Raw genomic sequence first — 288,358 nt, forward strand, 5'->3', positions numbered from 1 at the left:
AGAGACCATCCAGGGGTTATCCAGAGGATGTTTAATATCCTCTAAATATTCTCTGGATATCCTCCAGAGAAGGTGTGTTGTTAGGGTTATATTCATACATGTAGTTTTTTAAATGCAATTTTTTTTATTGCAGATTATCTTAATTTTAAAATAATTCTTAGCGTAACAAATGTATAACATCCTTAATTTAATAATATATATAGCATATTATAAAATAAATAATAATTTCTATGTAAAATAAAAAAGAGAGTGAACTTTTATAAGAGCTGTCTTATAAATTTTTAGAATAACTTGTTAAAAGAAGTTGAAAGCAAGATAACAATAACAAGTAAAATAAAAATAAGAACAATGATTTTTAGCATCGGTTTCAATCAGTCAATCAGATAATTAGGCTAAGTTTGAAACGTACTTGCTTGAAGATGGGGATATAACTCATTGTTATAAAATAAAGCAAAAATTTTTTGTATGTATAAAATATTGTATATTGTTATAACTTAGCAAAATTTTATGTATAATTATATCTTTAAAATATACATAATGTAATCAATAAAAGGATTAAAAATATCAAAAAGTATGTCTCAATAACTATACTCACCCTTTCCAATGCTTATTCTGTCATGTTTTTCCTTAAACAATTTAAGTGTTATGTAGTTACTTCAATAAATATATTGTAGATATTGTAAACTTGGTTTTAATGAGTGGGGAGATTATCAGACACCTTATATATGAGTATACGAAACAGAGAGAAAATTGATATTGCAGTAATACAAAGGAATTAAAAAGCACACATAAAGAAAAATGCTAACTTTTTAAACATTTAAAATAAAAACAATATATAAGTTTATGATAATAATTAAGTAATAATATCAAAAAGATAAAGTACCTTGCTAACGTACTATATATAGGCTATACATAGGCTCTTTGTTTGTTAGTGTCTCTAGTTGTAGTAAAATATTTCCTACTGACATTTAGTGTAATTCATTCTGAATTTCTAAATCTTCTTAATTAATTATGACTACGTATCTTGTTTATCTGCATAAAATTTCCTCCACTTGAAACATATAGAATATATCTCTGTAAAAAAAAATTGGATTTATTATTTAATAATTTATGTCTATCTGTGTATATATGAAGATGTGAAAATGATGTCAAATATTTTAAAATAAACATACATAATATATATCTGCTACAAAAAGAAGGTCTGGCACATATTTGTATTATAAATAACTTAAGTTAGTATATATAAAATCTTAATAACAAAAAAATAATGAAATAAATAACCATTTTGCCTAATTAGCTTGATATCATCAATTTCTCTACCTTGCAATGTAAAAATTCTTTTTATGGTTATTTCAAATTTTGCACCAGCTGCTAATAATTTATCTAATCAGTCTAATGAACGAATCACCGTAGATCGTAGATACCTATTATAAACAAATTACATACAGTGAAATACATAATATATCTACGTTATTTCTAGTAAACAACTATATCATTTTTAAGTATGTACAAAGCAAGATCTATTTATTTTTATGTAATTTGGAATAATCAAAAATACTAAGTTAAATGTTCAACTTATAAAAAATAAACAAAGAGAAAGAGAAAAGAAATGAAAAATAAATTATTATTTACTAACTAAAATTTAATAAACGAAATATGATATTACATTGCTATTAACATCAGTTCCATTAACGAAAATTATTACTTCTCATAATTGAATCGTAATAAAGACTATACTCAATTAACAGCATCTATATAAATATTTCGAGGATAATGTCAATAAATATAAAGCCTCACGGTACGGTTTTTCGTACTGATTTTGTTAATTAATTCATTGCGTGCTGTTTAGTGAAGTATTCTACATGTTCCAATCATAAGAGTGTTACTAGTTTTGGCTTCACGCGTGCTGCGTGCAGATTATCTTAAGGTGGGTATACACTTAGCGAACGAACACCGAACGAACAGCGAATGCAAACGTTCGTTATTATTATTCAGCAGATATATACGCCAAAGCGAATGCGAACAGAACGTTCGATTCGCATTCGGCTCGATTCCCTCATGAAGCGGTACATCAAAGACAATTCGTGCGAGAAAAACGTTCAAAACGTTTCGCATTCGCTGTTCGTTTGGTGTTCGTTCGCTAAGTGTATACCCACCTTTACGTATTAGATTAATATTTTAGTTATAAGATTTCTAGTGATTTCAACAAAATTCTTCGAGATTCTAAAAATCCTCTAGATAATAGCCAATGATTGCTTATCTAGTCAAGATACGATTCAGGATATTTATTGTGGTTATTTATTAGGTTAGGAAATCTGTTATTTTTAATTAATTTTATACATATTCAATTAATATTATCATAATTATAAATAAAATACATAATTGCTTATGTGTATATATATATATATATATATATATATATATATATATATATATACATATAACTTTTGTCTTTATATTTATTATTATTTTTATTTTTTGCGTTTTTGTGGTAATATCGTCTGCAGCTAGCAACAAAATCATAGTGAAATATAGCACCGAACCTATTACCAAAAATTAGCATGCTAGCACGCACAGCCACACGCAGCACATAATATTTCAAGTTGCATAGCCATTATAATTGCTAGCAAAATGTCTCGCATGCGATCTAGTACGCAAAATCGTACCGTATGCCACAGACTTAACTGTTAAAAAGCAAATCCGAATCTAGCAATAAGGTTGGTATAACAGTATAATACAGTGGCTGCGGTCGAGAAAATGCTAGAGATGCTTCAAAGCATTGCATTAACCAATTAGAATAAAGAAATCTTTACTCTCTTTGCCCTGATTGGTCAATCAAACGCTTTGAAGCATTTCTAGTGTCTTTTCGACCGAAGCCTATATACCATACTGCAACGCACACGGCTATGCCCCCATCACTACTACCGCTGCCACTAAAAGATAGCTGCAGCTTTTCAGAACTGTCTCTTTTTACCGTAAACTAGGACTGAAAACCACTGCACAATTTCCTTATGCATAAGGAAATGGACCAATCAAATTCCTTATGCTTATAATTATGCATTTATGCAAAAGTGTGTGCTCCTCACTTTACACCTGTTCTTCAATAAGTCGTATATCGTTAGTCGTAAGCAAATTGACCAACCACAATCAATTATTCCGAAAATATTCGACTGTGATTGGTTAATTTGCTTACTACTAACGACATACGACTTATTGTAGAATGGGCCTTAGTGGCCGCGGTAGTAGTGGTGGGGGCATAGCCGTGCGCATCCAGTATGGTATATAGTTCAGTGCTGAAAACATCGTCCTGCCATGCAGTCGCACCAAGTCACACGCGATCTTTAATACCACGCAAATATTTATTTCTGTGCTAGATGGTTGAAAATGTTAAGGAGCAGAGAATTAAAATAAATATGAAAAATAGTAAAGTGTATCTTAAAAAACTGTACATCAAACTATGATAATGGTTTTAGAATGGATAGTACATCTGTCACGTAGTCGATGTAGTTAGATAGACAAGGGCTGCGGTCGGGAAGACACTATAAATGCTTCGAAGCGTTTGATTGACCAATCAGGACCAAAAGAGTGAAGATTTATTTATTTTGATTGGTTGATTTAATGCTTCGAAGCATGTCTAGCGTCTTCCCGACCATAGCCAAGAAAAGGCCTGAGGAGTCGATAACTCTCGCAGTCCCATATTTCTGGCCGCCAATCAGCAGAGCCGTGCGCGTTCCGGTATGGTATATAGTTTAGTGGACTTGGGTCATGTCATAGTCCTTAAAGCCCGTACACACAAATTGACATAGCTGCATATGCATAGCATAAGGTCATCTAGACCAATGAGCATGCTAAATAAATCAATATGGCGATTTTATGTTCGATGCTCATTGGTCCAGACGATCTTATGCTATGCATATGCAGCTATGTCAATTTATGTGTGAGGGCCTTTAAAGTAATACGGTGTAAACTAAGATCATGACTACGTTTACATGTCACCCTTAATCGGATTTAATAACATCTTTTTCTAAAACTGGCCAATCACAGTCATTCCATTCTCAGAGGAATAATCGTGATTGGTCAGTTTTAAAACGACGGATGTTATTAAACCCGATTAAGGGTGACGTGTAAATGTAGTCATTGATTTATTGGCTCTAAAAATAAGAACCAATCACATTTGATTGCTACTAAGCGATTTATCCTGCTGAACGTGCCCATTAATTCCGTTTCAATTCCGTTCCTTTTTTTTCGTAGCCATATGAAAGAAAAGTATGGGGCATGCCAGGTTTATCTTCTTGCACATATAACTTTATCACTATATTGTAAATAGTTTTTTTACAAGACGTACATTTTAGGAAGAACAAATTTTCTTTTTTTTTACAATTTTTGAATAATGGTTATTCTTTCTCTCTATCATTTAAAATTGTATAACTTTATTGACTCGATGCACCCCACACCTATACACACGACACACATCACATACGGTGACCAATGATCGATCCGCGCGGACGGCGATGGCCAATCAATGACGCTCTATCGGACCACGTGGATGTGCGTCCGCCTATAAGATAAGCGCGTATCACGTGCACTCGATTTCGCTCCGGTTTTTTCTTTTCTTCGTTACGGGCGGTAACATAATTTCCAGAAACACGCTAACCAATGCGCCGTCTTCGTTGTCGCTATATCCGCAGCAACATTGCACCGCGTTGTAGACGGCTGCACCGGCGGCTACGAAACAAGTGTCTGTATACAAGATGGCGGCACCCGGAGCTTTCACTGTCACGGAGATCGCCAGGAAGCAGCAGCGGGCATCAGATGTGGTGCGGCTGCAACGACGAGTGTGAAGCGAGCGGAGAGAAGCCCTCTCGGTGGTATCTACGGCAACGTGCGCTGTTAGTTACGACGACCTGACAGCGAACTGACCAGTGTGGTGCGGTACATTGTGGTGCGGCAGAGTGCGACGCGTTGTGGTGCGGTGCGGTGCGGTGCAGTGCGGTGCGGTGCGGTGCGGTGCGGTGCGGTGTGGTGCGGTACGGTACGGTACGGTACGGTACACTGTGGTATGGTACAGTGTGGTGCAGCGCACTGTCCGTCCCGGGTAGAGCGATATCGCAGCGAGCCGTGCATCACGGGCGGCGACAGCGGTGGCGTCACGAAAGATGCGGTCCGAGGAGCGGAAGAATAAGCTCGATGCGTAGCCTAGGCCAACAGTGGTTGGTGAGGCAGGCAGGCAGGTAGTCGAGCGAACGTAGGTACGTAGGTAGGTAGCTAGACGAAGACGAAGGGGCAACGAGGTGTGGGCCTTATCGGTGGGAGAGAGAGAGAGAGAAAGAGAGCGAGCGAGCGAGCGAGTGAGCGAGCGAGCTCGGAGTCTGCCAGTTCGTCCCGGGCAGCGGTACGACCGCGAGATTACGTTGTCGTTGTCGTCCATCATACTTTCCATCCATCCGTCCTGCTGGGAGGATAGTGAAACATTGCAACGTTGTGGCGCGTCACTCCCCGTAGTCTCGCCATCGACGCCGACGGCGACACTGTTACAACGGAAACAGGGAGCGTGAAGGAGAAAGAAAGAGACAGCGAGGGACGCGAATTTTGTCGAGAGTGGCGGAATTACGATGGCGACGATATCGACAACGACGACGCCGACATCGACGTCGACATCAACGTTGGCGGCTACAACGAAGGACACGATGGCGATGCCGATAGAGCGAAGAAAATCTTATCATGATCTCTGTCGCCTGTGTGCCTCTTACGACAACGTTAGCATGCACATATTCGGCCAGGAAGGCAGAAACCGGCAGCTCGTTGACAAAATTCAGACATGCCTGCCGTTCAAGGTGAGTATCTTTGTTCGCGATGTTATCCCGTTCCTCATAGAACTCGCTTTTGCTCTACTTTTTTCTCTCTTCTACCTCTCTTGATCTCTTTGTCTCTCGTAGCGTCCCTCATTCTCTCTCTCTCTCTCTCTCTCTCTCTCTCTCGATTTCATTTATGTTTCTGAGTCACTTCCCTCAGCGTTTCGTGGCCCTGCACGACTCGTCCTCGATCTCATTGTTCCGAGACGAAAGAGAGAAAGAGAGAGAGAGAGAAACGAATGGAGAAAAAGAGAGAGATTCACGGACGACTTGTTCGGCATCAACGGGGCGTTACTGGGTGAAGGTTTCCTTCCCACCGCCGCCGTCATCGCCGTCGGCCATCGCATTCCCTCGCTCGCCGAGTAGTGTCCTCGGTGATGAATTCCACCCAGTGGCCATTGCTTATCGAGGACGACGAGGTCGATCCGACGCAAGGAGGGACGCCTCGTCGCACGACGCACCGGCGACATTTTGTTTGTCGCCACGGCAAACATCGTTTACTTGACTCTTCCTCCACGAGACTCCGGCCATAGTCGCAACGTTATCGCTGTCACTGGGTCAACTCATCTCGTAAATTGACTCGCTAACGTATAACGTACGACGCACGTTCCGGTGGATATTCTCGTGCCCTTTGATATTTCCATGATCACGTGTACTATCCCTGTTGCCCGAAAGAGATGCTATCCTCTCTCTAAAGGTTTAATAAAATATCCATCCCTATGCCGTACTGATTTATCGTTTTATTAATTTCATAAGGAACGTTTATTTAAACCCACGTGTCGATAGATGAGAAACTAAAAAGATAAAAGATACTTTATTACGAAACGTGCAATCTTTAAGATGTATTGCTATTATTTTGTGAAATATATAATACATGTGACAAAATACGCAATCTTCTCAAAGATACGTTACTATTATTCTATGAAATATATGACATTAATATATGAATTACCAATTATTTATATTTTCTGTGCAAAGTTTAAATATGCATGCAATATAATTAAAAAAAAGAAAAAAATTGCAAATATTATCGTTGAATCTCTTAGAGATTGATATTTTGTAATAAAAATTTTAATCTTTGCTAAACCAGTTGAGGATTAATAAAAAGCGTTTTGTTTCTCCGATTGACAAGTTTTCGGTAAATTTCTGAAGAGTCTGCTACTTACATCTTAGAATTGCAGATTGTATTCATTGAGATTGATTGTTACGAAATTCTCGTCTGTGACGAATGTAACATGCGACATGCATTTTAATAACGAGATGATAGAGGCGCGAATATTTTACGAGGGATTTACTAGTTTTTAACAACGTAAAAGATAATTGAAATGGCAGTAAATATAATATTAACATCTGTTTACAATAGATTTATTATGATAACGACTCATGATATAAATTAAAATTTTATTTTATTTTAATCCATAATATAGAGAGCCAGGATATATGTTGTAACAACAAAATAATAATATAAAAAGTAATATATAAAAGTAATAAATACAATTATATACAATTTTTTTCCATCATCTGAATATATAATATATTATTGAAGGCATTATTCTAGAATTAACTATGAATGACAAACGATTACGAAACGTTGGTTAAATCAATATGTTAATTAAAGTTAGTTAAATATCTAATTTAATTTTCACATTGTTATTATTGCTGCTATATTATCGAACTATCGATGAATTTAGCGATTATTTCTAATTAAGTATTTGCCAATATACATTGACGAAAGACAGAGGTAGAAATTATATTATTAATCGCGCTATACTAATGTAAAATCGTCGATACATTCTTTATGAAAGCGTCAAAATTTCATGTGTTTCAGATAGAGGAAGATGATCGTTTGCCGAAAGTCCTGTGTTATCGATGCATGTATAATTTGGAAAATTTTTACGACTTCAGAACCGCATGCGTGAACGCATCTGCTTGGTTGGAAAGAAATAGACCCAAGGAAGGCGTAAGTATCCGATGTTGAAACATTCTTAATCTTTGATTTATGCACTTGACAGAAAAATATCGAGTGAATTGAAACATACTCGCGCAATAATATTAAATAATACCAATCGCTATATTTTCTCTTCTCACGTCAGTAATATAATTGGATCTATATTTTAAAAACTTTTTCCAGTTTAAAAATTAGAGTATAAATGATATTTATGTAATCAAATAATCATATTTCTATAGACTGTTATTTTTAATGATTTTCTATACGAGAATTCGAGCAAAAAGTATAATTTCTAGGGATAATTTTCATATCGCACATATCGCTATATCCGATTCAAACGAGAGAGCGGGGAATGTGTCATTAAATATTGTAAATCAGAGATTCATTGTTTATATATATATATATATATATATATATATATATATGTGTGTGTGTGTGTGTGTGTGTGTGTGTGTGTGTGTGTGTGTGTGTGTGTGTGTGTGTGTGTGTGTGTGTAAAAAAAAATACATTGCGTGCATATGTGTCGTAGGTGAACGATGACGGTGCAAATGATAGCGCGCAGTGCAGCGAGATGCATACGGAGCTTCTCAAGGGAAAAGAAAATATGCCAATACTTATCCCGGAGGCACCCGTGGTCAATCCGAACGCCGCATTAGGTACACCACCGAGATTGAATTCAGACGGAGAGGCCGATCCAGAGATCGAAGAGATTCTCGATGCGAGCGAAGGTACGGACGAAGGTATGTGTCCTCCACACTCATCTCGAAAAAAAGTTTCTTTTTCCTTTTTATTTTGTAGTTGTCGTTTTATCTTTAAGTTGTCGCTTACGCATATGTTATTTCGATACAAAGTGCTCGATGATTCGACGGAGGATCGACGGTCGGAATACGAATACGAGATGGACATGGAGACGAATCCTAGCGACTTTTTAGAAATGACGCCGATGGTAACTGAAGAAAACGAGGAGGAATACGGTGCAAATAATACGAGTGCCGCGACTGGTCAACAAGAAGCCGCGACGGTCATTCCACCTACTTCGCAGCAGCACGAGGTCTATGTATGTTCTCTATGCAACAAGGCATTTAGCTCCAAGGGTCATCTATCGTTGCACGCGAGAATTCACGTCGGTGAGGGTGATGTGATCGGTGAAAGGGTTATTACTGACGATCATACTTCGTATCAGCGACCGTATCAATGCGATCTCTGTCATAAGTCGTATTCTACCGCGAAGCATCGCTGGGGACACGTTTCTACGACACATCGGTGAGCGGGAACTTCAACAAACTTATGTAGAGCTATATTTTACATATAAATTAGTCATTGTAATACAATATGAGTCTGCTGATAAGGTACCGTTAACGTTCTTGGTTAAAAATGCTCTACTTAAGGAAAATAAGATGAGTTGTTTTTTTAAGCTAATTTTTCTTTCTTTCTTTTTTCTTTTTTTTTTTTCTTTCAAAGCTAAGAATTTCTCAAGCACCAGATGATCCAGTGCCATTGCATAATTTCTAATAGTTTATTTATATTTCATCATTTTAGTAGCTTAATTTAGGTGGACGTTTTTAACATTCCTAAATTATTAATACTTGGCTCGTTTTGCTTTAGGGGACATCCTGCTGTAACATGTGCGTACTGCTCGCGCATATATTCGACGCGGTACAACCTCGACGAGCATATAAAATCGCGTCACGCCGGTCTACCACCACCCCCGGAATTATCAGTTTCCCTTTCCCGCGCGGAGACTCGTTATCAATGCCAAACGTGTCCGATGATTTATAAAGATTTGGCAGATTTCAACGCGCATCGTCAGATATGCATTGAGGAACAACGCACTGATCTATTGGGGCAAACCGACGCGCAGAACAATAAGAGTTTAGTCGATATGTCCGACATGTCGAGTATTATAGACTCTGACGACGAGAACAAAGACTTTAGGAGTGCCGAGGCTAAACTGGCCAAGAATCCGCAATTGACTATATTGAAACAAGCGTTGACTAAAGGTGACACTTTAAAAAGGATTTACGATGATGATGGTTCAACGTTGAGTTGCAAGGCGAGAAAAATGGTCAAGATAGGTAAAATTTTCAATGATTAAAATTACATATATAGAACGAATGAAAATTTCACATAGGATTACAAAACTACCTAATTTTGGATCGTTATATTTAGAAGGTGAGACGAATCCTGAGATAAAAAGGTGGTATTGCGAATATTGTCCGCAAAGTTTTACATCGGTGGACAATCTAAAGTTGCACGAAGTCAGGCATGATGCCGAGAAACCGTTTATCTGCATACTATGCAAGAAGGATTTCGTTTTGAAATCTTCATTGATAAGGCACATTACGACAATACACGGCATTGATCCTACTCCTATCATTGACAGTGACAAGTGTCTAAAGACATCTGTGATGCCTCAGAATTGGAATCGAATGGATGTCAGCGTTTACGAGCAGAACGATATAAAGGAACCACCAGAATTTTCGTCATCACCCGAGGTAAAATTAAATTTTTATTCCGTTTTTTTATTGTATTAAAGATATGTTACTGTATGATATGTTATATGTATTTGCGTTACGTTAAACAGACAAATTTGGACAATGATGAGAAAGATTTGAAAAACAACCACGAGAATATAGAAATCGAAACAGTATTTATATGTGAGATTTGTACGAGGGACTTTAATGATAGAGCGTCGTTATGGTTACATATGCGTGCAACACATAAGGAACTTGCTGCATATGCCTGTGGAGTATGCTTAAAGATTTGTTCCGATAATACACAACTCCAGAGTCATCTCTACATGTATCACGGAAAATCCAAGCTTTTAATATCGGAACAAAGAAGGTATAAGCTCTTGTATTGTCTACTTTGTTTTTATACAATTCTTATAAATTTGCTTAGATTATAATTTTTCATGCTTTTCTGTCTTATAATATATTAGCTCCAGGACTTTTGTAAAATACACATATATGTATTATATAAAATATAATAAATGTAAAATGCTGATGCAGGTACAGTTGCACAATATGTGGCAGGCAACACGATTCAAGAAAGAAGCTAATAGCTCATGTCTCTATACACAATATCGATTCTGGGTTTGATCCTGCAATTTTTGTACAGTTAAACAGTAATTATTACAACGAGAATTTAAACGGTACCGAAGTAAATGAACAAGTAATGGATTTTGATGGAGAAGACGGCGAGAAAGTCGATTGTTACATTTGTTACAAATCTTTTCCAAACGAGGATCATCTTATACGACATCAGAGAAATGCGCATAAGGTAAAATCAATCGTACAATTAATGTTTTAATGAACGAACTTATAACGGAGCAAATTTGGCGGAGATATTATAATGTTATATAACATAGAGATTAAACGATTTTCCTTGTTGCAGTCCGAACAAATAATTCCATTAGGAGACGCCGCCGGAAGTGGAAACGCTCCGAATATCAACGGCAACGGTAATAGGGCACAGTATCATTTGTTTTTTGTTTGTGAAATTTGCGGTAGTTCTCATTCGAGTAAATGGGAACGTTGGTTGCATATCAACAATATGCATAGTAACGAATCTTCCATCAAGGTGAGTTCGAAAGATAGATGGATTTTTATCGTGTGTTTTTCTGTCTTTATTATCCTTATTCAGATCTAATTATTTATCGTTTTAGTGCGAATGGGAAAACTGTGGAAAAATATTCGCCACAAAATCACTGCGCAATGATCATCTCCAGCATCATTTGATCCAAGGCCCGTCGCCGAATACGTGCGAGATATGCGGTAAATTATGGCCTACTCGTGTCGATTACTGGAAACACGTGATGGGTGTTCACGCGGACACGGTACCCCTGATCTGCGGCGTTTGTCTGAAAGTGTTTTCCGACGTGGTGCAGTTAAGTGCCCACGTAAAGGCGAAACATTGGCCACTGACCAATGGTGATTTCAGCTGTGATATTTGCGGTAGGCCATATTCCAATAAATCCAAGATGTCCCGGCATAGAAAGATCCACGGTTTGGAAATGACAGCGGCGGTGGCTGCGGATGTCTCATGTGATAATAGCAACCACAATGACACAACCAACGAATTGGTGAAACTCGAGCACGGCAATAACAGGGCCGTAGATTTCAAATTAAAATGCGAACAATGCCCCGAGCACAAGTTCACGACTCTGGATATTTTACGCAATCATCGTCGGGTAATGCACAATCTCTTTCCGTGCGACCTATGCGTTAAGTACTATGGTAGGACATCGCATTTATGGAAACACGTGAACAGAGTACACAAGGGTCACGCGGATGTGACTTGTCCATACTGCGCGAAAACGAGCGCGTCGAGGGATCATCTCGCGGCGCACATCGCGAAGATTCACAGATACGTGCCCACGATGGGTGGCAAGGATAATCAGAACTGTATTGTTTCCAAGTCCTTGAATATGGAAGATGGTGTCCTGCATTACTGCGAGAAGTGTAACAAGGGATTTCATAAGCGCTATCTACTCCGACGTCATATGAAGGGCTGTCAAAACTACCGTAAGGATCCTGGAGCACTATTGACCCGCTGCCGAGCCTGCGAGAGGATATTCAAGGATCGTGCAAGTCTACAAAAGCACATCGAAAATCACCACAGCACATATACCTGCCATTTGTGTAACGAGACCATTACGTCCAAACTGGGCATCATGACGCACAATCGCGTCAATCATATGGATCACCCAGATTTGACATGCGATCATCCGAGCTGTAAAAAGCTTTTTCGCACCAAGGAGGATCTCGAGTCTCATCGAAAGGATCACAAATATCACAGCAATCCGAATGTCTGCGATTTCTGCGGTGACACCGTGGAGAATAAATTAAAATTAAAGATGCACGTGCTATCGTTACATCGGAACGAGATCGGTGTGTCCTGCGGCGTTTGTCTCATTCCTATGAAGGATCCGAAAGATTTGAAGAAACACGTCGAAGCGGAACACAGTAGCGTTCTTTCCAATCCGAATACATGTCAGGTATGTGGCAAGCAGTATGCATCCAAGTGGAAGGCTTTTGACCACACGAAAAAGTGTCATGGAAAAGTTTTCCTCACGTGCAAACAATGTTTAGCAGTTTTCACGGATGAGAACGCTATACGCGATCACTACGAACATGTACATAACGTTCCAAAGGATCAATTAGCCGTTTTCGAATATAGAATGGACATCGGTGCGAAGAGGGAAGATTACGAGACGCCTGATATTATCGTGAAAGAAGAACCGGACGATCTTGAATTCGACGAGATGTGCGATGAAAGTTCGAGCGATTCCCGCAAACGCAGACGATCGCCGAACGATACGTACGATTGTGAAATGTGTCCCGAGATCTTTCTCAATTCGGATACACTTGCCAAACATTATCAGAACGTTCACAACACCGATCCCGTCCGTATGTTTAAAAAGTTTAAGAAGAACAACGGCGATGGTAAACGTAGAATGAGAAACAGAAACAATTACGAATGCAAGAATTGCAAAAAGCAGTTCTCCACTAAGACCTTATTTTGGAATCACATCAATGCGTGCACGCGACGAAACTCGGTATGCAGATTTGATGTCCCAAATAATATCTCGACATCGATTTTGGAGTCGCACTTGAAGAATAATAATCAGATTCAGCGAGAAGAACCAGTATCGCTAATGAACGAATCCAATTTGAACATTCCCGATTTTAATCTGTTCGAGGACATCAATTTACAATTGTCAGCCCAGAAACCGGTGCCGAATCTCATGCCGTTGTCGCAGGTAAAATCGACAGGTAATGGCAAATGCTCGCGCAAAGACTCGCGCAAGGTGTACGACGAATCGACCAATACTGAGTGCACATGCGAGGTCTGCGGCAAACAGTGGCCCGCTAAAAAGCACTTGTGGCAACACTTGATTCGCTTTCATCGTGCCGAAGCCGCCGTTACCTGTGGTGTATGCTTGAAACTATGCAAATCCTATCAAGACCTAGCCGATCACCTGAAGGCGGAGCACGCCCCTGTTTTATCGCCGGAGGGCAACAATTTCACGTGCAAGACATGCGGCAGATATCACAATGCGAGAAGTAAACTGCTGCTACATATGAGCATCCATATCGGATACTTTCGATGCGAGAAATGTCAGCAGGGTTTCGCGAGTGAAGAGAAACTCGGCGAGCACGCGACGAACTGCAACGGCAAGTCGGAATTTGAGAATCATGCAGTAACGGCGGATATCGAAGATAACGCGAAAAACGACAATGATGAAAAGGGCAGTTTAATCGCTGACGAAACGTCGGTCATCGAAGAGGAAGTTGAAGAAGCTGATTTCGAATCGGAAGGCGAGGGTAGTAGAGACATCCAAAATGAAGAAAACAATAGCGAAGAAGACAATTCGGATGGCGATGACTCGGATAGCGATAGCAATAGCAGTTCGAGTGAGAATGAAGGCCAAGAAGAAGAAGAAGAAGAAGAAGAAGAAGAAGAAGAAGAAGAAGGGGAGGAAGAGGAAGAGGAAGGGGAAGAGGAAGAGGAGAACGAAAACGAAAATGAGTCTGATACAAGGACTGAGCCGGACACAAGAACCTCGAGCAGGGCGAGCGGTGACAGTGAGTCGTGTAATTCCGAAAGCGATGAATCGGATGTGGACGAAGCAGGAATGCGCGCGATGCAGAAGAAAGCGCCGCGATTGAACGATATCAATAGGTTCAGGATACACGGCGAAGAGAATTCGCCGGTGACGGGAAAGTACATCGAGGATCAAAACGCCGCTTCCGTTATCGCAGCGACTGGTGGAGACCGAATTAAACAGAGTACCTTGAATAATCTATTGATTCCCAGTGCATCTGCGAACGTAGACAAATTTAAGGTATTGCGTCTCCAGGAATCCAGTGCAGCTACGGTGAGTGAGGTAGACTTCTCTAATGATAACGAAAATGATAATGAAGAAGATGAAAACGACGAACAAAAAGAGGGAGATGATGGTGAAGATGAAAGCGAAGTTCAAGGTCAAGGTCAGGGTGAGGGTGAGGGTGAGGGTGAGGGTGAGGGTGAAGGTGAGAGTGAGAGTGAGAGTGAGGGTGAAGATGAAGATGAAGATGAAGATGAAGATGAAAGTGAAGGTGAGGGTACCAGCGAAGCCGAGGCTGAGAGTGGAGGGACTGAAGGTGAAGACAACGCTGAAGGTGACGGGGATGAAGAGGAAGAGGAGGAAAATGATGAGGATGACGACGACGACGGACCGCCTGTGTTAAGTCCGATAATGCCTTTGTTACCTGAAAACGAATCCGAGGAACACAGCAATACGATGGATCGTACAAGGCATAAGCTTAGTCCGATGGTATCGCTGAATATGGACAAATTAATGGAGGAATGTGAAATAACGGAGATCAAAACTGATACAGAGAATACAGTGGTACTGTCGAACGCCTCCAATTTCTTCGCGGCTAATAACAACGATTTACCCGTGACATGGGACGAGGATGAGGAACGCGATTGTAATTCCGATATCGCAGATAGAGATGTGATGGTAATGAAGAACGAGGAGTTTGATAAGGAGTATACGAAGAGGAATATCAACGATTTGGAAGGCGACGACTATGAGGAGGATTCCACGAACGAAAATGTGATGGATGATAGAGGTGGTGGTGGTGGAGATCAAGTGCACGCGATACATAGTCTAGACGGGACAGTGTTAATGATGACTAATGATGCGGAAGGTAATCCGATTTTGATAGAGCATAACGTGTTAGATATCGATAACGAGGATTCTAACGCTGAGGTGGCGCAGTATATTTATCCAGATAATGCTTACGAGATCGAGCAAGAGGACGAGGAAGATTTTGCGACTCGAAACGAAACCGACGTCATGCAGGATGAGATACAAGGTATGTCCTACATTCAGGATATGTCAGAGAACGACAATAGCACGGTAGATGATGTAGAAGGGGACAGTAATGACGCCCAGAAATAGGATAGGACACGAGTGCCAAAACGAGGAGAGATATATATCTAGAATGTAATAATTATAATTCTGTAATAAAGTGTAAGATATAATTAATGCAACCTTGGGACTGATCGAGACACTTGAGAAAAATACGTCATATGTACCTTGAAAAACGAAATAATATTGTATAGTAGAGTAAGCGAAAAGTAGTTTGTAGCTTCGGAGGATTTTTGATAGAGTAAGCGTAAAAGAGATTACGATTTTCACAAAAATATGTTTCGTTTTTATCGATCTGCTAGAAGTGCACCGTGTAAAACGACTTGCGAAACGTTACAAGCTTCCGAAAAAAAAGAAAAAATATATATTGCTAATCGTTTCACAGAATACGATTTTGAATTATAAATAAATATATATCGCGTTACATATAGATTACTGAAAGCTACAATTTACAATATCTTTTTTTATGTTCCCGACATTATATACGTCAATAAAGCACTTTTTTGACAATAATGCATTGCGACTATGGCCCACGCGCGAAATGCCATTCGTTAGACAGTAGAATGCGAATTAACGAGTTTAACGAATCGTGTCACGTTTTTGAGAGACAAGATTAAAGCAAACCACGTGTCCATACAAATTCAAATCCTTTCCTTTCCTTTCTTATCGTGTCATAGTTTCTCTCATGCGGACGACTACTTTAATTGCCTAGAGCCCGTGTAGCAAGAATAAAAAATCATGACAATTATATTATTATGAGGAAATGTAATTGTTACACATCATTGTTATGCAAGGTACACGTCGAAAGACATTAGATAAAAACGCGTTAGTTTTTGACGCCGTCATTTGTACGCACTCGAGTAATTTCTTTCATTAAAATATTTTGAATTAGTTTTCTGTGTTTTTCAGCGTAAATTCGTTTTAGCACGAATGATCATGAAACTATACCGAAACACATAAAAACCATCGAACTATGTCCATAAATGAAGTCGAATATACTATAATGGAAGCAACAAGTATCATCCATATTTCGAAAGAGATATTTAAATATTTCCTATCAGAATTCTTTTTTTAGCATAAATATGAAAAGAAGCGAAAATCGTGCACCTTCGCTATATTTTTATGGAAAAGTGATATAGAAAGAAATAAAGGGGTTTATGTAAATAATAGCTTTAAACGATCAATCTGTATAGTTATGTAATGCGAGTGTGTTTGTACGTATGCATGGATGAGCGTATGCATGTACATCATATGAAAGAGATTCAAGACTCAAATATGTTAAAAAGAAGAAAGGGAGTGTACCTCAATTACAAATATCAACGATTAATCGAGATTTGAGCGAGAGAATTGTCGCTTTGTATTATATTAATTTAATCGTCTTGCAAATCTTCACTATTTAGTTAGAATGAAATTAGAGAGAAAGAGGAAAAGAACAGTAAAATATCGTTGTGTGTTACGTTTGGATTGAGTGAGAGATTGAAGATATTGCAGATTTTTATGGGTGCGCATAACGACGAAAAGTTAGAAACGAGCGTCATGTGGCAGACGACGGTTTTTTTTTTTTTTTTTTTTTTTTTTTTTTTTGGTCGTCCATTTCTCCAATAACATATATCAACGAGAGAGATCTCCTTTTTTTCTTATTATTTATTATATCCATTCCAAAGTAATTTTTAAGGTACGTTAGACTTCCACGAAAGAGATAATTATATTATAATTATTTTGCCGTGCGTATTACGCGATATACGATCGATTTGTTCGATGTTTTAAAGGAGAGGAATTGAAGTTGTAATGCCGATAGTTATTTAAAAAAGAGAACGGCTTTCACATATTGTAAAAATATAAAAATTTATTTTCTTATATTGTGAATTTTAAATATACAATGTCCCAGTCTTTTGTTCTCGAACGTTTAAAAAATCACGCTTTTTTTTATTTTTATTTATTGCTAAGATTTATAAGTTAAGGTACATTAAATGTGATGAATGTTGAAATTTAATTTCACATATATAGATCGATTATTGAAAACGTCATAAGAAACATAAAAATGTCTCGTCTTGTAAGTATGTTTTACACTCGATCAATCGTATTTGAACTTGTCTTATACAATCATGCACTGAAAATCGTTCTATCTGAATGGACCTTTAATTGCGACGAAAGAATTAACGAGGCGGAAATGAGATCGATGTTCTAAAAGCACACGTAAATTAGCCGAACATCATTGCCAAAATTTTTCCTCGCTCTGCAGCGAACTGATCACGAATCGTATGTGTGTATTGTGTAATACGGACATGCGAGAACAAATTACATGTATAATTTATCATAAATTATCATTCTTCTAGATTTGTTCATAACCTCTGATTACAATAATTATTCTTCACGTGTTTTTGCAGAATGACTTTCTTATTTTATCCCTTCCTGTAAGAGTATGTTACGTATATGTATGTATTGTAGAAAGTCATACACATGTCATACACAGATAGCTCTTATCACATTGTTCTTTGTAAGTAAGTGATAGAGATTAGAATTTATTTTTCTCTTCAAGATTGTTAAAAAAGAAAATATATAATTATTCAAAAAGATTTTTATAAATTATGCTTTCGATGTATAATAATAATAATAATAATAATAATAATAATAATAATGATAATGATAATAATAATATGTCGCTATGCCAATGTCGAATTAAGATTTATCCTGAAATTTTTTAATAGTCGTATTTCAAAATTTTTTCATCTGCAAAGACTTAAAAAAAATGGGATAAAAAATATTTATCCTATTAATACATCATTGCAAATTCACCAAAGCATTTGTTAGATTTAAAAAGACAATAAACAACCTGTTACAAGAAAAAAAAATTTTAACCTACATTACACGAAGGAATTACGCTTAATTTCTTATCTCTAGTGTTATAATTCAATATAGCTGCAACGAGAGACCTGGTTCAGAGGCCCTACAGGTCGGAAACATGCGTCTAATTCAACCGTTCTTGTAGCAGCGATATCAGAAGCGAGGAAATTATGAGGCATGCCTTTCAAACGAATTTCGTAGCTTACATCTACAAACGATTTTTCGTTGATGAAACTGCTACAATTTGATAAAGCAAGCCTACGAAGCGCGCGAGTAACTTTGCAATTTATTCGAGATATCTCTCAGATGCTTCTCGGTTGAGTAAGAAATCTCTTACTTATAGAAAGAACATATAAATATTTCCCCATTAGAGCTTTTTAATACTCTCGATATTTTTTAAAATACTTTTATTATTACAAGTATTTAAACTGTCTTCATGGAAGGATGTAATGAATAATGTTGCAATTCTAAAATCCAGTTAGCTTTATTTATTTCTGTCTGCCCTTTTCCGCAAAATATATTGAATCCTCTAAATACATTTCTCGAGATTCGATCCGCTTACGGAAGTATGAATTTTTTGCACGACCATCAAGATAACACTATATGTACATAATATTCACATTTTAATTCATATAGAGCTGTTTATACAATTGACACGTTACATAAAATTTCGTACACGAGAAATTGTTACGTGCTCATGTACGGGGGAAACAAGGGAGATTCTTTGGCCAATGTCACACAAAAAAATATCACTTCTGCCAACGACTCAAAAAAGTCCGAATATCCGAATCCCAAACATTGATCTTCAAGTACCTAAATTTCTCTTTCGAAATTGAATTAGATTCTTGAAATTTTTAAGACAATCGCCTTAGGTAAGTATTCTGCTTACAAGCGCCTTAAAGAATACTTTAAGGAATACTTTCCCTCTTTGCCATAAATTTGCAAATCCATCCTTGGAAAATTTGATTCGTTCTACTTGTGACTTTTACAGCTTTGCATTTTCTCTATTCTATGATATAGTTAAAAGACTAGTATCGTATCGACATTTATTTTACCTAAAGCTTTTAATGATTGCAGTTCTTCAATTATGATTGCGTCGCGAAAATGAGTATACAATTGATCGGTATATCTATTATATAATGTTTCGCATTAAAGTAAACATGCAAATAAATTGTTACTCGAACTTTAGGACGAAACGATTGGCAAGAAATGTTAATGCTAACTAATTGCTTTTATAAACATTGCGAACGAATAAGTAACAGTAAATTCTTGGCTATATTCGAGAGTATAAAAAACGACGATAAGTCATTACTGATATGATTTCTTCTTTTCATCCAAGTAGGGGCCTCACTTTTGTTCATTGTCACTTTACGCAAGATTTATTGCGCAGACAGGATTTACATGTATCGCAATTCCGCAGCGGTTCATGTTTTAATACACGCACACACACACACACACTAATATACATAAAGTAGACAAAAATCAAATCTCTCTGAAATTTGTGCTTATCACATTCCCACGCGAGTTCATTAATCTTTTTTTCAGAAACAAATCTTCGGTCTTTAGGCCTTCTTAGCAAACTCCGAAAGTTAAACTTCTCTTTCAAGGATAAAACATGCCTTTCTACATCTTCCCTTAGCTCTGGTATATTTGAACGGATAGAGATTAACGGAATAATGATGCGAGTCTCACATTTATATAAAATCTCGTTTTAAAAAAATACTTGGAGAAAAAATCCTGAAAATACTCGATGTGAACTCAATTGCCACTTTGTTATCCTATTTGTCTTTCTACAATTACCCCTCCCCTCCCCCCGCCCTCCCCCTTTCCTAATCTATCAAAGAGAGCCCAAGAGAATCCCGAGAAAAGCAGAGAATTTAAATGATTATATCATGCGCGCAAATAAATATAAAAATACGTCGTATATGTAATTTGCATAAAATTTAATATTAATATCTTTTTTTTTTTTTATGACTCGTATCACTATTCGCGAAACAACTCGGCAAAACAAATCGACGAGGCGACCGATCGCGTCAATTCTAGTCTTCATCGTCTCCTTGACGAAGAAGATCGGTTCGGGGAAGAGATTTTCTCTACGTGTGGTCCCGTACATGCGCATCGTTTACTTGTCTACTAGATTCGATCATCAACACTGCGTTTGATCGCATTCGTCGTGGGAAGAATCGCCGTCATCATCGCCGTCGCCACGTTTGATAAGCACCCGCGCGTGATTGTTGTTGCCGTGATTATCGGGGCGACCGCCCGCAGTAATCATCTGTATAGTCTGCTGCGGCTGCTGCAGCTGTTGAGCCTCGCCTGCCACCGGTCGCCTGCAATCGGCATCCCCTGGCACCATCGCCGACGCCGGTTGATAGTCACACCTTCTCCTCTCCCGCCATCGGACCTGCGGTCGAGCGGATAAACTGAAACAGTCAACGTTCCACAATGGACTCGACTCGGAGCACGCTGCTGTCACTGGCACGATACGGACGGATCATATATACGTGTAATCTCTTTTCTTTTCCTTTTTTTTTTTTTTTTTCGCGTTACGTCTATCCCTGACGTTTCTCTCGCCGTCGACGGCACAGTGATTAGTGATGCATCGCTGCGGCATCGTTAAAACGGTTCCACATCCTTACCCCGTAGGGATGTTAGTGCGCGGGTAGGTTAGTCGGAGAGGTATGTGCGTGTGTGGATATACGTTAGTCCGCATCGCGCCATTGACGAGTCGTGCATACAGGAATTTCAATTCAGGGGTGGGAATGTTACTCTCATGCATCGAGCGCAAATTCTCGTTAAAATCGCGAGGGTGCTTTCCATCCTAACCCGATGGGGAACGTCGTCGAGTACAGTTACTTTCTAGGATTTTATAGATTACCAGTGCGATAGAGCGCAGATCGACAAATACCGTCCCGTATTCGCGACCGTCCTGTGAAAAGCAGTAGGATTGAAAGGAATTGATGGAAATTCGTTCGATTTAATTGTAAATTCCGAATCTCCTTCAAATACCACAGCGATGTTCCCTCCTTAAAAAAATTCTTCATTTTTTTTCCGTTCCTATTATATCTAAAGTTTCTCAAAGTAGATAACTTTCGATCGAAATAAATTCTTAATCAATATTAACATATATTACGATGAATCTTTTTCTCTCTTTATATTTTCCACAAAGATAATATTATGCAAGTCTTGTTAGGTAGGACGTTTCCGTTTCGGTAATTCGGAATTTGAGAAATCAAATAAAAATATAATATTTTCGCGTAATCGTTACGTTATTTTTTTATCTATATCGTATATTTAAATAGGAGTAAGTAATTAGTTCAAACAATAATTAAACGTTCGAGCAAAATATATTAGTTAATAATGTGGTTGCAGCTCTTGTTGTTTGAAGAAAATTAAAAATATCATATTCCACTAATTTTGTTGCAGCGAGGAATGTACAATAATAAAATAATGATAAGTATGTTGAGAGCACAAGGAGAAATAGGAAGAACCTAAAGATTTAATTAAGTTAATCCGCGATTTCGGAGATAAGGAATTCAATTTCACGGAACTACGGAGTTTCTGTTACTTTCTTCTAATCCACTTGTTTCTTCGCGCTCGGGATATTATTTCTCGTTAGGTGAAAGTTAGGTGAAAAGTTTAGGAGGCGATTTAAAATCGATTTGATCGCAAAGACGGGCGCTCTGTTTATAGGCTTGGTCAATATTGCATACCGAGACGGTTGTGGCCGTGCAGGAGTTGGCTCGTTTTCGTAAAAGGGTGTTGCCATCCCACTTTCTCTTGAATTGCGCTATTACCTGGCAGCACCACAAGGGAAAATATCATTACACCGAAGGCAGAAAACGGGCCGTTTTCCATAGTCGTAGGAAACTTACCTCGCCGTTGCAAAAACAGAAAAGCACAGCCACACAGAGACCCTGGGAAAGAGAAATTACATTTTACCTCGTTGTATATATGGAGCTCGAAGAGAAGCGTTTCCAGAGAGAATTCCCAACTTGGGAATTTATTACAATTTCTTGCGCATGAGAGATACGGAAGTTTCTTCTCCTCGGTTAACTTTCAAATATTTACCGCCAATGACCTATGAAATTATAGCATATTTTGTTCATTTCACTGTACATTATACGGTATAGTATGCGAAATATTGAGAAATTTATATTAATCGACATCGCACAATTCCTTTTTCCTCCACATATCCTCCTTATCTCTCTTGAGAAGAATGAGGATATTTTTTAACAGTCATGAAATCATAAACGCAAGTTAAAGTGTTATAAATTAAGATTTATGGAAAGACGAGCAAATATTTTAAAAATAAATTATTCACATCTATGTTTTATAGATCTCCGTGCTTCTTTACGTATCTTTATTTTAGCTTAAATCGTTTCCGTGTTAATAGCGTTTCGAATATGTTCGAATGCAGCAAGTGACCGCGAGGATAATCGATAAATCGCTCGTTGCAACGTTCCTCGCTGTATGCGATGTTGTTAAGACGCGCGAATATAAGCGTTTTAACAATCATATTTTTCAGATATAAACGGTTATGCCGAGAGTTTTCAAATCTCAAGATAACTGGTTCATTCGATAGAATCGCTCAATTAGATTGCGACTCTATCGATACGACATAAAGTATTAATTATACAACGATGTAGCTACGTTGGCAATGTAGTGTATAAATAAAAGCGCAATTCTCTGGTATAAAATTTAATATTCGCTCAATACTCGTATTGCTTCGAATAAAAATTTCGAATGCTGCCTCTTCGTTCTGAAGCCACCATATACATATTATTCATTATGTCACGAGTATAAGAACAATAAACTGAGAAATAATCATATTTCATGACATTATCACACACACACACACACACACACACACGTCGTCGTCGTCTACGAAATTCATTGTATATCATAAAATACATCGACGGACTATCGTTTCTTCTTTGTTATCGTTTTCGTTCATATCTAAAAAATTATTAATATTTATTCGTTAGGAAAAAATGTATCAAAAGATTCGTTATTGATATTAAACAGTTCTTTCAAATATTCTGCAATATATATATATATATATATATATATATATATACACAAATATGCGTACAATTATATGTTTCGAAATGTGTATATAAATTAAAGATTTATTTTGATATGTAATCAAAATCTGACTTGGTATTTCTTCAAAATATATGCCGTATGAGCAATACACGTATAATATCTTGAACAAAGCACGACACGTGCTTTTTGCGATATAATTGCATATAATTAAATTGCTTATTTTAGTCTTATGTTAGTTATAAAATAATATGTGAAAAATATGTGTGAAAAATTTTTAAGTCACTAACCTGGAAAGAAGCTGTAATTGCGGAAAGAACCTCGTAAAAATGCTCCCAAGGGTGCTTCTTGGGTGGTCGAAATGGAATCACTAAATAGTGAAGACCCAAGAGAGGCACCAAAAGTAATGTAGCCCTAATAACAAGATATTAGATTTTGTCTATAAATGAAGATTAGTATCAGTAATAATTATTGTTATATATCTACGCTTAAAGATACCAGTATTTTTTTTATGTTTAATGACAAATAGTCGCCAATCAATTACAATTACCTGCGATTAAATTAATAAATTAACAATTTTTGTATTATGATAAATGATTGGTAATATTAGGAAACAAGAGTCGAAATAATATTAATAATTAATCATGATTAAAAAGAAAAATGTGCTGTAGATTTATTGTTTCTCTCTCGCTCTCTCTCTCTCTCTCTCTCTCTCCTTTTATATCTTCTTTTGCGTCATCGCGTTATAAGTACAACTTGACGTGAAAGAAACATTAAGGGTCCGAGTACAGACTTTTGCATAAACGTATATAACCATAAGCATAAGGAAATTGATTGGTCCATTTCCTTTTGCATATGCTTATGGACCAATCAATTTCCTTATGCTTATGGTTATGCGCTTATGCAAAAGTCTGTGCTCGGGCTCTATAAGTATAAAGAATCCAACTACCTGAAAGCTTGCAGCATGGATCTTGAAGGGCGTGTTCCGATGGCAGGACCGGCGCGTAGTTTCATGAGAAGAACTCGCACAATGTTGAATAAGAAGAGCAGATTCAACATAGTGGAGACGCATACGGGATAAACCAGCACGTTCATATAATTGCCCTCGTTGATCCAGCATCTGATTGTGACAGTAATCAAGATTGTATCAAATTTGCTTTTTATAAGTCGATTGATGCGATGTGGCAGCATCTTGCATACTATATATTGCGTTAATTATATAACGTACAATTTTATCTCTCTCACGATATATGCGTTTCTATTGCAAGAGAGCTACGTTAAGACAAATATAAAAATGATGATCTGATTTCTAACAAGGTACAATATACATATAATTAATTGTGTACTTTTGTTTATTAAATATATTATCGCAAGAAGATTGATGAAATGTTTGTTGGTTTATTAAAAGCGTTTTCCTTTATTGTTAGTTGCCGCATTTATCGAAGGGAGGGAGTTATTTTCGATCGATCAAAATATTGATCATGTATAGTTCCTTCGATACGATCATAATATATTTAGCGCTTTTATTAATAAAAAAACAGAAAATAAGAGAGAGAAAGAGAGAGAGAGAGAGATGGCTTCGTCTGTGCACCGAAGATCGATCGTAACAACTAACAGAGACTCTTGTGTATAATTGAACGTATCCGCGCCGGGTGGACACTCAATATCTATAAATTTCTGTCCTAACAAACCTGATAGGAAGAAAAATGTCAAGGAAGTATATCTCTCGCGTAGCGACGTTCCCGTAATAAATAATGCGGAGGATAAAGGAAGACATACACACGGAGAGATTGGAAACTTGCTGTTAGATATTGCGTCACTCTGACGATCGGTTATAAAACATTTACCATGAGATATAGAGAGCATGCTACAAAAATATATCGACGAAAATAGACGGATAAGCGAAGACTAGCGGATGCTGACGTTGGATCGCGAGAAGTTTCTCTCCTTTTCTCTCCCTCCTCCCGGCAATAAAAATAAAATCTTTTCTTCAGTAACAACATACGTGTAGCAATACGAGTCGCATTTATACATATGTATATCGAAACAAGGCGGATATAAATCAAATCTAATACGCGCAGTTGCCTTTTTGTTGAAATTTGAGATTTTCTTCAGAGGATAATTCGGAAATGATTCTCCGATCAATACCGATCTCTATCTAATATTATTTTTTATTTAATATACAACGGAATACGCGTACTTTTAAATAAAGAAACTCGACACCTCTCGTGTTATTTCGCGATAAGCGAGCGTTCCGCAAAATTTCCAAAACGATAACGATCGAATCGACATTTGTTTTCAATACGATATTGTTTACGTCAACTTGATGCTTCATAACGCAATGTCAATATGTGGCTCGTTATCGAATCGTTTATTCCATCAATGTTTCGATGTGTTTCAGTTTACGTCGCTCGTAAAGCTATTCGTATATATATTCGCGTGGCATGTTTCCGGTGCTGCCTCCTGATACAAAGATTGAGTGCCAGCCGTATCTCTCCTCATGTTATTATTTCATTTACTTATTGTTAGACACACGCCCTGCGTACAGACTATGGTCTTTGAACAATAATTTTAGTATCTCTTTTCCACAAACGATAAATTTCAAGTGGCCGGTAATAGCAGTAATTTATACAATTAGTATCGTGAATGGATAAATAGCCGTTTACCATAATGCGCACAGAGCAATAAGCGCAAAATCGGAATCGATCGGTTCCTTCTCGACTGTAGAAATTCATTGGATTTCATTTTCAAACTTCCGAATAAAAGTTAAAATAGCAATACGTAAAGCATGCGTAACAAGATTAATCCGATTAGATTATCAATGCGCATCTAAGATTTATGTGCAAGAAAGCTCGTTAGTTTCGATAATTTAAAATGATATAATTTACAAGTCACACACCCGCGGTCGAAACAAAGTTGCGTCAATTACTTATTGTTAAACATAATTATCCACTTAAAATTTCTCAGCGTGCCATGTCGCATTCAATCTTCAAACTCCCATTGGAAGTTTTGAAGCGGAGCGACAATGTACAGTCGCAATCCACGTGGCTTCATTCAACTGAACTAAAGCGTGATCGACCATGACGGACCTCGAAATTGCGCTACACGGCGCTTTCATCAGATCGCTTTCTAAAGCGATAAATTAATTTCACCAAATACGTGCCTCTAGTTTTCTACCACGCCTTTAAATTTATACACACACACGCGCGCGCGCGGGTAAAGTTGCCAACGAAGCAAAATTCATGGAATTATAATAAAAGGCCGAATGTACGAGACGCGTACTACTCTTGATGACTCTTGATATGTCCTCCATGCGAGAAAATTAAAGCAGCAAATCTTCCTTGTAGACAAGACCTCGCTTTCTAAAGTAACGATGGTATTCGAAAACGCTGATTCATTCCCGCGGATTTTCTCGCGGGAGAAAGCGGGAAAAAAAGGCAGCAAAATGTGAAACACCTCGCAAAGTAGCAATATGTTTTATCGATCTTTAGATTTCTAATTGTATATCAATTTAAAAATAAATGTGTAAAATTAGTTAATCTAAACATTATTCTTAATCTTATATCGCGATGCAAAAGACATGAGATGTAATATTTCGCGTAAAATATAAATATTAGACAAGATTCCATAAAAATACATCTCAAATCAAATTTTCGAAAAAACAGAGAAAAGAGCAGTTATTTCGTTGCTCCCGATAGATATGAAAATATATTTCTATCTTATATATTCATATTTCTATACCTTATAAGATTTCCTCTATTATTCTTATATCGGTCTCCTCTATATACAAATATAGAAACCTTATGTTTCAGAAGAACGGGACATTCGTATACCACTACACGAAAAAAGTTGCTTTTTTTACGGTAAGAAAGGTTTCTGCACGGTAAGTTATGTAAGGCGATCCCACTCTATCGTTGGCTATAAAGAGCATTTTTTCGCGCAAAAACGTTGAACGTGAGGTTTAGAAAGGTTTTAGATAAAAAAGAGTCTTCACAGAATCTCGCGTGAATCTGTTTTCCTATGTGTGATACCATCACGATTAAGAGTTACGATGTCTAATAAAAGTGAGGGAAAGTAAATAGGAAACTTTTCTAACACAGCTTTTCCCGCACAGCGACTTCCTATCTTTTGCTCGATGATTTTCTCGCGAACTTACGTAACTTTGTATTAACGGAGACAAATCGATGAGAGAGATCAATGAATTATATTATCAAGTGTAATTAACAAAGAAACGAAGTATAATAATTCATCCGACTTTGTTACCTTAACGCAATTATTTTAACCAACGATACCCTCCATACCAACGATCAATTTCGTTCGATATTGCATCGCTCCGAGTCAAGAAGATCGCTATTTTGTTCATATATCAAATTCAAAGCAAGCGTGCGATATATATCGACAGTTTTCGTCCGGCTGTCGTATACATATAATGGAGCGGTAATATGATTGTCGCATCGCGGTTTCGATCTTCTACCTCGGCGCAGTTTAGTTACGGCGGCGGCGGACATATCTAATTTTACCGTCGTTATTACGTACCGTCCACCGACCGCACGCTGTTCTTGCCGAGAAATTAATGTCGACCGGCAACCGGCAGCCTTTCCATGGTCGGCTGATGCCGCGGGTCAATAGTCTCCCCCAACGGCAATCCAAACACTTCAATTAGGAGGCTTGTTGAATCTTCCTCTCCTCTCCCACCCTCTCGTAAACTTTATCGTAAACGCGCCATCACGTTGAAGGAATCTGAGACGTCTTACCCTAATTCGGCACGATTAGTGCTTAGAAACCAAGTTCTTACACGCGCCATGTACTTAACCGTAATTGAAAAATTGTTTCTTTGTTTTTACAGATCTTGCTATTATACAATCGCGATTAAAACAATAACAAGAGCTAATCGTTGTCTTAATTCTAAGACAAAGAACGAAAGTTACTTTTGCGTATGTCGTTTAAAGTTCGTCTTTGGAATCGCTATGGAAATTTCTAACTGATACTTTTTCAGTATTAGAAAAAAAATTAACGCTACCCTTCCGCAGACATAACATTCAATAAAAAATATGTTAAAAATATGTTGGTCACTCAATTCATATATTGTACGCGTGTTTTATATTTATTTCTCTCTTGGACTGTGTTTCTCGATGGATTCGCCTTCGAATCCATCGAGAAACACCGAGTATGGAAAACTTATCTAACAATATGCAATAAATGTATTACAATCTTTCTATTAACATTAACAAATGGGACATCAAATGGAAAAATTTGACATCCGGCGTAACGTTATAAAATAATAATCATGCGAATAGTTTTTCTCTCGAATGGCTCAATGATATTAACGAATTTAATTTTAACTTTAAAAGCAATGAGTACAAAGGGTGTAATCCTATTTTTTTCCGCCTATTTTGTATGTGCGATAAAAGCTCTTTTCATCTTCTTTAAAACCCGATATTTTTTACCCAATTTTAATTTTTTTACATCTATATTTCAGGCAAAAGAATTTTTTTTTTATATTCGTAGTAACGCGGCATCCCTCCAAGGAATTATCGATTGATGAATTGCTACTTACTGCTCGGTGTCCGCGGGATCGTCGCTGGATGCGCGTAATGCCGTGTACAGGGTGACGATTACAGCTGGCACTGGCCAACCGAGTCCCATCAGCCAATTGACTAATTTGTGCTCGCTGGTAAATGCGCTCACCAGCAGCGTGTGCAGGTAGAAGCCTTCGCAGAGCATCCAGGCGTAGTTTGTTAATAGAAAGTAATGAAGGAACGTGTGCAGGACGCGACACGGTATCTGTAAAGTACGAGCCAGCTTATAAACGTCCCTTTCAAAGCGACTCAAACAAGCCGCGTCCATTCGCCAAGTCAATCGGTACAATTGTGCTCAAACCGAGTTCAAATGCAATATTTCCTCACATTTTTTAATGGCTACAAATAAATGTTTACCACTTTTAACGATTCTATGATCGTTATACCATGTATCGTTGAAGAATGTTTTACATTTATCGTTAGTTCAATATCGCATGACTATCCTGATTAATTTTACGCTCAAACTTGTTTTACGTAAACATTTATTTGTTCTTTATTTATTTTTTAAATTTTTGTAACCGCATTTTTTTTTTTTTTTATGAATGAATAATAATATAATATATGTTCAAAAGAAGAAGAAAATTATTTGTTTTAAGAATAACGACAGAGGGAGACATTATTCTCGTTATCTCAATAAATGTCGTAAGTTTCAATATTCCCAAATAGATTTTTATAAAATTTCATGTCTATCTTTATACATTTTCCCTCTTCCATATTATATATATATATATATATATTTTTTTTTTATACGTACGTCATTATTAAGTAACACATCCGTGTTTGCTACTATAAACCTATACCAAATCAACCACAAAGCATTGTTGATCGCGAACGAGGTGAATAGGTTCATATGTAGCGTAATCCGCGCGCATCTGAGAGATCTGCGTGCAAAAAAAAAAAAAAAAAGAGAGAGGTTTAATTTTACGTCTCCGAAAGCCCAATTTAATTATGTTATAGGATAGCAACAAAAGAACTGAGACTCCATCAAACGCGATTGTGCATATAAGAATAGGATATCGATCAACCGCTACCTAAACAAGTTCAATATTATCGAATAGAATCTATTAGTCTACGATTGTGTCGTATTTTCAACGACGGCAAATACTTGGATAAGCAATGTCTAAAACTTGCCTATAGTACAATATACATGTATATAATAATTAATACAAAATAATGCCTCTTAATGTATCTAGAAATATATTAAGAACTCTCTTTTAATATTTTTAAATAATGTCCTTTGTGTTGCGCACCCGTTATAGGATTTTTAATCTCTTTTTTTCCAATCTTTCAAATATATAGATTTTATTATGGCGAGTATCCTAATTTTCATTCAGTGATAAAATTCAAACATATTTCGAAAATTAAATTTCAGAATTCTTGCATTAACGCGCATAGAAACTTTAATATTCTGTCGACATAACGAAGATATATAACAACGTCAATAAATTTAAAACTTACCGGAAGTACGTGAGAATTCCTAGGGAAAGCAATAGCGCTACCAAAGATATTGCGTATCCCACCTCGTAAATCCCATTTATACTCTGCTGCCACTGTAATCGTATTATCAAAAAACTTTAAAACTTTTCTCTTGCCTTTTATAAGATAAGACTGATAAGATAAGACTGGTAACTTTTAAAGTGGCGTCTTAATGCTCATTAATTCTTTCTCCTATTATGCAGATGACGCGAGCCGCGATCATATTATTTCAGTCGGAAAATTGCGCAGTTTCGGTCGATTGAAGGTCGAAACTATGACATAATGAAAAGCGAGAACCTGATACCGATCGCTTCTCTCATTAATTATCGTTTCCGCGTTGCAACTCCTCGCGCATGCACTGCCAAAGGAACTGATACTATCGCGTCCAGATTTGTTACATAAAATTATCGAGGTAAAGAGTATCTCGAATCGCGTATCTCGTAATATATCGTCGTCATAATCCGGATTGAGCAAGATACCAAGATGAATAACAAGAAGAATAATAAGAAGAACAAGATAGCTAAAATGTATATCGGATATAAAATAACGTGAAAAATATTTTTCAATTATCCATAAAAAATGTAACATATTGTTAGAATAAGTTTTAAGCGTAAAGAGAGAGATATCAAATATTAGTTTTCGCAGAATTGTTTTTAGAAAATTTAAACAAAAGGTCGAGAATTTTCCTTAAAAAAACAAAGTAAAAGAATTGTATGGAGTAAAAAAATAACGCAACTGACGACGAAACTTGTTTCATATAATCAAGGTCTTAAAATAGTATAGCGACACAATTTCTCCCTTTCTTTTATCTCGGAACGGTAGTCTCCGAGGCCTACGAATGCGAAAATTTGTATCCGGTTACAATCACCGTCCGACTATTACTATCCCGGACTATTTTCAGCTGTCGTTAGAGCGTTCCCGTAGGAATACCTCGAAATTGATTTTCTTCGAGGAATTTTTTCGGTTGCCGAGAAGCAACGTTGATGAACTTCGAAACTCCGTTCGGAAGTAGTCAACGCGAAAAGGATCAGGAGCATCAAAAAAATTCATTCTCATATTTTTATCATTCACGAATGACGCGATCGTCCGTCAACGTTGTCGCTTTAAAATTCATTCGCTTACAAGATCCTCCGTGTCCCTCGGGTCGCCGCTCTCTTCCCCCCATTCCATCCATTCCCTTGGCAATCCCCGTACTTCCTTTACGCCGGCACATGCAAATTTTACCACATCTGCAAAGCAAAGTCGGCCAGTAATAAGGCTTTATAACGTTGTCCTACGTATGACAAATATCCGCCAGGCACGAAGTATATTTATGAGACCGATCGAAAACTTGTCTCATTGACTTGCGTCAAGGACAAGTTCGGATCTGAAAAATTGATCGACGCAAGCCAGGCTTGAGCTTCGGGACGAAAAGAGAGGCCAATCGGGATATTGTCCAAAAGCCCGACTGTATATAATTATGCTTATTCATTGAGCATGTAAAGCGAAATGACGCGGCTCGACGGCTCGTCGTGAATAGAAATCTATTTTCGTGTATTATCAGGACTGCTGCTATGTATGATGTCGAAGAGACATATCACGGGAAAAGCATCAAGCCCTCTGCTCGCAATGAGGTCGAAAAGCGGCATTATTCTTAACCGCCATCGTACAAACGTCGCGTTACTTATTAACGCCACGCTTGCACGAAAGCTCGTACAAATCTACGCTTTCATGTTCGCTACTTATGGATGAGGTACCGCGGCTTAAATCGCGCGCAAATGCGAAATTCATATTTCATCTTTTCGAAACATGCGAATATGCTGTATGAGATGCCGCATTAGCTGCGATACCAACTATCGTATAAATATTAAAAAAAGAGAAAAGAATTTACAAAACAAAAAAGAATAATCCATGTGTGCGCGAGTGTTGTTTCCTATGTATAAATGTTTACGATTAAATATTGATCGGTACTTCCCAGCAAAATTTGTCAAAGAATCGTAATTACCATATATTACAATTATTATATATACTATATTATCGGAATATACATTATGTAATATTATTATGCGTATTATGTAACACATTTATCGCAGTAATAAAATCTCAATCCGATTATATTTATTTCATGTAAGAAATAGAAAGATCACATTTCAATGTTAAATTTAATTATCGAGAGGACCAAAACAAATCGCAGATATAACGCCGCGTACACTTGAAAATGAAATTCGTTGAATTTGATTCGAATATTCTGAATGTGAATATTATAATTATGAAAATCAAGTCCATACGGCGGTTAAAGGGGGGAGGGGGGGGGGGGAGGGTCGCACACTAGGTCACATGTGTCTCACGTCGCGCTAAGGTGTGGTCGATGCTAAATAATTTATGAAGTTCGGGAGCGTACACAATCTCCAGATACACTGTCAGCTCTATCTTGAGATTACACGGCACTTGATAGAGTAGATAGTAGATAGAAGAGCCGAAGAGCCGCGGGTCTTTCTCTCTCACTCTCTCCCAATATCGCTTAATATTTAATTAACCACTGGTCCCAGAAATTATATCGTTGCTGCGTGCGGGAACATGATAATTTTATCAAACGCGAATAAACGTCATAATTGTATCGTATATCCTAGGTTGCCTTCACTCTCTTGACTTTATTATGTATCGATATAGATAGTATGTAAGGATAGTATATAGGGATTATCTCACACGCGCTACATTACAGCTCATTGTCATTTGCACGATCCGTTTAATATACGATATTAGGAGGTAAGATAAATCCTCAATTTCGCATACCTGTCGTATTGTCAAAGTGAAATCAGGCTATCGCTGTTTACCGACTGCGTTGAATTCCGCGTGAACGCGATGAATTCAGTCGGAACGTGATAATATCGCGCGCGCGATATCATCGATTCAATAATGAAAGAGAGCTGCGAATTTAATAAAACGATAAGAGTCAATGATAGCATATAATGAAGCGAACAAAAATTAATATTTAAATAAATATATAATCGAGTAAAAAAATATATTTTATTTTATAAAATATATATTTTTATTTTGATAGATTTTTTTCTAAATTATAGATCAAACCGTATCGTGTAATCAATCGATATTATAATAGTCAAATAAAATTATTCGCATTACAATTATCAATCTTTGAATTGTCAAAATACACACACACACACACACACACACACACACACACACACACACACACACACACACACAAAATTGACAGTCCCTCATTCAGTACGAAGCGCATCAATCAGCATCGCGGAAAAGAGGTAATGAAATTCGATTCGATTTTACATGCCTTTTTAAAGGGTACGGGAGAATGCTTTTAAAATAATTGTCAAACAAAAGTGATCCTGATGCGGATGATGAAAATTTTATTTCTATTTATATATATAATATTTTTGCGGGACGCAAAATTGCTTCTCGATAGAAAATTACTACTCGATGCAATTTAAGTGCATTTATTTGCATAAGCTGTGTTTTCTGTTTTCGCAATAATATTTATTTCGGAATCGAGATGTTGCTGATGTTAGAAATACATGTGGATCGCATGTAAACGTTCATTGTGTATGCGAAGGTGTGAATATAAAGGCTTTTGTCATAATGTACAAAGAATCGGCTTCATTTGAAAATGCAACGCAGTGCGTATGTACACAACAGCTCATTCCCGTCAGACATGTGTGAATATTAAAAAGTCCGGGATACCGTTACCTCCGTAAAAAGACGAAGTATGTATTATTTCATAATTTGAAAAAAAAAAGGAAGAAATTAGATAAAAAAAGCAGAGTATCAAGATAATTCGGTTAAAACGGCGTTTCACTAACGGAGTTTAATGAATTCTTTCGGTTTGACCTCGCGCTTTCCGTAGACAAAACGGAAGAATTAAGCCAACTGGAAGATACTGCATAAAGTAAAAATTACTCGGCTAGATTACCGACAAGAGTATGCGTATGCATGTAGAGAGACAGTATACAAATAAAAATATATATTTCCTTTCTTTCTCTCGAGCTTTTCTTCGGTCTAGTTTCTCTGAACCCGAAAGATAAGCGCGCGCCTTATCGTTATATAAAATAGGAGACCGCAGCGCGGTATTTTCCACCGTTTCATATTTCCTGCGTCAAGCTCTCTCGCGCGTTATACGAATGACCACGATCGAGCGAACTGATGGGGGGAGCAATCGCGTCTAATTAAGGAAAGGAGAAACTCATTGAGAGAAATTAATCTTGAATGTTCGACGTGACGATAAAAGAAACGTAAAACGCTTGTTAATGCTTTCGACTCGAAAAATTGGTCTTCCAAGATTGAGAAACTAGAATAAAATGGAAAAATTATACAGATTATTAAATATTCAAATCATATATCTTCCCAAACCGAATTTTTTGCGCAATTTTCTCGCTCTGTTATCACTGTTTCTGTCGATTGTATTTTGCTCGATTATTGATTTATTAATTTTATTAGAAAATTATTTCTAATATCTGTTTTATACAAGACACCTAAAATTTATCATCCGAATTGTATAACAAACTATTCGTACATTTCAAACTTTTTACACAACATTTTTCTCGCAAAATTCAAATCGCGTTACTCGCGATATGTCCCAGACAGACTTGTATCTCATCTCATAGCGTGACAATGAAGCTTCGCTATAAGAATTCGATTTAGAGAGGGTTTCCTGCTGTGGCCTCGACGCTGGAAATCTCATCGACCGATGTCTCGACGAAAAATAACGGCACAAACATCGACATTGATGTCAATGCGCGTTAGAAGTGAATGTCGACGCGGCGTTGATGGGTACGTGAGGAAAGCGGCTTTAACGTGCCATAGTTCCGTGCCTGTGTATCAAAATGAAGCCGGTCCTAATGAATAGCACGTTGCACGAGAAGGATGTTGACACGCGGATGTGACGTTACGTAAAAGCGGCTTCTCACAAGCGCTTCATCACATTATCGCACTGTCTCGCGCGCGTTAGAAGCGCTTGCTGTTCTCCGACCCTTCAATCCCGGATTTAATGAGTGGCGTCGAAAAAGCTCAACTAAATAAATCCCTTTATCCCCGGTCGGTCGGGCGGTCGAGAGAAAAAGAGAAAAGTCGCTAAAATGTCGACGCGCGTCGGAAATACCGCATAGCCCAGTGAAATTAGATGAAAAAATATCAAATCTGCGAAAAAATTCGCACCTAGCTAAATTTTTGCATGGACCTTTATTTCGTCGATATAAATAATGAAGTGAAAAGTCCCCATCGATGTGACCCCTACTAAAAATTTTACAGAGGGTCAAAGATTAAAAAAAAAAAAAAAGAAAAAGAAAAAAAAACAGTTTTTCGCGAATATCTCTTTATCCACTAGTCCTATGGCAAAAATATAGTTATTACAAAATTTGTAGCTTATAAATCCTAATTTCCTTAGACTATCGTGCAAGAGACATTAGACATTGTAAATTAAAGGGATCCGGCTTTTTTGGAAGGGGGAAGGAGAGAGGGGGGGGGGGAGTTAGGAAATTTAGCTTCGTAATTTCACGCTTGTCTCTTTTTTTTTAAATTTCGCGCGTTCTCTTTTTACTAATGTTACGCGGCGCGTCACAAATCCGGTCCATCGAGCCGCGACATATACAGAGCGACGACAGAGAAATCAATTCTTCGGATATGAAGGGAAAAAAAACCTTTCTTTCTTGCGCTCTATATCGGCGCAATATTGATATCATCATTCGAGATTGGCCCAGAAGGTATCGGGGATGCCCTCAAGCGAGTAATGTATAGCGTTTGCCGCGGAGATAGATTGCGAGTCGCGATCGCGTGATCGCTGAAATTGTTCTCTCTTCCTACGATGCAATATAATAGGACATTCCCTATCGTATGCACACGGAGGGTGCGCGTGTCTTTCGAATATTTCGACAAACGAGTCCCGCTCAAACGATATTAGCTCTAGGAGAGAATATATCGCGAGTCTCGCGTATGCTGATCGTGTACCTTCGGGCGGAATAATGCGAAATCGAACCCGTGTCAGGACGACGACGTGTCACGCACGAGACTTTGAGAAGGACAGATATAACTGGGACTCGCATATGTCGCGGACTTACATGTTATTTCCCAGACAGATAAACTACACGCGTCGTTCTTAAGCGTGGGGTTTTTGTCATCGAAAACCTTAAATATCGATCTTTTTCATTGCCGATTGCGCCAAATGTTCCTCGACATAGTCTGTCCCTTTGATGCCAAATCTTTGATGATCGATCTAATTTATTTATGCGATCGGAAAGAAAAGTTGATACCTTTAGAAGTTACTCACACTCAGATCCTGTAGATTCACGCAAGTCGTGTAATTGCTCCATATTTGATTGGATTCGGGATGCCGAAACCACGTACCGTTCAATTCGCAATACTTGTGTGCCATGACTGCAACAAAGATTACAGAAATTTTTCATTAAATTCATTTAACACGTGATGATGTCGAAAGATTGGAATTATATTTATCGATTTGATTAGTTTTATTCTACGTCTATTACTACTTAATATTGTACTACCATATTCCTAGTCGATCGTGTCGTAGTGTATGTAAAAACGCCTTAGAGAGAAAAATTCACGTCAGATTTATATCGCTTTGATGTAATGTATTCGCTTTGATGCTTAACAGAGATAAGAAGCGTAGAAATATTTCCTGACGCCGATTGCATAATCATTCAACAAAGTTGAGTCCGTTTCTTGTCGAAGCTCGTTCAAACTTGCATTCGTCCCAACGAGAAACAACAAGATAATTTAAAATTTCCCGATGAAAGATACTCATAGAAAATTGCGCCGGCGGCGTCGCCTGAAGAACCGAGAGTTGGCACCCACTCCATTCCTATTAGGCAGTGGAAGGGGAAAGGGAGAATATTATTCCTCCCCACAAATCCGCAGTTTAATAGTTCGCAAATAAAACTATAAGTGCAAATTGAACTTTAACGCCGCTCTCGATTAAACTTATCTTTGAAAAAAATAAACTTGGATTCGCATCGACCATTTAATGCTTCGCGCACTTTTCCCATCTTAATTAGCCAATGAGATCCGATGTAAATATTCGGCGTGTACGAGAGTAACTGACGGATTAGTCTGTGCATTTATGTTTCTGTTCGTGAAGCGTGATCTCTCCGAGTTTTACATAGTTTTGCGGGTAGCATAACGTCGTGCCGATCAATTCGAGTAGAGAGACACAAACAGTTTATCTTAATCTAATTGATTCCAATAAAAATACAGAAATTAGGAAAAAATAATAAAATTAAAGAAAAAAAGATATCTAGAAATGCTACGCATATTTGATATATTTTCAATGCAAAAAAAAAAAAAAGTCATCCTTTCTCTTTCCGAAGGAAAGTAAAAAAAAAAAAAGTAACATATCATCATTGTACGAGTGCTTCAATAATTTTATCCAGTCGTTTCGTTGCATCCATAAAGTTACAAGTATAATACGATTTTGATCTACTTCTATATGTACTATGTACCTATACTTATTTGCGCGCTCGTGGATAATGTTTATCAATGCGTTCCCTCCGTTAGAGTATGTAAAGCGCTTCGCAAAGTAGCGGTACAAACTAACAACCGTATCGGCAAGCGTAGTGTGGCGATTAAACACCATTCATCGTAAAGATAGTTTCTGGGGAAAGGCACATTTACGAAGATGCTACTATGCGAGAAACAACACGCGGTCGCGCGCAAGAGAGTGAGCGATGTGCGTGGTCTCGGAGTTATATTACCGGGGCGCGTAATTCGTCGTAAATGGCATGGAATGCTATAAGCGAAATAACGTCTCTCTTGCACACGAATACGTGTTACGTGGGTGAATAATACGGCAACAAGTTGTGTTACAATTACAACGACATTGTAGCGGGGAATATTAGAATACGCGCGAGTCGCGCTGTAATTTCACCCGGGTTTTTGGTCCAAAACTCCCTTCTACACATGTTCTCGAAATGGCAAGAGTTTAGAGTGTGCTACCGCGCGCCTTGGAAGAGGAAATTAATTTTCTCCCCTCTCGAAACATATCCGAATTACGTAATCGCATCGTGCGAAAGCAATTTGAATCATTAAAAAGCGCGCAATTGCGGTTACCGCAATTATCAATCATTTCGTAGTTTTAAACCTGCGCCTCTTTCTTTCTTCCACCATTCTGACATTCTAGGGCATCATCAAGAAATATCACCGCGAATGTGTCTGTGTGTGTGTGTGTGTGTGTGTGTGCTCTATGGAAGGGAACGTATCGATTTGTAGCGACCTATTAACCCGTCGTAAAATGCTGTAGTCTTACTAAAAAAAAAAAAAAACTTGCAAAGATCATTACAAAGGTCGATAAATTAAAATTTTTAAAATATCAGACGTAAGAGTTGTGCTAAATATATATTCTTGGAACATTTTTTTATCAGTCCATTTTATCATCCAATAGCATCTATGTATAACGCGTTATTCATATTTCTAGGGAACGATTTAAAACCTTTCCGATTTAAACTTTATTATCTATTAGACTATTAGACAATGAAATTTTAAATATCTTGGTTTGTTTCTTGTCGGGATTATAGTATTAGAGATACGATCGATGATCTTAACGTAAATGTTTGATCCCAAAGCGGGAATTGTACTATAATAGTAACACCACTGTAATTTTAGATATATATTTAGCATTCTTTTTATATTTTATTAAATCGCTGAGTGAAAATTTACCAAACCGCAAGCTTTAATAAAAACAAAAAAGGGATACGTTTCGTAATCGATTAAAAATCGTAAAATTGCAAAAAATCATCGGAATTGCACGCAATTTTCCATACTACCAACCGTATAATCGTTAAACTTGAAAATTCAAAGTAACAGTTTTGAACGGCATTAATCGGTATTGAACAGTCATTAGTGACAGATTTTAATGGCTTCGGATAATTCGGTTCTATCGGATGGATAATTTTTGAGTTTAATCGAGTAAAAAAACGCGCTTAGTTCGCGCATTTATTTCGAAAGAAAGAAAGAAAAAAGAGAGAGCGCAAGGAGAGAAAATTACGCGTGGAGCGATTATTTGCTCGCTCGTTTGGTCGCTCATTATTTCGTGATGAGGGTCGATCGATCGCGCGAGTTGGCAGACTCGCGTCTACAAAGCCGTCGGATGTTCGCCGAGCGTGGGGTATCGATGTCCGCCCTTAATTCGTCCATCACCCCTTTCTTGCATCTTTCCTTCCGACAGGCATCGTCATTACATCACATTTATCTTCTTCCCCGTCTCCGGATGGAGAACTAGATGCTCCACCCAGACTTTAAAAAGAGCTATATCTATACATGTGTGTGTGTGTGTGTGTGTGTGTGTGTGTGTGTGTGCATATATGTAGAATAATATACGAGCAAACACGCGCGCGTATACGAGAATCGGGCATCGGGCCGGGCCGGGCCGGGCCGGCCCGGCCCGCACATACAAGCGGTGGCCTTTTAACGCAAAACTCTTGCCGTGCAGGGTGACACCGGGCGCAGGGCAAGATTTATTCGCAAAATTAAAATGGCAAAACGCTCGTTAGAAAAAGAATATCCGACACGTTTAATTCCCAAATAATAGCTGCAACGCATCTGCGCGAGTACCGATTTCGAAAAAAAAAAAAAAAAAAAGAAAAAAGGATTCTCGATGCAGTGGAAGAGCATGTAGTGCTACGAGTGTAATAAGGAGATAACAAAACGCTATTAGAGATCGTCGTTTTCTGAAATACGACCTAGTTGAAAGATAACGTTTTCACTAGGAACCCATCCGCGTATACCATACATCTGCCCACGCGCATGTATACGCTATTTTGCATCTCGAAATCAGCATACCTCATTCTACTTTTGACCCATTCTAAACGGCACGGTCATTTTAATTAATGAGATTAACAATTAACGAGAGAATGAATGAAATATGGTTCTCTTTCCGGGAATCAGTAACGGATTAATTCTGTTGGATTAACAATTAAAAGGACGAGACGTATGTGCGATTTCATCAAGATACCTCCAAGATTTTCTTTTTATCGTAAAATAATATGAAAGAGGTATCCTCTGATCCTTCTCAGATTTTTCTAAAATATCCTTTAATAATAATTATAAGATTCGCCAAAGATACATTTATATTTCACATGGGATGTTATTTTTAGACAGTTCTTATCTCTTGGTATATTATTTGAGAGTCATTTAGATAGATCAATAAAGTAACACAAAATCCTTGCTTGCGTAACGTAAAAAGTAATATTCAGCTCGCAAAACTAACGCGTCACCTCGAAAAATTAAATAAAAATGAGTTTTGAGCGTCAAACTATCTACGAACTAACAATACGAAATTGTGATAAAATTCGAAAAATGTAAATTGCTTCTTACATATTTGTTATTCGCAGTATCAATATTATGTGGATAATACAAATATAAATCTATATAATTTAATTACCGGAAAGTCTTCCGTTACAAATCATTTATGCGATAAATTATATTGCAAGGAATTCGCGTCTCTCTCGCATGTACATAATTCTCTCGACTCTACTATTTATTAACATTGTATTTCCTTGTTGGAAATATAAAATGGTTCGGGGATCGTGTATATGTATAATACTTATATATAGTCTAACCCATGTATGTAATAATTTATATCACTCTCTATACATATACTATTACATAGAGATACATAGAGACATATATGCATATAAAATAAACTAGCTCGAATATTGTCTACACATATGTACTTCACTTGAGAAATTACTTTCTGGCGCATTTATGACTTTCTGTCTCAACTGACAACTTATTAGGGTGGTGGTAGTTGAAGGTGATGAATGTCAGTGGATTCTCTACAGCCCCAATAATAATACCACGAGTTCCCATAGATCATAGATCATAGAGATGACAAACCAAATGCAATTAAATGCGTGCCTGTTGTAAAACCTCTTCTTTTTCTTTTCTCGAGTTATCAAAAGTTTTCTTCTCAATAATGCTTGTAAAACGTTGATAAATAATTTTTGATAAAAAGTTTATGATTAAATAACGAAAAATTCCAATTTGTTGTAGTGCGTCGGAGATTAAATTAAATTAGCCATTAAATTCACGCACAAAAATACTTGAAAATATTTGAGAATTTTCAATAGTCCATGTGTCTAATTTTATATTATCTGAAAAAATTAAATAATATAAATAATAATTTTTAATATTTATTTATAGATTTGAGAGATTATTGTGATACATGTTTTAGACCATTTTATATGTACATATGGCTAACGATAAAATAAATACAAAGAGATGAAGAAAAATTGTCCAGAAGTTATCGATAGAAAATGTTGAGAAATAGTCGCATAGATTAGAAAATAAAATAAAACGATCAAAAAAATTGATTTTTTTATAATATTCTTGAACTATTATCTCGTCTCGGTATTGTAGAATGTATTCTTATTTTAATTTTAAGTTCCACATTTCACATTTCACTACTTTGAGCTCTTGTTCTTTGATCTCGTTTTAAATGAAATCTTTTTCCGGTTCTATGAGAATTTCCGTTAAATGAACGTAACTAAATTCTTCACTGATCTCGTTGCAGCGACTGGTGATGCGTTTCGCGAGATTATCAACAGAAACGGAATACTATGGATTGTCGAAGAGAGTAGAGATTGTATCGGAGTATTTTTTTTCCCGCGAAAAGGCATCTCTCCCCCCGTTTAGGATCGCGCAATCAGGCAACTATTTGTGCACAGTCAAAAAAGAATAATTGTACATATTGTTCGTAGAAAGATTGGATCGGAATAAGATAAAAAAAAAAACTCGTCTGTCGGAGCGATCGGTTCGTTCGTTCGTTCGTAAAATTTACCCGATGCACGTACGAACAACGAGAAAGCGACGCGAGAGACCGTATCTTGAATATCTTGGAATACTCAACATGAGTCGAGAAGTCTTGTGGAACTTTATTAATATCGTCAGAGTGTTCGCGAAAGTTTCAATCAGCTTCGCCGATAACTGATATGTACATCGCGTTGCGTCTCGTTGAAGGATCGATAGCGCACTTGAGCGATTTCAAACGTGCGAGTATATCAACTTGCAGCATCCGTTGAGAGGGTCAAGTATTTAGCTTCGAATCTGACACAGATCACACGAATTAGGAAAGAAGAGATAAATTAGGAATTTGCAATTAATTCTCTCAGCAAAAGATACGATACGTTGTGTACAAATATTTTTGTCGTCAAACTCGCATCATCAAAAGTTTTTTCGCTGGAAATTTCATTTCGGAGATGCATACTTTCGCAAGAAACTTCTAAGGTATTCCGGATAAAAACAAATATAGAGAACAAACCTTTGTCCAAATTGCTTTCGCACATGTTCGCACCGAATTCAAATTTGCACTTGATATTGAACGTTTATCGAACGCTTTTTCGCCGCTTCTTATTGAGAATCGAGTCGAATTTAGAATGCTGCATTCGTTTCAGCGAGATTATGTTTTAGCGCAGAACTAATCGATATTCGTTACTCTTGATTTTTCCAACATTAACCTATCCACATAGAGACTGTCGCAAAGTTTATACTCGCCTATTATCGCATATTTGACATTATCCAAATCGCAAAAATTCAGATAAAAGAATCCACGGACATTTGCGTATTACAATAATTAAACTTTGACATAGATCTTTTAATGTGGCATATAAATCATACATACATAAAAGCAAAATCGGATATTATTCCCCCTTTTCTTTATCCTTTTTATACACATTCACGAAATAATAACGAGATACAATATGGATTACAATCACGGAAGAGGAGCGTTCATTTTTTCAGTATAGTCTTGTGTTTGTCAAACACATTAGTGTACCGTAAATATGCGCTTTCTGGCGATCATGTTGCTGGCTTTTATTTCTTTTTTCTTTTATTGTTTTTGTCTTTCTCGCTTTTCTAATAGAAGAAATATTTTATTTATTTGCAGCTGTGTGATTTTATACTCTTTATAAAAACTTAAAGATTTTTTTCTCTTCCGTGCATAAAGACAGAGAATGAGAATGAGAAGGAGAGAGAGAAGGAGAGAGAGAGAGAAAGAGAGAGAGAGAGAGAGAGAGAGAGAGAGAGAGAGAGAGAGAGAGAGAGAATTATATATATATGAGAAAAAAATTAAATATATAGCGATATATGTACTTGGGTAGAAAACACGTCTATATGCGAGAATCCGAGTAATCAGATTTTTTTCTTTTAATAGTCTGAAACTTTCTAACTCGATGTAACGCGATCCATTAAGCGCTCCGAAGTAGAGAAGCAGAATATATCAAAGAGGTTCCACTTTATCATATGCATATATAGAGAAAGAGGAATGCAAGACATTTGACATTTGACTGTAACTGTTACGAGCTACATAATCGTGTCAGTTTTATTTTCCTTCGAGAAAATAAAGTCAATGAAAGAGGAACTTAAAGAAAAAATTTAATATATTGTACATAATCTTTGTTAATTTATTCAATCTTTTCAAATAACGATTTCACTTCAGTCTTATAACCTTTCGAAGCTTATGAATTTATACAACAAGCTTTATACGCAATTTTTATATAGGCCTTTTAATATTACTAATGTCAAAAATGTGATAAATTTACATGGTTGATAAAACGTAAATGGCTATCTCGATACGCTTACTTAAAAAGAAAAACTTGTTCATAAATCAACTTTTCATCGGTACAAACTTTATGGATCATTTTTTCTACGGAAATGACTTTGTCGTTTTATATTTGACTTTAAGAAAAAGCTTTATCATCGTTTTAGCTTATATCACTAATAGCTCCTGTGTACATTGTAGCTATCATAATTTATTTGTTCCTAAATTTGCATAGTAATATTGCATATTTATGTTGTTATTTTGTTTTATGATGTGTTTGATCTTATCCAGAAGATCTCAGAAGATTTGAGTCGTAGAGACTAGAATAGTATTATGATAAATTAGGATGCAATAATATACTCGCCGAATATCTTCCAACAAGTTCGGGAACAATAATACACATTCTTAATAATATAAATACATATATCTGTAGGAAATTTTTAAACAAAGAGAAAATAACAAATTTTATTAAACAAAATACAATACAAATACACTTTAATATAAATCGATGTCAGATACACGGTATCCGGTGTAATTGACGTTCTACAAAGTAGCAGAGACGTAAGCAGAGACTTTCTATGATCCCATTTCACGTTTATCGATCGCGAGTGTGCGATCTCGCAACGACGCAACGGTAGTAGTTTTGACGGATAATAAAAACGCTCGGTCGTTTATGCTCGGTCTTTGTAACGTGATGCATGCAAAGACCGACCCCATAAATCATATTCGATTCGCGGTCGTAACCATGTAATCATCATCATAATCGACACGTGAAAAATGCTTTTGCAGTACACTCAATCTTCGTGAAAACAAACAAGGCGGATAGAAAGGACAAAGGGTTCTTTTATATTGCATGATTTATAGCAGCAATGTTTATATGTGTTGAAAAGCCTACAGAAATTCGAATCAAATAATCAAAATAGACTCCGAACAAAGATATAAAGATTATAATTCTTTCAAAATACGAAATTATAAATGGAGTTTCCGATAGTTTTTATATAGCAGTCTATACTGTGTCATGAGATCAGCAGTATTTACATTTCTTTTCCCGAAGCACTGAACCGTCTTACGCGTCCCGATCAATGAGCAATTTCCGACAACAGCTGATCAGAACAGTGATCTAGTACAGACTTGTGCACCATACTCTGGTGCGTGGATCATTATTTTTATTTGTTTCTGCAATTTCGCGTGTTGATTTGCATTTATAGTATGCATCGCAATATTCCTCAAATATCTCGAGGAACACAATGGCAAGACGCAATAGTAAGTTTTCATAACGCTATTCCAGCTTCGTGTATGCGACAACAAAGCCGATTAATTATATTTCACTGAATTAACATATACGGTACGCGGAAGATTGTATCGCCATCGTATCGTGTAGAATATGCGACTAGCGTGCGTTTCGGCCCGACATCTCCGTTTAATTCAACGAACATGACGCGATTATCACCGCCTTCGACATCATCGATCAAGAGCTAAATGCAGTTTGCGTATCGGGATGACAAGATCGACGAAACGACACAATGATGTTTCGAAAACACATTTGCACTGTCATGTTTCTTAATAGCATCCGTACAAAAGAAAATTACATGTCGCGTAGATAAGTTACGTAAATTTTACATATACTTGACAAAATTTTTCTATTATAACTAATTTGATAATATAGCAAAATCTGTTTTGTTGAATAGAATCTTTTTCTTTTGCTTAATAAAATTAGTAAACATATAACTAAAATTAATTATATGTTTAACAAATCTTTCCGCTGTCCGTATAGTAATCAACGAACTTTGTTATGCTAGCATAAAATATGCTATAGCGGCAAACTTTTTTCAGTATGCTATCATACAAGGGCTGTCCATAAAGAAACCGAACCATAAATCGTAAATTAAAAACGATAGCGTCATGCACGAAATGCAAGAAAATTGCTAAAGAATCCCACTACATAGTGTCACAAGGCAGATGGTCTCACTTCATCCTATGCGGACTTAAAATTACTCAATCTGCGATCCGTGATATTCTTATCCCGAGAGTGCGGCTATATTTCTATTGATATGATGACGTCCGATATATAACGCGTTGCAATCTTTATCTTTGCATGAAACCTTATATAACATATTGATGCGCTTTAACATATCGCGTGAAAGTTTACAATTGCACAAAATTAATGCACCAAGTTATCTAAATATTAAGTTTTATATCGTTAGCGACTTCTCGGCATAACAAGATAACCGTTAGAATCATGTCTGCTCACATATTTACTGTTTTTGTCGTTTGCCAATATAATATCTGCCAAGGACAAATACCGACACGCACTCTCACGCGATTGGATTCCTTTTGAATAGATTGATTGCATTTTGCTATCGTATATAAGCAGCCGCCGCGCGACGACGCACACATACCGTTTGCTAGAGCCGCGAGAGTCAAAATCAAAGTGACTTTAAAAACATTCTCTCTCTCTCTCTCTCTCTCTCTCTCTCTCATTTTGTATCCGCTAACAATATATAATATTGTAACAGTTGCTGATAGTTCAAGATCAAAGATTGGACCTACAAAATTGAACTATCATTCTTTTAGCATTATGAATAAAGTAGAAGTACGTGTGACTGAAGGGAAATTAATCGGCATCATCGAGGAAAGTATTCACGGCGATCGTTACATTGCCTTCCGTGGGATACCGTATGCTAAACCTCCGGTGGGTGAACTCAGATTTAAAGTAAGTGCAAAGCGTTTTTTTGACACTATTTTATTTTAAGATTTAGTTTAATTATCATTTTTAGAAATACAAATTAGAAAAAAAAAAACAAAGAGCCCCAGTTAAAGGATTTATAGTTAAAATAATAAAATTTAGTTATTGTTTATCCCGTGATTATTATCTTTGTTGACATTGACGAGTGATACAAATTGTCTATTGTATATACATACATTATATTGAATAGTTCTATAAAATCGTAAATTATAAAAAATGCAGTAATTTACCCAAATATTTGGGAGGGGGGGGGGAGGGGCGGAAATTAAAATCTAATTATATTGCAAATAATCAAAGATTATAATTATTGCTGATTTTATTAGTTTAAGCGCGATTTGACAGACAAATTTCTTGTATATCTTGTAAAAATTACAACGCGCAATAATAAATGCTCGCAGGTGCCAACATATCGAGAGATTAAACAATTTTTTTTAGCATAAATTAATTCTCTTGCTGCAGTGATCACGTAACTAAAGCACATAAAAAAACTTGAGTAATAGAACTTAAGCGGTAAATAAATCGATCAATCACTGTTGAAAGTAATCTTTTCGATATATAATCTATCATTCTTTAGAGGATTAATTGATTACTTATTAAGTTCTACCGCTTAAGTTTTTCTACCTGATATGGCTTTAGGGGAAAGAGCACGCATATTATGCGCCATACGATAAATTTGTGCGAGCAGACGTTTGTGTAACTATAATTCATACATATATTCGAAAGTTTCAAGGGACATTCAAAAAATTAGAAACATGAAAAATATTGTATAATAAATTTATTTAAATTTGAGCTTTATAGAAACGCTCTTCAAAAATAATAATTCACTTCTAGATACGCAAAACGAAAAGAATAATATTCAGTTCTGACTATGTTCAATATCTAAAAGATGTGAATATATAAATTGATAATTTTTATCCATAATTTATTTTTCTCAATAATTATGATATTACGATATCGTCAAGTTCGAGACAGATCACAATTGTATATATATATTTATTGCTAAAGATAAATATTGTAAAAAAATAAAGACAAATATCTAAAGTAATTCACTGACAAATTTTACGTATTTATTGTAGGATCCGGTACCACCAGAAGCATGGTCGGGCAACCGAGACGCTTCCAAATACGGAAACGTCGCTGTTCAAGTGGATATTTTAACGCATAAAGTAATAGGCGACGAAGATTGTCTCTATTTGAATGTGTTCACCACGGATACAGAGCCTTTAAAGAAGCGCGCAGTAATGGTGTGGATACATGGTGGTGGCTTTTATGTGGGCTCCGGCGATTCGTCTTTATATGGTCCCGATCATATCATTCGGAAGGACGTAGTACTTGTTACTCTGAATTATAGATTAGGTGTTCTAGGTACGTTATTTAATTCGAAATAATCATTGTATGTTATTTGGATTATTTTTTTCAGAATAAACATGTGTACACATTTATATCTCTTTTTCACATTCCAAATAATTTACATGTATATATGTATAAGTTTTTTTTTCCAAATAATCAGTTTTCATAACTTTTTTTTTTTTTTTTTTTTTTTTTTTTTTTTTTTTTTTTTTCAGAATTCGTAAAGAAAATTTCATTTATAAACCTGTTATACGCGTTTCGTTGTTGAGTTATAAATAATTAAAAGGCTTCAGGAAATACATACATATCAATAGGGTATTTATTTAGTCATGGAAATCTTTATGTATTGTATTTATATATTTCGAATAAATAAAGTTTACTAAAGGAAAATGTATTAACGATGTATCTCTCTCATTCTCTCTTCAGGTTTCCTCAATTTATATCATAAAATGGCAGCGGGAAATCAAGGCTTAAAAGATGTAATTATGGCGTTACAATGGATTCAAAAAAATATATCGCAATTCGGTGGAGATCCCAATAACATCACAATTTTTGGTGAAAGTGCAGGTGGAGCGATTGTTCACTATCTGACTATTTCGCCGTTAACTAAAGGTACGAACCAAAAAGAGATATGATATTGATGCATATATTAATAATATATTAAAGACAAAAATACAATATGTATATCCCAGAATTATCAGATTAGACTTTTTTTCCGTTTTAACTTAGATTTCAATTACAAACTATAAAATGGCGTCTTTTAAAAGCTATGTAAAGAATAACTCATAACCTTCGCGATATTTTTAGTAAAGAAAGATCGAGACTCCAATTTGGTCAGAAAATTGGTAATTAGAAACACGCTAGTTAATTCTAGCTCATGTATTATATTAAGTCGAAGAGAAGGAAAGCAAGATTTCATGTCGATAAGATCGTATTAAACTTGTTTGAGTGCCAATTTTATATGGAATAAATATGCTTTATAGGTTTATTTCATAAAGCGATATGTCAAAGCGGCGTCGTGAATAATCCTTGGAGTTTCACTGGACGGGACGCTTCTATCAATAATGGTCTGCAATTAGCCGAGAAACTTGGTAAGGCAACTTCAGATACGGAAGTCGCCTACAAATTTCTAAAAAAGATAGACGCAAGAAAATTAAGAGAAGCAGAAATAGAGCTTTTCTTGACAGAAGCAGTAAATATCACAACGCTCTGTTATGATTATTGCAATAATAGTCCAATGAAATTATACATGTGAAAATAAACCATCTTTTATTGGCAATATATGTTCTTATAGGTGCGCTTAAATCTTTCAATTGCATTTACGCCGACTATGGATTCCGAGTCATCGAATCCTTTATTACCGGTAGAATCATCGAAATTATTACGTAATGGAATTAAAATGCCACTTATATTTGGATACGTTAGTTGCGAAGGCAATTTTTTCTTACGAGGAAAATTTTTTGGCTGTAAATATATTATTATATTTGCTTTTATTTTTCATTATATACATACATACATACATACATGCATACATACATGCATACATACATGCATACATACATACATACATACATACATATCAATATGTGTGTGTGTGTGTGTATAGACACACACACACACACACACACACACACACACACACACACTGATCAAATACATACATATATTATGACGTTGTACATTAAAATAATTTTTATCATTGATGCACAAATTTTCATAAAAAACCGATCATCAATGATAAAAATTATTTTGATGTACAACGTCATAATATATGTATTTGATCAGTGTTAATAAATTTCTGAATCTCATCACTACGCAACATTTAAATGCGCATGTGGGAATCATAGTTATTTGTCAATGCAACTGTTTTGTTTCAAAGTAACAGTCACATGTTTATTTAAAATTGTTTCAGATATAAGCAAAGAGACTCTGAAGAAAGTCGATTCTGATTTCAAGAAAATTATACATCCTAGAATTTTGTGTCAATTACCACAGATACCGATCACGATCTCAGATTTGCGATCGTTATATTTTGGTGATAAAGAAGTGTCAGAGGAAACTCTAATGAATCACTCTGATTTTCTTAGCGATCAGTGTTTCTATAGAGGCATTATGGAAGCAGTTGATACTCAAATAAATTCTGGTACTAACAAGCCGATATACTTGTACAAGTTTTCATATGAAAGTAAAACTTCTCCCATGAAAAATATATTTGATATTCAACTTTCAGGTATTGCATTTTTAATTAATTTAGAACTATGTAAGAATTATTTATCTTATAGAGAAGAATACGTTCATAACTGTGAAGTTAAATGTCCTTAGATCTCTATATGTGACTGTAAAATAACAAAGAGAGAGATGTGGTTCCGAAATAATTTTATTAAAAAGAACTATAAATATACAATAGATATCAATAATTGGAAATCGGGCTGAGTGAGAGTCAGGCGCGGTAAATGAAGCGCAAATTCTTTCTTTTTAGTTTGTCTTTATTGATAGTTTCGTATGTTTCGATCTCTGATTTGGACTATCATCAGCAATTTAATATTCGGATCATTCGGTTGTACAATTGTAAATATTAGCGTGATATGTTAATTTAGGTTAAGAATCACATACGGTCTGTCTCGAACTCGGTGAACCGTGCGCAATTGTGCGATGTTGAAGAATTCGGCTGAATGTCACGCGAGTATTTCCATCGCCGCGAACGGTATATAAGGGCCGTCCATAAAGAAACTGAAGTTAAAAAAAAGCATCCGAATACGATGACGTGGAGCGCCATCCGCCTTGTGGCATTGTGTAGTAGGATTCTTTAACAACTTTCTCACACCACGAACATGACGTTATCGTTCTTAGTTTACGTTTTATGATGATTTGAATGAGGTTGTATTCGTTAGAAGCGATTTTCTAGACGTAATATTTTTCGCGACGTAATATTTTTTTTTCTTTTTTTTAGATTTTCTAAAAATGGCAGAGTTAGCTCTTATCCTTATTTTGAAAATTCGGTACTTTCACCCCCGTAGGGGTACAAACGAAACGGAAAGCGGTACAAACGGGTACAAACCGAGCGTAATCGAATGCATGTACGAAAAAATTTTTTTATTAAAGTCGGGTGCTAAGCTCACATAGATCGAACGACGAACCTCATTCAAACCATCATAAAACGTAAACTAAGAAAGATAGCGCCATGCTTATAATGCGAGAAAATTACATAGTGTCACAAGGCAGATGGTCTCACTTCATTCTATGCGGACTTAAGATTACTCAATCTGTGATCCGTGATAAGAGATTGCTGGCTGTATTACTATTGATTACGATTGATTGCGATATTCGGCTAATATTGTTTTTAATAATCCAGTTGTTTACTTCCGACATAATGATGCGTTGCAATCTTTGCATGAAATCTTATATATCACATTGATGCGCTTTAACATATCACGTGAGAGTTTACAATTGCACAAAATTAACGCAGCAAATTATCCAAATATTAAGTTTCATGTATAATATTGTAACAGTTGCTGATGATATTATAATTCAAGATCAAAAACCGGATCTACAAAATTGAACTATCAATAAAGATAAACTAAAAAGAAAGAATTTGCCCTTCATTTATCGCGCCTGGCTCTCACATAGCCCGATCCCTTATATATTGATATAATTATCTAATATTATACATTAGAGCTTTCAATTCAATTTGATGTAAATAGATATTTAGAAAAATATTAAAAGATTGTACTTGTGATATGTCGGAGATTATTATAATTTTTAAGTTTAATTTACCGCATAAGAATTTTTCACATCAGGTATAACTCACATAGAGGAGCTGGGTTACTTATTTTATCCTCATTTGATGAAAGATTTGGGCTTGTCACCAGCTGCACCTGATTCGGATGATTACAGAATAATAAATTGTTTAACGCAGATGTGGACAGATTTTGCTAAAACAGGGTATCACAGAAACTTGGCACTTCTTACGAATATTTCTTGTAATGTCATATAGTCGCGTACTAATAATCAATCAGCTATTTATTTCAGAAATCCAACACCTGCTAATAAAGATTTGACTTCAGCTAATTATAAATGGACACCATTAAAAAATGAAAATGCATATGATTATTTAAACATTAATATTAAACCTCAAATGGAGAGTCTTTGTAAAGAAAAACAACGATGGGATTGGAAGATTGGACATAAATTAGAATAATATTCCGTTAAAATACGCGCGCATTAAAATTTTTTTAAAGTATATTTTGTCGTCAATTAAATATAAATATATAAATGTATACATTGTTTCTAAATCTTTTGTATTTATAAAATTTATTCATAAGTAATGAATGCAATCGCTCGATTTGTGTTTCATTACTTAATTATACATGCATTGTCGAATGCAGCAACACTAAGAAAAAGAATAAATGTATTTTTGATCAAAAGGGTTTTACAATTCTTTGCCAAGGACACATCATATCATACATGTAAAAAGTATATTCTTTAAAAATATAGTTCTTTCTCCATGTATTTTTTTTTCTTTTTATATTTTGATATATTTTTGCATTCGCTGCTCTTGGGGAGGGGGGGGGGGGGGGAATGTTAAATCTCCCGAAAAATCACAATAGATACTACAATATATTTTTTATTAACACTATCAAATCATGTGATATACTGATCATTATATAACTCCAATTTTAACGAAAATGCACGAAATAATGAGAGAATTTTCAGAAAAAAGATATTGTTAAATTTAATTCATATTCTTTTCTAATGCATTATCTTTTTCTGCTTTAAACGTGGATTTATATTTGCTTGTTATGATACTATCTAATTATCAGCGGCATTACTGATAATGTATCATAAACAATGAGTCATTGAGAAATAGTGAATCATTCGCGAATCATTCAATCACTCGCAAGTCACTCGCGCCGTTCAACAATCATGCTTGGATGTTCGATTGCACGAGTGTAAATATGGTTGCATAATTTCGACAGAGACACGTCGACAGTCATGTTGCGTAGATCGGTCAGCTTATTAGCGCCGTTCCGTCGTCATTCTTCAGTGTCCATCATGAACAGCAACAGAGTGGTCGTAAACGTGCGTGAAGGAAAATTAATCGGTATCATCGACGAAAATATTCAGGGTGGCAATTACATAACTTTCCGAGGAATACCGTATGCAAAACCACCGGTTGGTAAACTCAGATTCAAGGTAAATATCTCACACTCCTTTATTTTTGTTATTTAACGTGTGATTCAAGCGACAGTTTATTCAGAATTCGATCCAGAGTTGGGATTCGAGAGATAGGAAAAGAGAGAGAGAGAGAGAGAGAGAGAGAGAGAGAGAGAGAGAGAGAGAAGTTGGTTATGTAAAGAAATTACAGTTAAATAAATATAATAATTAGGTAAATGACATGAAGTGAAAACTTTTTCTAGTTTTCTTAATATTTTGTCAGATAATCTTATATTAAACAATTGCAAACAATTTGGGAAATGATCAATCACCATTGAGTAATTTGCGAGCAATCCTAAAAAACAGTTTTAGAAAATTAAAAAAGAAGTAATCCTTATATAAGTTAATTTTTAAATTAAAACAATGACATTCTCAGATGTAATCGCTTGAAGAGTTTTTCTTTCAACAATTTATGTATAAATTAATTTTATCGCTATTAGAGATATAAGATTTGTGTAACTAAAGCACACATAAAAACGTAAGCGGTAGAACTTAAGTATACAATAGTAAACGAATCGATCAATTACAGTCGAGTATTCTTGCCAATTTAACTCTTGAGAATGCTCGACTGTGTCTCATCTGGTTTATTGCTTAAGTTAGGTATATTATTACTACTATAGGTATATTAGGTATATTATTACTATTATATATATATTGTTTAGAATTCTCGCGATAATCCTTAATCTTGGAAACACACAATGTACAGCAAAAAAAAAGTTATCTCTAAATATTATATTTCAACATTGCAAAATTGTTCTAATTCAAGTGTTTAAAAACAACGTTACATTCTATGCATCGTCAATAAAAATTTATCATAGTAAAACAAGAAAATCACACACACACACACACACACACACACACACACACACACACACACACACACACACACACACACACGCCAATATAACAAATTTTAAATATATGTAATTTAAGGATGTACACATAAACGCGCGCATGTTTTTTTATATTGTATATAATCATACTCTGCGTTTTCTTCACGAAAATAGACTTTTTTGTTCATTGACGACGATGGAAGGATTAATATTCAGTTTCGAATAAGCAAGACTTGTTCAATGAAGAACCGGCGTGTGCCGATTTCTATTACCACTTTGTCAATTTTCTGCAAATGTCGATTAAACAGAGGAAAAAAACTACAAAGTGGGACAAATTGCGGGAGTTATTCATTGCACGCGCGTATATTTCTTATTCAAGATAAAGATATTATATCAGAGAGAGATATATAATAATCACAGAGGCGATTTATATATATTTAGGATCCGGCACCGCCAGAACCATGGTCAGGCAGCAGAGATTCTTCAAAACACGGAAATGTCGCCGTTCAGAAGGATCTTACCACGCGCGAAATGATCGGCGACGAGGATTGCCTCTACTTAAACGTGTACACCGTAGACATCGAATCATGGAGAAAACGTCCGGTTATGGTGTGGATACACGGCGGCGGTTTTAGCATAGGTTCCGGTGATGCATTCATTTACGGTCCCGATTATATTGTCCGGAAGGACGTGGTATTGGTCACGTTAAATTATAGACTAGGCGTTCTCGGTACGTTAAATTGATACATTAATCCGTATCATAATAAAAAAATTATGTTGTAAAAAATTGGTTGTTTTTGGGGGAAAAAAAAAGTCAATTTTTAAATTTTTTATTAATGAAATTTTGTGAGAAAGAGAAGATGAAACTGCATAAAAGATAACACACCTCCGATTTTATCGCTAATTAAATATGTTGTAGGGGAGTAATCTTCTTCTGATATGAGTAATTCCCTGCAAGAGACATAAGTACCCTTTATAAGACGTTATAATTTCAGGTTTCTTAAATCTTAACGATGAAGTGGCAACGGGCAATCAAGGTATGAAGGATGTTGTCATGGCATTACGATGGGTTCAAAAGAATATATCGAAGTTCACCGGAGATCCAGAAAATGTCACCATCTTTGGCGAAAGCGCTGGCGGAGCCATCGTACATTATTTGACTCTGTCTCCATTAAGCGAAGGTATCAATTACAGGTTTATCGATGCACAGTGTCTCAGAATCAGTCATTTAATCATAGATTCATTGGCTAATACATTCCGAGACGGAAAATGTTAAAAAGATCTTCTCGAATCGATAAAATGGAATAAGACCATTTATTATAGTTTCAATTAAATTATATTTTCAAGGAATGTTGATTTAAATATTCTGAAATTCGAATTGCAAAATAAATATGTAAAAAAGTTTTAATAATAATTGATATATATATATATATATATATATATATATATATATATATATATATATATAACTTAACTCAATATTTTCGATAACAAAAGATTGGAAATATCGAGTTTGCAAACTGCTCAAGGAATCAATAATTAAAAAGATCGATTCTAAGATGGTATCCTGTATGTTATCGTAATTATACAGAAGAGAAAGAAAATCTTGCGAATGCGTTCTACAGGTTTATTTCACAAAGCGATTTCGCAAAGCGGCGTCGCCGCAAATCCTTGGGCTTTTAATGAATGGACAAATAAAGCGATGAACAAAGGTTTCCAATTAGCCGAGTACCTCGGTAGAGCGACCTCAGATCCGAAGGTCGCCTATGAATTTCTCAAAACGATCGACGCGAGGAAACTCAGAGAAGCCGAACAGAAGTTGCTGACAAAAACAGTAAATATTTTAACATTCTATTATAATGTAAAAGTGCTACGAATTAGATATTTATGGACTATTCGACTTAAATATTTTGTTCGGTGATATATTCTTACAGGAATGTCTACAACATGTAATAGCGTTTACGCCCAGTTTAGATCACGAATCGCCGAATCCATTTTTCTCGGAACATCCAAGCACGTTAATACGCCGTCAAGTTAAAGTGCCATATATTTTAGGTTGTAACAGTTGCGAAGGATCTTACTTTGCATGTAGCAACCTCATCAGACGTACGTTTATTTGAGTCTTACTAATTCTATCTCTATATACAAATTTTCGCGCAATGTGATCTGTGCTAACAATAAGAGTAATATTGTACAATACTAGTACTGAATAATCTAAGCACTTTCGATATTAAAATAATAATTAAAATAATATTTTTATGAATAATGTTATAGATATACATATGTAAATAGCGCTGATAAATTAGGATTTTTTTATTAATTCCAAATGCATAAAAATCATAATTATGCGTCAAAATAATCATTCAGTTCAAAATAGCATTATGCTCGTCGTATTTTTTACACCCTTATTAAGTTAGCCCCCACCCCCCTCACCCTCCCAATCAAAGCTAAATAAATTTGGAAGGCTAAGTTTAACGGGGGTATTTTTTACACTTTATTCAAATATACATGTATACGTATGCATACTGGATACTTTGAAAGAGATATACAGTATCTCATCTAATATCACATATATAGTATACAGTATACAGATATACGGTATCACATACATGTGCCGCATTATTCTTAGACTCTACAAATTGTGTGTATAAAAAATTTAATATAATATTTTGAAAATTGATTTTTCTTGGGCTATAATTTTTTACGAGATTGATCGTTTCTTGAAAAATTTTTTTCTGAAATATTATTCGTTTGAAACACGTAGCATCTTGTGATGATGATCATTATGCAGTAATCATACTCTTTAAATGATTCCAGGCTTAAACAAGGAGACTTTTAAAGAACTGGATTCCGATTTCAAGAAGACCATCTTACCTAGAGTTTTGTCTACACTACCACAGATACCGATCACAATCGAGGAATTACGATTTTTATACTTTGGTAATAAAACAGTGTCAGAAGAAGCTCTAATTAATTACGCTGATTTTTTAGGCGATGTACTTTTTTATCGCGGCATTATGGAGATAGCCGATACTCAAATGAGCTCTGATACTAATGAGCCGACCTATTTGTACATATTTTCATATGAAAGTGAAACTTCTCCCTGGAAGAAATTCTTAAACATTACGCTTCCAGGTACAACTTTGTTAATTTATTCAAGTTCATAAGAAGTTTATAAGAATCACTGATCCTTAACAGATACAAATATGCTTATATTATAAGCTTGAAACAAGAAATATATAAAAAACATATTCTAACAATAATTTATATGACTGCAAAAAAGAGAAAGCGAACGTAGTTCTGTTGTGAAATATTTTATTAGATAAGAATTTAAAAAATTTATTAATATTTTATTATGAGAAGAGGATATTTGAATCATATTCTCTCTCTCTCTCTCTCTCTCTCTCTCTCTCTCTCTCTCTCTCTCTCTCTCTCTCTCTCTCTCTTTTAGTTTCCAGAAATAGCAAAAATAAAATTTTAAAATAAAAATTATATTTTCTTTTAGTATTCATTTTTATTGCATATATCAATATTTTACACAGGTGTGACTCACTCTGAGGAACTTTTTTACTTATTTTATCCTTATATGATAAAATATTTGGGCTTTTCAACACTTGCATCTGATTCGAAAGATTACAAGATAATGAATCGTTTAACGCAGATGTGGACGGATTTTGCTAAAACAGGGTACTTGATAATTTTTACGTAATTTTACAATCGTGTATTAATAATTAATTCTTAATCCATTTCTAGGAATCCAACACCCGTGATTACGAACTTGACTCCAATTAAGTGGACGCCGTTGAAGCACGGCGGAAATGTATACGATTATTTAAACATTAATATTGAACCTGGAATGAAAACCTTTCGTAAAGGAGAACAGCGCTGGGACTGGAAGAATATGAAACATAAGCTGTGATCATTCTGTCCGCAAAATCTAATCGGCAATAGAAAATTGACTTTTTCTAGTATATTTTACATTTGTAATAATAATGTATTTTTTATTCATTCACTCTTTTTGTACTTTAAATTACAAATCAATTTTTGTTATCAGGAATGTCAAAAGATTAACAGTTAAGTCCATAGAAACAGAAAACTCTTTGCAAATGTTATTTGTTGTCAAAATTTGAAAAGTGATGGATGACCCATCTCGATTTTATCGCGTTAAACTGTAGATAATTTGAATTACGCAGATTTTTTTCTATTTCCTATCCAATAAAAAACTAATCTTAATATAATCTGTACGAGACCATGAAATTTCTGAGTACAATAAAGATTACCCGATTAAAAGAGTTAAAGAGAACCATAACATAAAACTTAAATAACGAAAAATAAAGAAAATATATAAATGTATTCAACAAAATAATACAAAATAATATAGCTATGGTAACTTCCCCCCCCCCCCCCGTATTGAACACGGTCATGGGAAGGAATTAATGTTTTCGTGAATGTCTGACAGGTAGTATACTTTTTTATTATAGTTTATTATTTAATATAAATAGTCCTGCGCCTTTTGAAGCTCCATTAAATCTATTTATTACAAGCCGGTAATATCACGCCTGCGAAATATTTTGATAGATGACAGAAATGTTTTTTTTCATAGTTTCGTTTGCAAGGTCTTTTATCTCCATTGTATAATGCGTGCAAAAATTAACCACTCTATAAATCACTTTCTATCTACGATTATATCTAACTAAACTTTTCACATATACGCGATGAGTTATTCTACAATTTTTTTACGCTGTGGCAAAAGTTTTGTTTATCTAAGAATAGATTTAGAGAAAAATAACGATACAAGCTCCGCACACTACCTGACAGTCGAGTGAACTAATCTTTCGCAGTACAGTCCTGAGAAGGCATTGTGATGGCATTGTTGCCTTCAACGTTGAACGATAGAACGCATCGAATCACGAGACGCATGCGCCTCTTCCATGGACGTTTACTCGTCTTCACTCGTGATTGTTCGGTTCTCTGGCAACTTGAAACACATATCGTTCACCGATCGTTGCGTGAATCATCTTGCGAGAGTAAATAAGGAAAAATGGAAAAGCTGCATACCGGTGCGGAGAAGACTAGGATTTACGAAACGTTGCGCAATCGCTTGTTCAACTTGAACTAATCTTAAACTGAGTACAAATTATACATGGAATGTATAAGATACTCTGTGTATATAAATATCGCGTTACAATGTTTCAGTGCGCGCGAGTGACGTTTAACTTTTATATTAGTTACATACGGGCGTGAGAAGAGAAGTTGCCTTCGCGCGTTGCCTTTGGCGACCATCCGTTTTTTGTCGCATACTTCGGCTCGCGTCACATACTTCCGTGCATCGTGCATTTCGGAAACGGCTCGCATCAAAATTTGCAGTAATCGCATCTTTCGAGTGAAAAAAATCTCGTTACCAGGGACACGTCAAAAGTATCGATCCCGGATCGATGTGATCTTCGACCGACACGAATGAAACAAACAAGATAATTATTTTGTATTTGCCCCCGGAGCGATGGTTTCGCCGGATAACGCGACAGAATAACAAACACACAGCGAGGGTTAACAAACATTATTTTGCGAAATATTTATATACCCGAGTATACTGAGATATCTTTCGTTCGCGCTCGTTGGTCGTCAAGTGGTACGGGATAATGCATGAAATGCAAAGTGATCTGCAGATACCGTATCTGCGCGCGATTCAAGCGGTGCCAGGCAATACCGCCAGCCAGAAGCTATGTTGGATTGGAAAATTAACTTCGTACCAGGCCAGCGGGGATCCCGAGCAACTTCCACAGGAATTGCTGCCTATATTGCGAGTGGAAATCGCGGTGAATAAAAAGAAATACGAGGATATAACGTCCGCCCTTAAATCCGAGGATTGGACGATAGTGAATCGTGCTCTTAAGGCCGCTTGGTTCTTCGATGGCAGCCACAAGAGTATTGTCAACGCCGAGTACTTTTGTGAACATGTCTTCCCTTACGTCTCTATGAAAACGAGGGTACGTATCGTGACCGCACTCGCAAATCGATTGACTGATCCGGAATTGGCGCAGCAATTGTTCACGAAAATAGCATCTATTTACGGTATTTATAACGCTTATCCGCTGATCGCGGCTTGCGACGAGGCTTTCGTTTATAAAACAGTCGAACAGCAAAAGCTCGTGCTATCAGTTGGGATTGTTAAAAAGATTTTCCGCAAGAATCCGGATCTTATCGTGCGCTATCTCAAATTGTTAAAACCCGTAAACGCGACCGAACGCGCTCCTTTCCCGGTCGATATCGATAAATACAAATTTTTACTGCCTAAATTAGTGAAAAAGCGAGCGGATGCTTTCGCAGAACTGCTCGAGATGCACGAAGCTAATCCGCCAAAAATTACTTTGAGTAACACATGCGCCGAGATATTCTTGAAGAAAGGACAGCGATACTTGAATAAAAAACCGCGTTTGTACATCAATATCTTACCGCTCAGAAAGATCAGCATAGAACTAATGGAAAGTATATTTATAGGTCTATTGCCCGCGAAGAGTTCTTGCTTCGACACAGATAGCATCCTCAAATACTTAGAATACTATCCACAAAATGAAAGATACAAACTGCTCCGTAAATCCTACATGACAAAATACGGTACTGAACTTCTCGACGAGGACAAAAATATAACGCCCGCGTTGTTGCGAGTATTACCTGCCGAAGAACGGATCGAGCAAGCTAGAATTAAGCTCGAGAAGGAGAAATTGGGAGAAGTCCAGTATAATAATATAATAAAGAAATACGAGAGAGCTTGGATCTGTTATTTACCCGTTAACGAAGGGATACCGGTTATTAAGGAAAAAATAAGTAAAGCTTCAATTGATGTAGATCGACTTGATCTCATTCTCCAAATGTTTTACGCTTGCAAGATCAATGAGAATGATGATGCGTTAACCGACAGTTTGAAATATTTCTTAAACAGGCATAAAAACGAGGAGTTTATGGTATTCCAACGAACAATGGATCATCTTTTACTATTATACGATATACCTCATTTAAACGAGAAACTCAACTCCCTTCTGTTCGACATTACAAAATTGTTTTATGTAAAATACGGATGTACGGTGGAAGGAATGATCGAAGCTATTATACATTTCAGACTTATTTACAATATGCCAATCGACGAGCTACTTTGCATGTTGATAGATGTAAAAAATCGATGGTACATAAAGTTTAATCTACTCAAAGAATATCCACAGTACGAGAGAAAATGTCTTGTAACTTTCGCAGAAATTATTCCAAAAAATCTCGATACATGGCTAAACCATGGAACCGATTATAAGAAACACATCTTGTGCCGCTTCACCGTGGCAATGTACGACTTTAACGACAGATGCAAAAAATCAGGTACGAAGATAGAGCGTATGACGATTAAAAGCTATGATTGGCTATTAAATGATATACGGGCAATAATATCATCCGACAGCATGTTCGTTTCGGATATGCGGAATATATTGAAGATATTGCAAAAACAAGAACCGGAATTGTATCGCACCTTGGACCACCGGAAGAAGATCGCGGACATGATAAAGTCAGGCGAGGCGCTCGCTCTATTGAAGAAAAATCCGCAAGATATACTTCATAATTGGGAATACTATTTGGTGAAATGCAAGGAGCAGCACTTGTGCAAGCAAGTGCAACGTTTCGTCAGAGCTACGCGCTGGTACGAGGACATACCCATCAGATTTGTCGAGAGTTGCATGAATTATTTGCACCAACATAAAGAATATAAAGATACGAACGATATGACTTCTACCTTGACTATCCTGGCAATACTACTTCACGGTGACACACTGACAAAACTGATAGAATCCCTCGTACCTACGGAAACAACGATTGATGCCGGTCATCCGGACGCCAGCAAAAATTACGAACTCGTGCGTCATTTACCATCGATCATGAGACTTTCCAATCCGCCAGTACCTCTCGAACTCGTAGCCAAATTATGCGAAGGAGATTACTTATCGATAGCGCTGATGACCCTAACAAATGTTAGTAGGCGATCTTGTTTGCCGAAAGTATTGTCATTCGCGCGCAAGTTGTATAAAATGCGTGTCGGCGCGCGGAAGCACGGGGTCAGGCTGATGTATCAAATAGCTCCCATGGACGAGCTTACCGAGTTTCTGCGAGAGATGTGGACTCTCGAGAGTCATCATTCCATACGACAAGTTATATTCGAGGCGGTACAGAAACTCTTGTCTATGGCACCAAACCCGGACAATTGGTCTCTATATTGCTTAATAACACACACGATGCATCTCAAAGATGAAGAACTACTTTCGCAAATGAAACTTCTTCCCAGCATTCCCAATGAATATGTCTCCAAATACTTTGAAATATGGCTCGAAGTAATAAATGATCTTGAATTGTTAGGATTGGACGCTCAGAAGACGAATAAATATATAATTAATTTCCTGGAAGAGATTACCGCACCCGTTTGCAATCTTCTGTCCGAAAATTTCACTCAAGATATAATGAAAAAATATTTATTTATCGTCGATGTTGATTTATCCATGGCTGCGAGACGTTTCTCGATGTTATATCTTTTCCCGGAAGATGAGACTAAATTTACAATACGTAGTAAGGAATTCATCAATATCTTTCGTTCCATACTGAAGGCGCATTGGAACACAACCCATCCTAAAAAATCACGTTTCTTTCCGTACAATAACGCTGTACATCTATTTGTGGAAGATTTCGTCGTTAGCTATGTCAACAGATTTTCCTCAAACAAGTCTACCGATATGCGATTCGTCGACGATATGCTCAAGATATTTTCATCCGTCTTGGTACCTACGCAGGACGTGAGGTCTTATTTGCTGTTAACCTATGCGAAAAAACTGCAAGAGTGCACGTCAACCGATAAATGTTTCGGCCTGCAATTCGGTCAACACCTGCCGGAATTAGTCAAGATTTTCTCGTCATCATTAGTGCATTTCATGGCCAAGATTCTCGATCATTTCCTGGATCGTGTATTTGAACGTCATACCAATTTAGAAGAATTCAAGCTTACTGTAATAGAAGGTCTTATTAAAGCTAATAACACGGATTCCTGTTTCATGGCTGTGACAATGTTATCGCCGGTGACTTTGAAGAATCTTGCGACAAGATACGATCAGATCATCGTAAAGTTTCAAGAAATGAGAAATCCTGCTATCACTAGCGTTTTATATGATCATTTGAATGTGTTGGACTTCAAAAGTATCATATTCGATTAAACCGATCGAACGAATGGAATATCAAATATGAATTTTATACGCAATTTGCTCCGCGATAATAATTTGCAAATATAAATAGTAATACTTTATTATATATATATAATTGCTAATTTCATTGCAAATATTTTCATATATGTTAAAAAGCTTTGTGCGCAAATTTCTCTTTAAGAAACACACACACACACACACACACACACACACACAGTGATCATAAATAAAGTTTAGAAGAAACCGTTTTTCTTTCCATTTTCGGAGGTTTAAAGTTTAAGATTTTTAATGGACAATTTTTTTAGAAATAGAAAACCTCGAATAAAATACAAGAATTGCTTGTTAATTTTATGTAAAACAGAAAAAATAAAAAGCACGATGTGCCAATATTATGTAATAAAGATTTTTTTTCATGGCATCGGTAAATGTAAATATGTCGTTACAGAGCATGCATTCGTCTTCTATCTTCATAATGTATAATGTACATGTACGTATATATGTTTTTATCAATACGCATTAACATGTTATATCAATTATTAAATTATGTAGTAAGCATTTAATCGAGCCAATAATAGATGCATTCTTTGCGACACACTTTCTTTTATAAATACTTATTAATCCCATTAGTATCTTTGCTCAAAAACTAGTATGTTTTATAAAATATAGAATATATAATCGAAATTTTGAAACGGTAACGATAAAAGATTTTATACTATTCTTAAAAGTACTTTTCAAATTTCAATATAAATTTTATAATTTTGAGTAGCTCAAACAATATTTGCATTTCTGTGTTAACATCAACGTAAATAATGCTATCGAGCCCCAAGACGCTAAACATATCCATTAATGTATCGACAGACATTATGTGAACGGAAATCTGTCGCAAATTCTCTCGCAAATTGCAGATTGTGCGAAACGAGTATTCAACAAGGTCAAATGGAAATAATTTAATATCGTTGGGTAAGTGAACTGATAATGTGTATTTTTCCGACGATAAAATTATCAAATTATTATGAAAATATCATATTTATCACATTTATAAAAAGTGTGATAAATTTTTAATATCATTAATATAATAGCGAGAAGAGAGAGTGGGGAGGTAAAAATATAAGATTTGAGATGCCAAAATGTGATTTAATCTTTTCAGGAAATTATAAGAATTATATGTGAGATATCTTTGTTTTTGATCTATGCAGAACGCGCAAAATTTCAAATGTATCTCGTTTAAATAACTCACATAAACGATTAATCATTCATTTTACGTTGGTAACCATGGGGAAAATAATAGCTATGAATTTGAAATCGTAATAGATATTAGCGTGTACTTACACGATGTGTCGAAACCGGTGATGAAATTCGGGCAGGGCGCATACACGGTCGATCCCGCTCGAGTGTTCGGCCAACAGGACCACCCATCGAATGTGAGTCGACAATACGGTTCTGAAATAGAAATTTGAGTATAAGTGATTATACAATACAAAGGGATGGAGGGTAGATCAATAATCTCGTAAAAGGCGTTTGTTACAATTCGTCGTGATTAAATTTCGATATATATATATATATATATATATATATATATATATATATATATATGAGAAATTGCGTGGGACGATATAACAGTATCGCGAGCAAAACATTGTAGTGTCGATTGGTTAGGACAAATTGAACAAATCTTCTCGTGGATTCTTTACGACGCTCGTAAAGACACGAAGCGCGCGATATATTACTCATTACCGATCACTAAAAATTTATTTATAGAAATATAATATATGTATATATTATCCCATAAAAGATGTGCTCTTTATATACGAAGAGTGATATATACAATCTTCCTACAGATGAGTAAAACAGATTTTACTTTACTTGTTTGCACGTTTATATTTGTAGTTTTACAGATTAATGCACGTTTATATGGACACATAAATTGTGAAATATTGTGATACATATTTTGTATGAAACACCGTAAAATAGACTGGTTACAATGATTCGCTAAGCGATAATCGATCTCAAATTCGCAAAAAAAAGAAAGGGGGGGGGTCGATAAATTATTGTAATTCCGGAATATTGTGTGCGTGCGTGCGTGTGCGTGTATGTAAAATCATAATTGAGATATTTCATAATTGACTTCTTTTTATTATCTACGTAGTGTCACAACATCATTTATATTATGGATAAATATGTAAATACATTTTTTTTTTATAAATATAAAAAGAAGTTATATAACACATTATGTATGAAAGATGAACCAACTTTCTTACTGCTTGTTGCATTAATAACAAAATCACGTTTAAGGGATACTATCGTGGTTACGGGCTTGGGGAAAGTTTGCATTTGCTCACAAGATTCAATTCTCGAAGAAACGCTGATAACACGGATTTCATTCGAGGTCTCTCGCAATTTTGCCATCTTTTATTGAAAATAAAATCATCCTCTTTCCTCCCTCGTGTAATTAGTCTGAGAGAGGAACATAATACTAATTCAGTGCGACCGCGCGTCACTGAAAGAACGAAAATGGAAAAGCCATATAGAAAATTTTCCCTTCGATTTGCAGAAATAACACAAGCAAATTTTCCGAAACTAACGTTTGTGTGTGTCCACCTCTGTTATAAAAATTTCATTCATCTATAATACTCGTCACATAAACGTTTATATATATATGGTATATGTCCGAGTAGAGCATTGTGCGTTTGCGTACATAAAATAGATGTTACTTAAATATTTTACATTAGAAACAATTTCAAAGTGCATACATTTTGAAAACCCCTGTGGCTAATAGAATCGCTTTTAGATACAATCAAAAAAAAACTGCCTTATGCGCATCAAACTCAGAAAAATTACTTTGAACAGAAAATCTTGAAAAGTTTGAAATATAAAAATATCTTTTTTAAATTATAAAATTTCGCACGATAAAGTAAATTTCAATAAGGCAAACGAATAATGAAATTTACCCTTCAAACTTACTCTGATTATGGATTTACTCTGATGGAATTTTAATTTAGAGTTTAATTATTTTTAAAACTGAAAACCAAAAGATTCCTGACAAATTCTGTTACTTAATTTTTGCTCAATCAAAGATTATCATGCAAAATTGTTAAAAAAATCTCGGAGAATATCATCGTAATTATATATACATATATATATATATATATATATATATATATATTTTTTATTATACTTGGGTATATTTGCGAACGCAAAAAGAAGAAAATTCTGAAAATTTGACTTTTATGTATTAGCCATAAAATGCGGGTAGCTTTAAACTGCACATTGAGATTCAACGAATTCTCGAGTTTATTTTACATCATATTTGTGCATCTACGTATGTTATGCGTAAAAAATACTTGCTTGGGAAAAAGCGGCGAAATTTTTTCCATGAATTTTTTCGTATGAAAATTCTGGCGGAAGATAAAAATATCGAAATCCATTTGGGTTCAAAGTAGAGCTTTTTAAGATTAATATAGAAAAAGTGCCAATATTTAATATTACAATATTTGATATGTAACATAACATTTCTTAACGAATATCGCAACAATTATATAAACGCATGATAACTATAAGAGAAAATCGGAGATAAACGAGTGATTACATTGAAAAAGTTATTCTTATTTAATGATAATATTCTTTTCTTATTATCATAAAAGAAACAAAATTAAAATCATAAATTAATATTTTGTGAAAAGACTATTTTAAAAAGATTTAAATTGCGATGATTCGGCGCAATTCGCTAATATAATCTGTTCTATTTATTTTGAAGATTGTGTCCAAATACGAATAAACCGTACTAGACGAAAATATGTATTATTGCAAAAGTTAGACAAAAAAAAATGAAGTGGAAACCATACTCTGGTATTTCTCGTAAAGGTTTTCAGATAGATTTCGACAAAAGATTCAAGTCCATCACGCATAAAACATAACATCGGAGACGTACCACCATTTTGCCACCACCACTCATCTCTTTCATTATCGTATATTATCTTTCCTCTGGCGAGAGAACGATCAGTGCTCTCACGATTGTCAGTACTGTACAGTTGTGAAATATATTCTCTTTGGACGATATGTGTGTTTAACAATGTTTAACAAACATCTCGAAACACATTAGAATTGTCTCTTTCGTCAACTAGTATAACTTGATAAGCAATCGTTGTATTATCGAACAGTGAGTGATTGGCAGTTTTTCTTATCTGATTGTAATATAGCGTCATATACGGTGACGCTCGAAATCGATAATAAAGAGATTTTTGAAGATAGAAAAAGGTAAGAAAAACACGCATACAGAAATTTAAGCACAAAATTTATATCATTGGGTTTTAAGAGTCTCTAATCTATTTATATCGACGATAGAAAAATTTACCTTCAAGAATTAATACAAGCAAGCTTATTTGCAAATTTCTATGATTATTTCGTGATAAGAAATTTCGCATTTAATATTGATACAGTAGCGATCTAAGAATACGAGACATAATAAATTGAAGGACAAAGTGATTGTTTTGGATATTATCGACTAGTGAACCGTTGATATTTATAAATATGAAACGTACATTTACACAAGGCATACAGTTCTGAAATACCAATAGGAGCTAGCGTATAATTCTTCTTAAATGGAAATTATACATAATACAAAGACAAATCTGACAAAAAAAAAAAAAAAAAAAAAAAAAAAAAAAAAAAAAATGTATCATCTTGTTTTTACAAGTGATTAATGCTTTTTCAGAGATAGTGCGATTCGTCATCGCACTTGACCAGCTACCACTTGTTACTCGTATCAGAGATTCTGTCAGGCACGTCGGTTAAATTGGATATAACGCGTATTAAACGTAGAATCGTGACGACTATCAAATCGGCATGGAGCTACTACGGATTGTTTTCGCGATACTAACCTACGATCAAGTTGTTAACGGTTACCGGATCCTCGGAGTGTTCCCGTTACAAGGCAAGAGTCACTGGGTCATGCAGGAAGAATTAATGAAGGGCTTGGCAAAACGCGGTCATCAGGTGGACGTGGTCACGCATTTCCCGCTGAAGAAGCCGATACCTAATTACACGGATATCAGCCTGGAAGGCAGTCTCCCGTATGCTACGAACAATATCACCGCGTCGGATATCAAAGGATTCAATTCCTTATCCGTGGCCTTTTTAACTTATATAGCCGGAACGGCGAATTGTAAACTGCTCGATCATCCGAAGATGCGAGAACTGATCGAGAATCCGCCGCAAGATCCTCCTTACGACGTCGTTATTATAGAGGTATTAAGATGCTTTCGAATATGCGTGCACGTTTATTCATTTTTATTTGCGTATGTGATAAAAAAATTTCTATTGTTTAACGTACGTATATTTATATAATGTTACCACTCTTGAACTGATCAAATCTGTATTAAAGTGCTTTGCCGATTTTCAAAGATTTTGTACAAATTTTTTCTTCAAATGTGCCAGATTATTTTACTCTCTTCGCAGTTTTAAAATTCTTAATATACCTTAGTGTCTTTGTAACTAAAATTTAAATTTCTCTGTCAGTAAAATTCGCTTGACATTAAATGAACAGAGTAAAATTCCATTAATAAATACGCGCTTTAGGAGCTTAATTCGCCAAAAGCAGCTTTTTTCTTGATTTTATAGAACGCAAAAATTGTTTCGTATCTCGACATTTTTATTAATAAATAATGAATTCCTCTACTTACTAAAAGAACTTTATTTAAATACAATATGATTCGGTAGAAGAAATACTTTATATACATATCGTGACAATGTTACCTCGTAACAATTCTATAAGTGTATATGTCGAATAATGGTTGTATATATATATATATATATATATATATATATTTTTTTTTTTTTTCAAAATCCGTATTTACTTTTTTTATTTAACTTTTGCGCTATAAATCTTCCATATAATATTTTCTAATTATAAAAGTTTGTAAAAAAGAGTTGCGCAGAAAACATTAATCGGCGGAAAAAAGATAAATATAATTTACAAAATCAATAAGTTATCAAAAAATTAGATTATATATATAACAAACAGTTTGACATTGTATGTAGTGTTTTTATCGCTCAAAAATGATAATGAAAAATGATGAAGAAAGAAAGAGAAGGCTAAATTTAATCAACTAATTGTTAATTCAAGACTTGATTTAATCCTCAACTAAATGACTATTTAATCAAAAATCGAATGATAAGTGCGCGCGCGCGCGTGTGTTGTGTGTGTATATATATAATTAATAAAGTTGAATAAAACGCGGTTAGAGAAATATTCGCTGAAAGCAAATATTATTTTATTAAACCGAAATTGTTACAGCTTTTAATGAAATATTAATTAACTGACTCGCGCTGCAGCCTGTAAGGTTTTCATTAATTATTAATTAATTATTAAATATTTATGATAAACTACAAAAACACAACACTATATTAGATTTCATTAAAGTCGCAATATTTTAGTGTAACAAGAGAAACAACTTTTAACAGAGAAAATCCAGTTCCATTATCTCTATAATAATATTATGACGATAAATAATAATAATAATAATAATAACAACAACAACAACAACAACAATATTAATAATAGTAATAATAATAATAATAATAATAATAATAATAATAATAGTAATAATAATAATAATAGTAATAGAAAGAGGCTGCATATAATTTATTGAAGGATGATTAATTAAATTAATTTCAACATTAATTTAATGTAATAAATAACAAAATAGAAATTATAATTACTTAATTTATATTACCGTTTAAAATTTATATATTTATATTTATTATATATTAATCTGATAAATCACAAGTTAGGAGTTACAATGACGAAAATAATATCGCGCTCTTATATGAAAAGTCTATTTGTTTCCCTTGTTGCATCGTCTTTCTTTCTTTCTTTCTATATTTAAAATATGATTATGCATTTGTGTAAAAGATTCAAGAACGAAATAAAGTAGAAAACGCAACTATAACGAGTTAGATGATGAGGTATGACATATAAAATTGCCGCGCTCGATATAATAAGACGAGAATGTTTGAATCTCGAAGCGAATTATATTGTATGATTATTGTTGCATCAATTCAATTTGCCTTATTCAACGAGCTATTATTTGTATTTTTGAATTTATATTCGCGTAATTGTATACGGAAATTCGCGATAATGTCTCTGTTGCAAAAATAAATCATGCGCTAATAAAACCAGTGCGACCGTGTTACAAGAATTTTTGGATTCCGATATAGCATTACATTTGTTAAGAATATAGGAATACGAGTATTTATTAATGTAAACGCGCCTCAAGTACAACATCTTTACTATGTGTATCAAGTTCTTCTCAGAGTATAATTAACATAAAACATGACGCTTGCCACTTCACAATGTTCCTTGTCACGTCTATTTTTCTCATTATCACGTGTAGTAATGTGCCATAATGGGACATTACGTTTCACCTCTCAACAATATCACTGCCACATCTCGTCATGTTGCGTCAGTTAACTACACACTTAACTACACACGATTATACTAACGCAGGGTAACTCACAATTATACGAGCTACAATACATATACAATGTATATGTATTACAATACATTGCTAAATGGTCATGATCCGTGTATAACCGCGCGTCTCCTCTGAAATGGCGGAACAGACGCGCGCGACTTTGCGCTTCGATGTCGCGAGTGTGATTACGAGATGTTGTGTTTGCGAATAATTAATCGATCGATAAATTGCAATGTGTTTCGATTCACAGCTGTTCATGGCGCCGTGCTACCTGGCCTTCGGTCGTCATCTCAAAGTCCCTATAGTCGGCACGGTGACCAGTATTTTTCACGACTGGCTCAATGAGGTGTCCGGCAATCCGATGAACCCCGCTTACATCCCGAGCTTATTCTCGACATACGGTCAACAGATGAATTTCAAGGAACGACTCGTGAACGTTCTGTTATCGAACTACCTCTCCACGCAAATACATTATTACACGAATTCACAATTGGAATTCGTAAAGAAGTACTTTGATATAGATGTGCCGCACATCAAGGACTTGTATTACGACTTGTCTTTGTATCTGGTCAATTCCCATTACTCGTTACATGGAATTAGGCCAATGACCACTAATGTGATCGAGGTCGGCGGTTTGCATCTCAAGGACGACGACGACCCGCCATCGTCGGTATGTTTAACCAAACTTGCTTTTCCCGTGAATTATTATTCATATAACGCATGTTAGTTCTTCCTGTGTATAATGAGATCTGACGTTACATAGATTCTTTACTATAAATACAATTTCTTTTTCCCCCAAAAGTCAGCAGGGAATAACTATAAATAAAATATAATTATTTGACGGAGAGAATATAAAAATTATTGTTCAAATAAATATAATGTAAAATTATTCAAAAATTTGGAGAAAGAAAACAGAATTTTATGTTTAAAGATAAAACGTTTTAAAAATAAAATATACATATATACTTTTTACTCTTTTTGTTAAATATAATATTTATATACGCATTTTGTGTGCGTGTGTGTGTGTGTGATAATGAATGAGCTATTTTGTATTTTCTCTGCCATAAAATTTTCATTAAAAACGCGCGCGAAATCTTTCTTTCAATAATCGTATATAAATATGCGCATAACAATTAAGATAAATATAAAAAGATGACTATATTGTTGTGTACCGCAAATTCCGTAATTTAATGTAATTTAATTATCCTCCTTTTCAAATCTATCTAATTTTTTGCAAGCAACAATCTTTAGATCTAAAGATTTACTTATTTCGTGATGTTATGCGTTTAAAATAATAATGTAGGAAGTGCAAAAATGGTTGGATGAAAGCAAGGATGGCTGCATTTACTTTACATTCGGTTCCATGGTGAGGATCGAAACATTCTCTAAAGAATTGATCGGACAGATCTACGCGTCGTTCGAGAAGATCGCTCCAGTTCGCGTGCTGATGAAAGTCGCGAAGAAAGAAGATCTGTTGCCAGGATTACCCAAGAATGTCATGACGCAATCTTGGTTCCCGCAAATCTCCATTCTAAGTACATAATTATTGCAAGTCGATTACACGTAATGATAGACTATGTTTGTTTCTTACAATTAATAATCTTCATTAGAATCATTATTTACAATGAAAATCCATGGTTTTTGCCCATTGTAATAGCATTTGCATAGAAATTGAGCGATCTCACTGTAAAAAAAAAAAAAGAAAGAAAAGAAAAGAAAAGAAAAAGAAAGTTATTTTTCGAACAAATTTTTTCGTAATGAAAATTCTATAATTTGTAATCTCTATTTTCTAATACGTATGTAGGAGTTTCAAGCAGAGAAAGAGAGAGATAAGGATTGCAAAATTTTAGCCAATCATATCAAACGATTACAAAAATACTATTCTCAGTTAAAAGAAAAATATTTTTATGACGTTTCAAAAAAAAGATTTTGTAAATTTAAGAGCTACTAGTGTTAAGTGAAATTTCGGAAATATTCAAGTATTCAAAATGATAAAACATATTTTTCGAAAAATAGAAATTTTTTTGTAAGTCGGTTTTTTATTTATTGATACAAAAAGATAGATCGGTTTTTAAATTAAAATTTACGTCGTTAGTTTCACGCTCTGTGTATTTGTTGGACGCATTCAATCTCGCAACGTAAAAGAGGAAAAACTAATGTACATATGTGAATTGCGCAGAACACAAAAATATACGCGCTTTCATTACGCACGGCGGCGGCATGGGAACGCAAGAAGCGGTCTATTGCGGAGTTCCTATGATAGGTATCCCCCTGTTCGGCGATCAGCGCATCAATATTCAAAATTACGTCAACAAGAAGATGGCTATCTCGCTCGGGTCAATAAACGATGTTACCGAGGAGAAATTAACTTTGGCATTAAATAACATCTTGAAGGATCCCTCCTATCGGTAAGTACTTAAATATACTTAATTATTAATATACTTAATACTTAAATACTATGAACGTCGAAGCTTTAAGGACAGTTGCCTATTAATCGTAACGTGTTCAATCGAAATTAATGAAATCATAACATTAATCGTGTGGAAACCTTGCAAGCACGGCGACTTAAAATTTCGTTAATTGGATAATGTTCTGTTATTTCAAAAGTTGCAAAATAATAATTAAATTTATATATGTGTATTAAATCTTTTAATTTTATTAAATTTTTCTTTTTTCATGTATCTAGTATATTTAACTTTATTTATTTATTATTAAAAATTTGTTTGATCAAGACTGTTTCAGCCCCTTTCCCCATTTTGCTTAATAATAATCTTACTACTGTTGGTTTATTTCTTTCAAAAATAAAATAATTTTGTTTAAAGAAAAGAACTTTACACTTATCGTTAGAGTTAACGTGGTAAAATTGTGCAAATAGCAGTTACATATCGGAAAGAATTTTGAAAAATCGAGATCCACTGCTTTAAATCTTATTAGCTCTTGCATATCGATCCGCGACCGATTGCATATAATACGGAACAAATAGAGCGTGCGCTGTCTATTGTGATCAAACTTTGCTCAACCTTGCAACGCATATCGCGAGTCAATTCTAGTCAATCGGTATGTGTCTTAAAATTCCATGTCCCTTCCATGTGCATGAATCCATATGAAACACGTCTTGCGCATAAAAATCGAAGGACAAACGCTTCGACTCAGCAGGACAAGAGGAGGAAAAATGAAAAATTTATATGAAAAATGGATCGTGCTTTTTTTTTTTTTTTTTTTTTTTTTTTTTTTTTTTTTTTTTTGAGATTAAAGCGGAATCATCGAATGAAAATCTTTGTAAAGCAACCGACAAACATACGATTATACGCTTTCGAGTTTTTTGCCGTAATTGCTTTTATTAGTAAACATCGATTTTGCTATATCGATATTTAGTAAATATCTTTCTCTTTCTCTCTCTTGCATGTTTCAGCGAGAATGCACAGAAACTATCAAAGTTGTTTCTCGATCGACCGATGAGTGCCCTGAACACGTCCATATTTTGGGTAGAGTACGTCGCAAAGTACGGAAACGTGCTTCAATCACCGGCCATTAATCTCTATTGGTGGCAAGAGAATCTATTGGACGTTTACGCCTTTATACTTGCCGTGATTATAGCAGCACTTTGTATCGTGCTGTTTATTATACGGAAATTGAAAAATCTCTTGTTTGGGTCACCCGTTTGTGCAAAGAAGAACAGCGCAGTGATTAAGTCAAAGAAGAACAAGTGAAGAAACTTGCGACACAAACTGTATAAGTACGTCATTTCGTTACATTTTTTATCTTTCTCTGGATTCGCGGAAACGATATATTCGGAAGACAATGCTGTTCTAAGAGCAGCATCACTCGTTTATTACTGTATCGCGAGGGTATTTTAATAAAATATATTTTTCTATAATTAATTACACGGGGCATGTTTCTGATATAATGCATAATGTAGCCGTTAGTGTTACATAATTATCGCTTGGGGCATAGCCTGACGCATACGCGTCCCACGCATGCATCGCGTGCACATGCACGCATGTGTAACGCTAATACTCTCTCATTTTTCTCTACTCGAACTAACAACGAAACGTCTAATTTCTAGACGAGAATCAGATACATTAGCGTGCAATCACGATTAATCGAGTATCAAGTCGAAGCAAATGAGGGAGGTCCCGATAAAATTTGCATACAATGTAGACGCGTACGTTTCTCGCTCGCAAATTCGCTTACAATCACGGGAGAGAGATTTCGCCTTTATTTTCAAATATAAAAAAATACTTTACCCGGTGGCAGCGTCGTATTTGCGTCTTTCAGCTTCATGCATTCTTGCTCGCGTTCTAGTAGAATCCGGCGAAGTTCCTCGTCGAGTAGTGTGCTACCCACCGTTGTGTTTCCCGCCATCTGTTTAGCAAACGATGCGTAGAATATTAATGAGTTACAATGGCAAAAGTAAGGCAAATAATAAATTACTATTACACGCTATGGCATAACTCTTTACTTATTCCATAAGGCTACTTAATATGCGTCACGATCTACAACAAAGGAGAGGAACCCAAGTAGAGCCTTACTTTAACGCTTTACGTTTAATTAAGCCATGTTTTACTGTACTAAAAAAAAAAGGTATGATAAAAAAATGTTAAGATAATTAATTAAAAATTATATAAACTATATGCCTTATTGTATAATTTATAAAAATAAAATTTTCCTTTGATATTAGAGATCAAATTTATATGATTTAAATGAAAAATAAAAGTAGAAATAGAATCACGTCGATCGCAAAACATAATTCTGTAGAAATGATATTTTACGGCGAGATTATAAAATCAATTGTGAAATTCCTGCGCCGTGTTGTTTTGATCTGTTATCACATTTTCATTACATTCTCTATATATTCTCTCTGCGTTCGCGTCCGATTGCACCAGCTCTCTGTCACGATATTCGTTATAACATTACGGCAAATTTGCCGATTATTCGTAAAGGTCGTCGGTCGCTTCAATTTTGCCGAGCGAGGCGTGATCGCTGCGAAACTTTGCAGAGATGGATAGATATAAATCGTCGCCGTTGGCGATGAATTTCAACCTATTATCGAGGAAATCCTTTCATTGAGCTCCGACACGGTCTGTGATAACTTTATTGCATAGAAATGAACGTTATTGCATCCGGTCAAAGCATCCGCGATATGAAATAATGAGGCGTTTTACGACAAATCCATTTACGCAATATTACGCGATGAAGCGCTCGATGCTCGGAGTCGGGATATATCTGAAAGTTTGTCGCACGAATATATAATCGTCACGTCGAATGTCTAATATTAATCATTCCCGATCGTTGGAATGCGTGTCACGCAATGGATTGTGACGAAAAAACACATATCTATACGCGACTTTTCGCAATATTGAAAAATTGATTAAAATGATAAAAAAATTTATTTAAATAAAATATTCTATCTTAATTATATCTTTCTTTTGTACTAAAATAAATTAAATGTAATAAATTACATATACATAATTATTGTATATACTGGCAAATGTCACCATAGCTGCAATCAATATACATAAAAATGTATTATTGGCACGCTTTATAACGTCATAAATAAGCATGCAGTGCCCAGCTGACAGATGTTATCGGCTTTGTAGCGCATACATTTATTACTCAGCCACAACATAGCATTTCACTTATTCATTAATTAATTAGTTCATACAATGATGTCGTGTGTCACCGTATTGGGATTACGTTGCAGATGTAAAGGTGCTGAACAAAAGGTGCTGCTTATTTACACAACGCATAATTTATTTCATCTAATTATACATATACCTACTATAACCATAAGTAGAATCTTAAATAAATGATATAATGGAAATGAATAATGGAAACCTGTAATATAGTAATATAAATAAAGCATACATTCATAAAAAAAAAAAAAAAGTTTCATATTAAAATTAATCATATCGTAAATCATATAATTTTACAAAGTATTTTTTAATAAACGCCAATCAACATTTTAATTAAAATAATTGATAAAAGTTATTAACAATACAAAGAAAGCGTACTTCATATAACAATTTATGCAAAACCAAATACAGTTTACTATAAAAATATTAATTGAATGGAGACAAAATACAGAATATTCGACGAGAACGAATGTTTTCGGTGTAATTTTCCTCTTACCGCTATATTTGATTGCATGCCATCCGTAAACCATTTCTAAACCACATTAGACAAACGCGAGCGACAAATATCGATGATTATTCGCGAAAAAAAAATCAATGTTCTCTACATCTCGTAAATACGACACGGCTTTCTAAATCAAACGACTCGGTAAATAGTGACCCGTTAATTTATGTTCAATTAAACGCATCCGATTGCCAGAGAATTCATGAATTTACATTTCGCTGAAATTTCACGCCGCGTCAAAAAAGCGTGCTTACGCCGCATACATCTACGTTACTGTAATACTTTACGGCAGTAACATCACACCACCTGAGTGAAACAAGATATTCGCGCAAAAAACGCCATTTGCTTTCAAATTGATGTACTATAAAATAATTGAGCACAAAAGTATTCTTGCAACAGTTACAAACACGTTTTATCAAAAATTTTCAAAAAGTCTATAAAGCGCCATTATCGATTTTTAAGAGTTCAAGCATTTTGTTGAATATTTTATTGAAATATCTTATTACATAAAAAGGAGAAAATATTTTACGCGCTACGTGTATGCTATAAGGGAACAAAAATTAAAAAGTAAAGGAAAACGAAAATAAAATTGGATGAGATCAAGACCGAAAATAACAAGATTTCGACGTTGAATTATGGAACGAGCTTCTTTATTTACTGGCTCAGCTACCTTGCGAACTCAATCCAAAGTTTTTTTTTTTTTTTTTTTTTTTTTTTTTTTTTTTTTTTTTTTTTTAATGAAAAATTGTTTACTCGATATATATATATATATATATATATATAATTGTTTACTCGATATTTATTTAAATAAAACTCAAAATGAATTAATTATACAATACAATATATAAAATACGTTTTCACCGTATATTTTTAAATATAATTAATTCATTTTGAGCTTTATTTAAATAAATATCGAGTAAACAATTGCGAATTTGCAAAAGCAATTTTAAATCTGTTCTTCATATTCTTATCGCATATTTAACGCGAAAAAGAAATACAATATTGATATCATTGCCGTATTTAGGCGAAAAATTTAAAAAAAAAAAAATTGAAAATGCCTATCATGATTGAATTTTCTATGAAAACTTTTCCTTTAGTATTCATTTGGAAAAAGTTTAGAAAAGTCGAAAGTTATTCGCATTTTGATAGGGATCGATAAATGCAATTCATTCTTATTCTTTGTAGTGAAAACCGAATAATTTGTGAATATATTTCTACGCAGAAAGAAAGCGAAAATAAAGGCGTGTACATACGTGCGTGCGCATCACGAAAAACTCAAATTCTATCATTTTCAAAATAACATTTAACAATAACGTCACAAACACGAGACATTTTATAGATATTGACTTACTAACCTCAGTTTGTATCTCCATGATTGGCGTTATTGGCAGATTGCAAAAATGAAATACCTTAGAATCCCACCAGACCTGGAACGACAAAAACGAATACATACAAAGATAATACGAAAAAAGCCTTATAATTATTATATGTTTAAAATAATTTCACGTTTAAGAAAAATTCTTTATACGCGTCAGAGATATTGTTCATAAGGCCGCAAATTATGAGAACATTTGTAAAATAAAGAAAAGAAATATGTAAAGAAAATATATTTTTTATCGATAAAAGGGAGGGGAAAAGAGAATATTACGAGTAACAAAAGAGAGAGAGAGAGAGAGAGAGAGAAACCCGCTAAATAGTCATTCCTTGCACTTTTGTATATTAGAAAATATTCTTTATTTTAATTCGAATTATATATCTGAATAGAGGAAACACGATAAAAACAACTTTGCGGCGAACGTGAAGCATCTAATGATGCCAGGCTGAAATGATAAATGTAGAGCGATATATGCGATCTACAATATATATACGGAAAAAGAGCGAACGCATTACGTAAGCGTCGTGTTCGTGGTCTGACCACGATTTATTTTGAGAGGGACGCGGACCGACTTGGAGTCACTTCTTTCGAATTCGATATGCCGTCTGTCCCAATTTTTACCCGAGTTGCGAAACCGAGCCGATATTTTCGCGTCCAATTTTACGCCCCCGCAACTATTCCCATCATTTATCTCAACCCTCTCGCATCTACGCGTCGGGACAAATCGATTGAACTCTCATTCTATTAAGATCAGCAGGTGGTAAAAGAGTGCTTTCCCGCTGAACGAAACTAATCGTAAGTCTTCGATGTGAAACCATTCTGCGCGATCAACCGCGAAGGTCGCGAACGCGATTGATAGCTCGTCGATCGATAGGAGACCGATCGTTCCTCGACAACTATCAACCGACGAGCTAATGGCCGAGGCTTATCGAGCTTGTGGACAACATAAGATTAATCGATCGTTGGTAGCATTTTTTCGTAACTTTAGAAAGTAACGGAAAAAAGATTTCATATACTAATCCGAAACGCACGCGATCTACTTGCTTTGCTATCAAATGAAATTCGTTATTGTGAGAGCGATCAAAAGTAAAATATGCACAAATATTATAACGCGATATAAATAATAAATAATGTAAATGTAACATATGATACATTTAATTATAGTAAAAATCAACGTAAAAATATAAATATAATATAATTTAAAGAGATAGCGTAAAGAAAAATATGGAGGAAAATTATTCGATGGTTTTAAAAGGAAATAAATGCAACGTTCAAAGAGCATACTTTTGTTATTTAGATTGCGCGCAGCTTAAAATACAGTGAACTTTTCGTAATGTATATTTTTTGTCGCAGTTATTTCTATTCGCGTTTTCAAACGCGTTCTGATGGTTTTGAATTCGACGTGTACCGAAATGCCCGAGGAATTGTGACTTTCCGCATGTTATCTGGCGCCTGGCCAGCTTTCCTACGCATTAACGATCGTCCACGGCTTTCCAACATATGAATCTATCTCTAACCGACGTATCAACATCCTGTATCCTGTAATACAATATATGGCGATCGCACGACATTTCCGAATAAGATCGTACGACAAGGATATGTAAATACGATACGCATCGAGTTTGCTCGCGCATTCGTTCACGCGAAACCCTAAAAATTCCTTCATTCAATCGTTATTAAATTATCAGCTGTTGAATTTCTCCGATCAATTGCGAATAATACGCGACGAACGATAAAACGCAGCGCAATTCCGCGTTTGGTTGTTGAAGCGTGTAAAATTTAAATTCTCCCGTCCTTCCCTCTCTTTCCCTCTCCACCGGATTATCAGAAGAGAAGAGTTTAAAGAGGCACGTGAACTGCCCGTTGTGTTTTTAATATATTAAATTAGATAATTTCGTTTATGTTTTGAGTAACGCGTTTCAGTGCATTTCAAAAATTTCATAAATTCAAATTATGTCGTTCCATTCATCGCACATTCAAAATTTTAATATTATTTCGAACAATATTAGTATCTCCAAGTTTCATCCTGTATGTGACATTTCTATCTCGATCCCTCCGCGAATATAAATAATATTTCACGCGTACGTGTCTCTTTTTGCGACTTGAAAAATTTGCAAGTCGGAATCAAGTCAACTGGCATATGCTGATGGCGAAAAAAATTCTTTTCGCGAGGAATTCGACGAGGAGTTCACCCAGGCATCTCTTTTCTCTTTCCGTATATATGGCAAGTCCAGCGTGGAAATCTCACGGTCAAGTCTCTCGCGGCCGCACCGTGTGTATCTCTATGAAAATAGAATTTACGACGATGGCGGTCAGCCAACAAATCATTCTAGTCTAAGTCTGCGGTCCATCGGTATCGATCTCCCTTCTCGCCTCGGCTAAATCGGCGGATTCGTAAACACGTGAATTAAATTAGACAGGCCGTTAGATTACTCGAAAGGATATAGCCGGATAGAGGGACGAGCCCTTATTTTCGCAGCCGGTATCGTCTTTTACTCGTCATCCGTCCCGATGTACCGTCTTCTCGTCATCGATGGTTCGCCATTCATGTATATACAAAGTGGATCGGTGCGTTCGCGCTCCGTCGTCGTGTTTATTCCGAGCCTTTGACGAGCGGTGTATAACCGACAGCCGACAGCTACACCTACGTCAAAATCCTCTCTTGGTACCGTTGCGTCGCCGGTGCCGTCGTAACGTTCCATTTCGTCGCGCGTTTGTTAAAAGTATCGCGCAGTTTATTTACAAAGTGCCTCGCGCACGCGTAACGGCTGCTCCTTTCAAAGGGAACCGAAGGGAAAAGGAACAAAGTGAGCAAAATCAACGGTCGTTTTACTATATAGAGTCGATACTTTCGATCCAAGAATTTCGAGATTTCCGTCTCTCGACTCGACTTTGTTTTATCAAAAGTTTAAATTGGTATTATAATTGATTAGAGATTGATATGAAAAAATTATTAAATCCAATTTATACACAATTCCCGTAGCTAAACCCCCGCGACATTTACGATGGAGGGTTGACGAAAAGCTGGCGAGCGCGAAACGCGATCTCCTATAAAGCGAGGAAGGTCAGCTCCGAGTTGGTCGTAGAATCTATGATCGCGACAATATCCGACGTGTGCGTGTATGCGCGCGCATCCAGAGGACTCTAACAATATGCTACACAAAAGCTAGACGTAGCGTGTCCGAACGTATATATATTTTAACTAACCGCACCCCGCGACAAGATACTTTGAATAACAATTACCAAGTCTCGAAACTCTTTAGCGTTTCGAGACAACAAGATACAGATATTTCTACGCTATGTTTTTATGCATTAGCTCCCGTTGCAATAGTCTCGTAGCAATTATTATCGCTTGTTTCAAGCAAAGACGTTTCTCGTTCACCGCTCGAACGGATGCTGCCGGAGCCGCAAAGGAAGAAACGGCGCCGGCGCGACATAGCGGTGTCGTTAATACAATACTTGGCGAATATAAGTGGCTTCTTATGAAATTACTCTTTGTACACTGCTATGTTATATAGAAACAATTACACAAATTATATCTTATATCGCGCAAATTGCTCGAATTACCTATAATAGGTTATTGAATAAACGTTCACGTTAATTAAAATGTTTCGCCATTAATAAAATATAAACGGCGCTTCTCTCTCTCTCTCTCTCTCTCTCTCTCTCTCTCTCTCTTTCTCTCTCGATAAAATGATCGCCAGGATACTAATTGTCGCATTGATCGCTCGCGGTAATTAAAAAACGGTAATTATATCGTTTAAAACATAAGATAATAAAGTAGTAGCGCTCTTTCCTCTCATACGAAAATCCTCTTGTCACAAAAAGGATAATGATATTAATCGCGTGGAATGATGAAAATATTTCAATATTTAATAAATATTATGTAAATAGAGCACAGGGATAGATCGGATTTCAGCTCTTCATGGCGATAAAATCAAATTAATCGCAGCAACAATGATAATTAGATGATGCACGCGATATTGTAAACGTCGTGATGATATTAAAATATGTAACCAAGTGAGAAAGCATAAGAATAGTGTGCATTTTCTCGTTCTCGGGCGACACTTTGCGTTATAAAGAAAATTCCGTTAAAACCATCCGACCGGATTGATACGATATTCACGCGAAAATATAGATATCTATGTATATATTGTATATATATATATATATTTGAAAAACAATATATCGTATCGCTGCACCTATGCTTGTACATGTATCGTACAACAATCGTATCGGAAGACAATTTGTGTGGGATGCTATTCCCTACATATTTACTCAACTCCATTCGGCAAAATCTAGCGAGATACGTATACCTAAATGTATACCATATGTCGCGTGCGGAATATAAAAGCCGCGACACACGAGAGAGATTATAAACATAAACTATCGTAATATTAAATATGTCCGTCCGTCGATCCGTCCATGTGTAATACGATTCCCGTTGTACGCGATATTAATTGCACATTTGTTACTGTTCTCGTGGGGAGATAGGACGCATTTAACTATGGATTAAGGAGAAAGAAAAGTAATTATGTATATAAAAGTGGTGCGTGGAACACGATTATCCGATTAATACGCGCTTCGATATTTCATTACGTATTATATCGAAATCGCTTGATGCGATTTAAAAAAAGCATTCGCGCAGATAATACCGAAATGAGTATTACCGTTCTTTACCGTTTAAAAGATGTATCAAGCTACGATACATTGTTCGCATAGGATGCATTAACGAGAAAAAAATATAATTCTTTCTCGCGGAAAATATTTTTGTTTGTGTATTTAATTCCATTTATACATGTAGATATATTCTCCTATGTACAAAGCAAGAAACAGTTTAGCATATCACGAATATGCTGCGGAGCTCTAAATAAGAAAATGCTAAACGCGAATGGGTAAATATGCAAATATTATGCGCGTGTGAAATATGTAAAATTATGCGCTTATAGGTAAAGTACGTAAAAAGATAAAAATTATCGTTCAACAGGGTTGCAAACGCGTAGCTCTTTTCTTATTAAATCCTTTATCGGGTAACGTAAAGTATAGAGGAAAAAAAAAATAATCTAAGTCTATTTAAAAATGTTAAAACTTGATAGAATATAGGTAAAAGTATTCGATATCGTATATCTGCTAATTAGTTTATTGCGATAGAGAGCGAGAAAATTTAATGTCTTATTGAAATATTTTAAATAAAGCGACATATACACGCGCGTACAAGCTTTATTTGTATTCATTTTTCTTCTTCTCCGTGTTATACTTATATCGTATAATTTTGCGTAGTAGATAGCTCGTTTTCGGTCTCGTACTATCCCGATCTATCGAACAGCGTTGAGTTTTTCGCTTTTATAACCCGCGCACGCGTGTATACCGTTCATTTATATGTGTATACGGCGAAGCTCGGACATAGAACGTACACTCGCGCAAAGAGCCAAAGACCAAGGAGGAAGCGAAGGAAGGTCACTCGATAATGCCTCTCGACGACGTGGCCATTAACCGTGCGAGGAGGCGAAGAGGATGCGAGAAGCAAATATAGCACGAGGTTCTCGGTTCCGTGTTCCTGTGTTCGCTCGGATGCACGCCCAGTAAGGCATCAGACGTCCTACATCGATCACATCATCGGCCCTTTCGATACACGCGATAGGCCTATCGATATAGTAAATGGATTCGAGCGAGTTGCGCGTACGACGGCGAGAGAATAGATGAGACAGGGGACCGGCGCTCTTAAAAGATCTTCTTGTGTGTCATTTTCATCCTCGTCATTCCCCTCAAAGGATGAAAGATACAACCATTCTCCCCCTCTCTCTCTCTCTCTCTCTCTCTCTCTCTCTCTCTCTCTCTCTCTCTCTCTTTCTCGCACGCGTGCAAAGATTTACTTACGCATATGCGTATGTCGTAGCACATAAAGCATCCCGATCGTAAAATAGGAAGGTGGGAGATGATATTTTACTCTTCTTGCGAAGATGTAATTAAAGATGCAATTGCGCGGAAATAGCACTTTTTGAGGCTTCGGAATATTTTATGAGTACAAGTACAATACATATCTATAGAATAGCGCTAAAATGTACGCGCGTGTATGCGTGTGGTTAAGGATTATCATTTAAGTTTAAAATAATAACAGACTGTCACATATAGATAAATGTTCTGACAAATATTTTAGGGACAGTGCGTGTGACATGGAAATTAATGGACGCGATCTATTGATTAATTCGCGAAAAAAAACTTTTGCAAAGAGAATCGTCGGAAGTGGAAAAGTCACGGTCGTTTTTGTAATATATGTAAACATATTCGACGCGACATGTACTTGTCAGAGATATTAAAGTGTTAAATGTCAAAATGGCAAAACCTGTACTACTATCTATTATACTACTTTTTATTTGTCACGTAACTATTTGGTTAGTCGATAATAATAATCGCGTATTCTCTGTAGCAAAAAAATGATTTTGCCTCTTTTATTACTTCGTTTATACGTAACACCGAACATATATACAAAGGGACCAAATATATATATATTTTCGGTCCCTTTTCCAACATTTTCCCAAAACTATATCGTTATCTAATTAGTCTATATTTGTTCGACTTGTTTTATCGCGCCACGCGCGATGCGCGGTCTCTCCATACATATGCATGCGATAAATTGACTTTCTGAATAGTCGTGACAAAAGATGCAGCTGTTGCGGAAGCAGCGAGGAGACTGTTCGTCGCACAATTATTATTTACATGTTATCTACGACTCAATAAGTGATTAATAACATTACAATTAAATTGAACATTGGGATTACAATACGTCTTATTATTGACGCATTTGTCAACGGTAAGATACCATAAACTGTAATATTCCTCATTCTCGATTCAATCGCGATGGCGTACATGGCCATGGATTGTGAATTTAAAAAAAAAAAAAACATTTATTCTGCGCCGACAGAGAACAGGGAAATATCAAAGTGAACGAAAATACGCTCGATTTTATTATTATTTCGGTAATCACGCGCGGCGCACTGTTTAACGGCTTTGATATAACTCTCGACGATGGTCCATCGTTAGACAAATTTATCGAGTTAAGACGCGGGGGCGTCGTATTTCTCGAGCACCTAACTACATCGTAAATTAGACGAAAATACTGCAAGCACTCTCGTGAACGTTCGCGATACGCACGTACATACGTGAGATGTGAGATACAGTTGTGTGGCCAAAGTGCAAACAGAATCGCCCGCGCGGGAATTTTCTTTCCGAGAAAGTTGCTTGAAATATAGTGGACGTGGACTTTCTTTAGCTGCACTTTCCAGCCAGACATGTCGCGTCTATAAAATGAGACAGTGTATACCCGAGGCCTTGGAGGAAGGGAGAAGGGAAAAGAGACGCTCTCTGAGGGAAGTTTGAAGAAAAAAAAAAGCGCAGGGAAAATACATACATATAGATATAGAGCGTGGAAAAAAAATGAAACGTCTAACAGATAATATTAAATACGTTATTCATTACGTTCGAATAATTCGGAATCCTTTCTTCGCTGCAATATGAGATGAAATTATCTATGTGTGTATAGTTAGCGTTCGGAATATATTTGCAAAAATCTTACCAGAGAGAGAATACTCTATTCCTCTATAAGATGGAGGATCCTGCGTATACATCTAGCAAACGTAATTAATTGGAATAGGAAACTCGCGAATAGAAATTCATTCCATGAAATATCGAATTCGAAATTGTCGAAATGATGAATTAAATTTAAAATGTTTGAGTTATTTTCTATCCGCTTCCGCTCACATCTAATATCACTTTATATATTCCACGCGAATGATTATCTCTCCTCTACTAATTTTTTGTCAAAAATAGAGTGCAAAATTATGTGAGAATGAAGCAATTTATTCCAAAGTAATACGTATTGCGATCGTTATTAAAGAGATTAACTCTAGAGTTTTAGAAAAATTTAAATAAATAGAAAGAGTTAGGGGGGGGGGGGGATCTTGAAATATATTAAAAAAAGAATTCAAAGAGTTTTAAATTAGTTTTTGGGTTTAAAAAATTAAGAGAGAATCCATTAAAGGATTGAAGTTTTTTTTCCACTTGAACCATCTCTCCCGAGAATTATTTGGTGAAAGAAGTATTCACCAGTATGAAGGTGTATTCGTTAGAAATATAATGCGGAATGTCGTAAAGTGCATTCTCGACAATTAAATCCACGTTTTTAACGGCGACATTTAGCATTTAGAAGTTGTCTCATTCGTATTTTACTAAAACGTGGATTTTACGCAAATGGTACTTTGAAATGTATGATCGCGTGAGCGTTAAATAAGCTGCTAATCAATGTGACAAAGTACGAATTATATTCATAATTCGCTAAAAATACGCGATTGTTTATAATTCGAAATTTTATTTATCTCGCATAAAGATCGCATCTCTCATCGCGCAATGTCCTTGAATCGAGAGAGCCCAAATTTAGTGCTAAATGGATTCGACTATCGTCTTAAGTCATGTTTCATATTTATAAGGCAAGCTTATTCTTACTATATAAAAATATGCGAATCGTATAAAAATATTCGGCTCAAAACCTTATAACAATCGACGTCGAGTAAAGTGAAAATGTAGAAAATCATCTACCTAGTCAAAAATATTTTCTATGAAAACATGAAATTTGAAGAAATTAATACCTATTTTGCAACATTTTAATTGATAATATTTTTGGAAAGAATACATTAAAAATCTTCAGCTTCTCTATCTATTTTTACGTATTTAAGATCATTTTCATTTAATTTTTTTAGTATTATAAACGCAATCTTTATATTTATTACGAATGAAATGCCGAATTAGATCACTACATTTAACGCGAAATGCTCGCGAAATGCATAGGTAAAAAAAATATGGGCGCTGAAATACTTTCAATCTCTTTGAAGATTATGATATATATATATATATATATATATATATATATTATCCCTGTTATATTTATATAATTATATCTTATTACAATTGCTAATGCTTTCATAGCTCACGTTATCGATTTCAAGAATCAATTGCTTTTTAGATCGAGTTGCCATCTTAAAGAAAATCTATATAGTAAAAACAGTTTACACAAAACACACACACACATACACATTGCGTATTATATAACTTAAGATGCAAGCTTTCCAAAAGAACTTGTATTAATTCTTAACTGATCTAGTTAAGAAAAAGTTAAGCAAAACTTCGATATCATTATTTCTCGTGGAATCTTCATTATACAAATTATTGGAAAAAAGATTTAAAATGTTTTCTTTCTTTATCAGAGATTGAAATCTTAGTAAATAATTCTCTGTACAATAATTGGCTTAGAAGACAATTCTTTACGAACTAATGCTGCGCACACTTTTACAAATGTATATTTCAAGAGTTTGACTCTCTAAAGAAGAAGATTATTAAGTTCTTATATGAGACGCATGGAAGAAGAATCCAGCAAATCTCATTAGCTTTACATGAACATTATACAAACATTGTGTATTTCAAGTATCGTGAAATATCATCCAGTTTCTCGGAGTGTGTGAGAAAAAGAGTTATTAAGATTACTCTCATAGAGCGCACGGAGGATCCAGCAGAATCATTAGTCTTACGTAAGCAAACGCGTTGCAAACGCGTTTTTCTCAAACACGCCATTTATTTTCGTTAGAGAAAAAAGAGAAGTCATATTGCGAGATTAGCACGCGCGTGATGCGTGATCCGATAAAAGCGTCGAGGGCCGAGGATTTAATTCACGAAGAAGAGACCGCGCGAATAATAACCTTTGGATTACCGTACGTACGTATAGTATTATTCGCACGGTAATTGTACACACAGCATATCCATTTGAATAATTTCATCTAGGCGACAAGGACGTGTACTCACCAGGGACGTACTTGTGCTCTAGGTGCAGCCGCGACAATCTCGTCCAATGACGGCTCGTCGATGACAGACGTCGGGACGTCGGGACGTCGGGGCGTCGGAGCGTCGGGGCGATCGGGGACAATTGAGGGGCGTATCTCTTATCGTTCTAACGTCCAGGGATCGTAAATATGACGATCGGCTTAACGGCCCGAAGAAGCCCTCGCGTGCCGCTCGCCATCTCGGCCCCCGCCCCAACCCGGATCGCGTTCGATCGCCGTCATCGGGACGGAGATCCCCGATTCCCGATTCTCGATTCCCGTGTTTCTCGATCGATCGATGGGTCGTCTCGTCCCTCGTACCTTCTTCGGTTATATTAGTTGACGCAACCACCGCGCGATGATTCTACGAGCTTCGCTATAAACTTCGCGAGGGAGTATACACGAGCCTAACGAAGCACTTTGCGAAACTTTTAATTATTGCCGGGAGACATTCGTGAGAGAAAGAGGGATATATAGATGATCCCTCTCAAGTGTAAACTTTCTAACCTCTCTAACCGTTTGACTAATTTGTATGTTTATTTTAGAACGCCTCTGTAAACGTAATATACCATACATATACACGGGGGACGGTCGGCTGTTTTATGAACGAAACACTTTGATTGTCTCGACGTTTCTCGACGCATCGATGAATCGATGCTGGTATTTAAATCCTATATATGTTAATTGCCGCTTCGCGGAGCGAAGATAGTACCGCGCGATAACTGACGAACTGACGGACTGACGGCTAACGGGTGACGGGAAGCCGCGAGTGGACGCATTTCGCGGCATAAAAATGATTCAGCGTTGCCAACACTTATTAACAAAACTTATTGATACCGTTAAAAGTGAAAATAAAAACTCTGCAATAATATATCGCGCTTATTGAGATAAATACCGATATCATTGAACGATAATAGAAATGCGATGATAAAAATTGACAAGATGTAAATCGCTAGAAGAATATATTTCGCACCGAATCCTGTAAGATTTTAACTTACATTCGAAAGCTATCTTTGAAGGAAAGGATCACCTCTCGACTAAACGGCGTTCCATCATGATCCGCGTATACGTATAGTAGGAGAAATCGAATCTTGTCACTCGCGAGAAATCTTATTATCCCGCGCTTTTCTACATACGTGCAATATATATATATATATATATATACAACGATGACCGGATTCGTAATCGTAATCGTTGACGGCCACGACACGAATACGTAGCGCTCTGCTTTCCTGAGACCAGCGTATCCTCACGCGTATCCTCGAAGCCACGTTATCGTAACACGAGACACGAGACGCGAGACCAGACTGTCCTCCCAACTCCCAACACCCAACACTCGGCACTCTTTTGGCGCGATTCGTTCCCCTCGCGGCCAAGTTCAGAGTTCAGAGGGCGCGCGTCCTTTCTCCTATCGTCGCGCTCCCTTTTTATCGCGCAGATATTACAAAGCGATACCGTCTTGGCGCAACTTGCGTACCGGCGGCAAACAACCGTTGACACAATAACAAGGACGGAAAAAAAGGACGAGCGCCATACCTGCTTGAAGAGTTCGACGAAACACGCGGACGCACAGCTGCCACTAAACTCCTGCTCGAGCGGACGCGAACCAAACGTCAATTCGAAGTGCGCGCGCCGCCGAGAAACTGATAGCGATGAATAGACAGCCCCTCGTCGATGATGACGACGACGATGTCCCCCACGATCGCCGAATAAAACAGTCCCGCAGACATGCTTTCCACCCCTCACCCCCATCCTTTCCTTTCTTCTCGTAAATTTCTCTCAATTATTTTCCTCGCAAGAAGACGATTGAATACTATACGCAAAATTTTATTGTTAAAAAATGCGCGAAAACTTTAATAATTAATTTGTACTCTGATTAATGGAGATGATGACTCGTTTAACATATGGTATGTTACCTTGTTTACATTTTTATTAGCGATGCAAAATGTACGAAATTGTCGGATTGCATAATAATATTGTATTATTAGAGAAATATCTGGGAGAAAAACGCAACGGTCACTTTCACGATAAATTAACTTTGCTAAAAAACTTATTTGCAGAAAAATCGAAAATGAAGATCGCTCTTTGAGAATTTCTTATACTTTATAGCTTCTTATGACGTTAGTATAGTTTCGGATACTAAAATAATTGACAATTTCTTTAATTGCAAGAATACTTATCCGATTAAAGATTTCTAAATTATAAACGCATGTCTTTTTAACATTGTATGTTAACAGGATATTTTTTTTCTCTTTATTTTACCGTTCAAATAGCGGGGAGAGGGGGGGGGGGGGGGTTTAAGGAAAGAATATTTTTTCAAAAAAAGTCAATACATTTACGCCTTATGAAGAAAAGAAGGTAGATAATGTACTTGAAAGAAACACACAAAATAGAATAGTTCAATATAAGAACTGTCAAAAGTACATTAAAAATTTTATTTTTTCTAGTCATATTTTCTCTCTTGAATTTTCTTGCGTTTATCTATTAAAAGCTTGTAATATATCAAGGTTCTTTTCAATAATCGCGAGTTCTAAACGTTCTAAAACAATTGCGACAATACGATGATTTTTAGCATAATACGAGGCAATAAAAGTATCGTTGCCAAACGCGTGACAATATATATAAAAGCGAATTCTATAAAACTATAGAAATACAGAGAGGATTAACTTTATGGAAATATAAAATAGCATAATTCATTTTTGTATGGGTAAAACAATGTAGCCAAAATTATTTACATTATTTTGTTCTCCGAACATGCGTCTACATGTGTACTCGCACTTGAGTACATATTGAGTATGTGTACTGAAAAAGTAATGCGTACAAGTAATAATTTAATGATCATCTATCACAGATCTTTTTTTTGTGTGTATATATATACATCACTATATATTTAATATCCGGAATAATCTCGAAATATCAGTATCATTAATACAAGATCAAATCACAAAATGAATAAACATTTTATCCGTATCTGTGATGTAAATTGGTCAATTAAACGAATTCGTGATCGCGATGAGTATATACATACACATATAATTAATTATAATAAATATATGATACATGCGATATTATACGCATGTGCATATTTGACTATATCGAGAATCTTTTACGAAGTATGCTACATTATCTATTGCTGTTAACATTATTAGCTGCTACTGACATTATCGACTGTTAATATAATGCAAGTTTAAACTTCGTCAACGAAAGTTCCTGAAACGAATTTAAAAACCGTAACGTGTTCTCATTTCCATGAATTATTAATTAATTACAAATTAATAGCCTTAATTCACTTATTACATAATTTATGGATATATGTGTATATAATATGCAATGAATTATATTAATAATTATTTTAATTAATTGCACTAGCAAAAAATTGAGCGAGAGTTATAAAATTATTAATGTATACATTACTCGCGTACACACTTAATAAGCTGTTGTTACACTTCAAAATTTTAATGAATATATATTTATATAGCAATGGCTCATATATTCATATTTACCATAGTTGTTTTTTAATACATTAAGGGTAAAAGTTGACAAAAAATTACACAGCTCGGATCATTTTGCTTTTAATATATAAGGAAATTTAGATCAAACTCTAACAGATTTTCCAGCTGACATCACACCGTCGATATCTTATCGGAGTAATGCGTTGACAACGCAAGATTTAGTACGTCTATAAAAAGATCTTACCACTCCTTTAACATCTTTAACATTCTCCATCTCCAACATCTTTACAAATATCGTCGTGAAAATATGAAACTCTAAATTTTAAAAAAAGTTCTAATTTCGCGTAAAACTATGCATCTTATATACGCATATATTATGCCATCGGAATTAATATTAACAAGTGTCATGTAGGATAACGCCGCATGTGCCTTTTCTGCAATAGTTTCCATCGGTCTTCGGCCTTTCCACGGGAGCCAATATTCTCATTGTCAATCTCTTTGAGATACTGTATTAACTATTTGTTCATCGTGATAAAATCTTATAAATATTGACGATTCTTATCAATCTCTCCGTCTCCTTTATTACGATTAAAAATATACAATAAAGCAGATAATTTTGCATGATTCTTTCAAAGACTTGTAGCTTCGTTACATTACTGCATCGTATATATGTATGTGTACAAAAACTTTTATCAGAAAATACTTTGATGGAAATATGTCGTGCTGCATGCATGCGACAACCTAAGTCAGTTAATAAATTTATAATTTGATGCATTGTTGACAAATATGACGGATATAAAGGCGAAGGCTCTGTCCTAGTCCCAGTTACTTCTATTCGACAGCATACGGTGATAATTTACGGGAGAAGGATGTCTAATACCATCGTACAGATAAAACCGTCTCTTGAAACAAAAACTATTACTGATGCTGTTATCGAGAGTAATAATAGCATTTACAAATTATTCTCGTTTGAAGAAGTGAAAGAAGTAACGAAACGCGTATTGAACGACGACATCGCTGTGATGGAATATGCTATTCGACCGTATTCCGACGGCAAGCTCGGATTTCTCGGCTCTCATTACCGTCTCGAGGTAATAGCTTCGACGAAGAAAGAGGAAACCGTCACTCTCTCGCTCTTTCTCAAGACTATACCTTACGAAATACCCGAGCAAGCCGATTACGTGATAAAGAAGGGCGTCTTCGAGAATGAGATCAATTTTTACGGTGTCATAATGCCGTTGCTCCGCGAGGGATACCGCGGAAAGCCATGGGCGCCAATGTGCTATAAGGCGACAAACAACTTGATGGTATTCGAAGAGTTGGGCCGTAAGAGTTACTCGACGCGAAACAAGCTTTTCGATGAGACGCTCGTGCGCGCGGGTTTAAGCGCTATTGCGCGACTGCACGCCGCCTCTTTGTTGGCGGAGGCGCGTCTCGACGTACCCCTCAATCGATTGCATCCCGATGCTTTCGCGGAGAAAGGTTTCACTCGTGACGAGATGACGCGAACGTGGTTGGAATCGGGCTTCGACATGGCCGCGGCCGTAGCCGAACGTCAAGGGCACGATCCCCATCTGATACGCACGGTTTGCGAACGGATATATGACATTACGGAGCCGTCGTGCACGAAGACGAACGTGGTCAGTCACGGAGATCTCTGGGCCAACAATCTTATGTTCAATGACGACGTGCCACCTAATTGTTTGCTAGTAGATTATCAACTGTCGAGATACTCTCCCTTGGCGCATGACATTGCGCAGTTTTTGTATTTATGCACGGACCGAAGTTTCCGAGAAGCGCGGGAGAACGCGATGCTGCGGCATTATTACGAGATATTATGCGAGACCCTAAACGCTCACGAAACGCCCCAAAAACCCGCCTGGTCAGAAGTGGTCGAGGGTATGGAAGAACAACGTTTAGGCGCCCTTATTACCGCGATACTCTACTTCCCTACGGTTTTGATGGATGAGAGTCTCGGCGCGCAAATCATGAACGATTCGGCGTCTTACGCCGAATACTATTTTCGAGATAGAAAGAAGTTTGTCTTGTCGAAAATGAAGAAAGACTCGGTCTACGAGAAAAGGATCAACGAAGCCGTCGTCGAAATAGCTGAGCTCGCCTCGCGACTAGATCAACTACCAAAACCGTCTTAAAATCAAACATGTAACATACATACAATTGATTGTTACGCGCATTCTAAATCCTTTCATTTCGTAGAAACGCTTCGTAATATTTCAATTAGCAAGTTAACAGGAAAAAACTCATTTGTCTCGAGAATTGATCAATTTATGGATCTCATCGTAACATGGCGATCTTTCTATGGATCAATGGACGATGTTGTCTTGATCGGGAAGAACAGTGGATAAAAAGGACCAGTCGTGATTGATAAGCTGTATGCTCAATTCGTCCGTATCCTCATCTTCGTTGGTTAGTGTGACCGCGGGTTTTGTCGACTGCGATATCTCATTATCGCTTAAATCTGACAAATCATCTCGAGCTGAATCGTCGTCACTGTCTCTGAAAAATTAGGAGAAGGTTAACATATGATGCTGCATGCAAGCGTTTAAGTACGATAACTTTAACGTAAGTAATTTGCAGTCAAGTTAATCGTATATATACCTAAAACATTCGGCGTTTCTTAAACGGTTTCTCGAGGATTGTTGCCCCGTCAACGACAAGACGAATGACGAGCATAGCAATTTCATCGGCGGCAAAGTGTGAGCCGATACGCTGAGCAACTGAAAAAAGAAAAAAGATAATAAACTTGCATAAGCAAAATAGAAACCGATTCGATTCAGAATTATCAGTTAAGAAAAAATTTTGTGCATAGATACTGATACATATTGATAAAGGTCGATAACCGTTCAAATAGACGATCGGCTGATTAGTTTTAAGGCTGACGCAACACATCTCCGAGTGAAAATTTGTGCAATTCCCGTAATCTTCTACTTCAGATCTTCAGATCTAGGTTGATCCGTCTCTGTTGCAACCCACACGAATATTCTCCGTAACGTATGTTTTAGCGACAAACGAATATGTATATATATATATATATATATATATATATATATTACTCGACAAAAAGTATCGATCAAAATGTAGTAAAATGGATCAAAACATATGAGAAAGAATGTGAAAAGAATTTATATGTATGCGTTAATTCAATGTTGAGAAAAAAAATCATAAAAATAAGTAGTTTTGCCATGATTTCGCAACTACGTCTCCTCTTTTAATCTTGTCGCAGCGTAAAAATAACATATCGAGGTTTATATTTACCATCAAAAATTTTCATTCGAATGAATAAATATCTTCAAAAAATATAAGACTCGCAAAATTACATATTGTAGAATTACCGTAATATAAATATCTCCTTCATCAGACCACACACAAGAATTATTCTACGTAAACATCTCTTATCTCATTTCTTATGACGCGACAACAATTACATTGTTGATGCGTCTGAATCATGTATTTTTGCGTTTCTCACTTTTAGGATGATGCGAATGCGATGTACAGACTTCAGTCAAATTTCAAGGAACCGTATGATGACAATCGCGAAATTGCGAAAAACGACCGAGACGGTCGGAGAGTATAGTTTATTATCGTTACAATTGAGACAATTACCAGAAGCACGCATAAAGTCTGGTCTTTCCTTACGCCTCTATTCTCGTAGTAACGCGATCATTAGTAGAATATTTGCGCGTTAACAATAGGTTAAACGTGGAAAAGAAGACATCCCACTCGCTATTTTAGCGCAATAGCGTTATTTTTAGCGCGCAAGAAAAAATTAAATCTCTCACAATCTCTATTTAATGCGAATGATACTTTAACGACTATAATTACTTGAATATTAAAATAATAATATGTCCTGTATATGAATGGAAAGAGAATAAGAAAATAAAATAAGAACTTTGTAATTTCAGTGAAAATATGTATCATAAGACACAAACATTGAAAAGTTTTAATAGTCGTTACAAGAATTAAAGAAATCTCGTAAAATATTGATAACACGATATCAGATCGAGACAGATCGATGTAAATTTTACATTCTATACTGCTGTGACATTTTATTAGCAGGTGTCAATGGCAACAGTCGAGACGGTTGTCGAAGAAGATAAGACATTGTTCCTGCTGGCCTGGTTTTACGTTTGCGACCAATCCGAGACAATTCTGCGGCATCGTTCGCTATGCGAAAGGTGTTTTATTGTGCAATCAACGTTGGCGAAATATTTCGAAAACCAGAAACGAGAATTTTATTTTTGTAATGTCATTTATCATCAGAGTGATATTTTTTTATGAGATTAACGTTTATCTGCATGGAGTCACTTGAGCGTTTATAAATTATTTCAATCCTTTTAATAATGTATCTTTTGCGTGATGTCAAAAAATTTTTAATCGTGTTGACCAATAAAAATGTTCAAATCTGAGTAATTACAAACAAGAAATTATTCAAGATTCACTTATATACTTATAAATGCTATATGAATACGTGCTATAATAAACACATTGTTTATTAAAAAAAAAAAAAAAAAAGAAAAGAAAAGAAAAGAAAAAGAAGACCTATACTTTTATCTAAATGAAATATCTAGATAAAATACTAATCTTGTTATACTAATCTTGTAATATTAATCTTGTTATGTGTGAGATATTTCCCCAATATTGAACGAAATGCTTTAATTAAAATAAAACATATCCTCTCTCTATAATCTCCTCATTATGAATGAATCGGAAATGGATTCAACGATCCAGTTCTTGCTCATCGTCAATCGTATTCAAGGATATGCACTTGAAATCAGGAAAATACCTTGTTTTCATCAGGAATGAATAGCGACAATGTTGCCTTTAAAACGCGTCCGCGTCTCTGATAGCAGTGGAATAACACGTTACGTCTCGCGTGTAACTAATTTCGATAAATTCCTCGGCATGAGATATTTCACAAGTTTATTTTCGAAACGGATTAATTATTCGACACGGACGCGATACATCCGTTACATCGAGCGACCGGCATTCGTCCTTATCTGCCTTTTCCAATATATTCCGAACCGCCTCACTCCGTTCAATTTGTTGGGCCACTTTCCGCCCACGCGAAGAAAAGGCAAGACGACTGATAACACTCATCGTCTCGCAAAATGTTAAAATCTATACATATAAGAATACACAATGAATAGGTACTCTATAGCGTGCCGAAGCTATAGATATAGTTTGCGATACAGCTGTGACGCGAGAGACATAGGATTTCCAGCGAAGTTTGCGAACTGTTGTTCAGTAGTCCTAAAGGGACGACAAATAGAACGCCGTGAGAGGGTGGGAGTTTCTATATTAAATCATGGCGAGACTTCTGTTGAAAGCCAGTCGTCCGCGGAGCGTTGGGACACACGTGAAAGATCTTTTCCGCTGTCTCTCGATTATTTCACCGAAAAAGATTACCCGACTATAATTTTCCGCTTACAATCTTCGTTGTTGTATTGTCTGAACGTGGTGGTTTATCGACCTCATCGTTCGTGTTGGATACAAAGGCTGGGTACTACCGTTAATACAGTTCTGTGAAAAATTATGACGAATAAATTTAAATTAAAATTGTTTGCTTATTGAAGGAGAAGGCTGTTCGAGAAGAATTTGATTGTGAAGAAAAAGCTGACTTGGGAAGATATCGAGAGAAATCCAGAATCGAGACTCCTTTAAGCGTCTCGCCAGAAGAATAGCCGGTTTCTTGAAGATGAAGCTGACTGGATTAAGATTGGTGGCGTTCCTGTTTACAACAATATTATTTGTAGCGGCTGTTTTCGGATATCCTGCTAGTAACAGCGAAGCAGTAAGTACTGTATCGCAATATCTCATCACATTAAACGGGAATTGATATTGAAAACGATACGGAGCCTGGAATTTATGCGGATTGAGCTTAACAATTTTCGATCATCGAAGGTTTCGCTGATGTAACGCGCACGAATGGCGCACGATTCCCTTTTCTCACACCGAATATCAATTATAAGAACTGCGACTCTCCATTGTTCTCCATTGTAGACACGTGGGATGTACATAATAATGTCAAAACTATAAGTGGACGTTGGTCGTTGAACGTTCCTCATTAAATCAATCTTTATTTGTCCGAGAGTACGACGATGTATCTAATCATATTAAGCCGTAGGTGATAATCTTGTAAACAGGAAGACTTTCGCCAAGACTCTTGATCTTTTCAGAAGCCGTTCGATCTTCGATTTCGATTAATGCAACTGGTTGTCATTATATCGGATAATTGTCCTTTTACGTCGGATAGTCTATTTTTTTCCTTCTTACATTAGCAATTATTTTCTTAAGTCACGATAACATTTTTTTTTTGTTTTTCTTTGTTAAATAATCCTAATAATTCTGTTTAAGCTATACAATTTGCAGGCGATCGAGAACATGAGGCAGATTCCACAATGGCATTGTCTCCGTTATAGAAAGTTCGATTTTGTTCGTCGCTGTCGGAATTATCGTTTAGGAAGAAGGCACTGACAAATGGACATTCAATATGACCCACGATTGACATCCGCGATGTTTTACGCCAAACTTCGTCGTCCTGTCGCGCAGAATATATCATTTCAAGTCCTTAAGCTAAATAAGCTTAATAAGCTAAATAAGCTTAAGTTTATTTAAATTATATATTTTTAGACTACAGATATGACACGTAAATGCATTCATGTTAGAAAACAGAAACAGCTGATATTATTTTTTTCAATTGAAAAAAGCTGTATTAAGTACAATTGACAATCATGACAAATAATATTCTTGGTTATTTAATTTTTATATTGATAAATCTTTATCTTTACTTATCTATAATTTCGAAGTTTTCATAGAGTATAAAAAAATTTATTTTTTCATCCATACATTCCAAACTATGCATGAATTATTAGAAATTGAAATAGTTTTTATATCATCTCTTTTAAGAATATGTATAAATAACTTATTTACACAAATTGTGTTATTTCATATACTTTGTCAAATATCATTTTTTTTTATATTTACATTAGATTATTTTAATCTGCAAAATTTATTTTGCAAATTATGTCCGTCTATTTACTTAATGTAAACTTGATCTCAATTATATTGAAATTTTCCTTTTATTATCAACAAACAACAAATAAATGCTATTTTTGTTGTATCATTGATAATATTGGCATATCACGCTGTGCAGGAATATCATATAATAGATAAACATAAGAAGAATAAGAATTCTACAAGTCGCGGATATATTTCAAATAAATCAGACAAAACAGATTATAATACTGTCTATTTGAACTAATGTTAACTGCTATCTGTTTCAAATAGAAATAATCTTTAACAAATATTTATTATTAAATAAAATTTTTAGATATCCCAAATTTAGAAAATTTCTACATGCAGTGCGCGACAATTGTAGGAATCTCTGTATAAAACAAATTTTTAAATTCAAAATTCCACTTACTTCTTTTACCATCCCTTTTGCCAATGTGCCAAGATGTTCGTGAACTTGTGCGATAGTCTGCTCTTTGCTCGAAGATATTTGAGTTGCTATAAAGTTGGAGAAAGCAGTCAGTGGTATGGTTCCCTTATTTGAAAGAATTTCTAAAGAAATAGCCGCTTCAGATTCTGGCTCCAATGTGAGCAATTCCTAAACAGAATGCAATATATTGTATAATAGAATACAGGACAGATATTATATTTTCAACTTAATGCAATTCGCATATACATACATACATACATACACACATATATATATATATATATATATATATAAATTTGACACATACTTGATTTGAATCCAAAAAGAATAGTTGCGATTTTCGTTGCCATTGACCAAATGAAGGATTGCGTTTTTCCTGTAGATGAGGTACAAAAGTAGCTGCCAATATGAAACTGGTACTCTCGATAAGACACGTTTTCTTATAAACAGGTGTCGCGCTTTGTGGCGTAAACACGTATACTAAAAAGACGTGAATTATGTTTATATTAGGAAAATGTATTATATATATGTATTATACAATAACACATGACGGATTACAAGATAGATTAAAAAAAAAAGTGTTTTCAAGATAATTATATCTTTAGTAATAAAACAAATAGTATATAAAAAAAGCTTATACAATTGAAACATACATGAATTATCAGATGTAAATGCTGCCATGTACGTCGATTTTGGATCGTATGTGAGACTAGCAACATTCAAGGGTACACTCCATGTTATAGCAAGAGTTAAAATATTCCAAACTGTTATATGTTGCTGAGATGCAACTACTACAAGATGACAAACCTCGTGTTTGCCAAATTCTATTCGTCTATTATAAACATTTTAAGATAATTATAATATTATTATATTTTGTATTTAGCTAAGAGTATATTAATCAATAATGTGACAATATTTTACTGTCTCTTGACTTACGTTATTGGATGATTATACTGAGAATGTGTAAGACTGGATTTTAATTCGCAACTTTCAGGTATCCATATAGTTAGAGTAGAATAAAAACCAATAGCTAATAAAGAACCATCCATTGAAAAACCAGCATCTGTAGTAGCTAGATTACGATAGTCTCCTACTCCGTAACAATACCAATGTTGTTCTACAATAAATGCAATTATATCAAATAGAAAAATACTTTGCTCAATTTTAAAGAAGTATTTGTATTTCGTCAAACAATTCAATATAAAATACTTTCTACAGTAGACGATTTTCCTAAATTCCATAATTTAAATTTGTTATCCTTCCCAGTTGTGACTGCTAGCCATTCTCCATCGTCAAATATCGTATTTGGCTGAAAATGTAATGCATTTACTCCATTTTCATGAGGTAATTCAATGGATGTATTTAATATAAATCTAAAATGTAAAAAAATTATATATTGATATCGCGATTATGCTAAATAAATGCGGCAACCGATTTATGAAAGGCATTCTTACATCTGTTCATTTACATCATATATCCAAAATTTTAATCTAACTTCTATAGATGAAACTTTATCATTTCGTTCTTCGACTGTTACCATCCACGTGCCATCATGATTAAGAGCTATTTTTGTAACTTCAGTATTTACAATAATTACATCGCGTTCTTGGGTAAGAAAATTTTGTGCAGTTATATTAATCTGGAAAGTTTATAAATATTTATTCTTTTCATTAATTCTCATTTTCTGTTTTTTTTTTTTTTTTTTTTTTTTTTATCACTTTACCTTCAACATGCGATAAATTTTACTTACATTATACAATAGATTTTTTGTATGAGTGTTGTAAAATTGAACGTGGCCGGTCCGGCTATTTAAAACAAGGCTACCTGTCCTCGGATCGACAATAAGTCCCGCGGGAAACAAATCTTTGGACGACGAAGCAACGCCCCACGTAAAGTTTTGTATCACTGATGTCAATTTTCTTTGAGGGTTTACGATAACAATGCCTATTAAAATCAAATTGAGTAACAAATTGTTATAAACCTGCTATTATTAGGACACTTATAGTGAAAAACAATAAAGCTTTACCATTGTCTAAAGTTGATACAGCTACATATAAATTGTCAGGCGCAATAGTGAGATGTTTAATAGGTGCTGGTAATCGTGGAAGAAAAGACTTATGTTGTGGATTTGCTAAAGTCCATTTTACTAATACACATTCACCGCCACCTGTATACATGTGGCCACCTATAAAATGAGCAAATGTAGTTTAACACTAACTTACTAGCATACAATATACGAAAAAAATCATACAAAATGTCAACATTGTAACAATATATATATATATATATATATATATATATATATATATTACCTGATTTACTAAATACTATTTCCGTAACTGGCAATGTATGCCAATGAAATACAGCTGTATATGGTCTAGTTTGGAATAAACTTCTCCATACTACTACACGACCAGTAGAATCTCCTGTGGCGACACATTCTTCTTCTGGATGTCCCGCTATACAAGTAGGTAATCTATTTGGGTTGCCGGTCTTGTGTCTATATATTATTATATATTTAACATATAAGTATCACTTTCCAATGTGTATTAATTTAATATATACAATAGCTCAAAAAATTCTTACAGTTTATCGACTAAATTCCTAGCTGGATTTAATATATGTAAATTTTCATCATGTAAAAGCGCTATTAAATTCTGTCCATGGTTTCCAATTATATCAACGTAATACTCTCGCGAGTTCGTGCTAAAAATATAGAAAATGAATTATAAATGTTGTATAAAGTAAGAAAATGTTTAAGTATGCAATTATTTGACAATTTATTTTTTATGAAAAATGAAGAAAATAAAAAATAATTAAGAAATTTCTCACAAGATGTATATTGATTTCATGCACGTTCCATTTTCTATATCAAATAAAAGTATATATATTTTCTTCCCACAGTTAGAAAGATAAGTTATTAGCACTTGACATATCTCATTTCCTTGAAACGTTTTATACTTTGTAATGTGAAAAGTTTTAATTTTTGCCTTGTTATCTGTTACAGATTTTAATTGCTGCAAAAGTATCAAAGATATAAATATATATTCGCAGTATTTCTACATAGAAGTTCATACAAATACAAACAAACTTATGTTTAATTCAAATCTTACTAGTTTCTTAGTGATAATGCCACTTTGACAATTCCAGAAATCCAACTCGCCGTTTTCTGTACAACCGATAATAACGTTGGCATTATCCGTATGTACTATTATTCCAGCAATTCTGTAATTCGATAGCTCAAACTCTCGCACAAAATCTCCCGTTTGCGTGCTGTATACCCTTATGACATTCTTCCACACTATGTATAAAATTCTGAAAAAATATCCTCGTGTTACCCAATACTAATATCTGATGTATTTAATGAATCAATTGAAACGCGAAGAAATGGATAAACTTACTCTCCGTCGCTGGAAAAAAGTGGACGTTGATCAATTATACTTCCACCACCTTTTCTTTTCACTATTAAATCCTCCACATCAGAGTGTACAAATTCCATTTTTCTTCTTTTTCTCTATATTTATCTATAAATTTTCATTTTATTCAGAATACAATTTGTATGTTCTCTTTTTTTTTGTTTATTGAATAGTGCTTCCAATTTATAGAAACTATCTTTTTTCTCTTCTCGCTACCTAACCCTTTTTTAGAGCCCCCTTTTTATGGTCCTCATACATTGGATGCAATAGGCACGTTCGGCAGAGAAAGTGCTCAGTTATCATCTTGTCAACACTCGACGTTGATTTGTTGGTTCTAAAAGTAAGAACCAATCATCGATTGCTACTGAATGGTTTTCTCTGCTGAACGCGCTCAATGAGCTCTCATTGGATATCGCTCATTGTTCATCGCGTCCAGTGTGCGAGGGCCATAATGCGGCGTCTACAATAGAGATTTTAGGTCCTAAACCTTAAGAAATTCACCAATCACAGTCGAGTATTCTTTTCATACTTGACTGTGATTGGTCAATTTCTTAAGACTTAGGGCTTAAAATCTCTATTGTAGACGCCGCATAAAAGTTGGCCAAGTTTCTACTTTCGTCGCTCGTTTTCGTTGAATGCTTGTCCAGAGTGTAATGAAAAGAAAAGTGAGATCCAATTGTCCATGTTGCCGATTGGCTAATTTAAAATAGAACTCTTTGATTGATCAATTGTTTCTGGTTATTCTAGGCACCAATTGATATGAGTGGCTGTGGTCATTTGCAAAGTGATCAAATAGGACACTCCCGAAAAGAGTCGTAAGTCGTAAGTAAATACGCGACCATGTAACATTCTTTCTGAATGAGCTCTGTTATGCGGCGTCTACAATAGAGATTTTAAGCCCTAAGCCTTAAGAAATTGACCAATCACAGTCAAGTATGAGAAGAATACTCGACTGTGATTAGTCAATTTCCTAAGACTTAGAACAACGGATGTTATTAAACCCGATTAGGAGTGACGTGTAAACGTAGTCAATGTTAGGAAGAATTCACACCTTGGCAGAAAAGCAGAAAGCAAAAAAACAGAAGCCAATCAGAACTCGTGCTAGAAAAGTAGAAGCCAATCAGAACTCGCGTTGAAAATAAGCAGTACATTCTGTTTTTTGTAGCGCGAGTTCTGATTAGCCTCTGCTTTTCTGTTTTCTGCTTTTCTGCCAAGGTATGAATCCGGTTTTATATTTCATAATTGAAACGTATGTTCCGCGTTCCATATTCCGTGTTCTATCCAGCTTCATCAGCTGCCCACGGTTTGCATAAATTTCTGATTTGTTTCGTTGAATGTCGCGAATATTAATCGATATATAAGGAGAAAAGTTAAACCCAACTTATATTCAGATTCGATGACGTGTAGTCCCCTGTAATGCGATACATCCCGCTTTTTATCCTATGTCTTTAGCTTGCTTTGCTGTACGAGTATACGAGCGGTAGATGATCGTTGTTATCGAAGAGAGAACGTCTTATTGATACAATGTCATTATTCAACAAACCGAAGCGAAATATACGCCGACGTCCTTTCAACGATGAGGATGAAGATAATGAAAACAGAATAGAGGTGGAGGATGCGCAACCTGTCAAAATTAAGACGAAGAAGAAGGATAAGCCAAAGCAGACGCGCCTCAGTTTCGGAGAGGAGCTGGAACAAGGTGTGTATATACACATACACATACACATACACACACACACACACACACACATACATATTGCTTTCGCATGCACAATTACTGTGCATATTAGTAAATCTGTTTTCGCTTTTAATAAAAATATAATAAAACATGTAAAATAAGATTTTACAGGGATATCTTCATAACTGCGATAACAGGAACAAAGACAATGCTTTAATATAGCTACGTTTTAATATATAGAGACAGAGTAGAGATGCTGTGCCTGTCAAATCTATTATTATTAAATGTTATACGATAGAATATATTTTGATTGAAATTGAAAATTGAAATAAATTGCAGGGGACGACGGAGAAGTTTTTATAGTCAAGAAATCGTCGAGGAGCAAAAAGCTGATGAAACAGCTAGATCACGAGAGGAAGAAAAAGAAAGGTGAAGAGAAAATGCAAATGGACACTGAGCAAGCGAATAAATCCATTAAGCAGGAAAAAGATTTAGAGATAAAGACAGATGATCTAGTAGTAAGCTATCTCTATGATGTTTTATTATTATTAGCATTTCTTCAATTTAAGTAACTTATCATTTAATATAAAAGGTGTTTTTTACATCTCTCTTCCTAATGTATTGACTAATGTTTCAAGATTTGGAACAACTGTGGGAGTACAACAAGAAGACATAGTTATAATTTAAATATTATTTTTCACACAATGTGTTTTATGTTTATAAATTAATGCCTATGTATATCAAAAGCATTTTACTCACAGATACAAAAGTGTTCTTCTTTTTTTTTAAATTATTAAAATTAGACAAATACAAATTTGTACGTTATGATCACTTGAAATATCATATTTTCTCTAATAATTTTCTATCTTATCGATTACATGTACAAGCAAAAGATATGTCTATGTTATAAAGATTTTGTTTTGAGTGCTCCTTGAATTATCTCTGATCTTAATTCTTTATTATCTATCTTGAGTGTTGATATATACACAATCTCTCATCTTGCAGTAAGCCGATTTTATTATAAATTAACACAATTTTTGGTGTAGATATTTTTGTATCTTAAATATTGTGTTAATGTGAATACATTTATATATTATGTTAGTGAGAGTAAATTTATATTAATTTTAGAATAATGTATATTAAATTGTACTTTTTGCAAATCTTTTCTTTTCGTAAAAAATTTCCAACATGTGATATATTTTCACATATTTTGTGAATTTTGTCACTTGTGTGACATTATGTATCTTTACTAAATGATGAATAATCTTTATTGCTAGGTTAAAATAAAAAATACAGGACCTCTGATTTTGAATGGACGTGCTGCGTTGGCAGCAGGAAAGGATGACTATACATCGGATGAAGAGGAAGATGAATCTTGCAGTCACAAATTTCGGAAAAATACAGATAAAGCTGAAACTGTTAAGATATTACTTGAAAGTATGTAAATTTTTTTTATTTATATAAGTTACAATATTCTAAATATGAATACTGTTACATATGTATTTCCAGCATTTTAATTAAATGAAACATTTTATGTGTTTATTTAACAATCCATATCTTTTAGATGAAGCTGAAATAGAAAGAAAAGCATTTTGCTCTGCATTTTATTTTCAGATATTAAAACTAAGTGGTATTATAAATCATGTATATGTTATAAAATTATTGGCATATTATTTTGATTTGATATAGTAAAATATTTCTATATTTCTTAAAATGTGATAATATTATAATTTTTAATATTATTTAGGTGGATGTATACCTGACGCAGCTATGATCCATGCAGCGAGAAAGCGTAGACAGAAAGCAAGAGAATTAGGAACTGATTTCATTCCTATTGAAGAGCAAAGGTCTATTTCTTTATTAAAATTTTTAAAAATTATTTAATAAATGGAAAATTTATATATACATCTTACAATATATTAGTCATATATTTATTATTAATACTTTCTTGTAACAAATTCATAACTTATTCAACAATTTACTTGTAACAATTCATTTGTAGTGATGACAAGGGCAAGTCCAGACTAATACGAGAAGAAGATCATGATCGAAGTGATGATGATGATTCTCAAGACCGACTTGATATGACTGTCAATACAGAAGCACGTGATAAAGAAAAGAGGAGAGAAGCATTTCTTGCTTCTCAAGTTCCAATAAAATGTGAGTTTTTAGTTATAATATTTATCTAAGCAATTATATCTTCCAGTTATAATATTGTAGTTAGAAAATGGAATTTAGAACGCATTTTAATTTAGTTTCAGATAATGAAAGTGAACACGAAAATGAAGAAGAAGAATGGGAAGCTCAACAGATACGAAAGGGTGTAACCGGCGCTCAGGTAAAAATAGTTCAACAAACACTAAGATGTAAAAAAATAAAAAATTTCCAAGCAAAAAAATCTTCTGATATGCAGATTGCAGCGGCACAGCAGGATTCTATGCTACAACAACAATATACAATGGGTGTGAATGTTAATCAAATGATAGGATCTGGTGTATCTTTAGAAATGGTATTAATGCCTGCACTGCCACCACCTCCATCCATTCAACCACCAGATCCGACAAAAATTGTACCCCTTACACCACAAGAAGTTGTGGACAGAATGCGCGCAAGGTTTTATATATTTTATATAAAGTTAATGTACATTTTAGGCTTTAAACTAAAAGAAAAAAATAGAGTTTATAAAATCAGTTTATATTTAGAGTGCATATTATTGTTGCTTAAAGGTTGGACAGTTTGAAAGAGGTACATAGACGGCATCAGCAAGATCAGGAGCGTTTAGAACAAGAATTACAGCAAACCGTGAAAGAATTGGACGAGGGCGAAGTCCGTACGCCGCATTACGCACAACGCTTCAGATATTACCAAGAGTTGCGTGGGTATGTCACTGACTTGGTAGAGTGTCTTGATGAGAAGGTGGGTTGATACGCTGTCACGTTTGATTTATGTGCACTGGGGTTTATCGTACAGTATGTGCGGCTGGCAGAGATTCTCCAGCTTCAGTAAAGTACCAGCAATTTTATATAATTAACCATTTAAAATTTCACTATTTGAATTTATTATGCAAAATCTCATTATATAAAACTTACTCATAATTATAAAAGCATTGGCCAAATCAGATTTGATTAGGAAAATTATGCTTTCAGTTATTATAACTATATGTATATATTTCATAAACAAAATATATGAAGTATAGGAAAAATTTATGATCTTTTGCTTTTTTGATATTGTAAACTAACTCAATTTGATTGCAACGAATCAAAAGATTCAAATTATACTACTTGAGAAAAATATTTATTTAGTTTGTTTTTATTTATTTATTTATTTATTTATTCAGATCTATTCTTTGAAACAGATTACAAGCATTATTGCAATTATCATTTTAATCTAACTTAAATTTGAAGTCAAAATTCTGCAAAATAAACTTGGTTGGCATAATTTTTCATGATTTGTTTTCGTGAGCATCTCAATAAAAAAATAAAGTAACTAATCTTTTCAAGTAGTTTTGTTGACGCTCCTTTAAGTGCTAAACTAAAGAGGATATGTATATGTAATACATGTCTCTCTATTGCCGGGGGTCATTATCTTCTCTGTATTATATATTACTTTCATACATACATACCTTAAAAAGATGAAATTTATTATATATATAAGAACAATTAATACAAATTAATTTGATCGTGGTAAGTAAATAAATGCCTATTTATCATTGTAATATATAAACAAAATTATCATAAACAAGTTTTTTAAATAATAAAATTTACCAATCAAGACAAAAAAAGAATTAATATTTTTCAAATTTATCATCTCTATCATTATATTACAAAATCATTAAATTAGATATGATCAATATTAAGTAATGGAATATATTTATATTGTGAATTTACTTAAATATATCATTTTTTTGTTAGCTTCCTCTGGTTATCGAATTGGAGCGACGCTGGTTAGATCTGTATGGCGAACGCTCGACCGAATTGATGGAACGGAGACGACAGGACACGAGGGATCAGGCAGAAGAAATAACTGCAGCAAGTCAGTAAATACATTTCTATACTAATCAATATACATACAATTGATAGAACTTGATATAATTGATGCAATTATTTTTATTTTGTCCATTTTTATTTATTCGATTTATTTAAGTCATCCTTCTAATCGAAAAATTGTATAGAAAAATTCTACAATCCTTTTCGTTTTATAGGAGGTCAGGCTATGAGAAGAGGACCGGAAGTAGAAGCTCATGTACGACGAGCTACAGAAAGGGAAGGTAGGAGAGCCCGTCGTAGAAGAGCGAGAGAATTAGCTTCAAATTTGCCAAAACATATCGATGGCATGTCTAGTGACGATGAAGTTACTGAGCAACAAAATCTCGCATTTAAACAAGCAAAAGGTGATAGATTTTTGATATTCTTCCCTTAAAGTTTCTTATTTACACTTTTAACATACAATTCTTATATTATACATTTTTTCATCATATTTCAGATGACGTTGATAATGATTGTAAAAATATATTTTCTGATGTCATGGAGGAATATTGTACAGTACGTGGTATACTTTCAAAGTTCGAATTGTGGAGAGAGACGGACATAGACGCGTATACAGAAGCTTATGTGTCGTTATGTATACCGAAAATTATTTCTCCCATTATCAGATTACAATTAGTTGGCTGGAATCCAATTATGGTAATTTATTTATTCTTCTCGACAAGATATAGCATTATTAATTCATAATTAATGTTTTGGACTGTTCTCGTAGGAAAGCGCTGACATAGAGAGGACAAAATGGTACAATATATTGCTTCTATATGCTTTAGATAGCAAAGAGACAGAGGAGTCGTTGAAACGAGATCCGGATGTTAAATTAATACCATTCACAATTGAAAAGATCGTAATTCCAAAATTGACATGTAAGGATTATTCTTTTTATAGTTTTTATAATGTTGTTTATTAATGTAATTTATAAAACTGCATGTGCTAAGAATAAAATAATATATTTATAAATCTATTTATAATATACTTAAAAATTTTAATTTATATTTAATATATAATATATTTAATATGTTATTTTTTAGCTATTATTGAAAAGATATGGGATCCAATGTCGACATCTCAAACTTTACGTCTTGTAGGGGCTATAAATCGTTTCATCAAGGAATACCCGAATTTAAATGATACGAGCAAACAATTGGAAATTCTATTTAATGTTATTTTAGATAAAATTAAGGCTGCTGTTGAGAATGATGTTTTCATACCCATCTTTCCAAAACAGTCAGTATATTCTATATATATAAATATATATAAAATTAAGTTATTGTAAATATTTTTCATAATTATATCTTTTCGCTAACTTTTATACACTTTGCCATTCTAGAGTTTTTGATACAAAACATCAATTTTTCCAAAGACAATTTGCAATGGCCGTCAAGTTACTGCGCAATTTATTAAGTTGGCAAGGTCTTCTTGGAGATATGCAGCTAAAAAACTTGGCATTAGGCTCACTTTTGAATCGTTATCTTCTGGCCGGATTACGAGTTTCTTGTCCAACTGATGCTTTATTTAAAGCAAATATGGTAATATATTTGACATATGTATGTTTAAAATATATTTAATATATATAAAATTACACGAATTATTATCGTGTTGAAAGAAAAGTTTAATGCTTTAAATGTCGGTTGTAATGAATAAAATATTTATCAATGTATATTAGATCATGAGTACGCTACCAAGAGCATGGCTACAAGGGGAAACTATAGAACATCTCAGAATGTTTGCCGCCCTTATTCAACAGCTTAGCGAACAGTTGGATCAAGCAAATCCTGCACATAAGTAAGTGTTTATTAACAATATTTTTCCGCAATTGATGACACATTTTTTCGTGTCATGAATCGTCCAGAGTCTAGAATATATATATTTACGCATCTAAAGCAAGGTTCACATGTTGCAGTGAAGCCTGGGAATACGCCAAGTCCATCTTGAAAATAATTAAGCCATTGTAATACGTTAATTATATTATGTATGTATCGATAATGTTTTATCAAATTTTTTGCTTTAGACCATATATATATATATATATATATATATATATATATATGCTTGTTAATAGTTTTATACATATAATACAGCAAGATCTTGTACATGATGCATTAAAGTAAATTTTTAAATGTATAGTGTATACAACGAGATACAATTTTGTATAGTAATAAATTAAATGAGAAATAACTTAATGACATGATACATTTCCCAGTTATGAGTGTACATAAGAGACAAATGGAAAATAAATACTATATTTAAGCATTCAAATCTTGCCTTTAAGAAATTATCTCGCATTTTTATCATCATTAGAATAAACTAGAATATGTGCAAAAGAATGTTTGCACATATTATTATTATAGAGATGACAATTTTGTATACATGTAAGCATGTATATGTATATATATATATATATATATATATATATATATATATATATACACATATATATTTTATTATAGACTATGTATATATATATATATATATATATATATATATATATATATATATATATATATATATTCTATAATAAAATTAGTTAAAACATGTATATTATTATTGTATAAAGTTTGTTATAAAGCAAATTTAATTTCGAAAGATATAATTTAAGCAAATTTATAATATACATCTATGTGTATAGAGATGACACATACACTATATATATATCATTTGAACGAGTTAATCAATTGGACGCGTATATTTTCAATTAATTATATTTTTCTGAACATAAAATATAGATAATAAAAATCTTTTATCTTCTAATGATAATAAAACTATTAAAAAATAAAATTAAAAAAATTATGCCAAATATTGGCTTATTTCCTCAGAAAAATTTATCTCTATATTTTTTGAACTCTTTTGTACTTGAATTAATTATATAAACTTTATATAAATTATAAATTACTAATCTTTACACATAATTTATAATTGTAGAATTGATTTATTGCATATATGCTTCAATCTATACAAAAAATATGCGTAAATTAAGATACTTTGTATGTTATTTGTGTTATGTGAGAGAAGGAAAGAAAAAGGATCGGCAATATATAACATTCGTGCGAGCCACACATACACATATGATTGAAGATAATATGCTGAGAGTAATTTATATTTATATACACACGAATAATCATGTATGTATTCGTAGGTCACAATGATAAGAAATGGTAAGGGTCATTCTTTTATTTGCATGAAAGTTTTCTTTCAACTCACTTTTGAACAACAACTACGAGATCAATTACATCATGCAATTCATGGGTATACGCTTATATTATTTTTTATTTTATATTTTATTGCATTTTTTTTCTTTGAAATAACAAAGAAATAATTGAAATTTGTATTATTGCAAGCAAGATATATTTATCATAATTTTAATAACTATTATATATATATATATATATATATATATATATATATATATATATGTATATAATACAGAAAAATATCTATTTATGCATTCTTCTCTATATTTCATATTCGGATTAATTTTTCTATTAACATACGTTCTTCATTAAAGAATAGAAAATGATATTTTTTGAAATTTATGTGAAAAAAAAGTCTTGTTTTACAGATTCTAATCGTATATCCAGATTAGAACAAGGAATAAGAAGAGCACTATTCATATTCTTACTTTTGAGCAATGGAAATGTTGCGCAGAATTTATTTAGGTCCGGCAAAGAATACATATATTTTTACAACGCTACGTCGAGTACTGGTGTGTTAGTGCCCTCCAATGCAGCTTCTTCATGGAACTTCAATGGCAAGATCGTGATTCAGGCGGAAGATGACTACGTCACAATACAGGTGTTTAAATAAATCATAAACATACAATTTTGTCTATATTTATATTTTTCCGTTACAAAAACTATATAATATATATATATATATATATATATATATATATATATATATATATATTAGTTCAGTCAAAAAGTTAAGGAATGAAAAAGAAACAAAAAAATCCCTTAACTTTTTGACTGACCTAATATATGCATATACTTTTTTTAAATTATTTTATTATATTGTATGTGTGTGATTTGATATAATATATCCTGAATGTTTTTTTCTTATTAGCTGCAATCGTTGAAGACAAAAATGTGGAATGGGAATGTAAAGGAGTCAAGCAAAAATATCGATATCTATGATAACGCTATAGAACTTTTGAGGCCTTTCCGAATGTCATACAATAAAGGGCTCATCGAGAACTTTAGCGTTGAAATAGAACCGGTATGGGCGACGAATATAAAACGTAGCATAGCTGGAATTTTACAGTTGGATCTTTCTAATTTGGAGAAGGAAGTCGCGTTTCATTCTAGCGAGGTAAGTAAAGAACATTTGTATAAATGTGCACGCAAAACATTGTATAATGACTGTGGACATTATTCTAAACACACACTCATGAGAGTTTAATATTATTATATATATATATTCAACAGAATCATGATTTACAGATTAATCATTATGGAAAATGTAATATTGATTATGTTATAAACGTGGAGGGAGATACTCGTTTGGTGAGGAAATCGCTAGATCCTCGGATATGTACTGGGCATCCGTGTCGTAATTGGTCCAATGTTCCTAAAGTACAGTGTACGGACGAGGATCAAGTATGTTATTGCGTTGAGATATTATATATCTTTATTTATTTGGTTGACATAGAACCATGTTATGTTGTATGTTATATAATATGTTCTCTAATACTAAAACTTTCAGAATCCTATCCTGAAAAGTAGCGAAAGAGTGTATAAATTGAAAATCGATGGATACATTCACGATATTCTTTTCGTTAACGCATCCGGGAGTATCTATGTGCAACCCTTTCAAAATATGGGAGAGGCGCATTATCATTTTGTTCAGTACGTTTTACAACTTTCTTATGTATACATAATTGTTTTATTGAATATTTCTTATTATAAATAAAAATATAAGAAATATCTTTATACTATATAGCTAGATATTTTTTTTTCTCTCTCTCTCTCTTCTCGATAATGTCAATGAAATAACATTGTTTTATATTATATATAGGCAAACTATTGAATTAGCTTCAGTGAAGGATATAACGAATAAGATAGTTACTAATAATTTACGAACTGCTATTCTTCAACATGAGCTACCTGAAGCAGATCTGACACAGGGCAGAGGTACTCTGGACAAAAGTTTTATTTTTAAATCTGTAAGTTTATATATATATATATATATATATATATATATTTTCTTTTTTTGCCTTTTAATTACTGTGAAATCTTTACTAATTTTATTACAGATAAGTCGATTATTGGACCGTTTGAGCCACAGGCTCGAAAATCCTGGTTTGGATACCGAAATCCATAATCTGCACAACACAACGATATCCGTGCTTCTCTATTATTTAGATATGTTAGATCATGTTGATCTAGGAAAAGCCTATAATCGTATCTCAGGAACTAGTTATAAAGAGGAAACGATACGGTATTTACATTGATTATTAATTATTTATTATTTATTATTCCATTTCTTTCTTTTCCTTCTTAATCTTTAGAATAAATTATTATATTATGCTTTATTGCAGGAATATGTTTCTCGAGGTACTGCCGCAAGTTGGGAGTAAAGAATCCGCTCTTTTCATACTGGATCTTATTCAGAGTAACAAGGTATCCGATATATCCGCGATTCAACTTCTCATGCGGCTACCACTTCACTTGAGAAGACCAGACGCTCAGTTGTTGGTCAGTTTGCAATCGCTTCTTACGCTGCCGAGCAAGATTTCCGCGGAAGTGCAAAACACCGCGATTCTCACATATGGAACGTTGATATATAAAACCTGTTTGGTGCATTGCCCGTATGAGATGTTGGACGATTACGTGCGTCTCTATCTGGATAAATTCACTGGTATATATAGAGTGTGTGCTAAAACGACCAAATATTCTTTTGATAGCAGATTGTATGACGATTTATATACCTTATATATTTGTATCTATTAACATATCTACGTTACAGTTTCCACATTGTTCAGAACTATACTATATTCAATTCGTATTACAGAAAGCACTCGATACGAACAGAAGATGGTTTGGCTGGAAGGCTTGGCGAACATACAGCTTGGTAGAGTAGTTGAGTTTTTAGAGCCAATAGCTAGCGGCAACAATGCTGAATCGCGGCATTTTCGGGCACTTGCAGCTTGGGCTTCTATTCCTACAGCACCGTTGAGACCAGACGTGGTGAGCGGTTTATAATTAAGCAATCTCTATTGCATGAATCTGTTTTATCATTCAAGTACGTTTTTGTTCGTCACTATGACATAATGTTTGATTATATATAATAATATATCCTATGCAGATGTATCCTGTGTATTGGCCAATTTTGATTAACAAAACCGAGCATTTAGAGATGAGAATTGCTGCGTTAACTTTGCTCGTCGTGTCTAGCCCTACACCTAATAGATTAATATCCCTGTATTGGTACATGCAAAGTGAGCCCAACCAGCACTTGTACAATTACTTTTATACAATGTTAAAATCTATGGAACGTACCACTTATCCTTGTTACAAGCGCATGTAAATATATACAAACTTATTAATCATAAGCAAAATAATAAGTAGCAGTGTTATCCGAAAAAATATTAATTTCTATATCAATTTATAATTTTATATTATTATAAAATATATAAATCAAATGCAAAAAATGCTCTTAATTTATATTATATTATATTATGTTATTTAAACAATATAATTTATATTGTTCAAATGTGTGACATTGTTGCTATTTTTTATTAATCTATTTAACATGGTATGCATTTATTTAAACATTTATATATCTGATTTTAATCATTAATTATCACTATCGGGTATTTACAGAGGCAGAATCGCGGCACAATTCAGCCGCGTACTTCGAAAACCGTTAAATAGCGAATATCTTATTACCGGTAACTATCTGATTGATTATCAAGATTCGTCGAGGAGATTTGGTGCTATATTGCAAGGCATTATCATAGCCAATCCTTCTACGAATATTCCTGAAGTAATTTATGTAACTCTAAATAATTATGGCAGTGGAACACATATTAACCACTTATCTGTAAGTACGCTTTTCAAAGCCAAGAAAGTTTATCTCGTATATTTCCGTAAGATGCAAATATTGATAAATTTAATTTTTTTTGGTACAAAACATTAAGTTGTACATCAAGGCGGAGGGTGTTTTCCACTCATTAGCAACCTCCTTTGACAATCCAACAAACATCAAAGATATTCTCAAAGAGTTCAAATTGGATGAACAAAAAAAAAATTCTGTGCATTTAGAAATAATTGCGCGTATTCAAGAAAAAACAGTGCTGTGCGTTCACTGGAATGAGACAAAGATAGTTGAGGGGTTGAAGTGTAAAAGAATTAAAATTTATAATAAGATGTATAGTTATAATATAATGTTACCGTCTCATTCATGTATCTATAATTTTTTAGATTTGTCTTCTTTATGGAATGATCTATATTATATGTATTATAATATGGAATTTCATGTTAATCAACAACGTATAAATGTGCCATTAATAATAGAATCGATCCAAGCGACCGATCTCGGTACTAACGTTAGACTCGTGATGACGGCAACGTCTTTGTTTTCAATGAGAGGAAATTTTACACGCGACTTTCCTATACGAAATAATCATGTTATTTTACGGTAAGGACATATATTTTATATATTTATCTCAAAATTTTGCTTTATATAATTATTTATATTTAATAGCGCCTTTGGTTTTTAAAATATTCTTTTTATGAATTTATGAATATATTTTTTAGCACATCTGTTCATGGCATTGAAACGATGGAGAATTACAATCCATTGATTGATTTATGGCATAGTGCTGAAAGGGTTCAGTCACTACATGGATATCTTCCTATTAACATTACAATCGGATTAGAAGAACGGCCATTTATTTCATACAATGCTCTAGGAGGTATAAATCCTATTTTATTAACAAACTAGTGATTTATGTAATTTTCATTATATTTAACATTCACAAAAAAAACTGATTTATATAAATCTTAATTCTTTTCTCCTTAAACAGTAAAAAAATCCTTATAGTTTTAAATCTCTCTTTCTCTCTGTCTCTTTGCCTCTCCTTGCCCTCCCTGCCCCCCCCCCCTTTCTCTCACTCTCTCTCTCTCTCTCTCTCAAAAGTACTTAAGATTTTATAAGTATCTTCTGGTTTATATTCTTTATATATTCTTTATACTCTTAAAATTAATGTATTACAGAACATCTTAAGACAGGAATTATAGCACATGTTAAAACGCTTACAAGCATTAGAGGTGCAAATGTTAAATCGAAGTTGGAGCGAGCTTGTCATTCGTGTCCTGTATCATATACAGTTTTAAAATCGTCTAGTTCTAATCTGCAAGTAAATATTACTTTGAATGTGGTATACTTTTTTTGTTATTTAAATTTACGAATGTATAAATTATTTTAACGATTTATAATAATATTAATGAATATAATCTTTTTACATTCTTCTTCCTTTTTCCTACAGACAGTGAATATTTTCAACATTGAACTTCCTGAATTAGGTGGTCGGCTAAAAGCAAACATATTTGATTGCGAAAACACAATGCTGTACAAAACATTGATTGACGAAATTTGGTTTTCTCATCAAAGTAATTATCTGTAAGTAATATATACTATTTATGTATTTTTATCTATATTTATTACATTAATATATATAGTATAATAAAATGTGATTTATATTTATTATAATAATAAAATATTATAATTCATTGTTGCATCATACATTGCGAAATAAATCTTAAATCAATTGCATTGATTTTCGTGATTATATAGAACCTGGCCAAGTATGAAATTTGTTTTAATCGGACTACATTTCTTTGATTATCTCACTTACATGTCACCAAGAGGCAGCTGTGGATTAGCTGCTTATGTCGAGGCAGTTAAATCGGCACCATCACAGGTTAATTATTATATAATATATTTATTATATATCTATTTATTATACATATATATATATTTTTTTTATTAGACGAAATTGGAATATTTGCGAAGTGAAAATCGCCATATTTTATCCTTGATACACTACAACTTACAATCTTCGCAAATTGTTCATCAATGGTTTTTGGCTGCGTTATACGAAAGCACTAGCTGGCTATCAGATGTTATTAAAATCAAAGCGTCCAAAGTCGTACCTGGTGCACGCATATTTAAGGTAAGTTTGAAGATTTTACATCTGACAAGAAAGTTGACTGTATGTATAGCCGAAAAATTAAAATTTATTGATTGATTTAGTTTTGTGTTGAGATCGAGAGACACATGCCATGGCAATGGGAGTTCTTGAGTAATGAACCGAGCGATTCGTCTCGCATTAAATTAAATATCATCTGGGGATTGTCCGATTCCGTGAAAGGAAAATGTAGCGGATCTTCTATATCGATAAACTTAATTGGCGAAATTAGTTGCAAGCAGCTCGAGGAAAGCAAAGAGGCGAACTGGCCTTATGGCGAGTGTAAGAAAGAATCTATTGGAAAAAAATTCGTTCCTTACACGAATTCTTGTTACGAAGCGTCAAGAGAATTGTCAACCTTACGGAAATATACGATCTCGGCGCATTATGAAAACGTAAGTAAAGAAGACTAATTGTAAGTACATAAGCAAAAACTTTGCGAAATTTTACACGCAAGTTATAATAACGTAATAATATTATGAATACAACAGTTACCAGAGAGTTTGTCCAAATTAGTCTGGAAAATGTACGCTTTCTATGATCTAATCGGTGGAAACAGTAGTAATGCGAGAAAGTCTGATGAAGTTGCAATAACTGCAATATTTCCGAAAGAATCAAATGTTGGCGAACTGCAACTCAACGGAGACAATATTGCCATTGAATACGATTCGCGCTACATTGATTCTTTTCTGATCCGAACGAGAATTCATAAATATATGGAAATGCTTTTATTCAGAATGTTTTCTAGTAAGTAATTATATTAATCACATAGTAATTATCAATATATTTCACTGATTATTCTAATTTAATAATTTGCGCAATTCTAATGCAGATAATGATGTACATTTTATGATATGTGTTTTATGTAAATGTGAAGAAACTGTTTAAATTAATGTTTTATACTTTATAGGCACATGTATCATAACATCAGACTCAATAAAATCCGGGTACAATACAGTGTATATTTTCGCTGAAAATAGCGAAGTGATATTACTCGGGCAATGCTACGATGAGAATCCTAGACTCGCGTTAACCGCATCCAATGGTATGCACGGGATCAACGTTAATTTGACTGACGAATCGGGAATTATACGGATTGTAGCTGATATGGATAGAGGAACCTTATATAATGCTACATCATCAATAAAATTGCAATCTGATTATGTATTTCATACTTTAGGAACTAAAATGTAAGTAGAGAAAATAATTTCTAATAAATATGAAGAATTCAAGCACAAATCTATAATTTGTAAATAAATCTATATATAATCCACCTTAGATATGTGTGGACGCGACTTTATATTTACAATGAGCTTTACAAATTATAGAATTATATATCTTGGCTCTTCAAACATAATATTAAAAAAAAAGATGATCTATTATCATGTATAGGATCAAAACGGGCGGCAAGGCAATTGATATCCTGCTACCTAATATTCTTTTATATATACATTGGACGCAAGAGCAAATTTTACTTTTTTTCCCCAATCACGTGCTAGACTTCAGCTGTGGAATATGCATGATCGATCATTCCAACATCGACAGATTATATGAGAAATTATAATTTAATCTACAAAACATGGTGTGTATATGATATATATATGTGTGTGTGTGTGTGTGTGTTATATATGTATGAGACACGATAAATTTTATTGATTTTTGATATCCTAAGAAAATCCGATGTTAAAATATTGCGGAATAAAATACAACAGTTTTTTTATTTGTTCTCATTTAATATATATCTGATAAATAGTATAGTGTACACAAGAAAAGGATATCTATATAATTGTTATTATGGCTAGGATCTTCGATCATTATTATGGTTAGGATTTTAATCGAAATCGATTGATTGATCAGTATCTGAAATTTCCACACATCAATCACACTATTAGCAATAATGATTGCTAACCATTTAATAATATAAAGCTGAAAATCTAAGCCATATATATAATTATATGCTACTATATTTCTCATTTTTTTAAATCGTAAAATACAAACTTTATCAAATAATGGGCACAGATCTAATACATAAAATTATAACTAGTTATTTAAAGCTTTTAGATTCTAATTGATTTTACTAGCCTTAGAGAGAATTGTTTATTATTTATTAAAAAATAATGCTAAGAATTCTAAGACAATAGAAAAGAGTTCTATAAAAACAAATATAATTTATTTATTAAGTTTTAAATTTATTAAACCGTTAAAAAATTATGTTATATTAAATTATGTGTATATATATATATGCAAATACATTATATATTATATAAATAATGTTGATAATTACACCCGATACAACAGATTCTGCTTTATCTCGTTTTTTAATCATAATGTATTCTTCAGAATTTTATTTTATCTACAATAAGAATATAAAGAAAAATATATATGAAAATTACCTTAAATTATATATATATATATGAATAAAAATAAAAAAATGTTTCCCCTCTTAGTCTCAAAATAGCAATTGTTTTTCTTTTTGTTTGCACAAGATCGCTTGTTCATATATATATGTGTGTATGTATGTATGTATGTACGTATGTATATTTAAATTATATGTTTTTTCAATAATTTCGTGTTTATAAAAAGAAAAAGAAAAAGAAAAAAGATATTTGTTTTGCATTGTAAAATTTTCGCCATTTATGTTTTTTATTATATTCTTCTTTATGTATAAAAAATTGTGTAAAAAATGAGGAAAGATATTTATTAAGATTATTTAGCTACATATCAAGATAAAAGAAATGCGTTATTAGCTCCAAAAAATAGCTTTTTTTTGTCCATAAGATCACTTATTCATTTTTAAGGCACATATCTAGATGTTGATTCATAAGGTTTTCCAAAATTATCTGCATACATACTGGACAAGGATATCTACTCTCCATATAATTATTTTCTACAACAAACTTATCATCATCATTCTGATCATTATCATCATCTATTATCATTGTCTCATCATTAAAAACACTTCCAATGCATTCTTCAAGATGTTCATTTAATGATATCTCAGGTAGAATCTGCATGTTGCAGACTAAACATTTGTGTTCGAGATCCGTTGCGTCGCTCTTACCAATGCTGGTACTTGCATAAGATTGTGTTTTTGGAGTTTCACTGTCTGTGGAATCACTCTCAATGATTATAGAATCATCCAAATGAGAACTAGAGAAACTATTTATACTGATTATACTGTCATCATGTGATGCACGAGAAGTAGAGGGAATGGCAGCTTTACGAACTGAATCTGCTTCCAACAGGCATTCATCAAGATGTTGGTTAATATCTGCAGATGGCAGCCTTCTGTTACAGACAGGACAGTTGACATATTCAGCCATCTCGTCTGGATTATCTAATCTTAAACGCTTATTAGGAATGGTATTTGCATCGACATTTTGTTCTATTGTTGATGTGGAGAACGTTCGAATAGGCAACATTAATTCCTCATTATTATTATTATTATTGATATTGTTATTAATTTCATCAATCAACGTATTATCATTTATTAGGCATGTATCTACGTGTCTGTATATATTTTCTAAAGTCATAGGTACGTTACACGTAGGGCAAGGTACGGAATTATTTCTTGGTTGACTTAGATTTACGACTGAATTATTGGCAGATCTCTCTTGTCTTGTGGCCAATGATGATTCTGATGATAAATCTTTTCTAGTTGATTCACACCGATGATTTTCATCGTCGTTTACATGCATAAATTTAGTCAACAGATTACTCTGACCGCTGTTACTACCTCCCAAAACACCAGAACATGAAAATGTAGGATTCTTAGAAACGTTTTTTGCATTATCCTTTTCTACTTTTCCACTCGGGCCACTAGTACCCCAACCGTGTACATTATTAATAGAGCCACCCAATTTTTTCATTCCTAATGACAAATCTTGAGTATTTTTCTCATTTATAGTACGAAATGAATTTGTACTACCATTATGATCTCTACTAGTACTAGGCATATCATTGTTTCTTTGAGTGAGTATTTTAGAGTCACTATGAATAAAAGAGACCTTCGAAGATGAAGGTTTAGCTGTTGCATCTATCGCCGGAGTATTCTTTGTGAACCAATCAGTGATACTCCTATTTGGTTTCTGATCTTTCGATTTTGTATTATCACTTTGTTTTGAATATGATTTAAAATTTTTCGGCTCTTTTATCTTTATAAACTCGCCATTGCAATTCCGTTGATGTTCGCCCCACCAGAAGTCTGATGGACCAGGGGCACGGTTCATACTACGTCGAACCGTACCAAAGAATGGTGGTCTGTGTTGACAAGGTCCATTACATTTCCACCAATGTTGTCTATACAATCTTACTTCATCATGAAAATTGTGATAAATCTGTAAATCAATATAATAAAAGACTATATTAATATATATGTAGAATAAAAGAATTTAGAATAAAATCTAACAAAATTATTATTACAAATATACAAATGAGATTATTTTTTGAGTCAAATCCAATTTATAATTCATATTTAAATAATTTACTTTCATATGATTTACTCAAAGTTTTTAAGTAAATGACAATTAGTAAATCAAAATTATTGTTTATATAAATATTATAAATATATTTGTATGAAAACTTTACGATGCAAAACAATTTTTTTTTTTTTTCATTTTTATAAACACAAATGATGTAATTGGTCAACTCAATTTATTGAGATTTAAACTGATTTCAACCATAATGATATGGATATTTTTAAGAATTGAGTTTAATGCACATTTTGTAATAATAGCCTGTTTCTTAATAATATATCATAAATATTAAGATGAATAAATTATTAACTCACTGTTATATTGGTTCCTGCTTCTTTATTTATCCTATACATATGTTTGCAGAAATTTGGTCCATGACCATCTCTATCACGATCATTATTTGTTAAGAACAAGTACGCATGAATCATCTCATGCTGCAATTTAATACAATAAAATATCATTAATATACATATAAAGAAAGTTCCTGAATTTTTTCTATAATTGTGTATATATTAATATTTAGAAATATTTAAAAATGTTTACCAATAAAGTTTCAACAAGATCTTTTCTTGGCCTGAGTTTAAGTAAAGGTGCACTGAGGGATATGATACATTCTTTATTACGCGAGTGAAAAGTGCAAACTCCAGCACAACTATAAATATATAATATCAGATATTATATATAAATGTTGATACAAACAATAATATTTTATATTTAAAAAATGAGATATTTACCTTTTCATTCTGTTACTCCACTTGATCTGAACAGGAGACAAAACATTCCGAAAGAAGCGTGCATTAAATTGTACAAACAATGTATGAATATTGGGAGTAGGATCAATAAATTCCAATGCCTTGTCGACCAATGTTTGTATATAAAAGGTATTCTCCTGAAAATAAATATTATTTTCCAATACAATGTATGCAAAAAAAAAAAAAAAAAAAATCTAGACCATATATTTGCTTTGTACAGAGTATATTTATTAGACACTCTTAACCTTAAAATTCTTTAGGATAAATGTGTAGAATACCACTCTTTTACACAATAACAGTGTAACGGATTTTGTAACTAAAAAAAAATTCTTTTTAATGGCAAAATAACGATTTTAATTATCATTATCTTTCGCATGCTATTACTTATTTTGCATGCTATAAAAGATATGTAGTTATAAAATCTCTGAAATCGGTGAGGAGAAGTGGATATTCCACATAACTTAGCAATAACTTTCTCTTTTCCAATTTTTTACAATTTATTAAAAGAAATATCGAGTGTTTAAGAACAAATTTTTGATACATTTTGAACAAGTTTTTGATACATCGATGCAATATATTTATGATCAAAATTGTTTAGTAATAAATACCTTTTCTAGATTAATTGCATTTTCTGTTACACCTAAACAATTGAGTTTTTCATGCATGTCATATGCCATGTGGAAATCTTGCGATGCCATTATTTTCTCTTATAGCCTTTGTTCACCTTATTTCACACGAGAAAAAATGATACTTTCTCTTTCTCTCTCTCTCTCTCTCTCTCTCTCTCTCTCTCTCTCTCTCTCTCTGTGATGCGCTTTATGGAAAGTTATTTATTGGAATATCTTATGTATCAAGTGAAAATAAATAGAGAAATATTTTTACATATTCCACAAAACATTTCACACGTTCGCACAATACAATTTATATCCATTTAAATCTAATGATAATTTTAAGAATCTTGAAACGCGACATGAAACGACAACACAATAACGACAATCGAGTGAGTAAAATATAGCATAGAAGAAGGACCAAGGACCGAGAGAAAAGAAGGAATGTGGAAGAAAGTTAGATGGCAAAACTAGTGTTCCGTTTTTCACGCATGCATTCCAGTGTAGAGTTTCTATATAGGCTGCGGTCGGGAAAACGCTAGAAATGCTTCGAAGCATTTGATTGACCAATCAGGACAAAAAGAGCAAAGATTTATTTATTTTGATTGGTTAATCGGTTAATGTAATGCCTCGAAGCATCTCTAGCGTCTTCTCGATCGCAACCATAATCAGAGAAGCGACATCGTTAGGTCGATATTACATTTGTCGTACGACGAACTTTTAAAGCCTAGTGATTGGCTGCAAAATAGAAACTTTCTCGAGTCTCTAGAAATTAGCTAATCAATGCGCTTAAAAAGTTGATCGTACGACAAATGTAATATCGGCCTTACTGCTTCAGTTTTTTTATGTACCCGGGCCCTAATACGCCCTTTAGAGATTTCATACTAAGGCTGCGTTCGGAGAGCACGATTTTAGCGCTATGAGGGTGCTCTGTTCTCGTTCAACTTTCAAAATAAGTAACAAAGATAGAATGACGCTTTTAGCGCTAATAGCGTCTCCCCGAACGCACCCTAATGTTCTTTAACCATACTTGATATATCATTGCGAAGCGAGGTTATGGAATTATTGAGTGTGATTGCTGTTAGAATTATAAGATTTATTGCTATTAATTACTATGCAATAAGACACTATTTCTCTTGCTTTCGTATATAAAAGGCAATTATGGTACGATATTTCCTTAAATTTTCGTACATTGGTACACAATACAGGTACAATACGAAGCATTTATATTTGATATAATCATATGTAACAAGTTCGTTTTTCGTCATTTGCGTCAAATCTGTATATATATTTATAGCAGTTTCATCTTTTCTTTTATCACGAAAACGTAACGTGACAATGTTTTCATAAAGGGGTTTGCAGAGACAAACTGGTGACAGTTTTATACGGGACACAGATTCTGTTCAAGGTGCTCTGGAAACTGCTTTATTAACTATCATACCAAGAAGCCTGATTAGACCATCCATATGTCTTTCTAGCAGGTAATTTCTTTTAAATTTTACATTTTCATTTATACAAGTTTCTATGGTAGTCTCTACAATCTGCAATATTTAATAAATACTACAGTATCATAATTATTGGCTAATAATTTGCATATTAAAGATTATAAATATATGCATAGTTCTATTGTGCGTAAACTATTTTGTTGAAAGAACTATCTTTTCCTTGACAATGATGAATATGATTGAATAATTGATTTAATTATTATTATTATTATTATTATTATTATTCTATTTTGTATTTATATTTTTTATCAAACTTTCAAAATATATTTTCATAGAACAGATGCTGGAGTTCACGCTTTATGCAACACATGTCATGTGGAACTTGAAAACAAATATAGTCGTGTATATAATACATCAGATATAAAAAAATATGTTAACCGTTATTTTGCTAAATGTGGTCATACCATCAGGTAGTTAACAAAACTGAGATTCATAAATTTTATTGCAATGTTTTAATACATATATAAAAATTCTTTTTATAGATTGCTGGATTGTATACCTGTCACATATGATTTTCATGCAAGGCATTCTGCAAAATCTCGAACTTATATATACAGATTTATGATACCGAAAGAATTTCAGGAGCAACGGATATCCCTTGCAGAAGCGATACATACCTTTCATCTTAGGTTTGTCATACGAAAAAAATAAAAATAAACATACTTTGTTTTAATAATATATGTCTTTCAGAGCATATGATTTCGATATAGATAGAGCGAAACGTGGTATAAAACTGTTTATGGGAACAAAGGACTTTACTACGTTTAGTGCAAAAAATGAAACAAAACATAAAATCCAGTATATACGTTCCTTACATTCTTTCACTTTGGAAGAGGCGCAACCTTTAATGCCGTTTGATCCACTGTCCGAAAATTTTACATATTGGCACTTTCTATGCAGCGGAAAATCTTTCTTGTATAATCAGGTAATATATTTTATTTATGAACATGTTATATTTCACTCATAAATAAATTGTATTTTGAAATAAGGATTATAAATGTTACTCTATGCAGATAAGACGAATGGTCGGTGCTCTATTTGCATTAGGATTAGGGAAAATAACAGAGAAAGATATTACTGTGATGTTACAAGTTCCTTCTCATTATAACTGGAATCCTCGTGTTACACCTGCATCACCGAATGGCTTACATTTATTGAATGTAGAATATGATTCAGATGAATTAAGACATTGTACCATACTAGAAGAACAAAAAGAGAAACTGCAGTTGGTAGAGCAAGAACAAGAATTACAGTTGGAAGACCAAAGGCAGAAACTTCAATTGAAAGAATGAAAAAAGAAAAATAATTGTTTAAATAAATATTAGAATATCGCAATAGCTGAAAAATATTATTTTATGTGATAGATGATATGGAAACAAGAATTTTCTCCCTTAACAAAATATATCGTATTTCATATGGTTTCTGATGCAAGTATATCCGAAGAGTAAAAGTTATTACTAACAAATCTTCGCACGATGGATTTACGAGATCTTATCGCAAAAAAGAAATCATTATTAAAATCATGTAAAACGGTGATAACAGATCCGCTTGGCAACAAATACGAAGTTGAATATGGCCAAGTAAAGAAATTGGAGAAAAGCCTACCATTTATAGTGGACGAAAGACCTGATTTGCATGTCGCCGATATAATACCAGGTTTATATCTTAGCTCTCAAGATCCAGCGGTTTGCATCAATATATTAAAGAAATACGAAATCCGACATATTTTAAGCATAGGCGTTAAAATTTCCGAGAGATTCGACAATATTCGGTATCACACCTGTGACTTGTTAGACTTGCCGGAATCGAATATAATACTGTTGCTAAAAAGGTGCGTCGATATCATACACGCGACTCGTAAAGAAAACATTCTTGTGCATTGCAACGCTGGCGTTTCTCGCTCCCCTGCTATTATTATCGCTTATTTAATGATTCATAACAAATTGACGTATGATGAAGCTTACAATAAAGTAAAAAAAGCGAGAAGTTGCATTAGGCCTAATGATGGATTTGTAAAACAATTACATAGTATCGAAAATACAACCTTTGTCGATGAGTTGTAATAGTGTGTTCTAATATATCTATACTAAAGACAACTTGCACAAATATTTTAAAATGTTTACATAATATAAATATTTTTGATCACGTCATAATATATTTCATACGATATAATGTATAATATATATATGTGTGTGTATACACATACAAAATTGCAAACATATACATGTGTATATATACATACATATATGTTTGCAATTTAAAGAATTGTCTTCCTTGGAGCAAAGATCATAAAAAAAAACAGAAAGATATAATGCACATATAAGAAATGGATAAATGGATCAATGAATGTAGAATATATTGTTATAATAGAGAATCTATGTGTTATAACATTATTTACTTAAGTGTACAGAGAATATTGTTTCATATATATAATTACAATATATTTTATATCATAACTCATTAGAAAATTAGATTCATGCACAGCATCTATCAAATTCTTAGCCAAAACTAAGTATATTAAAATTTTTACTAATTCTGGCTTCTTTTCTTATATTTACCATGCATTGGAGATGACACATAGGTCGCTGTACCAAGTAGATTTATAAAAATTACTGTAAATCTAAAAAATATAAGTGAATTTCTGTATACATGATAATTCTATTATTTCATTTATAATAGTAGTGTATCAGTGTACCCATGGTACCTATTACCTCTCTCTCTCTCTCTCTCTCTCTCTCTCTTCTATTACATATTATATAGAATAATTATTATCAGTATCCATATATATGTGTTTACATGTGATGTGTATATATATATACAGGCTGTCCCAGAATCACCGGATGATACTTTAGAGACAGATTAATCAATCTGGAATAATTTAATAAAAAATACCGAGTATTATATAAATTATTGTCGATACAATAAAAATATTGTCAATAGTTTCAAAATTATAAACTATTGAAAATGAAGAGACTTTTTACAAGTAAAATTTCAGAGATATAAAACGGCCTATGAAAAGATTTTAATTTAAGAAACTTGATTATAATATGTAATATTATAATTGCAAAGAATGCGATAAATAAGTTCTGAGATTTTTGCTAAGAAAAAATAGATTTCAAATTCCTGAATGTGAATCTATTCCGAGAGTATCTTCCAGTGATTTTCAGATATCCCAGATAAATGCAAAATATATATATATATATATATATATATATACACATATATATTTTGCATTTACATATTTATATGTATAATCTAATATTCACATTCCTCCAACAATTGAAATGAGCTGTCTCGAAGAAAATAGACAAGGCACTTGAACTGAATATCCTTTTCTTAGCTAGTTGGCCTCATAAATAGTAGAATGCAAAGGACTTGCACATCAAACGGTAGAATGTAGGACAAGTAAATAAAGCCGGCTATCGAAAGGAATTCGTGTATCGTTCGCTATCCGTAATATTCAAAATTTGACCATTCTCTGCAACAGTGCCAATTTCGCTGTATAATGTGTCTCAATGAGTCTTGAGCGGCGCGCGCGGGATCAAGGCCTTCTAAATACCGTGTTCCTTATAACATATAACATTATGTGATTGCTTGTAAGGCAATTAAAAATAGCATAAGTTCCAGTTCGCATTGCGATGCTAAAGATACAAGAAAAAGATCTTTCTACTTATATTGGGAAGTTGCAAAACGCATAATACAAATGGCATAAAATACATTTTTTCTGTTTCTACGGAACATCAGAAAATTCACTCACAGAAATTACATCGGTGTTTTAATTCCCGATTATATAAATCTATTATTTGGATATTATCTATCATTGATGAGAGAATGTATTTGATGCATCGATAGAATTCTCGTTTGTCACATCCAAAATCTCAGAGACGTGAACGGAGTTTGTAGTAATGTGATAAAAAATTGCGCGAGTTACTATAAGGAATAAGCTTTTCCTTTGAAAGCCTCTAACACGTTTTTTCCCTTTTTGATTCGTAAAGATTTTACTATATAAATTTTAACAATTGTGTGATGTAGTTTAGAAACCACTTGATTCAAGTAGCACAAAATAACGAGAAAATGCGCGATATATATATGTACAAAAAAATATAAATAAATTAACAAATTATTATGCTAAGTCCAACGAAAAACGTATACGACTTTCTGCAGTCTACACGCAATACAGAAATTATGTACCTGTGAAAGTAGTATAATATACACGAATATATAAATTGGCTAAATTCTGCAGAAGGAGATTGACACATACAAAACATTTGTCCTTTATCGTAGAATACAAACTATACGCAGAGTTTACGGTCAATTTGTGTCCTAGAATAGAGGACATTGTTGCAGAACATGGTTAATTGTACTTTGCAATTTTTGTGGGCTTGGTCTCTTTTCTGCAGAATGCCGATCCAATCATTTCCCACGAAGTCACAGTCTTAAGTACAACATATCTGTATCTGGAAGGCATATCATTAGAAATACAGCCAAATTAAATCGTACGCACGATGTGTGCTGTATCGTCCGATTGAAATGAGCGATAAACTCCGGACAACATGCGTTACAGTTACAGATATATAGAACATCGGTATTATGAGTTGTAAATATAAACATCGTCGTCAAACGCGTTGTGTGTAGTAAACCATTGTCAGAGTCCAATAGAATGGCCAGGTCGTATGCAGCAACGTCAGTAATGGGACAGGAAACCACCCAACACAAGTGCACATATGCGTGTATAATATGTGTCTGTATTTGTGTGTGTGTGTGTGTATGCGTGCGTGCGCGTGTGTACATGCGTATGCTTATATGTAATGTGTTTTATTATATTATTTGTCAGAGGAAAGTACCTTACATCATTAACTTACTAAGTTCCATCCATTGTTTTTTATCTTTTTTTTCCTTTGTTTAACGGATTTTTTTTTTAGATTCTATATGTTTTTTAACGCTTAATTCCCCAGGGACCGTCTGGGGTCGCGACGGGCACATGGGAGTAACCGGCGAACTGCGGAAATTCTTCCACGCTGGCTGTATTGGGCGCGCTTTGAGGCTGCTGCTGTTGTTGCTGCTGCTGCTCCCACGGTCCTCCCTTCACGATGAAGCCGGTATCGTTTTCGTTACCGCCGACATTGCCGTCGTCGCGTTGAGGCGAACGCAGACTCTCGCGATATTCGTTCTCTATCACATCTTGCATCTGCCGTATATAAAGATTTTTTTGGGATCATTTACAATTACGGATTCGCAACATTTCTACTCAATGAATGATTTTGCGCAGCGCGAGCACGCTATATACTTACGTATTCCTCCTCTAGATTTAGCAAACGTTCTCTCGCATCAGCTACATTCTCTTCTGCTCCCACGATTGTTACAATATTAGGATCGGCATCGGTTTTCCTCGGGAACTTTATGTCAACTTTATATTCGTCCATTATTTTACGGATATTTCTACCTTTCGCACCGATCAAACGCGAGTGCACAGCAGCATTTATCTGTACTTCTTCTTTAGTCAAACCATTCTAAAGGGATACAAGAGAAAGAAAATAAGTTATAATGCACAAGTATAGTGAACACTGTTAAGTACATTTTTGTAATAAAGTGCTTTCGATATAATAAGAGAGCTGTAACTCACCAATTCGTTGACGATCTTCATGATATCGTCCCGGGCACTGTACGCATTCTTTTCGTATCCAGTTATCGTGATAATGTGCTCCTCGGGATCACCCTTGCGCGGGAAGTTAATTTGAATATCGTGGTCACTACGTATTTTATTAATCACTGCTCCTTTTCGACCGATTATTTTTGGATGATACTCCGGATCGACTTCGAGCTATATATTAAAATTAAATAATATGCACGTGATATATTTTGCATAAAAAGATTTGATGTCGATTTCTTCTTAGACAATACTTGATTAGATACCATTTCTCTTTCAGGATTAAGGATCCGTTATATAAAGAACTCACCTTCAATTCAAAGGACTTTAATGCTCGGTCTTTTCGTTCGGCTTTCAATGTCTCGCATTTTTCAAGTATAGCTTCCTTGGCATTTTGAACACACGACGGCGTTCCAGAGATCTAAGAAATAGACGAGGAATGAGTAAATGTAAGTAAAATGAACGTTTATACATATATCTCGCAAATCGAATGAAACAATTTACTTTGATATAATCAAGTTTTTCCTCTGCTGGGGAGAGCATAATGTGTACGTCATACGTATTCATTAATTCCCGCACGTCTTTACCCTTCTGCCCAATTATCGAGCGGTGAAAATCGAACGGTACATCTACCTAAAATACGAAGGAAAATAAATTTTGCTTGAAACTGTTTTTATATATAAATATATAAAGTAATTCGGTCTATGAGAATATGAAGTAACCTGAATCGTAATAGGCACGAGATCGAGTAGAGCTTGCTTGGCGGCAGCAACGTTCTCCGGTTGTCCGGTAATGCGAATTATATCGCAAGCTAGAACAATCTCTCCAATTTCTCCGTTTTCGCCGTTAATCTGTTCCGGTACTTTTTGTTCTTCTAGAATGGTAATATTTGCAAATAATCAATATTTTTGTACATTTAGAAAAGATTATACACATAAACTTGATAAGAAAATTGATATTAACCGTAAACATCGCGATCGGGGAATTTGATTTGCACGTCGTATTCGGATGTTATATTTTGCACTTTGCGACCCTTGGCACCCATCACCGTGCGATGATGCTTTTGTGGTATTATGCATTCCATCGTTACCATAGATTCCTAGATTAGGAGGGAAGAACGATAAATGTGTGTAGTATACGATGCGTATAATAAGATTAAACGTACGATAATTCGTTCATAATGCACTTACCAAGTCCTGAACGATTTCTCGCATACGCTGTTTCGCAGCTTCTATGCATTCGTGCGAACCTTTCAGGATAACACGATCGCTATCGACGCCCGCTCGCGGAAAGGATATCTGCACGCCACCGCATTCGTCGGCGATTCGATGCAGAACGCCGCCCCTTCGTGCGACGAAATGTCTATGGTGCTTAGGCTCGATACGAATTTCACCCTCGATAATGTTGTCCTGTGGAAAGGATTATAAGGAAGATTTTAGAAATAAAATTACATCTATCATTCACGTATACAGATTAGTCGAAAGTAACAATCCTCGCATACAATTTCCTTAATTGTGGCTTCCAATTCGGCTTTAGCTTTCTCGACTGCTTCCTTCTTGCCCATAATTGTAATCATTTCTTTATCTTGATCTTCGTCCGTCGGGAATATAATTCGCGCGCCTGTGGATTCTCTTATCTATAAAAAATGGGAATTACACAGATATTCATTTTTTAGATGCTACCCGAAAATACGATGCTACAATTTTGTCTTCGTGCAATCTACCTTCTTGATGTTGGCACCATTCTTTCCAATGAGAAATTTATGATGTTGAACTTTGGCACGTACTTCGATCGAGAAACTGGATAATTGTTTCTCATTGCTTAGTTCTAAGAGTTGCGCTTTCGCTTTCTCTACATCATCCTTTGGACCTCTGATGCTGACCTATCCATATATTTATCAATAGAAACATTAATCAACAGAAAAATGATGTTGTGCAAACTCCTTTTATATTATTTTCTCTTTTACCTTATCGCTTTTACTTTCCGCCGTAGGAAATTTGATTGTGACGCCTCCGCAATCTTCCATAATAGAATGTATTAGTTTACCTCCAGTACCGATGAGAGAATTGTAAAACTTTGGTGGAATAGTAATTTCCTCAGTAACAATGTTAGCCTAGTATAATAAATATTTTATATGTATATGTAATTGTAATTGTTTCTCCTCGTTATTTGAACACATATTTTATACACACAGTATATGTAAAATATATTGAGAGACATTTACCAATTCATTTTGAATCTTTTGTATCATTTCTTTAGCTTTCTCCACATTTTCTTTCTTTCCAGTAATAGTTATAACATCGCTCTTTTCGCCTTCAGCGGGTAAATCGATTTTTGTTTGTGTCTCTTCCCTGATCTGTATCATTTAATTCATAGATATAGATATAGATATACAAGTATAACAAGCAAATTATAAACACAATTATAAAAAAATCTCATACAAAACCTTGCGAATATTAACACCACCTTTTCCAATGACAAACTTGTGAAATTGTTTAAAGATAGGTACTTCCAATACATGATTACTTTCATTTAATTCTTTCACTAACTTCATTAGATGTTTATGGCACTTGTCAACATCTTCTTTGGGTCCTCTAATCTTCACTATATCTCCTTTTTCGCCTAGAAAGGAAAAGATTTGATTTTAACTCAGAAAATATTTTTATCATATTAAAATGGTACAAATGTTTTATTGTGATATTACAAAATGAGTTAAAGCACATAAATGCACATATAATAAACAATGTTTATTTTTACCTGGTCCAGGTATAGTAATTTGTACTTGATTGAATTTATCTCTAATCTCTTTGATATTATCTCCTTTGTTACCAATTATATTACGATAATATCTGTGATCTATAATCACATCCTTCTCTTTTTCATTCTCTAGTTTCTTCACCATTTCTACAAGTTCCTAAATTATTTATAAAACAAATGTTAATATTTTCATCTATTCAACAATAACTGTTGCCATATAATAATGTAAGTACATACTGTTTGAGCTTTTAACACACCATCAAAATTGCCTTCAATACGAATGACATTACTGCCATCATTTTCAGAGATACTAATCACAACACCTGTTCCTTCTTTAACACGATTCACTAGTAAAAAAGAAGAGAATTTCTAATGTAAATTTGGACATTTTCTTTTATATTAGAGATAAAGATGGTATAGGTAATTGCAGATACTAAATATTGTAAAATAATTAAAATCGGCTTACCATTGCAACCGTTTTTCCCAATGATATGTTTGTAAAATCTTGGGTCAACATTCAGTTCTGTGAAAGTGAGCTTAGAAATAAGATCGTTGGCCATGAGTTGCAGCTCATTTTGCGCTTTCTCTACTTCCTCAGGTGGACCTTCTATTTTAATTTTGTCCTCCTTTCCTGTAAACTCTACATTTACTTTCGGCATTTCTTGTGTAATTTTCTTGATATTTACACCCTTGCGTCCAATAATGTATTTATGTATCCAAACTGGAGCTTCCACTACAGCAGTACGAACGCTATTTGCCTTTTCGTACACCTTGTTAAGCGCTACAAGTACAAACATGTAACAGATGTTATAAATACATATTCCTTTAAAAAAAATATTAGTAATATTAGTAATATCTAATGTGTCCAACTTTCAGTTTTCTTACCCTGACCAAGTTTCTCTTGGGGTCCTCTAAGAGTTATGGTACCAGTTACCGAGTCAGGCGCAGGCATCTCTACACTTACTCCAGTTGTTTGCAATATCTCTGCTATGGTACTACCACGCGGTCCAATTACATACTTGTGTTGAGACTTGGGAACTTCTACAGATACCGTAGTACATCTTTTTTCCTATATTAGAAATTTACATTACTAGCTACATATATTGCAGGATATGTTATAAAACTTGTATAAAACAACTTTTCCAACATACCATATCTTTGTAGATACTTTCAATCTTTTGCTTTGCAGCTAAAACTCCATCCTTCTCGCCAGCTATAGTTATCTCATCCTGCTGTACCGATGCAGGAGGAATATTGATGCGAGCACCAGTTTCTGCTATCATAGCATTGAGATTTTCATTATGCGCACCATATATGAATGGATGATATATTTTTGGCACAGTTATTCTTTCGAAAGCTTTCCTAGACTACAATATTATTGATAAAACGGCTGAATATTGATGTATAATGTCGATATATTATATGTACAAGAGATATATATCTGTCTACAATATTTTTTATCATTATTTTAACAATTACCTGTTCATCAGAGATAACTCTAATTTCATGTTCAGCCTTTTCTATCCCTTCCTTTGTTCCTGTAATTGTTATTATGTCTGATTGATCTTGCACACCAGGAACATTAATCTTTGTAGCAGTTTTCTGTTCCAAATCTTTCAATCTCTGTCCCTGCTTTCCAAGAATCCAACGATGATGATCCTTAGGAATACTAATCTGCTTACTCGCCTATAAAAATTGATTAAAAGTTGCAACATAAATTTATTGAGGATATCTATAAAGAATAAAGTACATCAATATGGTAATATTATAGTAACATTATACCTGAGTTTGAAATGTTGTTAAAATCCGCCGTTTGGCTTCCAAAACCTGATTTTGCTTTCCAGTTATAAGAAACGTTAGAGACTGATCCTTAGATGATGCAATTTCAATAATAGTATTTGTTTCTTTCATAATAGTTTTACATGTACGGATAGATTCACGTTCGCCAAATTTATCACTGTGATCAAACTTGCGCTCTTCCCCTGGTACGCGGAACATCTATATACGTATAAAAAAAAATATATATATATATATATATATATATATATATATATAAAACTAATTAAATATAAAAACACAAAAAAAATATAACAATTAAAAAAATTTTTGCTAATGTATATTTCAATACACAGTAAAATAAATTTTCAGGAAGAAAAGAAGCTTATCCATAATGTAACGGAATCAATTTTCGGAATTATAACGTTTACAGTGGAAAAATATAAAGTTGAATAATCGTGCAAATTTTTTTTTAAATTTTTTAGCTATTACAGTGACTTTCAGTCTACATTTACATGTACAAAGAGCCACTATAGTAGTTTGCCAAAAATTGTCTGTGTGTAGAGAGATATTGAATTATCATTGAGTCAGTAAGCAAACTTCTCTCAATAACATCTTAATCACCAATTTACAATAATTTGCACAAGTGTTTCAATTCCTAAGTAAAGTGATAAAATTGTATTTATTTAAACTTTATGCATGGAAAAGAATATTTTTATAATAAAGTAATGTTTTGCTGTAAAATAATGCTCTTTATACGATTTTACGATCCGAAGAGATTAAATATTTTAAAAATATATTTTATATAATAAAGTACAATCTTGATATTTTTTTCTAACAACTCTATATATCTTATATGTGATTATTTAATAAAAAAAATAAAAAAAAAGTTAAGTATAAAAAAATGTATAAAATTTTACAGACTTCTACCTGTGTAATAGTTATACGCCCAAGTTGTAAACTGTTGTTTATAGAAAATATGTTTAACTGTCCAGAATTGGAGCTAGATGATTCGGGAAGGACAGGGAATGTTTCATCATAAGTAGGTGGCTCGTAGGCCGTTCCCTCTTCCATTACTGACTGCTGCTGCATTTTGGGGTTGTCCTGTTTCGTGCCAAGTCCTTACAGTAGCACTATAATACAAATAAAAGTATTCCATCTTTTTATTGCCAACATTTTAAATATACATATGATAATAATCAATAAATATATATATATATATATATATATATAGTGTATATAACGAAAAAAAGGTAATAAAAATATTTAAATGTTATATTTAATTATATATGTATATGTATATGTAACAAAATTCATATTTATTACATTTATAAAATACAAAAAATATACATGTATTATATATATATATTATAGGAATTTTTATAGGAAATACGCGAGAAAGAGTGTCGCATTGAATAAAGGAAAAATGGAATTATAATGATTTGAGAAAAGAAGATTGACATAAAAGATAAAATTTATATTTATTGTTATATCATGCGTCTCTTGCATGATATTTTGTTAAATGTCTTGATATCGCGACGAATGAAAAAATAAATTATCATTGCGGTAAAACGTTGGATAAGGGAAGGGGGAGAAATTTGATATCGATAATAAATTTTCTCCCGGAGGTATAATCGCGAGGATTTGTACCTAAATATTTTCATAGGAACCGATTCGAATCGGTGATTCAGACTTTCCCAACGACATATGTACATAATTTTTTTTTTTTTTTTTTTTGCATCTAAACTCGTTACAATATGCGAACTCTTCCGGGATAGTCTCGACTTGTAAAAATTCGATTCGCTTCCGTTGCGAGCGCTCCCGAGGCTTTCTTCAAAGCTGGCGAATTTTGTGGAGCGGACAAATATATTAACAGAGACTCGACGACGAGCAAATGCACGTTAAGCGCAGGAAGCAATGTCAATGACCAGTAACCGAGACAGCGACCACCATCATATGGAACGGAGTGTTGACTTGACACGTCACGAGATCGCTAACCTCTCACATCGGGGCTCACGGTTCGGGATCCCAACATCTGCGTATCGTTACTCGCGACAGGACGAGGAAGGACGGTTGCGCGATGAGCAACACGAAACTACGAAAAATGGAATGAAAAATCAGCGCGCGGAAGCGAAAGGCGAAGGAAAAGGCATTACGGGAGAAGGAAGACACACGTTTCTCTCGACATGACGAGGACACTAGGATAAAGCGAGAGCGCATAGGATAGTTTTTCTTTTTTTTTTGGAGAAGCTTGCTACTTACTCTACCGTAATAGAGAAATCCGGCCAAGTAATAAACGCGTATTACGTAGCCAGTTTAACGATGATTTGCCTGAAACAGTACAACGTCGGTTACGAAGAACGAAAGTATTTCGGGACCGCGAGATTTAATCGAATTAACGTGGAGCGAATTATCGCTCCATCACTCGAGAGATATCCGTGACTACCCTTACCGGTAACGCAAAGTGAAATGAGACGGGAGACGAGGCGACCCAAAGTTACCACAATCTCGGGCAAAATATGGTTTAATCGAGGCCTGCGTGTTATTTGCATTTGTCGTACGACGAGGGAACGAAACTGCACGATACGGATACCGATTGGCTGATGATGGAAGAACTTTTGACAATCCTAGAAATTCTCTCTAGTCGATAGCCAATCAAAACAGTTTGACAAAGCATTTTTAAATCGCTATTGCGTTAAGCCTGTATCAGACTGTATCGAGCCTGCATACATTGAAGTTTGATAGTGTTTTCGAATGTAGCAGGTTTAATCGCTCTCAGAGCGATTAATGACGTCATTGCACCATCTCTGCCAATAAAAGGCTTGAATTCGCAGTAAAATATAGTGATTAATCGAACCGGGTTGGGTTAATCCGTTCATTCGAAAACGCTATTAACCGGACTTGGTGAAATTGGTTCTCAAGATTAAAATTTGACCAATCAAGAGAAAGAAATTTTAATTCCTTTTGTTCCGATTAGTCAAATTTCAATCTTTAATCTTCAATTTTCAATGCGTAGTCTAATACGGGCTTTAATCGTATGACAATTAAGCTTTGAAAGCTTTCGAGCAACAAAAACATAGGTAGACACAATATCTCTCTGTCTCTGTCTCTGTCTCTCTTTCTCTTTCTCTCTGTCTCTCACGCAATTCACGAGGCTACAAAGAATAAAGAATTATTAAAGTCTCGAAAATTTTTCTATTTGATAGCAATTGTGTGTTATTGTGTATTTCTTGCTGGAAAGCTCTCTTTGTCGAACGTACCTACTGGCTATCGAATAGAAAATTTCTAGGAATGGCGACCAATCAGAATGGCTTGTCCATATATAACGTGTAAAATATGGGCTGAGCGTTATTGCGATAGACAAACGCGCGCTCGCTGTAGAAAGAGAGATACTACGTGGGAAGCCTATGTTTGTCTCTTTTCCTAACACCTCATTGGTGATTTTATTCCCCTCCATGTAGAAAATCACCAATGAAGCTACAGTTTTAGTATTTTACTAGAGATCCTCTAATTAGAACACATTTCAAAACACAGTTTATAATTGGTTCGTAATTTTTTGTGACACGAGCTTTAGGGCCAATTTCACCAAGTTCGGTTAGATGAACCGACGGTTAAAATTAGCAGGGTGGCCAACAGAAAATAGAGGCGAAGGAGAGAACCAAGCATTCATATCATTTCATTTGGAAATTGCCTGCTAATTTTAACCGTCGGTTCATCTAACCGGACTTGGTGAAATTGGCCCTTCAAATCGGCCCCCAGATTCGCTAATCCGTTAAGCCCGTATCAGACTACGTATTGAAGATTGAGATTCAAGATTCAAAATTGAAATTTGACCAATCGGGATAAAGAAATGTTAGTCTTTTTTATTCCGATTAGTCAAATCTTTAATCCTCAATCTTCAATTTTTAATGCGTAGTCCGATACGGGCTTTAGTGATTTCCGGTAGATGCGACGGTAAAACAGAGCCGCCACCTACGCATCTTGGCGACAAGCAACAACTAGTCGACGGCAGCGACGCGCTGCGTGCTCGATGATAGAGGGCACGGGTGCGGCGAACGGCGGGGAGACATCGCCCTAGATAACGGTAGAATCGCGCAGCGTAGTGTCTAGTGTCGCCTGTCGCGTTGTCTTTTCGCGAGAGTGCGAAGATCTCGATACGACGCGGGGGTACATTGGCGGTAACAGGAGGGAGAGAGAAGGAGAGAGGCGCGTCCGTCCGCGTAACAGGGTCGTCGTCATCTTCGTTGAGATCCTCGAGACTCGAAAGTGCGAACCGTGAACGAGTCATTCGGCTACGATCGATCGGCAGCCCGCAATAAGCGAGATATCGGTGCGAGCTACGTCGGGGCGAAACGAGACTCCGAGTATCCGGTATCGGGCATCTCGTCACTCGTCATTCACGTTTGTGGTGCGACTCGACTCGACTCGACTCGACTCGATTCGATTCGACTTTGGTCAAAGTGTTGGAAACGCAACGCGTTTCGCGCTTCTCGCTTCTCGCTCTTCGATCGTTTGGCTGGCTATGTAAAAAAATCCTTTACGGCGAAAACGAACAAGGCACAGCGAATCTCTACGCACACACGGCTCTCCCCATGAACTCGTGACAGAGTGCAACGACGAGGAAGCCGAATCGGGGCAGACAGCGTGCACAGGAGGTAGCCGCTATTAATCGACGAGAAATCTCGGTCGTCGCGACGAGAGGAAGAGACGAACGACGACGAGCAAGAGCGGCGAGCGAGAGGACAGAGCGTTGCACGCGAGACGGAGACAACGGAAGAAGAGTGAAAGGGAAGGAGAAAGAGAGAAAGATATACGGAGCGCTCGTGCATGCGTGTGTGTGTGTGCTCGCGCTTGAGAGCCATCGAGAGTCGCCTTGCGCGAGCGACAGAGAGAGAGAGAGAGAGATAGATAGATAGATAGATAGATAGATAGCACGACAAAGAGGAGGCAGAAGAATTATCGAGTGAATCCACAGGAGAGGATACTGCGTTCCGCGAGCGAAGCGTGGGGTATTCAGGAGGCGCAAGAGGTAAGGACCGACTTGTGCGGCTTCTAAAAAAAGATTCCCTCCTCCCCTTCCTTTTGCGTTCTCTCTCGTGAGAAGGCGCCGTGCATCGCCGTGCATCGCCGAACCGACCGACCGACCGACCGACTGACCGGAAATCGTTGACGACGTCGACAACGGCGGTGGCAGCGGTGCCGCGGTGACCGTTCGTCGCCCGTTCTCGCGAGGATCGAAATCGAGATAGGATTGCGATCGGATAGTCTTTCCTTTCCTGCCGCGCACGTGTCGCAGACACGCTGGACTCTACGGTCCATTCGCGGATCGGTAAGCGGATTCCCCGTTATCGTGCTTTGAATAGAGATCGTTTTAGCGCGTTTACAGGAGGACACCGAAATCCGCGCTCGAGGCTCGAGCTCGCCGGAATTACGCGACTGCCCGTTCTCACACACGCGGTACAATACACATATACGGGCGTTTCTTCCTCTCATTATCCTCCGTTCTCGCGATTTTTCCCAACGAGTCGGTGAGCGAAAAAACGAACGACCGGCTTCCTCCTTCTCCCCGTTCCATACCGGGCAACCAAGCGTTTCCTCTTACGGTCACGGCCCACCCGAGCCCGAGCTGAGCTCGTGGTACTCGACGATAGCCAAGTTTCGCGTCAACATCGTTTACGCGGAACTCGATGCTCCTATATACGAGCTGTTCCCGTAAACATTACGCAGAATTAACCGCGATACCAAAATTCATTTCCCTCCCCTCCCCCCCCCCCCCCAAAAAAAAAGACGGAGAAATTGGTTATTTTATAGTTATTTTATGTAGAAACATTTTCGAAAATTGCATATGACTAATGCAGGGAAAATATATATTGCTCGAACGAAGATGGTTTAAACATAGGCGTGTTCTTTTCGAGCTTAATGCTTCTCGATGCTGCCTCAGCATTCGCTGTTTGTAAAATAAAATGGACGAATATACTCGGGTTTTATGAGAGAAAATATTTTTAATTGAATATAATTAATTTAATCTTGGTCTTTTGTCTATTTTTTTTTTTTTTTTTATTAAATTTTATATTTACCCTTTTCTATAATAGAAAAGAAAATACAAATACAAGTAATTTGTTGGTCGATCTAAGATTTGCCTATTAATTAAGATACTGAGATTTTCAAAGTAATATCTGCTGCGGGGTATATCGCTTGAAGCTTCAAGTTACGATCTTTTAAATCAGAGCGTTGACATGAATCTTGTTAGTCCGTAATGCGGCGACGGGAGAAAAGAATAAGAGATTAATCGTTTTAAAAGTATCGAGGGGAATACGGGAGACGGAGAACTAAACACGAGGGAAACTCGATCCATGGTTCTCTTCGCCATTCTTGTTGCGTCTGACCACAAAATTATCTTGAAATATAAAAATACAACGGATACGACTGTGAAAATAGCGACTTGAAATTTTCTTTTTTGAATTCCAAATTTTGATTCTAATTTTATCTAGTTTAATTTTTAATTTTACTCGCGCACACAAGCGCACTCGAGGGAAATATTTCTATCGATTTCGCAAGGAAAAAACTGGAAGAATAACATATAAAAATATTGCCCTGAAGACACACGTACAGATGAATGTTGAAAAAAGACGGCGTTTCTGATCATCTTTAATTTATTCGTATTTATAGCAATTTATTGTTTGATGAAAAAAAAAAGCAATCCTCTTACTGATATGTATGTGATCACACACACACAGAGTGTCCACTCAACTAGACGGAGTTGTATCTCTAAAATGTACAATAATTAGAGATACAAAGTTAAACGATACAGTTATAAAGTTCAATTGTTTTTTTTTTTTTTCCCCAATGGATTTCCATACATTTGGGTATATTAATTGAAAAATGCAGTTCTTTTTTTCCTCTACACAAAACTACTATTAGAAAGAAGGAAAGAAAGAGAAAGGGAGAGCTATGCTTACAAATTGTTAATTTAGAAATTATTTTAACTTGTAAATTTGTAAAGTAACATTTGGCTCTGTTGGCGGATTAATTTACTCTTTTATTTTTATCTGCATATTTCTATTTATGCTTAAAAGTAAAAGTAGTATTATGTTTATAAACATTGATCTAATATCTTGAAATAGAGGTATAGAATATTTTGCGTTTAGTATAATAATTAATCGATATTAAACTTAATCGAGTTTTATAGTATAGTTAATAATATGAAGAAAAGGCGAGAACAGACATATCTAAACAAAAATTATTAATTTGATTTTATATCGAACTTTTTCGACATTTATTGTGTTACAGGAAATGTTTGAATGGTTCGTTACAACACACTATATGTATTTCCTTACTCTAATTTTTTAGTACGTCTTTAATTTGTGTTTTTCTATTATTTTGGATATTTCTAATATTATATCTATCTTTTTTTGCACACTTTGAGTTAGAATAACTTGTAAACCAACAATTTTTAAGCATAACTCTCTCTCGTTTCTCAATAGCTTGTGTAGAGAAAGAAAAATTGCATCGATTAGTACATCTAAAAGTATGGGATTCTATTAAAAAAAAAGTGAAATTTGAAATCGAACTTTGCAGCGGTATCCATACACAAAGGTGCATAAGAGTAACGTAGAAATGTAGAGCGTTTAAAATCGTTTACTTTTGTCTTATAATATTTCTTTGTATCTCTAATCGTTTAAAAATACAGCTCCGCCTAGTTGTGTGGGACGCCCGCGTACCCAACATACTCATCAAATTTTAAAATGAAAATTTCTTTAGATAAAACAAAAATTAAACTTTGGATAAGATAAGAAAAATAAATTTTTTGATCGCTCTTTTGGTAGCTCTATTGCCACACCCGCCGTTGTGTATATTTTTATATCATTTCAAGACAATATTTTTGCGGTCGATCCCTGTTGGACTCTCAACAAATATCACAAACCATCGTGTAGAACCGTGGTGTTTTTAATGCGCAGTCGACTCACGTGAGTCACCGCGATGCAGGAAATGACTCGAGAAGAAAGATGGCAAGAATGTTACTTACTCGATATAATGCTGATCGAGTATATTCCTACAATGAGAGAGAGAGAGAGAGATTTCATTGGCACAGCTGTAAGCTGTAAGATATAAATCTATCTTAAAACACACGGCGTAACAATTAATTTCTCCTATATGAATATACATTTAAAAGTTTACGACGAGAAAACGAAATAAATGCTCGATTCGAAATTTTAAAACGATACGCTCTTCAAATATATACCATAATGCCTTGTAAAATCTGTTTTATAATTCATAAGTGCACTCACCGATTTTACTTATTTTTTTTACTTCTGTGAAAGCATCGTGACTTGGTAGATTATAAATGATATTAACATGAACATTGGATATATAGGCGTGGCATGGGATTAATTTACGACGCAATCGTAAGTGTTCTTAAAAGAAATTCTATATGTGTATATATATATACCGTCATTATGCAGTAAAAGTTATTTAACGTTTGAATATCTGAAAATATCTGTACATTTTAAAGATACGCGAAAGTTTTTAACGACAAAAGCTATAGGAAATATAAACGTAAATCATACGATGATAATAATTTTGGACCGGCATTGAACGTTATATTAATTGAACGAATGTCGATGCTAGAATGTCATAATGCTGGAGAGAGACCAGATACATAGTTGCATACGATATCATCGCGTATCGCGTAGTAAAAATGATAAATTTGAGGGCATTATTTAAACGATAACTTGGCAACAGAGCATGTTCATCCTTGAAAGCTTGCAAGGAATTTTGGCCGTTTGCATTGTTTGATCGATGCTTGAACGAATGATTATAAAGATTGATGCCACGCTTGCGCGATTTCGCGTCTCTGTAATAAAGAAAAAAACCTATATAAGCATATGTTCTTTTTTTATAATATTATTCTCATTTTATTCAATGATACATTGCCGTCCGGCAGAGAAGCTTATTTATTATTAATATATTAATACAAATCTCTCCATCGAATGATCTAGTATCTAGTTAAATCTTTAAATTTTTGCCAACAGATATATTTAGATAGATATAATGAATAAAATAATATAATAGATCGTCCCGATTTATAACTATATCTGAGTGAAACGTACAATACTTGGAGGTGTTTTTTTTTTTTTTTTTTTTTTATATATTATTATTAGGGATATATTTTTTTTAAATTTTCCTATGAAAAGTTAAGTTTTCCTTTTTTATTTTGTTCTCTTACAAAATCCCCCTTCGATCGACTCAAGGTTTCCAGCTGCGTCTCATTCTGATTCCGCATCCGCTTGTTTCACACTCTTACGCTCGTCATTTCCGCTAATCTTCTGGAAACTCGTTAGATCTATTCAATTTACTGTAATCGTTCGTTCGTGACAATTTGATTTTCGTCAAGCGAGATTTTACACGTGAACTGATATATTGGATCGTCCGGGATTAACGCAGTCGTGAATGTGTGGATTACGCGAAAAAATTTCTTCTCTATGTAAGCGAGTGTGTGTGATTTTAGGCGTATTTTAAAAATTATAAAATTATCTAGAAATTTTTTATAACTCATCTTCTCTTTTTCCCCCTTTCCTTCCTGCCGTCTGTATAAAAATTACACATCTGGTATTGTTCGCCGCGGGGTAACCGTTTCATTATAAATCTTCCCATTGATAAACATGAAACCACAAGCAACTGCGGGCAAACTACGTTATATTCGCGGCTGCAAACGATCGCGCTTGTTAAACACGTTATACGCGGAGTGACTCAACTGTGAGAATGATACTCCATTCGACTTTGAACTCGATAATGCCGTCGACTTACGTCTCTCGTCTTCGAAATAACAATGTGACTCTCGCATCGTAAATATGATGTTCCCGCACGATACTGACGACAAGTTATTTTTGTATATTTGGTAAAATTTTGTACGCGTATACTTATTATTAAAAACTCATTCGGAAAGATTATTTGGTATTTTGAATTACCGCGCCAATTCTGTTAAAAGCGAATTTTTCAATAAAAATTTCGACAAAGCATCGAGTAATTTAATGAAAGCAATATTAATTTCTCTCTATTAATAATGTAATGATTATATCTAGTCAATCGAAAAGATGATGCACGTCGGTAAAATGGAAATGCTAAAAAGATGTGACGTTCATTATTTTTACGAAACGTAGAACGCGGATGTTTTACTGTATAAAGCTTAATTAGGGTCTCTTCAAGAGTGTCGTTACACGCCATAAGGTTCACGAACCCCATGACTCATTGCGTGACACGATGTGGATTATGGAAACTTGTTTTTTATCGATGAGGCATCACGATGCTTTACATTTTACATTCTTCTTTTTCGGCACTTGTACATTTTTGCAATAAACCTTCAATCAGATCTTTGTATGAAATTTTATACAGGCTAGAAAAATTAATAAAAATAAAATTCTGTATATATTTTAAAATAAAAACAAAATTTTAAAATAGGAAGAAAATATTTATTATAATAAAATCATAATTAGCATTAGAAATCGATCAAATTAGTTTTAACCGCCAAGTATTATATTTTTATCTACAAGAAGCTTACGTTCTTATAAATTTTTTATCTGTTTATATTAATAATGTAAGTTGTGAAAGCGAGGTAAAAATTTTAATTTGGAATTTTTCTTCTCAATTGGAAAACAATTATTTTCTTTCATGTATAAGACGCGAAATTATTTTATTAAATCATCTCTCCCGGGATCATTTTAGCCTTAATGTACACGTTTAAGCGTATTTTCATATTATACTCTATTATGGCGATGCATAATACGTGCCCTATACATATACGAGATGAAGCTCGGCCTTAGGAAAGCGAGGCATTTCCTGCATTTGCCTTGCGTGGGATTATATATGCTATCCTACTAGTCTAATTAACATATGAATTCTTTAGATGCAGAATCAACGCGCAAATTTTCTTTGCAGAGAAGAGATTAATATTCTTACCGAGATTACTTTTCTTGCACAATTATAATTTTAAGCTCGTGAAGTTTAACTTGAAATAGAAATGGACTATTAGATAGATTATTTAAGATTTGCTAATTGAGGAGAGGCATTATTTAAGTAAGAATTATTACGAAAAATTTGTGAAAACTTTGATGTATATATATATATATCACTTTGTTCGTATAACATTGTACATATGTACATATGTACAAAATAAATATACATTTTTTGATATACAGCATTATCGCGACAAGACTACAAAGCGCGAGACTCGATTGATTCTCGCTTGTTAAATAAGTCGCAGATTTGTTGAAAATAAAAGTGCTCGTGTGTTAATTAACGCGATCAAGTTGTACAACGAAATTTCAAAAATAATTAGCCGTATTATTCGAGTACGCTTTCGTGCGCCGCGTTGTCGTACGCAGCATTAACGATAATAATCACGTTTATATTTATTTTCATTCTACAATGATATACGCACCGCATAATAACGCGTACAATTGGGCCGTAAAAGAGAGGCGCGAGGGCGATGGTACGGTATTATAAAATTCCGACATTGATTGAAATTTATTGGAATATCGCTGGCGAATATCGCGGGCGAGCTTGGTCGATTTTATCGACAAACTTGCAAATCTCGAATTAACGTTGAATTAATTTGTGACACGTGCGCGTGATATAATTAATACTGATGTTCATTTGGTACAGACGCGACATAGACCTTGTATCGGTCGCAAACACAGCAATGTTACATGCGGTTAAATGGCAACTAACGCATTTGACACATTGGACCATCTATTAGCTGCTAGTACAGTGTCTGGTATGTGATGGAAATCTGTATCGTATGTCTTTCACGTGAACGTGCAGAATTCTCTTTTCAGGTCTCTCATTTGGAAAAAAAATGTCTCGATAGGATTCTCTGAAATATTTTGAAATAACACACCGAATGACGTATCGTCCGAGTGAAAGTAAACTGAAAAAGATATTTAGGGCGATAATAATATAATTTTTTTCCTCAAGAAAACATTGAAAAATATATTTTCGATTTTAATTTGGGAATATTAATTTTGATTCTAATTTTAATCAATCGTAAAATTCTAATTAAAATCATATTTAGGATGAATTTATAAGTGAGCTAATACTACTATTGGATCAAATGAAATTCAATTTTTTTAACCTTTTGTTTGGAAAACTCAGACACTCGGCCAATAAAAGAAAGAAAGATATATATATATATATATATATATATATATATACAGTTGAAAAAGATCAATGATATCTTTCACCTTTGCCCTCTCGGGATTTACGCTATTTTTAACGGGGAACAAAGATGCTGCCTGTGTTCCAGATTCTTGATTTATCGAACGCAGCTAAACAACGAAAGTATTATATGTCTTGATCGATGTTGACAATTAGCACGATACGCATTACGCGCGATCATTGCGCTGCTGCGACTCTGTGCGATAATGTGCGATCTTCAACACGGTATATTGAACACTGCATTGTCCGTGTGTCGTAGTTTGGTCGCAAGCAGTTTACTATTGCACGCAATTCGCGCCGCGTCAACGACAAAAATAAAACTCAGTTATTCTCGCGACAGCGTTCCATGCGAACGCTGTCGCTTAACCTGCCGTTACGCAACTGCACCCTACACACGCGCAATTTGCTCCCTGTTAATCAAACGCGATATACTTTCGTTCAAGATTAACCCTCGCGCTGCTCGTTAGAAAAATCATTTTGCTCGTTTAAGCGCAGAGATGTGAGCGAGCGAGAAATTGGGAATTATACGCCTAACGAATAAAATCCTTTATTAATTAATTATTTGTTTAATCAAAATATTTAATTATCAAAATATTTAATTATTAGTTTAATCAAATTATTTATCGAATTGATTTTTTTTGTATACTTGGAACTGGACGAGAGAGCTACGCTAATAAGCTAATCATTGACAATATAATATTAATATTACCGTATAATGGAAATAAATCGTGTCGTGCATGGAAAAAATATATGTGTATGTGCGTACATATATGTGTGTGCGCGAACACAATATTGTTATATGTAACTTTTAAAACACAGGGGATAGAGTAACAACGCGATCGATTTAAGCAGATATTATATAAACTACATAATGGATGTTATATAAACGTAATATTTTATATATTTTCTCCCCCCCCCCCCCGTTTTTTTGTGTGGAGAACTATCGCAAAAAGTTTGTAGTCGCACGGACTTTATTGATTACTTTATACCCCGCGATGAAATATAGATAGTTTTTCACGATAAAAACTAACACAAAACACATACAAGGACTTATTTTATCATTCAACAAAAGTATCTAAATACGTATAAAAAATTATATAGATTGTGTCGTCTTTACCAGCGATTGAAGTTTCTTTTATCGATACATTTCGATAGTTTGGCAATCGTTACAAATTTTGCGTCATCGCTCCATTAAAATATTATGAATTAAAACAATATTAAGAAGAAACTTTTGCGAAGCTTGACGGGACTTTCGCAACTTTTGCAAGACTTACGTTAGCAATGGTGTCAGCTTCTCGTGGAGAACGCGATTAATTATTTAAATTGTTTCCTATATTAACTCTATCGTTCTACTTGTATCCTTTATACATTAAAGTTTTTTTTTTCTCCCAAATAAATGTCTACATACACTTCAGTATAATTTTAATTCTATATTTTTTATATCATATAAATAAACATATCTAGAAATGAGGAATTAACAAAGCGGAGAACGTAAAAGAGTAAGAAATTATATTTTATAGTTATATTTCAAGAATAAAAATGAGTCAAAATTCAAATGTATTTAAACTGATTTGCGAATAAAACAAGTATAGAGTTAAAAAGACCGGGAAGAAATATACGTTAGGAATAGCATTGATTGTTTTCAATTTTCGGAAATTTTAATTTGGCGATGCTATCGATCGTCGAATGCGTGTAGTTTATTTATTTATTAGTAATTTTTTCCCGTTGCGGCTTAGGGATGGCTTCCGGTTTTATATCTTCTTATTTCCTACATCTTACTTTCTTGCATTAAAACTCTAACGCACATATAATTTATTTATTACTACATAAATTTACATCATCTTTTAAAAACTTTAACATTCAAACATAAGTCATAAAACCTAACAACACACAATATAAAATAATATAAAAGTTTGTAAGCACTTGTAAGCATATATGGAATGCGTGTACGTAATATACGGTCGATTAATCAAACAATCGATTATGTTATAGCAATACCGTATTTCGATAAGCACATACAAAACCATTCGCATAGTGAAAATTCTATAAATGTTCGATTCGCATACCAATGTGATGAACTACTCGATTAACATATCCGTATTTATCTGATGGAATTTTTGTTAATGTTCACAAACGAGCAGGAATTAGCAGCGCAGAGAAGAAAGAAATTCAATTAGGATGTATAGTCTTACCGCGAAAAGATTGGGAAAAACGGGATAAAAGTTTACGATTTTCTATCGAGAAAAAGAAAGTTCATTTTCATTAAATTTAATTTGAATAGAAAATTATGTGAAGAAAAATATTTCTCAAGAGTGTTGTATAGATTAGGGGGAAAAAAAAAACGAACATTTCTAAAATATTTTATTGTACATATATAATAATTTATCTTTAAATATTTATTATAAATTTATTATATTTTTATTATTTCGAGGCAGAATCTTAGGATTCTCTCGATTCAAATTCTGCCAAGTAGAATGCGAGATATGAATGACGTGTGATTTCACTTACACGTGGATGACGCGTTGAAGAAACTTTAATTGGCACGAGCGAATAATTGGGTCATACCGCATCGCGGCCGCACGATAGACGACAGCGGCCGATTTATAACGGGGGGAGGGGGGGGGGGAGTCGGAAACTGCCTAGAACCGGAAACCGAATTCAGATTGCCCAGGATACGGAAGCCCCGGGATGCCTGCGAAGAGAAACGCGTGATACATGCGTGTGCACCGCGATAGATAATCGAACGCGGCTCTCTCTCTCGCTCTCTCGCTCGCTCGCTTGCTTGATACACGCGTGTATACGGTGGACCGATAGATAATGGAGACTGCGAAGCTAGATAAAACTTACAAGTAACGTAGTATCACGTAGTTACACGCATTAAATGGATATTTCAGAGGTGAGACGGATTTTGCGATATAAACGCCTATAAATGAAAAAATGATCTTCTATATTTAGGAATACGTTTGCGTATCGAAGAATCGAAAGATATTCAACGGAAGAATCGTTTTGGAAAATATTTTTCGCAATTTTTATGTATACGCCGCTATAAAAGTTGATCCGCTCAATGCCGTAATATAATAATTTCAAGTCGATGTTATTTTATCGGAATAATATGAGAAAAGATTGATGTAAAATCATGGTAATTTTAAAATAAAAAGGCGTACAAAATACTGGATGTATTCGGTAAGGAAATTTCCACTTTTCAGATGTCAAGATTCTGTGCGACAGTAGATTTGGCGTGGCGTCTTTAAATATCGCTTCCAGAAATGCGAAAATGAATGATTTGCTCTTTCTTTCTCATATCGTCAGTTTATTTGCAATCATAGTCGAGGCGATGATACGACATGTCTTTTTTTACATATATATATATATATATATATAAAAAGGTGCTTACCCTTCCAACTTCTCGCGCACGAAGGACTTTCCCCTTCGAGGAAATCATAGATCGTGTCAGGTTCGAGAGGGGAACGGACCCCTTTGTCGTTTTATGTAAGATACGGGACGAGTATAAATAGAAGAAAGTTGCGAATTCTCTTTTATTCGTATGAACATCAGCGTCCTCGATAAGGGCGTATATTTACTTTGAAGCTCACTTTGATTATTAAAACTCATCCGATTCGTCAATCCTGTATTTTCCCAAGAATTTCTCGCGCATATTTTAAATCGATATCTTTTTCGACGACTCACCGCGCGTTTAAATTCATTATCTCTGCAATAACGAAATTAAATCATTCATCGATAGTTACTTGTTAATAGAGCTCGTCTAACGGCAATTGCTTCTCATATCGGTTGGTCGGTCGGTCGGTCGGTCGGTTCGAATATACCTGTCAAATTGTCAATTGTTTCATCTCGTTGTAGGTTTCTGGAGCGAGGATAGTCGAGCCCACGCTATCCTCAGGAATTACGCATTTAATCACGTGTGACGTAACACATTGATAATACGCGTTCTGCTATGCTTTCATTTCGATACGCGTGTCCTAAGCTGACTCCGCTGACTCGCATCTGCTGACAATCACATTGCAAGCCTAGACCACCGAGACAACGAAGATTGACCGCGTTTCGCACCGATACTTCCAAAGCTTTTTTCGTCGTCTTTGACGCGTTCTCTTTTTCCCGCGATCAATCAATCTTTGGTCGTGCAACGGAGAATATCGATATCGGCGGCCACGGTCCTTGGCGTTGAAAGTAAGCGAACCGGGGGGGAAAATACGACGATGGGGGGGGGGGGGTTGCGACTTCCACAGAAGACCGAGGGAAGAGAGGAAAAGTAGTTTAAAACAAAAAAAAAAGTGATTTCCATAAATATATGTACGTTAGCCATACTATAATTATTACAAATCATTACATTTGACTGCGTTAATAGAGTAAGTTTATAATTATAATTTTTGTAAAGTCTGCACACACCTTATTTAAATATAGACGCATATAGGCGTAAATATGTGTTGCAAATATATAAATACCAACTTGAAAATATTTTGTCAAGTTATAAGGTAAATTTTACAAATAAATATGATGCTTTAGATATGACTTTGAGGATTAAATTACAAACTTATTCTTTCTGTGAATCCATCGTGCGCGAGGGATTTTTTTTTTCCCCCCTTTTCTTTTTAATGTGGCGACAAAATCGCGCGTGATTAGATTCGTCTATATTCCATCTTGTAAATAAGACGCGCGTGTTCGTGTGCGTAAAAGCATGAACATCCGCACACATCGATGACAATGCTTCGCCTTCGAGGAGTAAAGACCCGGTTGGGAAGTGACTCGACGTCGGTAGAGGTGACCGAGTGCAATCAAGTGTATCGGCAATCGCTGGAGCAGATAACGTATTTACAGGTCAAAGTGATTGGCGGCACGTCGATATATGTGATGGATATATGTGATGAATATATGTATGTGTGCGCGAACGGCACATTCGCCGTATAAAATACACAGACAGACGAGAGAAACGGTCCTTGAACGCGCGTCCGAGATACAATGCATGTGCCTCCCATCTTTCGTCGATGTGTAGGTGTATCGGTTGTACAAGCGTGTATATACAATATATATATATATATATATATATGTTGCATCAAAGCTACGTGCTTTGCGACTAGTTTTCGAATTGATATACGATCTAGGGCTGCGGCATTTAGCCAACTGCTTGCGCAAAGCTGCCTGATAGGGAATCTCGTAAATTGCAAATCATACGCGCGAGATTGAATCGATTCCGTTTCATCTCGATGGAGACGCGAGGGAGGCGATGGAATTGTGGTTAAAGTTAAGAGATGAATCGGTGATAAAATTCATGCAGCTAGGGATATCAATAAAATTGAAATGCTTGCTTTGACACAAATCTTAAGTTTCGAGTTGATATTTTTTAACAATAAAGATTATGTAGGATTATAGAGATTATTTGTACGATTACCGAATATATATATATATATACTTTTGACAATATGAAAATAAGTTCTAAGATCAAAGATGAAATTTTATTCTCTGAAAAATTGAGAAAATTTGAAAAAACTTGATAACATTAATATTAATAAGGCGATTCTTCACACGCGCGTATGAAATGTGAAAAGTATTCTAACAATAGAGATAATTGAATAAAACTTCACTCTCGCGAGCTGTACATTTTCTGCCAGCAGAAACAAGAGCGAGAAACTTTGCAAGGAACCTCGCTTTCTAGTCCGAGTACGCGTTTAGTGGCTTTAATTGGCAGTCGACATCTTGGCAATAATACGCTTAATTAAAGTCAAAGACGAAGGTTGACCAAAGTTCACTCGACCAGCTCGATCTCGCGCGAGATCGATGTCGAAGAATCTCGCATGGATTCCAAAGCATCGAGAAAAATAACAATCAGATGCTCGATGAATATACGTGACAAACGGTTAAATCATCATTTGACATTTCCTCGGTATCATTTAATATACGAGAATATACAAAACGACAAAATTTCATCCAAGTTAGAAATTCAGAATCGAGCCATAAATTGATTGATTTTCAAATTCAATTTTCTCTATTACAAACAGGACTAGAATTAAGGACTCGCCGCGCGCAAATAAACATAGAAATCATTTTCATACATCTCATATATCTCATTCAGATTTAAACTCGTCGAATTTTATATCGGTTTTATCCGCGAGTTCTAAATTCTCGCTTTTATATTATACATCGCGTGGCAATTTAGGTATCCTTGACAAATTACGCTGCCATTTCCATCGAGAAATATGAAAGCGAGAAACGAATGATTTTCTTCTCATCGCGAAAAAGAGACATACGAGAGGTCGATCGCCAGTTCGCGATTTCTATCATCGAGCTTTAAATCTTGGACAAAAGGCGTGGAGATTTATGGAACCGCGCTATCCTATGGCAAAGTCTAATAACTAGGTCAGGGGTGCTTTCGCTTTCTCTCTCTCTCTCTCTCTTTTTCTCTGTGTGTGTGACACGCGCGCGCTTGCGGCTTTGTGTATAACACTTTTTTGAACCAGAGATATTTTGGTGCAACGCCAAAAGTTCGATCCGCTTATTGTTAGTGCTTCTCCACACTACCTGGTGATCGGTCTTTCTTTCGAACCTCAACTTGTTGCCCGTGTGTGCTCGTACGACCCAATTAATTCACGATGCACTTAATTACACCACATACAGTATAATGTATTGTAATGAAATTGCGAACTGTAACGTACGTTATAACGAAGCTGCGAACGCGATGCGTGTCTCTCTTTGTGGAATCTTGCGTTACAATTTCACGGAATATTACAATCAGGATCGACTTAATCATTAGATTGTTTTTATAAGCAGATCGTTTAGAAGAAAAGAATTTAGAAGAACGACAAGGTAAGCGTGAAAAAAATTAGGAAAATTAAACACGATTAGAGTATTTTCTACGGAAAGTAGAAATCATAAAAAAAAGCTTGAAAGGTATCTTCTTTAGAAAGATATACACTTGTAAAAGAGAATAAAGTTATTTCCTTTTCGTGTATGAGTCTTCTGTTTTCTTTCGCTTTACTCAGTTCATGTACATTTTTCTTAAAATGTCAAAATCATCGTATCTTATTTCGTAAAGTTGGAAAAAAAGGAAGCGAAGGAAAGATTGGAAAATATCGAGAAATTTTGGAATTTTATTTATACAACAATCGCGAAGAAATTTTCCAAATTTATTTTCTAAATTTCAAGTCTAATGTTGTATATACATATAGTTCACAGTAACAAAGATAAATAATGGATTAATAAATTTCCCAAATAACATTTCAGCGAAATTATTAATTCACGGTCAAGTTTATTAAAATTATACCTCGTATATATAAAATTATTCAAATTATCGTTACATGTAATTTTTTTTATTAAATATTTACGAAACGATATTATATATTTCTTACAATAATCAACAACAAAATTTTTTTTTATTTCTTTATAGACATAGAATCAAAATAAATATAAAATCTTTACATCATTCAATGCATCGAAATATTGAGCTAAAAAAATACACATTTCAAAAATTTTTCTCAGTTGTTTAAAAAAAAAAACGAAGCTAGAAATTTAAACATGATGACAAAAATCTATTATTGTTGTAATTTTTCAAATGTATTACGTATAGTTGTATAGTTACGCATACAATTATCTGTTTCTGAGGAAACTTTTAATAAAGCGTTATAACGAGTCGACAAAAGTCCGAGAGAAAATGACAGCTTTCATTATACAAATCCATTCATAAAGTAAAATCAATGACGGATTGGCGTAAAGAGTTTCACAGCCGCCGATTGGCCGTGGCACGTTGCCATGATGCTATTGCCTGCCAATTGGAATGCCGTCATGGTATTCGCGTTTTCCCTTTTGCTCTGTCTTTCTTTGCTTATAGCGTATAATGCTGCGGTGAACATCGCGCTTCGCCGAAATAACACAGCGGGAGTAGCGTGACTTTGTCGGATATAAAATGTATATATAGATTGAATCAACCTTATGCTTTGGTGAAAATCAAATAGAGAATAGAGAGAAATAAAAATTTACTAGATATATTGAAGATATATCACAGAACCTAAGAAGATATATCGAAGAACCTTTTCATTTTCTCTAATTATAAAAATGTAGCGTTTTCTTTTCTCTAAAGAAAAATCGATTCTAAATTAATAATAATAATAATAAAAAAATCTCTGAAATAAATTTCACCATAAGGTATGATACCTTATACTTGGAAATTTTTAATTATGGCTTTCGTTTCACTTTGTGTATGAAATCATCATATATCATCGTATATATGTATAAAAAGCATTGAGTCATAAAAGCTGACTCGTTCTGAAAGAGGTGTGTCATTAAAATTAACTGGTCGCGTGATGTTGATAGTCTCTCTAAATAGACATTGCATGTTATTGTTTCAGATCCGTCTCACTGAAAGCAAATCGAAGCAAAACGTGGCGGATTCGGTGACCCTTCGACTGTGACCAGGCCCACAGATAGTAGTTAGGGCAAGGAGATGCGTGAATATAAAATAGTGGTGCTGGGCAGTGGAGGTGTAGGCAAGTCCGCCCTCACTGTCCAATTCGTGCAGGAGATCTTCGTAGAGAAGTACGATCCGACCATCGAAGATAGTTACCGTAAACAAGTCGAGGTCGACGGTCAACAATGTATGTTAGAAATCTTAGACACAGCCGGCACAGTAAGTACTCTGCAACACATAATACATGCCTCTTACGTTTCTTTATTTGGAATGCAAGTTAAATTATTTGGAATCAAGTTTAGACTTTTGTTTTACACATGCAATGACTGGCGATAAGATCATCGTTTTTTTTTGTTTTTTTTTAAACACATCTTGTAACTTTCTTCTTTATTTTAATTTGTAATTCATTGTAATAATGTCAATCATTTGTAATAATATAAATTACACTCTGAGTGACCTCATTTTAATTCGCTCGCAGGAACAATTCACAGCCATGAGGGACCTTTATATGAAAAATGGGCAGGGCTTCGTATTAGTATATTCAATAACAGCACAATCGACTTTCAACGACCTGCAGGATCTCAGAGAACAAATCTTACGGGTAAAAGACACAGATGACGTACCGATGGTGCTAGTAGGCAACAAGTGCGACCTGGAAGACGAAAGGGTAGTAGGAAAGGATCAGGGTGTCAACCTTGCTCGGCAATTCAATTGTGTGTTTATGGAGACCTCTGCCAAAGCTAAAATTAATGTTCGCGATGTAAGTTGTGGTTATCGATTTGTTTATTTTTGTTTTTGTACACCATTTTATAATCTTTACTTAATATCTTCTATGACTAATGATTAATAGCTTAAGGAATTATGTACAATAATAGGAATTATGTACAATATTGAATAATCGAGTTCTAGCCGATAACTTTTGAACTTTAGCAACATTATCATCTCCCAATTATCGTCTTTCAATTTTAGATTTTCTACGACCTGGTGCGGCAAATAAATAAAAAATCACCAGAGAAAAAGATGAAGCAGAAAAAGAAATCGCTGTGCCTACTTTTATAAGGTAGATATGGCGGAGCCCATACTCTCCTACATGAAAATCCGAAGATACCAGTGGTTAAAAAAAAAAAAAAAGTTTGGAATGGTTATAAATCAAGAAAAATACTAATGACAAAAGAGGAGGAAGGAGGGGGCTGACAGAATATTAAGTATGACAGTAGAGAATGGGAGTTTAAGATATCGAAATCCAGACGGTTGTAAAATGACAGGGGAATGAGGGCATAAGGTAATGCGACGGAATGAAGAGCGAAGAGATACGGAATATAGAAAGCAACACAGCGATAAGCGAAAGAGGATATTGTATATACGTTGGTTCTGGGGTGGCTCGTGTGCACGCGTAAGCAATGGCGCACAAAGTAGGGATACGAGACCCCGCAGCATCGGTTATCATTGTAGGAGTTTTGCATGAATAAATGAAAAAAAAGAAATAATTAATTAATATTATATTTAGGAGAAAGAAAGAGAAAAGAAATGTTTGTGAATGTGCGCGTGCGCAGGTCACCAGCCCCCATGCATCGCTCGCCGCGCACCTCTCTCTCTCTTATATAATATAATAATTATACATAGATGGTACATACATGAACATGATTATTGCTATTATTATTATTATTATTATTATTAATATTAATTATTAATTATTATCGGGATCATCAAAATATTCATAAGTTATGAAACTGTTCGTTTCTCAAACAAAGTATGTTTTTCTATATCTCTCCGTATTAAGGCAAACAATAATAATAATAAAAAAAAAAAAAAAAAAAAAAAACCCAGTGAATGTTAAAAAAAGGGCTCAAGTTTCCTACTCTTGTAATGTAACCTGGATCTTATTTCATTCCGAGCCACCCCCCCCACCCTCCCCCTCTCTGTGCCCTAGGATTTTATTCGTAACCATTTTTTGACATGTCGCGTGATTAGTTTATGAAATAACTCTCTTTCTTGTTTCGTATAATCTACATCAAATAAGGTAATAAGGACGGAATAAAATAACTTTGTGATATATTCATCGTCTGTACGAGAATTGTGCGAGAAATTTATTAAATGCGCGAATAATATTATAACGTCAGCAGTTATCGCGAATAAAGAATCAATTCGCGCGAGATATTATATTTTCTACACGGAGTATAACAAGATTGTTACCGCATTTGTGCTTTCAGAAAAAGTAGAGTAAAGAGCGAGGGAGGAGGAGAGATCTCTTTACAAAATTGAAAAATTTTTCGAAAAGACGACACCGTCTTCTCTCGACGATTCTTTAGTCTATTAAAAATATATAACAACGAGCGCAACATATCTTTTTGTTTATTTAAATATTTGCTGTGTGTTTGTAGCTAAAACCAGAAGAGATGTAATGCCATCGTAGTCATCATGCCGCTGAGATATACGCTGTAAGAAAATAGTCTCCGTGCCGTGTTCGTGATGTTGCAACAGGTCGTCGCATCTTCCACGACCTGCGGATAATAATCGTTCCAGAATGCGAGCGCCTTGTAATCCACCTCGTTCGGCTCGCCCATTTCGATATTCTTGTCGATAATTAAGATCCCCGGATTGTCCTGCGTGAAGCGTTCCCACTTGACTGGTGGCCCAGTCCCGCCTGTGATGGAAGGCTCGCCAGTCTTGGCAAATGTCGCCATCATTGTCATCATTGTGTCGGACGTCTTCCTGTCATTAGGCAACCATTGCATCGTGCCGCCCATCTGAAGCGGTAAACCCCAGACGAACGGTAGTTCGAACATATGGGGCACGCCCGCCCATTCCGGTACGTCCTTTGTGACCGGTTGCGTCTTGGCACGGTAGTCGAATCGATAGACAAAAGTCGCCGCCTGTTTCGCCACCTTGCCGGCCAACAACGTCAGACCGGCCGCGAAAGTTTTTTCTGTTTGCAGATCCAAGTATCGGTCGCGAAACACCGTTGCATTTCTCGTGGATGGATATGGCTTATAGAAGAACAGCACCGCGTTCGTCACCATCTCGGGATTTGACTCGCAGGTGCTATTCTCATCCGAGATCGGTACCACCGTCGAGAAGTCGTCTACGATCATCGTTTCGAACTTTTCCGGGGATATTCCGTTCTCCAAACTCTGTCCGTTCGTGGACTCTATAAGTGCCAGAGCTTGCTCGTTCTTTGTGTAACCGACGATCAGCGGCACCGCGTTGAAGTTACCTGCATATTATCCAGCATATTATAAACATTAAAGAAAAATTGTTATATCCGAACCGCAAATATAAAGGTCAAAGAGAGACTTTACATATAAAGAATATAAAAGAAATCTAGATATTTAGAGAATACATATTTTAAAAAGGTTTAATTTCTTCGTATCTTTAAATATCGACTATCATCTTAAAACATCATCGAGTCGCTTTTGCGGTCCGCGAGTGAATTACCGCTATCCAAGATATCCGTCGGGTGTTGCGGAAGGAAAGGTTCCGTCTTGTTGTTCGTCTCGGCGTCGACGATCGGACCCCAGGTCTCGATGTCGGAGGAGTGCTTGACGATGAGATTGGCGTCGAGTCGGCGCAGGCACTCCATCAGCAAGCTGGTCGGTTGCCTGTAACACCCGAACTTGTCGGCTATGACGTCTACGACCTGAGATTCCTCTGCCGGCAAACGGACGGAACCGACAGCGTCGCCGCTCATGGCTATGGCCTTGTTGAACTTGCCCTTGCTGAGCGGACTCAATATGTGCAGGCCCACGCTTATCGCGCCGGAACTGTGGCCGTAGATGACGATGTTGTTGGGCGAGCCATTAAAGTGCTTGATGTTTCGTTTCACCCAGTCGAGGGCGGCGATTTGATCGAATATACCGTAATTGCCGGGCGCCTCGGGGTCTGTCGTCGTGAAGAATCCCAGGATGTTTAATCGATACGCCACCGTCACCACTAGCACCTGCCGACCGCAAAAGTCGTTCCCGTTTAATCGCGCGAACTTTGGATTCATTCTTTTTTGCGTGTAACGATAAATGTGTTACGATAAAATCCCTCGAGCGCGATCGTTATCGCCCGAAAGTTTCGAGATTCGCTTTCGTTTCGCGCGGGCGATTAATTTATCTCCGCGGGTTGTTTCTCGAGTTATAAAAAATGCGATACCGCATTACATATATCCCGTGTATTACGATGAAAGATCCCGATTAATAATGTATCGCGAGAGAATATCAAAGAGTGCGATTCTATTCTAGATTTAGAAATGACGGCTCGCGAGATAAAGGACAGCTCTGACCCGATTCCCTTCGATTTTCTGTCGGTTCGCGAATGTCTAGGGTTCCCGATTGATGAGTGCTCGTGAAAAATACATGTTAATCACGATATATCGTGATTAGATCGATATTAATCGCATCGCCGACCGGGTCACATTAATTTTCACAATCTACTACGTATGTACGATTTGCGCCGGAATTGCCATATTTCCGTCTGCGTTTTCGTAGATATTATTATTCATAATCGCCACATCGCACCTTCTGTTTTATAACGAATATGGAAGCGTCCCAAATCGCTGGAGTTCCGGTATTGAAGTCGCCACTGTGGAACCAAACCATCACTGGCCATCGCTCGTTTTGGCGGTTTCCTACGCACATAGATTATTCGTTAATTATCAGACCTATGAAGAATTAAATCGATAATTATTAAGCCGATGTGTGGAGGGGAAAAATTTAGATAATATTTTATTAGTTAATTCAATTCTTTTTCAATTTTATATGTAATTTTTAATTCGGTAGAGAGAAGGGAGAGTATCGAGAGAGAAAATTCACGAAAATTCATAAGCGAGTAGTCCCCGCACGTTGGGGGTTCTATTTCCAGCTAGCGACTTTGTCACGATAACGGGTACGAGATTCTCCCCTCTCCCTCTCCCCATTTGCGGTTTCCTGAACATGGTCTCGTCTCGTACTATCGTTTCACCGAACCCGTCGTTTCTTAACGGCGACCTTGGCACGTTTGCATAGGTACTTTGAGCCTTATCCGCATTACTGTCATCAAGGGATTCTCGAATATACCTCAATGTCACATTGTCGCAATGATAAGGATCGTAAGATGTAACTCCCATCGGAAAGTTTACGGATAATGATTCACGACATTGTGACGATTCGGTACTTATGTTCGCGAGAGAGCGAGAGGGAGAACTTTCGTGACCAGTTTTCTCGTATCTCGGCATCTCTCGCAAAACAGGGCCCTGGAAGATCGCGTGCCACCGCGTGCGCCAGTTATTCCGTAACTACTCTTACTGGTATATATCGATCACCCCCCCAACTCTTGGTCATCGTCGTCGTCGTCGTCGTCGTCGTCGTTGTCGTTGTCGTCGTATGTAGTTTTCGTGCCGGCGCGATTTTGCGACTCCGCGCGAGCTGTTCTTCTACTTTTTTTCCTTTAGAACGAAAGGGAGATGCCACGCCAATGGTCCGCATTCGGTTTTTCCATCCTTTTAACCTTTTGTTTATATATATGGTATGTATATATATTTGAAGTTCTTATATACATAGTTTTTATTGGTAGCTCATTAAATTTGCATTAGGGATTCTGGGGCAAGTGGAAAAATAAGATGCGCAATGCGCAAGCAACACATATAAAGAAAAATATTTCGTATTCGATCAATTGATTTAGATTTTAATGTGTTTTCATGTTTCAGATACTCACTACAGAAAGTTTCTCGAAAACTTGTAGAAAAACAATTGATCTCGTAATGTAGTTGCGTCATGTAATTAGAGAGCGCGAATTGTATTCGCGAGAGGATTATTTCAAGTTAAACATATTGTAGATTGTAACTTTATGACCTCCACCTTCATGCTTTTTTATGCGTGCGTCGTGACATGTGATAAATCTTCTCTGCACGACACTAGTCCTTGCACGATACTAATGGTTATTAATTTTCTGCTTCGGTCCACTTTTATCTGATCGCGGCGGTACTACTCTCGCAAGACCTCCTTCCCGCTATAATCATCCCCTTTCTTTCTGAACGATAGGAATCAATCTCCGAGAACTTACGGGTGAACGTTATCTCGCGTTTCGTCAGGGAACGAACTTTGCCGTTGACCGTCGTTGCGTTGCGTGTGTTACTTTACGTTCTCGAAGATTAAAAAAAAAGGTAGAGATCGTCAACAGCCAATCTTCCCGCCTTTTAGCGATTTGACATATCGAAAGAAGAGATTTCATCCTTGGGCGGAAATCACAATTGTTCGTAAATCTTTCTAACTCTTTCGTAGATAATAAATTTATGACAATAATTTAATACCGAAAATCAAATTCATATTTCGTACTTTATAATTTCCTATAATTTAATATTATTTATTCATAAGAAAAATATAAAGAAACTCGATAAGTTTTATATAAATTTAATGAAGAACACGCTCGAAAAACAAATTTTTTAATCAAGGATTATATTTTTAATAAATTACGCGATTAGTTATAAATATTAGTAAAATAAATATTATTAAAAGCGTATTTTTAGAAAATCAATGTTAAAACAATTTAGAACGACGCTTTTTTTTGGTTGCAAAATTTTATACATAACTGTCAATTAACTTTACATGGATTCTCTACATGACTTTAACGCACATACCGTCAGGAACGAAGATGTTCAAGAAGAGGCAGTCCTCGCTGAATCCCGGATCGGGTGTGTCCGATGGTAGCAATCGTTTGTAGAGTTTCTCGTGCAATTTGAGAGGACCCTTCGCCTGCTGACACGACGGCGCGAATTGCGTTGCATTTCTAACGTCGTCCCAAGAGGGAAGAGGATCCGTCACCGGCCGCGCGAAGCGAAGCTCACCTATCGGGGGTTGTGCGTAAGGGATGCCGAGGTACTGCGTTACTTTTATCGAATTGCCGATAGTTATCTAGATTTCAAAAATATATACGAAAGAATAAAATGATGCGTAATGATTAACGGTCGAGTCACAAATAAATCCAAATGAGTCCAAAATTCTTGTAAATGTGAAGAATATTTTGTATGGTGTAATTTTTTTTTTTTTTTCCTAACATCAAAATTAGGGAGAGAAAGAGTTGAGTTAGTTGACTTAGGTTACTTAATCTCTTTTTCGAATTAGTATGTGAATAGCGGATTAATAAAATTAAGATTTAAATAACGTTTAACAAATTTTAATAAACTTGATACAAAGATTTGCGTTTACCTATTTCTAGGATTATAATTCAAAAGAAACGGCGCGTATTAGTAAAATCAAAAAATATGAACGGAACACGAATGAACAGAACTGATCGTTTCTTTGTACAAGAGACGAAACTTTTGTCTAAAAATCTAAATTCCTGTCAACTTTAAATATCACCAAAGATGACAGGTCCTAGCAAAATAATGTGGGAACTTAAGCCGATGAGAACGAATGAAATGGCTAAAGTCGCACCTCTTTGCCGAGGACGGTTCCCTGGTTCGGTATCGTAACTGTCACGGTCTCGCGGTCTCGATTGAAACCCTGTCGTGCATGAGTCCTCTGGGCGCGGATGACGTGGATCCCTTGGAAAAGCAAAACCGACGCGAAAAACAACCATGTCGTGCGCCTCATCCTGGAGGACTGACTGATCCGCCACGCTACGGAAACGTTCCTCGAACCGCCTCCGTTTCACGGGGGTTGCTTCGCGTGACTCCCTGTGTTTCACCTTACCTTCCACAGCCTACCGCCCACCACCCGTACTTAGGCAGGTTGATTTTCTTGGTTCGCGGTCGACACCGTTGGCCGTAAGAGACCTGCGCTCTTTGATTCTGCGCTTTTATTGTTCGATGAAAAATTCTTCCTCTCTTGTATATATACAATACATGTGTGAAGAAGACGATCAATCATTATTACAACATTAGAGTCCTAATACACTCGATTAAATCTGACAAGGCATTTATACAGAATGCGTAAAAAAAATATATATATATATATATATATATATATATATATATATCAAAGAACACAGAGACTTATATCAAAGGAATAAAAAGATAATTTAAATATTTTATACAATATTTTTTCAGTAACTTTAATTATTCTAAATTGTTTTGTTAAATGAAAAATTATATTTTTTTTTATCTATATATTATTATAATAATCATTGTTGCGTGAGACAAGTTTGATGGCGTAAGATGGTTGAAGATTATTCAAGTATATAAAAAACGGGTGGGAAAGAATCTTATTTTGTATTTTTGATTCATTTCTGCAAGAGATCACTCTTTTCCCGATTATATCGAGAACGCGTTCTGTATAATGATTTTTATTAAATTGATAAGGAAAGATTTCATTTATAGAAAAAAAAATTGTGTAATATCATTTATATATTTATCAAAAGAAAAAAGAAAAAAATATCTTACTCAAATAGCTTAATTTAAGGAGAATGAAGCTATAATTAGTTTACATATAGCAATGACAATCTGTTCGATAATATTTTGATGGTAAAAACAGCGCGTTTTGATATTTCGAAACTTTACATTTGTCATACAAAATCGTATAATTTATTAACAAAAAAGGCCGCAAAAGACGGATCCATTGATCGAGAAATCGAGAAACGACGAAAGAACGCATCTACATAGGGATACAATTGGCCGCGGATCGGATATTAATTTGCATAAAAGTATTATTAATTGCGATGCAAATGAGCTCTCCGACGCTAAATTGTATTAAACTATCTCTGTCTCACTTTTGCGCGTTATTACAGAGTGTATGGAAATATCGTATCGATCTATAAGGATTGACCTAAAATTCGGTTAACAATAGAATTTTAAAATACGGATGACACTTTGTCGATAGAATGGATAAAATACTGCGTTATTATGCGATATTCAAGTTTATTATATAACGGAGGAGCTAATAAAAGTCACTTTTAAAATTTACGGTCGTGTTCTATTTCATTTCTTAATTATGTGTATTTATCGCAGGTCTTGCCGCAGCCATTTGCTATTAATTTGCAAAACATCAACACACAATACGCCTTGTCAACATCCTTGAAGTAAAAAGTATCGAAGACGTCGAACGAAGAATTTCGCCGATGAAAAGAGTTCTCGTCAGATTTCTCGAAAATCGATGCACAAGGGTCTTTCGCCTCGCGAGGTTGCGATAATCATGCTATCAAGATGTAATCTACGAACACTTCTGGCTAGCGCGACCTTCAATATTGCGCAGCCCGCAATTATCCATATCCGAAAAGCTGTTTCGATTAGAGGTGACGCACTTCAACTTCGATTGTAACCTAATTTTAACGAGAATAAATATGGCGAGAATAGCGCGAACAGAAGCTTTATAAATTAATCGGTAAGAAAACCTGCTCTCTTGCAAATTTTACTAAATAAAATTATTTTTTCCCCACCATTTCCCTTTTCGCTCTCTATCTCAAAATAGTCTTATTAAAATTGCCCCTCTATAACTTTATAAAAGATTTTAATATTATTTCGAAATATATTGTATCTCGCACAGAAAATGGAAGTTGCTAGACAATACAAGTTTTTTTTTTATTGCTCATTATTTTAAATATTTTTACATTCTCAAAATGAAATAGATATACTATATTTGTCTCATTTTGAGTATGGAAAAGTATATAACATATAATACTACGATATATTACGCAAACATATATGTATATTATATTATATATATAGATAAAAAGAAAGAATTGAAAGAGCTAGAGAGAAATACGGAAAATACAATTGACAACAGCAGGCCTTTTAATCTTTTGTTATTTATTCTTATTTTGCCATTTTCTATCATGAACAATATCGTTCTATTTTCCGGTTCGGTACATGTATAGCTACCGACGTGAATTCCATTCAATCGTGCTCTATGCTCTATCTATGTATGTGACAAATAGTCAGTGCGTAACGTAAAAGTGTAGCCGCACCTAATGAAATAGTACAGTGCCGTAATAATTAAGGAGAAGCAGAGTGTCGCAGAATCATATATTTATATATTTTTTTATCAAATTGAAGGGATTGTTTTGCTTGAAATTTTTCATGGATAATATAAAAAAGTAATTCATACATGTATATAAATACACGACGACAAAATTTACGGACGTAAATCGGGATTAAGGATTCGATCGGACACTCCGGGATATACTCATTGTTCGCCACGATCCTGACTTAAAGATGATAGGGTGCAGCACGCGAACCAATAACCAATGGGCGCGTTTGCTAGAGCGTACGTAGACGTAGCGTCAACGTAGACACGAGAGATTTTGTTTATTTACTCATGAATGAACTCGTGGAGCATTGAAAAACGAACGCGGGAATCACTCAAGATGAGCGCACGCGAGTTTGGCGACTCGAAGGGAACCGTCCGCGACTCCTCGATAGCAGAGTACGATTTGGCGAGACGAACGTAACCTATTCGTCTCGTGCGTCTCGCGTTGTGTCACCGCGTCCCGCGCTGATTCATACGCTTATTGTCGCGCGTTCCAAACCAATAACTCGTACCGATATGTTACGATACGCGGAGGAGAGCAGCGATTGAGAATCTTAACCGAAAATTAACCAATCCACGCTCGAGATGACTGCGATCACGTTTCTTTTATTTATCTACGGTGTTTATTTTACGCGCGCTCAAAAGTACGAGGGCTGTTTCCACAGTTCCGCCTCGGATCCCGAATTACCATCGCCGACACTGACATACGCCAGCGTACCTGCCGAGTGTACGATGAAATGTCGTTCTCGTTATTATATGTAAGTTCACAATGCTTGTGAGATACATTGACACGTATGGAAGGGGTTTTAAAATGCCTTTGTTTTATATATAGGTTCGCGGCATTGATGAACGGGCAATTGTGTTACTGCATCAGCAGATTTGGTCAGAAAGGTCCGTCGAATAGCTGTAACGTTCTTTGCACCAACGATCCTAATAATTATTGCGGCAGCTATGAAGCTATGAGCGTCTATGCCACTGGTCAGCAAGGTACAATTTCCAAATAATATAAATTCTTCGCTTTGTAACTTCCATACTATATATCTAATATATATAGTACATTGTTTTATTACATATAATATATAACGCATTGTATATTGCTATACAAAAGATTTTGTTTTAATAAAATTGCGCGATTTGTATTCACATGTTTAACGCAACAGAATAAAATATCTAAATGTGTATATTAAAAAGAAATAAATATTTATTTTTTAGGGCCAAGTCCACCAAGGAGGATACAAGTAACTAGGGACGACATAGATGATCTGGTAGTAACGTGGCAACCGCCTGACATACCCAATGGGAATGTTACCTTTTACACTGTACGCGCTATCGCTATAAAAACGCATGCTAGTAACGTTTTACCGCCCGTCGAGAGTCAGATTCAGGGAGGTGCATCGAACAGCACGATCCTGAAAGGTCTTCAACCAGGCACCAAGTATAATGTATCTATTGTTGCCAGTAATACGCAAGGACTTAGCGATCCGGCGTACGCCGTGGCATGGACCTTGATAGGACCTCCCGATAAACCAGTCACTCCCGAGATATTGGAACGTGGCGATAGCACCGTAACCGTCATGCTCACCGAGGGTCACAGCGAATACGGACCGATCAGCGCGTACGAAGTAGTTGTCGTACAAACTGGCACTATACCTCCAATTGGTCCCCATGTTGAGTACGTAAACTATGAGAGCGCATCGAAACAGGGTTTAAATTACTATATCACTGCGCAATTCGACCCTTCGGACTTTCATAGATACAAGAGATTCATCGTAGGCGACGGAAAGATGATTGGAGGATACTATAACGTTCCATTGAAAAATCATTTTGTATCCGTACAGGTCGGCCTGGTGGTGATTTCTCGAATAAGGATGGAGATACAACGTTCCTATTCCGATCTGGCCAATAACGTGCTCAATCGCGAAGCGACAGCGACGAGTCAAATGGATTCGACCGCTCTCGCGTTATGCATAGCAATCACAATCTTGAGTATACTGCTCGGCGCTTCCATATTCTTATACTTTGTATTGCGACGGCGACACGAAAGATTTAACATGCGAAAGCTGCCGGAGCAGCAAGAGCTCACGTTGCAAGGCCCGGTATACGAGGTGGATAACATGGGTTACATTCCGGAGGATATTCCCGAGAGAGTGAATCATTATCAAGAATTGAAAAAAAAAGTGTGGAGTATACCGCGAAACGCTCTATCCGTCGATAGTTTTGTAGTGCGCAGAGGTCGATTCGGCACTCTGCATGCTGGAACTGTCTCGAAGGATGATGGGTCCTCTAATCCGGTCACGATTCACACCATAGCCGATGGCGCCTTGAAAGGATCCGACAAGAAGCATATGCTGAGAGAATTAGACGTGTGCATTCGAGCGGGTTCCATGAAGTTTCTCGCGGGACTCGTAGGAACCTGCGAGACCTCCGATACGCTGTACGTCGTGCTCGAATCATCACCGCACATCTTGAAAAATCGTCTGTTAGGCGCGCGATCCGGGGACGCGTTTCCGACAGATCGAATACTGTCCATTTCGACCTCGATAGCGGTCGCGTTGCAATATCTGGCGGATTATAAGATCGTTCATACTCACCTTTGCGCACGAAGTGTGGGGCTAACAAATGATTGGACGCCTAAACTTATTGGTCACGGTATTGGCAAGTACTCTTTGGAAGACGTCAAGTATGCCAGATGGACGGCGATCGAATGCTTCGATCGGCAGAAGAAACATCAACCGGGTGTGATCTGGTCGTTTGGCGTACTTTTGTGGGAGATACTTAGCATGGGTGGTACACCGTACTCGACTTTAACTCTTGACAGTGAGGTGGAGGACGCGGTTACGCGAGGTGTACGGTTACCGCAATTGTTGGATGTGCCGGATCCGATTTACGAAGTCGTGTCGTCTTGCTGGCGAGACGATCCCGAAGAGCGGCCGATATTCGATGAACTTACACGACTGGTAAGAAAATAAAATTCGAGAGAGATTTTATATTAAATATTTTTAACAATATACATAACGTATATTTCTATATATCGCGTTGATTACAGAAAAGAAATTCTTATTTATTATAAAAATATGAAATATTTATTAACTAAGATATCTATGTATTCTATACGATTCCCATTTTTGTAGGATACTTTGACTATGTGTCCCATCACCGCAATCACGGAGCCTTATATACCGGAATTGGAATTGAATTAATTTCAATTGACATATTTTTATGTATATTACGTAATGTAAATTACATATAATATACATTACGTAATTACATTATATTATTATGCATCTTATTACGTATATCTTTATTTGTTTAATGAAAGCATCGAGTTTTATTTTTTTTTTTTTAATATTGTATTCACAAGAGAATCTCATAGGTTTTATCATCATACGTGTGTATGTATGTATATATATATGTACGTATACACACACACACACACCTTTCATGTAGCATATTTACATTTTATCTTTGACATATCCTAAATTTAAATTGTATCGCATAAATGTAATATGTAAGAAGTAAATTTTACAAAGTATTGATACAATTTCCGTCCATGTTTAGCATAAAATAACTGAGATTAATATATGATTGGTCAGTAATGAAGATAAGGTAAAGTTATAAGAATTGACACGAATATAAAATATACGCATCACGTATTATTTAAATATAATAGAAAATATAGTTTTATTTTCACACATTTCTTATTTCTACATTTTTTAAAAATATTTTTATTTCTTTATTTTTATTCATAGATATTAATCTTATCCGAATCATTTTGTTGGTTTTATTAAAATCTTTTTTTTTTTTTTTTTTTTTTTTAATAGTACCTTTGTGATGTGCATGACTAAATCCACATGACTTAAGTACTTAAGCGATAATATACTCTCATTCTCTTCAAGTACAAATATATTATTATCGTATTAATATGCATCTATAGTGTAAATTTTGTTGAACGCATTATCAGCAAAATCAAAATTGCTCTGAAGCGTAGCTTTGATCGTAAACTGAAGATGTATGTGTAATCTTTTACAAATCCAAACATTTAAATCGACATATTTTTTTTTTAAGAGTTTTATCATGAATCTTTTATATGTATGAGATATACCATTTAATGTATGATTTATACCACATATGAATCATACTTTTGTTTTAAATCGCAATATAGATTTCTTAATGTATTTATATGTTTCAATTTGCCAATGTTGTTACGATGTACATTTATATTTTTTATTTTTATTATACTTTTAAACTTTTTTTAAATAAAAGTATATGTATATTTTGTATATTATCGAAAGAGACGTGTCATTTTATATTGTAACATTGCGATACAATGTATCCGTGTATGTAAGGCAAGAAATAAGATTTTTTATATGTATTTTTTTCTACGTTAATTTTATACTTCTTATTCCCGATTGCATGAAAAAAAAAAAAAAAAAAAAAAAAGATATTTGATTTGTCAAATGAAAATCTTATTTTTTCGTTAACGCTTATTCTGTGAAATCACGAACACAAGTTTTCGCATTTGCAGTTTTTAGATTTTTCTAATCTCTTACATTTATATTCTATAAAAAAATTTTATTTTTACGTTTTTTACTGTTTTTTAAACGCTTAATTTTTTATAAAAGATAAGCAAAATAATATTATGTATCAGCTTTTTACTTATTACTATCTTTATCTACGATCAATCATCTTGAAGCAGACGATATTTTTATGTCGTATGAGGTGACGAGACTTTGCTCGAATGAGAATGCGCTGGTTTAGGACCGATCGTGGGTGTTCTGTTTGAGGCAGGACATAGAACCTGTTTGTACGCTTCTCTGTACAGTTTATTGGTACCGGCATAGATGAAAGGATTTATTACCGCCGAGGCCCATGCGAGCACGGATGCTACTACGTGGAGTATCGGGATCTTCATTTTCTCATCGATCACGTTCACCAGCATCAATGGCATGAAACACATTAAGAAGCAGAGAAATATGGTAAGCATGAGTCTAGTCACTCTGGAATCCTCCCTTCGTTGGAATCCACCGCCTCGTCTACCAGCGCGTCTTTCCGCGGCGTGTGCCTCAAGATTCTTCCGGCTACTCCGCACGCGCCAATATATGCAGAGATACGAAACACTGATAACTACGCATGGTACAACGAAACCTAAAACGAACAGAAACTTTTTCGGGCTGGAACCGTTTTTTTTCAATATGGTGCACGAGAAAGTGGCTGAATCCAGTCCTAGAGTGCCCCAGAGACCCAACAAGGGTGGCAGCAGCATCAAGAAGCTTAGAGTCCATATGGCTATTAACATCAGCGTTATGCCGCGACCGGTATATAATTGATTGTAGATGTCCGATTGTGAAATCAGTACATATCTAGAAGAATCAAGAATCTATCACGCATGTGTGCTATTTTACTAACGCAAAATATTTAAAGTATTTTTAAGAATATATTGTAATCGATATGTTTTTACCGCATAATGTGTATATTCTTAAAAATTATCTCAAGATATAAATATTTCTTATATACATATATCGAAGAGTGTAGGCTTCGAGGTACGTTCAATGGAACTTACCTGTTAATAGTAATGGCTACCATACTGAGTAAAGACACGGCGACATTCCCGTAAAAAAATAAGGGAAATATCTTGCACAGAGTCTCGCCCAGAATCCATGCTTCGTTCAAATATCTACTGGCGGTTAGAGGCAAGTTAACCGCCGAGAAGATCAAGTCGGAGATACTGAGGCATATCACAAACGCCGTGGTGGCATGTCGTCTCAATCTGGTGTATTTTAATAACGCAATTACCGTCACTAGATTGCCTGGAATGTAGATATCCGTGTCTCAGAGATCGTTGTCGATAATTTAAATCTTTAGAGTTACTGTAGGTGGACCTAAAAAGACGACTCTATAGGATAAAGGATGTTACCTAACACTCCGATAATGCTGAACATTATAGCGCAAGCAGCGGCAACGATAGTCACAGATCGCGCGAATGGCTTGTAGTCTTCATCTTCTGCAGTAATTTCAATATTAAATTCTGCAGCAAAGATCGTTTTATTTGCCGCAAAATGCTCCATCTTTTATCGAACGTGCAGGAAGCGGCCCTTCTTTCCTCTCATTCTTCGAAAGGTTGAAAGTCAATGCGGCTCACGTGCTGTAAGAAAGTAAAAAAAAGAAAAAAAAACATTCTTACAAAAGAATTTACTTTCCTTTATGATGTCTTAGTTTTGAAAGATTTTTTGTCTCGATCTCTATATATTTTTAAATGTCTGATTTCTTTATTTAAAAATTTTTCCGATTTATGAAGATTAAAATGGATAGGTAAAAATAAAAGGGAATAGAGAAATAAATCAGAATAAAATTTTAAAACAAGTTCCTCTTATTTTCTGCAGATAGTAATATTTAAAACAGATTTGTGTTTTTTAATTCACCTATCTCTTGCGGGATAAAGTGTCACAATTAGTCGTCCAATGATTCTCTCGCGTTTACGCACTGATTTTCCTCATTCATTCGTATTCATTTACACGACTGACAACTTTCCTCTTCGTTCATTGACTTTTCTGTCTACTTTCCGCTAACTCTCAATCTTTTCGCGATTGATGTTGCTTGATGTTGGAGAAACGGTCCGCGAAAAGAAGAGAGAAAGAAGAAAGAGAGCACACACACTCTTCAAAATGTATATTCAGAGTCGCCTCTTATCGTGCGTGCCGCATCAATTCATTTCCACATCTCTTCTCGCGTTGCTAACACTCTTCCTCTTTAAAAACACAAGTTAATCGCTGATAAATTTTTGTGACCTTCTCAGAATGCTGATCCCTTTGTTTAACCGGCAACGCGACAACTTGAACTTTGATCTCCAATGGAAAGAGTTCGCTGAATCATTTTACGTCGTTACATCGTAGCTGTTCCTCGGGAGGTATTCCTCATCCAAAAATTATTGTAGTATTTTATGGCGATCACTCAATTAAATCACGCAATTCGTCCCTTCTCTTTATCTCGTGACCGATTTTTAATTGCTTTAGTTTAATTTTTTTTTTCATCAAAATCGTTCTCTCATTTTGAACCAAGTTGTTCTCGAAAATAAAACATGCATTTTCCATTTGCTCTCCATTTCAAAGATCGTTTCTTCCACGCAGAGTAGATTTCTTATAAACGCTTCGTCCCTGTATCTGAAGATTATTATTATATTCTTATTATTTTCTGTTTTTTTAACTTTTAAATCTTATGTCCTTTTATTGTTTCGATCTGTTTATCAACTAATATCGTGGGTTATACTGCGGTCAACACTTGAATTGCTTCCGTTATACCGGCAGACGCTCGTCTCCAGACTGACGAACTCCGTTGACTCGAATACCCTTTACGAGTACATCACAAGTCTCCTTATCTAACTCACTCGATTTAACTGCTCCCCTTCTTCTTCTTCTTCTTCTTCTTCTTCTTTGTCCTTTTTTTCCGCTTTCTTCCGTTCTTCGCGCCTAATTTCGATTCATTATTTCGATTTCGATTTTGGATTCTTTTGATTGAAGTTGTTGAAATATTTAAATCTTTTGGCATTTATATAATGCCTATCAATACTGATCTAAAATTATGTTCATATTTCTAAATATCAAATCACGTGTTTAGACACTAAATTTATGTATGTATGATGCGAGCTATAGAATAATTGATATAATAATATATTGTGTCTACAATTACACAGTAACCACAGTAATCATCAATTGTCATTTTGTTTCGACATTAATAAAATTAATCTATTGAGAACTCTGACGAAATTGCATCACATATTTTTTGGAAGAACGTATATATGATTAATTTTGGTCAAAATATTTCTGGACGAAAGATGTTAAAAAAGAAAGAAAAAAAAAACACAAAAAGAGATACAAAATCAAATTTGTATTAAAATTAGTATAATATCAGTAATTTTAATTTAAGTAAATGTACATTTTAATTTAAATAAATGATCCTAAATGATTGATTAATCATAGTAAATCATTTTAAATAGCGATAAAAATTTTGTTTAAACGGTTTGTTTAAATAATCCATTTTTTTGCTGCACAGAGAAAATGAAAAATATGCTTTATATCAATTATACCATGATATTTTATGATATTAATTATATTTATATAATAGAGAATTGAGAGATAGATTATAAAAATTCTACAGTTTCAATCTGAATCGATTTATTAAATTTCTCTCTCTTTTGCGTTCTTTGATGTATCGAGTTTACAAAGAATCTTGATGCACTTTACGTTTCAAAAATAGCGACTAAGAGAATACTAAACTTTAATAATATATATATAATTATCTTGATTTTTTTTATTGGTTCGTTCTATTTATCATATTCCATTTCGTTTTGTTTTCATCTATTTCGTTGTTTAGTCTTGCATGATCGAAGGTTTATCCGACTAACTTGGACCGCGCCTCGCTTCTTTTTACACAGAAGGCCGCATTGTGTCAAAAAAGAGGGATCGATAAAGATGGATCATCGTTGAATCACATATTATTTTATCACGCGCATTAATTAAAGATGAAAGCAGAAAAATTTTGGACATTGCGTTACAAAGAATAAAAAGATCAGTCATAGAATCCGTCCTTGAGCTATCATTCGGCAATGTACAGAAACACTTATCGGTATGTTCACGTCGTGATATTATTGAAGTATGTTTATCCACATCTTTTTCTTATGTTTACCTTTGATTTTCACTTTACTCAAAGTATAAATATACACGTAAATCACACACGTGTATATATAAAAAAATAATATAATAGTTATATAATTTTGCAAATATTTTATTTTAATACGTAATTGTTACCTGTAATAATAATTTTCCTGAAGAGTAATATAAGGAATTAAAGTCTAAATTATGTAAGGGCTAGATCGTTTCTTCTAAAGTAATGTCTCGCGTATCAGTTTATGAATTTCAATAAAGTTAATTCACGCGTTTCGATGCACGTGCTCCGCGTATTTACATATTTCTGAAACATGTGACAAATAAAATACTCGCACGTGAATTATTGCGCAGGCGGCACGTGTCTCATTTACTATAGGAAGCATATATAAACGTCCAAGATACACTGCTATCTACAAAAGTATTCTAAACACTTATTTCATTTCAGACATACATCGAATCACAAGTTGTCTTCGGTTCACACGTGAAATCTGCGATGAGGAATACGCCAACCGTCGCACCGACATTCGACTAACTTGTTAGCTCTTTCCCGATTCTCGAACGATCGGCGAAAGCGAATGTGACTTACGTCCGTAGGCAGCAGCTGTCAACGGCCACAAAGGGCCACCGAACAATCGGAAGGAGTGGCCCTCGACAAATAAACTCACCCTACTTGCCTTCTTTCATCCCCTCTGTGGCGCGCATCAGCCGACTGCCGAGCTCTTCCAGCTGATTAAAGGTAAGTTTGGACTCTACGGGGCATAGTAATGGGGTGGGGTGGGGTTGGGGGGGGGGGAAATGTCGCAAGGAAACTCGATATCATATACCGAGCGCGGCGGAAAGTGATACGAACGAGATTTTGTCTCACGTCTTTCTCTCTTTCTTTCTCTCTCTCTCTCTCTCTCTCTCTCTCTCTCTCTCTCTCTCTCTCTCTGTCCTCTCAATATAAAACTTATCCATTCTACGAAGATGAAAATTTAAAACTCTTGAGCTTTTTCTATTAAATTGGTATTTAAATTGAATAAACTTATAAAATAGAAAAAAAGATGCGGAATATTTATATAACATAATCATACACAGATGAAATGTTTTTTTATTTCTTTTGCATTAAATATAATTCATATCTAGTAAGTGATTAATTGCGCCGATTAGAAGCTCCCCTAAAGATGTGCAAGTGTTGTAGATTATTTTTGTGATTAACCGCATAAGTATGCGGAAAAAAACACGGAACAAGATACAAAAATGAACATATCTCGAGCAAAATTGGATTTGAGAAATTTAAAGAGATATTTTATTTTATTGGTTTATGGAGTATGTTAGTATAAAACATAATATCTAATATCGTATTTTAAATGCGCGTTATTTGTATAATAAATAAATTAGAATTATTTTTAAGATGTGTATCTTTTGTTCTTTACCAGAGCTAGACAATTTTTGCATAATAAGCCTCAATTTCTACCATCGAATAACTCGCTGAATTAGGAATGTTTTGTAAGAAAAAATATATATTGCTTAGTCAATGAATCGCTACGATGTCAAATACTGGAAAGTAAATACCCAAAGAGTCGGTGTAATCAAACTGGATACACGCAATAGATCGACTGATACATCGACATTGGTTATCATCTTCAAGATTATAGTTAACAAGTTTCTCGAGATTTCGTAATTGATATCGTACAGATACAGGTATACCTTTAAAAATTCGTGATTAAAAAAGAAACACGTGACTATTCATTACGTGATGGTTTATAATGAAATTTTTGCTACACCATATAAGAGATCTACTTGGATAATGTATTATAATTTATTAATTATTCGCTATATGTACTAGTGCATCATTAGTCACGCACTGCGATAGTATCGCGTGTTTTGCTTTTAGTTTTCAGTGAAGGATTAAAGTGCGGGTCAATCGTGTGAAGCGCACGTCGAATTCTCGACGCCACAAAGCAACAGAGAATAAAAATTCCCTTTGAAGATAATGTGTTTGAATGCTTTAGAAGAATTTAATGAAGATACATTTATTACACGTCTCGCGATGTTCTTTAAAATCTCTCTGTAACTTTTTTTTTAAGAAATCAGATTTTCTGTCTTCGTAAAATATGGCTACAAAAAAAAAATTATAATACGCATATATCGTGTTAATTACTTGAATTAACACTGTTTCTATTAATTATTGGCCTTGCGTAAAATTGGAATATATATATATTTAACAAATAATGATAATATTCATGCCATGCGTTTTTATATCTATCAAAAAACTAATCCAAAGTTCATTTTTTTTTTTTTTTTTTTTTTTTAAAGGAAAATTGACGATAATCTTTTTTGCAATTATAATTTTCAAGCATTTCCGCGTTTCATTTCCTTCATCTCTATGGAGAACCACTGATTCACATACTGAATGAACCCATTGTGCGCCGACTGCGCTGAACATACGCCATTTGAATTGAACAGTGCGCTATTCATGAAATATTCGAGCGTAGTGTGCGTAGGCTCTCATCTGAAAGGGAAAAAGGGCGACTTTAAGAAACGGGCCGAAATGACAAATAGAGCATTCTTTACGCGTTACTAGGGTTGAGAGAGCTGACTGCTATAACGAACTGCTTCGAACTCCTTCGAAATCGGAACAGAAGCATTCGATGTTGCGATGACATTCAATGAGGGAGAATATAATCAGCACACATGGCTCCGACGTAACCAGACTCTATAATAATAAACGACAAAACCTATTTCTAGGTCCTATGAATCGAATGCATTAGAATAGTGTTGAGGAAGATTTGAGAAACATATTGCCGTTATTTCATATACACACAATAATTGTAGCTACTTTTCATAAATGTCATTAAGCAGACGCATTATTAGAGTACTTGCATTATATTTAACGAGACATATATCTATGTAGTATATAACAGGAAAGTATATTTTATCATTGTGACATTTCTCCGACAATTTCCTTATACGATACCACAATAAGTCGCAAGGACGAAGATAAGTGATTATCGTAAATTGCAGATCTTTAATATATAATAGCAATGGAGACACTTCATATTAAAATACAATAAAATATGATAATTAAAATATGATAATACATAATTAAAGAAGTGATCGCTTGCTTTTTTTCTTTTGGCACAACTCTCATTTATTTCAATTAATATTATATTATATGGTAAAATATTAATATAATTATGCGTAATATGCCATTAAATATAATTCTTGAATTCTTTTTGGTTTAATCATAGCATCGTTTCGCTCATTTGAGAGAAAATTTTCAACGATATTCGATACAATGTATATGTATGAGGCTCGATCGCGTGATGACAAATAACGAATCTTACTTTTTTTCCGCTTTCATATCGCCAGAATAATTACACGAATTTCGTCAGTCTTCCTTGGTATATGTTACATCTTACGGGGCTTTCTGTCATTCTTATAATTAAGGAATTGAGATTAAAATCGCAAGAGAAAAAATGCTAAATTTAAAAAAAGAAATGAAGAAGAAAAGACAATGTCGTGTGAATTTATACGAATGTAACTTTAGATATTTACATGTTGGAGCGATCTGTAATTATTTACAGGCGCTGCGATAAGGCCACCTTACATTTTGTTCGTTCGAAGATAAAATATGTAGTGAAATATATGTATATGCGACATATTGAATATTTTGCAAAAGTCTTCGATAGAGTATAATCGTGTCGCGGAATATTTATATTAATTATCTCTTAATCCTGCGTTATATTTATTTTAGTTATTTACATTACGCGACACTCTTACTTTTACTGTATCATCTATGGAATACTTCGCTGCAGTTTATTTTTGTTTAAGTACCAAGTATAATAAAATAACGTAAATACATATATCAATGGATATAGAATGTGTGTATATAAAGTATAAAAAACTGTCGTTACGAGATGTAAAGATTGCAAAAGAGGGATTAGAAAATTTAGCAAAGCTAACGAGAATAGAGAAAGTGGCGTTTTGCTGACGATCTCGCTTGAAACGACACGATGTAGTAACCGATACACGTACGATCGTCTTCTTTACAACTACTAATGGCTCCTCCATTTACATTTATGGCACTATAATAATCTCTTTACCTCTTGCAATTCTATGCAGAATATAACTTGCGATTGCATAATACAATAAACAATATACATGCAATACGCACATCCGTTTTCTATAAATCAGAATAAAAACCACAGCTATTGCACATGTATAAAGCACCGATCTTATGAAGGATAAAATTTCTCAGTATAAGATGTGCATTGGAAGAGATCTCGTCTGTAAAGTGAGCGACTTTATATCGCCGAAGTTTGTGTGTTGAATATAATAACTGAGAAAAAAAAAATATATCCGCGTTATTATCATACGTATCGTATACTTTACAGACGAAATTCTTTCGAGAGATACTAATGACTGCCATTACTAATTGCAGCCAGTTTTAAGCAGAACACTGTCTATACAACTGTGACTTTTGCTCGATCTCCGCCAGGTGTCTTTCCATTTCCATTGTTAGCGCGTCGATGTCGCTCATCAGATCAGTCAGCAGTCGTTCGTTGTCCTTGTAAACGCTTTCCATGCCGTCCAAGTCCTTGGACTTGGTCGACGTGTCCGCCGTCAGCTCGGAGGCACGCTGCAAGAGCCTCTTCGCCCGTAATATGTCGCCCTTACTCTTGTTCATCCGCTGATTCAGCGACTCGTCCGCCCGCTTGTACTCCTCCGACAGTTTCTTCGTCTTGCCGTCGATCACCTGCGCCTCGCTAGCGACTTTTTTCGCTTCCACGCCGATCTCCGCCAGGACGAAGGCGTTTTTCGCGGATTGCGTCTGCAATTGCTTCAGACGACCGTCCAGTGCCTCCACCGATTGAGTGGTGCTATTTGCTTGGATCTGAGCGGCCTTCGTCACATCGGCGATGTCCGCCAGATCCTTCTGAGACTTGGACACGTCAGCTTCCGCCTTGTCGATAGCGTTTTGCGCCAGATGTTGAGCCTTTTGCGCATCGTTCAACAATACATTCACCTTGTTCGCTAAAACCTGTTTCTCGAGAGCCGTCTCCTTGGCGCGTTTGGCGCGTTCCTCGAGATCGTGAGCCAATCGAAGGTCGTCTCTGGTATCGGCGAGTATCTTCTCGGAGTCAGTGAGCGAACCGACGATACTTTTAATGCGATCGGCTAACCGCGTGATCTCATCCGGCTCCAGTTGAATATTCTTTGCCAGAACCTCCTGCGCGAGATCTCTCACCATGGCCGGTGTGGGCTGATCTTCGTCCAGAGTGCTCCAGATTCGCTTTGTTATGTCGGACAGATCCTTGGTGATCTTGTCAGAGCGATTGCGCGCATCCCACGCGTAGTTGAAGGCGTCTTGAGCGTTGGATCTCGCCGCTGTCGAGTCTTGCTTGATCTGACTCATCTGAAAAGATGGATTGATCGAATAAACCGCGGATTTCATATAATTGTAGAAAAAAGTGGATAAATGACGGAGAAATTAAGATTCTCGTAAAATCTTAAAGCAAATTATAGTATACATTATTGCTTTTAGTAATACTTACATTACGCAGCAGCTGCTCGGCCTCCTCCTTGTGACTCTTGATTTTAGCAGCCTGCTGCTTGGCGACATCCAGAGCCTGGTTGGCTTTGCTAACCGCGCCGACGTCGCAAGACAAACCTCCGCAAAAGCCGCAACCTGCACCACCGCAGACGATACTGCAATCCGTCACATTGCTGCCGCACATCTGCAGATTTAATTCAGGTATATTCATAGCAAACGTTTTCAGTTTTTCGTTCAGCTTCGTCAACGATTCCTTGTTTCTCTCTTGCGCTTCGTCTACGGAAACGCGATTTTTCGCCAAAAGATTCTCGGTATGTTTGCGAAAACGTTCCGCGTCGGCCAGAACACTGCTGGTATCGTTCGCCATTTTTTCGGCCTGCCTGGACTGCTCGGCCATTTGTTGAGTCACGTTGAGAGCACCCTGCACATTCTCTTCCTGCAACCTGGTGGCGTTTTCTCGCAGATCGGCGGCGGCTTTGTGCAAGCTATCGGTTCTGTTTCGCAACTTTTTCAGCGCGACATCGCCAAGATTGACACGCTGACTGAGATTCTCCAAAACATTGTTTGCTTCCTCTAATTGCTTTGCCGAATCGGAGATATTTTTTGCTAACTCAACGGCCAAATCGTCTAACACGTCCAAGTCTTGGCTTCTGATGGTGGTGTTGCCGATCAAATCTTGGACCTCGTTCAAGGACTCGTCCATGTCGTCAAACTCCTGACTGTAAACGCCGGTTGTGCCAACTTTTTGTATCCTCGAAGCCTCCTGGATAACAGCGTTTGTCTTATTCCTCAGACCGTCTAGTATCAGATCCCAATTATCGAAACATTCGCCACATGGACTGCACTGCGGTGCCTCGCCGTGGTAACCGCGATCGCATTGATCGCACTTTTCACCACCGATCCCTTTGTGACAAACGCACAGACCGGTTTCTCTGTCGCACTGCTGGCTAGCAGAACCGATCACATCGCATTCGCATGGATAACACTCCACGTTCGGATTGCCCCAGAAATTTGTCTGACATTCATTGCATCGTCTGCCGCCGAATCCTGGTCTACATTCGCAAGTTCCGTCGAAGGGGTTGCATCTACGCATAAAATATATTCATTTTTTATCGGCTGTTTTATATAATCTTGTCTTGGATTGATGTTCTTCAGATAATACAATCTGCTTTTTTAAATTGAAAAAAGAAGAAAAGGTTAAACTATTTCAGTATTAAAATCTTTATTTAAAAAAAATTAATTTTAGATCTGTTAAAGATAAAATACTTAGAAAAAAAAAATGCTTAATATCCAAAAATTGCTTAATAGCAAAAAATTAATATATAATACAAATTAAATTAATATTATTACAATTAATGATACAAATAAATATATCTTTTTACACACACATGAATAATATGATAAATTGCATATTTTTAACGGACCTGTCTGAAATACTTCCAACTGCATCGCACTCGCAAGGATCACAGCCTTGTCCGCTGGCTATCCTCCAATGATTCTCTTCGCAAGAATCGCAAAGCTGTCCTATGACGTGTGGTAAACACGGACACTGTCCAGTACGATGATTACACGGTCCCGCGGTTTTATCGGTGCCCAGCACGTTGCATCTACAATCTTGACAATTCTGTTGAAGGGCGTCTCCGTAGAATCCGGGTTTGCAAATTTCACAATTGGGACCATCGGTGTAGAAGAGACATTGAAGGCAATGACCGGTATGCGGATCGCAATTACCAGCTCGACGTAAATCAGTGTTATTATTGCAGTTACACAGCTCGCAGTTACCGCCGGGTATTTCCGGATTTCCGTAGTAATTTTCAGCGCAATGCTCGCATCGAGGACCGGAGTATCCCTCGAAACATTCGCATACCACGTCCTGCGTTACAGAGTCTAACGAACAGCTGTTGGCGTAGGAATGACCGGATTCGCGAGTACCTGTAACATACGGCAATGCAACAAATATATAATATTTTATTTTATAAATAAGTATCATAATGAACTGACTTTTCAATCTTTCATATTTATTATTGTTACTAAAATTGTTGAAAAATATTTGACTCTTTTTGCTCCTGAAAGAAAAAAGAGAAAATATACAAATTATACACGTATAATTATAGACGCGTGAATAACAAATTTTATATGCCTTATTTCGATAAAAAGAGAATGCGCTAAATTAAAATTACTAATCAATATACAATTCAACAACAGAGAATTGCGCTCACCTGGGCAGGGACACGCTCTGCAAGGTATATCTACGCCGATTCGCGGATCGCCGTAGAAATCGTCGACGCAACGGTCGCAATTGTGTCCGGTGGTGGAGTCTCGGCAATTGATGCAAGCTCCAGTCTTGGAATCGCAGCTATCCGCGTGTCCATTGCACTCGCAGCGCTGGCAGTGCGGGAAGTTCCAGAAGCCGGGTTCGCATTGTCCGCAGGTTCTACCATAGGTGTTGGGACGGCACTTGCAGCGGCCGGTCTCGACGTCGCAGAAATTATCGAGGGCACCTACGCCGTCGCAGTCGCAAGGGATACAGCCCTCGGGCCCGAATCCGTACGTTCCCGGTGCGCAGCGGTCGCAACGTCTGCCGACCACGTTAGACTTGCACGGACACATCCCGCCGTAATTCTCGCATAGAAGACTCCGGGAACCCGTCGGGTTACACTCGCAAGCTAAAATTTAATATTCCCGCTCGTGAGAAAAATTAAGTAGCGCATGGGCATGGGAATTTAAAAAATATAGCGCGAATCAAAAAGTTGCAACGATTCTTCCACCATAGAGATCAATTATACCGGTGAATACCATCGCGATTTTTCTTTCATTTAATGCATAATTCAAGCAATGACATCGAACATTATGTATGACAACTTACAATGAGCACCATCGAAAACGTAATAGCCGATGCTATTCTGATACTTTTTGCAGATGTCGGGTACGTTACTCCACACGTTGTTGACATCGTTAAAGAATTCGTTGCAATGATATCGTTCATATTCTTGACGGCGCAATTCACCCAGACCCGGTATCTTGAAGAAAGGTATTACCTCTATTCTCGGTTTCAGAACAATCTATAAAAATCACACAAGCACAGATAATGAAACATTCATCATTGTGGCATGAATCGTTGGAAAAATCTTATTTATATTTAAATATGTAGAAAAAAATGTGAACAGTGGCTTTTAATCATTTAATTCTTAAGTTTGAATAATAAATATTCATCTATTTATCTCACGTCTTTACATTTGTGTTAATATACGATTCGAGCACTATGTATTATGGAAGATACATTATGCGACTAGATATGTATGTGTGATTAGACGACATGTATATTTTTTAATAATTTCACATAATCAAAACGAGATATATATTACCGAATCGACCAAGATGGAGGCCGAAGGAGTATCCTGTGTTATGTGACTAGTGAATTTACGGAATTGCAACAACAGATTATATCGTTTCCCCGCTTCCAGACATACGGCCGGCTGTGCCATGGCGCTTCTCGAATGTAGGGGCAATTGAGTCCACAAACGATCTTGGTCGGGTCTCCAATCGGCGCACGGCCCAGTAGGATTCGGCGGACTGTCTCTCTCAAGAATGATTTGCACGTCCTCCCAAACTCCCAGGTGTATCGGTTCGTATCGCACGATTACGTCGTACCACATAGATCTGCGAATGTCGTCGATAGTGAAGTTCAATACTGATCCTTCGAGAGCTTTCATGAAACCCGTGCCGGTCCACGTGCTATTTCTGCCGTCACGGTAAGGTTCCCTGATTACTACTTGACAGTTCTGAAAAAGAAATTGCATTTTCATCTTAAAATAATTCCGAGAATTTAAACAAACAGATAATTAATTGGTTCATAAAATTCTAGAGTCGGATTTAATACTATTTATGCTTTTATTAATATTTGTGCTTTTTATATATAAAAAAATAATACAGTAGCTTAATATAAAAAAAAAAAAAAAAAATACAGTAGCTATTTTACAATTGTTTTATACTTGTTACTTTTTTTATTTTACGATTTTATTTGTTTTATCATTTTTTGCAAGCGACTTAAGAATAATATATTCGACAATAATATTAATAAATCATATTAAAACCAATTCAAAATTCTCTTTTAATGAAACTCACTTCGGTAGCCCTGGACAATTCTCCCTCATAAATAAGAAAGTCTAGCGAGCCAGTGTAATAACTTTGCTCCGGCTGATTGCAGGTTCTCCCATTGACGTGCGGTCTACATCTGCACTGGCCGGTAATGACGTCGCAAGAATTCTCGTAGGAACCGCCGGGATCGCAATCACAGGGTTTGCATCCGTCGCGGTCCTCGGATAATCCCCAGTACTCCGGTAAACATTGATTACAGTCGCGCGCGGTGACGTAACGCTTGCACGTACATTCGCCAGTCATCACGTTGCAGCCCTGATTGTCGACGGTACCCAACGTGTTGCAGGTACAGGCTGTATAATTTATAAATAATCGGCTTTTTTGTATAAGTTTCGAGAACTCATTGTCGAATATGTATCGGAGTCGCTTGATCTTATCAAGATAAGTTGGATTCACTGGATTCACAAGTCGCGTTAAAGAAAATGTGTGATAACGAGTTTAATCATTAATGAAATAACCAACATATAGGGAGATTAAGGCTTCTTATCTCATATAATTAAAATAAATAAAAAAAAATTTTATTTAAATATTATTTTATGTAAAAATATGAAAACACGATATTATTTTTTCAATAGATGACACGGAGGATTTTCGGACAATTATAATCATCATCTCTTTACCTTGACAACCCTCAGGACTGTCGGGATCAAAGTTCCAGAAACCGTTTTTGCAATGATCGCAACGACGTCCTTCGACGTTCGCTTTACAGTGACAGCGTCCGGATTCGTCACCACTGAGAAGATCCGTTCTCGAGTCGCATATTCCGTCGTCCAAGGATCCACCAAGGTCGCAGTCGCAAGCTGCGAGGGAGAAGATGCGGTAAGTCTACAATATCTCAAATTTAGTATTTTACAATCTCCAGTACATTATTTACATTTATCTCTATTTATAAAATTGAGGCAGGGGTAAGAAATGTAATGATTTAAATAATATTATTAAAGAAACTACATTTAGATCAAACAGTGTATAAAGACATATCAATTGACTGAAATAATTGAAAACTCACGTTGACAAGCCTCTGGGTCGGAGATATCTTTCGTCATGTCGTGATAATAGAATGGTTTGCACTGTTCGCAATTCTGGCCTCGAGTATTGTGCTGGCAATCGTCGCAGACTCCGCCGGACACTCTTCCCGATCTCTCGTAAACCGCCTCGTCAAAGTGGCACGAAGTGGTGTGATTGTTGCAATTACACGGCCTACAGGCGTTCGTCTGTTTGCCGACCGCGGGTTTCCATGGTAGATCGTTGTAAAAGTCCTCGCAATTTTCGCAGTTGAGTCCCCTGGTGTTGTGAGTACATTCGCATCTGCCGTGGACCATGTTCTCCTCGTCGGCAACTCCGGGCAACGGTAAACATCGGGAAGCGTGTCCGTAGCAGGAGCAGGAACCACGAATTACCATGTCTTGGATGGCGTAATAATATTTCTCACGAATTTCAGCTCGATCGTCGAGCAAATCGTCGCCCAGTGTATGTAATCTCGTCATGTTGATCCTGAGATTTGTTATCTTTAGGAGATTTTGCACTTCCTTCGAGTAGGGATTGTCAATGTCCAAATTTCGCGGCAATACCCTGAAATGTATCAGTGCAAGAATTAATAGCAAGTTTATCGAATAGTTAATAGTTACCATAATAAATTACTATATAATCATGGCGCACAATTGCAAGCAAAAGAGAGTTTAAATAAAAGCGTACAATACATTGAAACAATAAGATTTAAAATATAAATAAACGATAAATAAGATATAATTTAATAAATAATAAATAATAAAGGAAAGAATTTTCTATGTATTTCTTACCTGAAAATTACATCGCCGCCAGTGGATGGTGCCACAGCCGAATATCTTGTCTCACAAATGACGTCCGTTAATCTTTGAGGTTGATGGGTAGGAATCCCGGGAAAATAGTGCTCGCAATTGTGAGCGAAGTACCGGTATACCTGCCAGGTCTGTCCAAAATCGTACGACCTTTCGATCAGCATGGCAGCTGGTCGGAAAGTTTGGAAGCGAATGATGATGTGCGTGAAATGAAACTCCGCCTCGAGGTCGAAGCGTATCGTGACATTTTCTATACCGTTTTCGGCTTGCCACCACGAGCTTAAATTTATAAATATTTTTTTAATAATTTTAAAATATGCATATTTATGTGATTTAATTGTATATCAGACTTCTATTATATTGATCTTGTGATTATATATATATATATAATAAATGTAATATAAATATTACATTATTTATTATTATTTTAAAGTAATTATAGGAATTATTGTAATTATTCATCACGTGTACGATAAATAAGATTGCAGCGATGGTACAAACTAATCTTACCCGCTGACAATGTTTTCGATGTTGTGTTGCTGCTTGGGTAGCGACGCGTCGCAGAAGAAGCATTTCTTTCTTTCCTTAAGATGGGAAACGATGCAGAATCTTTCAGGACCCGCAAGGCCGCATGTCGACGAGGCGCTCAATTTATCCTTACGACCGATCAGCAAGTTTCCGGTTGCGGGATAACACGAGCTTTGCTCACAGGGATGTGGTCTCTTCGCGTGAGATCCTGCATCAAAAAAAAGCTCTCGTTATTTTTTTACAACTCGATATATGCCGATTTTGTTAGACACCATTGCATACCGATATGTCATGCCGATATGCGTTAGGTATTATGGAGGAGGGTACAATTTCCCAGTTACCGGTTAGTTTGCGTCGATTAGCGCTATGTACGATACCCTTACCACATTATATGGGAAGATCAATAAGTATCGCAAACACTTGTAAACGTATTTATTTACACATTAATGTCCATATTAAAAAAAAAAAAAAAAAATTTAATACTATGATTATAACGTTGGATAAAAATGTTTCATTGTGATAAAGGACCATGATAAAGGATCTTAATTAGCGATCTTTTATACCAAAATAACTACAGGATATGTGTGTGTGTGTGTGTGTGTGTGTGTGTGTGTGTGTGTGTTTGCTAATTATCTCTTTCGGAATAATATGTCACATGTATTTACACTTTTGTCTACGCAACTACCTCTTGATTTAGGAATGGTCGGCCCTAGCCGATTATGACGCTCTGTCATCACCTCCATAGGCGACATATCGCCTCTCTGCATCGATCCTATAACACCTCCATCTTTATTTTCGTATTTTCTGTATATAATTATATTACTATAGCGCGAGACGTCTTAATTGTCGTAAAAGTTTAATCGTATTTTCTTGTCGTTGGATAAGATCGCTAATGATACCGCGCAATGCAATAGTTTTATGATTCTTTTGTAAGAAAAACGCAAAAAAATTATATCGGCAGTGAATAAAAAGTAAATTTTGAAAAGTTTAAAATCTTACCTCTAGGCGGCCCTCTATAAGGATCTTTTGGTCTATACTGAGAATTCGCAGAGCCTGCAAACAAATAAAATGTTTGAAATATTCTAATTGTTTAGACATTTATTTAATGTGCGATAACGAATGTTAAGTAAGAAATTTATGTATCATTTTTCAAACAAATATATGACTCAAATAGAGAATAACAGAGAATAAAAGAGGAAATGTTCGAAATTTATAATAGAATAAATTACATAAGACGAAGTGATTCTCTAATGATTCCTGATCTGTTGCTTTTTAGGCTCGGAGGAGATAATAATTTTGAATGTAGTATAATTTTTTTAGAATCGTTTCAAACGCTGCTAGAACGCGCCAGTTATCAAGAAACGTTCTACTACCGGTAGAGGCTATCGCGAGAGACAACCGGATGTTTATGAGAGAAGACAGCTCTGGAAAATATCATCAAGCTGTCGAAATGCAAGAAGAGAAGTGTCTCTGGAGTGCAAGCTATATTTTACTTGTAAGTTTCTCGACGACTTTGAAACCGGCTCTTTTCTAAAGAAAATGTCGAGATAGGTCATTCTTTCATTAAACTTCCAATCACTGACATTGAATATCATATTGTATTTAATATCTTCAAATTACGAATCGCACGGTTTCGAATTGATATCGCAGATAAAAAAATTTGTAAAAGGTAACTTGTTAGATCCAGAATAATGTTCTTTACATCTTTGATATAGCGAGGCTGCAACATGCGTAAACACAAAAGTACGCGAGTGCAATTTAATTCACGCAATCGCGTTATTTGTCGAATAATCTTAAAGTAAAAAATATATATACGAAGATCTCTATATTTATTGAACAGTTGAATTTTACAAGCCGAAATAAACTCGCCGATTTCAAAAGGAAAGCAGGTCGCGAGGTCATATCATTATCTAATCATATTGGATAAAATGAATCTTCTCGTTACAAGGGAAATAAATGGGATAGAACGATATTTCGTTCATCTAAAAAAATTAGAATTTTTATTCTATCGTCCTTGTAATACATAAAGTAAAAACAATATTATAAAATATGGCGCGTGATAGTGCAAGCAGCTTTGAAACGAAATTGAAAAATTATTATTCCTAAAAATATGGTATATATTCAATAATTTGAGTAAATCACAATTTTTGATATTTGATACGCGCAATGCATGTATTAAAAATTTCAATCTAACATTAAATTATTTCGTAAAAAAAAAAAAAAAAAAAAAATTAAGATGTATGTTAAGACATACCTGTTAAGACAGTAAGTATAATAATGAAAGCAGCAATGGCCAAGTGCTTGTAATGAGCATGGAGCATCTTTCCGATTTTTTTTTTTTCTATCTCCGTTTTTGTGGACTTTTCGCAATGATTGTTAAGCCATGGACGATGATTCGACAGAGACCTTCTATGAAAATAAAATATAGTCCTAAAATGTAATAAAGAATCGTTCGATATAAATATCTGTAAAGAAAATTATTATCAATATGTATATATGTATAGCCAATGATCTTTAAGAATAATTATTACACTGTGAATGTTTAAGTGACATTTAAAAACAAGCACAAGTAAGATAACTAATAATTCTTAATTTTAATAATTATTTAACAAGATCCAGAACAAAAATAGAAAAACACGCGTACGCAAGTTATGATATCAGCTAATAAATATCTCAGAATAATTTTATGCCGGCGAGATTCTAAAATTCTAAATAATGTATCAAATTTCAAAGTACGCAGAGAGTCTCTCTCTCTTTTTTTCTTATTTCTCGATCAAGTACACAACAATCGTTGTCAAACACTTCCGCACACCTGTAGAGCGAAAAGCGATTCTCATTTTAACTTTAATATCAGCAATTGTCGTATCATCTTTCTCTAATAGAGCTCACCTATGTTAAATTCACGCGCTGGAGCAGCGCTACTTTAATAGCCGATGAGATATCACTTCTTTTTTCGAGACAGGCGCCGCTTCGAAGTCTTGCACTCTGAATGGTACGCAGAGATCACAGCAACGGTCGGAATTCTCTTGCTGAATTCAACTTGCGAAACTCTCCTCTCTCTCCTTATTGTGTCACTGAACCCGATCCTTTTTTCACATGTCACACGCAGACTCGTGCGGAGTCTTCAGGTGCGAATGCACCTATACGGAAAATTCGGAAGCGGAAAATGAAAAACGCGGTGCGGACGCGCCTCGTGACGCGTCTCTCGCTCAGTGAACCTCGGCTCGCCAAGTTGTGACTCCGTTCGAGGTGCCCATCAGTGCCGTACATAGAGTCATGGAGAGAGGGAACGACGGACTTGAAAAGAGACGAGTGGGTCTGAATAGTCGACAAATTGGATAAGTTGTTGGAATCTGACTTAGAGATTTTTTCTTTTTCTTTTTCCTTTTTTTTTTGCGCTCTAAGAAACGTAATTTTTAAAAAATATTACTGGACAAGTTTCTGTCCTCTGTGTTTTTTGCTAAAAAAGTTTGATTTTCTAAAAATATAATATAATAAAAGATATAATATTTATATGCTGAATCTCAGCGTGTGTATACAGCTGTCCTATACACGAGATATGTATAAAATATTCAATATATTATTGAGAAAGTTTGTAAATGATTGGTTGTCAAATGTAATATATATGGAAGTGCATTATTTAAATATTCTTTAATGTTAAGAAATATTTTGGAAGATCTATATGTTTATCCATTTATAGATAATTTTTTGACGTTTAACATCTACTAAGAAAGCGATGAAAAATATTCTCTCTCTTAAATAAATGGCATAGTATAAATTACATAGAAGTTCTTCTATCACAGGTCAACGTTCCGTTCGTCTGATATCATACTTTTTGTACGCGTTATACGCAACGTCGCAGAAGGCTTACAGATTGAGAGCTCCAAATCATTGTTGTTCCAATCTGAGTCCTTGAGAGTCACGATACTTTTGCACACCCGTTATACCGGCGATGCTTATGTTACTGCACACGTGCAGCACACTTGGTATTTTTACGATCTTTTATAAATTCTGTTGTTTAAGAAATAAACGGATCTCTCCCCAAATGTCAATAATATTTGCAAACTTTTTCAATTCGTATTAAAGTAAAGCAATATCTATTTTGATATCTATTAATAACAAACTTTACACAAATTTATATATTAAATTTAGTCTTATATATAATTTTTGAGATAATTATATATACATATATATTATATAATCGGTAATCACACAATCGTTACATATAATCCTACAAAGGGATATTAACAATCGTGAATAATTTTCAGAATCGCGGAATAAATATCCAGAAACACATTTTTACATCGCAAATAAAACATTTATTATATTAATTTTTCTGTAACGAATTACATTTAATATTTAAAAAAAAAAGTGCTTGTAAATTTGGGAGAGTTTAAGAAGATATTAAATATTGATACGCTAACGTCTCTCTCGTTATCATCTAAATAGATAGCGAAATAATTACTTCATCGCAGCATCTAACATCGATATTTCAGACTCGCGTTGTTCCACGCAGTGCCCTCGATTCTCTCATTAATCTTTGATGACACGACGGAAGAGGATGGGAAACCAACTATCCTGAAAAGGCGAGACGAGGAAGAGAAGGCAATGGCATCCTGCTATCGTAGCCGGGATACGTTGTACAGATAAGGCAGCCCACGCTATACTTCCTTCCTCTGCGATGATCCCACTTTCCGTTTCTCCGCGCAATCGTACACTGATTCATTAAAATGGTCCATTCGCGACGACCTCGCACGATTACCTAGCTTTTCTTTCTCGTCTCTCTCTCTCTCTCTCTCTCTCTCTCTCTCTCTCTCTCTCTGTGCGAGTTAATTTCTCATAATAATTGCAAAGAAGAATATGTTAAAGTATATTTTATCCAGACCGTAATTTCAGAAATGTCTTTTTCATTTTTACTGAAATATTAGAAATTAAGATATCTTTTTGTAATGCAAATTACAATGCAGATGTAAAATGTTTTTAAAATTGCACTTTACTAAAAAAAAAAAAAACAAAAAAAAAACCGTGTAAACTCTGAGCTCTTTTTAATTTTCCGAAAGTCTGATTTGTCACACAGTTACAAAATCATTATAAAGAATTATATTGCTTTTCAGAAAAAAATCACGATGATTTTATTTATTTTACTGATATATTTATTTTCTAAAAGCTTTATGACTCGTAAGATACTTAATTTCTAAACGCTAGGAAGTGCAGAAATTTCTTATCACGAATTATTTGTACAAATTCATCGCATTGATTTTTTTCTTTCTTGCGCGACCATTTATTAATATATTAAATAAATATAAAAGGGTAAAGAAAAAACAGAAAGATATTTTATGGTGCATTATATTAGGGTGCTAGCTTTTTGTTTGCCCAGTGCGTGGGTGCTACGATCCTGTGATTGCATCGGTGGGGTTGAGAGTAGGCGGAGAACACAGACATACAAGCCGACAGATTGCCAGTTTATGTGACAATGACTGTCTTGTAGTCTTATTTAGCACCAATAGATGGCAATAGACGTATATGAGAATTCTCATATTTAATTATTATCACGAATGGTGCAATAGATATATAGATGGTAATTAATTACATGTGCAAGAGTTGACAGTAAAATAATCTGGAAACAAATTTAATTTTTAATATGTTATATTATTTTTAAGAGAGTTTTCATTTTATCAAAACATATAATCCTATTGTAACACATATAGTCTTATTTTGTAAAATATTAATAAAATATTAATTTTATTAATATTTTAGAAGATTAATTTTTTTATTTACTAATTTTTATTATAAGAAAGTATTTTATTGCCATTTTTCTTTCTCTTGTCTCTGATTATAAAATATATAGAGTCAAAAGTCTTTGACTCTATTTTGAGCTTCTCCAAGTTTAAAAGATAAATGAATGTTTTTATTACGTAGATTGTAAGAGAATTTAATTGTAGCAAGATTGACATTAACGAGGTATTATAGTTTATTTATTATTGTATATATTTTCAATAATATCGTACAGATGTGTGTACAATAGAGATGTAAGTGAAACATTTATTGTTACAATAAGTTTCGATGACATAAAGTTTAGTTAGTTGCGATACGTTTATAGATACCTATAAATAAAAAAAAATTTGTTTTGTACAATAGATATATCATGGTCTTTGAAAAAAGCAATAACGCCTATGAATATTCTATTAGGCCTTTGCATCTTGATACGAGTATTATGTAATAAACAGAAAGATGCGTGAAGCTAAGAAAACAGTTGACTCGTACAGTTTCGATGTCATTATCTAAATTCATTACAATTTATATGCGGCCTTATTGTACATCATTGATTCTATTTTACTTAGGCGAACCTCTTACTTATTTATGGAAAGATTTCCAAGTACATTTACAATCGAGTTTTTAAATCTTTCTTTAGAGAAAAAGATTTATAGAGACTTACGCATTATTATAATCGAAATACTTGGTTTTTTTTTCCCCCCAATAATTGGGATAAGCAAGGAATAAATAAGTTAATATTTAAAGGCATAGCAGTCAAAATACGTTTTGTTCATTGCAAATTGCGATTATTCTAACATTATCAATGCATAAAATCACACTCGTAGATCTGTTACAACGTTATTGAATAATTATTCGGATAAAAAAAAAACGAACAGTTAGAGAAAACACTTGCGAGTGTATGCCGTGTGATAGATGATATCATAAAATTATCTCCATCTTAGAAAATAAGCAATGAATAATGCCGGGCTATATCTGTTCTCCTCTTGCTCACCTCTTGCGCTGTTCATTTTTCAAAATATTAATGCGATCGAAGTATTAACGCTTCTGTGAAGATTTGCGATACCATAGTTAATCTAAATATACTCAGCAAACATTATCCAATAGGTGACGTTCAGCAAGGTAAACAGAAAGGGGAAGAAAACGCGCGAGAAACGGTCAATGTTCAGCGCTCGTAATCGCGCCTTTTGGGCCGGAGTGGGTCCGGATGGTGGGCCAGCTGGTGATTTCTGCGATCGGCAGGATAACAACATTGCGTTTTCCTGCGTGATAACGATCACAACTTGAACCGTCATCATACGGACTGTCTCCTGTGCCTCGGAGAGTGGAACACGATTTTATTGTTAGAGCTACTAAATAACGGTAATATATATAATCGCGCGTACAACATATAATTTAATATTATAAAATAATTATAAATAATGAAAAAAAATTCTAAATTGTGCAAATTAATGTATATATATATGTAATATTATTTATTAAATAATTTGAATGTATAATAATTTATTATATAAAGTGCAAGAGTTTAGTAAGATATTTATATTTTTTTGAAAATTTTGTGTGATGCTAAATTTACAATTTTAACAATTTTATAAATAATAACAATTTTATAAAAAGTTCAATCATTTTTATATCGTCTGTTAATATATGTTTTAGATAAATTTTACTTAATAACAATGCGTTTGTCGCGTTTCCTCTATTCGAGGCACAGAAGTGGTCCGAGATAGGAGAGCCGAGAAATCAATTGTAACAGTTATAGCAACAAAAATTGTATAAAAACTTTTTTTTACAAAATTAAACGAAATATAAAAATTTGATAAATTTGGCGCGAAAAGAATCTTTCACGTTATAATAAAAGTTTCTCATCGCAGTTTTTATCGAATGTTTTTATTTTCAAAATCATCCGATTTACGCCGATTAAGTTAACGATCAGCTTTATCGTGAATATAATTATTACGAATATTACAATTATCTTTACCTGTCAAAATCGATCTCAAGACTCTCTGGGGATAAATGTCATCCAGGCATTACCTTAGCAGCGATGTCGAAGATCTTGTCGAGCTTAGCCGAATCCGCGGTGCTCGAGGATGGCGGCTGTGGCGGTGGCGCGGGTTTCGCTGCCGGTGTATCCGAATCGCCGAGGACAATGTTCACCAGACAATACTCCATCAGTGCCATAAAGACGAAGACCGTGCAAACCGACATGAAGGCGTCGACTGCCTTCAAATACGAAACGGGCGGTAACGAGGCTTGACTTTTGGCGTGCTGCGTAGACAGAGTGAGCAGCGAGGTGACTCCCAGAGTAACCCTAGCGGGTGCAGCCTCGGGCTTTATCCAGAATGATACCCACTACGATAAGCCGGCAATTGTTTTGTAAATGAAAAATATATAACACGGTCAAAATGATAGAAAGTTGCAAGAGCGTCGCAGCGTTCTGCTCACCGACATGATGACGATCAAGCACGTTGGTACGTAGGTATGAAACAAGTAATAGCCGAGACGTCGCTTCAGCACGAACACAACCTCGAGACAAGTGAAGTTACCTATAAAATTATAATATAATTTTCAATTGGGTTTTACACGAGTGATTATTAAAGTATAAAGTTCAAGTGATATCAATGCACGGGTGAAAAACTTCTCATGCTTCGGAATATGCAATATCGCATGAAATACGAGTACATACATAATTTTAAAATACATTAATCGATTGAAAAGAATTGACTGCAGAAATTTATTATACTGCATACTCTCTGATATGTAAAGCGTCTGTGATTTTACGAAGATATCAAATATGATATGTATGGTATACATATGTATTCTTGAGGTGAAAATAATCATTTACGCCAGTTTCACTTACCAGTGGAATAGACTTGTGTGCAATCAGCTGTGTAATTTTTAACGAGCTGTAACTGGGGTAATTCGATATTCTCATCCACAACAAGGGGAACATCAGGATCCCATTGGAAGATCATTTCATCCGTCGTATGCGATACTGTTGACCGAGTTGTCGCGTTTTAACGTGCAATATAGCGTGGCATTTAATACATTACGTCACACATCGCTAACATATAGTTTATTCGCGCGTTATATCCGTTTAAAAACGTCAATTTTTCATATATAATTATGTGTATCTTTTTTTTTTTTTTTTTTAATATTCGTTTGAATAGAGAGAAAATTAATTATTAAAATAATTATGAAACATAAATAATAACATATAACAGTAATACATGTACTCCAATCATAATCAAATTATATGTATATGTGCTATATTTGATGAAGATAAAGAAAAATAAATATTTTTCATAAATAATTATAACTTACGACTTTCCATTTGCAATTTACATTCTTGTGTGTCGTGAGGATAGATCAGAAAATTCATGGCGCAAGAAAGTTTTAGGGTCAACCTGAAATCGTCGATATTTATATTTCAAGTTTTTTTATTTCGAGACGTATTCACGGTTTAAAAAAATGTTTATATAATTTATCATAAACTCACTTCACCATGTAAAGTATAGTTTTATCTTTATACAGCCACAGATAATGATTCGGTATCGTCATTGTTTGAAAAGTCACCGATTTTGCGTTCTTAAAGAAGGAATCCGGCCGCCACATGTTTTTCAGCCAATCGACCTCCAATAATCTTAAATTTCATCACAGAGAGAATAAAATAAGAGAGTATAATTGAAAACGGTTACTCAAAGATTTGTAGAAAAATTTAAATAAAATATGTACGTAGATACAAAATACATAAATGCCACAATTGTTCAAAAAATTATATATACATAATGATTTATATACCTATACTCGGATGTCATATTTTCTGGCAGTCGGAGTCTATTGTCTTTCCATGTTTGGGCAAAAAAAATATCGGCGGCATACGTCTGCAAAAATAATCTATCTTACGATCGCGATAATCGCAATTAAAAAGAATTAACGAGCACCTGTGCGTGGATTTATTATATATACATTAAGTTTTATAATTATACATGTCAATCACGTTTCTCCCTAAAATTACGTATTTACCATTGAATTTTCATCGATAGAATCGAGTCCCATCACAGTAACGTGAAAATATACAACAGTTGCCTGACCATCTTTCTTGGGAGGTCGCATTTTATCATACAACTTAGGATCTTCCGGCAGGAGATCGAAAAATTCTAAACTTCTCCTGCAAAACAAAACAAAATAAGAAGAATATGCGATTCATATAATGGGAATATCTCACATACACGCACACACACATTAAACTCTTATCGATTAATATACTAATAAGAGTTCCAATTTCTTGTACAAGTTTCGCTTACGGTTAATCTTTTAATTATTTCTAAAAATCTTTCTGATTATAATTTAGAACCGAATTGCAGTACAATGTTGACCGAAGAAAATCGGTTTTGGAATTTTGGTTTTGACATATAATATATCATAAAATATGAATTTTGAAACACAAATCGCAATTTACTTACTGAGCATTCGCGGCGCGACCGAAAAGCAGAAGGAGCAAGAGAGAGACGGACGAGAGCGTCACGGAAGACATCTCGTTTCCGTGTATCTCCTCCATGAATGTATTTCCGCCGTGCTTTACCGCATTTTTGAGTCGATGATCGAAAGGAGAAAGAGAGAGAGAGAGAGAGAGAGAGAGAGAGAGAGAGAGAGAGAGAAAGAAAGAAAGAGAAAAGAAAAGAAAAGAAGAAGACAAGTCACACACTTTTAAAAGAAGGAAAGAGAAAAAAGAGGAGAAGCGAGATTTTCGAGATAATCCGGAAGCGAAAATCCGGCGCGAACGAGAAAGCTGAAGCTCCCTAATAGGTACCCCGAATTTACGAGGACAGGCAAACGACGACTGAGTTCTTGAGACGACTTTGTCAAATCTGCAGAATTCTCATCGTTGCGTATAGGCACGAGCCCCACGGCAACGATGGAGGTGGTGGTTGAGGTTCCGGGTGGTGGTGGACCAGCAGCGGCAATACCTTCCCGCCACCAACCCCCATCTCCTTCTCCTCCACTTAACAGAGGCACAGAGGGAACAAGCACTGGCGCAAAGAAGGGGTAACTCTCTCGTCCATGACGTATATGACGACAGTCATGTGGATAGAATCTGGAGTATCGCGAGCTGGATCGGCCAAGAGGAAAAAGGAGAAAGGTGGTGGTAATCCCCCGAGTAAGATGTGCCCGTGTCATTGGTTTACATCGCTTGAATTTAACTCCAATGCGGCACATATCAGCGACGTCATCGTCACATTTGTAGACTTCAAATTTTCTAGCATATGGTAGCTTCGTCGCCAAACACATTTACCATTTTGTCACTGTCTTTATCCGGTTAAATTTTACAATTTCTTTTAAATTTATTAATTTTTTCTTATTTTCTTTTATCTTGTCTTTAATATTTTGCGATGCAACGTGTTCTCTCTCTCTCTCTCTCTCTCTCTCTCTCTTTCTACATACGTATAAAAAAATTTGCTCATCAGAAAAGAAAATTTTTAAATTAAAATAGAATAAATTAATCAGATACTTATTATTAAGATATATAATATTAAAGATTGCAACGGGTGCATATACACAACATTTTCGCCAAGGATTATCACATCCGATGGGCAGGAAGATTGCATTATACAACAAAAATATAATGTATTAAGACATTTATTCTCGGATATGTTATAATGAAATTGTTTTAAAAAAGTTTGCAAAAAAAGATGGTAATTGTACATATAGAGATATATATGCATTATGTTTTCCTTTATTTCTCATTTTTACCGTTCTTCTGAAAGACTTTAACAGAGAGACGCTAACTACCCTGCTATTTGAAGACACTAGTATGCGATCGATATATCGATCCCCGAAAATTGTGCCACGAATAGAAAGATACGTTCGTCTCGCTCGTACAGTGTCGAGTGGTCACTTATCGAGAGAATATACATACGTGTCGATGTGTGCAAAATAGTTGGAGAAGGCATATGAAAGGTAAAAAAGGAGATAGATTTGCGAGAAGAATGGAGATTTTTAAAATTAGATTAAGATTGAAAAATTAATTAATATTAAAAGTGGAAAAGGAGAATTCGCAAAAAGTAAAAAAAAAAAATTTAAAGAGATACATATTTAACAAGCGATCTCATTAGCGATGTCGCAATTGATTATATTTAAAGTGCAGCTTCCGCCGATATCTTGACGTGAGTAAGTAATTTCTGCACGATCTTCGATACTTTTATTTTTCGCATTTAATTAAGTTCTCTCAAGAGGGGTGTTCTATTTTCAATTTGCGCACTCATTTTAAACTTTTCGTACATAGCTGTAGTTCATATATTCCGAGTGTCTCAAAATTTACAGGATCGCAGAAAGATAGAATTTTTTTTATCATTTCAAATTCAATTTTGTTTTTTACATCTTCTTTTATCTTTTATCTACGTTCGACATTTAAAATCCCATTTATATAATAACAAAGTGCCATTACTCTTCTAAACTAACATCGTAGCTCATGTCGTGATGAGTAATTATTTCTTGATAAATATGGACGAAGGAGCATGGACGCAGAAGGGGAAACAAATTTTCCGAACCGCAACGATCAGGTCATTGGACCTGCAATAGCATTGGGAATACTAGATTGCCGCAACACTCGACGTGCTCCTTGTGCAATTCGGTTCCTGGCGCATTCTATTATCTTCTCGCGTCCTATCGACATCACTGTTATATCTTGCACACGACAACAAAACTTTCTTTTAAGACATGTAAATACTACCTAGGTATTACCTGCATCATTTTTTCTAACAAAGGCAAGTTGAACGCGTGGAGGCAACGGCAGCGAGAGAAGATTTTCTTAAGATATCGATGTGTATATGAAAACAGTTCTTACGCTATATCCGCAACTATGTTTAGTCCTAAAATGTTAATATAATCGAAGAGTTTTCGATACAAAATAGAAAAAAAGAAAAAAAACTTGGAGCACTTACATTCTTTGAGCAAGTCAAACATAATTATCATCATTTTATGTGTACAAATATTGCGCAAAGTAACTTTTATTTTTTACATATTCTAAAATATTACAAAGCGCGCTGCACACGAGCTATTTATTTCCTTACGCCATATATTATTTAATAAACCGCAATTAAAGAAAGAGTTCCCAAATTTAAAAAAAAAAAAAAAAAAAAATCTTCTTGGAATATGAAAATTTCACTTAAAATGATAATATTAAATTAATTTACACGAAAAATTTTTTGATCAAATTAAGATAAATTATATTTTTTAAATAAACATGAAACTTTTATTACTAAGTCCAATTATTGAACTCAATTTGAAATGCAAGAGCACACAAAATATTCAGCTTAAATTTGTATTATGAAATGTTGAATATTTTAAGACGGCGACAAATTAATTGTCACATGTTATTTGGCTACTGTTTTTTATTTATCTAAAAATTATTGTTGAGATACGCGATTGTCTTTGTTGTCATTTCGCTATTACGAAACGGCGTATTGTTTGGCGATAGCTGAATTAGGGAGTATTGTGCAAAGTCGTGTGCGCACGGCGTGCTTTCTAATAATATACATAATAGTATAGCATAGTAATCTACAAAATAATTTAATATAGATAATATAAAAGTACAAAAATATACATAAATTTAGCACACGCACACAATATATATATATATATATATGAAACAATAAAAAAATTTACTTATTTAAAATTAAAATACGATGCAAAAAGCTAAATATTGAAGTAATTTTATTATGTTTCTCGTCAATAAAACGGTCAAGTGAGAAAATTTAATTAATTAATTAATTGATTTTTTACGATTAGATAAAAGAACTAGACAAAGATTACTAGGTATTATTTAGGGGTTTTATTAGGTAATAAAAAAGTATAAAAGTATAAAAAACGGATGATTAAAGAGATTATCACATCATCGTATTTAACTATATATCGTAGTGTAGTGGTTATCGATGGCTTGACAAACGATGGTAAAATCGATTACAAGTGCCGACAGAAGCTCTCAAAAATCACTCGGTCAAGGAAGCGATTACGTCAAAGGTTCTATGACATCATTTGAAGCATCATTGGCGGTTAAACGTTCGGAGGTATACAGCTGGCTGTGCTTCCGACAAGTTCTTCTATCTGTTCAGAAGGCGGAAGCTAAAACAGAAAAAAATACATTTTGCCAAAAATTGAAAAAAAAAAAGAAAGCGATTGAGAGACACGAATATATGCGCGCTGTAACATTAAAATAATGTAAAAATATACTCATTTTTTGACGGTACACGACGATCGCATATTCGTATTCCATCTAGATTAGCAAAGCTCGACATAGCTCGAGCGTATACATATATATATGAGTTTCACAACACAGGGGTTCTCGTGCTTTTTTCGCAAACGTCAGCTGAGGCAATTGCAGTATAGAAAAGTTGAGAAGCGAGGAGGAGAGAGAATGAGGAAAAGATGAAGAAGGAGGGTGATGATGGACGAGGAGAGGCAAGAGGAGAAGATAGATTCCGCGAGGTAGTTGGAGACGATGCACGATAAGCACGCTCCATTCCCTTTCTCTGATCCCGGACTATCTCTGTGTCTTGTACGTTCGACTCGACCAGAAGTGCTCACCCATACTATCGTCTCCTACCTATTATTTTCGACCGATTGCCGATTGTCGTGCAACTGCCGACGCAGACGTTCTTACGCGCGGCTACGTATTTCAGGAATAGAAGAAAATCGTCGTTTGACTTGTCATCGCTGATACGTATACATATATAGTAACACACTTATTGATAATTGCAAATATGTAGCAATATTCCTCTACATTAAAGGATCAAACGCGTATATAAAAAACGTGACAAAATAAATATATGAAGTGTTTACAATATACAAATTTCATTATTACATAATCTATATAACGATATGATCGAGTTACATAACCGTATGAAAAACATGCTTATTTCGTGCATTAGAAAATTAAATCATAATTGTAAACTAAACTTATATATTATCAGTTTGCATCTTTGACATTTAATTTGCGTGGGAAAAATTTTTTTCTTGATTAAACTCGATACAGAATAACGATGGGTATATTATTCTTAATAATATCAATAAGGACATTAATATCCAAGTAATCTTTTTTCGTTGTTTTTTTAAAATGTTCAAATAATAAAACGATTGGATGATAAGAAATGGATAAGATATTATTTATAATTATTTATAAAGTATCAAGAGAAAAAATTTTGTTTGTCTCTTGCCGCGTAAAAATTGCTAGATTTATCATCGATAATAGAGATTTTTCTTTTTAATGTTCGAAGCAGTAAACTTAGTTATCTTATCACGATACGTTTGCGGTATATTGGTAAATCTATTTTGGTGCTAGGTAGGGATTGAAATTACCAGACGTTGATTAAATACCTACAAGCAAATTCATATATATCCACAATATTTGGGATAAAATATTTGTCGCATTCTTTCATTTAATTTTAATTAAACAGTTGACGTTATTTAATAAGTTTTATTGTCTCCTTTTAAAGAATTCTCTTTGACATGTTGTATATATTTTTTTACATTTTAGATAATGCTTCTGTATTTCATCTTTACGTTATTTCTCTCTATTATTTTTTCCGTATTGTAAACATAAATATTTTTTTTTTTTAAATTTTAAAAGCGCACGCAGGGAAGTGTACCAAAAACTAACAAAATCTAGAAAAAAAGTTTAATTGACATGGATGTTGCTCTTCTAGATAATTAGTTCTTCTCTTATTCTATATCTAATATCTAATTCAATCTAACCTAATCTATGATTTAATGTTACACTATATATGTAATTTAGCTGTGAAATTCTTGCCTAAAGAAGGGAGTAGGACTGGAGAACGGCATAGGATACACTCGATTAACCTCAACTGAATCATTTTTATTCGATCAATTTGTTATCTTACAAAAATAAGAATGAAAAGAAAAGCAAACGTCAATGCTTTATATCAAACATAACAAAGAAAAGAAAATAAAATTTAAATCACACAAACATAAAAGTGTACACACAAGAATGATCTCTTTCATAGATACATAAGACATTATACGAATTATAAGAGGAATATTTTCGTAAAACGTCTATCTTTATTTCTTCTTCTTCTCCTCCTTCTTCTCCGATGCCTTCTCCTGGATCGCCGGCTTGCCAGTATGCTCAATCTTGATGGAGCGCTCGTTGTTTGTCTCCTGCTTGTCCTTCCTGGGCGCGGTGATGGTCAACACGCCGTCCGACGACAAGCTCGACGACACTTCGTCAATGTTACATTGTTCAGGTATCATGTACTTGCGTACGAACTGCCGTGAGATCCAGCCATGCTCATCCTGCTTCTCCTCGTGCTTGGCCTCGACTACTACGCACTTGTCCACGACCTTGACATTGATCTCGTCCGGCTTGAATTGCTGTACGTCAAGAATTACCTGGAATTTATCTTTGTCGGCCTTCACGGTAGACGTGCCGCCTTCGTTGCTATTGCGCAACAACTCGCCCCAGGGTCGATAGTAAATTAAAGGTGTCGTTCTTAGACGTCGATCACGTTGCGGCGCGAAACGTTCCAGAACGTTTGGATTCACCAGTTGATCGGGGCTGATGCCAAGGCCAAAATGTTGATCGTTGAGCCGATGAGGATATTCCAGATCCTCCCACCAGTCGGAGAAGAGCAGCGGTACCAGGGACATGTTGAAGTTGCTTCTCCTTCCGATTCAAACGAAAAGTCTCGAATAAAATTGGCAGATGAGATAGCTTAGAATGTTTAGAATCTTCAATTTGTTCCCGTACAACTCGCAACTGAATTCACGATTGCTCTCTGTCAACTGTTGCTACGCCGGCGCACGCCGGCTCTTTATAGCGAGCTGGGTCGGCGAGTGTGTGTGTGTGTGTGTATGTGTGTGTGTGTTTATATGTGTCCGTATATATGCCGCATCAATAGAATGACGCCATTGAGCTCGAGAACGTTCCCGAGCCCCCGAGTCGTTACGAGCATGTTCGAGAACGAGCTTGTAATTTCTCGATTATATACAATATATACGGTTACATTTTTATCCGGATTTTGTTCGATGCGTTGATTCTTCTCGCCATTTTTTTGAAAAACGATTTTTCTCGTGAATAGATTCTATTGTAATAAGTTGATCTTATTATACAAGGTTAAGAAGATTACAAAGAAAAGTTGTAAAATTATAAAAATTTTGTTCAATATATATCATAATTATATACTTAATATCGAGCAACATATGTATACATACATATGATCAAAATTATATATTGCGTATATAATGTACATATCATATGATCTTATATTTATCAATGCACATGTTATATAATCATATGATGGATAAATCTCTTTATCCTTAAATTATTTAATACAATAGTTTGCTAGAAATTATTATGCGAATGGATCAAGCTTGTTAATGTTATAAGAATCGATTAATGCTATGTCATAGACGTTATTGCTTTTTTTGTGCAATAATATTTTTTATACGCAATATAATGATTCTGTTTACATTTACGGAAGCATGCAGTTCACTGCATAGCAAACATACATAGTATGGCAAAAGTCCAACAGATTTCTAAACATTTGCAAGACTACAATATTTTTATTCACTGCTTTTGCAGTATCTTTCATATGTTTTTATCTCTTCAAATTTCTTTTGTACGACTGACAATGTGTACCAGTGTATCTGTGATTAATACATAATAATCATTTTAAGTATTATTATTAATCTAATTTCTAATATAAATATAGCAGACCACATTATTTGTAATATTTATTTACATAATTTAAATTATTTGAATAATTTAATCATTTATTTAATTATATTTATATTACAATTTATTTGTTATATCGTATATAGTTAATTATACACGGTGATTATTTTATAATGTAAAAAAAAATATTTTTAATGTCGCTCTTTTAAAATGCCATTCTCTCTCTCTCTCTCTCTCTCTCTCTCTCTCTCTCTCTCTCTCTCATAACCGTGAAAAACCTCGCAAAAACGAGCAATCGATATATTGCATTTGTTAATCGCATCGCGATGTTTTTAAATTTGCTGTTACTGATGAAACTATAAATGTAAATATAACGCGCCGAAAATATTTCCATCAACTTTAATAAAATCTGAAGCCACAATCGAGGCAATAATTAAAATTTTATAGAAGAATAACGTTTGAGAGAGAGAGAGAGAGAGAGAGAGAGAAAGAGAGAGACCTGTTTCATCGTTATGTTTTAACAAATTTTAAATATACAAGCCACCGATATATATATTTATATAAAATCTTCTTAGAATTTACTATAAAGTTTGATACAATATTTGTATAAAAAGTATAATATTTGTTTAAAAAGCATATTAAAAAACATGTAATTGCAAAAGTACAATGTTGTATAAAGATAAAGTTATTAAGAAAAGAATAAATCAATAAGAAAGAAAGCAAATTTTTCTTATTATCTTAATAAATTTAATTCTTAATCTTAATTCTTGATAATCAAATATTAAATTCTCTTCTTTCCCCACTTTTAATAAAAAATTCTTTGTCTATTATAAATATTAACAAAATTAATTATAAAAGTTATTGTATATATATTTATATATAGATACAATATTTTAATTTGAAATACGTCTATATACATATATTTAATATACAATTTATATATTAACAATAAGCTTGCTATTTTAAAACTTAATTATATTTCATAAAAATTATCATCATGATGATTCCATAAAAATTGCGAGAGAATGAACAAAATGACATGACAAAGAAAATACATATATTCGGAGATATTATGTATCTTAAATTATTTATAAAATTTTTTATTAAGAATATACAGATATATATTATTATACAGAGATATATATTATTATATACTGATATATAATAATAAATCTCTTTATTATATATATTTTTACCCGTATATAGACACGTTTTCGCGTAAAAAAAGTCTTTAGTATTAACTAAATTCTAAAAATATAATTATAGAATTCTCTTAATCATTTCTTATACGATATAAGTTTTTATTTATATATACGTATCTATACGTTTCCAATTAAAAAATTAACTTAAATATTAAAATAAAAACTTATATTGTATAAGAAATGATTGAGAGAATCCTATAATTATATTTTTAGAGTTTAGTTAACACTAAAGACTTCTTTTACGCGAAAGCGTGTCTATATACGCGTATATGTATACATAATCTACTTGTTATTTGTAATTAAGACAATATTCACCTCTTATGTTCACCTCTAGATCTAATTTTAAAAATTTGTTTGATTCATTCTTTACAAGAATTTGAAAAAGTAAGAAGGAAAAGAAAAATGTTTTGAAATAACTAAAAGTTTTAAAATTTACTTTCTACAATTCATCCTTGTCTTTTATAATTGCCCAGTCCTCCTTGATCAAATCCGCACCCTTCTCGCCTATCATTATCGTAGGCGCATTTGTGTTTCCACTAGTAATTATCGGCATGATGGATGCATCAATCACTCTTAATCCCTGTATTCCGTGGACCTTTAATCGTGGACTCACGACAGCTGTGGGATCGTTTTGTGGACCCATCTTGGCCGTTCCGACAGGATGATAAATCGTAAACGACATATGTCGCAGGTTACACTTCCAATATTCTTCAGAATCAGGTTCAGTATCACGACAACCCGCAATGTTTAAGTGATGCAATCTTACTCCATGCCGTTTAAATGACTCCGTGTTCATCATTTCTTTCACGACATCCAAAGACTTTAACATCGTTTCTATGTCCTCTTCTACGGAATAATAATTGGCAAAGATTCTGACTGGATCCGCCGGATCTTTGCTACGTAGCCGCAATTCGCCTATGCTCTTCGGCTTTAGTAGAACAGGTACGGGAGAGAGTACCGTCTCCTCTCTTGTAATTCTTGCTATCTCTCGACTTATTTCTTCGTTTGCGTAAAACTGCGTGAGTGCAATGAACGTTTTGTCCTCTTGCCCTTGTTGAAAATGAATATGATGAAACTGTATGTTTGGATACTTGGAACTCGAATCATGTACGTTAACGAACCCATGAAGATCATGAGCTGCGCTAGTTGCCAAGGGACCTCGATTGTAAATTAAGTACTCGTAAGCTTCGTCTAATAAATATGCGGGCGAAGGTGTTACGCTGTGATTTTTAAAAACCCAGAACATGCCGGACCATCTAAGGTGATCCTGAAGATTCTTGCCGACAGCTAAATCAACGACACTAGGTATTCCCATTTCGTGTAAATGCTGCTTAGGTCCGATGCCGGAGAGCATAAGGAGTTGGGGACTACCGATGCTGCCGGCTGACAGGATCACCTCCTTCGAGGCTTTCACGTCAATTGACCTTCCGTCTTTCAAAGTCACGCGTACTCCGACGGCTTGAGTACCATCGAGGAGAATGGCGTCGGCTCGAGTAGATTTCATTACATACAGATTACTTCTATCTTTAATTGGCGACAGGAAGGCTTTCGCAGAACTCATTCTGCGACTTTTATCCACGGTGCCCTGGGCTATGCCATATCCGATATATTTTTCGCCGTTATTAATAATGTCCAAAATAGGCACGTTCAATTCGCGAGCGGCGTCTAGAACCATATTAAATATACCCGGATTGGTATAGTTAAAATACCTGACATTTAATGGTCCGTCATGACTACAGTATTTGCTTCTCCACTCGTCATTATGTCCATGACCGCAAGATTGCGATTTCTTGAAATATGGCAGGACTTCATTGTAACTCCATCCTTCGTTTCCCATTCGAGACCATTCGTTATAGTCCTCATCGTTGCCATAAACATAAAGCATAGCATTTAGAATAGAGGAGCCGCCGAGAGCCTTACCTTTTGCCCATTTGCATAATTTGTTTCTGCTACCGTGGCAAGCAAATTTTTCGGGTTCAACATCGTATGAATAATCCATCGGTGAGTCTATTTGCAATAAAAAGGTCGCCGGAATCTCGCTTAGTATTGAAGGATTCTCGCCAGCTTCAATCAACAATACTTTCCAGTCTTCTATTTCGGTCAAACGATTGGCCACCACAGATCCAGCGCTTCCACTACCAACGATTATGAAGTCAAATTCTATATTAGAAGTGGCAATCTCTTCTGAGCGATCTGGGGGGTAGATATCACTGGCTAAACTGCATTGCGCTGCTAGAAGCGTTTGCACCAGTTGTGCGAAGATATTAGCGGGAGAACCACTCGCTGCAGCTGCACAATTAGCAGCCAAGCACGCTTCCATGATTCAAGTGCACGTACGAAGCAATTTATCTATTGAAGAAAACATTTTTTAATATTTAATCTATCGCTAGAATGCCTTATACAAATGAGTACATAATGCAAGTAAGAATCAATTAAATATGTCTAAAGATAAATGTTTCTAAGAATAAGAAATTATTTTGAAATTTAATATTTTATTTTAGAATAAAAATTTTGCAGCAATTATTTTTAGTACATTTGCGACGGAGCCACAAAGACATTGCTAAATATTGATATTAATGCTTCGAAAATACAGATAAAGCGTATCGGAGGAAAATCACTCTTTAAAGAAATAAGATAAAAGCCTCAAATTTATTAAATTATTTGTTTTTATATTTTATAATATTTCAATTAGTCCCAACTATAATTATTATAGAACCATAAGAAGTTATAAACGTGATAAGAGATTGTACAGGATTTGCTTTCTGCTATATTTCTCTATTTTTGTTAATAACTGGAAAATATTTAGCCATAGTTTTTTTGTTTTTTTAATGATTGTGTTCTTAACATTTTAAATATCTTAAAAATATCATTCTCATATTATATTTCCAAAGTTATCAGAATCTTGCTTGTCGATTTATTAATATATGAGTATAACTTTTTTAAAAATATTATTTTGAATATGATTTCGCGAATACATGAAAGTTTATTTTATTTTTGTAATGAAAAGATTGCATATGCTTAGTAGAACTGTAATATATAGATAGATAATTATGTATATGCGTTTATTAACAACTATTGAATATATGTAATTTTTAAATCTTTTTACTATATTTTCATTTCTTAATATTATATGCAACGTTTTGAATGAATTGAATTTAAAATTATATCTTATCAATACTACTTGATACCGAATAATAATGTCGTTTCTTCTATCTGGCGCACTTCATGATTTAATTAAATGCGATTTACATGATTTACTTTTATCGAAGAAAATATTTTTTAATACATTCGTAAAATATTTTTCAATATTATTATTTTCAGTATAAATGATAACAAAATAAATATCATTTAATATACTTAATATAATGTATTATTTTTATGACATCGTAATTTCTCAAGGACCATCTCTTAAAACCAAGATCATTAATTTTCATGGAGGTCATAGTCAATCCTATACAGCACCAAGTCTAAAAAATGGCTAACAATAAAAGATAATATATTTTTTGTAAATGTATCTTTTAGTGAGAGCGTATAATCGATGAAGAGATGACTAATAGATAACATATGTCCGATTAAAAGTCATCTTGTAGCCTTAACCTATAAGATATTTAAAAGACATCTTATTTTAGACATTTTGAATCGTTTTAATATGTATCATAGAGTTAAAATTTAATAAATGCGATTATATTAATGTTACATAAGTATAATAAAATTGAGTATTACAAATAATATATATTGCATAAATATTTTTGCCATTCATAAATGTGATTATATCGTGTTTATATATTGCAATTATATCCTATGGTATATGTATGGAAAAAAACATTTGGCCCAACACATATAATTAAATTTAAAAAATTTAATTCATGAAATTAAACATTTTATTTGTGGAATTTTTTTATTTATGGGAGTTAAAACGGATGATTTTTACACAGTTCTTCGGACAATTTCTGTCTGAATAGTGAAAATCAAACATTTATCTGCTCAATTTTCCAAAAATCAGTTCAATATCTGAATTCTCTGTGTGAGGATTGTATCAGAAATTAAACTGATAGAAATAATTACAATCTTATTAGCCTCACTTTTCATTCGTAAACCAAAAAGACTTTTAGTTATCTTTTCGCTTCGGCAAAAGATAACTAAAAGTCTATCTCTTAAGTTGTCTTTTCGGCAAAATGAAAAAATGTTTTATAAACATTTATTTAGACATCTTTCAAAAGACGATCTTTTTGTAATCGGAATCCTTTATAGATCTTTTAGTCTTGTCGAAAAGATGGCTTAAAAAAGTCATTTTTTCGACATCGTTTAGTTTTATGTGCTGTCTGGGATGTTAAGATCAAATAAGTAAAGACTATCCAAGCAGTATCTATTAAAACGAATTATTGTCAAATTCTTAATTATTTGACACACACATGTACATATATATGTATCTGAGTAAAAAAAAAAAAAAAAATTGAAAATCATAAATTAAGATTTCATTAAAAGATAACACATTTTTAATCTAAAATTGTCTAAAAAATTTGGTAGTCATTAACAGCTTTAAAAATTATTTTCTTGAAGAAAGTTCTTCAGTTCAATCATTTATAATCTATATCTGATATTTCAATATATTTCAATATTTTTTTAAAGAAATGTGTATTCCATTTTTCACACTAATTTTGAGAACTAGTAAAAATCAATAATGATTTAAATAAATAGATATAAATAAATGATAAGATAAGATAAGATAAAGATAAGAAATAAATAAATAATAAAATAAATGATAAAATAAAAATATAAATGCATTTCTTATACAATATAATTAAATTGATAGCATACTATTTTCGCAAACTATTTTTTTTTGTAAACTGTATACAATTAATTAAAAAGAAATTAATTCAGTATATACTTTTCAAAAGAAATTGTCTACTCGTTATTTATATCATTGAATACTTTAATATCTTGTATAATAATAAAGAGTTTGAGGCAAAATAAAATTTCGAAATATTGATTCTTAATTATTCGCTTTATATTGTTATATTTCTGAACTATTAAGATTAACGAGAGAAAGCGAGTCTTATTTTTAATTATATAATATTCAAAACTAATTTCCTCTATTGTTTTAAAAAATTTCTAATTTTGGGTTTTGCAAAATGCTGTTTAACGTATCTTGAAATTTCTATTCGAAGACGATCATGTAGCAAGATTGAATTTGTGAGGAATTTGTAAAAGTACAGATAATAAAAGTGGAGAGATACAGAAGAACAATAACCTTCCCTATCTAAATAAGTTCATGGAGGTCCAGTTTTTTTATCGCAGCAAGAAAAAAATCGTTCATGATGTATACATATATATGTACATATATTGATCATTTGACCTTGTTATTTTGAAAACACATATTCTGTTTTCTCAGTGTCATGGGATAGCATCGTAAAACTAATATATTTATATCTGACTATATGTATAATATGAATTTCGAAAATTAAGTCAAGAGTTATCGTATTGTGCAAAGTGACTATTGAACATTTGAAATATGAGGATAAATTATTTAGAAAAAAAGTATAGAAGCGATATTTAGATAACATTTCACACATAATATATATATATATATATTTTTTTTTTAAGATATTACTTCAGAGTTTACAATCTCTTTTCTTTGAAATATTTTTTACGTGTATTTAATGATTACTTTTCTATTTACAGATTGTTGTTATACTCATTGGAGAAAAATTGTTATTTTAGTTTAACAAGTATCAAAAATATTAAGTATTAAAAATAAGCGTTATTTGATATCGGTTAATTCTTGTAAAATGTAGCAAATAATCTTTAAGTATATGAAAATGTAAATCATTTATGCGACGCGGTATGTGTTTATTTATTTATTTTATTATTCTACTGAATGTATGATGATGTTTTATTTATTACTTATTTTGTAAACTTCTATGTTATTCTGCCCATACGTGTAATACATTTAAAGTATTTAAAACTGTAAATCCTTAAATATTTATTCTGTTTATATTTTTTAGAAAGTACACGATGAAGCTCGTACTTTTTCCGAGGCTTTAAATGCAATATTTTTTAGAACCATCAAAGTGTGTATAAAAAATAGATATTTTATTTAAATCAATAAATCTGAAAAATGTAATATATATTTTTTAATTTGTTAAAGGAATTTAAATTTATATCATCTTCAATTGACACAAAGATATTTTATAAATAAATATTTCCACTATCTATCAACATAGGAACATGATTTTATACGTAATTGAATATGCGTGATAATCCCGACCTTGAAAATTGTACTTTAACCTAACTATTAGTTTATACTAATAGGATATTAACAAGTGTTTTTCTCACTATAGAAACGTATCTTTAGAAATGCATTTTTCAATATTATACAAAGTAAAAATTTATTTATATTATATATATACAATATTTAAAAAAATTTAATTATTTACAATTTTCTTTCTCTATCGTCTTATATAAAATATCTTTCTTTTTTTTTTAACTACTAATTATTTACTTTGATCGTACACGCGCGTTGCCATTCTAGAAAGAAGATTTTTCTCGTTTTCTCTTTTACATTAATTTTTTATTCAATATAATTATTATTCTTTATATTATACATAATAATAATAACTCTTTCTCTGTCTCTCTAATTCTGTTAAACTATAATTATAATGTATTATGTAATTATAATTGTAATGTAATTCTGTTAAACTATAAGTATAATGTGCGTGTATCTAATTATAAGCTAATTATAACTATATCTAATTAGAAATTTTTAGAAAACAGCTTACCGATGAATCCTTCAAGTTTCAACGACAGCTTGATTCTTACTGAAGGCCTGAAAGATCTGCAGTTTAAAGCAGACTGTCCCTCCTTCCATCAGATGATGGTTCAGGCTAACATTCACATTCAACACGCACGCGCAAGTTTGCTTATCATCCTTTTGTATATTTTTATCTAATCAAGATATTTAAAATTATGTAATCAATTGATCATATTTTTGTATCATTATGAAAACAAATATGTATAAAATATGAATACGCAGAATTGTGCATAATTCACAATTTGTGTAAATAAGTTACAAAGTAATATAAAATAATAGTAAAATTTACAGTTACAATTAATGTTTTTAAAAAAGAATAAAAAAAGTGCATAGTCAAGTATGTCAAACAAAATTTATAATGCACGCATCATAATGCATAGAATAATGTATAATAGCATATTATGCAATGTGCTATTATTTCACATTTTGCGGATCTATTCTGTTTTTCTTTTTAATTACATGCTTATATAACTTGATAACTAAGCGCTAGAATCAAATCTCTCTTATATTGTTATTAAGACTGATTAAAGGTGAAAATGCTTCGATTATATCGTTAAAGCTTATTTAACTGAAAGCTTTCTGAACGCAAAAGCATTTTTGAATAGAGCTTATAAAGTTATTGTCCGTCCTTAAAATATAAAACTGCATAATCTGCTAAAATAATGATTTTTGCAGATCTTATATATCTTTTGAGAAACACGCTTGGTTTATTTTTGTAGAAGAAAAGAAAAAAGAAACGAGAAAATTTCAAGCATAGTAATTATCAAAGTTTGCTTAGACTTTATAATTTTTTTTGGGGGGGGGGGGGGAAATACAGATCGGAAAAATGTCTATTATGTAATCATTTAATTTAATTTCTTATTAGATTTATCTTGCGTCTTGTGTAATCGTTCAAACTTTTTTGATAAGATCTTTTTTTCTCCTTTTTATGTTTCCGTTAATGACTGTTGGCATGATAAAAAAAATTCTATCATGTTTGATTTACTATCAGATAAATTTCCATTTAATTATTCGACCAAGTTAATAGAATCATATATATTTTAATGAGTTTACTTAACATATGATGATAGATAATAACTTGATGTGTATGTAATAAGTTGACGAGTATATAATAATGTTAATTTCAAAACATAATCTGTATTTTATAAATACAAACGCAGCTCCACTACACATATCAATTTTACAATATATTTAACTATACAATCTTCTATGTTCCATACTTGACTTTGAATTGCTTAAAATACCATATGTATTAACTTTTGGTTTTTTAACAGTCACTTTTTCTAATTTATCAGAAAAAAAATTCATAAGACAACTTTAAACTAAATGTAAAATATAGAAATAAAAAATGTGTAACAATAGATTAATGTGGTGCGTAGATTAATGAGTTTTATTGCATTCATACTAATATATCCATTTCTCTGCGAATAGAAAATGTTATTGCTACAGTATACTAAATATATATAACACAAGATCTATGTTAAAATTTAGTATAAATAATTTTTAAATAAATGCATCCTATAATATATAATACAAGACTTGAGAGAATGCAAGTCTCAGAGTGTAAATACAATATTATATATTCATATCACACTTTAATTCGTAAAGTAGACAACTTGAGCTATGAAAATCTATATTACAAACAAAACAGTCTATTATATGATTGCAGTCTAATCAATAATTAAAGAAATACAGAAATAGTTTAGCGAACAATATATATATATAATTGAAATGCTGATTCTTCACTCCGTCTGCTTCTCTTCGTCTTTTGCGGGATTTTGCTTGGATTTTTTTGATTTTTCTCGTTGCTTGTTGATAAAAGGTTTTCCAGTACGTTCGATCTGTATTGTTCTTTCCATTTCCTCTTTCAATGGTCGTTTTCTAGGCGCAACAATTGTCAGAAGACCATCAGAGGATAGCCTGGATGTCAGCTGCTCGATATTAGAGTCCTCCGGCAACTTGCATTTCCTGACGAATTGACGAGACACCCAGCCGTGCTCGTCTCGCTTATCCTCGTGCTTGGCCGTGATGATAAGACAATCATCCACGATCTTTACCTCGATTTCGTGCGGCTCGAATTGTTGCACGTCCAACACTACCTGGAAGTCATCCTTGTTCACGGGAGGAGGAGGGACAGATGAACCATTGTTCTCACGTTGCTGCATCAATTCCAACAGAGCCTTGAGCTGATTCAAGGTGGGATTCTGTCGCGGTAACATGTCCAGATAGAGGCTGGTGCTAGTCCTAGCCGGCGACGATAGCTGTTTCGGGCGTAAGCTCATTGTCAGACCCAAGTTTTGGTTCAGCATACTATGAGGATGCTCTAGATCGTCCCCCCATTCGGAAAACAGCAACGGGATGAAAGACATTTTTTCGCTCTGGCACTGATCTATTAACAATATATATATATATATTAGATAAAATACGAGATGAAATAATTTGTTCTTAATTCGTGTTATCGAATTTACGTACCACAATACAACTGCGTATATACTTGTTATATATATCACGTTACAACATTCACAATACAATCCGACTAACAACAGCTGATAAAAGATACCGACTAATACTGACAGATGACAGATACTAACATAATATGGCTTCTAGCCGGCGTATATATACCAGCTATACGCATGCGTCGAGAAACCTTTCGATCTTTCGAGACAAGAACGAGCAAAGTTTCTCGTACATTCCGGCAAAGGAATAATCGCGAACAGATAAATTTTCGAATTCTTCGTCGCTGAATGAATAAAATACGAGTCCTATTTTAGTCCTTTAGTTTTATTTAAATAGAATAAGAAGAAATAAATATTTATTAAATTTAATTTATCATGTAAACCTAGTAAGAATTAATGAAAAATATAATATATTATTTAGGCACTGTGCCTAAATCCGATTCCGAGATTCCGAGCAGTTGAGAATTTCGGATAGTTTATATTTTAAATTAATATATGTAAATTAAAACGCGATCTTAATATATTTTGTATCTATTTGCGTGAGAAGAAGAAATTAGCTCTCGATAACGTCAGTTTTTTATTATTTATATTTGATTCGTGATGAACCAATAAAATGTATTCAAATGTGTTATTTGCACCATCGATTTTAATGAAAGTGCACAAACTTATTCATAAATTAAAGTTTAATTATCTTCGTCTTTATCTTCTTCATCATTTATTAGTATTATATGTTTTGGGTAATATTAGTCATTTGTGGTATCGGGATGGTTATGTTGCAGATACGAAATTGCGATCAAATATCATCGATCGTGAATTTCGAAGGAAAACATAATCCACGCAGTTAATATATATTGATAGCTGTGATTATGATATAATTGTTCTATGATCGTAAATATTATAGTATGACATTATATTGTCGCACAAGAATCATATTTTTTTCTCTTATCATATTCGAATTATACGATTTAAATTTAAGATTATCGAGAATGAATAATATGGTTGTCGCAAGTGATGAGTACACACACACACACACACACACACACACACATATATATATATATATACGACATACCTGTACCGACTGAAAGTAATATAGTTCATATATTATCGCGTGAGAAAACTCTGTGAAGATTATCTACCTAAGATAAAACGTCTTGCACGTCTGGTCGATGACAGCGCGATCTGTGAATCGAATATTTGCTCTCTCTAATTTTCTCTATACTTCGTGACTCAAACGACTTCAAATTTTGAATTTAATACATACTAGAACGAAGAACAAAGTAAAGAGTCTCTTTTAGTAAGAATAGACACGTAATTTTGTTCAAGTCTCATCTATTTATTAGTATGTGATATTAGAATCGTTTCATCTTGTTTCTCTCGTAAATTATTCTACTCTTTCAATTCATAAAAAGAATCGTACAAACATACATACGCAGAAATGAAGGAGGAAAACGTGTTACACATAGAAATATGTCAATATGCCAACAGGTATTGTTGATTTGAGATTAAGTTTTATTTTGCCGAATGTATTATTGTGTAATATGAATTTATTATCTGATCTTTGATGAGAATTGAGATTGTTCATATCATTGTTTATGTTAACCTTAAAAGTAATTGAAATGTAGTTTGATTCTATTATGATGCACATAATATCATTGCAATTTGATACAAGTAAATATCAAACGTCAAATATTACGCCATGAGAGAATAACTGAAAAAATTATTTCATCATGTTTATTCTTTTGACTACTTGACTAATTGATTTCATGGAAAAAGAGAATATTTTTTTTCATATTTATGCATACCTTTTTGCTTTTTTGCAAAGTTTATCGAAACAATCAAGTATAACACAAAAACTTGTCATCGATTATTAAAGGCTTCATTAGTGTAACAGATGTTCATAAACAATTTCAATAACAATTTGCGTGCTTAGCTGCAACTAGAATCTAAAGAAAGTTTTCAAATTTATATTTCATCATATGAAATTAAATGGTTTGATCGTACTGATTGTTTTAGCACGTTGTCGAAAGAAATAATTGAAGAGACAGTAAGTGCAGAATTTAAATCGTTGAAAGAGATTTCTCTCGATACTATTCTATATGGTAAAGATTTTATGAACAGTATAGTTATGCAAAATCATGTTGAATCTATAATATGCTCATCTAATTATATAGAGGTATTATCAAGTTTTTTCCTTTCATTTTATGCGGAAAGATATATTCTGTGCATATATATATGTTATACAGATATGTACATAATTATATTTCAGAAAGGAAAAATTAAAATTGAAGGAGCTACCATTAAATATTATATCTATAGATTGACACAGGAGGGTGCTGCGACAGAAACAATGAACTGCGACTCTGATGAATTGCCAGTCGCGTCTCATTGGTTGTTACCTGCGCAGGAATTTCACTACATGTGGGAGAGTCTATATTATGATTGTGACATAAAAAATAATGTTAGTAAATTTAGTAGATAAATTTGTATATACAATATTAGAAATGATTTTTTGTGTATACTGTTAAAGTCACTTGAGGTATATTTTATTATAAAGATTTTAAATTAATTTTTGTCTTTATTTATTTATTTTTTTTTTTTTTAGTTATTACGTTTTGTGGAGACAACAATGTTGTTTTCTGATCTCGCTGTTAATTCTAACATTATAAGTTGGAATAAAGTGGTATTGTTGCACGGTCCTCCGGGTACAGGAAAGACCAGTATGTGCAAAGCTCTAGCTCAAAAAGCCGTAATTCGTATGAGAGATCGCTTCACTCATGGAGAATTCATAGAGATAAATAGTCACAGTTTATTTTCAAAATGGTTTTCCGAAGTAAATATTCAACTATTATTTATTTTTATCTTGCGCTTCACACATAGAACATTGGTATAATGTAAAATCTTGAATTTATACATATTAGCTAATAATATTCACACAATTAGCTAATGAGATTTAGATATTAATGTACCATCTAGTATCAGGTATAACACGTAAACAGATATTCTGTATTTTAATAGAGTGGGAAACTTGTTATGAAGCTGTTTGACGAAATAAAAAATTTGGTACAAGATGAAAGAGCATTGGTATGTATTTTGATTGACGAGATAGAATCATTAGCTCACGCACGTAAATCGTGCAACAACGGAACCGAACCATCTGACTCTATACGCGTTGTAAATGCGCTGCTCACGCAATTAGATCAAATCAAGCGATATCCAAACGTTTTAATCTTAACGACGAGCAATATGACGGAAGCCATAGATCTTGCGTTCATCGATCGAGCTGACATCAAGCAATATCTTGGATATCCATCTGAAATCGCTATTTATAACATTTATCATTCGTGCCTGAAGGAATTAATGAGGGTACATATATTTTAATTCTATACGATAATGTGTAAATGTGAGAAATATAGAAAATAATATAAAAAATTGATTAGTGATTGCATTAATAAAATGTCTCTATCTGTGTGCCAGAGAGAGAGAGAACTCTTTATAATATTAGCCTATATTGATAAGTTTTAGTCAAATATTAATACAATATATTTTTTAATTTAACATTACTATATTATATATTATTTTTTTGTCTATTCCAGACTGGAGTTTTGGAGCAAGAAGAAATATGCGATATATCGCAGTTAAAGCTATTCGGATATACAGAGGATTCGAACACCAAGAACAGTTTAAAACTGTTAGAACTTAGTCGGGTTAGCGAAGGCTTGAGCGGTCGTACCTTAAGAAAGATACCATTTTTGGCGCATGCTCTTCATTTATCCGCAGATAGAACTACACTGTCCAAATTTCTGAAAGCCATGCATTCGGCTATTCTGAAACAAGTACAGCAAGAAGGCGAATTGCAGCAATCGTGAACAGAAAGGTTACTTTCCTATTTATTAGCATTTATTTATGCTATTATATAATTTATGCTATTTTTTTTACACATGCTTATATATCAACATATATTATTTAATAATACGCTTTTTCTTTTATTTGTCATAATTTTTTTTAGTTTTTTATAATAAATAATAATTATCGCAGATATGATTAACCCCTACTAAAGTCGATTTATTATGGACATATGTAAAATTGGAATAATTGATTTTATATAACTTTGGAAACAAATATCTAATCGCTAATTTGAAACAAAATTTAAAACTTCTTTTTATGTATGCGTTTCTTGACCTAGAAATATGTCATCGAAATATGAAACTATATAACAGTTTTTATAAGGCTCAGTTTTGTACCGATCCTGCCTCTCGTCGTGCAACCGCCATTAAAATCAGTGAGATGCGACCGCTATTAAAGTTACGCTTCGTTCCGCTTCGGCAACGCGGACTATACTTTGCGTCGGTACGTAAGTTCTTTATACAATATTATCGCGATATATCTTTATTTCGACTATAGACAAATACTACCGTAACTATCTTACTTATCGGGGATAAAATACAACGAACATTGCGATAATAAATAACAAACTAAAATGAATTAATAACGATATAAAGATACACAACAATTGACAGTCTCTCGTATATACTTATTTTATATATATCAGGAGTTTCCGATATAAATATTAGATTATACAACATTCGCGATATTACCAACATACATTTTGTATAGTATACACATATATCTCTGATTTGATATAATCTATATTAAATCATAAAATATACGCTTGTTAAGAATGGCGCTAGACTGATAGAAAGAAAATGAATACAAGCAAAAGTAAAATTTGTTACATAAAATTTGTTGCTGCGAGAAGTAGAATCAGACGATGAAAAAAAATGAGATTTGACATTGGCGTAAAGTTCATATTTTTTACACGATAGTAGGCGGCTGCAGAACCGCCGGCGCTCTTCTAACTTTTAACGCTTCTGGACTCATAGCACGCGTCTGCTTCGCGATGTGATTGTAATCGTACGCGCTTTGCCCATTGTCCAGACTAGATTTTCTCGTGAAGGTCTTTGCGTGAGACGAATTAATAGATTTTTGTTGATTTATCGACGTGCCGTTATAGAACGCGTCAGCCGCGATACTGCCTTCCTCCATCATCTCTTGTCGATATCGTCCACGTCGTATTCTTAGTAGTGAGTATACGCCGATGGAGATCAGCAGCAACAGAAACAGCAGACCGACCGCCACGGCCGCAGCTATTACACGCATCTCTGTAGGATCTCTTACGATCAACTTGATATTCGTCGAGTCCCGACCCTTCTCACTCTCTACCAACAAAGTATATATTCGGGCATCCTCCTTTTGCAGATCCTTAATCTCTAGCTTAGCCCAGTAACAGTTTGTCACTATTTTGTTCTCGACGATAGGTTCCAACGGCAGGGCCTCATACTTTGGATGGATGTTTTCCCCTGTTAAAAGTTCAAAAGAATTAGTAAAACGTTAAAAGACAGAATAAACATTTGTTATCAACTTGAATATGTTTTTGAGAAAGGATTTTTACATTAGATTAAATCGTATTGCGTACCAGCTCGAATATGAGAACTACCCCACTGCCAAGCGACCAGTTTCGGCGGCGGCCGCGAGCAGAATCGGGATCTGAGCCTGTGTACAGGTTCACCGGCCCATCCGATGGACTCGTAAAAATCCCGATCGCCGGGTAATGGCCTAGCCTGTATCTCCGGTGGTCCGGTAACATGTAGCACGTAATGTACATCACTGGCAGTTTCCCGTTTGACCCCGTTGATCGTGTTGAAGGCGATACAACGGTATTCCCCCTCGTCGGACCACATGATGTTCTCAAGACGCAGACGTCGACCACCACCCTTGTTCTGCACGTGGTTTTCGATGGTTTCTGTAGAACCACCGCGAAGATGTATCCATCTGTATTGAGCGGGTGGATTGGCATCGAACTCGGGGCATTCGAAGGGCTCCACCGCGGAACTCAGCAGAGCTGTTTCCTCCATGTCCAGGGAGGTATCATTTTCTATTCTCTTTAATTTTGGTTCATCTATGGAGAAATATGCATCAGTTCTTTTTTATGTAAAACTATAATAAGTAAAAAGCAGTATTATGGAAAAATATTATAAATTGCATTTTTGTCAATGAATTTACAAGATACTTGCAATCTTTCTTTTATCTGTCTGTATAGGAGAAGAGTCAAGCATTAACAACTTTCACAGGAATATATAATATAATATCGCACACAATACGTCTACATATACGCGAGGACCGTCATAGCGCGCTGTTTGATTCTACGAAGAAAGCGATACGTAGATTTGAAAAAAAAAGAAAGGTAAAGAATAGAAAAAAAAGGGGTATCAGTGGGTATATCAGAAGTAAAGTATTGTAATTGTACGAACATTGCACATCGAGTCTGTAACTCGCGGGAGCGCTTTCACCGATGATGTTGGCCGCCTTGCACGAATACAGACCAGCATCGTGCCTCTTGACCGGCTCGAAGCGCAGCTCGGCGCCCCATACGCTGTCATTCAGCTGCGTCGTTCTGCTTTGTATCAACGACGGCGGCGACGGCGATGCCCCGGTATCGGCCAACGATGCGTCGAGCGGTACTGAGTCTTTGAACCACTTGATACTCGCAACCGGATTAGCGTCTGCCAGGCACTTGAGGCTCAAGAAGTTTGCCGAATCCTCTGGAGCAATCGTAAGCGGCTGCGGACTCGTCTCGAGTCGCACTTCCGGCGAATCTGAAAGTACCTCTGTTACACACATGTTGCAGGACTTTATCCATCGAGAGACGCAAAAGATCTTTTATTTCCGAAGATCATATTAAATCTGTATTAGAAAAGTGAAAATAATGTATTTATCAGCTTTTCATTTATTAGCTTTCTCTAATACATGTTTTAAATTGTGAATCTAAAGTAATTAGAGATAAATTAATTTACTTTATAAATTAATTTTTAATATATAGAAATAAATTATTTGAATAAATAACATAAGGAGAGCTATCAAAGATTAAAAGCAAAGAAAGAAATGATCTCTTCTTTAATTCTTATATATATTTTGTGGAAAAGATATATATTTTTTTTTGGCTTAGAAAATACATTTTTTCGTAGAGTTTTTGAAAAAGCTTTCGCGATGATTATTTGATATCCTATTTAAAAACGATGAAATTTATACTTATAGATAAAATTTTTGTTTATTGTTTTAGAGAGATCTATTGTGTACGTACAATGAACGTCCAGTCGCGATTCTATACTGGCCGGCGTTAAACTCGATGGATGCACGGTCACACATCGGATCGGCAGACCGTGATTCTCCCTCTGACCACGCACCCGTAGAAGACTATGAGCCGCCCAGGTCTTCCGATTATCCACCTCTGTTGCGTTGTTCTGCTCCCCCAAAGGTTCCACCTCGTCGTTCCCTATGAACCTGCTCGACAAATTTGCCAGCATTACAAGTATGAGAAAACTTAACACCTCATTTAATTTTTAAGCAGACTGGAAACGGTCTGCTTTATAATTCACGAATTAGTTATGGACAGTTTAATATTGAAAATTGAGAACTCGGGCGATAAGTCCCTTTCAGTATTTTCGCTCAAAAAATCGATTCTACAATTATTTAAGAATTCAGAAGTGAAAGATAGTTTGTTATATAGATACAGAATCCCTTTTTTATTATATATATATTTCAATTTTTTTTCTGTCAAGGAAAGGTCCATCGACCTGTTCAGTTTGATGCGTTACGCAAAGAATGTATAAACGAAAGTTTGATGTTCGTGATTAACCGAGGATATAGTTCCGTTTCTGCGAGTGATTCACATAATCAACTGACCGCGGACTAGCCTTCTTTCTAGAAAAAAAGGAAGAAGATCCGTAACCCTTTTCTACTGTGGTTCACAGGCGCAGCGACGGGATTACGCTCGCGGCCAGTTTCTCCGTTTCTATGGCTATAATCTACATAATTATACTCGGCATGGCCGTGTCCGCAATGCAAAGAAAAAGAAAACATCGGGCAGAGATCATTAAACCGCGTAGCTATTATTGGTCGTAAAAGAATGCGCAGTCGATATTGTTTCAGACAAGTCCGAACGAAATTCTTTATTAGGATCGGGAACGAGAAATAAATGCGTGGGAACGCGAATGTTACAAATGTTTCTCTTGAAATAGATTCGCGTACAAGTCGCTAAATTTTCTATAAGCAAAACGCGAAAATAAAAAATGGTTACTCTTGCGCGGATAAGAATATGTAAAGGTGCTAAATTACGAAAAATTGCATGAGCGCAAAAGTTTAAAACTTGGCCTGGAAGATTAAAATGATTTCACAACGATTTGCGTTGCCTGAGATGTTACATTTGGTAAGACAGTAACATCATGCCGGAAAGAACTTTAACTTTTCCTTCAAAGGTTCCATTCATTAAAGAGCCCCTTGTGAAAAGGAATACATATGCTACTATTCAGGTCTTAAATTACATCCCCTGGTACTCTTCTGGGAATAAATGAAGCATACACTTTCAAAAGAAGCGCGTGCCATCCGTAGAACAGATGTTTTACATCGTAAGAACATAGATAAGGCGCGGCTAAATTCATCAGACCGTAAACCAAAACGACGATCCCTCCGCGCGGCCCTTTCCTGTATAAACATAACGTTACGGATTCTTGTGCTCTCAATACACTACACTACAGTGAACTGTCGATATTTATGTTTGAAAATGACCATATTTTTTTACGAAATAAATGCAAGTGTAGGAACGTGAAGCGCGCAACTTAGCTTCACAATGGTGTTGTATACGTACAAAGTGTTAACATGGACTTTTTAGCGAGTTTTTGTTTGGCAAAAAGAATTGCAAGGAAAATTGTTTCGATTTTTGTATTTTAAATACTGGGATGTCGTTTTAAAATCACGAAAAATATTTATAATATTCTGCCGAAGAGAGAGAGAGAGAGAGAGAGAGAGAGAGAGAGAGAGAGAGAGAGAGAGGAGAGAGGGAGAGAGAGGGGGGGGGGGGGAGAGAGAGAGAGAGAGAGAGAGAGAGAGAGAGAGAGAGAGAGAGAGAGAGAGAGAGAGAGAGAGAGAGAGAGAGAGAGAGAGAGAATTTTTGTGAAGAAGAATTTTTTTTGGTATTTACTATTATTGGGAAAGATAAATATACTATAAATTCTGAGAATTTTTAAAAAAGTACGCTTTAATTTTAAAAAAGAGATTATAAGATTTTTTATGAAAATGGAAATATATTTTATATGATACATGTACACATAGCTAAGTTTAGTGTAAGAAATTTATTTATTTTCTTTCTTTCTCTCTCCCTTCTTCACTATATTCTTTTCTAAAATTTTCTGATAAAGCGTATAAATTATCTAGTATTTCTTTAACCGATTATTACCACATTTTCTCCCTATCAAAATCTATGTGCAATGTGCATGGTCAGCATTCCAATAGTCGTTCAATAGCTAGTCTAAAAGTAGAAATGTTTTACTCCTAATCGTCTTGTCTCGTCGTCAGGTAAAAGGTCGCCGGAGACAAATGGATCCATTCGTAATTATCTGGTATAAGGTTTAAATCTTTCAACTTTTTTTTCTATCGTTCTTTTCTATCTCAGCCATATTAGAATACTTCGTAGAGAGAAGTAGCATATAGTTTTTTATTATTGATCAATACAAATGCATAAAGGGGATGAGGAAAAGAGAGGAAAGGCGAGATAAAGCAGAATATTAATTCTTTCTTTGATAATATTTTATATCGGCAGTGACAACATAATTTTTTATGATCTCTTTAAATTTTAGACCGAGTCCGATATATATGTATGATTATTTTTCACAGTTTTTATCGAACAAGTAAATATCAAATTTTTTTTCCTTTTAATGTATAAATCATTTCTTTTTATGTGTTTTTTGTTGTTATATTACTATAATCTCACTGTGACAATATTCGTTGCCTTTAAGGACCAAGAGTGTCAACTTACCACTTGATGAGGGCGGGAGGGTTCCCGTATCTCGAAACGCATGAGATCAGGACTTCTTGTCCCTCCTGCAACGTTAGCGTAGCGCCCAAAACAGCCCCCCCATATTCCAATTGAGGTTTCCTGGGTTTCACTGGAACACGCATTAGGATGCACTTAGATAAGATAAAATGAGACAGAAATTGTTGTGTTTGGGTTACCCTCGATTTTGCTTCCTTTTTAAGCGAATGGTTATATATAATCGTGATCTTATCGTTACGGTCATGAATAACCGTCCAAAGAAACCGATTGAGCCACTGGAAGCTCTCGACCAAATTTACATTAACACGGATATTGCAAAATTGCGGAAAAGTAGAGCATAACGATCGTTTTGTACGTTTTCTTGCATCACTCGAGGTCAATGTTCGCGGAATATTAACGATGCTTCCCCCAAATGGTTTGACGCCTTTTAATAAGATATTCGAGATTGCATTAGATATATGCTAATACATTGTATAAATTATATGAAAATATATAGATATGAATTATAAGAAAATAATTTTTTTTTTTTTTTTTTTTTAATAAAAAATATACGCGGCATATTAATTGGGCGCAAATATTTATAAAACAAACTTTTACAACGCATGAATATGCGAAATATTGTACTTTTCCATAATCATCTTATTTATATTATTTTGCTAATTAACTTTATATTTGAATATATTATGTGAATATAGGCTGTAATAGTTATTATATAGTAATTACATATAACATCGCTCTTTCTATCCTTTTATATAAATAATTTTTATTATCTAGATAAATTATTTTTTTTTAAATTTAATCTTTACTACATTGATAAGGAATATATTTACATTGCATTTTGAACAAATATATTTTTCATTTGTATGACAGAACATATGGCGAGGAAAATGCGAGTAATTAATAGATGGATTAACTTTCAACGTATTCTGAAAATTATAACACAACCGTTTCTTACTTTATCCTCTATATATTTATAATTGATAGTACTCTATGTATTTCGGTGGGAGAGAGATATCATTCTCTTATTTATTACAATAAAACATTATATGTGAATGAATTGCTGAAGTAATTTTTCACACAGGTCAAATTCTCACCCCTTACGAGCAACCTGGATTGTTCGGACGACAGTGCGTCCTGGCGGATAAAGTCACTGGATGTGACCTGACATTCCCAGAGGCCGTCATCAAAGTGTAGGGAGGCTCGTCTGATCAACAGGGTGCAGTCGCTGCCGCGACTGCTCGCCCATTCGTACTTATTTGGATGCATGCCCACCGGTCTCCGGTCCTTTTGCCAGATGCACTGGCCGCGCTTATCCTGCACCGTGCAGGGTAGCTGCACATCGTCACCGGACGATATTTCCTGATAGAGTGGCGGCTTTTCGATAAATTGTTGTTCGCCGACGACCGAGTTGCGCCAAGTACACGCGACAAAAAGTAATATTGATAAAACGATCGAGCGATCGAGCGTCATTGTTGCGATAGAGCCAGGAGATTTGCAATTGAATCGATCAAGGCATCTTCGTTAAATATTGAAAGAAGGATTCGTCTAGAAATGGTTTCCTCTGGTATAAAGATTATCGAAAAATGAATAGATTTGGTAAACGTTTAGATTTGAGGATTTATGGAGTGAAGAAATCGGAAATTCAATGGGTTATAGATTAGAATACCATAAAATTTAAGGATTTATATATTCGAAACTTTTTTATAGCTATTAGGATCCGAGGATATGAGGATATTTTGTAAATTGCGAAATGTTTTGATTTGAGGGTACAAAGTCTGTAAATTAAGAAATTCGTGGATTTTTGAGGATTTATGATTTAGAGAAACTGTATAGGAATTTATGAAATAGAAGAAAAGATATAAGAGAAAATAAGAGATGTGTATAAATATAAGATGCTGTTTAATTCAAGAGTTTGCGTCAAATGAAAAATTATATCCTTCAGAGAAAATAATGTATATGAACAATCGAAATATGCACGGTTGAAGATTCTTTCATCGATTTCAGAGTTCGAAGTAAAATATGATTCACATTACGTTTGCAGATCCACTCACAGATAAACAGAGCATACTCCGCCTTACATTTCGCCATCAACGATCGATGGAATAAATGGTTCGTAATCGCGGAACATTCACTTGTGAGTCTCTTGCTCGAAAATTCATTGAAGCAGCGCGAACTCGCTCAGGCCTTGCATTTTATTGCCACTCTTAATAGCGCGAAAGTCCGCGAGCGATCGAAATGGTTCCGAATGCTTTCACCAGGATTATCGTTTCGTCTCTCGGTGCGGTAAAAATAATGTTATAATTTTTTTTTATAAAACTCTGAATAAAATAATTTAATAACTGGATGAGTGTGTTACCGATGTATATATTGCATCGCACACCATTTTTTAATGATTGATCTTTGTTTTAGTAATCCGCGAGAATATTTGTCACTGATACAATCAATCGCGTTTATAGCCACGTAGAGGCGCGCACGATCTATTCGGTGACGGTAAACACCGACCGAATGAGCCGCCAGAGCCGCCTTCGAATTTGAAGGGTCGTATCTCCACGCAACTGACGTAGCGCCTCCTTACGGATTGGTGAAAACCATACCACTTACCTGAATTCTCTTTTCTTTAGTGGTCTATTCGATTATCATTTAGTATGTTATTTAATTATTATTATTTAATGATATTTATGTTTGTTTTCGAGAGAAGTATTTCTGTCATTTATGAGACATTTAATCTTTACTCATAAATAAACTATCGAATAATTGTCTTACGGAATAATAGATTTCGAAAAAAGGAATTTCAATCCTATGAAATGCTTTATAAAATAGAGATTTTGACAGCAGCTATATAAATAAACAGATATGACTAATAATAATCATGTGATCTCGGTATTTACATACGTACAACATTTTTTCAGCGCATATTACTTTAATTATTTTAGATTATTTTGTTAAATAAAATTTTATATTTGAACTGTTTTACATATCAATAATCGCTCTTGGAACAAATTAAAAGTTAAGTATGTTATTGATTCTTCAATTTTCAAAGTCAATTCTTTCGAAAACAAACTTTCCTAAAAGAAATCTTTTTTTAAACTTATTTTTGCACACAAAACATCACTCTTTTCACGATTTCAGACACATTTTATATAAAATTTTCTTGTGTATTATTTCTTGATAAATAACGATCCGCGACTGACAATGTTAAATCGTGGACACTTCAAGGCAGATTTCTTAAAAGTTCGTAGAGTCGTGAATTGTATTATTGTATCATGTAAACGACGGTATAAATTTATACGCAACAGGAGAAAGTGGCAGAGACAATAAAACTATATTAAAAATTCAATTTAATCACACACACACACAAATTTCATAAAACTGTTGTAATGAGAATAACACAAAATAATGAATTGAATTTTTTTTTTTTTTCTTCATAAAAAGACACCAATTCGAAAGGATTAAAATATAGCGCGACGGAATACTTGGCGCGGAAAGAAAGTGCGCGGTAAATAGAGTGATTGTCCAGGACGCGTGTTTCCAGTAGCATGACGTGGAACGCCACGAATCGCGAATTAAACCGTTAAAAATTGAATTATTCTTTCTCTTAGAAATAACGTGCGTATATTCATTATGCAATCTTATAAAAATTCAAGTTAAAAATTCGGCAGTTATTTGCGACGCGAAACATTACGAATTGATACGAAGAATTATATTCTTGTCTCCGAAATAATCTATAGTTTTGTATATTTAATATACGTAAATATATAATAAGCCAAATTATTTAAGTAAAAAATACTCGACGATTATATATATGTATAGTATTGCTTAAAAGTTATATTATTTTAATTATTAATAATTATATATATATATTTTGTGCAAACCAAGATTATTAGCATAAAAATCATGATTCTTATATTATTCATGTTCACTATTGTAATATGGTCATATTTACTTTTTAATTCCGTGTAATAAACATATGATATAGATTATATTTTCGGGAGAAAAATTTAATTCGACTCTCTTGATTTAAATCTTAAGTTATAATGTGCATAAATTCATATTGAAGCGTTATAAAACATCGTAAATACAGGTCGTACTTGTCGAATTGTTTAGTAATCGCAATATATTTATACGTTACTCTATTATATAGAGCGTATTGGAGATTTTTATATAAATGTCATAGATATTCCGAGCACTCTTCGCATTCTGCATAGAGAACCCTGACTCGGTTCCACATCGCGGTCCACATATAGTGACCGGACTGGAAGCGGAAAACGGACCCCAAACGCGGACCCACGCGTGCGTATCCAACCCTGCATCCTCTCCAGCGCTATCCTTATTATTCGAGCGTGTTATCATGCGCGCCACATATACCGCGTTTCGTGTTAAATCGTGCTTTATTTAGTTGCATTTTTTTACGTTTTCTATATTCAAGTCTTATCTCTAAACATATTAAAAAGATTATAATAGCCTTATAATATTTTTATATCATTTGCATAGCAGAAGGATTTATTTTTCGCGCATAAACTCATGGTCAGAGAAACTTTTTATACTTTTATAAAAAGTGAAAATATATATATGACAACTGAATGACAATCGGTCGATATATAAAACGATGTATAAAAATATATAATGGTTTCGCAAATTTCTCTCAGTTGGCATAATTTTAATAGTTTCTCATATATAATATTAATATTTCGTTTTATAAATTTATAACTCTATGAGATATGAAAAAAACTATAATTACGTAGTTATGTTCAGTCGATAAAGTAGACAACTTCCCTTAATATTTTTTCGAATTATCAGCGGAAGATACGCAATATAGATACGTTATATTATTGGCTGAAATATTGCCGCCAAATTTCTGTCAAGTGGCGACCTCGCGTTGACTCTCGTTATAATTTCGCAGTGTTTCGTAGTGCTTGGCGCGGATCTTTTCTCCTCAAGTATTTTTAAGAAAATCCTCATCTAAACAGGTAAAAGAAAAACTTTTCGACGTGAATATAACGCAGAATTAAAAGCCATCGTAATTTTATATGAGAATGTTCTCTTATAAATGTCGATTAATAATATTTTATTTCGATAAGTTGCAGGCGTCCTCTCTAGCCTTCAAATATTTCGAAAGCGTTATTTGCGCTTGGTTGAAATCAATTGTTAATACACATATATTTAGCATTCATCTCTTAATTTGTACATTCTTATGAATAACAAATCTCGAAATTATTCAATATATATGTTATAAGCATGATATTTATCTCCTACATCTGTACGCTAAGTCAAAAAATAATCTTCTTATACGATCTGCATCATTGTAATGAATTTTAGAAACGTGATTATCGATTCACTTTCGTATTTATTTTCATGACATGTTGGGAGTCCAATAATTGGCACACGGTTCACAATTTTTTCCACGCTTAGATGTAGCTTGACGAAAATAACGTTGGTGTTACAATTTCTGCCGATAATATTTTCTATAATCATACAAAGAACACCGACACAAAAGTTACGCGCCAGCTTAATTGGCAACTGCAATTTCTCGCGATATAAACGCGCGATGAATATTTGCATTGAATTTATAAACGATCCCGGTTATTTTCGCGCGGCAATCAATTCGCGGCAATTATACCCGTTATAGAGCGCGTATCCGCCATCCTCTCTTTTGAGCTTTTGAACTTTCGCTCCGATATATATATATATATATATATATATATATATATATACACACACACACACATATATCGTCGCGCGCGCACATTATGCAGATTATCGTAAAAACATTTAAACGCGTTAACGTCGGAGCTTTGCGCGGCAGCGCGCGCAATCGTTTATCGCATCATCCTCGCGAAACTTGATACAGCTCGCGCTATAGTTTTTATCGTAGATTGAACTCCGGGAGTCGTGTTTTTCAATTTGACCCCGGGTCGCGCGCCCCTTGTTACCCCCTTCTTGTCCTGTCGCCGGGCGTGGTGATTACGAAATTACACGAGTGCGCGCATCGCATTTCGATTAAAACGAACATGGTTCTTTCGGGGTGAGGAGGGAAACTCAGCGGAAAATCCGCATCGGCGCGAACATATCGGCGATAATATCGTTCGTAAAAAGCACGCGGCCGCGTTCTTGACAGCGATAAATATTTCGTGTCACGTGCGCATACCTGCGTATATATTACCGATACGCGGCATTAAATCTGCAATGCTGCTGAATTTGAGACGCGATAAACTGTAAAGGTTACATCGAAAATTGTACACCGTATGTTGTAACTTTACGTGAATATATTGTAAAACGCGCGCGATCTCTGTGACACGATTCCGTTTTATAAAATATTCAGTGCTTTCTTATCTAATTTTTGTACAGAGTGTGTAGTATTATTTAGCAGCATGTTTGATCTCAATTGTAGATCTTTTTCAGGAGAATTTTAAGTTGATTTTTTTTTTTTTTTTTTTATAATGCAAGATTGTATATCAGAGAACTTACAATAATAAAGTTATTTAATATTCTTGACGAATTATGTCTTCAGAGACATAATTCGCCATGAGATATTTTCTTAAAGAGTTTATATTAATGAGTAGAGTTTCAAGCCAGGATTTGGTTATTAATATGTTTAATATCTAAAATTAGAAAGTTGCATCAGCTTCGAATTAAATTTTCATCGAAACTTTTTAATCCCTCGATATAATCGTATTGCACATTTGAATATTTTAATCACATTGTGCATCACAAAATACTGTAAATATTTGAAGGAAATGAGCTATAAATGACATATAAATAAAGTTATTTGTAAATGCACTTTTGTACGTATAGACACTTTCAAAATAATATATCGAACTATTGAAAATATATAACATGGCGAATTTTTAAAATAATATCGAATCGTAACAAACAAATCGTAAAGATCGAAATCTATACGTCTATCGGCATTTAATAGATAATAGTCCCCGATATTTATTGCGACAACTTAAGGTCGTTCGCGATATCTTGCGGCAATTCTCAGCGGCGAAATTGGCAGCGGTATATTATCGGATACGATGGAGATATCGAATAGACAAGAGTCCTCTCATTGTCACCGCGCGGGATCTCGGATTTCGTTCTTATCCTCGGACACACGGAGGTGAAAACTTTTCCAAGATAAACTCGGTCGACGGTATCCCCGAAATGTTCTCGGCTTTTCTCGTAGACCCCGGATTCGCATGCGTGCGTACGCCGAAAACGCGATTTCGTAATCTCGAAGAAAGTACAATAGTATATATGTGTAACTGTGTGTATACACGGTCTTCTTTCTCCTTCTTCTTTTCCCTTTTCCCTCCTTACGTTGTTCGTCGTTCGAGATACCGAGATATAGATACGGAATGAAATTAGGATTGAGGAGAGAGAGAGAGAGAGAGAGAGAGAGAGAGAGAGAGAGAGAGAGAGAGAGAGAGAGAGAGAGATTGAGAGAAAATACGGGAGAGGGGGGAGGTATGAGGGCGACGGGAGGCGCCGAGGTCGAGGAAGGATTTGGGATATCTCGCCGATTCCGGGAGTAGCCGCCGTGCCGGAGGCGTTCAACCAATTAGCTAACTCCGCGGCACTTCGCCCTCGAAACCGCTAACGAAGAACCTAAGCGAACGAAGAAAAAGGGGTAGGTAAAGGGATAGGGGGGCAAAATCCACCTAGTCGGATGCAGGGATGCCGTTGCTTGCGGTGTGGGGATTCACTCGAGGGTATTTCTCGGTGTGTTTCCGCTCAATTCTCCGAGGACGTATGGTACATATAAATTATGCTCAAGTCTACAGAGTGCGCGTATCGGGATTTGACATTTTAAACTAAAAGTTCTTGGTATACCATATACAGGATGCATCGAGAAATGTGGTACAAACGAAGAGGGAATGATTACTAGATACGAAAATAAGTCGAAAATGTGAAACAAAATTTTTTCCTACAATGCTCCGTTTTCGAAAAAAAATTAATCTTGAAATTTAATAAAATCAATAACATATCTTTCTCTACGTTTTTATAAAGCTTGATTTATATTGTAATTAATTCGATCTTTTTTTTTTTTTTACTTTGCAAATACAGTATATTTTTTTTTAATTCACTTTATTTTCAATTCTTGTTTTGCGCGAGAATAACTTTGCATGACGTTAAGAAACTTTTAGGGATAAGTTTTTTCGAAATTTCTTATGCGCCTAGATTTTGTTCAGTGCAAATCCAGTGCGGTTCTTTCTTCCTATCTATTTTCCAAAGCCATGCGCTTTACCAAACTATCTTTGTCTCTCTTTCTTTTTCTTTTTCACGAGAACATCTTTCGAGATTAATTTCGATGAACCGTTATGCTAGTGACGATGCGAATGACTTTAATTGCGAAAAGTTTTTCGATTTTGGATTAAGACAATGAATTGTACGAAAAGTAATAAATTTTTCATAAATTTACAAGATCGTTTGTGAGTTTTTTTTTTTTTTTTTATGACACTTACACTTTTATATTGTTTGATTCAGATCGTCTAGTCTATTTGAATGGAAATGAAAGATGTACATTTAAAAAATCATACACGTACTATTCCGCAATATATTTTGTGTGAGACGTGCTTTTTTAAACATTTAAATCTTTTTATGATTTTCATGAGAAATTCATAATGAATAGAGTCCGGTTTTAATTTATAATAAACCACACACATCACGAGTCGAATATTATAAGTTATAAAAATTATATTGCTTATTCATCACTTAGAGATTAATCGGTTAATTGAAAATTATTTTCTCTCTCTTCGAATATTTTATAGTTTACTTCTTTTTTTTTCAGTGCCTAAGTTCTTTCCTTCAAAAGGATTACGGATCGAGATCGCTAAGTTTTCATCTTGGCTGCTATTTAGCGCACCTCGAAAAGTGCCTAGGGCTACAAGAACGGCGCCGGCGCCGGCGGCGAGAATGGTGGCTAAACCGATGAAAGTGACGGAAGTGATGGAAAGGAGGTAAGTATTGGAAACAAAAATAAGAGATTTATAAAGAGAGGTAGAGAAAGTAGAGCGCTTGGGGAACGGTATGATATCTTCTTTTCCACGAAAGTATGGCAATGAAAAGAGAGAAAGAGTGCTGCCAGCAACATTATGTAATAAGAATAATGAGTTTTTAGTCGCGGCGAAGTGACATTATAATTATGATGTAACGGTTGCCAGACGTTTTATAGTGAAAGGAAAATAATAATAAAAAAATATAATTCAAGCCGAAGCTACACAATGTCGAAGCTTGTTCGATTTCGCTTGCTTTTTGTGGGAAATAAAGGGGAAAACATATATTGGAAAGGAAATTTTAATCCAAGAGATTTTAATTTAAAACAATCAGGAAAGTTCTCTTGAATTTCTATTTCGTAACTTCTTTATGTCGTTTTCTCTGTGTACGATCTCGTTTCTCAGAAAGGCCGAAGAGCAAAAGTATCATTTTGCCGAAAGATAAAGGTTTTTTCTTGTACCCTCGTGAAATTGCCGTTTGCTTCGTCCACCGTTCAGGTTGGCTCGACTCTTTTATCAAGTAGAAGGACTTTAATATCGTTTAAGTACGGCCATGTTTGGATTACAAGTGAGGAAACGATACAGCATGGCTCGTCTCCTTTACCCCAAACACATTAAATTCTCATTAGGTGATTTGCAATTAAATTATCGTCAATGCGACGTGAAAGGGCAATTACATAGAAAATGAATTAAAATGTTAGATGAATATTTTAAGAATATTAGAAAGATAATAAGCACACACACACAATATAAACTAGCTCGTCAAGTGTCTCTCAAAAGACTATGTCAAAATATTGTTTATTATACGTTTTATTGCAGATGAAAAGAAAAATTATAAAAATAATTTTTTTCATTTTTGATACAGAGATTTAATCTCTTTTATGAAATATTGTATTATAAATATAATATCAGTGTAATGTCTTTCGAAAAAATAACTTTGACAATTTAAATGAGAACAAATAAGAAATAAAATTGATTCGATTCTATCAAGATTGGCGCAGTTGCTTAGGGGATGGTAGAGATTTTATCTTATTTCTCTATTAAAAGACAAAAAAGCGCGCAATCGTATGGCACATAATCCGTTATTCATGTCACATTCAATTTCTTGTTTATCGACTCGAAGCGAATTAGCCTCGAACGTTGCGGTATACCGCGGAGATTTATCGTTATTTCGAGTCTCGTAGACTTTTATTCGCGACAAGCATCGGAAACCGAACCGATACTCGCACCTTGCTCTCTCTCTCTCTCTCTCTCTCTCTCTCTCTCTCTCTCTCTCTTTCTTTTTCGCATCTCAGTTCGCTCCTCTTTTCGACGTGACACAGCGTAACTTTGCATAGCTCGATATGAGCCACCCACACGTCATCCCTATGTACAAACCCTTCGACTCGAATCTTGCGATCGGGATAAGGCGTATACGAACACGGAGCACGGAGCACGACGACTCGTCGGCATCACCGTCGTGAGATAAGCTACCGGGCGAATACCACGAAAGTCTGCTCTTGCAAATTTATAGGCAACACCGTCACTTGCGCACGGTTATGTTGCGCGATAGCGATGGCCATCATTTTTAATATTATACAAAGATTCTTTGCGTTAATCCTTTTGGATCAAGCTACTTCTCAGATACGCGAGACTGAAAAGAAATCGTGATTTTTATCGAATATAAAAGTTGAAAGTTGATCTTAATTAGTCTAGGGCTTTGTCTGATATCGTAGTACATTCAGGCTTGGAATTCTTAATAATTTTTCAAACATTTATAACTCGCGTCAATTTTGAAGAGAATTCAAAATTAGTGGCTTAATAATGTATTAATTAATTACAATATATCCTCTAGAGATCTTCCATCTCTCTATTATTAATCTTTCATCGTCAAAATCTTCTAATATAGATTTTAAATTCGTATAAATAATAATTACAAAATAAGGTCTCATACACATATTATTCTTATACACAATTCCAAAAAAGTCAATAAGTATTTGTTTAAGATTAATATTTGGTAAAGAGAGAAGCGCTGCCCTCAATAATACTTTCATTGTAATTTTATTTTCTTTCCTCGAAAAGGATTAATGATATTATTAATGATGCATGTCTGTGTACTATTGCATGGAACTCGTTGTTAAATATTCTGTACGACATAAATATTGTACATGCCAAGGATTAAAACTAAAGCGATTCAATCCCAATCTGCACGACGAATTAATTGAAAACATATGATGACTTCGAGCATACGACATTTTTTTGATTTTAAATCGGAATAAGTTTTCATATTGCTTGCACCGAAAACGTAACTCCTTCATTAAATAATAACTTATGACTCTATATGCAAACAGTTACATTAATATCATATGCTTATTTATGGATTATATTTTTGGCCAGCTGGGATTATCTTTTTTTCACCACGTGATCGAATGTCGATATCGCGTCCGCATACACGCGCAAACTTTTCCATACACGTCGCCGTTGTACATGTACATACTCATCTTTTGAATACAGCGATAACGACTGCATGAAGGAAATTGAACGTCACGACGGAGCGAAACGCTGTTAGAAAGAAAAGCCGATTGACCCGATTTGACATACTGTCGACGATTAAAAATGAAATATCGTACGGCGATATCGTATAGAAAAGTGTCCGAGACGGAAATACAACATCGTGTGTGATTTTATCCCCACATAAAAGTCGCCGTTGCGAGATGAGAAGATAATTATGCCGCTCCGGTATTCACCACTCTTGCACGTGTAATGGGATGTTCCCCCCCCCCCCTCTCTATCTCTCTCTCTGTAATAATGATATTCTTTATACTTTAAAAAAAATATTTTATTTTCCTCGCATATTTCACCGACAAATAATATCATTTATGCGAGAAATTACAATTACAATATTTAAAAGCTTCGTTATTTAAATATTGAGTTTTTTTTTTATACTTAATCTTGTGATTTCGAAATATTTTTAGAGAATTTAATACTGCTTAAAATAACACGATGCAAATTTTTATTTATTAAACGTTACTACGGTTCTACAATACTTTCTAATGATTGATTTAATTACGCCAAATGTGAGAATCGATAAGAACACTAATAATAATAAAAGATTTTGAAACAAAAAAATATTAATAAACTTTCTTATATAGCAATTTATTATATTTTTAATAAATAATTATTGTTAGAAGCAGGAATATAGATTTCTTCATAACAAGTGGGATAACAAATTGCGAACATTTCTTACTTCCGTTACTATAATGCGCGAGAGAAAAGGAGATGCAACTCACACACACACACACATTCGGTTTATTTCGCGTTGCGTATGGCTGGTTTGCATGGTATAAAAAAGCCCTTTAGCCTCTCCGTGCAGTCGAATTTGGTTTCAGTTGCAACATCGACACGCGCGCGCGACTCGCACACATACACTCGCGCATACACACTTCCATGCTCGCTTGTGTACAGACGAAGTTGGGATATCGCCATCGAATACGATGTTCGCATGCACTCTACCGATCTACCACTTTTTGCTCCCTCCTACGCAACGTCGAGAGATAGAATTTCGATTTGCTGCGCATACATGTATATAGCCGTGAGAAAAAGCGCACGAATTGTGCCACTAGACCAATAGTCCAGTATAGTCCGTTTTCAATGGCTCGTATTCCCTGTCTCTCTTTTTCTCTCTTTTGTCCGTAGCATTCCGTGGTATCCCACTATCTTATATCCTATTCTTTTTTTTATGATGTATCATACGTCGCTCTCTCTCTCTCTCTCTCTCTCTCTCTCTCTCTCTCTCTCTCTCTCTCTCTGTAGTTCGTATCGTTACGCATCCGGGCTGCAAAAATTTATCAATCTACATCATAGAGATGAATGCTGATAGACACAAATATTTTTTTTTCACAAACATACACGGCCACAATGTAATTTAAAGAAAACGCATGACATTCCGTTTCATCGATTTTACAAATATTTGTTTGCAAAATTGATGAAAGGAAAACTCTGTGTGGCATTCAAAGATAACATTCGATGGCATTTAATTTAGAAAATGGACAATCCAGATAGGTTCTTTGTTTATAGCGTAAATCAATCGGATATATTACATAAAATTCATTAGCAAATAAACGCTTGTCCGCTGAGTGTGAGAGACACACGAGAGTTTTTATCATTATAAAAATTCAATTATCACGATGGTGAGAGAGAAGAGAGAGAGAGAGAGAGAGAGAGAGAGAGAGAGAGAGAGAGAGAGAGAGAGAGAGAGAGAGAGAGAGAATAAAAGATTGCTTTATCGCTGAAAATAAATCTTTCTGTTTCGACACCATTTGGCCTGACGTTGCGCCTCGCGAATTAGCCAGATTAATTAATTCGGATTCGTTGTCGAAACGTACGTAATCCTTTTGGGAAACATAATGCGCATTGAGATTCGATGCAAAATTGTGTATCAGGTGATTCGCCAATAATTACTTCTCTCTGCGATTTTCCCTCATTTACAAGAGACGTTTTATTTCTAATTAGTAAGTTGAAATCTGGATTATTATCAAAATCACACAACATTACACATTATATAGATTGAATACTGCAATTGGATAATACAAGCATCGTTTGTAGAAATTTGCACGATGCACTTGTTCCTTCGTAATTATGATATAATTACACGAAATTAATTTTGCAAAATTAAATGAACAAATTTTTCAGGCAAAGAAATTATTTTGTTATATTTTTCTACGAATGCTATTAATTTAAATAGTATAGTATGTTAATGGGCTAAAAAAATATTTTGTTCTTGCATTCATAATAGATATATTAAGATATATCAACATAATTGCGTAGTGTCTTTATTCCATATTTGAAAAAAAATTTAAATTATTATTTTTCCATGTCGAATCAATAAACCTGGTCGCTCGTATATTTTATAGCAACCGTTTTTTACCTATTTTCAATTATGTAGAGCGATAGTTGTTTCAAAATGTGGTGACGTAAATTATCGTAGATTTAAAGCAATTAATTATCGCACGTTGAATTGCGTAAATGTGTAAATTAGAGATCCGCGACTAATTGTATGCGCATTATGTGGAGTGGTTTATGTGTATTGGATTTTTTTTCGTTGTTTTTCTAGAATTCATAGTTGTCCCCCCATGATGATGTAACATTTCACTAAAATGTTATTTGTACTTGCGTGCAACGACATTTCGTGTCAGAAATCTTTGAAAAGTAATGTACTTATTGCAAATGAATTATCGTAAATGTATCAGATAACGAGATTATTCACGAATTTACCTATCCCAAGATATTTATCGAATGCCTTGGAAAGTTTCTGCACGCGCCGGGCATTTCCCGCATGTTCTACATAGCTAAATATTTTTAAATCTATATGCATATATTATAGCGTCTATCATTAAAATTTTTATTAAAATTGATATAATAAATTTTAATTGAAACACTTAATTTTGATATTGACAAGATTTGAGTTTGACATGCTCTCCTTCTACTGATTTCGATAGTTTTTGAGTCATAATTTTTTTTCTTAAAAAAATCTTTAAAACAATTCTTAAATTAAATATCAAACTTAATTAAAAAAAAAAAATAAATAAATAAAATAAATAAAGTTTGATATTTAATTTTCATATTTCTCGATATTATCTGCTTTAACAAATTAGAATAATATTTTTTACAGTTTCCACGATGCATAAAAAAGTGAAACAATACGTTTTTAAAAAATTATATCATTTTTGCATTGTGCTGTCGAGGCGTATCTGTCTGATTACATCTAAAATCTAAATGACGCATACGTGTTTTCTGGCATACTCGTATATATGTTTGGGGGAAGAAACAATTACACAAATATTGTATAGATGTTTCCGTATTTACAGCTATATTTTAATTAATTCCCAGGCGGTAGCAAAACATAAGTTACTTTGCGGTGACACGAATTCAAATATCCGTGTAATGGATGCGCGTGATATTTATTTATTTCGGATAATGTTTCAATTTCGTTGTTATCTTTCACGTTATATTTCACAATTTATTTTGTCCACACTTTATTATTTTCGAATCCACCCGAATATCCGAAAAATATTAAAACCACGATTATTATGAGCGCGTATAAACGGAAGAATGAGCGATATTTTATGTAAAAATGTATCTGATTTTGTAAATTTTGTCATTTATAATGATTTTTTTTTGTACAGAAGTATATGATATACATACACGCTGTGCAAGGAAATTGAGATTTTTCGAGAAATATATCACGCCCGCCTGATGTCATATCATAAAACAGTCTTTTAATCATGTTTGGGCGTCATTCTTATAATTCAGAATCTTTTTGAACGTATCTTTCATATTGTATATCCTATATGAAAGATAATTTAAAAAGATGTCGAAGGATTCGAGTTCGTTTAATTCACAAAGATAAATAAAACATATCTAATTATTATTGATTTATGAATTAATTTTCACGCAAAAATACAAACAATTTATTTATGTGTAAACAATATTAGTATACGATGCAAGAAACAGTTTTCTCTGCATTAATTACTTTTCATAGATATATCATATATTCTCTCTCCTTATCTCTATATCTTATATGCACGCGTGCCATCGACTCTTTTTCTCATTATCTATGCATCTTTTTTTTTTCTTAACTTATCTTATTGTTAGCCTATTTTTTGTTATTCTAAAATCTCAACATTCTTTCATTATTACACCGCAATGTATATTATTTTTATCTTATTTATCCTATATACAAGGGCTGTCGCATTCGAGTGCTTTTTTTTTTTTTAAGTTTGGTTTCTTTATGGACAGCCCTTGTATAACTTTTCTATTTCTTATAATTTAATCTTTAAATTAGTTTCTCTAATTTTTATTTTAAATAAATTGCATATATTATATACATACGTCTATTCAATTTTTTAATCGTTTCTGTAAATCATACACATTTCATTTACACATCCTGATGTATTCTTTCTATATTATTTGTTTGCACAAAAGAAATCAGGATAATCGTGTTACGAGATAAATATTGTTTATTAAATTTGCGTATAATAGCTCAATCTGACTGTAGTTAAAACAATTAAAAATGATTCAATACTTGGTAAGCCGACACATATATGCTGAATGAAATCAGATTGATATCGAGTTGAGGGTGGACAGGCGCTGTTATGTATCGATTATCGGAGATACAGAGAGAAAAATTTTTCTATGCGTATTAATGTGTAAAATAATCGTCAGTGAAAATTTCAAATCCAATTTTTTTTTTGTGATTATATTTTGTGTCATATTACTTATAATTAATGTGTACATGTTATACACACTTTGCATATAATTTTTCTGCAATATTTAATCGCGCACAGAAAATAAGACTAATTGTATTGTATTACACGCATAAGGAATAAATTTTGTTTATTAATTTTGTGAAAAATCCTTCAATATCTGACTGTATAGTTAAAACAATTAAAAACTGTTGAATGCGTCTCTGGTAAGCTGACATATGTTGTCGGAATCAGATTAGATTGATATCGAGTTGAAAATGGATCAACTTTGTTATGTATCGATTATCAGAGATACGTACATTTTTATATGGCGCATAAAATTATCATCAGTGGAAATATGCGGAATATATGCCCGGTATGACATTAGCCGTTGGCTATACACTGTGAACGGTGGATTGTGCGTTACATCTGCTCTTCGTTTCTATTTGTGTATGTGATAATCTAGAAACATATAAAATTTCTTAGAGCAAATAAAATTGTCAGCCGCGTATATCGTGGGATACAAAAATCGTTTCGCACAACACATTGCACTTGATGCGAAATGTAAAATTACGAAATGAAAATATGAATTATGCATCATGCTACGACATAGTCGGTGAGATGTTCGACGAGACGTTTCACTATTTTTGGAAAGATCTCTCGGTTATTTGTTGTGGCGTAATATTTTGTAAAACTCTCTATTATATATTATAATGACAGCTTTATGCAGGTATATGTTTCCCATCGTGACACAATCCATACTCTCGTATCACTGATGGAAATTGGAGAGATACTATTGCGCGCGACTTTCCATACATACCAATACGATACGTTTGAATGAGTTTTCGTCTATCGTTACGTCACCGCGCCAATTTTTAGGTGCAGGTCCATTATATTCGCGTGAAACCGCATCGCGAAATTTTCGCGGTTTCTATCCACCATTTTCCGTATATGCAAATGAATTTGGATACGTGTGTGACGACCGCTATGAGATCGGCGGAACATTTGTGGAGGGTACGTTCAAATAGACGTGGTGCTGGCGCACAAACCACAATTCACTAATTGTTTTTCAAATTCACGACAATCAGCGCTCGTGCCTGCGATCGGCAATTTATTATCACGCACGCATATACTATGTTGACAATCTTTTATTTGCTGTTGCAATAACTTAAATCTAACTAATTTAATGAAAATTTATAATTATTTTTGTAAAACGTAAATATCTAGCATTTATTACGGATTTAAAATACGATTTAAGACTGTATATCAAATAAATTAAATGAAAATGTAAATTAATAATTTTATACATACCTTTTTATTTATAAAACGAATTTTATAGAGTACGATCTTGATCTATTTAACTTGGAATCTTTCACACATATTAGTATTCGATGAAAGTAATTACAGAGGATACATTTTAATTATGAGATATAGTAAATTCATATATATATTTAAGCAATATTCATTGCGATAGTCTATAATTTCATAAGGAATGTAGGTATATTATGTAGTTAAAATATATATATATTATATATATTTATCACACATAGAACACTTAGTAATCTATCCGTAGGATTAATAATAATGTTCGTTTCATGTTTTGGCCGGACTCGCGCAATTATTCGATTGAAAGGGGTACAAACAAGGAGAGCAGTGCCGACGTGAAATACGTATTTCGCAGCCTTCCGCAACACGTCAAATCGCCGACAAATCGGGCATAATTTCCACACAGGCCGACATACTAATTAGAAAGGGCATTTTGCCGCGCTCGTAGCGATTCTCGCGGATAATCTGATGAACGCGGCTAAGCTAAATTATCCTTCGTCAGTTAGCTGTATCCAGCGGGTTAGCGAGATATCGAACAATAGCTAATTTATAACATAATGCCTCGATATACGTATAAGCAATGTACCATTTTGTTTGCATTAATCTTCATTTCAGTCCTATCTTGCGCTTGTTATATCACGCGACTCTCCAATGTGTCTAAAATATTAGCTTTAACGTCCTTTATCTTGAGAACAATTAATTCTTAAAAAACACAGAATTAAATCTATATATATATAAAATCGATAGAAATTATAAAGGTAAATTCTTTACTGTTGTTCTTTCAATTTACATTTGTACAATATATATTCGTACGTTTGCTTACAGCTTATTGATAAATTCCAGTTGCGATGATTTTATAAGTGAAAGAAACAAATATCTCTTAAATAATCAAGTATAAACGAGTCTTGCTATGTGCATTTTAATATAAAACTAGAACATTATAAGAGCGGGCGCCATTTAATTATTTTGTGTGTTGCGTATATAATTATTTACACATATCAATTCTAGTTTTCCCTTTTTCCGAAATAAATTAAATAAAAATCACACACACACTTAATATTTGAACTGTCAAGTGCGTCAATTATGACAGGCTTTTATTGATATAAAATAATGTACAATGCGGCGTAGAGATAATCAATTAGCATCGCAGAAAAGAGATGACGATACTTGCGAGTATCGATTTAACACACCTTTTTAAAAGTGAATATCTCAATGAGAACTGCTCACGGCATATTATTGGAATATTATATGTGTGTGTGTGTGTGTGTTATATATGAAATATTATACAACGCGCCATTTAGTTTTTATAAATAATAATAGACAAAAATGATTAAAATATCTCTTGCAATATCGGAGTACGAATAAAGAGTTTCTTTTGTATCTCGTGGGATGCTACCCAGAACTCTAAATAAAAAACCGGAATTGTGAAAAAATTTATCTTTAAAATATTTAAAATTAATTTAAAATATATACTTGTATATAAAATTTAATATTTTTGTAGAGATTTATACATATATATGTATGTATGTATGTATGTATATAAATCTCAAGGTGCGTATTTCGCGTGATATATACACATGTAATCAAGAACCAAAGTGACAGGAATCAAAATTGTAAATTATTATTTTATCGCGATCTTTCTTTCCTTTTATAAGCAATAATTATTTCTTTAAAAATACTTAAAGTTTAATTATATTTCGTCCGATGCTTTATCGTTCGATTTTCCAACGATTTAAATATGATTCGGATTGAGAACGCGCAGCAAAATAGTCGAATAGTATGTCCGATTAATTAACGATAAATTCCGTAATATTATTAATCGTTTATTAAATAAATAATTTAAAATACTTGTATAATTTAATATTCCGCTATATACGTCATATAGTACGCAAAATATTTTCAGCTACAAATTATCAATAACATAGTAATCGGCCTTGGCGGCGTAAACATTAGCGGGCTATTGTTACGATATATGGCCTATCATTCGCGCGACAACACTCGAGCAGGAAAGTAGTCGTGCGAGACGCTCCGTCGAATTTCCTCTCTAAACGCGATCGCTATCAGTAACGGGAAATGATTTGATATTATAATATAATTAATAATAAATAAAAATTTATAAATAATATGTAACTATATATATATATATATTAAAATAATTTGGCAGTAAAATATTTTGGCAGCGAATTAACAATACCTAACATGGTATTTGGCTTTGGTAACGTAAACAGCGACGTAAACATTGGCGCGCTATTGTTTACGGCTTTGTTATTATTCATAGAGCGATACTTGAATATAAACTGTAGTGGGGTGAGACGCTCAAATTCCTTTCTTTTTACCATTTGCGCGGCGATACTCGAGCAATGAAGTAGCAGCGAGTCGTCGGTGCCGTCATCGTGCCGCGGATTTGGCAGGTAAAATAATAATTTTTAAAAATATTGATTGTACAATATTTTGGACGCTGCTCTAATTTGGACTTTATATTTGTATGTTACAGACAACGTAGCCTCAAGATCAACAACTCCGCTGTTGCGCATCAGTGCTGGTGAGTGATGAACTTTATTTTATTTTCAGGTAACGGATTCTTATAGATATTGTAGATATAAATGTAGATTGTAGATTATAGATAGACCCGTTACCTTAAAATGGATGGGCTAGGATAGATTAAAATCAAATTTCAAGCTTTCAATAGATTTTTTTTTTAATATGCATTAAAACATATATTACAGATATAATTTGAAATATAAATTAAAGCAAAAATTTATCCAAAAAAGGATATAAAATATTTTTTTTATTGATAAATTTTATTTAATTTGTTTAATGAAGAAGGCGCTAACAATTTTATTAATTATATAAAATAGTAATAACTTATTTTTATGTTGCGCCAATTTTATCCTAATTTTTCATAGCCCATTCATCTGTATTATCATCTCAATGAAAGCTTTGCTTTAATTGATGCAAAGCCAAATTATCGATGTATTAAATTATATAAGACACATAAATGTTTTATTAATTTTATTTTAATATAAATTAAATATTATTATAAATAAGATTATATATTATTATTTCAATTAATTAATTTTGATTGATAACTTGGCATTAGATAAATTAAAGTAAAGTTTTATTAAAACGATGCATGACAAACTGTTACAATGTCTCACGATTATAAACGAGCATAAAATTATGCTCGTGTACCGGCAATAATAATCAGCCGGTAACCGAAGGAATTTTTTTCCTTCATTAACCTCCGACAAAGATCGAAGCTGCATCTCTGGCTAGATGTAGCCAGAATGAATATGGCCAGGATCAACGAAAGGTAGGTCCAACTGGCCCAACGGAAGCAACATACGGTGCATTCTATTAGGACACGCGGCTAGGGCATGCGAGTAGGGCACGCGAATAGAGTACGTGAGTAGGGCACGCGAATAGGATACACGATTAGGGGACGCGAGCAGGGCACGCGAGTAGGACTCGCGATTAAGGACACACCCCGCAAAATTTCCATTCCGGATTCCCGCTGGCTTAGCCAGCAAAAGTAAGGTTGTTAGGATTATTATAGGACTATTTTAATTTAAGATTAAGATAATCATTTAATTCCTCAAGACTCTTAAGGAATTAAATGCTTACTAAAAATTAAAAAAAGTATTGAGAGAAAAAATATTAAAATATTGGGAAGATAAACTAAAGAATAAAATTAAATTTATTTTTAGACAGATCTTAAAAATTAAATTTAAATTATTATTTAAAGATAATAAGATAAAATTTATTTTTAAGAAAACTAAAAAGAGTAAAAATTAATTATAAAAAAATTGTAGAAAAATAAAAATGTGAATTTATTAATTTTTCTACAATTTAAATTAGAAATTAAGTTGTAGAAAAATTAGAATTTATTATAAACAATTTCAAAAATGACATATATACACATGCTACACCTTTTTTAATAAATCAAGAATTGCATATACATTTATTATGTATAAAATAAAATGTAATAGATGTGTGTTACATTTTATTTTAGATATTTAAATTTGTATATATTTATATATGTATATAATTATAGCCTTATTTCAAGTTTATTGAATTCTGCGAAAGAAGATTATAACATATATACAAGTACGATATATATGTAGATCGAGCGTAAATTGAAGATAGATTTCCCGCGTGTTCCATTCTTTTTGTGAGAGATTAATCATCTACAAACGGCCGACGAGTGCTTATTAAAACGGATTCGCTCAAATAGAGCGGATAAAAAAAAAAGAGAGAGAGAGAGAGAGAGAGGACATATGGAAATATTTGTACAAGCCGTCAGGCCTTTCACGGAAAGCCGTAATCTCATCGATTCAGACAATGATGCAGCGTTTTGAAGCAGAGTGTGAATTCGTAGAAATATTTAAATCCGCTTTCTGATCAAAATTGCGTTTCGTCAGCATCGCGCCTATGGTATCGTTTTTACAGCATTCCTCCAGGCTTAACGAATATCGTTTATACGGCCTTTTCCATTTTATCGACGGTCAGTGCAAATATTTCGCTTTGAAGACCAAAATGGCTTTAATAACTCACGGCGATCGGAATTATAAATAACGCAACATATCTTTAGTTATAAAAAGATAAAGTATCGATGTTGATTGTAATATATTTGATATAATTGAGATAAGAAAACTGGATGAAAAATATTATACATAGGCATGCATTCGTTCCAATTATTATTTTAATATTATTATTTATTTATAATTCAAGTTACAATAAGTAAAAATTAAATTATCAACAATTATGCGAGATGTTATATATAATATTTGTTATCTCTAGATCTTGTACGAGTCTTTTCACGTTTGTTTTCTTGAAGATAGAAAAATTTTCGATAAGTGAATTCCGCGGAATATGTGGTTTTGAGAAGAATATATTATTGTATTATGTATGTGAACTGGGGAATATAACGCGCTACCCGTTTCTCGCGCGCCTGCGTTCTTTGCAGATGCATTATGAATCAGAAATCACATTAGAATATTCTACACATACATATGAGTGCATTAAGGGCACAGGTGGCGATATAGATTTTTTTAGCATACTTTAATATCCGTAGCCAGTTCGATTTATCTGTTGATCGTGGTTAGGACGGACGATGTTGCCAGCCTAATAAGCTTCGCAGTGATTCTTGCAAATAATTTTGCGATAAATTTGCAGTTTTTATTAATTCTCGCGTAGATGTTGTACCTCTTTCTCTCAAGGAAGAAAATTTTTTATCCCTTTAATATCTGAAATATAAGTTTATTCAAAGCAATAATAAAACTGCTAATGCAGCGATTCTGATCGCATACAAACATCGTAGCGCAATTCCAGGGAATTACCTAGTTAACTCGAGATAACGCGAGTTGACCATGATCGGGCATCGCTTTTTCTTATTCTCGAATTTCCTCGATAGAAGGGACGGCGGGGGTAGAGAGACGGTCTACCAGTCACGAAAGGGACAAGTTCGAACTCTCAATCGCCGTTGAAAGTTGTGTGTAACCCGACGTTGGGACGAAAGCTGCACGGAGATTGGCTTTACAAGCTGTTCTAATGAGATAAGTTCGCCCATCGTGCCTTACTTTTAATATCTCTTCCACTTCCTCCGTCCGCCTTTCCTGGGCGCGCAGCGCCGGCCCTTAACGAGCGAAATATTGTCTGACATCGCTTCCGGCAATTTTACTCGTCACCAGCCTCGGATCTTGCCTGAGCGAAAATCGATTGCCTCGATCGAGGCGCGATGCCCCCGCGGATACCCCCGATAACCGACGCCCATCCATTTTTTTCCCCGCTATGTGAAATTTTTGCGATCCAATGTATCTAAGAACGGTCAATACATTAGCGGCTTGAGTCTGCCATCGGTAACACCTGTACGGGACATTAAAGGGCCGAAGCCACGATGGCGACCTTCCCTCACGCTCGTCCTGAATTAATTATATTCATAGTGGATTATTCGGCATGCGTTGGCTCCCGACTACGTCGATGAAAAGTCGAAAAAGTTTCAGTAGGAAAACAATATCTATACATATGCATATACTTGTGTGCACATATATGTATATAATCAGAGTCGTGATATTAATAAATAATTTGCTTATCACTGAATGTGGACTTGTATTATACATACGTACATACACACACACACACACACACACACACACACACACACACACACACACACACATATATATATATTATATTAAAATATATTGAAAGAATCATGTTAAAAAACTAAAATATGACCAGAAAGAATATTGAATCTCTTCTTTTTTTTTAACAACATGAGTAGTTTAATGAAGACATTTGCATGAATTGTGTATAGCATAATAAAAATAATACAAGAAGTAGATAACTTTTTTTGATGTAAAAAAATATGTTTTATAAAACCTTTAATTAATTACGAGATGACAAACGAAACGCAGCGGTCGCCGATTTGACGAATATTGATCGATGATATATTGTAAATCAATTGTAGCCGATATTTGTTTTCAAGCAAACTTTCTCTCTCCCTTTTCTCTCTCATACAGAAGAGAGACAGAGAGTATCATAAGAGCATTTACTAAATTGAAAAACCGCTTGCGTAAAGGGAACACATTTATGTGAAACAATACGCTGCGGTTTTTATCAATATTTCGTCCATAAAAAAAAAACATTGAAACTTGTACCGAACATTATATGGGAAATGCGTAAGAACAAAAAATGTGAGAGAATATAGAAACAGAACGAGTAACATTCTATATTTTGATAAAATAAAGTAAACATAACATACTACATTCTGTGGTGTACGATATTTATATAGATAAAATGTTTATATGGCAAGACTGCATAGACAGATTTCGCAATTTCTATATTTCTCTCAATAACACGAGAGAAATAAGAATTAACAATTTAAAAAAGTTAGCATTTAAAAGAAAAAAAAAAAAAAAAAAACTTTATGAAACTTATATTATAATTCTTGAAAAAGTAGTCTCGCAAAATTTAAGTTTAGGATGAGATATAATATAAAAAATAGAAGTGTGCGATGGATGCATTTTTTTTATTTTCTCATTTTTTTAAAAATGGACTATTGCTTTACCAATAAAATAATCACGGAGTAATCGCGCGTTCTGGTCGCGCAAATCGAAAAAAACAAAACAAAAAAAAACGAGAAAATTGGAGGTATTATCCGACGGCTTTAGGCAGAATGAAAAAGAACGATTACGACCTACGGAATGTTTGATAATTATCCCAGGACCGAGGTAGCGAAGGTGAATTGTACCTGGGATATTTTGTGCAAGCTTGCACCACGTGTCGCAAAATATCAGCTTAAAAGCATGCGTTTATTTTTTGATAAATTACCCCGTTAATCGGCTCTAGCGGAGGCTGGCAGCCCGCGGTACCCCCAAGGGGGATGGAAATCTGCTTCACAGCTCTCTGCCATCGGTCGCGCTCGCTCTCTCATCTTCCCCTCGTTTATTCAACTCGTCTTCTTCTATCCGTATGCGCTTTATATTTTTCGTAAATTCTATAGGAAATTTATATAGAGTTTCGACTTTTCCGTCGCGCATCGCACGCACCGTCGAATCGCCGCGATCTGTGAAGTATTAGACAACTAAGTTATTGCCGATACAGTGAATGTAGTGCGCCGCTAGATAACCGAATTTAAAAGCAATCCTATCGGCCTCGTCTCTTTTCGTCTCTTCTTTTTTTTTCCGCCGCGGCATTCCATTAACGGCTTATCGCGTCCGCGACTCCGAACGATTCGATACTCATTTAACCGTATCTATTGATGGATCTCGTAGAATAATTATTGTTAATCTGCCGATAAACTTCGCGCGTCTGACAAAACGCAAATCAATCTATTTTCGATTCCGGTATGGAAAACGTCGGGTGTACCGCGTATAAACAGTCTAATAATAATAAATATATGACATACGATGCGCATATATCAAGTTTCACGCACTGCAAATCAGCCTGTGTATTCTGTGGATCAGTTTGTATTCTGAATACTTTTTATAACTCGCTTGACTATTTTACATGACTATTTTTTTTTCAAATGAATTCCATTTCTTTTTTCCATTTCTGATACACGCGTAATTTCAATCGAAAGATTAAAAGATTTACGATAATGATGCAAAGAGGCTCATTCAGAGTCATTTGAAAAGTTTTTAGATAAATTTTAATATATATATATATATATATATATATATATATATATTCTATTTCGATTTATATTTTTAATATAATAATAATTGTGACAATTAAAATATGATAATAATGTAATTATAATAGTTATAATAATGTCAGGCACATATGTTTAATATCGATGCTTAGTAATTAGATCTTATTAAAGCGGTTTTATGGATCTCCAATCGTGTGTATAATACGATATATATAGCGATTGAAACTTAGCAACGAAATTTGCTCTAACTTAAAATACACATAAGGATATCGAACATCAATATTTAGCAACAGATGCGAACGTAAAAGGTCGATACGATTTCTAGATATAAATTTGGCAGAATATTCGATATAATGCTTAATTTCAGTACCCTCGGCATAAATGAAGTACTATTAATTAATTGTTCAGCCAGAGAAAAATGGCATTCTACAAATTTTATGCCTGTAATTCGCTCGTTTTCGACGAGCGTTACATTCCTCGCGCATGTTATCGGACAATATTAATCATGGCATGAAATCGAACCACTCGATATTTAATCGACTTCCGAACCTGGACATGAAATATGTTTGAAAATGATTGGAAATGAGTCTGCCTGTGGCAGCTGCTTCGCATCGTCGTTGTGTTTTAGTCTGTTTCGTTGGTAGTCAAAAACAATGTCGTGCGCAAAGTATGCGCTTTACAGTCGGCTTTATATGATACGTCACAAACAATAGTTGAAGGGTGAATGACAGAGCAACAGAAGAGACTTTAGTAATAATAATTTTACGGTAATTTTCCAGAGATTGTCAAAGCTATAAATTATTTGAATAATAAAGCTTTAATTAATTTGTTGTACATGTGCATCGGTATCTGAAACAAATATCTATCGTTAAAGAAATAATTAGATTATCTATGTATGTAGAATAACTTTTCTTCCCTTCAAATTTCAAATAGACGATGATCGAGAACTCTAAAATCATCGGTAGACGATTTTCAATACTAGCAAATTATGTACAAATTTGTATTCTTTTTTCACTCTTTCCCTCTTGTATCTGTACAAGATAATATACGATTTATAAAGTGCATAAAATCGCTCCACACCCAATCGTCGAAAGCTTGATCGTAGTTGACTGTAAGAGGTGAATTTGATTATTTTTGTTAATATTCAGCATACGGTCCAACACAAATAGGTATGGCCGCCGAGCCGTGCACGCGCTTCATTTCCTCGCTGGGAAATTGCGTTTTGAAAATCCATTTTCAATCTTCATACACGGACTCTTTCTAACGGCGGTGTAGAGGCCCACGCGCGTTCTCTCCATCACGCATATACGTGCGATTCGCGTAACGCGCAAGTATAGCAGCATGCAAATTTATGTCTGTTCCATAGCGAGATATATAATTACGATATTTAGTATATTATGTATCTCGCTTAAATAAATTTTTTATGTTTCTTCGTGTCACCTGCTACCTACTAATAAATATAATATTATTTATTAATAAAAGCTATAATAAAACGTTCTGTAAATTTTACGCGTGTATGTCTATTGATCGAGGAATAAAGCGGATGAATGGAATACAACATTTTCCATGCATTACCGCTTGAAATGTCTGTGGGGTAGGGCAAGACATTCTTGTTATTCAGTGGCGCGAGGCAAGCATAAGCACTACAGCACGCTTGGAGAGCAGGCCTCTTCGTCCGAACTTTGAGGCCCCTCCACAAGTCGGTTCACAAATTGGACTCGCAGTTGGTTAAAGTATAATTGGCATTCGTTTCTGATAACGAAGAGCGTCTGACGCCAAACGTCTATGAGCCATGTAGGTGTAGACTTTAATTTTCAGCGTGTTTTCGCGTTTGTGCTTCTCGTCTTGCCAAGCATGATTAGATCAAAGGGAAAAAAGACGGGGGAGAACGAGATGGGGAAAAACATTTTCTTTCTTAACGATTATGCGATATTAATCTGAATATCTATAATCAAGAAAAAGCTGTATTAGAATAAAAAATCACGCGGATATATTGTATATTGCAAAATGATTGTAGAATTTGTACCAAGTTTATTAAAAAAGAGGACGATATTATAGGAAAAAATTCTTTGACGAATCGGTAGTCTCAATTTTTTTCCTTCAAATTTGTAAACTTGAAAAATATTTTATCAGAATTTTAAATCACAAATTTTATTAGAACTAACATTTTTTTAAATTTCTTATCGTAGTAATCGATCATTTTGGATAAAATTCGAGTAAGACAACGGAGAAACTGGAGCGGAACGTACGCATCGCTATAAAAAGAAAAAACTGCGTCACAATGTTGCAATACAATGTTGTACGATATTATACCAAATATCAAGAAATCTCTACAACTATTTCTTATAATTTAAAAGATTATTATATACAGTTACTCGTACAGAAATTCATTAAATTAATGTTTTAAAATTTAAAAAAATTTTTAAATATATTTAAGAAAAGAAGGAAAAAAATAGGGATTGTGTAAAAATAGATTATAACTTTTACATTCTTCAAATTGAACAAATATACATATATATATATATATATATATATACAAATACAATTTATCTGTAAAATAATATATTTCTAAGCAATTTCTTTGCAATTTTTTCGGAAATATTTGATCTTAATTTTATGCGACCGTTGTATGTCTGACGGAAAACGAGGATAGATCTTTGGCTACGTAGAATCAATGGTTGTAACGCGTTTGAAGAAATCATGGAGGGTGCGGAGTAATCCCACGTATGTCTATGTATGTGTAATGTCGTCATGCTTCCGTGCGCGAAACAAGGTTTACGGAAGTTCACCGAAGAAGAGGAACACGCGTGTACACGTACTAAGAGAGCGCGGAGGAGGAAGAAGGGTAGTCGGACAGCAAAGTATATATCGAGGCGTGTTCAAGGCATGTTCCTGTCGGGAGTCATCTCGATGGGGATCGGGGGCACGTTGCTGCGCCTGACTGTTTCATATTTAAAGTATATTTTCGTCGATGGCGCATTTATTGACATGAACGTAGATACGACTCTTAGCGCGGCCATCGACAATATATTCCCGGTATCGGGTAGGGAAGCATCATTTCCGGTGGCTTCTCCGATGAAGAAACCTGCCAGTCAGAGCCAGCCCCTCTCATACCCTCCTCCTTCCCCTGCCTGCTTCGGCTTACAGCTTACTTACGGCTTGCTTCATGCCTCTCTACACCTGGCTGGATGTGTATAGGCATCGAATACCGACAGGCAGCGCCCGTCTCTCTTATAACATTCCTTTTCCTCGCTGCCGCCTCTTTTCCTTCTCTCTCTCTCTCTCTCTCTCTCTCTCTCTCTCTCTGTCTCTCTTTCTCTTGTCTCCTTCTTCTTCCATCACATCGTCCGCGACTGCCTCCTCGTCTTCGAAATCCTCTGCCAGTTTCTATGAAAGTTGCGACCTGATCGATCGAATTGCTTCTCTCCCTCTTGGCATCTCCCGCTTATGTTCTCTCTGTCTCGCTCACTCTCTCTCTCTCTCTTTCTTTTTACATCTCTGCTCAAGATTTTCTCCGATTCCTGTCTCGTGCTCTCATCCGTCCGACGAGTTGCGATGCGTTGTAACAAGCGCGGTCGGTCTATCCCGAGATTTGGGTTACGATTCAATTACGAGCGTCGAGGCAACGAAAAAAATGCGGCGTCTTCGAAAAATCGACAATTCTCTAAATATCTCAAATGTCAGCGTGCCGGTCCGATTTTACGTGCGCGAATACGGCACTCCAACGCGTACAAATGCACTTCCCTTGCAAACTGATAGTTGTATTCGACGAATCGGCTCATGCGCGTTACAGTGATATAATCCATTCGTGGTTTAGTTGCAATATGTTACCTTGATTTATATAAAAGTTTACAACTACAGAGGAATAGAAAGAATTTAAAAATCATATTAGACATTTATACTATAATTTATAAAATTTATTCTTTTTTTGTTAAACGTGTAGTCTCGTATAAAGTAAATTTTGCAAATTACAGGCTTGATCCACGCTTTAATACGATTTATGTGATTTATACATTTTTACAATCTCGTAGCATTGAAATCTTTTATTATTACATCAGGGTCATTCGATCAACGACACAATGTTTGGGGGATGGCCGCGAGGCCTATGATTCTCCGCAAACATTTGTCGTATTGCGGGGATATGTATATATATACAATATATATATATATATATATATATATATATATATATCACATATATGTACATGGCGTTATACAGGTTACTGGAAGCTTTGCGTGGCGAGACTTTGGCCGTGCAATCCGCGGGCGGAATACTAACTCGCCTAATACAATCAATTATTTGCCGCGGAACATCCTCTCCTTCTGCTTTACTTCTAGACTCTGTGGGGGGTTTCTCGCTCCGACCTATTTCTCGATCTCTTTTCTCTCCGTCTCTATCCTTAATCATCGCACACGCCGTCCGCTCCGTTTTCTCTCTCACGCGTGTGAATACTGCGATAGCACACGGATTATCAATCAATACATTTACGATCACCATCGGTGATTTTAGTTAGTATTCCTATACATTAACGCGAATCTATCCTTACACCGTAAGATATACATATACGTGTGTAACACATGTATATACCTCGGGATACCTAAATCTTTTCTCTCCATATATACAGATATAACTGTAGAAATGGAGGGTGAATCTTCGGCTTCCCCCACCTTTTCTTTTCGAAGAGTTTGATATTAGTTTGGGATTGGCGGGATTTGTGTTGGTGCTACGTCGGTGCACCAACTTGGTGGTTGTGATCGTTCCGTTGCGGCTACGGAGGAGAGTATAAGAGGTGGCAGCTGCCGAACAGGGTAGCCACCCTTGTCCGTAGGGCGGGCTACCTCATTGTTTCAGCGTAATTGTTAGACAAAAGCAAACTTGTTTCATTCAACGCTTTCATCAGCCTCTCCACCGTAACTCGAATTCGCGTACCACTCCAACACCGCTATTTACATTCTGATAAGACTCACGAAAAAGTGCAATATCGATCGGATAGGCAAGAATAGATTAGCTCTTTCCATAATGTATGGATACGTGGCGTTATAATAGACGCGGTATATTAAATTCGGATTATTGTGTACTTACAATTACTGTGATTGCGCTGCAAAACAAGCGCGGCATGTCTGTGATATAAAAACGTTATATACACAGTTGTATGCGCATATATATATATATACAATATATCAATTACTTATGGATAGAAATAGCGTACCAAATATAAAGTGTTTTATATTCTATCTGTTGTTATGTTTCAGATTTTATAATTGATATATATATATATATTACACGTAGTTAAAATCAAAAACATGTAAACAGCATCAAATGTGTCCAATTGAAAGCAATTCTCGTAATTACTGCGATTTTCAGTATTTTCAAAAATCTTTGATTGGCTATAACATGAATATATTGTATATAAAAGCAAAACAATTATTATTGATTAGTGATATATAATAAATGCTAAACGGGGGATTCATACTAATCACTTACTATAATCATTTTAATTTTTTCTAAGAATTGCGGAACGGCACATATACCTTATTTGATATTTCTCTCCATGTTAAGATATTATAAAAAAAAGTGAACAAAAAGCGCACGAGAAAGTCTTCCATCATCTTGAAATCGGTCAATATACCACCAGAAGTTATGATATTAAGCATAACAAACGATCAATCATCATTCTTCTCCAATACGACTTACGTAGATGTAATTAAATCGTCCATTCTGCTATTAGTCTTGCCGAGTTCACAATACAACGTTTGTGATATGTGTGTGTGTGTGTGTGTGTGTGTGTATGCTGATAAAATAATTTAGCAATTTATTTACATATTATACATTTAATTTATGTATGTATATGTATATAAATATCAAATATTAAAAGGATTTCTTACAAAATTATTGCAATACAATAATCTTATTGAAATTGAGATGTAATGTTTCAAAAACTTGCGCACAGATACAAGCTTATTATTTGAGAGTAGCTTGATTAATTTTATTACGGTTGTATTAGAAAAAATACGAGCGGTATGGCGGGGATAAAGCGAAACGATAAATCAAAACTTTCTTCGTATACGCAAGAATGTTGGTGGATGGGCGGCATTCGTGGCCTATGAGCACCAGGAACGGAGATTACGTTCGATGTATTCCACATAATTACTTTCGTCTGCTCGATCTCTTGTTGGATATATCGTCGGTGGCTGCCGCGGACTCGCTGCAGCTGTTACTTCTTGTTACGCTTGCGAAACTAGGTACGGGCGCGTTAAGTTCTGCAGTTGCAGGCAGGTTTTAGAGAAGGGCTTGGAGAAGGCGGAGACGAAAGGGTGCAAGGGTGGATGTTGAAGGAGAAGAGGAGCGGTCGAGGCTGCAGGGGATATCAGGCGGGAAAGGGGATCGGGAAATGGAGGAAAACCGGGAGAGAGGGTCGAAGCGAACGAGCACGTACGTCATTAGGTTTGCACCGTTGAGGAGAAACTGCTTAAATCCCTCCCCCTCCTTCTCGATCTCGCATCATACACACACTCGCGCACGTATCGTAAACGATGTGGACATCGGCGGAAATAAAATGGGGGGAAATAAAATCGGAAACGGGAAGATAACTATGCGTTTTTCAGAAGTCCTCCCCGTTTTCAAGAGCCGGCTGATGCGCCATTAAGGGTGGCGGCGGTAGAGTTTGGCTGATTGAAATGAATTAAATTCGCTTCGGGATAACGAGGCGAGTTGTACGCCGCGTGCGAGAGGATAACAAATTTTATTCGATAAAAATGTATTACTTTATTTCACGTTACAGTTGTACTACCGCAATTATTATATTTAAAATCAAAAACTCTTTATAAAATATATAACTGACATGTATTGCGTGGCATCCGTTGATGCAAAATTGAATAAAAAGGAAAAGAATCGAAATATATAAAATGAAGGACTTTATCTAAAAAATATAATTAATATACAGTTTCTCTCTCTGTCTCGTTTTTTACTTGCTATCTCTCTCTCTCTCTCTCTCTCTCTCTCTCTCTCATTTGTCGTTCGGTCTCCATTGACGATGTAGTCCTTAGGGTATATTACTGAATCTGCGATTCAGTAACGCGCCCTTCCATAATCCATCTCCTTTCCTTCCGATTTTACAGCCACTTCAAGTTTCTTCCGTTCCACTAAGAAATAAAAGTTTAGAGAGTAGACTTAAAAAGACGGTTCCTGTTCTCGTACACTCTTAGCGATCCCTACGGTCGAAGCGTATCCTGAGAAATCAGTAGCGTGATAAGGCACGGAGGCGTTGTATGCGAGGGGAAGGGGAATTGATTCGAAAATATAAGAAAAAGTGTCGAGAATTCAAAAACTTAAATAACTTAAAACTTAAATATAATATCGCTTTGGCCCTGGTGAAAATAAGTTACTGGCTTAACACATGTTCGTGTAGATTGTGCGCGTGTATGTGTACGCATTTATATCAGCGAACATGTATACATCCGTAGACATATTATATACCACGTTGTGCCACAAGATTCACACCCCAATCAGGGGTAGGACGCCTAATATTTACGAGCGGAGTCGTGACTTCAGTCGTTTCTTCTCGGCAAGTCTTCTCGGCCGTTCACTCTTCTTTTCCTTCCTTTGTTCCCAATGTCTCCGTTGCAATTCGTGGCAACCAGGTATTTCGCGATACCGGATGATATTTGCACGATTCACGTGTCGATCGTTTCGAACTTCGGCGTAATTACTTGTAATTTTCGAAAGGTCAGAAGTCGGCAGAGTTACGTCGAACAGACAATCTTGTAGAATATTGGAACCAAAAGTGTTTCCCTCAATCTCCTCAATAATCTATACAATACATGCTTGTCTCAATAGCATATTGTCAATATGCAAATATAAAACGCTTCTTAAATATATCAATTAATCATGCGTTATTATATTTTTCAAATCCATATTTGAAAAATTTTCTTTTAAATCGTAAAAGGATTATATATATATATATATATAAAATGTGTTTTGTAAACTAAAAAAGTATTAAATTGCAAAACATCGATAATAAATTGATAGTGGCATAACTATTCTTTATTTTTATTTCTATTGGTTGCATATAATTTAAATACTTTTTCATGTATTTGGCGTTTTTGTTTTTATATATATTACCGTCTTATAATATCTAATATGTTTGAGAATATAGTAATAATATTTATTACACATACACTATATGTATTATATATATATATATATATATATATATATATATATATATATATATATATATCAATAACAGAAAGGAGAAGGAGAGAAAGAAAGAGATTAATTACTTATGTTGGTGAACATAATTAGTAATTGTCACGATAATTGCCTTTCTAATTTTTTGCGTCGTGTAATTATATTTTGTTAAGGATATAAATTTGTATCTTACACGTATAATGGATCGATCGCAAAGCAAACTTTGTATAAACACAAACGTTTTCTCAAAACATATTAATCTATGCATTTAACGATTCTGAAACGACGATTAAAACCTCATTTCGTTTTTTATTAGTCTTATTAACGTTTTATTAGTTATTGGACATAATGACATGGAAGCTAACTTGGCTGTTCTCGGTTGTGTCTCCTTTTTTATTTTTATTCCTCCCCCCAACCTCTACCGAGGCGTTTCTCTTGAGCTAAGCGTGAACGTGCAGGGTCGGCCCCGGCGCACAACTTTCTTGCGATCTTGATTTCATCAACGTGTCTCCTTTTATTGTTGCCAGTTTAACACGGCCTTAAATATTTTGCCATTCCGATACGAACTCCCGGCGTCCACAGCCGGGACAATACATTTGCTCGTATGCTGAGCCAATCAAGCAGCTATGAAAGATCACGTCCAATCCCAACCCCGCAGTCATCTCTGCAACCTTCGAGCTCATCTCCGACCATCCCTTACTCTAGACCGCTGTAGCTCTCTGTCTCTTTTTTTTCACTTTTCCTTCTTCTCTCTTTCTCTTATCTATAGTAGGATAGGTAGGATAGATAGAGGTGGCTCCTAGGTTGGTAACCGTTACGGCTTGCTTATATCCGCAACGCTCCTGTACGTTCGTGTATTTTAGACCCGTTTCACTCCGCTAACGTTAACCCATGATGGCAGCAACGCTTCTGTCAGCACATTTTCCAACCAAGCTCGATGTGTAAAAACCCTACTACACTGATTTCTTTCGATCAGCATGACGGACTGTACGATAAATCAATGAAAGTATGTAGATGAGAAATGACGAATCCACGCGTGACATATATATGTAAATACAAAAAATATCCTTTGACCTATCTTCATCAACAGTATCTTAAGCGAAGCCGATAAGTGAGACTAGAGCTTTTGTAATTTTATTTTTGAAATTACGAAACACACACACACATATATATAAAGTAAATTTGTGTATAAATTTGTATATAAATACTTTGATATAAATATTAAAGTTTTATATGTAATTCAATTTAGCAATCAGCTTGAGTGTGTACGATACCTATATGTGCAATGACTAGTCTTTATTTAAAGATAGTAATTTGGTAATTTTGATATTATCGTCGGAATACATGGATTTTGTCGAGTCGGCAATCTCATTTTTCCGTCCTTCAAAAATTCGAACGACGCGGAACATTCGTGACTCTACTCGATGATATCCGATCTTACAGATTTCTCGGACTCAGCTTTCCTTTAAGCGCGACAGACTGTAATTCTTTTAAGGCCGGTAGGACAGCGAAGCTGAGACAAAAATTGCATCGTTCTAAAGAGAAATCATATTATTTTGCACGTGTAATAGATAGTGAAGATCGGTAGACGCGATAAAAATAAAAGTTAATGAAGCTTGATATAAGTATACATACACATAGATATTGGATAGAAGATTTGTATGAAAGATAAATGCAATAATATATATATCATATACAACAATATAAAGAATATTTCAGAATAATGTCCATATTGTTTTAGAGAATTATATGAAAGAAATTCTAATAATTTAAAAGAATTTTAAAAAAGACTTGCCTGGAAAATTCTTATTTTGTCCTAGAGAGTCTTGAAAATTATAAATTAAATGTTTGGAATTAAGAAAGGGAGAGATGGAATTAAAAATACATGAAATAGATTTGAATACTTTTGAAATATGTTAAATGTTTTATTTATTCAATAGAGAAAAAAGTGATTATATATTTTTATGATAATTGCTTAAAGCGGTGACCTCGATGACGTTGCAGACATTACAGTGGCAAACCATTGAATCTCCCGACGTTCGTGAATATATTCCTGATTATCTGGTATGCCATTGATTACCTGGCAGGTTGCCATCATCTTAGTAAATAATATTTCTATTAGTATTTCGTAGACCGCTTTTGCATAACTTTGGAGAAACGAGATTAGGTTTAAGAATTTTTTTAACGAAAAGTAGAGATTTCTACAAACACATGTTCCTTATTCAAAGTGATTATTAATCTTTCTACAATCTTGTAAAAGATTTCTGTATTATTTTCAAACGCTCAAGTTGACATTTTCTCGATATCCTAATTCTGTCAGCTTAAAAATTATGATTTTCCACGATACGATAAATAGCAGATTAAATAAATATGTGTGTGTGTGTGTGTGTGTTGTGTGTCAGATATGATTTTACGATAACGTAAAGGAATGTATTATCAGATCTTATCGTGATCCTCTTGCGGTAAATCTGCGAATATAATACTCATGATAATACTGTATTTTAAGCATTTATGTATATTCCGCTTTTCGTCTTAAATAGTTTTCGTTAATGCTAATCTGATGCAAATATCTCACATATAACTGATTCTATTTACATGCATCGAGATTGAAATAAAATAGACATATTTTCAATGATAAATTCAGTATCGTGATTCTAAATCTGTGGAGAAATCTGATTCTAAATCTCTCATCTTGACATTTTACGACATAGTGTACACTCTCTTTTATACTCTGTCGAAATAATAATATATGTATATATATAAAATTTATCCAATTTTTATAGAAAAATATACGTCAATTTTTGGACATAAATTATAAATTTTTCTATAGAAAAAAAAAATATTCATAATTACGTAGAGAGATAGAGAGTGAGAGAGAAAGAGCGTGACGGGATTTTAGAATCGTATCGATATCGAAGTTGCATTTTGTAAATTCAGGATGTAAACTGTCGCGCGGCAATAAGTTTCGTCGATACATAAGTGTGTACGAATTCGTGTGTATATACACGAATAGGCAGACGCACGCGTCTCAAACACACGAGAATGATGCGAGGGTTCCGTGGACGTCCTACGGTTGCCAGGAGAGGAGAGAGGAAGACGACGATTTCGTGCGTCGGGTATGGATGGTGAAGGCTACGGAGGGGGTTGGTAGTTTGGTATTCCGGCGACGATCTGGGCTGCATTGCATCACGTATGCCGCACCTTGACTACGACATATAGGCCATATATAGGTTTACACGTATACACATGATGTATATTCGATGTATATTCGGTGGCGGATCGCAGATGCGCTCATCAAGCAATCTCGGCCACCGTTAAATTGGCAGACACTTTGAGTACGTTGCATGCGCTTACTTTGCAAGTCGGGTTTATGTTACTTTTGCTTGGCCGCCATCAATCGCCATTATAAATTGTATCGTAATTACGCGAGAACAAATTACCTTTCGGTACGCTGCACGTTTTTTGAATAATTAATATGTTTGATGCGAGATGTGAAACGTTGGCGTGTAAGTCTGGAAATGAAAGCCCGATACATTCCACTTTCGGAATGGAAATGCCATTCATTACGGCGCTACACGCGTAAAGAAAACCGGTGCTTTCTCTGGATCGAATATATCGACCGTTCGCTAATTCCGGATAACTGATTGCCAATTACAGCAGAATGGATCGTCGTTCAAATATTAATTACCATGTTATTGATATAATTAAATTATAATCTATTATCTCGGACTACATACCATTTTTAAAATGGCACATCGCAGAAAATAAACGGACGATATTTAGCGCAATGTGTTGAATAAATCGATGAAATGAAATTACATCAGATTTCGCTTCAGATGTATGAGATACAAAATTGTAAACAATATCGCGAGGATATCGATATGCTACGATTTATAATTTTTTTCTCTTACATTAAACTCATTATTTCACAATTTTTAATTGTCATATATATAATGTATGACGTAGTGCGTAACGGTAAAATTTCCAATGAGACAATTGCATCGACGACAAAGTCGTCGCAAGAGAAGAGTTAAGACGTATTATTTATATCTCGGATATCTCTTAGCGTATTTTCTCTCGGTAAAATTCCTTATATCGGCCGATCAATCTGACGTGTCTGTAGATACGTTTTGCCTGGTAAAAGAGAGAGGAGAGAACGAGAGGATAGGAGACACGGGGTGGAAATGGCGGTGCACAAATGTAGGCCCGGTTTATATCTGAGAATTTCGCGTCCATGCCGAATCCGGTTTCCGTAACGTTCGCGATCAGATTTTTCTATACATAAACGTGACGAGTGCTTTCTCTCTCTCTCTTCGATGCCGGGCTTGTCCGGCGTACTTAGGGTGTCGGTGCTACCTTTACACCGTGTCCTCACTGTGTATACGTCTGGTGTGTCCTGTCCAGTGAGCCGCGTGACAGCTAATATCCGACCAGGAAACTAACACCTCGCTCTAGCGCTGCCGTCCCTCCCTTTTGACTCTCCCTTACGCTATGTCGACACTGTTCACTATACGTATACCTACCCAGTCCCATCCTTTTACCTACCTACCTACCTACCTACCTACCTACCTACCTACCTCATTCTCGTGGACTGTTGCGTCGTCATAACGTGTGTCGTCGGGCTAACATTAAAATGAAACGGAGTTTGCCATTGTATCGGAGAATCCTGTTCTGTCGTCTGCTTGGAAGTGGAGAAAAGATGCCAAAACCGATATGTCATTTTGTTTTTGGATTCTTTATATCTAACTGCAAGATTCAGAACGAAAAATTTTTACTTAAGGTACATATATACCATATTTATTACGGATTGTTCTTCGTCGTTAGCTTTGTATACTACAGTTTTGATGATACTGTTTCAAACTTCTTGTTTCTTTTTCTTTTTTTCGCAAATGTTCTTTTTTAAAAGCGAACAAAAATCGAAATCTAAGAAATTGATCCCCGAAACAGATTTATTGAATATTCACCGAAAATTGCAAAAACATGATAAAAATCATAATAAAAAAAAAAAAAGTGAAAAATAGATTTAGATGTGTTTTAAGTAGATTTACAAAAAACATATAAAATAATGTAATATTATCAAAAAAAAAAGATATTCTACTATTACCGCTATTCAAATTATCTAATTTGTGAAACAAAGCCACAGGAAGAAACTTTCGAAATTCAAAAACTATTGATGCAACACCCGATTTAACATATAAATGAACAGAAACTTTAAATTCTAATGAATAAGCTAATTAAACTTTTGCTATAAATATACAACAGTAATTATAAAATGTAGCGTTTAATTGTAGAAAAATAGATGAAAATGTGTTAAAGATGTCAATTTGATATCGTTTTTCTAATAATGATGAGATAAACGAGCCAATTTTTTTTTGGTCAATATTATCAACTTTACATTAATAATATAAATTTTTCATAGTTTAAAAATAAAATTAATATTTTTCTATCTTTCTCATTTAAAAACTATGATATGGATTTAAGTCAAATCCATATAATCACTATTATATTAATCCTAAATTAAGATTAATCGATATTCATTTCATTAATAAAATTAATAAAAATAGAATAATGTATTTTTAAGAAAGTACATTTCATATCATTACAGATTTCTATGATAAATCACGAAATGCACTCTTCCTTCTTTATCTGAACCTCCGATGCTTATCGCACCATTTATCTCGTCCCTATATTAAAGTAAGAAACTCCGTTATGATATTAGCTAATCTATTTTCGTCTCATCTGTGTTTTCTCTCTCTCTCTCTCTCTCTCTCTTTTTTTATTCTTTCTAGTCCAGCATATTGATTATGTTTCGTAAGGTGCGGTTTGATCAGGAATTGGCAATTTGTTAAGGAAAAAATAATGGAATTTAAACGGCTGTATACTAACGACTAGACTACTCATTACTCTAATTAAGATTGTCGCAAATTTAATGAAATCTCTTAATTTAAGACATTGAATGATTTTCGACAATTCTTCTTTATCATAATATTTACTATTATATAAAATATTTACTATTAACGATAATAAATCATGAGGAATCGGCTAATTTACTTTTTATTAGGCTCGTGAATAAGTTTAATTAAATTTAGTAAATGATTTTTAAATGTAAATAGATCAGATTACTGGTAGGCCAGTAATTGTTATATCACATGTTGCATTAAATGAAAATATTTGTTTTGAAATTCAACACGATGTATGCGCAGTCGTATTAATATAAATACTGATTTCGAAACATAACCCGGCGCGAGTCGTGTATAATAAACTCAACTAAATTCCATTGCAAAACTCGTACATATCGCATTTTGTTCAAGCTTTTTCGACTTTGCGCCGATAATGTAATTGTAGTAAATGACAGTGAGTCCATGACAGTGCTTTATATCGCGCATTACATATTACAATTGTAGTCAAAAAATTAATAAATTTATGCTTTATACAATACATATGATTCACAATTATATCGGTCATCCGTACGGATGTATTTTTGGCAAATGACAAAATATAATTAATTGAATGAATTAATATATGTGTTACATACACGGAGAATATAAATAGTCACTAATGTCACCCATTATAAATATTAATTTACACACTTTCTATTCTGTTTTTACGTTTCGCGTCGCTTTATTAAATATATCGCGTTTACCGAAAGTTTTGCATAGTATGCGTAAAAATTCGCACCGAATTCTTTGTAAGTTTGTGTCAGTTCTGCTTTCTTTCTATCATTTTCAGAATATTTTTACGTGGAATCTATCTTTTCTTATGTGAAAAAAGAATTTTTACAATATTATAAATTTTTAAAACACGACATATTAAATTTACAATATAAATTTTTTTTTGCGATAAAATAAATAATCGCACGTAAATATATGTATATGTATATGCGATTGTAGAGCGGAATCGATTTTTCACATACAGTTTGTTACGCGGAGATAGATCGAGAAGGTATAGGAGATCGGGCGAAGATCGAAGAAGTAATAACCGAATCCAATATTCGTTCCTTTCAAACGACCGTTCGTTGACAAAAAGTGAAATTTGCCTGTGAAGACAGGGCTGTCAGTGACAGCCTTACTACGCAGATATACTCTTTCTCTCTCTCTCTCTTCCTCTCTCACTCGTTTGAGATTTGCATAAAATCTGTCTCTTATATATGTACATGTAGAGATGGATGTCTGCGTATAGATATGCGTATGTCATCTATCTTTAGAATATGCGACAGAAATGTTTTATATTGGGAAAATTGAACATTAAACATTCGATTAAATATGCATTTGCTTTTTTCGCTTTATCCAAGTCGGCATTTACTGCGATATACTAGCTATTACAATAATGTACAACTTTTATAAACGGTTTTCAAAACGTCATAAGATTATTATTATGTAAATTACTTCGGTTTCATTATTTCTACCTTTATTCATCATAAATAAATGCATAATATTATCAATCAACAACGGGAATATAATAATTACAAATTTTTCGCCTGATTCAATCTTTAATTATTTCATTTTCGTTTTCTACGTGTATATTTTTAATGATTTTTCGCTCTGTATTGCAATTTATGGTTAATTAGATGGCCCTTAATATTTTATAGGACGATAATACGCGCTACGACAATTTTTTTAACGATTGTGTCACGCGTACGCGTCAATTATCGCGGTTGTTCCTGATCCAGCTATATAGGGGATTGTTATTGTTGGGCACGTTGGCACGTTTACGCGGGCATACGCGCGACCGGGGCTTTTGATTTATGGAAAAGTCACGACGTAACGTCGACGTTTATATCGGCAGATATTTATCGGTCGCCCTTTCGTTTACACTGGTTTAATCGAATCGATCGGCCGCCTCGTTCATTAATCAATTTTGAGGGCCGCTCCGTGCCCAGTCGCCACCACCCATCGTGCTAAAGTCTTCATAAATCGCGCTGCGATAAAAAGCTATAGAGGCAGCGCATCACGAATTTATACGTATCAAGATCTGCTGGGACATCTTCCAATTTTTATCAAACATTACGATGACATTTAGATGACGGAGAGACACTTTAATCTTCGTTGCAGTCATAATTTTGTCTTAAAAAATGATATGTTTCAGAAAATGGCTCATAAAAGAAAAAAAAAAAATAAATAAATAAAAAGGAGATTGGAAGAAATTTAAGAACGTTTCAACAAATAGCCGAAAGTCATTTTTTTTTTATAGAAGAGGAAAATATCATCGAGCGTATTTTTTTTTTTTTTTTTTTCGTTTTACTGTCACTCGTTCTCTTATTTTTGCATTTTTTTCAGCCGAATTTTAAGGGAGCAACATGTGTGCAACAAATTCGCTTGGCTCCGCGAACGTAGGGCGTCCAACGCGAACAACGAGTGTCGATAGCCGGGACGATACACAGCTATGTTTGCATTCGGTACAACGGACTCGAAAACAAGCAGCGTGCTCGCAGCTCGCGTATTGTGCAGCCGGGCTCCAAGTGCGTAACGGTTAATGTGTGTCGGTGACAGATTTTAAAAGCTCCAAGCTCAAAAGCTCAAAACGCGTTGATGCGTCGATAGCGCGCATAGCTGTTCCGGCGTCGCAAAAGCGAGAGGAACATTTTGTTCCTCATGCTCTTTCTCTCTCTCTCTCTCTCTCTCTCTCTCTTTCTCTTTCTCGCTCCTCTTCTTTGACATATTTTCTATAGGTAATATACCTATTTTTCTAACTGTTCCTTTCTCTTTTTCTGTTTTTGATGATACTCAAATACGATGTGTATTTTTTTTTTTTATTCGCGATCCAACTTTTATACGAGTCCCGCTCTCTGCCTTGATACGACAACGTCGGCGAATGCTTCTTCCGCGCCGTGCTCTATCTCTATTTCAGGCCCTCGGTCGTTCTCGCGTATATTCGGTCGCGATAGGCGTCGTTCCCATCAACACTTTAGAAGCACGTTCTCGGGTTCTGCATTTTTATCCCGTTAAAACAAACAATTTTATTATCCCGTCGAAGCCGGATCGAACCGCGCGCTTGCCTTTTTACACGTCCCTTTCGGGATATGCGGCGCAGCCGTGAGCATCGATCGCGTATGGCTTCCCGCTCTCTCTCTCTCTTTAAAGTTATTCGGAAAATATATCGAACCTTTTAGCGCGCGGACATCTTATGTCTCAGGTCGAGATAAAAATCGGAGGCGCGGGAGTTTTATTATCTTACCCAAGAGCATTCGCACCGAATCGGGGGAGGGAGGGGGGTGGGGAGGGGGAAGGGCGTAGTCTTTATTAGTTAGTACCAAAGAGATGCGATTCAATTCCTGACTAAATCCAAGGTTGTAATGAAAATAGGAGTTAATGCGTTAATTTTTAGAAACTTGATAGAGACGGAGCATGAGATAATCTTATATTTGTGACTTATTGTTTGCCGATTACGACTGAAACGAAAAAAATTGGGCCTTGCCTCTCGTCTCTAAAAGAATCGTAAACTTTTAAAAAAGTAGTATACTCGTGTCAGTTATTTATTACGTTCGATTCGTTGTTTATTCATCACAGAAAATTGTTCAGATCTGTCATCCTTCATTTATTGATAGGTAATCAAGCGCTTCCTGTGTCCGATAGTAATATTCATGTCTCATCATCGCTGCTATCACGATGATTTGGATTTTGTATCGTTCTTCGTACATTACTTTATCCATCAGGGAGCCACGGAGATATGTCATTAATCACACTAGCGAAATATTTGTGAAATAGTAAGGCCGCGTAATTACGTGTCCCTGGGGGTGGGTGGTTACCCACGATCCAGCTTTCCCTGCCCTTTTGGTTCGCTCTACAGGAGGGCGTGGTATTGAAAGAGACAGAGAAGACAGGATTTAAGGAAGGGAGGGACAGGTTTGACAGAGAAGAGATACGAGGAAAAGAAATTTAAACTTTCAGAATTGGCGCTCGCGCGGACTCGGTAAGAAGATTTCTACAAGACAAAAGCGGTCTTGGCGGGGAGTAGAAGGGGTGGGGGGGGGAGGAGGGGGTGGAAGTGAAAGGACGAAGGTGCACGGTGGCGGGCTTCGGAAAATGAATTGGTATTCAGTGGGATCGGGGCGACGCAATTACATTCCGATTGTCTCATCGTTTGAATAGTCCCTCATCGATTGTATTGAATCTTAATTGGCTGTAGAGTACTCGGGAGTCTCGAAACTGCAATTGTCTATCGCTTACGGAGTTTTGTTTGCAGAAGGAAACCGGTCTGGTCGACCGAAGATAATAATGTTTCGTGAATTAACACCGAACCGTTGAATCTCGTCGCGAGATTGGCAGAAGCGAATTGCGAGTATATTTTCGAAAATATTCCTACCCCCCTATAACGCATGTTTCGTAAACGCTTTAATTATTTGTTATATAAAAATTGCGGTTTTAACGATCCCTCTTGAATGAGTTTTGATACTTAATACAGGATCTATTAATTGTTATAAAATTACAAGTGATAACTATTTGTCTAAGAAATGTCGTAAAATCATATACCGACGATGGTCAATTATATAGTTTGCCATAAAATATCATATTTATTTCGATAGGTTTTATATAGTATTTTCATAATAGAGAAATTTTGACTTTACAATTTCTCGATAAAAATTCTTGTTGACGGTACATTCACGTGTATATAAAACAAATGCGAAAACAATAGCGTGATGAAAGAGCGCGCTTCGAAAAATTTTTGCTTGATTGATAATCTCTCTATCTCTCACGCGCAAACATAATTCTATGTTATACGAATTGATAAAGAAAGTTACTAGGAAAAGGCGACGTATCCGGAGATGGTACGCGCAGAGTTTTTCAGTTAGGAGGAAAGCAGGGAAGAAATCATTTGACGGAGAAAATGAAAATAAGAGACCAGATGTGTCCCGGGCAAAAACTCGCCTCTGATTGTCACATCATTTTCTTTCTTCCCGTTCTTCTCTATTCCTTCAAGCTCGATACTTCTCATCTCAAATCGTCTATAATCTTATATTGAATCCTTCGGTATGTAGATTTTTACCCGCAATGATTCTCAATTGTATAAAGACGATTATCGCATAAATCATCTTCTTCACACGTGGAATGGATAATTTGCGAGTGGTAAATAATTTATTATATTAGATAGAAATATATTATTGTAATTAAGATTTGATGTCATTCTTTAATGGCAAATTTCATTCTTATCTAATTTCTCATTATAATTAGTTATTGCGTATCTCCGTAGAATTGCATTTAAGATTAAAAGCTCGGTCGATTACTAAATTGCGCCTCTCCAGGTTCACATATCTCGCGTGAAAGATCTCAGCGATTTTCGTATTCCAGCGATATTATTAGCGAAATCTCGCGCGGTCTTCTCTCATGACCTTGTAACACTCTAACAAAGATATTACCAGTTCTCGTGTAAGCGCGGAAGTTTCGCTTAACGATGAAAGTACTAAACTCGTAGTACGCGAGCCGATAGGGTCTCGATTAATTGTTCTTAAGGAAAATTTCACGGGCGATAACCAGGATGTCAATCTCAGTTCGCTGAATAAGATCAGATAACTAATAATACTGATAAGAACGTGAGAGGCGAAAAGTGCAATCCGGGGATTTTTAAGGATGGCTTTGTAAGACGGAAATACGGTCGTACTGTTTATAACGATGGGACGAGGATGGTTTATCTTCTTTCCGCTCTCGGAGATGAGGTGGTCTGCGGATCAGCCTAGACGCGCCTAAAACTTACATCAAGGTAATGAAAGCTTCTCCCTCTCTCTCCTTCTTACTCCATCTTTTAGACGTCTATGTTCCGTTCCGGATATCCGCTTGATCCTTCGCTACTTTTATTTGTTGGCTCTCAAACTTTAGACGCACGTTTCTCTTCGCTTGTTTATTAAGAAAATTTTCCACCAATATCCGCAAGCGTGTGATGAGGATATGTAATGAAAAATACAATCCGTTTGACCTATTAATTCTCTAATTAAATTTTTATATTTATACGTTCTTTATCTATGTATACATTCGTACATATTTATAGTTTGGTATTTATACATTTTTTTTTTTTCATATTTGCTTAAAAATCTCTTATTCGTGGAATCGATTGTACACAAAGTAATTGCAGAATTAAGAATTTTTTAAGATATATATTGTAGTTCTTTAAATAAAACAATAAATTTTTTAATAAAATTTCTAAAATAAAAAATGTAGAGATACAGAAAGAAATATGTATTAAGAATATAGGAATGCCTTTTAAAGCAAAAGATGCAATTGTATTTCGCAATTGTATGCAGGTACGTATAAGTGCAGTATTAATGTAAGATAGACTTTCGTAATATCATTTTATTTTGTGTTATAACTTTTTTTTTTATATTTACGCTACTGATCCAGAAAAATAAAATCTCTTCTAGTTCCGTGAGATATCTTGTATATTATTTGTGAGGCAAAATAATGTTTGCAAGATCCGATATCAAACATAAAATCTTTCTACAAGATATATCGCGTGCAACTATATTTTGGCATAGGCGATTTATTTTCTAATGATTGAGACCAAATACGAATGTATCATGCATCGGATGTACAACATTATGCACCGGAAAATTATAGTCAAAGTGACGAAGTATCGGTACATGGAGGCGAATTGAAGATAATGTCGATAAAGACAAAATATAATCATGAGCTGACTGTAATTGCCATGTTTAATCTAAAATTTTCATGGAAATGATATGTGATCGAACTGGCCAGTTTCTGTCGTAATTGATATAATTTTGCAAAAGAGGATGTATTAATATGACTCACAAATAGCTGCTTTTACCTATAGGAAAAAGCGCGTTGTATCAACCAGAAAATAAAATTTATGTGTCTATTTCTAAATCGTGTAACATATTGAATAATTTATTTTGACGTTTTTTCATTATCAGTGGTTATGTTAAAAATTAAGCGTACGATGAGTAGTCCCACACACGCACATTTTGTAAATAAAAAGCAGTAACATAATTAGATGATATATATACTATATAATTAAAATATTGGATATTATTAACGTGAATATTATTGTAAATTCATTATACAATTCAGCTCGATACCATCGTCTATTCGATTAATACAAAAATTTAAATTTTTTAAACGCACTTTTCTCTCATTAAGTACACGGCAACGTTACCATCGAATCCAATCTTGCGTCTAGATTAAAATTACATTAAAATTGGTAAAATTTGAATTTAAATTACTTCTTTCGGATACGTTCTATACGCTCGAAATGGATTTTTATTTGAGACACACACGTGTATACACGTGTCAGTATAGATACAGCACGAGTCGGAAGAATAAAAATTCACCGATTTTATTAATGCACAACGTTCTTGTGTGCAATTTTATATTTCAAATTAATTATTCTTTATATTAGCTCAGTTTATGTTACTTTTTGGGCCACGAGATAAAAACGATGTAACTGACAACTAATAACATTTTTTATATAATTATTTTATCGAAGGATATTTTTGCTCCTTTGAAACATAATCTTTCGCATTAGTGATTGAGCTCCTTACAGATATCTTCTTCCCCGAGATATATTATTTGTTCGCGGAATATGTATCGCGTCTGGGCATTTTCGAGCGACGTGAAATCACGAAATCTTCAAGAGTATGTCCAAACTCATTCCGGTAGTTTTACGCTCTATTTCGTGTGAGCAAACTCACCGGCGATTTTTCACGAAAATTAAATGTCACGCGAAACGAGTGCACGGCACGTCTCCGACTTGCTTCTTGATAAAGAATGGGTGATATTATTCTAATGGCGCCGCGGTCGCATCCTACATGATTCTACCATCAACCGTACTCATCAGTCTTGTATATCGTATGTTTCGTTCCGCGATGTTGCTCTTCGGTAAAACGCGGACTGTATGTTTCTATTATATCGTGTTTTTGCGCTCTACGGTTGTTATTCAATAAAAGCAATTTGATATGTCAGACTATACATTTCGCACAAAAATTTTCTCGCGACAATCGCGTATTTAAAAATTACGAATTCAGCGAAAAGAAAAAAAAAAAAAAAGGGAAAACGATGTGCAATGCGATGTAAAATATATTTGACGTTTGTTTTTTGAGATATTTATATTTCCTCGACGATTATGCATTTACATAATTCATGAAAATTGTTTTAAATCAATTCGCGTTCGCGTTTGCACATGTATGACCAAATTGGAATTTTTTTCATACATCGTGAATAATTAATAATATTTATTACATTATTTTTGCGACATCGGTAAAATGATAAACGTATATCTATAAAATATGTGTGTGTGTGTGTGTGTGCGCGCGCGCGATGAGATAACTTTTTTTAATGATAACATATGCGCGCTACATTCATGATTTTTATATCATGATCGCGCTTTTTCATAGAACATTTATTTATGCATTAACGCGTACGTTCCATAATAAGGTAACGCACCAATATTTAACGAGCGCTATTTTCAATTTTATCTGACTCACGATTGGCAAAATGATTTTGATCATGAATGTTATATTTATTTATGACAAACGCGCGTAGAGAGAGAGAGAGAGAGAGAGAGAGAGAGAGAGAAAGCGTAAATTATAATTCCATTACAAGCAATAATATATAAAAATGTAATAGAATTGCCAGCTTTCAACGTGGAAATAAAATTTTATTTTTACAAAGTTTTTGAAGCGGAAAAAAATAAACTAACACTATTAAGGAAATCGACACTTCGATAAAATACAAATATCGCAAAACTTGAATATTTGCATTATTGCTTGACACGCGTTATTCTACGTGGATTTCTTTTTTTAATATTAAGTCGCGGATGTCGCGTGTACAATAATTGCGAAGAGAAACAGGTCGTCTCGAATAAGGAGACAATGCGTGGCGCCGGGAGAATGTGGCGCGCGAGAGGGTAAAGGAGAGTAGACAGATAGCTCGCGCGAGGGGGCAAACTACCCCCCTGGACTAAGAAAAGTCGAAAATCTTAATTCGGGAGTGGTGCCGCCCCCGCGATGCGATGGGCGGTGACTCGCGTGCGCCGATTGGCCTGATTCGGGGAAAGGGTGAGATGCCCTTGTATACGGGGGTGGCTGAGATCTGCGCCGTGATGCTGGAACGGCGCGGCGTGTGTGCCACCGCTGTGGTCTCCCTCTACGAACTACAAACACGCTAGTCGACGCCGGGCGTCCCAAGCGCGCACTTGTCGGGAGCAGTCGTCGTTTCGTATTCCAAGCCGAAAACAAATCTGACGCAAGGCTTGTCGCGGTGTATCACGCGCCAATTGTCATCCGACAAACGGGAACCTTCAGCGAACCACTCTCTCAACGAAGAGACAAAGTTTTTACGAGCTTCGATGATAGACGCTGGTTGCGTGACGCGTGAAAAGTGAACATTTTTTCGCGACCCTTGGGACACGGCGATTTAGGATGCATTGGACGGACATAATTTTTTACAAAATTTTGACATGAGCTCTGCGTGAATGAGACATTACGCCGGAAATTGTTCGCGGACAGCGAATAGTGTCGTAACACTCGTTCCTGTCGGAGTCGCGAAGAAGAGTATCTTTGGAGTAGTTGCGAGTGAGTCGAGAAACTTTATTGGAGTGAACCGATAGAATGCGAATGCGGATCTTATATTCGTGACATCGGATTTGTTAATCGGATATCGGTGATGCAGCTGCATGCTGGAAGGAGGAAGGGGATGACCGTTAATTTTTTATCGAGGATGGTGACGATCTTTGTTTTCGCTTGTCTTTTACTGCAGAATGGTCGATCAACATTCGCAGCATATACCACTGGTAACGTTAAATTTCTTTAATTCAGATATTATCTTTCGAGAAGAAAACGTAACTAAGTGCCAATTTATGATTTATCGAATCATTATTTATAATTATTCATTGCTACATGCGTTCGACGTAATAATTGGAAAAAAAAAAAAAAAGTTTTATGAAAAATAATGGCAATATAGTTTTTGAAAATTTCATAAAGCGCTAAAAAAATTATATAAATATATATTATCATTATTTATATATATATTTATACAAAGATGCAGCCTGAGAAATTGGAGAGATTTTTAGAAAACATAATTGCAACAACTTTAATAAAACGAGTTTGCTACAATTGTTAGGAAATTAATTAATTTTTATTTAACAAAAATTAAATATTTTATCTCTCGCACAATTTGCTTCTTGACAAAATATCAAGAATTGAATCAATAATAAAATCTTTGATTAATTAAAAAGTAATAAGAAAAATATTGCTTAAAATAATATCTATATGCGTTTCCCTCTATCGGTATATCGGAAATTAGCCATTTTCATATAGCTTATAATTATATAAAAGTGAGATAAATAGATGAGATGAAAGATTGGTATATAATTAATAATTATTTATAATTGCCTCCTGGCATATATATACATATATATCATATTATCCTTTGTTTTATAGAGTATAATGCTTTGATTCTACCACTAGTATTATATACAATCGATCAGCATACCATATATATATATATATATATTGCACACACAAGTGTGTGACAATCTAATGTTTGTTTGCATGGTGACTTAAACGCATACTATCCAATCTGTACATAATCTCGGATTTAATTTTGATCACGTTAAATCTGATGCTGACAATGGTATCGACATGTTATAGCAATGTTACATTACACGTGATGAATTATCTAATTTACGTTGAGTGACCGATGTGAGCAAAATATGCCTTTAAAGATTGATTCTTTACAAAATTATATATATATATATACTTTTTAATATTTAAAATCTTCAATAATAAAATATATTGAAAAAAACATAGAAGAAACTCTTCATGTAACATAATGTTCCATTTAATATATATAGTATATTTAATAGTATTAATTTAAAACGTTCTTGCTCTACTATTTTCTTATGAATATAATTTGTTATAAATTTTTCTCTGAAAATTTAATATAATAAATTATAAAAAAACTTTAACAACGTAATTTGTTATAAAGTTTATTCGTAAATCGATATAAAATCATGTTATTAATTATGTTATTAAATTGACGAAAAAAAGTCCATTTTTAAAAAATATATTACGCATAATACGTAATAATATAATAATATAGAAAATATATCATAAATATTCGTATACGCGTATAACGTGGCATAAAGTTAATATATACGCATTACGCACTCGTCTTCTCTTTGAGCAATTGAGATGATGATCGTCGCGCGTTCCGAATGACACGTCTTTTTTCGTTCTCTCCCTCGTAAGCGCTATCACGAAAAAGCTGCTCGAGGGGTTCTAATACCGAGCTCGCTGAAATTACGCTTCAATGGCGAAATTGCGCTAGGAATGAGCTATGTCCTCAGCGCGCGTACTCCGCATGCATAATTCATAAGCGGGGCGTCACGGCGAAACCTCGGGCGATAAATATTTTTTGAGGACGGAAGGATGTAAAAGTGCATGCAAATGAATCTCTCACTGTAATGCAGTGGCTACTACTTACACGGGTATTAAGTTCTCGGCGCCACGGCACACTTTTCTTTCCGCGCGCACCCCGTCTTTTACTCCTCCGCCCCTGCCCTCTACGCTCCATTATTTTGCGTATACCGCAATTAAACGGCGGGAACGAATAAAATTTTCGGAAGTGGCGGAGTACGAGAGCAGATGCAAATTAATGCGTCTCTCTCTCTCTCTCTCTCTCTCTCTCTCTCTCTCTTTCTCTCCGTGCCGGTGTCATTTACATCACGCTACGCGCCTCACAGTACACGAAAGCACGTTTTTCTTTTCCTACGTTCCGCTTTTCTATACGAGCATTTATGTCACAAATATATTATCGTGTGTAACTACGTACGCATACACTAACATTACACAAAACATATATATATTTTTTTTTTAAGATAAAGTTCCTCACAATCAAATGTATATGCATTTCAGGATCTTTTTTAGAAAAAATTGTATAATCAGTCCCGTATCATTATACAAAATAATGTACATACGTTAAGCTGTATTATGAATAACGCGGTGATTTTCGAATCCAATTGTCTTTACGAATCTACGAGCCACACAGATTGTCGCTCCTGAAAGCAGGATATTGAGTGACCATTATCGTCCATGGCCGGTGGATGGCGGCGGATTCGAATTTTATACAGTGGTCGTTCAATTCTCGTGTTACTGTTTGTGAGCGTAATCTCTTAGGTAGTCGTGCACCACGCGTATCGAATAGAGACAGATAGACAGGGTCGCACGATCGAGAATATGGAGGGTTCCCTCATTGTCCTCGTATCTGATCGCAGCGAACGACTAATAAAACCACTTTAGTCGCTTACTGCCGATTGCCTCGCCGTCGTTACATTTAATGCGTAATACACTCGGTGTACGAGCCCTGATATCCACTTGGCCGTCGCTTATCTAATTTCGATGAATTATCGAAGAAATTTTGGTAACGATCGAATCGAATATCGCGTATTGGCCTTTTTCGCAAGCGTTTCCGTTTGTAGAATCGTTTATCGTCGCTGCGCGCTCCTCTATTTCTGGCAGACATTTGTCTTTCCTCTCCCCCTTCTCCATCCCTTCCCTCTTTCCATTTTCCCTCCTCCTTTGCTCTTTCTCTGTCTCCTCTTTTCTGTATCCGAGGGGCTACGCCAGTTTCCCAACTGTTCCCCGCGAAATTATCTCGTAGCCTAAGGGTTGCCATCTGTTTCGATGGGGGAAGCCACCCCTAATTATGTACGGCGACAGTTGTAAGAGCGCTAAATCTAATATCTAATGTCCGCACGAGGTATATGAGCTATACGTGTCGAAAATACGAACAATTTCCATACATTTCGACCAATTGTTCGACCTCGACGTAAAAGGGCTCATCTCTTCGTATAGCGTAAATAATTGCGATTATAGTAAATAGTATAAACGAAGAAAGGAAAAAAAAATTACCTCTCGTTTCTTTCGGTTTGAATCGTTTCGCGAGATTCGATACGTTTATATTTAACATATGTGTTATAACGCGTAACATGTTCGCGATGTAGCTATATTTTATAATGAATTATTAACGCACGTGTGCACGGTAACGCAATCGTATTCAAATTGAAATTCTGTTCAAGTCCATTTGAAATTGAAGAAGAATAAAGTCTTGCTATCGATTTGCAATTTACCTTTTGAAACTTATTATTTCACAAAAATGGGAAGATTCTCAGTCGCTTAAAATTTACAGACTATAGGCATATTTCGACATTTGTGTTGAGACCAAATTTAAATCATAAAAGGAGACGCAGGAAACCTTTGCGAGTGCTGTAACACTTTAATGGTAATGCGCAATTCAGGAAATATTTTTCATCTTTATGCCGTCTTTTTATTCTTATTTGTATTTTATCCTTACCTTATATTGTGCGATATATATGCACAAGATGCACGCGTACGCGCGATCGTATGTCATCAGCCTTTAAATGGGTGAGTGGGAGTTGCTTCTGAAACATGCACATGCTCGTGTACACTACAGAGAGAGAGAGAGAGAGAGAGAGAGAGAGAGAGAGAGAGAGAGAGAGAGAGAGAGAGAGATCTTCATGTTCCGCGCACCCCTGGGATTCTCGCTTCATGCATTTTATATTTCGGCAGGCTTTGATTCCTAGACGGGCCACGTGGCTCACGGGAGTAATCCTTAATCTTTGATCGGAAATTATCTTTGATCATGGTTCAGTCATTGGACGTTCTTTCTCGACCCTCTTCTTATTTTCCTGCATCCCTTGGGTAGGTATCCATCCATTCGCGTATGGCGGATACGTCGGCGCTTTTGCGTGAGCGAGAGGGTAGACTCGCGAGAGAGGAAATAGAGGGCAAAAGAAGCAGGGACTCTCGTCGTGTAATTTATATTCTTGGTATATAAATGCGATTTGAAAAAGAGGTTCTTTTTAGTCACATATCGGGACATAAGCTTTCTTTATTCTTCTTCAAGACATATATACAATATTTGAAAATCTTTCTCGCAGTCAATATAAAAAAAATGTATGATTCTTGCAGATATATTTTTCGATACGTTCTACGGAGAAATTTGATTTATTATAAATTTTGATAAATAAAATTATATAATTTTTTGTTTATTAAATTTATTATAATAAATCCGAGATGTCTGTATAGATGTATAGATTTGAAATATTAACACTTTGATATTCCATATTCTCTCTTTTTTCTCATCCCTTTCTTTTGTCACGGATTACAACAAAATTCGATATTTCGCGCCTTAATCTGTTCGCGAAAGATTTGGTCCCGCGATGTAGCGAAGCAGACGAAGCCAGAGGATGAAAGAGCGGCGAAGAAAGGAAACGGGAGTGGAAGAAAGAAAAGGGAAGAGTTGTAAGATGAGGAAAGAGGAGAGCGTGTCTCACGAGAAGAAATCCTCGCGTGAGCGATCTCGACTCGGCTTACCAAGTTGGCGAAATACTCGAAGCTCTCTCATCCTCTCGTTTTCTCTTCTCTCTTCCGCTCGACTCCCCGCCTCGAATCAACTTCGCACCTTTGCCGCCTTTGCCTTCCTGTATCTTTTTTTCTTTCTCTCGCGCCCCAGCTGCGCGTACGTGTCGATGGGGAGCAGCGTTCTCTCTTCCGCGGTCTCTCTTCTCCCGAATATCTCGACTCTCCCGACTACCGACAATTTCCACCTTGCATGATCACCTTATATGACATGTGCATCGCAATCTATATTTCTACGTCTCTTGTGAATATATTAATTATATACTTAGCTCTTTGTTTCCATTAAACATAACTTTCTGCACTTGTTGAACAGAATTGTGAACGGATAATCTTATTTTAATTTGTGTCAATTTTTTGATTGTCGATCACATGCTTTTTATGCACAATTATATATACATATATATATATATTTTTTTTTTTACTTATTTATGTACTTATTTATATGAGATAACCATCTTCTTCGTCCCTCGCTTCGATCTATTCCGGCGAACAACAGTAACTATTCCCTTCATGTTCTTCGAAGACCTTATTCTTTCCTTTCTTCACTTTTTGCCCCAACTTTTAGGATTGCCTCGAAAGAAAAAGACGTTAAGACAGTAGTAGTCGTGGGTGTACGTGGGCCATTAATATTTGAGATTGCCGCAACCGGTTTCTGAATCCACTGGAAAGGTGGAGAGCCTTTGTAGCTACGCGGTTAGAGGGTGATACCGGGCGACCGAGAAGTCCGTAGGGGGATTACAAATCTGGCCTTTGAGAGGTGTGCGGCGATTCATTGGCTTTGGAATGTTCCACGGTCGAGCTTAAGACACGAACAATTGTGCGGAGCGTTATTAACTTGATGCTGTTAAAATAATGGGGGATCTATTTCGCTATACGATTTTGTATAATTGAAAATTAAATACGATTAATCATATATAAGTCTCAATACTTGTTATAATATATTTAATAGATAATTAAAGAGATAATTTCGCAGATAATGTAGAGGGATAAAAATACTGAAATATAGAAGGGCTAATAATTTTTGAAAGCGCACCCTTACGTCCGATATATCGTGACGTAATTCGTTTTACGATTTGCGCCGCATTTGCGAATCGATAGATATTTGGATGAATGTCGAGAAACTTGGAAATTTCTTCCATATTTGCAACTATACGGACGGAATCGTTTTCAGTCGCTCGTGATTGCTGCCAGTTTTTGTCGGATGTTGTCGAGAAGATAAGTCGGCGACGACAAAAGCCGCGATTGTACATTTCTGCCAATCTGCATGAGAAGCGTCTCGTCCGAGATATTATGCCGGCCGAGGATATAATTCTTATTACGTCATAACGGAGAGAGAACGCCTTCCTTTGAGAATTGCCGTCTTTCTCGCAATAGCCCGTTCTCTAACAAGGCAAAAAAGTACATTAATTGCGCGCTATGTTGCGGTATTATTAAATTCTTATGGAAATACAAGTATATACGGGAGCGGAAGGAGGGGGCTCATCTCATAAAGCTCGCTATTGTGTTATAAAATTTGAATAATTTAAAGTTTTCTAGCGATAAGAGAGAGGGAAAAAGAACGGAGGCCCGATTTCCACTCACCGTTTTCTATCGTCCGCTTTCTGACGAGCGAATATAAGTGAGGGATACAAAGTATGAGGCGAGGAAAAATTGACAAAAAATAAAAAGAAAAAAAAAAGAGAAAATGACAGAAGACGCGAAGACGGGTTAAGACGTTTGCGTCGCATAGCGCGAGAAGATACAACGAAATTTAAAGCCGGCAGCAATCAGATATTCAAATTATGTTTACTAAATCAGCCTTCTTCGCGGGCTCTATTTTCCTCTATTCTTTTTCCCTCTCCCGTTCGCCGTGCGTTGTTCTCCTCTTTCGTTTCGCGACCGTCCGCCTCGCTGGCTCGCCTCGACAAGAAGTTAACGGGCGAGTTTGCTCCTGTCCGACTGCTGCCGAGTTAACAATTCGGTTAGGAAGTTAGAGTCCTTTCCATCCCACCTCTATACGTCCTCCTCCTTCTTCTTCTTCCCCTCTCATCTTCCGCTACCCTACAGTCACCTAACGTTACTCGCTTCGCGACCTTTTTGGCGACGGCCAGTTCGATGGTCTTCTACTCGAAAGAGCTTGACTCCTCGTTACGCAGCAGACGTCGGACTTCGTGCTAGGAGTGAAAATCAGTAAATTCGTCGAGCGTCCGTTACTCCCGGAATAACAGAATCCGAGAACCGGAGAGAGAGAGAGAGAGGGGTGGGTAAGCGCGGAAAGTAGCGGAACTGCATTGCGGAAGATCTAAGTTTCGCGGGTCAAAACTCTGAAGAAAATTCCACAATACGTTTTAGACGACGCGTTGCGTTTTAATCTTTTAAAACGGTTCCGTCACAACAGATGCCAATTTTCGATTCCGATTACTTTGGACGCGATATGCATGTCATTATAATGCGATAAAACAAATCACTCATATCCTTTAAACTTTAAAGTACATTTATATAAGATAAGAGAACATATTACACTTGTCATCATTTTCAAAAAAAAAAAACAGAGAAAACCAGATTAAATCATCATGTAATTCCTTGTTTGTTCTCTCCTTAAAATGAAGGACATTTCTGAAATTAGTACTTTAAACAAACGGTACTTTAAACAATCTCTTTTTACGCGTGTACAAGAAAATACGTTTTAAAAATGTCGTAGATTCTTGGAAAGACAGAATGAACAATCTGGAGATATAATTTACGCGCAACGTTCGTTCCCTTGCTCTTTATTAACAAAAATTATCTTCTGATTAATCTTCTATTCGCCCCCAGGGACGAGCATATATATATATATATATATATATATATATATGTACCGATCCGTGCCTCGAAACTTATGTATACCGACAAAAGGGATCTTTCCCTTCCTAGAAAATGTTATACCCTCCACCCGTGGTCGAGGGTCCCGAAAGCGAAATGAGTTTAGCCCTTGTCGTTTACCCTCATTTCAGAAAAGTAAAACTCTTCTCTAAAATATTTATGTAAAATTCAGCTTATGTCGAAAAGTTAAATTTTCAAAAAAAAATATACTTTATTATTCTTCTGTCTCTAAACTTTACTTTTGACGGTGTAATTACTCGCGTTATTCTTATTCCCTACATTATATAATGTTTCACACACACAAAGCATATAAGATGAATAACACGAAGAAATAATTAAGAGGATATAAGAGATAATTGAGCAGATATGGACGACAAATTAATATTTTAATGATAAAATGGACAATTGTCACGAAATGATTAAAGAATAGCAAGTGTGTGCACTTAATAATAATCAAAAGATCGTTGAAAGCATTTTACGGTTTTTAAATCCATCTCTTTTATTACAACATGAAATTTTCATTTATAACTTTCTTATTACACGGTATGTCTCTGAAAGAAAAATAGCTAATTTTTACGCGTATATTCGATTCATTATATCGTGAAGAAAAACGATTCTTATTGATGTCTCATTAATTTTTAGATTAAAAAAAAACTGATGAAAAAAATTTACTTTGGGATACAGGTTTATTGCTCCATAATATATCAAACTAATATGAGTTAGTGAATTACAACAAATATTTATTGTCAACAGAAAGAAAATGATAATGGTATTTGCATTTCTAATCTTGCTTGATATTTTTGCGAAACTTTGCTGCGCAGAGAGAGAGAGAGAGAGAGAGAGAGAGAGAGAGAGGAAGGGTCTTTATAACTTGAAAGAGAAGAATTTTCAAATCTATTATATGATCGAGAGTATGGCGAGCGGAATAAGCTTGCAAAGTTTGGCGATTTATTTCAGGGATATTTCAGGCATATTTCCCAGTGTCGTTCATGACTCGCTCTTCCCCCCTCATGTGGAAAGGTCTTTTTATCAGCGACAGTACATCTCATTAACATATCCGCGATTCGCACTCGATTCCACCGTGATATCCTTGGGCGCGTCACATTGGACGGGTTTCGTCTGCCGCGCCAAGTTCATTCCTTAGCTTTTTCACGTCTCTACGGATCGACCGAGTTATAAATATGATAATACACGTGGCGCGAGCGGCAGTGAACGAAATAACCCCTTTCGATCCGTCCCCCTCCCCCATCCCCCATTCCGCTCCTGCCAACCGCGTCCTTTACTCTACGATGCCTCTCCGTCGCGTCTGTCGAGAGGAACTTATCCTTATCGACCGTCATGTATTACTCGTCGTCTTCTTTCGCCGCTTTACGATATTGGAAATCCGAAAACGCGAATTAAAGTTCCACCACCGTTACGGAGTCGACGCGACATCCACCGTCGAGTCCCGTGACATCGCGGTAGACCCCCATCTGCATTCGCAAATCGAGGAGGGAGGTAAAGGATGCGTGTAAATCGATCGATGCAATCGTTCGGTGAAAAGTCGAATCCCCGATACGGATGAATAGAATTCGTTGTTGGAAATCCATGGTTGCGATTGCACAGCTTCCCCTATCCTTATTGTGGAATTGTCATAATCGTGTATCACTCATCATGATAAATGTTAAAAAATGAGTGACTCGTCAATTACCGGACTGATCGCGTATCGATAGCGGTGAAGATGGATGGCAAATAATTAAAACAATATCAATTAAGAAGTAATATGCATGTAGCTTTCTCCCGATCTCTCAAAGTCAGTCAGAATATCTAATGGAGAGTATAAATTTGGATATTAAATTCGATTCAAAATTCATTTATCATATTTTAATGTAAACTAGTTTAGCGTCTTTTAATTTGTCGCGACAATTTATTTGCGTGCTGCTAAAAAGTTAGAGGATGTAATCATAAAAGTGTTGCTTATTGAAATGAAGATTATTTTATAAATTTTTTTCTGATACAACTATATGATTCTAATTTATTTGACATAATTTTATATTTTATACTACAATATATATATTTTATATACTAGAGAATATAAAAAGGCTATATAATATGTATATATGTGAAATATTAAATATCCTTTACAAAGCATTTTATTCCGATGACTCTCACTTTGTACATATATGTACAAAAAGATATGGATTTTTATGTAAAAAGATTATATGACTTTATTTAGACAAAGGTATAATTTTTGTTCTTCGCAGAAATATTGCATTTTTGCATTTACAAAAATAATGTTACATGGGATATTGTATTAAACCCTTCATTCTTTTTCCTTTTTTATTTTTCTCCATTTTGTCAATCGTATGAGAAATATATAGCTAGTTCAAATTTGCTGCCTTGTATGAGAGTTTTGAAAAATTCTTACATATTTTCTTTTATCTTAAATATATGATAATGCAAATATGCTTATATATATATATAATCTGTGACAGATACTTACGTCCTTAAAAGTTCCTCTATTTATACTTTAAATATGCTTTTGATAATACATACTTAATTTAATCGCAATTGGGGGGAGAGAGAGAGAGAGAGAGAGAGAGAGAGAAAACAATATAATAATATAAGGCCACGGAGAGAGTAAAATCCAAGTACACTTTCTTCGTATCGACGTTATCGATATCTCATCAATCTCGATGGACCGATCGGCACAATGTGCGTTACGGTTTTGCCTCTCGCGGAGGAGGACACGGATGCGCACTCGAGAAGCCAGTATCTATCCTATCCTTTGAATGCACCATTTACACGGTAAATACAAACACTGTAGCCCATTAGAATAATTAGTCTTGCCGCGTAGCCGCTTAGTGCGCATAGCGCGCACACCCTCAACGCAATTAATCCAGCTATAGTAACCTTTTTTCTTTTCGTTTTCTCGTCGTTTCGTGTCGCAAGAATACACGTTCACTTTTGACTTTTTTTTTCATCTTTTCAAAAACTTTCTCTCTTTTTCGCGCAAATCTTTTACGTCGCGTTGTTACGGCGCAAATTTTGAAGTTTTTTTTATATATCAGCTAAGAATAAAGAAGGCGCTAAAAAAATTGATATTTTAGATAGATTAAAGTAATCGTGTTGTGTGTATGCGCGATCCGAAACATGCTCTCTCTTTCAATTTTTTACAATTATTTTTAAAGAATAATTTGCCTCTATCGAAATTAACTGAATTTGTAAATAATCGCGTAATTGATCTTACAGCATCTTATTTTCTCTCATCTCGTTTTTTTGCATGTAACTGCATTTAAGAGGATATCCTCTTCTCTACGTGAATATATTTTTATAAACCGAAATTGCTGCGTAGAGATCGCACGAGTTTGCGCAGCTGGTGATTCGTAAAATATGCAGCAGAGTTCGTGAGCGCGCGCAGAGCAACGTCTTGGCTATTCGGCCGTTTGTTATGTTTGAATTATTGTTCCGATATTTCAAAGAAATGATCGTTGACTTTCCTCCGTGGAATTGTATTATCCGCTTGAATTCCTTTGTCAGAAGGTCATGGCTCGTAATACAATTTTATCAAAGGGGGGAATGAGATTATTCTAGGATTTATTATATCGTATGCGCAGAATGTGTATTATATTTGCGCAGTAAATAACGCGATCTGTTACTTTTTTTTTTTTCAATAGCAAATTTTAATTTCATCGTAATGGACTCGTAGAGTAAGGAGCTAGTTCTTGCGGAAACTTTCCCTTCTCGCCTTTTACTCACGTAACGTTTCCCGGTGGTTTCTCATTCGCGTCGCGGATATTTGACCGTCGTATAGCAGAAGCTAATCCTTCCTTTGCCGTTCATTTTAATTTCATTAAACGAGCTTATATGTACACGCCTGCGCGTACCTGGCCGTTCGTAATATTCTCCATGGCCAGGAATACCTACATCTCCACTCTATTTATTCATCCGCGTAATTCACAACCGGAAGGTGCTCACCGACCGGAAACGCATACACGGATGTGGCCATTGTTATTCGCCCTCGTACCGCAGCGCTACCCTCAATCCTGGCTCGTCGTCCACCAATCACCCCCGCAGCCGGACTTTCTTTCAGAAAGCGCTAGAAATACGGCTCTGCTTACACAGCCAGGCAACTTCGATCTCGGAATCGTCTCGAGTTGAAGAGCCGAAGATTCCCTGGCGTTTTCATTGGCCGATTTGATATCTCGTGTGTGATTTTATATATGAAAACCGATCGCGATTTCGATTGAACTCAGTCGAGAAGTTGAACTTTGTGAGATACACATTGATGATTCGGTTGATCTATATTTTTTCTCTATCGAAGATACAGGAATTAAAGATTATTGTGAGACTGTGGTATAATTATTACGGCGAATTGAGATTTTATCGGATAAATAAAAATGGCTCCGACATTTATTCGCGTTAGTAGAAAACGCGATTATTATGTTGCAAACATGTTTATTGGATATCCAATTACATTCTTTTTTAATTCTAGCGTTGAAAATTGCGATGTACACATCTTTACACAGCTGATATTGATCTTTAATAATGCTTTAGTTTTCGTCTATATATGATAAATAAATAAATAAATAATTAAAGGAATCAGAGTTTCACAATGAAATAATTATATTCTCTTATTTCTTGTTTAATTTTGGATATCTCCGATAACTAATAAAAGCGATTAATTTTGTATCAAAAAAGCCATTTGAAAAAAAAAAAAAAAGAAAATTTAAGGATCTGTGTGTAAGATATCCCTCATCATCAGTCGTCCATTTCATTGACGTCATTCAATTAGGAGAATTAAAAATGGAAGCGCATAATTTATTATCATAAGTGTTTTCGCTGAAGAAAATATTTGTTCTCTCTGTATATAATTTAAATGTATAATATTATAAAATATATATTCTGTCGAAATTCATTTTCCAATTAAGTTAATTGATTCTATTCTATTGCTGTTCGACCTATATAAACGTGGATATATATTCCGCATTGATTGGTCACATTTTGAAAGCATTGCTTCAATCTCTCGCCGTTTTATGTATATGAATCTAGCTGATGCGAAAGAATAGTTCGATAGAACCGATGAAAAGTATTGTAACTGCATTTTTGAGAATTTTTATCCGCAATCACTTTTTAATGCTATTTTATCAAAATAGTAGTATTTCGAAAGATTATTGTAGCTAAAACTAATTTCCATGTTGTTTTCAATGTTGTTCTTCTATTGTAACTAATAAATAAAAAAAAAAAAAACTTTAACAAAAATTTTAACACGATTATACGAATAATTCTTCCGAAGGATTACAATTCATAGTTATAGTATTTTTCATCGATGCATGCCGTTTATTTTTAAATTACAAGAGAGAGAGAAAGGGAAAGAGAAAAAAAAAATTGAACATACATAAGTTACATCATTATATTCCCTTTATTCGGATGCCACTTGTGCCGATTACAGTTTTCAGTGGGTTATTCCAATGAATAGAGGAACTCTAATAAGAAAGGGGAGACGAGAGGATGGGGTGTGCGTGGTAAAAAAAAAAAGGAACTTGCGTTTTCATTCGCGTACGTGTTTTCACGGGACGTTGATCTCATATATTCAGGTCTGGTCATATCTCGATAACGGAATACTCGATTTAGGTTTCTCTCATTGATAGGGGGGAAAAAAGGTTATAATGGAGTTAAAGCGGTTCGATTCCCGGAATTACTCCCGGTGGAATTTCCACATGGGTTTTGCGTCCAATCGTACGCACCGAAGCCAGAATTAAACGAGCGGGGGAAGGATATACTTCGCGGTGCGGAATAAACGCGAAGAATAGCCCGCATAATTACATAATGTGATATCTCATCGACATTGTACGTATCGTCTAACAATCACTACATCCAGCCATATGCCCAGCGCTTGTTTTTAGGAAATTGCACGCGCGGTCGGAATTCTACCGCGAGCAAGGAATTACGATCTTTATTTACGTACGTTCGTTACGAGAATGAATCCCGTTCGAATCTCGAATCGTTTTGTTTGCAGTGCACTCGGGATATTGACGTAGCGTTGCGACAGCTGGATAACGTGTACAATTATATCGTCTGTATCAAACCATTTTCGAAACTGTCTGCGGTTTAAGAATTTCTGTCCGCTATAGTGATTGAAACGAGAGATTCGCGAAATATAATTGCATTATATTAAGTGGCATAATTTGAAATCGAATAATATTAATATCTCACATTATCGATTAGTTTTGAAATAACAGTTTTATTTTATTTTGTATAAAAATAAGCTTTTTCTCATTATTTATACGAATAGTTTGTTAGCAAAAATTAATTGTTTTTTGCATTAATGCGCGATGCAAGCCAGTAATATAATGCAAGCCAGAATTCTATTATTTTCAAAGAAATTTGTTGTTAATTACGCTTTTAGTTGAATAGTCGCAGGATACATAAATCCATTTGATGCACATGAGCGCTTTAACGATTTATAATTATTACGACTCTACTATATCCTTTTGTTTTATTATAGTTTTATGGAAGAAAAGCGCAGGCTCATTCGTCATAAGCTTAAACAATGTCTGGCAATTTAAGCGCGCACTGGTACTGTATCGTACTCCATTATTCGACCGGCTTCATAACGGCAAGATTTCATCTGCGGAGTCCGAAAGGTCGTCGGTATAAGTCACACTGATTTTCGTTAAGATTTAAGCTTGATAAATTTAAAAAGAGATAACTGATACGCAGGCTAAAGTTCTACCAAATTTAAGTTCAATAATTATTTGACTTAAAATATTTTGAAATATTTGAGTTGATGGTCTAGACTGTAGAAACAGTTAAATATTTTCGTTGGTACTCGTGTCAACTTTAATTATTTATTAAAGCAGATCAGTGTATATTTAAAAAAGAAATCTCTTACGTAATTGACAGAAAAAAAAACACGTTTACAATAATGAATATGTTTTATAGCTGTGCCTTTTTCAATCTATCGATGGATCAATAAGCGGTTACAAAACATCGCGTAGCGATATCGTTGTTG

General features: G+C 34.9%; 26 protein-coding genes, 1 long non-coding RNA gene and 1 pseudogene across 59 annotated transcripts in view; 15 read left to right on the top strand and 13 right to left on the bottom strand.

The window, feature by feature from the left end:
• The window catches only part of LOC138937827 (BTB/POZ domain-containing protein KCTD9-like), a 2,342-nt pseudogene extending 634 nt beyond the window's left edge, over window positions 1-1,708 (bottom strand).
• Window positions 1,709-4,669: 2,961 nt separating this feature from the next.
• LOC138937750 (uncharacterized) lies at window positions 4,670-18,196 on the top strand. The gene is made up of 10 exons (XM_070304314.1): window positions 4,670-5,834; window positions 7,681-7,812; window positions 8,330-8,540; window positions 8,652-9,063; window positions 9,406-9,875; window positions 9,970-10,295; window positions 10,385-10,644; window positions 10,812-11,082; window positions 11,197-11,382; window positions 11,468-18,196. Exons 1-10 carry the CDS (start codon window positions 5,613-5,615, stop codon window positions 15,752-15,754), a joined length of 6,777 nt encoding a protein of 2,258 aa, XP_070160415.1. The 5' UTR covers window positions 4,670-5,612; the 3' UTR covers window positions 15,755-18,196.
• A 215-nt stretch (window positions 18,197-18,411) lies between these two features.
• On the bottom strand, window positions 18,412-90,016 carry Dh31-r (Diuretic hormone 31 Receptor). Of its 9 annotated transcripts, none has more exons than XM_070304324.1 (14): window positions 89,579-89,969; window positions 88,426-88,994; window positions 78,557-78,628; window positions 75,311-75,428; window positions 64,921-65,031; window positions 36,944-37,050; window positions 30,652-30,743; window positions 29,948-30,074; window positions 29,172-29,398; window positions 24,564-24,734; window positions 23,905-24,028; window positions 22,444-22,485; window positions 22,282-22,365; window positions 18,413-20,972 (listed from the first exon to the last, which is right to left on the bottom strand). In XM_070304324.1, exons 3-14 carry the CDS (start codon window positions 78,572-78,574, stop codon window positions 20,715-20,717), a joined length of 1,479 nt encoding a protein of 492 aa, XP_070160425.1. In that variant the 5' UTR covers window positions 78,575-78,628; window positions 88,426-88,994; window positions 89,579-89,969; the 3' UTR covers window positions 18,413-20,714. The 9 variants fall into 9 exon arrangements, with proteins under 9 accessions (XP_070160422.1, XP_070160430.1, XP_070160425.1 ...); XM_070304322.1 differs by having other exon boundaries at window positions 89,441-89,969; XM_070304321.1 differs by lacking the exons at window positions 88,426-88,994; window positions 89,579-89,969 and adding an exon at window positions 31,792-31,898 and having other exon boundaries at window positions 18,412-20,972.
• LOC138937758 (juvenile hormone esterase-like) lies at window positions 46,657-52,744 on the top strand. Its single transcript, XM_070304332.1, has 8 exons — window positions 46,657-46,937; window positions 48,047-48,335; window positions 48,747-48,932; window positions 49,304-49,512; window positions 49,615-49,786; window positions 50,233-50,550; window positions 52,118-52,262; window positions 52,350-52,744. Exons 1-8 carry the CDS (start codon window positions 46,803-46,805, stop codon window positions 52,516-52,518), a joined length of 1,623 nt encoding a protein of 540 aa, XP_070160433.1. The 5' UTR covers window positions 46,657-46,802; the 3' UTR covers window positions 52,519-52,744.
• LOC138937753 (juvenile hormone esterase-like) lies at window positions 53,244-58,375 on the top strand. Of its 2 annotated transcripts, XM_070304318.1 has the most exons (9): window positions 53,244-53,513; window positions 54,542-54,724; window positions 54,809-55,097; window positions 55,363-55,548; window positions 55,993-56,201; window positions 56,302-56,473; window positions 57,185-57,502; window positions 57,910-58,054; window positions 58,121-58,375. In XM_070304318.1, the coding sequence occupies exons 1-9, from the start codon at window positions 53,313-53,315 to the stop codon at window positions 58,284-58,286; spliced, it is 1,869 nt and encodes a 622-aa protein (XP_070160419.1). In that variant the 5' UTR covers window positions 53,244-53,312; the 3' UTR covers window positions 58,287-58,375. The 2 variants fall into 2 exon arrangements, with proteins under 2 accessions (XP_070160419.1, XP_070160420.1); XM_070304319.1 differs by lacking the exon at window positions 54,542-54,724 and having other exon boundaries at window positions 53,247-53,513.
• Window positions 59,194-64,013, top strand: LOC138937751 (uncharacterized). The gene has a single exon (XM_070304315.1). It carries the CDS (start codon window positions 60,007-60,009, stop codon window positions 63,601-63,603), a length of 3,597 nt encoding a protein of 1,198 aa, XP_070160416.1. The 5' UTR covers window positions 59,194-60,006; the 3' UTR covers window positions 63,604-64,013.
• Window positions 67,407-74,940, top strand: LOC138937755 (UDP-glucosyltransferase 2). The gene is made up of 6 exons (XM_070304320.1): window positions 67,407-67,845; window positions 68,303-68,835; window positions 71,314-71,733; window positions 72,367-72,598; window positions 73,243-73,471; window positions 74,476-74,940. The coding sequence occupies exons 2-6, from the start codon at window positions 68,434-68,436 to the stop codon at window positions 74,771-74,773; spliced, it is 1,581 nt and encodes a 526-aa protein (XP_070160421.1). The 5' UTR covers window positions 67,407-67,845; window positions 68,303-68,433; the 3' UTR covers window positions 74,774-74,940.
• A 1,861-nt stretch (window positions 90,017-91,877) lies between the features above and the next one.
• L(2)05287 (WD repeat-containing protein l(2)05287) lies at window positions 91,878-103,073 on the bottom strand. Of its 2 annotated transcripts, XM_070304316.1 has the most exons (15): window positions 102,758-103,071; window positions 102,470-102,671; window positions 102,189-102,373; window positions 101,943-102,062; window positions 101,669-101,856; window positions 101,383-101,541; window positions 101,107-101,300; window positions 100,811-100,995; window positions 100,566-100,729; window positions 100,293-100,473; window positions 100,010-100,188; window positions 99,664-99,836; window positions 99,339-99,524; window positions 94,514-94,632; window positions 91,878-94,411 (listed from the first exon to the last, which is right to left on the bottom strand). In XM_070304316.1, the coding sequence occupies exons 1-15, from the start codon at window positions 102,853-102,855 to the stop codon at window positions 94,219-94,221; spliced, it is 2,526 nt and encodes an 841-aa protein (XP_070160417.1). In that variant the 5' UTR covers window positions 102,856-103,071; the 3' UTR covers window positions 91,878-94,218. The 2 variants fall into 2 exon arrangements, with proteins under 2 accessions (XP_070160417.1, XP_070160418.1); XM_070304317.1 differs by lacking the exons at window positions 91,878-94,411; window positions 94,514-94,632 and adding an exon at window positions 96,534-98,453 and having other exon boundaries at window positions 102,758-103,073.
• On the top strand, window positions 92,633-96,303 carry LOC138937757 (uncharacterized). Its single transcript, XM_070304331.1, has one exon. It carries the CDS (start codon window positions 92,764-92,766, stop codon window positions 94,045-94,047), a length of 1,284 nt encoding a protein of 427 aa, XP_070160432.1. The 5' UTR covers window positions 92,633-92,763; the 3' UTR covers window positions 94,048-96,303.
• A 963-nt stretch (window positions 103,074-104,036) lies between the features above and the next one.
• On the top strand, window positions 104,037-110,673 carry LOC138937694 (PAX3- and PAX7-binding protein 1). 3 transcript variants are annotated; one of them, XM_070304208.1, is made up of 16 exons: window positions 104,037-104,075; window positions 104,225-104,471; window positions 104,790-104,968; window positions 105,728-105,887; window positions 106,198-106,297; window positions 106,453-106,610; window positions 106,706-107,063; window positions 107,177-107,366; window positions 108,362-108,482; window positions 108,652-108,840; window positions 108,933-109,132; window positions 109,206-109,356; window positions 109,522-109,717; window positions 109,821-110,019; window positions 110,157-110,275; window positions 110,394-110,673. In XM_070304208.1, exons 2-16 carry the CDS (start codon window positions 104,297-104,299, stop codon window positions 110,443-110,445), a joined length of 2,547 nt encoding a protein of 848 aa, XP_070160309.1. In that variant the 5' UTR covers window positions 104,037-104,075; window positions 104,225-104,296; the 3' UTR covers window positions 110,446-110,673. The 3 variants fall into 3 exon arrangements, with proteins under 3 accessions (XP_070160309.1, XP_070160311.1, XP_070160312.1); XM_070304210.1 differs by lacking the exon at window positions 104,037-104,075 and having other exon boundaries at window positions 104,082-104,471; window positions 106,706-106,788; window positions 106,864-107,063; window positions 110,379-110,673; XM_070304211.1 differs by lacking the exon at window positions 104,037-104,075 and having other exon boundaries at window positions 104,082-104,471; window positions 106,706-106,788; window positions 106,864-107,063; window positions 110,394-110,670.
• Window positions 110,674-111,696: 1,023 nt separating this feature from the next.
• LOC138937564 (uncharacterized) lies at window positions 111,697-119,902 on the top strand. Its single transcript, XM_070303947.1, has 22 exons — window positions 111,697-111,736; window positions 112,050-112,282; window positions 112,553-112,798; window positions 112,930-113,085; window positions 113,192-113,334; window positions 113,504-113,651; window positions 113,742-113,926; window positions 114,027-114,346; window positions 114,500-114,675; window positions 114,794-115,011; window positions 115,312-115,531; window positions 115,629-115,830; window positions 115,912-116,128; window positions 116,248-116,405; window positions 116,707-116,849; window positions 116,979-117,112; window positions 117,287-117,413; window positions 117,483-117,665; window positions 117,746-118,075; window positions 118,172-118,427; window positions 118,591-118,870; window positions 119,073-119,902. The coding sequence occupies exons 1-22, from the start codon at window positions 111,724-111,726 to the stop codon at window positions 119,242-119,244; spliced, it is 4,260 nt and encodes a 1,419-aa protein (XP_070160048.1). The 5' UTR covers window positions 111,697-111,723; the 3' UTR covers window positions 119,245-119,902.
• Window positions 119,903-119,944: 42 nt separating this feature from the next.
• On the bottom strand, window positions 119,945-124,001 carry Mh (maternal haploid). Of its 2 annotated transcripts, XM_070303948.1 has the most exons (5): window positions 123,516-124,001; window positions 122,890-123,044; window positions 122,699-122,807; window positions 122,470-122,589; window positions 119,945-122,017 (listed from the first exon to the last, which is right to left on the bottom strand). In XM_070303948.1, the coding sequence occupies exons 1-5, from the start codon at window positions 123,603-123,605 to the stop codon at window positions 120,464-120,466; spliced, it is 2,028 nt and encodes a 675-aa protein (XP_070160049.1). In that variant the 5' UTR covers window positions 123,606-124,001; the 3' UTR covers window positions 119,945-120,463. The 2 variants fall into 2 exon arrangements, with proteins under 2 accessions (XP_070160049.1, XP_070160050.1); XM_070303949.1 differs by lacking the exons at window positions 122,699-122,807; window positions 123,516-124,001 and having other exon boundaries at window positions 122,890-122,960.
• A 354-nt stretch (window positions 124,002-124,355) lies between these two features.
• LOC138937938 (tRNA pseudouridine synthase-like 1) lies at window positions 124,356-126,322 on the top strand. 2 transcript variants are annotated; one of them, XM_070304651.1, is made up of 6 exons: window positions 124,357-124,723; window positions 124,868-124,996; window positions 125,296-125,430; window positions 125,503-125,649; window positions 125,711-125,945; window positions 126,034-126,322. In XM_070304651.1, exons 1-6 carry the CDS (start codon window positions 124,677-124,679, stop codon window positions 126,310-126,312), a joined length of 972 nt encoding a protein of 323 aa, XP_070160752.1. In that variant the 5' UTR covers window positions 124,357-124,676; the 3' UTR covers window positions 126,313-126,322. The 2 variants fall into 2 exon arrangements, with proteins under 2 accessions (XP_070160753.1, XP_070160752.1); XM_070304652.1 differs by lacking the exon at window positions 125,296-125,430 and having other exon boundaries at window positions 124,356-124,723.
• Window positions 126,323-126,492: 170 nt separating this feature from the next.
• Window positions 126,493-127,810, top strand: LOC138937939 (dual specificity protein phosphatase 19). Its single transcript, XM_070304653.1, has one exon. It carries the CDS (start codon window positions 126,496-126,498, stop codon window positions 127,081-127,083), a length of 588 nt encoding a protein of 195 aa, XP_070160754.1. The 5' UTR covers window positions 126,493-126,495; the 3' UTR covers window positions 127,084-127,810.
• Window positions 127,393-137,735, bottom strand: Dp1 (satellite-binding protein 1 Dp1). 4 transcript variants are annotated; one of them, XM_070304650.1, is made up of 24 exons: window positions 137,653-137,735; window positions 137,463-137,531; window positions 136,851-137,295; window positions 136,131-136,333; window positions 135,207-135,422; window positions 134,904-135,110; window positions 134,576-134,791; window positions 134,310-134,493; window positions 133,891-134,205; window positions 133,662-133,771; window positions 133,425-133,581; window positions 133,114-133,289; window positions 132,892-133,023; window positions 132,634-132,780; window positions 132,391-132,549; window positions 132,169-132,303; window positions 131,858-132,076; window positions 131,631-131,766; window positions 131,390-131,541; window positions 131,172-131,300; window positions 130,978-131,088; window positions 130,644-130,841; window positions 130,312-130,530; window positions 127,393-130,208 (listed from the first exon to the last, which is right to left on the bottom strand). In XM_070304650.1, the coding sequence occupies exons 4-24, from the start codon at window positions 136,290-136,292 to the stop codon at window positions 129,957-129,959; spliced, it is 3,732 nt and encodes a 1,243-aa protein (XP_070160751.1). In that variant the 5' UTR covers window positions 136,293-136,333; window positions 136,851-137,295; window positions 137,463-137,531; window positions 137,653-137,735; the 3' UTR covers window positions 127,393-129,956. The 4 variants fall into 4 exon arrangements, with proteins under 4 accessions (XP_070160751.1, XP_070160749.1, XP_070160750.1 ...); XM_070304648.1 differs by lacking the exon at window positions 136,851-137,295; XM_070304649.1 differs by lacking the exon at window positions 137,653-137,735 and having other exon boundaries at window positions 137,463-137,646.
• A 1,539-nt stretch (window positions 137,736-139,274) lies between these two features.
• Rap1 (RAS oncogene family member Rap1) lies at window positions 139,275-157,085 on the top strand. The gene is made up of 4 exons (XM_070304558.1): window positions 139,275-140,229; window positions 155,768-156,045; window positions 156,305-156,586; window positions 156,796-157,085. Exons 2-4 carry the CDS (start codon window positions 155,863-155,865, stop codon window positions 156,883-156,885), a joined length of 555 nt encoding a protein of 184 aa, XP_070160659.1. The 5' UTR covers window positions 139,275-140,229; window positions 155,768-155,862; the 3' UTR covers window positions 156,886-157,085.
• LOC138937893 (carboxylesterase 5A) lies at window positions 156,275-163,555 on the bottom strand. Its single transcript, XM_070304556.1, has 5 exons — window positions 163,221-163,555; window positions 162,425-162,698; window positions 160,329-160,438; window positions 159,262-159,763; window positions 156,275-159,040 (listed from the first exon to the last, which is right to left on the bottom strand). Exons 1-5 carry the CDS (start codon window positions 163,377-163,379, stop codon window positions 158,208-158,210), a joined length of 1,878 nt encoding a protein of 625 aa, XP_070160657.1. The 5' UTR covers window positions 163,380-163,555; the 3' UTR covers window positions 156,275-158,207.
• A 2,425-nt stretch (window positions 163,556-165,980) lies between these two features.
• On the top strand, window positions 165,981-169,972 carry LOC138937764 (putative inactive tyrosine-protein kinase Wsck). Its single transcript, XM_070304341.1, has 4 exons — window positions 165,981-166,507; window positions 166,582-166,736; window positions 166,962-168,706; window positions 168,881-169,972. The coding sequence occupies exons 1-4, from the start codon at window positions 166,335-166,337 to the stop codon at window positions 168,947-168,949; spliced, it is 2,142 nt and encodes a 713-aa protein (XP_070160442.1). The 5' UTR covers window positions 165,981-166,334; the 3' UTR covers window positions 168,950-169,972.
• A 280-nt stretch (window positions 169,973-170,252) lies between these two features.
• Tre1 (Trapped in endoderm 1) lies at window positions 170,253-175,099 on the bottom strand. 3 transcript variants are annotated; one of them, XM_070304635.1, is made up of 4 exons: window positions 174,861-175,099; window positions 171,664-171,891; window positions 171,310-171,556; window positions 170,253-171,109 (listed from the first exon to the last, which is right to left on the bottom strand). In XM_070304635.1, the coding sequence occupies exons 2-4, from the start codon at window positions 171,812-171,814 to the stop codon at window positions 170,455-170,457; spliced, it is 1,053 nt and encodes a 350-aa protein (XP_070160736.1). In that variant the 5' UTR covers window positions 171,815-171,891; window positions 174,861-175,099; the 3' UTR covers window positions 170,253-170,454. The 3 variants fall into 3 exon arrangements, with proteins under 3 accessions (XP_070160736.1, XP_070160737.1, XP_070160735.1); XM_070304636.1 differs by having other exon boundaries at window positions 175,075-175,096; XM_070304634.1 differs by lacking the exon at window positions 174,861-175,099 and adding an exon at window positions 172,169-173,090.
• On the top strand, window positions 174,680-188,550 carry LOC138937933 (uncharacterized). 2 transcript variants are annotated; one of them, XR_011447598.1, is made up of 5 exons: window positions 174,680-175,145; window positions 183,413-183,700; window positions 184,156-184,392; window positions 184,682-184,925; window positions 187,769-188,550. It is a non-coding gene; the product is annotated as an uncharacterized lncRNA (long non-coding RNA). The 2 variants fall into 2 exon arrangements; XR_011447597.1 differs by lacking the exon at window positions 174,680-175,145 and having other exon boundaries at window positions 183,228-183,700.
• Lanb1 (laminin subunit beta-1) lies at window positions 177,240-191,155 on the bottom strand. Of its 3 annotated transcripts, none has more exons than XM_070304630.1 (15): window positions 190,914-191,155; window positions 189,338-189,745; window positions 188,703-188,857; window positions 187,448-187,501; window positions 186,431-186,656; window positions 185,903-186,199; window positions 185,113-185,675; window positions 184,727-184,906; window positions 184,074-184,399; window positions 183,314-183,730; window positions 182,815-183,010; window positions 182,168-182,614; window positions 181,373-181,880; window positions 179,950-181,033; window positions 177,240-179,810 (listed from the first exon to the last, which is right to left on the bottom strand). In XM_070304630.1, exons 3-15 carry the CDS (start codon window positions 188,767-188,769, stop codon window positions 178,842-178,844), a joined length of 5,334 nt encoding a protein of 1,777 aa, XP_070160731.1. In that variant the 5' UTR covers window positions 188,770-188,857; window positions 189,338-189,745; window positions 190,914-191,155; the 3' UTR covers window positions 177,240-178,841. The 3 variants fall into 3 exon arrangements, with proteins under 3 accessions (XP_070160731.1, XP_070160733.1, XP_070160732.1); XM_070304632.1 differs by having other exon boundaries at window positions 188,703-188,878; XM_070304631.1 differs by lacking the exon at window positions 190,914-191,155 and having other exon boundaries at window positions 189,338-189,747.
• Window positions 191,156-192,416: 1,261 nt separating this feature from the next.
• Window positions 192,417-197,109, bottom strand: LOC138937522 (histamine-gated chloride channel 1). 3 transcript variants are annotated; one of them, XM_070303881.1, is made up of 9 exons: window positions 196,684-197,109; window positions 196,244-196,388; window positions 196,019-196,101; window positions 195,717-195,860; window positions 195,542-195,624; window positions 195,078-195,212; window positions 194,663-194,763; window positions 194,252-194,569; window positions 192,417-193,530 (listed from the first exon to the last, which is right to left on the bottom strand). In XM_070303881.1, the coding sequence occupies exons 1-9, from the start codon at window positions 196,776-196,778 to the stop codon at window positions 193,297-193,299; spliced, it is 1,338 nt and encodes a 445-aa protein (XP_070159982.1). In that variant the 5' UTR covers window positions 196,779-197,109; the 3' UTR covers window positions 192,417-193,296. The 3 variants fall into 3 exon arrangements, with proteins under 3 accessions (XP_070159982.1, XP_070159984.1, XP_070159983.1); XM_070303883.1 differs by having other exon boundaries at window positions 192,417-193,449; window positions 196,684-197,107; XM_070303882.1 differs by having other exon boundaries at window positions 192,418-193,482; window positions 196,684-197,107.
• Window positions 197,110-202,070: 4,961 nt separating this feature from the next.
• Window positions 202,071-203,185, bottom strand: LOC138937449 (protein lethal(2)essential for life-like). The gene has a single exon (XM_070303755.1). The coding sequence runs from the start codon at window positions 202,880-202,882 to the stop codon at window positions 202,295-202,297; it is 588 nt and encodes a 195-aa protein (XP_070159856.1). The 5' UTR covers window positions 202,883-203,185; the 3' UTR covers window positions 202,071-202,294.
• A 2,038-nt stretch (window positions 203,186-205,223) lies between these two features.
• On the bottom strand, window positions 205,224-211,970 carry LOC138937448 (glucose dehydrogenase [FAD, quinone]-like). Its single transcript, XM_070303754.1, has 2 exons — window positions 211,891-211,970; window positions 205,224-207,460 (listed from the first exon to the last, which is right to left on the bottom strand). The coding sequence occupies exon 2, from the start codon at window positions 207,429-207,431 to the stop codon at window positions 205,551-205,553; it is 1,881 nt and encodes a 626-aa protein (XP_070159855.1). The 5' UTR covers window positions 207,432-207,460; window positions 211,891-211,970; the 3' UTR covers window positions 205,224-205,550.
• A 1,131-nt stretch (window positions 211,971-213,101) lies between these two features.
• On the bottom strand, window positions 213,102-214,505 carry LOC138937542 (protein lethal(2)essential for life-like). The gene is made up of 2 exons (XM_070303912.1): window positions 214,395-214,505; window positions 213,102-214,311 (listed from the first exon to the last, which is right to left on the bottom strand). Exon 2 carries the CDS (start codon window positions 214,289-214,291, stop codon window positions 213,665-213,667), a length of 627 nt encoding a protein of 208 aa, XP_070160013.1. The 5' UTR covers window positions 214,292-214,311; window positions 214,395-214,505; the 3' UTR covers window positions 213,102-213,664.
• A 1,142-nt stretch (window positions 214,506-215,647) lies between these two features.
• On the top strand, window positions 215,648-228,141 carry Pch2 (pachytene checkpoint 2 protein). 9 transcript variants are annotated; one of them, XR_011447538.1, is made up of 10 exons: window positions 215,648-215,866; window positions 216,395-216,554; window positions 216,648-216,839; window positions 216,984-217,211; window positions 217,397-217,744; window positions 217,975-218,255; window positions 219,393-220,622; window positions 220,703-220,991; window positions 221,499-221,747; window positions 225,349-228,141. XR_011447538.1 is itself a non-coding variant. In XM_070303992.1 (7 exons), the coding sequence occupies exons 1-6, from the start codon at window positions 215,817-215,819 to the stop codon at window positions 218,245-218,247; spliced, it is 1,251 nt and encodes a 416-aa protein (XP_070160093.1). In that variant the 5' UTR covers window positions 215,648-215,816; the 3' UTR covers window positions 218,248-218,255; window positions 219,393-221,101. The 9 variants fall into 9 exon arrangements, 3 of the variants coding, with proteins under 3 accessions (XP_070160093.1, XP_070160094.1, XP_070160095.1); XR_011447536.1 differs by having other exon boundaries at window positions 219,393-220,303; window positions 220,479-220,991; XR_011447535.1 differs by having other exon boundaries at window positions 219,393-220,991.
• LOC138937591 (synaptogenesis protein syg-1) lies at window positions 219,056-225,767 on the bottom strand. Its single transcript, XM_070303995.1, has 6 exons — window positions 225,362-225,767; window positions 224,250-224,379; window positions 221,520-221,719; window positions 220,690-221,034; window positions 219,855-220,337; window positions 219,056-219,738 (listed from the first exon to the last, which is right to left on the bottom strand). The coding sequence occupies exons 1-6, from the start codon at window positions 225,735-225,737 to the stop codon at window positions 219,194-219,196; spliced, it is 2,079 nt and encodes a 692-aa protein (XP_070160096.1). The 5' UTR covers window positions 225,738-225,767; the 3' UTR covers window positions 219,056-219,193.
• A 45,118-nt stretch (window positions 228,142-273,259) lies between the features above and the next one.
• LOC138937654 (lachesin) overlaps window positions 273,260-288,358 on the top strand; it is a 161,406-nt gene continuing 146,307 nt past the window's right edge. The window contains exon 1 of the mRNA XM_070304134.1: window positions 273,260-273,872. Coding sequence (XP_070160235.1) covers window positions 273,746-273,872 — 127 coding nt within the window. The 5' untranslated portion in view covers window positions 273,260-273,745. The remainder of the gene's footprint in view (window positions 273,873-288,358) is intronic.

This window comes from Polyergus mexicanus, unplaced genomic scaffold (assembly GCF_030449975.1).
Source record: "Polyergus mexicanus isolate NDT 795.1 unplaced genomic scaffold, iyPolMexi1.0 SCAF_11, whole genome shotgun sequence".
NCBI classification, from domain to species: Eukaryota; Metazoa; Arthropoda; class Insecta; order Hymenoptera; family Formicidae; genus Polyergus; species Polyergus mexicanus.

What these genes read in the sequence shown, in the direction of transcription:
- LOC138937750 (XM_070304314.1), top strand. Translation starts at nt 5,613, where the DNA reads ATGGCGACGATATCGACAACGACGACGCCGACATCGACGTCGACATCA. An exon ending in CACGTTTCTACGACACATCG is followed by an intron (nt 9,064 to 9,405) that starts GTGAGCGGGAAC and finishes GTTTTGCTTTAG; the next exon opens with GGGACATCCTGCTGTAACAT. An exon ending in AATTTTCGTCATCACCCGAG is followed by an intron (nt 10,296 to 10,384) that starts GTAAAATTAAAT and finishes TACGTTAAACAG; the next exon opens with ACAAATTTGGACAATGATGA.
- LOC138937758 (XM_070304332.1), top strand. Translation starts at nt 46,803, where the DNA reads ATGAATAAAGTAGAAGTACGTGTGACTGAAGGGAAATTAATCGGCATC. An exon ending in ACGAGGAAAATTTTTTGGCT is followed by an intron (nt 49,787 to 50,232) that starts GTAAATATATTA and finishes AAATTGTTTCAG; the next exon opens with ATATAAGCAAAGAGACTCTG. An exon ending in ATTTGATATTCAACTTTCAG is followed by an intron (nt 50,551 to 52,117) that starts GTATTGCATTTT and finishes TTTTCACATCAG; the next exon opens with GTATAACTCACATAGAGGAG.
- LOC138937753 (XM_070304318.1), top strand. Translation starts at nt 53,313, where the DNA reads ATGTTGCGTAGATCGGTCAGCTTATTAGCGCCGTTCCGTCGTCATTCT. An exon ending in TTGGTAAACTCAGATTCAAG is followed by an intron (nt 53,514 to 54,541) that starts GTAAATATCTCA and finishes TCACGAAAATAG; the next exon opens with ACTTTTTTGTTCATTGACGA. An exon ending in GCGGGAGTTATTCATTGCAC is followed by an intron (nt 54,725 to 54,808) that starts GCGCGTATATTT and finishes ATATATATTTAG; the next exon opens with GATCCGGCACCGCCAGAACC.
- LOC138937751 (XM_070304315.1), top strand. Translation starts at nt 60,007, where the DNA reads ATGCATGAAATGCAAAGTGATCTGCAGATACCGTATCTGCGCGCGATT.
- LOC138937755 (XM_070304320.1), top strand. Translation starts at nt 68,434, where the DNA reads ATGGAGCTACTACGGATTGTTTTCGCGATACTAACCTACGATCAAGTT. An exon ending in ACGACGACCCGCCATCGTCG is followed by an intron (nt 71,734 to 72,366) that starts GTATGTTTAACC and finishes ATAATAATGTAG; the next exon opens with GAAGTGCAAAAATGGTTGGA. An exon ending in CCCGCAAATCTCCATTCTAA is followed by an intron (nt 72,599 to 73,242) that starts GTACATAATTAT and finishes TGAATTGCGCAG; the next exon opens with AACACAAAAATATACGCGCT.
- Dh31-r (XM_070304321.1), bottom strand. Translation starts at nt 75,351, where the DNA reads ATGCATGAAGCTGAAAGACGCAAATACGACGCTGCCACCGG. An exon ending in TCTGTTTTTGCAACGGCGAG is followed by an intron (nt 22,366 to 22,443) that starts GTAAGTTTCCTA and finishes TGGTGCTGCCAG; the next exon opens with GTAATAGCGCAATTCAAGAG. An exon ending in GCACGGCCACAACCGTCTCG is followed by an intron (nt 20,973 to 22,281) that starts GTATGCAATATT and finishes GCTCGACCGCAG; the next exon opens with GTCCGATGGCGGGAGAGGAG.
- LOC138937757 (XM_070304331.1), top strand. Translation starts at nt 92,764, where the DNA reads ATGTCTAATACCATCGTACAGATAAAACCGTCTCTTGAAACAAAAACT.
- LOC138937694 (XM_070304208.1), top strand. Translation starts at nt 104,297, where the DNA reads ATGTCATTATTCAACAAACCGAAGCGAAATATACGCCGACGTCCTTTC. An exon ending in ATTCCTATTGAAGAGCAAAG is followed by an intron (nt 106,298 to 106,452) that starts GTCTATTTCTTT and finishes ATTCATTTGTAG; the next exon opens with TGATGACAAGGGCAAGTCCA. An exon ending in ATACCCATCTTTCCAAAACA is followed by an intron (nt 109,718 to 109,820) that starts GTCAGTATATTC and finishes TTGCCATTCTAG; the next exon opens with AGTTTTTGATACAAAACATC.
- LOC138937564 (XM_070303947.1), top strand. An exon ending in AAAGTTTTATTTTTAAATCT is followed by an intron (nt 113,652 to 113,741) that starts GTAAGTTTATAT and finishes ATTTTATTACAG; the next exon opens with ATAAGTCGATTATTGGACCG. An exon ending in CATACTTTAGGAACTAAAAT is followed by an intron (nt 118,871 to 119,072) that starts GTAAGTAGAGAA and finishes TATCATGTATAG; the next exon opens with GATCAAAACGGGCGGCAAGG.
- Mh (XM_070303948.1), bottom strand. Translation starts at nt 123,605, where the DNA reads ATGGCATCGCAAGATTTCCACATGGCATATGACATGCATGAAAAACTC. An exon ending in TGGAGTAACAGAATGAAAAG is followed by an intron (nt 122,808 to 122,889) that starts GTAAATATCTCA and finishes ATATATTTATAG; the next exon opens with TTGTGCTGGAGTTTGCACTT. An exon ending in ATCTTGTTGAAACTTTATTG is followed by an intron (nt 122,590 to 122,698) that starts GTAAACATTTTT and finishes ATTAAATTGCAG; the next exon opens with CATGAGATGATTCATGCGTA.
- LOC138937938 (XM_070304651.1), top strand. Translation starts at nt 124,677, where the DNA reads ATGGTACGATATTTCCTTAAATTTTCGTACATTGGTACACAATACAG. An exon ending in TCCATATGTCTTTCTAGCAG is followed by an intron (nt 124,997 to 125,295) that starts GTAATTTCTTTT and finishes ATATTTTCATAG; the next exon opens with AACAGATGCTGGAGTTCACG. An exon ending in ATACATACCTTTCATCTTAG is followed by an intron (nt 125,650 to 125,710) that starts GTTTGTCATACG and finishes TATGTCTTTCAG; the next exon opens with AGCATATGATTTCGATATAG.
- LOC138937939 (XM_070304653.1), top strand. Translation starts at nt 126,496, where the DNA reads ATGGATTTACGAGATCTTATCGCAAAAAAGAAATCATTATTAAAATCA.
- Dp1 (XM_070304648.1), bottom strand. Translation starts at nt 136,292, where the DNA reads ATGCAGCAGCAGTCAGTAATGGAAGAGGGAACGGCCTACGAGCCACCT. An exon ending in TAACAACATTTCAAACTCAG is followed by an intron (nt 135,111 to 135,206) that starts GTATAATGTTAC and finishes CAATTTTTATAG; the next exon opens with GCGAGTAAGCAGATTAGTAT. An exon ending in CCCCGATCGCGATGTTTACG is followed by an intron (nt 131,542 to 131,630) that starts GTTAATATCAAT and finishes TTACCATTCTAG; the next exon opens with AAGAACAAAAAGTACCGGAA.
- Rap1 (XM_070304558.1), top strand. Translation starts at nt 155,863, where the DNA reads ATGCGTGAATATAAAATAGTGGTGCTGGGCAGTGGAGGTGTAGGCAAG. An exon ending in TCTTAGACACAGCCGGCACA is followed by an intron (nt 156,046 to 156,304) that starts GTAAGTACTCTG and finishes ATTCGCTCGCAG; the next exon opens with GAACAATTCACAGCCATGAG. An exon ending in CTAAAATTAATGTTCGCGAT is followed by an intron (nt 156,587 to 156,795) that starts GTAAGTTGTGGT and finishes TTTCAATTTTAG; the next exon opens with ATTTTCTACGACCTGGTGCG.
- LOC138937893 (XM_070304556.1), bottom strand. Translation starts at nt 163,379, where the DNA reads ATGAGGCGCACGACATGGTTGTTTTTCGCGTCGGTTTTGCTTTTCCAA. An exon ending in GAACATCTTCGTTCCTGACG is followed by an intron (nt 160,439 to 162,424) that starts GTATGTGCGTTA and finishes CTATGTGCGTAG; the next exon opens with GAAACCGCCAAAACGAGCGA. An exon ending in GACGGATATCTTGGATAGCG is followed by an intron (nt 159,041 to 159,261) that starts GTAATTCACTCG and finishes GATAATATGCAG; the next exon opens with GTAACTTCAACGCGGTGCCG.
- LOC138937764 (XM_070304341.1), top strand. Translation starts at nt 166,335, where the DNA reads ATGACTGCGATCACGTTTCTTTTATTTATCTACGGTGTTTATTTTACG. An exon ending in CTATGCCACTGGTCAGCAAG is followed by an intron (nt 166,737 to 166,961) that starts GTACAATTTCCA and finishes TTTATTTTTTAG; the next exon opens with GGCCAAGTCCACCAAGGAGG. An exon ending in TCGATGAACTTACACGACTG is followed by an intron (nt 168,707 to 168,880) that starts GTAAGAAAATAA and finishes CCATTTTTGTAG; the next exon opens with GATACTTTGACTATGTGTCC.
- Tre1 (XM_070304635.1), bottom strand. Translation starts at nt 171,814, where the DNA reads ATGGAGCATTTTGCGGCAAATAAAACGATCTTTGCTGCAGAATTTAAT. An exon ending in CAGCATTATCGGAGTGTTAG is followed by an intron (nt 171,557 to 171,663) that starts GTAACATCCTTT and finishes TCTACATTCCAG; the next exon opens with GCAATCTAGTGACGGTAATT. An exon ending in GTAGCCATTACTATTAACAG is followed by an intron (nt 171,110 to 171,309) that starts GTAAGTTCCATT and finishes TGATTCTTCTAG; the next exon opens with ATATGTACTGATTTCACAAT.
- Lanb1 (XM_070304630.1), bottom strand. Translation starts at nt 188,769, where the DNA reads ATGCTCCATGCTCATTACAAGCACTTGGCCATTGCTGCTTTCATTATT. An exon ending in ATCGAAAACATTGTCAGCGG is followed by an intron (nt 186,200 to 186,430) that starts GTAAGATTAGTT and finishes TATAAATTTAAG; the next exon opens with CTCGTGGTGGCAAGCCGAAA. An exon ending in CGACCCAGAGGCTTGTCAAC is followed by an intron (nt 184,907 to 185,112) that starts GTGAGTTTTCAA and finishes TCTCCCTCGCAG; the next exon opens with CTTGCGACTGCGACCTTGGT.
- LOC138937522 (XM_070303881.1), bottom strand. Translation starts at nt 196,778, where the DNA reads ATGGAGGAGATACACGGAAACGAGATGTCTTCCGTGACGCTCTCGTCC. An exon ending in AATATGACATCCGAGTATAG is followed by an intron (nt 195,861 to 196,018) that starts GTATATAAATCA and finishes ATGAAATTTAAG; the next exon opens with ATTATTGGAGGTCGATTGGC. An exon ending in TAAATTGCAAATGGAAAGTC is followed by an intron (nt 195,213 to 195,541) that starts GTAAGTTATAAT and finishes CTCGGTCAACAG; the next exon opens with TATCGCATACGACGGATGAA.
- LOC138937449 (XM_070303755.1), bottom strand. Translation starts at nt 202,882, where the DNA reads ATGTCCCTGGTACCGCTGCTCTTCTCCGACTGGTGGGAGGATCTGGAA.
- LOC138937448 (XM_070303754.1), bottom strand. Translation starts at nt 207,431, where the DNA reads ATGGAAGCGTGCTTGGCTGCTAATTGTGCAGCTGCAGCGAGTGGTTCT.
- LOC138937542 (XM_070303912.1), bottom strand. Translation starts at nt 214,291, where the DNA reads ATGTCTTTCATCCCGTTGCTGTTTTCCGAATGGGGGGACGATCTAGAG.
- Pch2 (XM_070303992.1), top strand. Translation starts at nt 215,817, where the DNA reads ATGAAGGAGGAAAACGTGTTACACATAGAAATATGTCAATATGCCAAC. An exon ending in ATTGTGACATAAAAAATAAT is followed by an intron (nt 216,840 to 216,983) that starts GTTAGTAAATTT and finishes TTTTTTTTTTAG; the next exon opens with TTATTACGTTTTGTGGAGAC. An exon ending in GCCTGAAGGAATTAATGAGG is followed by an intron (nt 217,745 to 217,974) that starts GTACATATATTT and finishes TGTCTATTCCAG; the next exon opens with ACTGGAGTTTTGGAGCAAGA.
- LOC138937591 (XM_070303995.1), bottom strand. Translation starts at nt 225,737, where the DNA reads ATGACGCTCGATCGCTCGATCGTTTTATCAATATTACTTTTTGTCGCG. An exon ending in TTACAGACTCGATGTGCAAT is followed by an intron (nt 220,338 to 220,689) that starts GTTCGTACAATT and finishes ATTTCTCCATAG; the next exon opens with ATGAACCAAAATTAAAGAGA. An exon ending in TAGTTCTCATATTCGAGCTG is followed by an intron (nt 219,739 to 219,854) that starts GTACGCAATACG and finishes AACTTTTAACAG; the next exon opens with GGGAAAACATCCATCCAAAG.